General features: G+C 43.3%; 1 protein-coding gene across 5 annotated transcripts; it reads right to left on the reverse strand.

Moving 5' to 3' along the window:
• Positions 1-25,039: 25,039 nt before the first annotated feature.
• Positions 25,040-201,378, reverse strand: FGFRL1 (fibroblast growth factor receptor like 1). Of its 5 annotated transcripts, none has more exons than XM_071556987.1 (7): positions 200,894-201,378; positions 199,683-199,792; positions 116,185-116,457; positions 41,598-41,678; positions 36,040-36,324; positions 32,585-32,938; positions 25,040-29,320 (listed from the first exon to the last, which is right to left on the reverse strand). In XM_071556987.1, exons 2-7 carry the CDS (start codon positions 199,741-199,743, stop codon positions 28,911-28,913), a joined length of 1,464 nt encoding a protein of 487 aa, XP_071413088.1. In that variant the 5' UTR covers positions 199,744-199,792; positions 200,894-201,378; the 3' UTR covers positions 25,040-28,910. The 5 variants fall into 5 exon arrangements, with proteins under 5 accessions (XP_071413088.1, XP_071413091.1, XP_071413089.1 ...); XM_071556990.1 differs by lacking the exon at positions 200,894-201,378 and adding an exon at positions 200,501-200,571; XM_071556988.1 differs by lacking the exon at positions 200,894-201,378 and adding an exon at positions 200,165-200,269.
• Positions 201,379-288,358: the final 86,980 nt, after the last annotated feature.

The raw sequence follows: 288,358 nt of genomic DNA on the forward strand, positions 1-288,358 counted from the left end.
TTAGACATTTGTGATGAGGCTTTAATTTTAATCTATGGGGCATTTAGAGCTTAAAAATGTCAATTTTGAACGAGTAGGTCTAGCCACAGCCGACATGGAGTAACTAGGAGCTCTAGGACTGAGATGAATGGGATAGCAGAATCCTCTCCAATGCAAGGGAACAGAGAGCTTCCAGCAGAGCCCAAATCCTGCCTTGGGCACCCTGGCCAGATCTGACTGGTGTGTGGAGGCATTCCTAACAATCCCCCAGCACATCCCAACAAAAAGACAAATGGAGGTCAATGCAGTTCCCCACCCTCCCATTCTTTGATGCTAACCCCCCCCCCCCCCACTCCTCCATTCACCCACACCAACCCTTGGTGCAAATGGGTCAAGACTCACTCTCCTTATGGGGTAGTGAATGCTATTTTTAATTTTTGAAAGTTAAACCATCTCTGAAGCTGGATTAGTGATGGCAGATCCCCCTAAACTATAGGCACGTAAACTGAGGGTGGACAGCTGCTCCGACGTTCCTGGCTGGGAACCCAAACCCTAAACACACTGGATGCACATACATGGCTTCTTGGCTGCCCCTTTTATGCCCATCTGTTAGGATGGCACCCTGCCTGCTTAGAAGTTGGTCAGATCTCTGCCCTTGGGTGATATACCAGGCAATGATGGATGTATAAGGGCAGCCTGCATACGGTGGCAAGAGATCTCTTCCCCAGGAAGTGCCTTCTCCTGCTCTGCCTGAACCTTGCACAGATTGGTGTGGTGGTACATCCTTGCACTCCAGGCACACCTGTTCCATAACTGCCCTCCTAATAAGTAAGGAGGTTGAGGAGAAGAAAAGGAGTCTGTGGACTTCATGGAAAGTTCTGGCTGTCAACAATGAGCCAGGTTGTATTACAGAACATTCCCAAAATACATGCAGTCACCAATGGGGACATCAACATGACAGTCCCACCCACTGCTATTCTGCATAACAGGCAACAGGACCAGGGAACAAATCAAATTTCAAAGGATTGCTCACATCTGAGTCCAAGATACCACTTGTACATTTGCCTCAAGAAGAGAGCCAAGAGACACAATCCTTCTTGATCTTTAGTAGGGTACATGGTGCTCTTTCACAGGGTAGCTTGATGATATGAATAGCTACTGCAGGCAAAAAGTGGGGGGGTTCTTATTTTCCTTTCAAGTATTTCCATTTCCCTTTGCATAAAGTGGGAGAACCCCCTAAATTTGAAGACTAAGAATTTTTAGGCTGCCCTTTCTCCTCACTGCAAAGATTTTTTCCCAAAAACAAAGAACTCGAGTTTGTAAGACAAGTAATATTTGACTTGATGCTGAAGAGGGCATGCAATGATCTGCCTTTGTATTTGCAGTAGCACCAACCTTATCTGAGACTGAAGCCCCAGTCATCCTTCAGGACAGCTTCTGTCCTGGAAAGTATAAAATATAAGAGCATAATTGGAAGAAGGCAAAAGAATAATATTACCCTGCAGCTGACTACCAAGAGTTGGATAAAATGGTTTATCTGTGCTCAAAAAGGAAAGTTTTGTTTTAGTAAAGCCACTGTAAATTCTTCCCTCTTTATCAATGAGATAAATCCTCCTATGATAGAATCATTTCAAACACATTTGCACTACTTCAGGTTGGTAGCAGCGACACTTTTGATGCCTTTCTCTCTAAACCTTTCCCACCACCTCATGATTATGTTTCAAGTTGATTTACTCAGTTCAGCAAAACCTTGAGGAGAAATAAACTGGTTTGATGTCACCTTGGAAGCTGTTGTCAGGGAAGCAATGCCCCAAGATCCAAGATCCAGACTCAGGAGACCAGGAACATGTTGGATTCAATGCATGATGCCCATGAGAATGGTACAGCTCTCTCACTTATTCTACTCTCCCAGTAAATCTGAACCTATTTCTACACCATCTGCAAAGCAGTTCAAAGCCCTGTGTGAACCCTGGTGCCCAAGTGACCACAGCAGGTCAGGGCACTCTGGCTCCACCACCTCATGGACAGGCGGTTGGCAGCTCTTCAGAAACCATTCTTGCACGATGATACACATGTCCCCAAGGGTAGGGCTTGGAAGGGTAAATGAATGCCTAGATCCCACTGAAATCCTATAGTCTCCTTGTCCCTCAGGCCTCCACATAAATTGAGAATAACAGGAAATCTCTAGCTTAGAGGAGTGCTATGAGGCACTTAAATACTGATGTAATTACATCTATTTATGTCCTTCAGGTGGTCAGCTCTGATGTATTACCCGCGATGACCCTGTTGCTGTCCAAACCAGGCTCCAGCCTGTGCACACTTTGCTGCAAGGCTCTGGCCACTGTCCCACCACTGACAGCTATTCAGAGTGCGCTTCGAGACTTTCTGGTGAAATCTCCAGCGTTCCGTCATCAGGATGAGACAACATTCCAATGAAAGTCCACAGTTTGCTCACCACCAGCAGTGAGAAGACCTTGGAGTGAACTCCTGTCTCTGAGACTGCAGTTCAGGGTGCTGTCCTGCTGACCTCCAAGTCTGGCTCAGCCCCAGAAGCCAGGAGTGGACAATGTGAGTTGTTTCTGACCGTAGGCCATTTTTCTCACTCTAATTAAGTCTGACAAGGCTCATTTCTCCTTACACATTGAGCTCACATGTTCCCATATGAGAAAATTTTATTCCAGCTGCCATTGTATAATCAGAAGTATTATAGGTTTGGGCTCTTTCTTGCCAGACAGTGTTTTTTCTCTAATTGGATCCATAAGAATGCCCTTACCTCTGAGATGAGTCAGACTTTTGCAAGTCTAATGTCTGCAGAGGGGACCTGACCTCATTTATACTTTACAAAGTCATGCTTTTAATCCAAGAAAATGATTTTAGCATTGTATTACTTGGATGAGTGATATGGGGTGGAAACCACCTGAGTGACCTCATAATTCTTAAGTAGTTAATGACATAAATTTTTTTTCCCAGAAAAAACTTCCTTGGGTTTTGTGTCTTCTGACTGCATTTTGCAAAAGGCCAGGCCTAACAGATGCCTAAGCAGCAGTGGATGCACACCTTGCTGGTGTATGTAGTCTGGCAGGATTTAGCTGTGGGTGAGATGTGTTGGTGCACAGCCTGTTCAAAGTTTAGCTGGATGTGTTCAGGTTCCACTTCCTGTGTATGTGTATATATTTATATATCTAGACATTTCAGTATTCATCAAACTATCCTTCACTTGGACAAGATATGTTCTAGGTAGTTCACAATAGATCTGTCCCAGCTTTTCAGTCTCACAGTGTCCTTAGGCACAAGAAATATTCATCTGAAGGACCCTTTCTACCCCATGGTGGTACTTCTCTGTATGTCTGGAGCACTGTGAAACTCATATCATGAGGTGAAATACAAGGCTGTTCACACATCTGCACACCTGAAGGTCCAGATCTCTATGCAAATCATGCCCTGAGACTTCAGTAGCACAAACAGACAGCAGCTGAGCCAGAGCTGGAGAATCTCAGTTTTGCACTTAGGACCACAGGGAGTTTTCTATTCATTTTGTGGAGCTAAGTTGAAAACACAGATGCTTCTTTCTCAAAATGCTACTACTACTTGTTAAATTATATTTCTGTTGGCAAATGAGGGCCTTTGACCTCTCCAAGCAGCATGTTCTTTCCAAAAGGCAGTTTATATGTAGACTGTCTAGTTCATGACCAGAAAAAGATCACTTCTTTAATAGACAGGACTTGAGAATGATCAAAAACAAAAACATAAAGGAAACTGGTCCTTTTCAGGCAGGAAATCATGGAAATTTAGCTCTGAGTGAAGTCATTTAACTGCTGCTCTTTACAGTGACATGAGACAGGAAAGACATGACACAAAGCTGCACTGTGATGCTGCCAGGTAAATGCTGGGGCTGAAATTACTCCTGAACCAAAGACCCAGAGAATCGAAGGCTGAGGCCTGCCAGTGCTGGCTGAACCATTCCTTAAAGACTTAAATGCCAAACAGATCTAGCAAAGCTTTTTGAGTTTATGTAGGTTTGAAAAACTCTACCCTACAGAAAATGGCAATGCTACAACTTCAGGCTCACTACAGAGATGATACAGAAGGGAAGGGGGAAAACACAGGGATTATGTGCAGGATGTCTGCCTTACACAATACCTTCCAGAAGAAAGGCCAAGATTTCTAACTTCTTGGATGTACTCCCCCAAAAACTTGCCAAAGCTTTTCATTCTCTGTGCTGTGAACACGAATAAGGTAATGGTAATGGGAGGTGAAATTCAATTAGGTGGAACAAAAGGGACCTTTTATGGATTTTCCATCATAAATCCTTTACTCAGATTTTATTTTTGGGGGGGCAAATCATACTGTTTAAAGAAATGAGGCATAACATATAAACCAGTAATGGTGATTAAATAAACATAAATCAGCACTTAGTGAAAAGTTAGTGTAAATGCAATAGTGGCACAATATGCCATTGTCCTTTTGCCAGGAAGAATGTTTAAAAGCAAAGGGTAAAAAACTGCTCTTATTTAGTCATCATCTAGGCACCAGATTGATGCCAAATAACATTTGGGATTTTAAATCACAGTCTATGCACTAAGTTCCATGAATCTCAAGCAAGGGACCACTTCCATTCCTTAGAACCTCTACACTTAATTCACGTTGACTTTCATCTTTTCCCATTCCCATAGAATGAGGAATTACAAGGCATAAATCTGGACTTTGTCCACTGATACTGAGGGAATGGACTTAAATCCTACTGATATCAGGACAGATGCTGTAAATTTAGACCCTGAATACCTCTTCATTATATTATTTTGAATTTTTCTCTGGCACATCTCAAAACCCTTTAGTGATATAAATTTTGTCACACTGATGTTTTTATGCCACTGTATAAATTCATGATGCTTCCACATCACAAAAACTGTTCTCCCCCACCCTTAAAAAACCCCAAACAGTAAAATGAGTGGGCAGGATCTCTTTTCTCCTTCCTTTCATCATTCTTGCACCATAGGTCCAGGAAGAACAGTGTCATGATCCCACCAATGATTTCTGGCAGGTGACCCTACCTGGTAGTGTGTCTAAGAGCAACTATGCTTCTCTAAGAAAATTTTGTCAGAGCCATGGTCTCCATGCAACCCTCTGGAGCCTTCATGGCCTTTGGGTCATAGATTTTCCACTTCAGCCCCAGTCAAAGAAAGAGTTCACTGCTCAAGATCTTTTGCATGAACAAGGACTGCAAGATCCCCTGCCATGCTGGGCCATGATAATTCCTATGTATCTCAGGAAAAAAAGAAAATAGGTCCTACACTGATTATTTAACTTAAATTTCTCTTCCCTAAAGAAGCAAATATTGCAACAAGAATGGTTGTCTTCTTGTAGGGTCCAAATCCTTTAGGTAGAGCAGTTTTTGTACACAAAAGTAACACATAACAATTTGTTACAGAAAATGACACCCCGCAGACGTCAGAAGAGGGAACCACAAATTTTGTTTCTCCTCCAGAAGCCCACAGCAACCCAGGCTATGGATGGAGAGGATGTGGCCACGCCAGCCACCATCATTGGGCAGCATTTACTGGTCCTGCCCACAGACATGTTGGTCACACGTACATAAGAGCTTGGAGAATGGCCCATACTGAAGTGTACAATTTAAAACCCATCCAGTTACATTCTTGGAAACATTCTTCCCCAAGTCAAACCAAGAAAAGTATCTATTCCAAACATGAACAATAGGCACAAGGAATTGCATCACTTTTCTACAACTCCAGGGTTGCAGTGTGGGCAAACAAAGGAGGCACAGGAAGGGCAGGATGAAAAACTTCAGCACTTATTGTTAACTTGTAGGAGGCTTGAGGGTCCTTGGGTTGAAGAAGGAGCAGTCACAGCACCAGAGCCCTCCTCAGCATATCACCCATAAAGATGGCAAGATGATTTCATACAGGACTCAGTCTTGCTTTTAGGGAAATCAATATCCTGACTTACTGAATTAAAGGCTCCTGCAGTGATGCCTGAGCACAGCCAGGCTTCAGTGTGTCCGCAGTGCTCACCTGTGCTCACAGCAGCACACCTGTGCACTGCTGACATGGTGAGCCCACCACAGACACAACATCCCCATATTCTCATGTTCACAGATGTTACATCTGTAAATGATCTGCTTTTAAACATGAGGATGGAAATGAGATGTGGATCTTTACAAAGGTGAAGGCTTCTTTTAGAGAAACAATGATTTTTTTATTCATCTTTTGGAAGAGTGAGCAAAAATGTTGAAGGTTGAATTAATGTTCTTTTTTCTCCAGGGGTCATTATTTGCAATTTCAAGAATAGAGACCTTAAAACAAAATCAGATTCAACCTGTTCTTTAATCGGTCTTTCTTTGAATCTCTCCTTTCTTTGTAGACATGTCCTCTAGTCCTTAACCTGATTTATTTGATTGGTCAATTTTGAGTTAATGAAGGGGATAAAATGTTTTCTGGAATGCTAGGAGAATCGACAAAGAGCAATGATCAGTAACTGGACCACGTCCAAAACAGGAACTTAATCCCTTGAAGTCCAAGGGTATTGTGAAGTTGCACTGAAGTGGGAACTGAAAGAAACCAGTTACATCATTCCTTTTGTTTCTTTAGATTGGGACAAATGCACTCACTCCAGAAAGCATATTTGAAGACTAATTATGTGGGGAAAAAACAAGTTAGGAAGGAATTTCTGTTCTTCTAGGCATACATGGTTTCAAGTGCAGTTTAAGTGGTTTTAATCCTCTTCTTTCCTGGCAACATTTTGCTGTTTGATGCATTCAGTGAGGGTTGTTTCTCTCAGAGGTCACACACTCTTGTCCCATACCTCTGCCTTCCTTAATGATGCTGAGCAGCTCCTTCACCCTCTGTCAAACATTTCGCCTGAATACTCAGTGGCAACACAACAGCTGAATGGTTCAGCTGCAAGGATTAAAAAGGTGGGGTTGAAATGTATGTGTATCTTTCAAGTGTAAAATTTAAATTAGAACAGGGAGACACCCTTGTTTGCTCTGCCGCTGCTTTCGTGAAAAGGTCAGAATTCATCAGTGCTGGAGCCTCACTGAATTAAGCAGGGATGAACCTGGGACTATTCAGTCAAGCCAAGGCCTCCCAGCTTGGGTCTTTCTGGTTTTGAACACACACATCAGGACACACTGAGAGGGAGAAAGGGGAGACAGGATTTTTAGGTAGTTGGTATGCAGTCATTGAATTTAAAAGTTGAAATTATGCACGGAAAGCCCTGATCAAAGCTCACAAGTTCAGCACCTACACAGGAACTGAAGCACAGCACCTCTAAGACCTCCAAGAAGTTAATTATTACACCTTTACATTATATATGTCTGTACAAAGAGATTCATTGACTCAGACCTTATACTTAGACTGTGCAACACATATCCCAGAGAAGATTTTGGGGATAAGCCTTGCAGTATCTAGTCAACAACCAGATGCTCAGTAATGTTTTCTCAATTACACATCCTCTCCTCAGATCTTAGGTCTTGCTGGAATGAAAAAAACACCTGGAAAAAAACTGAAGTGACAGAAACTCTTCAGGCACTTCCAAGCTAACACCCTCCCTTGCTGTGCTGCTTAGGCTCACTTTTCTTTCAATGAGTGGTTAATTTTTATAGCATTTTATGGATATTTTTCCATCAAGAGGCCCTGGAGAAGCCATGTTCCATATGCAGGTGGATTGTGAGCTCACTGGGGAGACAACTGATGTGTATTTCCCTCATTTGCACCTCAGATTCTGGGTCCTGATTTCACTGCTATGCCTAATTCATGTAATTGATGGACAAACAATTGAACCGCTTAAAGCTCCTGGGAAGGCCCAGGAGAAGGTTCATGTGGAGCCATTGCTTTCTTACAAGAACAGTTGGGGTCTGTAATGATGTGAGCTTTGAAGGGAGCAGGAGATGATGTTTGTGGTAATGAGATTTCCAGAGTCAGAGGCCCATGGGGAATCGTAAAGGAGAGAGCGAAGTGAGACATGAGGAGTGAGGAGAGATTAATTAGTGGTAAGACACATCCTCTTGGTACACTGTAATAAGCCAAAACACTTATATATGTAAGAACTGTGTTAATAGCCCATGGCAAAGCACTGGATGGGCCAGCACTAAGGTTCTACATGCAAATGTATAAGCTCTTGGTCAGTTCTGCTGCTCCTCTCCCTGTCCGGCTCTGATCCAAACTGGTGGACTGCTCACCACTCTGAGAAGCCTGGCCATGACGAAGTCAGATTCCTCTTTTACCTCCCCCAGAGTCCTCAGCATCAGTTTCTTTATGCCTTGCTCTGTGTATTGCTTCAGCAATTTGCCTCTTCATTAGCATTTCAGCAAGCTAATTGCTGCTCTCCCACGAGCTGGCTGGAGAACTGTGTCCGCCAGGCAGCTGCATCTCTCCTGTGTTTAGGGATTTGTTGATTAAAACAGTTACCTCATCCAGTGTGACCCTATGAGCTCCAGCTTCCCTTGCTGTTGATGAGAAGCACATGTTGGTGGGTCTGGAGCATTTCACAGCAGAGCTCATCTGCAAGACAAGGGAATGGACAACAAGCAGGTTGGCTCTGGCAGGGAGGGTTACTCCTTGCTGTGGGTTCAGGACAGATCCATGGAGACTAATGGTGATCACCAGCACAGAAAACACTGCCACTAGCCCAGCATCCCAATTAAGACAAAATTTAGCAATAGGTGGCTTCAGAAGACAAGGTCCTTCAGGAGAAAGATTGAAAACTATGGTGTTGGTTGGGTGAGGTCTGGGAACTTAAGGGAGAAGATGTAGCATTTAGCTCTAATTTGCTAAAAAAGGCTTTCAAGAATTATTGTAGAAATGCCTTGGAAAGAAGTAGAAATTATTCTCATCAGGTTTGTGTTTGGAGTACTAAGGACATCTACTAATGTGTTACATAAATTCAAGAGAGCTCTGTCTGGTGTCAGAGGTTTCAGATGAAGCTTTTGTTACTCATCAGCTTTCCAAAGCTCTGAACAAAGCCAGAACTGATTTGCTTACAGCCCAAGGTGCTAAACCTCATCTCCACACACTTTTAATCACAGAAAAGGCTTTAGAGGAGAACTCCAGAAAGTTTTTAATCCTTCAATCCTTAAGTTTTTAAGCCTTCAATCCTTAAGTGCCATAAGGTACAAACTATTAAGGTCTAATCTGAATTGAATCATGAAAATAACTGGCCTCAATTGCTCCAGGGAAGGTTTAGATTAGTTATTAGTAAAAATTTATTCATTGTAAAGATTGTCAAGAATTGGAGCAGGCTGCCCAGGAATCCGTGGAATCACCATCCCTGGAAGTGTTCAAAACCATGCGGATGTGCCACCTGGGTACGTGGTTTAGTGGTGGCCTTGGCAGTATTAAGTTAATGGTTGGACTCAATGACCTTAGAGGTATTTTCCAGTCTCAACAACTCTATGATTCTATTAATTCCTCTTAAAGACAATAAGAAAAAGCTATCTAGCAATGTGTATCTAGTACAGCTCAGTACAATGTTGATTCACCTATTTCAGGTCTCTTAAAAGCCTCCTATCCATGATTTTTCCATCTACTTTCTCTCCTGTGATTTGGATCTCTTGTTGTCTGGAGAACATATTAAGGCCGTAGGGTCTGAAGCTGAACAAAAAACTCCACGTTTCAGATATGCCTCTCTCAATTAACCATAAACTAGAACTGCCAAGTAGTGAGTTAATAACATATCTATTAATAGTGACTGTTATCAGGGAAACTGGAAGAACAGTAGACATATATAAGGAGAAAAACAGTATCAAATGAGACATTTCTCTGAAAATACACTCCAATTTAACCACAAAATGTAGTCAGATAACTGACAGTATGGTTATGTGGGTGATAAGACTCCTTTCAATTTCTGCACAGGAAACTGTGTTTCAGATTAACTTTTCAGAGGGGATAACAGAAGTGATTTATTCCTCCAAGCACAAAACCCAACACCAGCATGTTTATGCATCGCCATGGGCAAAGTGCCTTCCAAACACTCAAAATTATTGTCTTCTCAGAGTGTTGTGCAAATCAAGGGTTGTTTTTCTTGCTTACTGGGCTATAGCAGCGCTGATTAATAAGTTTGAAACAGATTCTCAGGTAACATAAACATTTAGAAACAGCAATCCAGAGGGATTAAACCAACACAGAGGCTGATTCTGACAGGATTTACCCAGTGTTGTTACTCAACTTGCAGAAATACTAAAACCAAACTCTGTAGAGCTGTATTAATTACTGCCAAAGACTGAATGCCCATATGTATGGTACTAGATTCACTAAAGGGTTTAAGTATTAGCCCCTGTTCCTAAATCCTAATTAGGCAATTCCCAAAGAAGGTAGTTCACAAACTCCAGGGCCCTGAGCATGGCTCTGCCTAGTGCCTCTAGAAAAAAAAAGCAAAGTCCTGAAGGAGATAAATTTCACATTAGATTAACATCTGGATTTTTTTGTTGTTGTTGTTAAATCTAAGCAGTGGACCAGGTCAGTAATTCCTCTCCCTTCTCTCAAAGAATACTACAATTGAAGTTTCTTGTGCAGAGCTCTCCTATCCCAAGTAGTAGTAGCCTGACATCTCTGACACCCCCTCCAGCGTCCACACGCTCTGCTGAAAACCTTCTTAAAGTTGAATCATTACATGTTCTTGTGTAATTATTAAGGGCTTTTCATGCATAGAGGATGGGCTTTGGGTGTGGAAAGGAGTGCAGTGAGAAGGGAATAGGCTTTCTGCAATAGCCCGTGGAATATGCCCTTCATCTGTCTCATGCTTCTCCCATCCATGGCCTGAAGAAAACCTCAGAGCCAGCTCAGAGTGGGGGGACACAGCTTTTCGTGGTGAGCCACTGGGTTTATACAAAATGAAGTCTATTTTGGATGGAAAAGCTTCAGCTCCAGCTCCAGAAACATGCCAGTGTCAGGGGACTGACCAAGCTGTAATTGAAAGTCTCTGCGCTATTGGTCCCTGGGCCTCCCTAAGCTGAGGCAAAGCTACTTTTGATTTCTTTGGCACTGGCCAGCATGTATTCTGCCAGTACTTTGCCCTTCGTGCCTTGTGTAAGCCAAACTGGCCACTTCTGTGACCTCTTGTTCCTTCTATACATGGAACATATTTCAATTAATTTATAACTCCTCAAATAAGGCCTCTTTTATTTTAATCTGAATGCCCAGTTAACTTGGTTTGGATTCTCTCCCAGTCTGCAGAATACCTGATGCTTTATATTTTGGATATACCAGACTGCCTGTTGCTCCAGGTTGTGACAAAGAGTGTCTGGTTCATATACTTCTACCTTTAGATGTTAGACTGTTTATTCCAGTTCCCCAACAATGTTTTAAAAGAAAAAAATGGGGAGAAGAGATGGGGAAAGATCATAAAGTCCCTGCAAAACTTCCCACCAGCTCACATATGTTGCCTTATCACCTAGCAAAGCAAAAAGATCCCTCTTGCTGGTCAGCTCATCTTGTCAGTGGACAGATTCTGTCCCGTGTAAGTGGACAGATTTTGAATCAAGAACCCTCAGTGGGACTTGCTTCCACACAGCTCTAAGGCCAATGTCTCAGACACAGGGCTACAGAGATGAGGATGTCCCAAGCAGTGCAAGAAACTGGAACGAGAGAAGCCACATTTCCTGAAAACTGGTTTATCAGAAGCCAACCTGCTCACAGAAACCTTTGGGGAGGGAAGAATCTCCAGACTAAATGTTTTAAAAATATACTTTTCAACTTGCCATAACACTCTCTTTCATTCTCTCTTTTTAAATTTTTTTCTTAAATGAAGAATTTCTTTTGATTCTAAGGTACCTTTGAAATTACAGTACACTTAAACTTTTTAAATTTTTTTCAGTATCTTTAGATATTAAACAGAAATAAACTGGAATCATGTGTTTCAGATTAAAAATTGCAGTGGAACAAATCTGAAATTGGAGGGGGAAAGTTTGGCATTCAGAGTTTTACTTGTTCTTCTTATTTATTACAGGAGGGGAAAAATGAAAGCTCTGAAAGCTCTCACGAGATGGGGAACAAGTTTCTAACTCACTTGTGGGAGCCAAGTTCTCCAGGCACAGCGTCTCTTGCAGCAAACCAGCCCTAGTGAAGGTTTCTTTCTATCCCCTCTCAACTGAAAAATGGTCATGAAGGGTATAATGAATATTGTAGGGTAGATTAAGCCAAATGTTTGACCCTTACTCTTATTCTCAACTCAGCTTCATCCTCTTCTTCTAAATTAATTTGTTTATTTGTACATCTCCAGTTTAATATTAAGCATGAAAACTGTAGCTTCTATGGTGGTCTAAGACAAGGGTGCAGTTAGATTAAATTACAGCAATTGACCCCAAACTTCCCTTGCTTTTTATGCTCTTATGGTTCCTTTAGACTTCTCCCACTGTCCCTGCCCTTGGCCATTTATTTCTTGAACTTCACCCTAAAAAGACCTCTCAATTCCTGAAACAGCTTCTTGTGTCTCTCTCGTCTGCAGATTTTCCAGCTGAAGTATCCCAGACCATGCCAAATTGGATGCTTTAGAAAAGCCTCCCAGAGGGAGGATTCAAGTGCTTCCCCATGCTCTCCCCCCCCCCACTCCTTTTCACACCTTTTTTTTATGGTTTGAAGTCTGGGCTATATCATCTCTGCAGCCACTAAATTATCCAGGAATTCAGCATGTGGGTTCCCATCAGTTTCTGTGTCGTGCTCTACCACAGCAGCAGAAAAGAGGAGAAAACAATGATTTCAGCAGAAAAAAAAAAAAAAGGCAAGATGAGCAGTACTGAGTGCCTTGCTAGTCATCTTCTCCTATGATGTTGGGAGGTGCTTTAGCCAAGGCTACTGGAGCATTCAAACCTTCAGCTTCATTATGGGCATGACTGATGAGTTTCCAAAGGGTTGTGAGGTCTTGGAAGTGTGAATGAATCTGTCTGCCACCCTCACAAGCTTTTACAAAACCAATGCCAGTGTCTCTTCAGGGTTTATCATGAAAATATATGGTTACTTTAGTAATTTCTTGTCCCTTATGAACTTCCTTTTGCACTACAATAAGGTTTTTGATTCTTATTGCCTATCCCAAGCTTTCAGTCCAAAAGAAAGTGACTGGCTGGAAGCAAAGGACACTGCCAAGAGATCACACCATTCAACAGCCCAGAGACAGCAGCTGAGGCAAAACGGAGCCCAGACTGATTGTCCCCCCACTTTTCAGGACAGTAAACAAGGGAAATTTCTCCAGGTAAGCATATATGACTGGACAACTTCAGGCTGTGCTCCAAAAGTCATGATATATTGTTAGAGGAGGACTCAATGCCATGGAAAATGCCATCCAGTGCATTGAAAGCAGGTGCTGCTCGCAGAAATGCCATGATTGACACTCATCATCAGCCAAAATTACAGCAATGAAGAATGTTCAATGATCAGGACAGGTCAAGTAAGACTTCAGCAAGTAGTACTAGGAGCAGTATGAAAATACTTGTAAAGGCACCTCTAATGTTCAATTTGCCTTTTCATCACATACTTCTCTTTTCAGAGAGCGCATTTTTCTGGGCACTTTTGCAAGGACAATCCCAAAGGGGCAGGGACGTGTGAGAGATTAAAAGGAGGTCAGGGACACAAAGAGATGACAATTCAGGACTGGTCTGTACCAGAAATAAATGATAACTTGGAATGGCAACCATACTCTAATCTCTTAGGTAAAGATAATATCCAGATTTTCCAAGTAATCTCCATTCAGAAATAAGAAAAACAGAGATTTGTCATCAGTCTATCTCTACATGGTACTGATGTTCTGGATTAAAATAACTACCTGTAATCCCAATTGAGAAAGTAATTAGTAATTATAAGTGTAATGTAGAAAACATGTTTAAAAAGAAATTCCAGTTCCTTCTTTCTTTACTCACAAATTATTCCTTGAACTTTGTACAAGAGATTTATATACATAAACCTTCAAAAAAGATTCTGAGTAATAAGTATCAGGTAGAGAAATACCTATAAATTGCTCCGCTAGACTAGTACAAGTCATTTCTCAGCAAGAGATGGCCATGCTGTCCTTTGCAATGTCAGAGTGGCTGCTAAATCTCCCAGCACTAATTGTGCAGGAGTACAGAGTACTGCTGTAAAATGTACCACTCATGAGATATGCTAAAGGCTGAATGAAATTACTCAGAAATGAGTGGTAAGGGCATTTGAGTATTTTAAGAAATCCCCTGTGGCTGCCTCACATGTTTGCAAATATGATATTTAATTATTTGATGGGCTCTGGGTTGCTATGGGAGCTTGAGAAACTTGAAGGAAAACAACAAAACAAGGCCCTTCCACTTGGGACCACGATGGCTTTGGTCTCAAACACTTCACGGTGTATTGTAATTACTTGAATGCCAGCAGAGCTGTGATATCATGCAAAGACATGACAGATCACACTTTTCTCATGTTAGGAGAGAGGGCTGGAACATGTGAGTATGTGTACAGGAGTCTGTTTGTAATGAAACTGCCATTATGGGGCCCTTGTGTGCTTGCAGTCTCATTTCATCGAGTTAAGAGTGCTCACTTTTCTTAATGCTTGCTTAATGTGTTTACTTAGATATATTAAATAGCCCATTGAGTCTATTTCCATTTACTGTTGGAGCTCTTTTAGAGCATCATATTAGCAAGGCTGAATAAGATACCTGTAAAAGACGTAAGAAATTAAAACATATTGAAAGTGCTGAGAAGTGCAGGTTTCAGGATATAAGAGGGCAATGTTCAGTTTTGTAATGAAAATAAGTAAATGAGGACAACTGTGGGGACATATTTAAACAGAGCAACAAACATGGAAAAAGTCCAGTTTCTTTTTTTTCTGATGTTACTCATTGTGGAAATAATAGATGCCCAGTTTGGAAAAAAATATAATAATAGTACAAGATATTGCTCTCTGTACCCCCAGCTTTGCCATCTGACCTCATCACTGTTGCACTCCTGACTGCAAAACAGCTCAGCTTCAAGGAAAAGACTGGACAGCTCTCAAGAAACCCTATGACCTGGTGGTGAGGTCACACTCTTTATCTGAAGCAAAGGAAGGTTTAGCGACCCTTGGTCTCAAAAATCACCTAAAATTTCCTCTTTCTCCCTAGATGAAGTAGGTAGCATGCAAACAGCAGCCACTACAAGGGCAAAGGTAGTGGCTGTCCTGGCCATGCTCCGGGACCTTCTCTTGGAAGTTTTGGGTTGGCGAGACTGACTGGCTGAGACTGCAGTGGAGCTCTAGCTGGTAGTTCATCCTCTGGGTTTACTGTCTGAGAACTAAAGATGAGTATCTAAAGAAATTTCAGGTCAAGTTCTTGCAGCCATTCTCTTTTTCAGGTCACTATGCAGGAAACTCCTCACTCAGTGACCTGTGGGAAGAGAGGCAGCAGAAGAGGCTAAAAACCACAAAGCAGAGACACCAAGAAATTGAGGATCCAACCTTAAACTGCAGGAGTAGTAAGGGGATTTTGCACTCAACCCTCCTGTGTTTCTATACTGGCAATGTTGTTATTTCTGCTAGAGATATCTCTATGTTGAAAAAGCAGGCTGTGGTGGCAAGAGACACAATGAAGAGTGTCCCAGCTGCCTTGCCCTGTTCAATGTCACTCATACCACTGGGCCTGGGGAGCCAGTGCTTATGTATGTAAAATCACCCTTTTCAATTTTTAGTTTCTGTAACATGACCTATTACTGTACTACATCTTCATGAGGCAGAGCTGTCTGGAGAACATCTGTTGCAGTCCCAGCTGTTCGGGTACTTCCTCTGTCTGATGTTTCAGCCCTGATATGTGCAAATCACTGACAGTAATACATCCCCCAGTTCCTCCTACAAATCCCATTTTCTCTGTTCTCACAGGGAGAGGGGGAAAAAAAGAAAAAGACATTTTGCGTGGTTAAATATGGGATAGACTCTTTATTCTCACCAAATCGCACCAGTAGGGTCATTGTGGACTGACTCATTCCAGACAGACAGTAAAAACCATCCCACTGTTTATTCCCTTTGGAGCCTATATAATTAAAGCTGCCCACCTGCTGCTGAATTTTGCTGTCATTTTTTGATGCTATGGGCAATGTGATACTCAGTTATTATCATAAACTATGTTAAGCTGTACCCACTATGGGTTTTGTGACAACAATCCTTGAGAAAACTGTAATCCTCTGTGCTCAAGTATATCTCCTTGTTATAATGCTTATGATTCTTGGCTTGAGATGATGGCAGATGATGGCCATGAAAGACTTCCAAATATGGCTCCTGGCAACTTGCTCTCTGCCCAGCATGCCTGTGTTAGATATGTTAGATGAAGCCATTTCCAGCCCATCTCTTCCAGCCTTACAGCACAGCCGTCATTCCTGCTCCAGGATGCATGACTGAGATGTGTCAGCCTGTCCCAGGCTAACAGTGCTCATGTCATCTCCAAAGCCACCCCCCACACATCTGCTTGGGGTTCAGGGGGAACCAGGGAGGTGGGGAGCATGCAGCTTCACCCTGGACTTGCCTCCTTTCCCTGCCTGGTCCAGAACTCTTGTTTTTATCCCTGTGCAAGAGCAAGTCTCAGGATGCCTTAGGTGAGGGTGTTCAGTAAGTCAAGAGTTGGGGCAATTTACAGGACTTTGACTGGAAAATTTGCAAGGACTGCAACGTCCAGAGCCCTTCTTCCACACCTTGAGTGAGAGTTACAACCACCTCATTGTCACATTAAAGGGTGAAGAATCCTATTGTGCCTTAAAAGAAAACACTGAATTTTGAAAGAAGGGCTGTACAGAAGAGCACTCCAGGCTGTGGGTCCCGTGCAAACTGATGGACTTCTGCTGCTTCCAGTTTTGATATTTTGCCTTGGAAAAATGGGAATTGTTGACTAGTCCTCTTATATACTGCACAGGCACTGTCAAAGGCAAAGACTAAAACACATCTCCCATGCTGAACATTTAATCTGCTACATTTGAAAACAAAAAGCAAATCTAGCTTCTGAGTTTGAAGTACTGTGAAATAACCAGGGGATATCAACTCACAGTTAAAAATACTGCCATGGGACGGCTTAAATATCCAACAATATCTTGGAAACAATAAAATTGCTTTTCCCATTGACCAATACTGGTGTCACATATATTAACCATCATAAAATGGTAACTCTAACTTCATTTTTGACTACAGCAGCAATATGTTTTGTCTCTTTAAACTCTCCTCATTGGTTTCTGTAAAATTAAAAAAGCATCAAGAACATATCTTCATATTAATTTTTTTTAATGGCACCCACACTGAAGGTTTTGGAAATTCACATTTTTTGGAGACCATTTCTTTAAATTCTGAATAACCAAACATTCAAAATGTAACCCCACATGGTTACAAAAAAATCCACACCTGGTATAGTTTTTCCTGTACTGATGTCTTCAGCAACAATCTGAACAGCAAAAAACTATCAAGTTTAACAATGCAAACACATTTCCTAGACAGCCTGGTCATCCATGATAGTTGGAAGCAGACACTTCTCTTCACTGCCAAAATGTTATCCATCATTTGTTGCCTGATACTCCTGGAGGGACTTATCAATGTTTATTAAATAATTTGAACCTGCTTGGTTAAGTTTCCAGTTAGTGCTAGCAGAAATGTGAATTATTTATAATGATTTTCCCCCTCAGTTTTCTTAAGGACAACACATCATCTTTGATAGAAGCTTTGGAATGCTCGACATGCCTGAGCTGGAACCACACATAACTAACCTTCTGTAGTAGCTATACAACAAAGGTTTGATGTTGACACACCTTGCACAGTTCCTTCAGGATGATACAGAGTTTACTTTTACTTTTCTCTTGCACATACTTTTCAAGGAAAAAAAACCAAGCAAAAGCTAAAAAGACTTTGCTCATTGTGATGACAACAGTTGTCAGAAAACTGCCAGCTTTTTAAGGGAAATGAGCTGTTCTCCCAAGAAGTTTAGCAGACGTTACCAGCAACTTCCATGAAGCCAAGTTCAACCCAAACCAATCTGATGGCCTCATTTAGCAGCTGGGTAAACAGCCTCACCTTTTAGACAATGTCTTTGAAGAAAAAAGGACAACTCAAGATCCAGCCATGCCTTCCACTGACTGAGAAACTGGGCTCAGAACTGGGACACAGCCACCACATTAGGGCCACCAGTATTCCCAACCTGCCACCAGCTCTGGTTTGGGAAATAGTTGATCTTGGTCTTGGTTTGCTACCTCTGATGCTCTGAAAGACAGCAAAACATAGAATCATAGAATTGTTAAGGTTGGAAGAGATGTCTGAGATCACTGAGTCCAACCATTAGCCCAGAGCTGCCAAGCCCACCACTAAATCATGTCTACAAGTGCCACATCTACATGTCTTCTGAACACTTCTAGGGATGGGGACTCCACCACTGCCATGGGCAGCCTGTTCCAATGCCTGACCACTCTTTCAATTAAGAACTTTTTCTTAATATCCAATCTAAACATCCCGTGGAGTAACTTGAGACCATTTCCTCTTGTCCTGTCTCTTGTTACCTGGGAGAACAGACCAAAGGGGTCCAGTGATTTCCCTGTACCAAAGAAGCACTGCTAATGAAATGAGGAAGCTGATGGCTTTGGACAGACATTAATTTGGTGCATGGTTCCAAGTTCAAATCTCTGCTCTTCCTGCTTTATAAAAGCCTTTTCATTTATCTGTAGTTCAATGTTTCTTCTATACAGTGAGAGTAATTATGGCTGTGATTCACAGGGAGGCAGAAAGAGTAAGTGGTCAAAGGTGTCTGGAAATGGAGAGAGGCCCTCAGTCGTTTCCCTATACAATATATACATATATCATATTTTATCATGAAATTATTTAACAAGTAGGTTATTTTTAAGTACTATTTTGACCTTGATTTGTCCATGTGATTTTCTGCTTTTTGGTTTCTAATTCCTAGTTCCAGCAAAGATGGCAAATCAGATCAGATGCTGCAGGGAGCAGCACTTTAAATGCTGACTGCAGAGTCATGTTTGCACAGAGGCCCCAGCAGAACTGTCAAGGAACCAAAAAGCAAGTGCAAACAGAGCTGTGCTGACTTTATGGCCCCTTACAAATCTTTTCTGGCATATGGGAGTATTAGGCCTTAAGAACCAAAATGAGAGGAAAGTGTTTTATCACCTCTCAGTGATGGCGGGTTGAACCTGTCCTTACACGCAGCTTATATCATGCATGTACATTTGGAAGGAAGCTTCAGATAAACATCAAAATACCTCTTCTGATGTCAAGTGGGAGAGCTCTTTGCTCTTACTGAACCATGGCAAAGGGCAGCTCGGGTTCCCCTAGCAGCCCAGGGCTGGGGCCAGCAGACAGCAGCTGAAGCCGAGTGATGAAAGCTGGGTCTTGCACCAGCAGGCAATCTCACCCTGCATGTGTCTCCCCTCTCATCCTCTCATTTTATTTGCTATTCCTCTGGGCAGGGAGAGTTCAGGAGACCACCAGTCTCCCAGGCCCAGGGGGATGCTGCAGAACACAGCACCATAAGGAAAGTTGCCACTATTTGCTGAGGTCTCTACCAGATTTGGCCAAATGTAACACAGATGGACACTTCACCTATTTGCTGCATGTCTCTGTTTTTCTGGTGTTGTATTTCACTATCAAATCCAGATTCATCCTTTTGTTTGATGGTACCTGAACACAAATTTAGCTTATCTTGATTGTTTTAGTGGAAAATGCAACAACACTGGGGGTCTTTCTGTCCATCCAGGAACCAAACCACCTTTGGGAAGTGCCAGTTTCTCTTCCCTATTTAAGGAAACTCATGAGTATTCTGTCCCTAATTTTGCTAACTTGCTTAAAAAACATGAATCTAGGCCTTAAAACATTTTCATATTTGTCTTTGAAAGGCAGGCAAGACATGAACACACTTTGAAGGAGAGATGCTCTGCAGTAGTGTGCTCAAGGGAAATTGTGAGCTATACAGTGGGCACTGAGGGGTCTGGTTTGTCCTGTGTCTGAGGAAGCTCCCCAAGGCTGCTCTGGCTGCTTCAAGGGCTCCAACACACACATACAGTGGCCAAAGCAATGACTTGACTTTACCCTGGGGACCTCTGGCACCATGACACCACTCTTTTCCTTTTTTAATTACCATTCACAACTCCTTTTTCATATTCATCTCCTGTCATAGACAGCATTAGTGAATATATTAGTATTTTCAGTTTTCTATATTAATAACATTAATATTACTATTGGCTTGAACATGTTCTTACATGCAGCATAACATCAATATTGAAGAAACTCATCAAAATTTGCCTTAAACCCTTCCCCAGGTCCTAAACAATATTTCAGATCCCAGCTCCCACTAGTTTCGGCATCTGGAACTCCATCCTTATCTCTTTGATTAAATCATTAGCTTTAAAATCCTTCACCATTTTCAATCTGATAATAAAGCACAGAAAAAGGTGGCTGTAAGCTTCATGAATATTTATTTTTTCAGCAATGAAGGAGCAAGTTTACCTAACAGCTTTTCTATCTGATTGTCTGCAGAACAAGGAAGTTACGGCCACGTTAACGCAGGCAGCAGTAGTTTATTGTTTTAGTAGACACTTCTTTTTCCTTCCTTTTGAATAAATACACCGCAGGGTCCGGGCGGACGTGTGCCAAGAGCATTACTGAGTGCAGCAACAGCCCAACAAAGCACAATCCTAATCATAACAGAGCGAGCAAGTATTGTTACAAATGTTCTCTTTAGTATGGAAATGAGCCAGGGGTAATAAAAACACCATAAAAACGTCAAAATGACCGATCGCCACGAAGCACTGGCCTCTTTATAACAAAAACTTGCAATGAACTTAGAAAAATTCCTGTATTAAGAGAAATGCCATTTTTACTTAACATTATTGTTTGACTTATCCTCACTTGGCTGCACATTTAAACGACTGCAGAGGAGAACAACTTGGGAAGGGCATCAGTAAAGACCTGATTGATCTCAAATGGCATTTGAGCATGATGGTGGACTCTGGATGGAAGTAAACTGTTAACCAGAGCATTAGCATTACCAATGCTACTGCCTCTTTATGAGAATATGGGGCATATTTAGGTACTAATTGTTTGAACAGCATCAGTAAAACATAATGCTTAATAAGACACAAATGAAGAGCAGTGTAACTCATGTAATTCCATCAGAAAATGCTCAGGAACAGCAATTTGACTTTAATTACTCAGATCAAAGGAAAAAAGGCATTTTGAAGTCTGATGTAAAGTGTTATTTATTACTCCTTTCACTAAGGCATAGATCAGCTTGGATAGAAACAGCACTTCTGACTAGATTTGGTTAGTGAAAATGGGAAAAAAAGAATGTTCATTGCTTTGTTGATGCCCACGTATATTGGAGGATATGTTAAATCCTAATTACAGCAGACTGGCAGAAAGGAAAAGAAAGAAAAAGTGTGTAAGCTTTTATAAAGGTCATAGCTCTGTGTATTGCTTTCGGAGACCTGAAGCTGGTAAACACACACAAAGGTGCCTTGGCTAAACAAAATGTAAAATGGGCATCCACTTTCTTAAAGACTCCACTCTATACAAAAAACAATATGTATGTGCCACTTAACAGTCAATATAACACCAGCATTTTAAATGTGTTTTTTCTGCCATTACTTCCTATTTTTGACTACAATAATTCCCATTTTCATTGCTGGGATTTGTTTGTTGTGGAGGTATTTTTTTGTTTGGGTTTGGGTTTTTTTACATTTGTAGTAAACTTTTAAAAGCTTTGCTGGTAAAATAAGGTGAAGAGAACATTTGCAATACCTACAGCCTCCTAATTATTCTCCTAGATCCTGAATACAGACCTGAACTGGCAGGTGGTCTGGATGCATCTCAGCACATTTGGATGACAGAACTTAACCCATCCCAGCACATTCAGATTATAGAATCATAGAATGGTTTAGGTAGGAAGGGACCTTTAAAGGTCACCTAGTCTCACCCACCTGCAATGAGGAGGGACATTTTCAGCTACATCAAGTTGCTTAGAGGCCCATCCAACCTGGATGTTTCCAGGCGTGGGGTATCTATCACCTCTCTGGGCAACTGGTTCCACCATTTCCCCACTTTCATAAATTAATTTCTACCTTATATCTAGTCTGAGATTTAAAGATTCAAAGGGTAATAAGCAACTGGAGGATATTTAGATATGTTTGATCAGTGCTCTTATATAATTTAGCTCTCTGGTTTGGTTCTGTGTGTTGATGCTCTCTGCAGTTACAGAAGTATCAAAGTTGGAAGAGACCTTCAAGATCATTTGGTTCAACTGTCAACCCAGCACCACCATAATCACTCCTAAACCATACCCTCCAGTGCCTCATCCAGACAATTCTTGAACACTTCCAGAGACAGTGACTCCACCACCTCCCTGGGAAACTTATTCCAATGCCTAACCATTTTTAGTGACTTTTATATATCTATATCTATATCTATATCTATATCTATATCTATATCTATATCTATATCTATATCTATATCTATCTAATCTGAACTTTGTGAAGTTTAAGGCCATTTCCTCTCATCCTTTCACTTGAGATCAATCACTCCCCCACTGGAACCTCCTATCAAGTAGTTGTAGACAGCAGTGAGGTCCCCCCAAGCCTCCTCTTCTCCAGACTAAACAACCCCATTCCCTCAGCTGCTCCTCTAAGGACATGTAGGACAACAGATTCTAACCCATCTCAGCACATTGGATGACAGACCTTAATCCACTCCAGCACATTTGAATGACAGACCCTAACCCTGCTTCATCTCTTCCTCTGTGAAATAATTGCTGAGGTTTATAGGCAAAGTTTGGGGGTTTTGTGACTATCCCCCTCACACCCTCACTACACTCATTAATCCACAAGCAGAGAAAGGCACATGAGTGCTCCCTCTGTGGGCTGTCACCCAGTGGGATCCCATGAATGCAGACTTGCAGGGTCACTTTGGCCAACCTGTCCAACCCAACACACAACCCACCATGCCTGGATGTGTGGAGGGAGCTGTGTCCACCCTTGGAGGACAGTGATCCTGGCTGGCTCCCATGCGTGGCAAAAAGGGAATAGGAGATACACCAGTAACAAGTTTGTGCAATTGAGCAGGTCATTGACCACAAGTGTTTACATTCAAATTCCAGTGTAATTCCTCCATAGCACTACTGTAGTCAATGCAGAGAGATTTTCTGCAGTTCTGCTCATGTGGAGCAGGGGTGTGGGTCCACACAGGGCTGCACAGCTGTTTACACACAGTGGCAGTGAATGTCGATGCAGAGCCCCAGTTTATATAAATAATGTCATTACTGCAGCAATAAGTGCTGAGATAATATGGTCTGGTGGCAAGTGGAGCTGGGTGTGCAGCCAGAGCAAGGCAGCCGTGTGCCCAGCGTTGCAGTAAGGTCTGTGGTGCAGCTACAGCGCTCGCCAGGAGCAGGGACATGCTCTTGTATCTCCTTTTCTCTGCATCACATTTCGTTAGGGCCAGAAGGGACCGTTAGGTGACTTTATCTGGGGTAGATGTATGCCTTTATCCTAACAACGTTCCCAGAATCTTCCACTCAACCAAACATGCTGTCCACAAAGCACCCAGCCTTGTTTTGAAAATTTTGAGATGCATTGTCTACCTCTTCCTGTCACATCTTTCCCTGCCAATGGACCAGCCAGCACAAAGGTGTAAAAACTTTGCAATGACTCCATATGTCCCATTGATTTCCCAATGGACATTGCAGTGATATTTTCCTACTGTTGTCTGCAAGATCTGGAACAACTGTTGCATGGGGAATAATTCAATGACATTAGGAGTCTTTTCCAACCTAAATAATTCCATATTAACCATCAGCTTTGGGTGATTTGGAGTCCTGGGCATGCTCAAAATACCTCATGTAGACAGAGGTGCTGCCCAGATAGGAAAGCCATGATAAATTCCCCCTTAATCTTTCACCACCCCCTAGGTTTAGCTCACCACTACATCTTCTCCGGGTCTTTATTCCAGTATTTCAAAACTCTGAAGAGTTTCAGACAGCCACAGATATGGAGTCTACAGAGAAATATTTCCTCTTTCCTATCCCAATTTCTGCACAGGACTCTTTGAGTCAGAGGTCCAGGCTGGGTCAAGATGAAGTTTGTGTGTGAGCTAGCTTTTCTGAACTTCAGATGCCACAGCTTGGACATTTGTTGCCTCTGGAGTGAGTGGTGAGGCACCCATAGGTTTGCCCCGAATGTGGTGCAGGTGCTGGGCTTGACCTTGAAATCCCTGCTCCACTCCAGGTACTCTAAAACTGAATCCAGCTAATTGCAGTTTGGCTCCTGGTGCAGCTACTGCATTTGGCTCCAAAAATTGTCAAAAATTGCCCTTTTACACTGAAAACCAGAAACCTGCTCCAAACCATTTAAAAATGATGCCTCTGCTGGTTTCACAGAACCCACACAGAATATCAGACTGAGTTGTGGTACCAAAGTAATTCTGTAACATTGTCTGCTTTGCCCTGCCAGAACCTACTCTTGATGTGTGCTATTCCACACACACCCCCTCACAAGCACACAGGGCCACCCTTTCCTTCCAAACACAGCAAGTTTTTCGAACTCCAGCATCTATTAACACAATTCCAGGCTTTTATTCCTTTTCTTCTGTAACTTTTATTACAAAGCCACAGACACAGACCCACTGTGCCATTCTGTCTCCTTTTGATGTGTTCAGTTACTGTATTTGTCACCGACTGAAAATCACAGAACACTTCAACACTTTTTATTTTCAGTGTCTGATAAGTTTTCCGTTTGAAAGGGGCCGACCATAGAAAGATTGTTCATACAAAGTTTTAAAAAGCCACACACAGACTGGCAGGTAAGGCCATATTTGATCTCTAATGCAAATAAAATTAACAAAGATAGTGAGTTTTAAGCCTAAAATTCCTTTGATATTTGAAGCTCCATGGGTTTATAAGTACAACTGCCTTCTGTATCACAGCCTGGCACACACATCTATATGCCTATATGTGTATGTATACAAATACATGAAATATATGTTCAAAATAGGGACAGTTTCTAATGGCAAGATTATGTTTTTCTTTAATCAGCCTCTATCCAGGAATGAAGATGCATCCAAATCTTTTCCCACTGAAAAAAAAAACTTCATACACAAGCACAACCTGGTTGAATTTATTTAAACTATGGAAGACTTTGCAATATATGAAAGGCACAATCAAGTCCTAAAAATCAATGGCATGCAGGAAGGCATGGAACAGAATGAGAGCCCTTACAGATTCCCTGGGGAGGTAAAATAATTCCTCAAAAACATGAAACCCACCCAGGCACAGCAAGCCAGAAAAAGGCCCAGGCAATACATACAGCCCCTCATAAACAGGGCACATAATATTTTCCTGGGGGGAAATTTCACACCATTTTTGGTGCCCAACAGGAGATGCTCATGAGGGAGCAGATACCCAAGGCAGGATGAAGTCCCCTTGCTTTCTGGAATTCAAGACCATTACAGCATCTCTCATGGCGCAGCCAAAACCAGAACTGCCTTCTCGGTGCCACAGCTGAGAGCTGCAGCTATGCTGAGCTGATGCATCATCCACTCTGGGTAGTTTACTGCAGCTTTGCCTTTGGAGAGCTCTGCCAGCATCACTGGAGATTTCTCTCATGCAGGAGTGTTAAAGGGCAGGAAGAAGCCACTCCTTCCACTCGAGCCATGTGGCAAAATGTAAAGTTTTGGACTGCATGATACAACACTACAGAGCTGGATCACAAAGGGCAGAAGGCACTGGCGGAGAGTGCTCCACACAGCCTGGAAGACTGTATGGGAAGTGCAGGATTGCTTCTTTTAACCCACTAACCCTTCCTCTGAGGGTCAGAGATATAGCTGCCATGTGAAAAGGTGCTGTAAGATAATCTCTCAGGGTGTGTTCAGCTGAACCATACAAGCCCAGTGTTCACCTCAACCTTTGAAGCTGCTATCAGTACCACTAACACAGCATGTGTTAGCGGTGTCTTCTCATTGAAGCACTGGTCCAGAGAGCAGAGAAGGGCCACGAGCTTACAAGGCAATCCTGTCCTTTGCCATACCCCTAATGCTGCTGGAATGTGTGGTAGCTGGGGCCATACTACGGTGCAGTAAGGAGTTTCCCATAGGCATGAGATGTGAGATGTAGCCCTTAGTATCTCTCACAGAAACATAGACCTACTGTCCTCTTGAAATAAAAGTGATGCACTGAGTGTATGAAGGTATTGTATTTTGCTTGTTTGTTGGGTTTTTGGGTTTTTTTTTGAATAATGAAATGACTCAGTATACTACAACCATTAAGAATTCCTGACTAAATCAGGCCTTATATCCAAACAGAGCCCTCAGTGCTCATATTTAAGTCTCCCTGAAACACACACATGAAGACACCCTTCACCTGAATTTAGCTTTTAGGGACCTTTTAAATTTGTGCTAACAAGGTTGCACTGAACCCTCCCGCTGAACAAGAAGTAATAGTTAGCAATGAGTTGCTTTATTACAACCTTTATAGGAGGTCTATTGTGAGGAATGGTCTTCCTGTAGGGGTTATTACATGGATATCCTACTACCAAGGGAAAAAAGGGACCTTTAAGACAAGCATGTATTGGTGAAGGAAGGCAGGAGCTGATGTGTTGCACTGAACAGGGGCCCACCTCACAGCCCTACGGCTGAGCAAACAGGGAACTGTTTGGTTTGCTGGTGATTCAAACAAACCACCAGAAAAAATCACTGTGGGTCAATACAGAGCAAATGCCTTCAGAAATGCTCAGAGAAAAGCAAAGCTTAAAGCACTGCTTTGTTTCAGATTAAATAAAGTGTTTCACTTTTAAATAGAGCAGCTGGTTTGGTGACGATCTCTTTCACAGAATAGGCTTGAGAAGGAAGTCATTTCAAATTTAAAAATTGTCATATTTCAAATTTTCAGGGTTTTGTGTTTTTTTACCAGCAAACTTTAAATGAAACTCAAGAGAAGAGCAAACAGTTGCAGCATTACTGAAGCTGCCTTCTCTAAGGAAAATTTTGGCCACCAAGGAGTTGTGTGCCTCTCAGTGGTGTGCAGGAGGGAGGGGAGCAGCTCCTGCTTTTCTCACTGCTCCCAGCTCACCCTCCACTGGTTCCTGTAGCAGCTGCAGTTACAAATTGAGTGTTTCACCTACATTTCAAAATTTCCCCTTCCAACCACCCTGAGGCCAAAGTTCCTTTTACAGCTTCGCAAATTATTATGGTTTGATTTCAAAAAGTTTCTTCTAAGAAGCAAACCCATTGAAGGTTTGTGCTTAAAAAACTAACAAAACCTCCTCCCCAACCCCCCCAAAAATACACAGTGAAACAGCTTTCCCTGTGAGCACAGAACTCTGCTACTGAAGATGAACAGGGTCCATGAGAGGTGATCTGGCCACTGCAGGTCCTGACAGTTAGAATACAAGCAGTGCAAAAGCTCAGTTTCTGATGGAAAGAATGGCACCAGCAGCACCTGAGGTGATTGGAGATTACACGTGGTTAGTGTAAAAAGGCATAGAGACAGGTGACCTCCAGGTTAGGAGAAGCACAGTTGGTCACAAGCTAGACTGAGTGTATTCTGAGCATGGCATCTACAGAACCTGAAAAAAAATCTTTATTTTCTTTGATCAAAAATATGTATAGAAATGCCTGTTTTGAGGAAAATATCATACATTTTTTCTTGTTTAACAAAATAAATTAAATATACATGACTTCTGTTTAAACTCTATATAGAATTACAAGGTTTTATATTTTGCAATTGGATTCATTCCCAGTCCATATAGGTATTTAATACGGTCCTTCTTTATTTACTCTTCTGTTTTTACTGTTGAACTGCAATGAAGTTTTGTCATTTCCAAAATGGTATCTGAGGGGAGGGGACAACCACACACAACCTAGGTGAGTATTCCTCAAATGCATTTTTTCCTACAAGGTTATTATTTCATTCTCTTTGTTTCTTGCACTTTTTTCTAATGCTTTCATGTATTTTGCATTGATGTAGAAAATCCAGTAGCTTGTCACTGTAAGACATCATTGAAGGACAGTGTGTTTTGCTTTCTTCATCATCAGCAGTTCAATTATTATTATTATTTATTATTATTATTTCTTAAATATAAATATAAAGGTGTCCTGTACAATGTTTCTAATTCCTTCTTTCTTTTTTCCAGGCAGTGGCACTGAGTCCTAGGACCAGTGGAGTGGAGCCTTCAATGTTTGATCTGCAGAACATCCCATGGGAAACACGATGTCTTCACCTTGCAGAAACCAAACCGACCAGCTTGGTTAAGCTGGTTGTGCTGACTGTGACTGAGAAACATTCAGCATTTCACCTTGTGAATGAAAATTAGTTTTTCCAGACCTTTTTGTGTTATTTTTCCCCCCTGGAAGAGATGAATTGGTTATGTCTCCTGGTGCTTTGGCACTAAACCCCAAGTACTTTCGAGGTCGAGTCACTCAGAGCAGGACAGGTCTAGGGGCTTCCCAACAAAACAAATGATGTGCAGCTCTCACAGGAACAGCAGTGCCCATCCAGAAAACTACAACACACACTTCTTGCTCTACTTGCTCCTTCTAGTAAAACAAGGAAGGAGATGCTTGTTTACATCCCTATGTCCTGCCTCACTTGTTCACACCTTGAATAAAATATCCAGGAAGGCTCTGCTGTTGGAGATGGCTGCCTCTCTACTGTGATTTGGAGTTCCTTCATTATTCCTCAGCTACATCCTGATTGCAATAATTAAAAAAAAAATCTCTTTTCTCTCTCTGTCTTTCTCTATTATATATATATTTATATAGATAGATATAGATATATACACATATATATACACACACATACACACACGCATATACAATTATATATATGTATATATATATATATTTAAAATTATATATATAATATTTTCTGTCTGTTTTGCCTATTGCTGGCAGTGAGAGCTGACTTGGAGCAGTCTCTTCTGAGGTACCACAAGGAAAAGCCCAAACGAGCTACTGTACAGGGCCAGCTCTTAGCACTGGTACTGAATGTGTTGGTGCTGATGGACTTTGCCTTCCACGTGCGAGTGGGTGTGGGTGTGGATGTCCGTGTAAATCTTTGGGTACATTTTGGTTGCCATGGCTGGGGCGAGTGCAGGCCCTTGGGACAGTAAATGCTGCTGCTGGGCGACATATTCCTCATAGTTTATGGAGGAGATGCAGTCTTTGTCCGGGACCTGGGAGACGCAGATCCTCTCCCGGGGCTGTGGCCGGTGCACAGGGGCAGCAGCTGGAGGGGAGCAGGGCTTCTTCTTGGACTGGCAAAGCCACAAGAGGATTGTGCCAAAGATGAAGACAGCTCCAGCAGGGATGCCGATGATCACAGGCCAGGGCAGGCTGCTGGCCGAGGAAGGGGGCACAGGTGCACTTGGAGGTTTGGGATCTGGACATTACGGCAGAAGAGAGACAGAAAGAGTTAATTAAATGCAGGCAAAGTGGATTCAAAACAGATGTCACACTTGGGCTGGCTGTTGTACAGGCTGTCTGGCAACCCTGCCAGACCAAGTAACAAGGGAGAAATCAAGTCAGCACGTGATGTTTGGTAACTGCTTTGCTTTTCAGTGCTCCTGGAAGGACAGGCAACTCATTTTCTCTGGTTTAGGGGTCAGGAGGGGAGCCTTTGGGGGATTTTTGAACTTTCTTCTCCAAGCTTTAATGGATGCACTAGAGCCAGCCTGAAACAGTTTCCTAATACTCTCACTCTGCGATGGAGTGAGCTTTGCTGCCCAGATTGAAGGACACAGTACGGGGATGTGACAGCAACACCTCCATGTCAGCAGCCCAGAGGGCATGACTGGGTTACATAGAGACACAGCACACTGCCCACTTGCCTTTGCCAGGGGCACCCACCTCTGTCCGCTGGGCTTTAGACACTCTTTGGTAACCCTGTCTAGCACTGCTGAAGCTACTCAGCAACACTCTGCCATGGCAGGGAGCATGGATGGAAGGTTTCGGAGGTGTTGTCTTGAGTTTCTTCTGTGGCTGGGAGGAAGGCTGAAGGATGGGGAAAATGGAGGTGAGGTGGTGTGCCCTCCCTGGTGCCCAAGCCATGGAGAAGTGAAAGTTCCCACAGCATTAAAGTGTGTCCACAGCTCCCAACACCAAATGGGCTCTACCTCCACCAATCTGTTTGGAGCTGCTGTTGGATTTTCAAAGGCAGTGCATTCAGCTACTGTGGAGGAGACAAGATGCTACAGACATCATCTTTCACACCTACCTCCCCTTTCCCTTCTCTGCTGTTGGCAGCCTGTACAACCCTGGGTAGCCACTCCAGTTTCTCTGCCTGACTTCTTGATTTATAGACCAAAAGGAGCCCTGGGTAGGATACTAGCTATGAAAATTCTTGTCTGGATAGCTACCATTTGGGATTTCCAAAGCCTTGAAACATACCTAGGCATGGAATTCAGCTTGCAGGAAGACACAAGAAATTTCAAAACCCACAGCCTATCTAAATAGCTCAGTATGTTATATTCAAACATATATCAGTTAACTTTCAAGCCAAACTTCTTTTATGACACTAATGTCTTTTTCTCTTCTTGACAAATAATCCTATGGCTGGTTGAAATGTTAAATATATACCATGTGGTCTCTTTGAAGTGAGAAGGACCTATATTGTTGACCTCAACAGACAAAATTTTGATTCACTAACACTGGAAATTACAGAATAATTTAGGCTGGGAGGGGAGTCTGGAGGTCATCTGGTCCACCCTCCTGCTAAAAGCATGGCAGGATCAGAGAACTACCCCATCAGCTGACCACGAAAAAAACAGTCATCATGTTGGTTGGCAGAAATCCTTTGCTGGGCTAAAATGAGAGTGTTTTGATATTCATCCATGCTGTTTCTCAGAGCTATGTCAGAACTGGTAGATTTATAAGAAAAATGTCATTTTTAACTCATGGCCTTACAACCACATCTTTGCTTCTTAGGGCAAGCTGGGCTCTCTTTCTCTATCATTGCCAATAACAACAAGCCTGCAGGCTCTGGTTCTGGCATCAGGCCTCATTATAATCCCATTTGAATCAATGGAAAGTCTCCCACTGATTTCAGTGGAAGCTGGATTAGACTCCTCCAGTTCAGAAACTCCCAGAGCTTTGAGTTATATCCCACCCATGCAGTCTTTTCCTTGGGATTGACAGGCTTTTCAATTAGAGTTTAGTCCTAAATCCAAGTGATGCAGAAGACAATGCCAAAAACGTTCTCTTACTTGGCAACCTGCTGTCAGTATCTAAGTTCAGCCTAGTGACTACTGATGGCTGCTGAGATGCAGAGCTTTGGCAATCCATGAGCAGAAGACATGTTGCCTTAGTTACAGGAGTCATGAGCATTTCCCCCACTACGTACAGAGAAAACCAGTTCATGATTGCTGTCTGCCACTGGTGTCTTGACTGGAGACACCTGAGAGCTAAAATGTTCTGATATTGGCTCCAGCTCCTGCACCCTCTTAGCAGTCTCTCTCATTTTGGCTTTGTGGTGGTGAAGGGAAGAAAAAGCAGTATGACTTATTTTTGCCATAAAACTGGTGGATCTGAAACTAGATTCACAAGGCAGGGTGAGGCACAAAGAAATGCCCTTTTCAATAAAAAAATATATTAGACTAGAATTGCACAGTCAAGAGGCAAAGGAGAAAATGGCCAAGCAAAGATGGTGTGTCTCAAATGCATTTGCTACAGTCTCAGTTGGACATGGCCACCAGCTCTGTGGTCTGGGGAAAGAGGGCAGCAGCTGTGAGTTTGGTACAGGGACCCCAGGGGACAAGTGGGTAAGAATTTAACTAATCAATCAGTCTGGTTTTCGCACTTATTCTTTTCATTTCCTTGTGACTGGGACATTTTTATTCTTCTCTCATTTTATGGGCCTGTACCATTGTTTCCTTTTACCACTAAAAGCAATATAAATAAGGGCAAAATAAAGGAGAAATGTAAAGGAAGGGGTTGCAAACTGTGCTGTTATTCAGTTCCCCTCTCCTGTCCTGCATCCTAGCACTAAAGCAATGTAGTGCTTGCAATTGCAGCATCCTTTCCCAGCTCCTCTTCCATAAAGAAGCAGATAATTCATCATAGTTCACCCTGACAACTGAGAGGGAACCTCATCAAGGTCTATCAGTATCTAAAGGGGAGGGTGTCAAGAGGATGGACAAGGCTCTGCTCAGTGGTACCCAGCAGTCGGACAAGAGACAATGAAAAGAAATTGATGCATGGGAAGTTCCATCTGGAAGAACTTCTTTACTGTGTGAGTGCCCACACACAGGAACAGACTGCCCAGAGAGGTTGTGGAGTCTCCCTCACTGGAGATATTCAAGAGCCATCTGCACACAATCCTGTGCCATGTGCTCTAGGATGACCTTGCTTGAGAAGGGAAGTAGGACCAGATGACCCATTCTGGCCCTTTCCAATCTGACCCATTCTGTGCTTCTGTGATTATTTCCCGTGAAGGGAGAAAAGGAAACATTATTAATGGGATTGCAGCAGGGACTGTTTTAAATCAGGGTTGATTTAGTCCTGCATTCATTCTTATCAGAACTGGGCTAGCCTAAATCATCACAGAGGCATCACAGAGGGCCAGGGAGCTCAGTGGGCATCAGTAATTGTATATGTAATACCATGAGGCAGACTATTGGTACAGATGGGGGGAAAAAAGTCAACTCACCTGGCAGGACTGTGAGAAAAGCGCTGCGAAAGCTGTAGCCCATGGTGTTTGCCCCGAGGCAAATGTACATCCCTGCATCCTCTTCCTTGGCTCGAGTAATCATCAGTTTGTTCAGGTAGGAACCATCTGGACGGGACCAGACCTCCCCCGTAGGAAGAACAACAAACTTCTGCCCCCCAACATCAATAGTTGAGTTGTACTTGCTCTCTGTGCCATATTCCACCCTTTTCAGCCACTGGATGACAGGTTTGACATCGCTGCGGACTTTGCACTGGAAGGATGTGGTCCCACCGTAGTCCACCGTGGTGTTGACAGGATGTGTCCCTGTCAGGATGGGTTTGGACCTTGTCCTCTCTGCATGGAAACAAATGGAGTTCCATGGGAAAAGGTGTTTGCCAATCTCAGTAACTTGCAATTGCAGAAACATAGGAAAAAGGTGTAGGAGGGATGCAAAATGATAGTCTGGTCCAACTCCCTGCCCCAAGGCAGGCTGAGAATTCTGCAAACCTCTCCTGACATAAATTTGCCCAGCCTCTGCCAAAGCCTCCAATGGTAGATGCTCTCTAGTCTCTCCAGACAACTCCTCCACTGTCTGAGGCTTAGCAACTCGGTTCTCATGCACAACCTGAATCTTCCTGTTTCTAAGAAGGAAGTTACTTTTCTACTTACATGAGATCTGGAGAAAAGTATGCTCTCCCCTCGAGTCCTCATATTTTGGAAGACTTTCTTAATCTCTCTCTTCTCTAAACTGAACAACTCTCCTATCTGTGGTTCTGTGATGCCATGTCTCTTACCACCATGTCCAGCAAGGTGCAATTTACAGGTGAGTAAAACAGAACCTTAAGTGTTTTCAGACACAATCTCATGTTTATAGCAGATTTTTTACAGGTACTTATCTATTAAGGTGCCACACCAGAACCACTGTGGCTACCCACAGTTTGGGGACAATGAGGGGGGTAAAGACATGTTTCTTCTCCTTACAGTCTTCACAAATGTGCCCTAAGGACACAAAAATTAATGGGAAAAGACCACTTCTATGCCAGACTATGTCAGGCTGTGGATATTCTCATCTTTTGTCTGGGAGACCTTCAAGAGATATCTGTCATGTCTCTTGCTGTGTCTGGTAGTTTCCTATGGTGACCAAACTCTGCTGGGAGCCACCCCATGTCATGTCATCAGCTACTGGGGAAGTTTAGACCACAGGCACCACCAGTGAGGAAGTCCTTCACTTCATCCTCACCTCCCTGCTTTTATCATTTCTTTCTGCAGTCTAATTATCACCACACTCACTATGGAGATAATTTTTGTGGAGGAAGAGCTCAGAAGACTTTCACTTTTCTATTCAATAACAAAAATCTTCTCTTTCTCACAATGTTTTCTTGCCTTAAGTCTCAGATGAGGAATGAAACAAGATGGTTGGAAAGGAAATCAAACGGAAGACGTTCACAAGACCATCCTTTCCAGTATGATCATAAGCCTTAGGTTGTGTCAACACCACATAAAACAAAAAGAAAAATATATGCCTCATTTTGAGGAATGTTTGGATTCTTTTTTTAATTATTTTTTTTTAGTGTTAAAATCAGATAAATCAGTCACAGTATTCAGACAAGGAGGTACTGCAAACCTCTATCCTAGGCACAGAGAAATTATGGTATCACAGTGGGTGGTAACTGCTGGCAATCATCAACTCCTTTTAATGGCAAACACTGTTGGATTGAGCATGTAACAAAACAGCTCCCACCAGTGCTGGCTTTGGGGTGAGAGGAAGGAACAATGGACCCTCTTTCAAAAACTCAGGATAGGTCCAATAATGAGGGCTCTAAAGATGTGCTTGGGAAACAAATATACCACAGTGGTCTCTGTAGGCTTTGCCTTGGGACTAAAAGCAGCAATCACAGCTGGGGAGACTGAGACTCAGATAAGCAGGACTTAGGAGTGGAGGCTTGGGGAAAAAAAAGGAAATTGAATAAAACCTGTAATGCTCCACAGAATGATGTTAAAAATAGAAAGATGTCTGAAAACTGCTTAATGCCCTTATCTCCTTGACTCTGGTTCCAGCTTTGGTTACTGTTTTCACTCCTAGCCAGCCAAAGCTAATGAAAACAAAGGTTACATACATCTTTAAGTTGATAAAAACCAAGATAAACAGGGACACAGAAAGGGGTTTGTTCCTGGTGCTGTCTGGTTTTGATGAAGTGAAAATGCCACAGCTGCCATTGGGATGGGGCTTGATTCATTTCCCTGCCTCTGCTCCTGGTTTTAGTGTAAACACATGTTTTTACTGTCTCCACACAGCTGCATCTTTATCAATCCCAGATGTCCAGCAGGTTTGTGCCTTCAGAGCTCAACAGAGCTTCCCACATGTGCTTTTAATTCCTGTGATTCTAGAGAAAGGACTTATCAGAGAACAGATCTTTACCTTTAAGAACAATCTTTCACACTGGGATAAACTTTCTCATGTTAAAATCTATGCACAGACAAACAACATACTATCAAAGTGGCTGGAAATAGCCCTCTATGCCTCTCCTCCTCATTAATGAAGGCTATTCAATCTTCCCTCCACTCAGTTCATCTTTTCCTCTTTCTCGAGTTGACTGCTCTGCAATCATTTCCATAACAACTTATGATGATGTCATAGACAAAGCACAATGATTTAAGAATAGGAGCTCTTCTCTGTTAGACTTAGGTAGGATTTGAGTATAATTATCTTTGGTAATAATAGGGGAAACAGGATATTAGAGAGCAAGAATCAGAATAGCTAGATAGTAAGAAGAGCAATTTACCTCACCACAATGCAGGGTAATCCCCCACAGCTCATCTTCTAAGGATTGAATCTTTAAAGCTATATAGACATCTAAAGATACAGACTGGACCCTAGTGGGAATTTTTCAGCATTTGTTTTTTCATTTGTACCCACCTGAACCTTCAGATGGCCAAATGTTTTTTAGAATCTGGCCCTAAAGTCTTGTCTGGCTAATCACTCTAGACATAAGATTTGTGCTATTTCCCTTTGAAGACTTCTAGATTAAATTTTCAATTGATTTGTTTCATCTATTCTGATAGAGTAATCTGGGCTGTCCTAAATATTTCCACCCCTCCTCTATGGTACTTGAAAGGGCTTTCTCAGTTAGTTCTCAGTCTGTCCTTGAACTGACTCTGTTGGTAGAATAAGATGGTGAACTTTCACCATACAGGTGTTCTTAGAGATCATTGTTTCCCAAGTACCCATCCTCATTTCAGCAACTAACACGTGTTGTTGCTACTCTGTCTTGCCCAGGTGTCAGCTTAATTCTAGAGTTTCAGTAATGTTTCTTCTGTCTCTGCTGATGTTTTGAACATTTTCCCACTCCTGTGTCCAGCTACCAGCCCTGCACACTTGCCATCATGCTCTTTTTACTCAGCCAACCCTTATCAAAGTTCCCTCCCTCCCATTCCACCCCAGAGGCCGCACTTACGGATAACTTCAACTTTGTACGTTGCATTGATTTCCCCAACTTTGTTAAACACCCGGCAGGTGTATTTCCCACTATCCTCAGGCTTCAGGTTCTTCAGGTTCAACGTCCACTTCTTCTTCTTGTTCTCCCCAATCTCTTGGGGAGTGAGGGGCTTATTGTCCTTTAGCCACGTGATGTCAGGCCTTGGGTTCCCACTGGCCACGCACTTCAGGCGAATGGAGCTGCCGACAGGACGGGCGATCACTCTCCGTCTCATCTTGGCAGGCTGAGTGAACCTGGGTCGGGCTGCAAGAGGCATGAAAAGTTGACTGTGGTGACAAAAGGACATGTAGAAAAGGATAATATTGTCAAATGTTATGACCAAATTTGCTTGAGAGGCAGCTGGCAGCCCCATACACACCAGTGTATCACTCTTCCTCATATCAGCTCAAACTGACTTCCTTGGAAAGGAGACACCACCTAGCCTGATGCATTTGAATGTCTGCTGGACTGCTAAGTCCACTGCATCAGCCTTCTGCATAGCAATGATGCCTTAAGATTTTTACATATTTGTGTATTTTAATATGGCTGTATAGTTTCTCACACTTAAGGTATCAGCTGACAGTTTATAAATCCCTTTCTCACAGTTTGTGCCATATTGTTGAAATTCTGTTTCATGGTCTTTTCAAGGAAAGAGGTTTTAGCAAGGACAGCTTGTTTGGGACACATGCACCTGGGCCAGAATAATGTCAAAACAAGACAGAGGTCCTAGAACCCTTGCAAAGACTCCAACAGGGCAGTTCTGAAAGTGGTAGCAGGTGTAAATGGGTTTTGGGCTGGATGTACCCACTAGATATGGTAATTAGTTAAAGCTATAAAGTTGTGTTTAGCCTACTTGGCTAAACTCATAACAGAATTCTATGCTGGTGTGTGCATTTATGTATTGTGGCACCTGAAAGCACTTTCATTAAAGACTAGCTCTCTATTTTATCTACATTGTCTTGAAAGCTCTTTTCTCCCATTTTAGTCAACAGCACAACCCTGAAATTTCTGTGTCTGTAAGGCAACTGCACCAGACCATCTCCCAAAATGATACCAAAACCCCACTACTGCAGCTGAAGGCAAAATGTGGCCCCATAATCACATTATAATTGTTACCATATTCCATGCCACAAAGGCAGGTCCTTAGCCAAAACCAAAGAAAAAAGCTCAGATTCCTGTCAGGCTATCCCTTTTCTCAATTTTTTTGCTTGTCACAAGAAGCTTCAGTCTCCAAAGATGTTTTGTCCCTTAGTTCTCACTGTCTTCAATGGGACTTAAGAAGAGTCAACAGTTTTTTAGTCATAGGAAAGTCCCAGAAGTGTGCCAGACTTTTGTACATTGATCTGAACTTAAATATGTGCAATACATTCAACTTCAGTTTACAAAGCATTCATGTTGAAAGGCATGAAGAAACAAAGAAATTAAAAGATGCAGTGAAAATCCCTTGAGTTTGTTATACAGCTTGTTAGATGGTCCCCAATGCCAGTCCATCCCAAAAATGCAGAGTCTGAAGCAAGAGCTGCTGGTGGACAGAATCATGGGTTAAGCTACTCATCTTAGGCAACAAATCTGTTAGAAACCCATATTTCTAACAGCAGTGATATGAACACTAGAGAAATGCAAGGTCCCCACTCGCAAAATCTGAACTTTAACGAAAAATTCAAAAGAAATCACAAATTTCTCACAGTTTCTCTAACTACACAATGCCAGTCCAGGGGCACCTCTAACTGCAGGCTTCTGCTGAGATTAATACCACTTCTGACTCCCACTTGACACTCTCCCCTGCACCCAAAATGCTTCTGCCAAGTTCACCTGTCTTCTTCCTTTTTTATTTTGGCAAAACCAGTCCCTCCTGTAAGTCCGTTCAGCATTTCCACAAGTTTCTCCTCTGCTTTTGAACCCTGCTTCTTGCTTACTTTGGTATTACTCTTCAGCCTTAAGGGACAGTCACCCTGCATTTTTGCATCCCCCTGGTAACTCTTCTTTGATCATTTTCTTGGGTAAAAAGAGAAACAGGTGAGGGGGCAGCTTTGTGGCACACGGGGTTGAATTATGCCCATTGCAGAGTCATTGAAGTTGGAAAATACCTCCAAGATCTCTGAGTGCAACCATTAATCTAACACTGTGAGCTCCACCACTAAACAATGTCCCTAATTGCACATCTGCATGTTTTTTGAACACTTCCAGGGATGGTGGTTCCACTGCTTTCTTGGGCAGCCACTGGCCTTCACCAATAGCAACTGGAAAGACACAACCTCAGTAGCATGTAAGACACCAAAACAAGCTGAGAAAATTATGCTTCACGTATCAGGAAAGTTAGCTGCAGAATAGCATGGTGGGACTCTCTCCCATTCAGCCAGTTCTGCTGCCCAGGGCTGAGGGCCAGAAGCTCTGGGATGTGCATCCTAGTGGACCTTTCCGGAATGGAGGAGGCTGGTCCACAGCTTCCTGTCCCCAAGCACTGGGGAATGGCAGCCATTGCTCCCTGAGGTTTGTGAACATATCCCATAGTCCTCACCCCCCTGCAGCCTTGGCCAACATCCCTCTCTCTTGGAAGAAGACACCCTTTGGCATACTCCTCTCTGCAGAGTCCTTTTCCGTAGGGGAAACCATCTGTCTCCACAGCCTTCCCTCGCCCCCCCTTGGCTGTCATTTTGGGTCCCAGCCATTTCATGTTATTTCAAACTCTTGCTCAGAAATGCTTTACTCTCCACACAGAGGCTTTCATGTGTAATCCAATGAACCAGAGTAACTCCGGCACTGGAAGTCTTTGCCGTGACAGCTGAGCAGCAAGTGTGACATACTAACCCACTCCACAGGTTGTGGTGCCCAAATTGCTGGGTGTTCCCTTTGGGGTCTGCTGCAGGAGGCTCCCTCCCAGCAAAAACAATCACCCTCCCTGACAATGAACCCTATCAGAGCTGCAGGCTGTGGGCAATGACATTCTGAAGTTTGAGTCTGAGCCAAAGGAGACGTGCTGGTAAAGGCTGTCATTGTGGAAATGAGTGAATGTCTGCAAGGTGCACAAAGAGGTCAGGAATCAGCAGAAATGTGTCTAAACAGTTATCCTCTAATATAGCAGTAATTTACTTCAAGACTAAGAACTCCAGGTCCAGGTAGGGGGAGAAACTCATAGATGGGATTCCTGGGCTGGGACACATCAAAGAGCAGGTTGGAGCCAGGACAGTCACACTTCCCCAGCAGAATGAAGAGTCAAGGGAGTGACTCAGAGCTCTCAGAATGACTTGGTGGTATCTTTGCTCAGTAAGGGCATTGTAAGACAGAAACTCTCTTTCCACCCAAAAAAAAGCAGGGCTTTAACATTTCTGGTTTTTGTCCCACTGTGAAGCTCATGAATCTGCCTGAGATCTTGCATTCGCTACTTGTAGATGGTTGACAAAAATATACCAAACTACAGGTAAAGCTACACTTCTTTGGCTCTTTCTGCCTTTCTTCTGTTTAGGAAAGTTTAAGTGATTATGTGGACTCAAAAGCTACTCCAGGCTGGGTGCAATATGCTGAAACCAGATCCCATTTACACAGTCCTGAATGTTTCCTTCACAAAAGCCTGAATTGGACAAGTTAAGAAAAGCCAGTTAAAAAAGGAGAGAGAGAGACATGCACACCTAAGAGAGAAAAGGAGATCCAGCAAACACAAAGAGGAGAAACAGCAGTGTGAGAGACAGGCAGAAAAAGCCTCCTTTGAGGTGATGCTAGTAAATGTCTGTACCCAAATCTGTACCATCTACAGACATTTTGCTTGTTGGAGTGCCAGCAAAGGCCATTACAAAGTGCCTTTGTGTTATTTATACTTCACATGCTTGTTCTCCTCATCATTTGGCATTTCCTTCATAAACATGAACCACATTTGTACAGTATAAATTATGTCACACTCAAGAGCAAGGGAAAACACAAGTGGATGGGGACAGAGAGTGTTGTGTATGGGTTCCTGGCTGAAGTGCTGTTTATCATGAAGATTTATTCAAGCTAATGAAAATTAAATGAAATGGAAGACTGTAAGCACAAAGACCTGTGATAGAAATCTGTGCACTCCTTTCCCTGTGGGGCATGGATCAATCCCAGAGGCTTCTGTCAGGTGTTGTTCATACAAAGTGAGGTGATTATCTGAAACGATGTCTGCTGCATCCACCACAATTACCTCCACATAGTCACAGCCACTACCACTTCCAGCTTTTATGATACTTATGAAAAAGATGTCATGATACAACTAAGCACTGAAATACTTTCAAGTCTTTTGGATAAGAGCTCATTCAGTTGTGGGAGGACATGGATGGGAGTATCTACCTTTCCTCACATCAGTTCCCTGCTCTTGATAGGGGCAGGATCTCGACCTAGTGATATCACTCTGTGATAACACATGGAAAGCAAAGTGGAGCTTTATTTACTACAGTGATGAAACATGGAGAGATGGCAGCTTTTCTTAGTAGCTGCTGAGTCCCTCCTAAAGTACTCCTGACCTGTAGTTTCTCTAAGACATCCTTTCTCCAGGTCTAAAATGTTGTCATCCTTCTCCAGAATGAGTGGAGGATACCTTCCTTTCCCTGAACGAACACAGCCTCAGATAAATCTGTAATTCAGGTATAGCCTGGACTACAGCACACCATATCCCTTATTTGCTAGTTCCTGAAGGAAACTGGCCTGAGCTTAAGTGATGGGGACTCATACAGCAAAAGCTTGTCAGGTTCCACCCCTACCACTCCTGTGAGGTTTTTCCCTGACCACAAATGTGGTACAAAGCCATCTCTGTATTACAAAACTAAAAAGAGCAATGTATTGCATGAACAAAATAGAAATGCTGTGTTTCGTCCACAGAGCTCATAAACTCACATCACACTCCTGTCAGTAATGGTCAAAAGCTGTTTGGCATCAGCCTGACAACTTATTGTCCTTCCAGGAGTTCTTGGACCAAACTTGGGACCTGAAGGCCTTGCAGTGATTCATTCCAACTGAGATTTTAGCAGTTCCCCAAAGCTCTGCAACAGCAACAAAATCTTATGCCTGAACAGTCCAGGGCTCAGAAAAGTTCAGGCAGGTGTGTAAAAGAGAGGGTAATTTCAAAAAACACTGAGCTTGGCCTAGTGCTAATTCTCCTGAAGTGAAGTCAGACCTCCCATTTGCCCTCCTCAGTAGGAGCAGTGTTATGTTGGCACTGAAGACTTTTGGAAATATTGCTGTAAAAGTCAATATGCTTTTTATAGGGAGTCTATGAAAGCTATAATAGCTGCACATGCAAAAGAAAGTCACTGCCCAGAAAAACAAATACAAGGGAGAACCTGCTGGGGTATATGGCAGGGGGCCCTAGGGCCGACCACAGGCTGCATTTTGCAGGACCCTTGGATGCAATCCATCCACACCAACATGTTCAGCTGACACTCTGTTTATTACTTGACCATATGTAGGGAGAACTCACTCCAGTTTCTCTGCCTTTCCTCTCCTTCAGCAACTGAGAAACGTGCCATGTGAATAACACTGAACCAAGAAGTGAGGAAAACCAAAAAACATACAGTGCTCCTTACCCCATTGCTTCCCAGACTGATCTTCATATTCTCCGTTGGAGCCCTCAGGTACCTGGCTATCCTTTCCTGAGCTGGCATCATCTGCAAAGGAAAGGAAAGGGAAGAGGTTGAGAAGGTCTCCTGCAGTGCAACAGTTTGACAACAAGAGTTTGCATTTCCTCCTGGTGGCACCATGCAGCTGAAACACACTCAGCATACATTAGGCATCCACATCCTGGCACTTAGAGACTGGCCGGTTTAATGAACAATTTAGTTTAGTGCTTTATGAGCTTTTCAGCAGGCTACCAAAGCAATGGGAGATTAATCAATGTTTGCATTAATACCTGACAAGAGGCTCTTTGTTTATGTTTACATGTTGCTGTTCCCTAGGAGGAGCTGATCTGTTGTACCTTCTATGCAAATAATGGTATAAACCAAAATTAAAGACAATTAAACCTAGGAGATGGTGGAAGCCTTATGTGATCAGTCATACAGAGCACAAGCAGTGGAATTAGAGCCACTAATTCACCTTTCAGCTTCCATGTAAAATCAGAAAAGCAGGCAGTTTTGGAGTTAAATGAGCTCTCAGGGGATGTTGAACGCAAAGTTATGGCTGGTGAAAACAACACTGAATTCAAAATCTGTTTATGGGGTTTTTTTCTAATTGTGACCACCCAACCACCTCTATCAACACACCACTTTGTCCCTATCACTCTAATTGTCTATACCACTACCACAGAGCAGCACTAAAAGTTTGACTTTGTGCGCTGTCCTGCTAGGAGAAATTCAAATCACCACAAGATAAACACCCCATGTCTCCAGCAGCCCCCACATCAAATTGCCACTGTGATATGGCCACCTGCAAGGTCTCCAAGAGGGCCAAGGGAGAAGGAGAGTACCCTGAACTTCCTTCTGCAACCCAGGGATGTTGGTAACCTCACACCTCTGCAGTGCCCAGATGGGAAGTTTTTCCTCCTCCAGTAACAACTCAACCTCTATTGCATAAGTTCTCAGCTCCAAGAAAGCTCATATAGTAGTGCCTCACACCAGGAGGGAGGTCCACCTGAGGGACTTTGGGCACCTACACATGATGGTGCAGGAGAATATGGCTCTTCTAAGGTTATTTCTGTACTCTACAGGTGGCACAGCAGCACACAGCAGCTGCATTTGAGGTGATGATCTTGACCAAGAGCTCCTCAGCTCCTACCTAAAGTGCACTGAAGTGGGTGAAATTTGATTTTCAGAGATAGGTCAGGTGCAGGCTGGGAAAAAGTTCATCTCAATGAGGAACACAATGGCATAAAAAAATAAAGAGAAGTGGAAACATCTGATCTAAGGAATGAATCCCTCTAAATGCTCAACTCCTAAAACCCATTATAAAAATGTCTCATGAGCAAAAGAGGAGAAAATTCATTCTGTACTCTCTGAGAAAGAAGGGAAAGGCTTATTTCAGCTTATAGACAAGCATGCCCCTCCAAAAAAAAAGGTGCAAATACGAAAACTGCTCTTTACAGTTGTTTTAGAAGTTGAGTTGTGCTTAAACAGCATTTAGTGTGTAAATTTGTGTGCAGTCTTTGTGACAGAAGAATGTGTTTAGCCCCATCATCACCTCAGGTTTGGCTACTCCAGAAAATCATCCCATCTCTTCAGCAAGGGGCATTATATGCCAACAGATGCTCTGCTCTCGTTTGCCTCTGCTCTTTGAGCAAAGAGGCTGTCATGCCATGTGGTTTTGACCCCCCTCAACCCTGACAGATTTTTCTCCTCTCCTTTTGGTTACTTTGGTGCAGTTACCCCTGGAGGTATGTACAGCTGTCACCTCGAGGGGAAAAGAAAACTTTCTGGGCAGTAGCACACCATGCTCGTACTTCAGCAGCAAACTCCAGCTGACTGCCCCTTCCCACGTCCCACTCACCCTCCATCCATCCGCGGAAACCCAGAGGCTTTCCTGGGTGCCCCAGCCAGCTCCCAGCCCAAACCACAGGGCAGCAGTGGGAACCAGGTCACACCCAGGAAACACCAACTATCACACAGTGCGTAAGTGCCAACGTAGCACCCAGGCTCTGCCGAGGCTGACCTGCAGCCTGTGTTACAGAGGAGGTGAGCAACTCACATGCTGCATTTTGCACATATATTTTCACAGCCTTGGAAAACCAAATGCGGGGAATACAAATATACCCATTACATGTTATGACTTGCATATGACAGATTGTCTCCTTTCAGTCATAATGCCAAATCAGTTAATTCCTGGAACTTATGTACTTTTTACTGTAAGTATCAGTAGTGCTACAAATGAAATCTTAGATGCTTTCTGACAGAGAACTTTAAATCTCTTTGCACAATTAGAAAAATGCATTGGGTAATGGAAAATAAAGAAAAACAGTGGTCAGAGATTCAGGATTCCTATTCTTTGTTAACTGCTGAAAATCTTAGGAGTGGTTAAGACGTTTAAGTGGTAATGTTCTGTCAATTGTATCTTAATCCTGCTCAGCTTCATGCACAAAGAGCAGTATATCTCCCTTGCCTGCTGCCTCATGTTACAGTATGTCAGCCCATGTGCACTCCTACTGCTGACACACAAGGACTGACTGGCAGTCTCCACACCTCCTGACAGGCTGCCAAGCTTTTGATGTAAGGAAAATTTCTCTGAATCTGTTTGATCCTTTGAAGATGCTTCTTCGGTCTTTATCCTGCGAAATCGCAAACCTGTGGAGTAACCAACCAAACCCAGAAAAAACATTCTGGGGGGAAGAGATCAGGATAACTAATGCCACTATGCTGAGCTGATTAAATAGTTAATTACACTGAAATAAACAATTACATACATTTAGGCACCTTGGTTTAGATACACTGGATCTTGTTTCATGTGTGTTAGGAATGTGGTAACATTAACAACAATGCCAGAAGTCTTGAGAAGGGGAAATGTCATAAACATGGAAACTCTTGTAGAGCAAAACTGCTTCTTCCTATCCCCAGAGCTGCACACGGGGTGAGGGATGTTACAGCAGTCTCTACCTTCAGCATAACTGTATCTGAACAAATGCACACTTGAGAAGTGCACCCGAAAGAGCTGATTCATGAGATGCAGAAATTGGATGAAACTCATTCTGGGGAAGGTTCCCTCAAGTTCGTGAATCTCCAGTTGAATTTAAAAGTATGAGTGAGGCAGCAGAGTAGCCAGTGATATAATGAAGAAGTGTTAACCTGTAATGTGAGTGACCCAGGGTCAGGTCCCTCTTCTACTGAATTCAGAGAGGGATTTCAATCTCCATTCTTGCACCTTGGGTGAGTGTCTTAAGCTCTGACCCATGGTCTTAGAGAGCAAAAAAAAGCTTCTTACTACATAAAGTAGAACAACACTTCAGAAGACAGATATTTCAGGAACACCTTGAGGATGGGAGACCTCTGCCTAATTCAGATATCACCAATATTTGACTTTCACCAGCCTTACCCAAAGTCAGTACTGTGGCTGCATGGAAAGAATATGTCTGTCCTGTTTTGAAGAGCTTTCTGATTTTTCCAACTTTAATATCAAGTGGTTTCCTAGGGTAAAGAAACACTTTTACGGTTGTTCTAGTCCCTGTGCTGGGAAGGATGGGTATCCTTCTGTACTGCAAACACACTTTGCTCAGTCTGCTCTCTCCTAGGGAGGAATATGTGACACTGAGGGCAAAGCCAAATTTCCTGCTTTTTCAGAGGTGTCTGCAAACCTGCAGTCTGAAACCTGGTTAATAGTGTCAGATCTGAAGATCTGCTGTTTGCATTTCACCCTGAGCTTCACAAATGCATCCAGCCTGGCAATATTCTTACTAGACAGAGAGAGGTCCTGAAAAAAACAAGCCACATTCAGATATGTATGACTAGCACACAAAATGATGAATTAGTATCAGAAATCACATGAGTCTTTGCTATATTAAAAAATTACCTATAAACCAGTTACTTATTCATGTTCTTGTCACCTCCCCAGAGAGGTGGGCAGATTGGGGTGATAAATACATACAAAAAATCACCCTGCAGTCAAAGGGCAGCAGGGACCAGCTATGCAGCCCTGCCAGCTTTGCTTGCCAGCATATAACTGTGACAGGCAGCACTAAGAAGGATGAACTGCTGAAGTTTCCTACAAGCTCCCTTTTCTGTGACCTATATTGGAAGGTCAGCCTGTACTGGACTTCTTGGACACTATCACAGGCTTAGGATAGCAGCCAGTTGGAAGACGAAGTGGAAAACCTGCCTTGAAAAGCAATCACTGACTAATTTTATGTCACGAGTATCTGGTGCTAAGAAAACATACATATGATTTAGGTGTCCTCACTGTACAGTTTGGCTCCATGGTACTACAAAGCATGCTGACTGGTCGGGAAACCCGAAGGGCAAGGCTCCAATATCATGTCAGGTGATAGACTTAGAGACATGGGACAAAGTCATGAAGCCCCTTTGCCTCTAAATACTGCACAGGACCATAAAAGACGGAGCTAGGATGGACACAGAGGCATCAGCCCGCTGTTAGGAACGTCACCACAAGGGCATCATCCCCAGCCATTACCTCTCTCTTGCTTCAGGATCTCATTCCAAGCTGGTTTTTAGGTCTGAGATGCCACAGAACTGAGATGCTGGTGGTGCTGGGGAGGTATGTGATGAAGCTGAAAGGGGCAGTCATGGGATTGGCTTAATGTGAGACTGGACACGTCTGAGTGTATCTGGCCCTGATTCTTAGTGCTGATGTCATGGGACAAAGTGCCCTTTCTTATCTCAGAAATCACAATGCTCTATGCATATTGCCTGCCATGTGTCTTTTTGGTCTATCCCCTGTCCCAAAGCAGGCTGGATTTCTGCAGAAGAGGGATTTGGAGTATGTAACTCCATCAACTGACAAAGCCCATTGAGGATCCTATGGGACAAAGAGTGCCACTTCAGTGGGGTATAGTTACTGTTTATTACCATAGCAGAATTGCTCCATTCCCTCTTGAAAGTTAAAACAAATGGAAAATTCTGCATAACGGTCCAGCTCTGAGAGAACTGATGGGAAATATTCAGACTATTACTGAGTCAGGATCAAGTTTTATTTACCCACAGACTCTCCAAGAAGGCTTCATGCTCTAGCCAGAAGGGTATGACGGGTTTTCAGGCCATCCAACCACAAGTCAAAATAACAACCCAGTTTTTGAAGCAAAAACCTAGCCATCATATTTGTCTATGATTCACAAAGTTGCTTTAATTTGTTATAATGCAAGGCCTGTCCCTGCTCTGACTTGATGGGACCAGCTTTGGAGCCTTTGATGTCAGAGGCCTTGAAAGCCCCATTTCACAGATGAGCCAGCTTTGCATAAATAAACAAAGTGACCTCTGAACTGGAGCCTGAGACCTGAGCACACTTCAAAGCACTGGGGGAGGCGATGGGGGGGGCAATGGGGAATGAAGCGATCAGCATCCATCATTAAGGCCCCCCGCTCAACACTGCGCTGAACAAGGCGTGTAAATAAAAGGAGGGAGGCAAGTGGGGAGGGAGTGAAATGAGGGGGAAAGTGATGTAATCCAGTCAGGCTTGAACAATTATAATGAGGCCTTCTCCCATGGATGAATGAAAGAGATCTCTCTGAACTCCGGCTTTAAGAGCTGACTCTCGCGTTTACCCATCACATTTGCACATCATATTTGCTCCCCAATGTCCTTTACTGCTGCACATGTCTAGGGAGTGGCAAAACACGAGTTGCTTGTGGGAGTCAGGTCTTGGGCCTTCCTAGGAGTTCAATCAGAATTTGTTCTGTTGAGCCTAACCAACAAAACTTCTTAGATTGTGAACTCTGAATAGGAACTGATTTGACGTATTTTTCAGTAGCCTTGATGGTGCAGCAGTTAGCAGATAAACACACATGAAAGCAAGTACCACCTGAAAGAGCAGGTCTCTGCAGTTTATCTCAGATTCATTCCAGTTTTTCTGTAATACTTCCTGGAACTTAAAGGAAAACACAAGGCAAAGAGAATTCTGTGCTTTGTTTTAGGGACTCTTCTGCTGTCCTGGTCGGTTCATCTGATGCCCAGATGAATGGTCCATAAGGTGCATGTGTAGCAAGGCAGCAACAACTTCATCTGTGGGTTTACAGGGATTAAGGCACTTGCTTTCCTCAGATCTCCTTAATGTGGATTAACACCCCAGGATTCACTAGAATTTCATCTGGTGTTAACCCTCAGTGGCCAGGGAAACAGCCCAACCCACTGGCTAGCACAAATTCCCATCTAGCAGGCACCACTGCCAGTTAGTGGGGGCTTATTGCTCATCTTGTGATATTTGGGATGTTTCTGGAAGACCTTGATCATGATCTTGACCTTGAAGTGACTACTTTAGAATCTAGGCCTTTTTTGTTATTGAATAACAATTCTACTCTGTACAGATACATACCAAAAACTTGGAGGAAAAAGAGCAATACACCAATTTTTGAGATTTTGTGATTTTTTTCAATGTGCTTTGTGGTTTTTGCAAAATTATGTAGTCCTGAGTTATGGCTTCTGGACCCTTGGGTGATGCCAAGGTGATTTGAAATCATGAGGACTAACATGCAAAGTCTACATTTTGACTAATTCTGAATTTTCTTCCATCATTGAGACCTAATTTAGCAAGCCTCTTCACTGAACTGTCCTTTCTGCTAGAGGCAGATAGGACAAAACTTCAACAAACTCACTCCACTAACACAAACCTGGTCTAAACTTAGATACAATTTTGAACATCTTTCATAGATCCTCCATTAACCCTTCATCTCATGCTCACCATTCCTTAACCTGCCAGCTATATTAACAGTGTCACCTACTGTATTAACAGTGCTGATGTTATGGAAACACAGGAAATGTGTTTAGAATTTATTTAGAAGGGCTCAGTGAAAGCAAAGGTATCAGGAATATTTGGAGATAAGAAAAAAGACCTCATGGTCTCCTTGGGTTCAGTCAGAAAAAAATCCCTCAAGGTGAAAAAGCAGAAACTCACTCAGAGGAGTGCATGGCCAAGGAACATTCTGCCTTTCTCAGAAAAAAAACACTCAACCCCCCAAAAAACATCAACAAACAAAGAAACAAAAGAAGAAGACAAAAAAACCACACAATAAATCCAAAAGGTTACTGGCAGAGAATTTCCCTCAGTGACGGCACTGAAGACTTTACTGCCTACTGCCTTTGGCTCTAGTTGGTCCAAAAATAACCAGAGTTATTGATACTGGAATTTCCTGACAATAAAAATTGAAAAAGTTTGTGTTCATGGCTTTTTTTTTTGCCTTTTTTTTTTTTTGGTGGTATTTTCAGGTCTGGCTATTTTCATGAGAATTTCCATGCAAAACTTTTCATGGATTTCACTTCTGGCCAAGCACTGGGAATCTCTTGGTAAGGAGGATGCTTTGCAAAGGAAACATTTGCAGCCCATCTGCCTCCTGAAACACTGAAGAGGCTCCACACACTACAGACAAAAGCCCTGGCTGGGCAATGAAGAAACAAGATGTCTGTCCATAGCTAGATCAGTAAATCACATTTTTAAGTTACGGTGACATACAGGCCCATTCTATAACCTGTACATGACAAAGCTCTAAATTGGTGGTTATTGCTGCATCCCACAACTCAACACACATTTATCAGAAATTACTTCCTTAAGGCCAAGGAAGACTTTCTTGCACAGAATGAGAAAAGGAGTGACTATGGAGCAGTCAAAGACATTTCAGAGCCAGTTTACTTTACTGGCTGGTACCAGCTGAGCTCTAACAGACAAACGAGCCCCACTTCCTGGGGAGTTTTAGCAGCCCAGAAAGAAACCAGTACCGCTGTCCGTAAGCTGCTACCAGCACTTGAACTAACTCTCTTCCTAACAATTCCTTCTTAATAATGCAGTCTCTGCTGAGAGAGCAACGTGGACATATCCGTGTTCTATGCTCTTGCAGACCACTAAAGAATGTTGTGGTTTATTGCTTGGGCTTGATCTATAAATTTTGGTAATGAAGGGGATCACATATTTCCTTAGAGAGGTAAATGTGTAAGGTGGAGAGATGGAACTCCAGAAAGTGGTATTTTAAGCATATAAAGGGATTAATACACACAAAAAAAATTGAGCTAGATAATGAAAGCATTCAAATGGAGCATATGTGAAAGCTTCCCAAGAGGGGTATCTGCTAGACTACAGAATAGTCACACAGAAGAAGAGAAAGAAGTTCTATTTCATAGAATCACAGAGTTCAACTACAAACCTAACACTGCCAAGTCCCTCTAAACCATGTCCTTGAGGGCTACATCTACATGTCTTTTAAACATCTCTAGGGATGGTGTCTCAACCCCTTCCCTAGGCAGCCTGTTGCAATGCCTGTCAAACATTTCTGGGAAGTTTTTCCTAATATCCAATCTAAACCTTCCATGGTGCAACTTGAGGCCATTTCCTCTCATCCTATCACCTGTTACTTGGGAGAAGAAACTGACCCCCACCTGGCTACAATTTTCTGTCAGGGACTTGTAGACAGTGAGAAGATCCCCCCAAACCTCCTCTTTTCCAGGCTAAACTCCCCCAATTCCCTCAGCTGCTCCTCATCAGGCTTATTCTACACACCCTTCCCCACCTTCACTGCCCTTCTCTGGACATGCTCAAGCACCTCACTGTCTTTCTTGTAGTGAGGGGCTGAAAACTAAACACAGAATTCAAGTACAGGGGGATAATCACTGCCCTTGTTCTGCTGGCCACACTATTACTGATAAAGACCAGGATCCCATTGGCTTCCTTGGCCACCTAGGCACACTGCTGGCTCACGTTCAGCTGGCTCTCAACCAACATCCCCAGCTCCTTTTCTGCCAGTTAGCTTTCCAGCCTCAAACTTTGGAAGATAAAAAACTATAATGGTCTAACTAGGGCTGAACTATAGATTTCATAAATCCATTTGCTGAAGTTGGCTCATGAAGTTCTCAAAGAGGGCTTTAGTAACTCCTTCAATGTTACTGTGAATACAGTATGTATGATTGATAAGAAAGAAAACAGAAAAGGATGCTAATGAAAAAGGAGTCTTAGAAGACCGTGACAAATTCTCAATTGGCTACATCTATACAGAGGAATTCTGAAGGTCTTCTGAGACAATACAGAATGAGATCTCTGCATAAAATGTTCATCTCTCTCTTTCTCTTCTTTGTGCACATGACTCTGTATCTGGTTCAGATCTGCACCTAGTTTATAACTTTCCTCCCCTCCTTCCCCAACCATCTGCTTCCATAACACTGTGGAAGGAGAAGCCTTTCTGAAGGTTTAGCTCTTGCCTTGCTTCTTGTGGTCTCTCGCAACCCACAGAGCTCACAAAGTCATCTGAGACACATTCTTAGTCATGGATCCATCTGCTCATAGGGATGCTCTAGCTCCTGCTGTAACCACACAAGGAACCACAAGGAGAAACAGCTGGAGCTTTTCATTCCACCACTGCAATTCCCTGGCCTGCCATTATAACAATTACATTACAAAGGCAATCACAGCCCTTCCGCCATGCTGACTCCTCCAGACACCAGGACTTCCTGCCTGACTTTAGGTCTTCATGCCACAGGGGGCAAGAAAACAATTCTTCCTCCTTTGTTGTTGTTGTTGTTGTTGAGGTTGCTTTTTTTATCAGCGTGCCCCAGCACACACAGACAGCAGCCCGGAGAGCTCTGTACCACAGGCACCAGTCTGCGGTTACAGTCTTGATCTGCTACTGGAGAGGATGAAAGGGAGAAGAAATCAGAGAACAAGATGAGTGGTTAGGCTTCTGCCTTGTCACCAGCACTTTCTGAGTATGAAATAGCAGCCCCCAAAAGACAGCAATTACCAACCAGCTGTTCCAGACCCAGAACAAATTGGTAATATTTCTCAGGATGTTTTACTATCATAGCATCAAGTCATTCTTAGAGACAGGGTCCCACTGTATTAGACGTTGTTCACAGATAGCACTAAGGATAGACCCTGTTTAAACAGTTTACTGTCCGCATGTTACATGTATTAAGGTTCCTCAAAAACCATATTTTTAGCACCCATCCCATTCTGGCCTAGTGGGAGAATGATGGGGGCTTTGTACTTTTACAGAGTTCAGAAGCAAAACTTCATTTTTAACACCAGTCAGTCTATCTGAATTATAAAACTTTCTTTTGCATTTCTTATTTATACTAATAAATCATTAGTTACTTACAGAAAGTTTATAAACACTGGGAAGGATCCTGTGATTTTACCTGTTATCTGACAAAAAAGTTTAAATTTTTACTTTAGAAACCTAACTCAGGTTCAGAGAGAGAATGAAAAGGTCAGGTTGACATCTTCCCTGACTTGTCTTCCCTGACTGCAGAAGAGATGATGGCCACATAGAGTGGATGCCAAAAGAGAGGTGGCATGAACACTCCACCCAAGAACATAGGCCAAAATTCCATCTTCAACAATCCTAAATTACTTAGGGTTGGGGGAGAGAGGCATGCCACCGAAAGGACCAGCACAAGGCTAGTGATAAGAAGATTACACCAGAGGTGAGGATAAACTGATAAGGTCTGGCGCTCAGCCTTCTATTTTAACTACTACACAGCTGATGCTCCCTGTGAAGTTATACCTTTATCGCTCTCCTTCCCAGTAGCACCAATCAATGTTTATTATATTCTTCATCAAAATATATAGAAACATTGACACGTGTTCTATCTCCCTGAAAATTCACATGGTCAGAATAGTCAGCACAAAGAAACTTCCAGAGCAGCTAGAAGGAAAGAGAGGTCATATATATCAGTGACTGAGCCACATTATTTTAGAATGGCATTTATAATCAAACAAAATTAATCAATTGTACAGTCCTGTCTCATTCAAACACTGAGAGAATTCCTTAGTGTGGAATTACCTAATCCATCATGATGAACTGGGAATTGCAATACTGGACTTTAGAGTCAGGAATGTGGATCCAGCTGTTTCTTCTACACCAGTATGAAAGCTTTATAAACTTAAATATTTCATAGTCTTCTGGTAGAAAAGTAAAAACATCTCTAACGAAATGTCCTATGGCAATTACCAAATGAAGCAAATTCTCAGGGAGGACTGCTGCTCAACATCTTTAATGGGAAAAGTATGTCCCATGTGTGGTTTTTTGAGGTGAAAAATCACACCTCATCAAAACACATCATTAGTCTATTATGTTTTAACTTTGATTTCAAGAAATACAAGCACCTATAAGTGGCAACAGTGCTAACATATTAATAGACAGTGATAGCTTTTAATTGGACATTGCAGAACATCTAGAAGTCTCAGTGTCTAAGATATTCATTATATTCAGTGAGGCACAAAATTTGGTTAGGGAATCCTTCCTCTCAGATTTCAGAAGAGAACTATTTCAGCAAACAATCCATATATGTAATAAACATGGATTGTAATATGTCATTAGCAGCAGCCAGCCCCTCATCAATCACCAGTCTATGACTTTATATCCAAATATCTTTTGATAAATGGACTTTATAAAGAACAGGTAAAGAACTAAGTCAGAAAATATAGAAAATACATTTGAAAGAATGAAAAACAGAAACTCTTTTTAGAGAGAGAGAAAAAATATTTTTAGAGAGAAAAAACAAACTTAACTTTTTAAACTAAACTTAAACAAAATTATATGCAGCTGTGCAATAGCAATATGGCAGTGGTGTTATCTCTCTGACCACTCTACTTTACTTCATTACAAGAAGCTAAAAAAATAAGATTTTGGGGTCTGCTCATAAAAAACAGAAATTAGCCTTGGTGTCTGGTATCAAAACTTGCAACATTGTCCCCATATGTCGTTAAATACATAATTTTATTAGAGAGGTGCTATATACCTTCTGCAAAATGTTGAATCAATGATACATATATCTGTGGGTCATTGTCAGACTTATAATAAACTGGTTTAAGTAGAAAAATGTTACCTCTTTCACAATTCTGTCCAAGAACAACCCTGGACAAGTGGCAATTTTGTTGGCTCCCAAAACAAACGGAATACTTGGCACTCTACCCAACACGAGGATTACTGTATATTACACAGGATAATACGGGCCTATGTCTCGCCAAAATTAAACCTAACCTAATTACTGGGAGTAAATCATAGCTTTCCTTGTGGGGTAAAACACAGATTGTAAAAATCGTTGCTCCACAATTAACTATATAATCTCAATGCTGTCATTACAAATTTCTAAAACATGCTTCTAAACAATGACTAGCATAGTACAGTCATTCCTGTGGGATGAAATTTAATTCCTTTGTGTTTTTTTGCATTTTCTTTTAATGCCTGCCCTAGCACATGACCAGCAGTGTATGAGAATGACAACCATTACAGGTCCAGAAAGAACCTAAGACAGAAGCTACTTAAGAAAGCACAGATTCATAAAATCATAGAATAGCCTGCATTGGAAGGGGCTCTTAAAGGTAATCTCTGAACATATGAAATCTAAGACTATTTTAGGTAGAATTCAACAGATTTGGGTGTTCAGATGCAGAGTTACTGCATATTTTTGAGAGTGAGGGTACAGATTTCCCCAACACTCAGAACCCCCTACAGTCAGAGACACAAGTTCCATGTTGGTGCTCTTCACACCTTGAACCTCATTTAAAGGCTTCACTGAGGAGAAGAAACAGGGGCAGAGAGTCTGTAGGAGTAATACTGGTTTGTAGACAGGGAAATGTATCGAGGAGACAGACTAGGGCTCCAGCTGGAATTCATTGCTTGCCAATGAACCAGAGCTAGCTAACACCTAACCAGAGTTAGCTGTCACTTAGGACCTTGCCTGGACAACTTCTTCCAAGAGGTATTTCACCCTCTGATATTTAGAAGCCAAAGCAGGTGCAGTTTATTAGCTTTCTATGCAAGTTACCCCATATGGACGACTCTTGGAGAGCACTGGAAGCCACAGTGTGCACCAAGGAGGCAACTGGGAACATTTAAGTCCTGTATTCAAGATATGGAGAACATCTCAGTATTATCTGTGGAGTGGAAATATCTATTTTTTTTTACTAGTAAACAGTGATTTCTCAAAAACCTCTACATATTTACTCTAACAAGCATTGTAGTTCCACACCTCATTTATTAATGTTCTAATGTATATTATTATTAACATATTCATATGAATTTTGCATACTGAATGTATTCCACACACTGTTGGCTATTTTAAACAACAGATGTAAGAGGGATTTAAATGCCAATTTTAAAACTGTGCAGTTGATTGAAATCCTGTGAGCCATTCATAGATTGCCAGATATTCTATTTACATGATTGCTCCCATGTAAAATACTTCAGGGAATACTCTGGACTCTGACATATGGTTTAGAATGATGATAACTGATGTTGGAGATGCCACACAGACAACAGGACATATTATCTGGCTACATCTGTGCATAAAATGCTTTGAGATTTTTTGATGGAAGGGGTTATGAATGTGTAAGGTTGAGATGCTACATTTATGTCCCTCTAAATCATGCTCAGAGATAACAAGCAGTCGGAGCCCCATCAATGCAAAAAACAAGCCCTTTTATGAATGCATTTCATTGCATCCATGTGCTGTTATCCCCTTGGGTAATTATGACTTGTGGGTGAACCTTGAAAAATTGCAGAAGAGCTGCTTAAAAGGAGAACTCCAATGCCAGAACACATCCAGAACTTGAAAACAGAAACCCTGTGAGAATAGGCTGTGCACAGTCGGATTGCAGTACACTCAGGGCTATCTCTTCCCTCCTTCCAACACCAGGGAAACCCCTCTCCATGCCACAAATCTGACTGACTTCCACTCCTGCATCTGGAGCCTCACAAATCCCACAGGCCCAAAACTCCCACGCTCTATAGCAGAGGCCCTGTGTGACAGATTACATGCAAATGTTACAAATACATCATAGGTTATGCAGGAGGAATGTTCACAGTACTGCAGACACACTCAGTGAAAAAGGATTCAGCAAGAACCCCTTGGTGAAGTCCCCACAGTAATACATCCTGAATGAGGAACTCTATCGTGTGAAAACATTCCTAATAATTCCTCCTGTTTTCATTAATAATATTAAATTTCCTGCTTCTGGAGTATATTTTGTTTTAACAAGCACAGCTTTTTGTCTCGTATTCTGAAAGGCTGCGCCACTGTAAGTCTATTATTACTATTTATGCTGAACTCGTTTAAATGGACCAGCCACCCATATCCAAAATCAGCAATTTGCAAGCCATAATCTCATACCAACCAGATTAATGTGACACCTGAGATGTGTTTTCTTTCAAGACACAGGAATCTGAGTGGCTGAAAGTATCAGAAATGCATGAAAAATAGTCCTTCTGCTTCAGAAACACACACGCAGTTGATTCCGTGGTGGTCATGAGTGACCTTTGGTGATTTTTTGCTTGACAAAAAGTCGACTAAAAGTTGAATCAAATTGTAATAGGCCAAAGGTTTGAAATTACTAATGAAAAAAAAGAGTTGCTTTCTTACTATCAGAAATACCTCATCCTGGCCCAGAAATAATTAAGGGTGGATAAATTATCTGGCCCACGATTTTCTCTGGCATATTATGTTACTCATGTCTTTCTTCTTCCTCTGCAGGGGGTGCTTGTGGTCATATTGTTCTTTTATTTATGGCTCACAGCCTTTTCAGTGGCAGCACGCACACCAAAGTGCAGGCACAGAGCGGGAATGCAAATTCCTTGCGAGGTAACCGGGAAGAGAAAAATGTCCCAGACCACGGCACATCTTCACAAGTATTGCAGTTAAAACAGAAAACTACACCCTTAAAAGCCAAACCCTGGGAAGCAACAATGCTTAATCACAGTATCATGATTTGTATATTTACAAGCTTTATGTACAAGACCTGATTCCCTGTTGAAGCCTAACAGGTTCTTTTGAAATTCTGCTATAAAACAGTGCCTGTTTTATCCAGCTGATGCATCCCCCTCTTTATCTTGCTCGATGGTGACTTGCTTCCAGTTTGAATCAGTTGCTCCCAGGGTCACTCTCTGGCTCAGCTTTCAAGCTGATTTCTCTGACAAGCTGGCAGCAATAAAATAATTCATTCCAGAGGCTGAGAGAATCACCCGCAGCATATACTGCGAGTCTCGTCTGGCAGCAGTACAGAGGCCTACGCAATGGGAAGCCTGGGGTAAACCCTGCACTGGGACTCCTGGATGCCACAGCAGGAGGAAAGGCTGCGGTAATTCGACCAGGAATAAAGGCAGCCTCATGGCAGTGGGATGGGAGGAACGCCACAGAGGGGTTGCTCTAAAGAACGTTCACTGAAAGGAAGAAGAAGCGGTCAAGGAGAGGAATATTTTGCATAAAACTAGAATTTCCAAGAAGCAATGAGATGAAGCAATGTGGTGCAGGTCTGTGTATCCATGACTCCTTCTGAAGATCCAGGGAAGATAACTGAGGACAAGTCAGCCAGCCATAACCATGCTTTTCCAATGACTTTCTATAGTTTTTTCTGTATGGAAATGCTGGAGATCCAGGAGCTTTACAAGAATAATCCTCATGCTAAACAGTAGGATGTAGGAAGTCTAGCAACTACGAAACTCTGAGAAACACAAAATATCAGATCTACTTCTGTTTGAAAAAGTAAGGTAAACTCAGAGTGTAGGAAGAGAATAGGGTTTTGGATCGCATCTGTAGTTGGGTTTCTGTAAGAGGCTTGAACAGTGGAAGGCATTGGATCTCCAGATATTCAAGCCAATCAGGACTTTCCTCCTGTATCAGCATGACCTGGCCCAATATCTCACTGAACAATCATCAGCCTGTTGCAAGTAAGTCTGATTACATATTCCTGTGTACTTCCAAACCAACCACATCTGGGTAGAGATAGGTCACTTTTTTTAGGAAACTCCTGCAGTCTGATACATTTCTGAGGGCTAGAGACCCCACTACCTGTATACCCTGATACCTGTATTAGCACAGCCCCATGTGACTCCCAGGTGCTGTATTGGAGTCCTGTATAGGGGGAGGCAAGTCAGGGGGATTGGGCAAGTCCCCTTTGAGATAACATAGCAGGGAAACAGGGTTTGACTGGGCTGGCTTAGCTCTTTGAGCACTAAAAAATTATACTGTTGGAAAACTATCTCAACCCTTTGCATGAATCTTACTTAAAATGACTTCTGGCTGGTGACACCATCATTTGTCAGCATTTCACACTTGTAACAGAGAGAGAGCTGGCACTCCCGCACGGCCCAGTTTGAACAGCTCAGAGGGCAGATTTCCACTGACTCTGTTCAAACCCGCCCACATAGTCCTGGCCCAGTGTATTTAAAGTTAATTGATGCCTAAGGATATCCTGGTCAAGGTCAACTTCCTGACCTGCAGCCAGGATGGATCTCTACAGAAGCTGGAAAGTGATGCACCACGTTGTCCCTTCCCAAGCAAGAGGCAATGCAGCCTCACTGTTAATACAGCAGAGATGCAGAAAGGCTTCAAAACATGACATTCAATCCCATATAGAAACCTTTTCATTGAATTGCCAGGCTGAAGCTGGCAGAATTTAGGATTATGTTTCTAATTAAGCAGAAAATTGCTTCTATTTTATTTCTAAGCTACACGTTACTCAAGTGACCAGCTATTCCAAATGAAAACTGCATTGGAAAATTCCCAGAAACCGAGGTGTGGCATTAATTCTGTATAAAGCAGAGCAGAAGGCAGCTGTCTCCTTTCTATAGCATGAGCAGTTAGCTGGTGCCCAGCAGCCTTAAGAAGATTAAATATCACCTTAATTTCAGAAGCCTTCTGCTCTGGCAATAAAAATGCTACAACTGCAATAATAATACAAACAATTGTAAAACTTCAATGTTTGCCTTGGACTAATACCATTGCTACTTTATTCCATAGGGAGAGTAGTGCAGTGAGTCTTATGCATTATCTCCTTCAGACAAGAAGGGTTAATTAGCCAATATTCATTACAGTGACTGTGGTTTTGCTTGTTTACTGAAAAAAAAATCATTTTCTGCTTTATAAACAATGGCTTAATCTTATCAAAAGAAAAAAAAAACACCTCTCAAAGCAGATTTTTTTTTCCATTAGCTTTTTTTTTGAAAAGGAAAAAAGTGAAAAATCATTTTTGGCTACTGATTAAAAAGAAAAAAAAAGAAAAAAGGAAGTTAAATAGCTAATTTGGAGACAGTAAAGCTGGGGAACACATTCCCATCTCTATAGGTAAATAAACCATATACCTATTGTTCAGGGAACAACTCAAAAGAGGGTTTCAGAAGCTGTTATCTCAAAGCTATCAAACCCCCTTCCTCACTTTTAGAGGGGGAAAGTGGAGCAGATAGCACAGCACTATCCAGGCTCCAGGCTCTTCTGCACCACTGGAGAGATGATCTTCCCTGCTGATGGCCCAGGACCTTATCTGTGAAACGGGGAGCAATGGGTTCCCACCAACTGGGAGTAACATGAGGACAAATACAGCCCAGTTGTGAGCCTCTCTGGTACGAGCACTGATGGAGAGAATCATGTTATTTTAGTGTGTATAACTCACTTAAATTTACCATGCAGTTTCAACTTGCAATCCCGTATTTCCTGTCCTAATCTCATATACAATGTGGGGTTTGTACTGTTGAACAGTTTCTCTGTGGTTGCTCCACAGAGATGGACAAATTGATTTCTATATGAAAAGCCAGACTCTGCCTTCAGATACATACACTGTTTCCACTGGTCTAAAATGCGAGTAACTTCTGTGTTCATGAACAACTGGTGGAAGGATAAGGCATAGGTGTAAGGCACAGAGGAGTTGATTGCTTCTCCATCCTCTCCAATGTCCCTGAGTGAAAAGGAGCAACTTATTTACCCTCTTACTGCCTCAAATTTTTACCCATATTAGTATTAATTCTGCCTTTTCTGTTGTTACTAAAATTACATATTCTTTGGGCAAGGATTGTACAACTGCCCACAATCAGTTCTGCAACAGGAACCTTCTACAAGGAGCTAGGAGCTAAGAGCAACATCAGTACTCCTTCAGAGGAAAGGCTAAGTACAAACTCCTTTTAACAACCTGTACAGCATTTCAGCAGTCTTATATAACTATCACAGGCCTGATCAAAGGACACTAAAATCAATTAAAATGTTTCTTTGGCTTCAAAGTAGAATGGATGAAGAATATTAATGTTTAAGGATTGATGTGAACAACACATTGAAAGACCCACTAACCTGAAAGTGGTCTCCGGTGGCATCTCTCTGAAGGACTGAAGTGTTCTCCATCATATATTAAAGGATTATATCAAGACTGAATTAATTACCTGCTCCCTGCCCTCCAAAAAAAAAAACAAAAAAAAACCCCCAAAAACAAAGGCCATGGAAAGCATAAGCTGTAGAAGGTCCCAGGAAAAGGAACAATACCAAGTACTTAGGAAAAAAGGCTGGATAAAATTACCACCTTCACCCATCAAAGTTTCTGCCTGAAACCAAATCTAAATCACACCTTTTCTGCACAGGTTTATTACTGGGTGGGAAGGTGAAATATCCGATTAGCCGCTGCAATGCAAACAGCAGCAGTGAAAGATGCAAACCCATCTGTTTAGTAACATGTTGCCTTAGGACAACATATGTTATGTAGGTTATTTGTGTGAGTTCTTTGATACCTGATTTGATCTACACCTTGGTGGGTTTGTTTTTTTTTTTTGAGCTTAACAAGTTGTAGGTCTTATGATAAATCCTGATCTGTATATACAGTCAATGGACCCATAGGCAATTTGTGCTACAAATTGAGGAATGCAGTTATTACAACTATTGCTTTAGGAGAAATCTGTTTTTTTTCAAGATGCATTATTGCTTGTCTGCACACAGTAGATAAGCAGACAGGTTTGTGCTTCTGTCATCTCATCAAAGGACAAGCTTCCAGCATCATCCACTAAATGAGAAAGTACACAAGCACTTTCCCATGTGCACTGGGAAAGGGACAACCCCATGTAAGAGAAACACCACCTGGCTCTAAGTGCTTCTCTGTACTTGTGATTCCTTAAAACAAGTCACTCATCCTCATGATTGCTATAGCCACAAAGCATATTTCTCAGGAATCTATCCAACCATTCCTGCTTTCCAGAGCTGGAGAAGTTGACAAGCGCTTTGTGTTCAGGAACAAATATCCCGTGGGAAAGGTGGAAAGTGTGAAGCCACTCCAGCATGGGCAATTTGATTGATAAAAGGGTGACAGTCCTGCAAGAGGGTCAAGGAGGCAAGGCTCCCCTGGGAATAGATGAAATGATGTCACATTGTAACTGAGCAGGCATCAGTTAGTGACAATTTAATTGTTTAGATAGCCTTACTCCATGCAAGGAGAGAGACTGGACACCCAGTGTAACACCCCCACCCTTGCCATTTCCCTATGGTAAAAGATAAGTTGAAAGGTTACCTTTTCCAGCAAAATCATAGCACTTCACTGTGGGTCTCAGGTGCTGGATTTTTTAATCATACATCTTCAAGATCTAAGAGTGGGAACTGGTTATTAAAATGGCAGCAGCTATGACCGAACACAGTTGACAAGTGTATCCAGAGAAGGAGGGGAGAGGTGGCTTTTATGTCATACATTACTGCTTCTGAGCAAGGAAAACACAACTGGCAATAAATTAAAATAAAAAGAAAAAAGCTGATCAAATACTGAAGTTGTAATTAAGAAGGAACTGACTTAACCAGCCACAATACAGTGCATTAGGACACATGAGCTTTTCCCTGTGAAAAGGAAAGGAGATGCTCTTGGAAAATGACCTAAATGCCTCATAATTTACAGAGACACCTGTAGTGTGAAGTCACAGCTGAGAATACTTTCAGTAGCAAAGCTAGGCTCACAAACAGCAGGAGAGAACAGAGGTTTCTTCTTATGCCTCATGTGTTGCATACCCAGAATGAGAATTTGGTACCTGCCTCCTTCACTCCACTCTAGCCAAGCTCAGGGCCACGTTAATGCTCAGAGGGAAGTGGGGCATCAGTGAGAAACTAACTATACAAAGACTTGCCTTAAATCCTCTGGGATAATCAGCAGGGCTCTGATTAACGTTCAAGCAAGGTAAGATTATATCAATTCTGCAGAAGCCAAAAAGTAGTAGAAGAAAGCAAAAGAAACCAAAAGCCAGTGCAGTTGCTCTGAGGAAAGGCTGTTATATTGGCTGCCTGCAGAAGCAGTACTTTTCCCCCAAAATTGCTTGTGAACAACTTTCTAATTTGCATATTGTGATATGGCAGAAAGTATTGGCAAGGTGAAGAAGTTCAAGACAAACCTTCTTCCCCCAAATCCCTACCCTCTACTACTAATAATTTCTTATCTTTCAAGAAGTTCTGTCCAGATCCAGATAACCCTGCAGTCTGGGAACATTCAAATCTATCTAAAATGGGATGCATCAGACCTGCCTGCCTGCCTGTATCAGCTCAAACAGTAATTATCTGCCACTATCTACAGATAAAGCACCTATTGCAATTTTTCTCTCCAGAGTTATGTGCATGGTGGGCTTCATCTGCACAAATATCTATTAGCCCAACATGCAGAGTGCTCCGGGAGAAAAGCGGAAGGATTATGCTACAAACAGTTCAGCAGCCTTCAAAAGCCTTCACTATGTTAATAGCCTTTAAAGTGCCATTTCCCAGTACCAGTGGCACCTGGTCCAGCTGCTCGCGGCTCCGCTTCCATCCAAACCCCTTGCTGCTCCTCTCCAAGCCCCACGGGCCAAGGTGAGGAGGGCCTGTGCCTGCCTACTCAGTGCTAAAATTTATTGGTTAGGCAAGAGGAGAGGACACAGGATTCTCCTTCGGTTTCTTGTGCACATTCTCCTCTACAGCTGCTGAACGTAACTTTAGCAAACATCAAGGAGAACAGGAGGCTTTACTGAATTAAAATATTTAACATACTGGCTAGTCATCGTTCCCTTTGAAACCAATACCCATCTGGGATTTGACTTCATGAAGACTCCTACAGTCTTTCCATGCCATGTCCCAAAAAAGTTCAGAAGGGAAGCACATTGTTGTATACTTTATGTAGGCCCACAGAAAGATTTGGTTTGGAGTGCACATGGATACAAAAGCTTTTCATCTCCAGGGACCTAACCTTTGCTAACTGTCATTGCAAGCATTTTATTTTGCTCATTTAAGTAGCACTATCAATAACTGCCTTTTGCTCTAAAGGCAAATGTGGTCTGCTTTTCCAAGCAAATGAAAACAAATTAAAGACCTAAAACACCCATCAGTTGTTCACTTCAGCAATTTGATCACTATCTCTTTTTTTATTTATCTCCAGAAGACCCTTCAGGCCAGATAATAGTCACTAGCTGCCTGCAATGCTGCATTGCAAGTCCACAGCATGTGTATTTTTTGAGAGCTTCAGTGAAATATGAGCAAGAAGCACAGATTAGAATCTGGCCTGGAATTACAGTTTGAACTCTGCAAAAACGGATACAGCAGGTCAAGTTCTCCTCTCAGTTACACCAGAATAGCATTCCAACAAAGAACAGAAAATCCATGTTTTTTGCCCTCATTTTTTGGGTTATTTATACAACCCAGAATGATGGGGGGGTTTTAGGAGGATTAAAATAATTTGCATGAAATCCATGGCAAACTGCGTGTGTACAGCTCACTGGTGCATCAGCGGAATGCCTGCCTCAAGAATAAAAAAATGAGTATGTCATTTGGGAGAAGGCAGGTAGGTCTTACCACCTTGCAAGACTTATGCCTCTCTCTGGCAATTCCTAGAGCCTGGCTGAGTGTACAGAAAGCTCTCCAGGCAGCAGAAATTTAGTTGCAGAGCCCAACAGGAGAGATATTACTCAGATACTCAAGATTCCTCAGTTATTCTGTTTTACCCTGCCTAACAATATGATAAGACACATGGACTTTCACACCACCATGGCTAGGTGGATGCTGCTCCCCATGGTATCTGGTCTAATTGCATCTGTCAACGCTGAAGACAGTTGTGGATGCATATTCAAAAAAACAGCAAGAGGAATTTGACATTTTCCTTTTAAATTGAAAGAACTGACATAAACATGGTAGCACGTAACAGCAAAAGAACCCTGGGCAATACAGGCTGGGGAGAGCTCACATGGGAGCAATACAAGGCATTTCTGATGTGCACTCAGTAAAAACAGCATTTGGGGCCACAAACACATGTGGCCATGAGTGGGTGCAGGTGTGAGTGGCATCCACGTGCATCTGAGAAAGGGAATGGGGCACGTGCACCTCTGGAGTTATTTGAGAAGACAGCATTTATTGGCCCTGCTCTTCCACTTGCTTACAGTGGGGACACATCAGGGATAAATTTCATCCTGTGATTCCAAGCAGCTGGCCAAAACAATAAAACTGCAACCTGTAAACTTGCTCTTTTCCCCACACAGAAGTCAGTAGCTTTCCCTTACATACACATATGCACACTGTTCAGAAATATTAGCCATTTCTTCCCTGCTCCAGCTCTGGTAAGTAAGGTAATTGAAGCTTCAAAGGAGAATCACAGTTTAATGGAGCTGTGCTTGCCAAAGAAGACAAAGGACTTTGATTAGATTTCTTTCAGCTTATTTACATGACTTATCTTTTTATAAATTCAACTTCCTTCCAAAGTTGATAATGAGATGCTTTGGAAAAAAAGAAAGAAATGGAATGGTTTGTTTTGCCACAAGACAAGTGATTATTTTTGTGATAGACTATGTCTGGTGTAAAGTTCAAAAACAATGGAAGTAATAGTCTTTAGGCAAAACACATAACTGTTCCTGACAACAGTCTAAGAGGAAAAAATGGCATTTTTCAGAATGCTGCATAATAGCATGGACAAATACCTTCGAGGAGCAGCTGTCATGGTTAATTTCTGCTCTAAGACCTAAAACCAGGGATGGCTTTTTGATTAGATGTTATTCATAACTTTTTTTTTCATTTAATTTCTTTTGCCTGAGTAGAAAATGGACATTTCTGAGAGAGGAAAAGAACCATTAACATACTAGATTAAAATGTTTCCGTGCATTTCAGCCCTTGTCATTCTGACTTGGACACAAATCTATCCAAATTCTCCACTGTGAGGTCCTCAGAAAATCATAGGCCTGCTGATATTTTCCTAAACTGGCCTCTAAAGTGTGGCAATGAGCCTTGTAAATATTGAGATTTTAGTGAAGGAAAAAGGGAGTAATTGCATAATTTGAAAAAAATATGGAAGTTACTTTCTAGGTAATAAGTGATCAAAAAATAGACAAGGTGATTTGCCCTGACTTGCCATTCAGCAGCTGGGGTGCATGGAGATTTACCCTAAAGAACAGAAGGATGGGGACAGATGATCAGAAAAAGGATGGAGCAAAGCATCACTCACTGCAGGGAGTCAGCTTCAACACTTTAACTAACTGCCTCTTTATGGTTTGAACAAAACCCTGACAATTAAGTACTCACTCAGGGCATCTGACAAATTAATCTGGGCATCTACCCATGTGAATTTATCCCAAATAACTACCACAGTTAAATCATACCTTAGCTGAATCTAAATTCACTTGAGAAGCACTGAACTCTGGCCCCAAACTGATTCAATATATACATCAGCAAAAGAAAGGCTTGTATGCTAGAGCTTCACTCATAAAATACATATATTCCACGTCATGAAATAAAGACAACATTAAAGCAAAACTATGTGTGCAATAATTAAAAATAAAAAGCTCCAGCATACTTGAGCAGCAAACCTATAAATAGTTTCCAAAGAGATTCTCAACATTTCTAAAAATAAAAGCTGTCATAATAAAAGCATGTTGCAATAGCAAATCTTGCTGGAAAAAGCTCTGAACCTTATGTCTGTGAACTAAGAGAAACGAAAGCAAGAATTTTTACAAGTCACTTGACTCAATATTATGGTACATTAACCTTGATTTTTATTACTGCTCAGCATTTTTGCTTTTGAACCAGACTAACCCCCAGAAAGACTGATGAGTACATAAATGGGGTGGGAAGGGGAGAAACAGGAGGATTTGGGTCGTAATCACTGAAAAAATGCAGCACGAGTTCTGTGCTAAAAACCCGGGTGGGCTGTCATTTTATCTAACTTATTAGCTCTATCCATAATCAAGCCCCAGCTTTTTTCCCTACAGGCTATGAATCAAAGCACGTGTCTGAGAACTGCGCGGGAGGCACAGCCCAGGATGAGATGTGGGCTCAGCCTCACTCCACTGAGACTGGACTCCAGGAGGAAAGAAACTTGCCAAAACATCCATTTAACTGACCACCTCTTATCCAGTGGAATATCACATGTTTGCAAATAAAGTTGCTAAAAATAAAAAGTGTAACTGCTCTGCCTTTCCACTGATGGGAAAGGCAGATGTTGCCTGTAGCTCTTACCCACTACAATTTTATTCTCAATTTACCCACCACCCTCTGTTTTATGGCTCACCCTGTGCTAAGATACTGGAAGTCAGAGTTGCTGATTGCCAGTATGAACCTTGTGCTGGTGTTTATAGTGCCTTGTACTGACAGCCTTTGCTGGAAAACAGTTCGGAAAATATTGGGAAACATTCTCCAATCATTCCAGTGGGAGCTTATGCGAGCTCTGAATTAACCTTGGCCAAAAAGGAAGCAGAAAGGGAAATGAAGAAAATGAGTGAAGATAGCAGTCCTGATAACCCATTTAGTTTATGTGCCTAAATCCTGCCCTCTGACAGAAAGGGGTGACTCCGTTGCTGAAAAAATGCACAAATACTTGAGCAAAGAATTTGTCACCCACATTTCTAACCACAGGTCATGGCAAGGCAAATAATTTTTGCTGTCCTTTGCAGCACTGGAAAAGGTCATTTCCCAAAGATGCAGTGCCCCAGGAGTGTTCTGAGTGTTCCAAGGGGAACAGGACACCCCAGAAGCACTGTGGCAGAGCATGAAAGGCAGCATGAGGTAGCAGCACAATTAGTTCATCTCAACCTTTTCCTAAGGCAACTGTTGTCTTTCTGCACCCTTCTAGGTATGACTAAGAGCCGCTTGTGCATGAGAGAATGGGATGCCAGTGGTGTGGCCAATGTCCCGACCTTTCAAGGCTTTCTCTCACCTGCCACATTAAGAGTCTAATGATCTCATGATTACCCCACATTCATTCCATTTCATAGATTTAAGCCATGTCAACATAGTGCAGATGCCCTTTCCCACCCTCTGTTTGCATCCCTCCTGATTCAGACACACCTTTACATTTGTCTGCAATCAAATGTCAGGGTGTTACCGTGGGACCTTTCTAAAATAAATATTTGAACTGTGATTTCTCCTAGTAACAGAGAGCTCCTGCATTGATTTGTGAACACTGTTCTTCTACACCACGTATAATCAAGAGCAAATGGGCAGATGTGTGTTGAGAAAGCCAAATAGACTACAACAAACACACTGGCACCCAAAACTAGGAGACAACATGGCAAAAAATTAGACCAGATTTCTTTAGTCAAACTGTCATGTGAGTGGTTCAGCTGTGGCTCACCTCAAGTGGAAATGTAGCATATGCTGAGTATTTCAGTGATGTGGTGAATGCAGTTACCAAAGAAATGCAAGCCCAGAGAAACACATGGCTGGGTTTACAGGAGATGCAACATGGTCTCATCTCAATCAGACTCCCTCATCTTCAACCCACCTCCATCTCTACAAATACTTTTTAAAAACTCCTAAACTGCTTAATGGTCAGCTGTAAATCCCCCTATCCATAGGAGCATGCACACTGCTGTGCCTTTACTGGCTAGGAAATCACAACAGGGTACACAGCTGAAAATAAACAATTGGAAATTCTAACTTGCCTTTTTTGATCTTAGTTGGAGGGTTGTTTTGTTGGGTTTGGTTGTTTTTTTTTTAATGACTCATTTTGTGGCTCTTTCATTAAGCTAAATGATTTATTTGATGCCTTTATGTATGCACTGTGAGGCAGCAAGACTGGACCTCCAAGCCCACCAAAACTTCCAGTGCTCCGGAGGACATAGATCTGAGAGCATCTGTGCTGAGTTGGTTCCAAAAAAACTGTCCTGCAGCCAGTCCCATGGCAATATCCTTACTCCTGAGCTCTCAGTCCAGATGAGGAATGAGTGGTGAGCTCAGACCCTGGAAAGATGGGTTTCCACTCCACAATCAGTGTTTAACAATGAATTTATGCCACGATATCTTTTCCAGAATTTTCATGCAAGGGAAGTAAAGTGGGGTCCCTGGATGGCTCTCTGTGCCAGCGAGACCTGCAGTAATCCTGCATTTGATCATATCCACCTGAAAGAACAAGAATTGATTTGATTGCAAAATAGTTTTTCAATAGGAACAACAGGAAGCAAATCATGGAGCCTGGACTTGCCTGTTTTAGTAGACAATATTTATTCAAGGTTCCCAGCAAGGTCAGAGAGAATTTACCTGCACACAAACTTTACATTTTGGCCCCAAGGGACTATTGATACCTCAAAACCAAAAGCCTTTCTGCCTCCAAAGCAGAAGCATTTGGGAATCAAGGGAAAGTCTGAAAGGTCCTAACGAAGAGAAACGTTTCTATGGAGAAACGCCTCAGTGAGAGCAAATTAGAAGTGGAAAAATAGCAAAGCTCAGGAGGGTTTTATGCAACAGTAGCCAAAACCTTGAAAGAAAACAACATTGTTAAAGGTTTGTATTTTCTCTTTTCTTTGCAGGGACTTTTTCTTCTGGAGTGGCCTAAATTCTCAGGCCTGAATCTCCCAAATTAATTGCTTTGCGTCCTCTTCCCTCCCCCCTCCTTTTCTTTCTCTCTCTTTAGCTTAGTCCCAAGCCAGTGAGGTCTTGGCTGGGGCTTGTAATGAACTGGCAGAATGATAAAGAGATGTGGGGCTGGAGGCAGGTGGGGGACCCAAAGCCCACTAATAAGACCAGGATCCCCTCCTTATGCCATGCCCCACCGCGGGGAAGCCATTAAAGACCCGCAGAATAGAAGAGAAAAGGAAGAAAGTTCTTACAGGGACCCCCCCCTCCCCTGGCCCTCTCCAGTGCCCTTTCAGAGCAGAGCCCTCGACATGGCTAATCCCTCCACCGCTTAATGAACTACAAGCTTCCCTTTCACTCGGACAAAAGTTTCTTTCCTTTCTCGGGCCTAATCGCAGACAAATGGTCCCCCCACCATGATGCCTGTTAAAAACCCATTCCCTTTTTTGAGGCTGTGAGGCAGGAGGAATGCCACTGGCAAGAATAGGTACCCTTGAAATGAGCTCCTTCTGCACTTCTGAGAGAGATAAGTGTGAGATGACATTGGAGCTATAATGGAAAAAATATTTTCACAAGGCAGCATCTGTTGTTTCAGTGGATGCAGCCCCATTTTTGTTCCAGAATGCTTCTGTGCATCTGTCTATATCTTTTCTGTCAGTGAAACAATTACTGCCTGCCCACCCTCTCTCTGCACACACATGTATTACTGGTAGGAATGTTGCGTGGCTGCACAATAAAGCTGCCACAGCCTCTGCTGAGTTTCATACAGACAACAGCTCACTGCAAGGAAAAGTTACCCATTTCCTTCTAAAATGAAATAGTAGGCATGACTTGTACAATTTATTGCTTCACAATGCATGGGATGAGCTCAAATATTGCCAGTTCCATACAGAAACAGGAAGATATACTGTCTAGTTGTGTATAAAATCCTTGAGCATTCAAACTTTATTTCAGTACATAAATAATTATCCTTATTCCAGCATAATGAAGAGGCAAAGTGTTTGCAGCTCTCACTTCTGCTAAGCAGCAATGAAACCAGGCCATTTATTTTAGTGTTTCACCTTCCAAATATAGTATGAATATTTTGTCTTGGATGTGTTTTTAGATGACCATTGAAGGTTGTTTTCTGCAGGTTTGCACAACACATCAGTATTAGACCTGGGAATGTATCAGGTCTGCCAAGCTTCCCTCCAGAGCTATGTCTCACACTGCTGTGTGACAAGAAGATGTATAGGCTTTAAACAAGTGGGGACTGTTTGAACATCTAATCTGAACTCCCATCTAGTCAGTGCTGCTGTATTTGGCAAAAGCATTTTCCAGGAAAGCTTCCAGAAATAAGCTGAAGACATCAAGAGATGGAAAATCCATCCTTTCCCTCGGCAGTTTGTCCCACTGCCACAGCCTGGCTAGATTCTACCTTGCTTTTGTCCAGACTTACCTTTTAGCTCTGCTATAGATGATGCCTTTCTTTTCCTAAATTAAAGAGCTGTTTAATAATATTTTCCTATGAAATACTTGCACACTGCAATTAAGTCACCTCTCAGCCTTCCTATTGAAAGTCTTTAAATCTCTTTCTTCAAGGTCCCATCCTCATCCTATCAACATTTTGGTGACTTTTTATTTAACACCCATGATATGTCAACATTCTCTCTATTACTCAGGCCCTTGTTTGTGTGCAACATCCCTCTGTCTCACCACTGCTGTTCACCTGGCAAAACAACCTCCCACTCCTAAAAAATGAGACCACACTATTCCTTCTACAATGGCATCACTTACATCAACATACAATCATATTTAACAAATAGAAAGAGGTATTCAGCATATAAAAATGCTTTTCTGGACTTTCTGTGGGAACGGATGCTACTTGTTTTCTGCACTTGGACAGAGGAAAAAGGCAGACTTCAATTTGTTTGCATGACAATATGTAGTTAATGGATTTGAATAGAAGGAAAGAGAGAAGGAAAAGCTCCCAAACCTATTCCAGCACAGAGCCTTGGGACACACGCTTCTCTCCTGCTTCTATGATAAGGAAATGCTGGAGTTTGAATCCATATTTCAGTAGATTTAATATCTGGTTATTTTATATTTTAAGAGGGGAAAATAAAAATCATTGTGTGGATTAAATGAGCAGCTGTTAATCAATTAAGACCAAATGCTCACAACAGATTAGTTTACACCAATAAGCAGGTCAAATAAAATCTGAAGCACATCTGTGGGACATCACACATTCTGTATTTCCTTTCCTATTACAAACCACCCCAGCAATAGTAACTGCAGTATCCTAACAGGCCCCTTCATAGATACCCAGAGCTTTGGATATGTCATCAGGAGCCCAGAGCCTGTCTGGGTGCATTTTTCCCTGCAGGATTCCCAGCAGCTCTTGCTTCCACTCTGCTCTCCTCGCCTACAGCTATGCTTCTGTCTGTGCACTGGATAGATCCAAAAAATGCAGAAGCAATTGAGGACAGTACAAGCAGAAGCAGCAACACCTTCAAAGCTGTGCAAAGCAATTTTACATCACCATGTGCTCCAAAGGAGAGAGAAGTTGAAACCCGCTGCTGTGAACAGGAGCTCTGTGGCTTTGAGCCCACCTTGAACCACCACATTTATCTAAAACAAGGGTGATGACACACATTTGGACCAATAAGGCTTTAAACTGAACTAGTAACAGCTATATAGAATCAGGAAATTGCATTTTTGACAGAAGAGGTCTCTTCTAAGGGGATTTCCCACTATGACAAGATTGAATTATGGCTCTCTTAGGAGAGGATCTCCCCATTCCAGTGGCAGAGTCCTCTGATATTCCTGTTACTCCAGTAGCACAGATCTTATCATCACAACACAGTCTAGGTGAGTCTTTGCCAATGTCTGCAAAGCACCTAGGATGTGAGAAGTGACAAGCAGTGGTACTTTCAATCACACATTTCTGACTCTCTGGAGCAGGCTCAGTTTCAAAAGACTGGATTTGGTTCTTATTTCTCTCAAGCTTTTCTGCCCATCAGTACTTGCAGGGTCAGGCATGGGAGGAGGGGACTTCTACTCAGAAAATCAAGCAGCTACAAAACAAAAGGAATCCCATTCAATTATTTCCAGCAAGTGGATTAAGCAATGAAAGCGACATACGAGTCTTTTGTGTGCTATTTTTGCAATTATGTTCATTTTTCCTACATTACTAATATGCTACTAGAAACCAGACACCATGCCCAGTAATGTGAAAACAAGACAAAAAAATAGAGCCAAGAAGGGGAAGAAACAGAGTGGAAAATGCAAAACAGTAAACTATTCCTCTTAGCATTTGTTAAGTATCAGCAAGGGCATATTATAGCTGGGTCCCCAGACTCAGGCAGTAGTGAACTAAGAGTTGAGCAGCAGATGGTGATGCAGAAGATTAGAAATTGCTAACAACTGCCTATCTGGAGAGCTTTGCTTGGGATTATGGATTTGAGGGTAGAGTAAAAGCCTGTAGTGACAGTCATCAAAATGTAGGTATCCTTAAAATGGGAAGGGTCCAGGCTTCATGGAGATTTAATCTGCCTGTGTGTACTCTACCCTACCAATGTTGGAGAAAGCAGACAGAATGGTTTTGTGAATGTGTTACTAGAAAAAGTAACTAGATCATGTTACTGTTGTGAATCAATGCAGCTGTGCTGGCACCAGCAGATCTGAGTCAAAATGTACTATCTGAGATTCTGGCTTCAGAGATCAGGCAAAACTTCATGAAGGTAACTGTCTTCTAATGGGTTTACAAAGGATTGGGAATGAAAAAACCCACCAGGGTCTATGGACGTCCTAGAAGGAAAAACTAAAAACAGATTGGCTGCTTGTGTTGTGTTGTTTTGTTGGGTTTTTTTAAACACACTTGTATGCTCTGACCAGGTAGGACTGAACCAGCTCTGACAGGTCTCATAGACTTTCTTTGCCTTTTCAGAGAGTCTAGTGTGCAGTGTGCTGAACTCTTCCATTTATACCACTGGTTTCTGGCCACAAGGATTCAATACTCTTCTCCTAAAGTGTTGATGAAATGATGTACAACATTTGAATGATGATCATCTGTACTGTTGACTGCTTGGAATAGTGAATGCAGCAGAGTCAGGGAGAGCAGAGAGCATTGCAGCACTCTTCAGTGTGTGGTAAGTGTCTAACAAACTAACTCAGAATTTGATTCACAAGGTCATCCTCATGTTAAATGGATCTCAAATTCCTGTAAACTACCAGCAGCTACTGGTTTATCAGTTTATCCAACTACAAGGTGACAGACAACACACCTAAGCACGAACCGAAGAGAGCAAAGCATCTGGCTTCTCACTTTACTGGATATAGCCTTTCTCTTGTGTGGCCAGAGGTATTTTACAGAGCAAAGGTTTGGTGAAGGCTTGGGAGGAGAGCTACTGTATCAGGATGGACAAATGTGCATGTATGAGTATACTTATCACCACAGTCCTCCCAAGGACTCTAAGCGCCTTCTGCAGAGGGATACAGTTTCTTTACTGGGTGATGTCCAAGCATCAACTTCTGCATTGGTTTTAACCAATGAAACATTCTCACAATAAGCTGCAGCAATCCCCATGCCCCATCCATCGTGTTAAACTACTGTGTGTTTGCACATGCATTTTTGAAAGTACATTTTCCTTGATGAGACTGTAATTTGACTCAGTGGGTCAGTGCAATGTGCACTAGATGGGATGGGAGAGTCCTTCAGGGTATCACTCACATGGCCAAAGATCTGAAGCAAATCTATTAAACACATTATGTTATTCCAGATATTTAGCTGTGGAAACAAGATCAGGACCTGGCTTATGATCACAAGAAAAATGTTCCTTATGACCTTTGTCTTTCAGGAGTGAAGGGGAAAATCTGTCACTTGAACATATATAAGGTTTACTGATATAGATTTCAACCTGGAGCAAAGAGAACCTAATGAGTGGGCCAAATGTTAAATCAAAGTAAGTATTTTACAGTAGTTCAGATTTGGGGTTCCAGCTGTCAGTTCAACCACATGTTGACCTCTTTCTATTCCACCATCTTCCAACCAAAGAAATACAGCATTTCCAAACTCTTTTGAAAATGCAAAACTCCAAATGGCCTTGGAGTTTTACTATACAATACCTACATATATATACTTTAGAATTGCACCTTTGCCTGAGCATAACTCCATTTAGTTTATGAGGAAGTTTCTTCATAAAATTATTTTTTAAAAAGTGTGACAAAGGGAATCTTCTCCCATAAGTACTGCCCCACAGTCAGGAAGGAAGCCCAGTTCCCATCACGGTAGCTACACCTGTTGTAGAGGGCAAATATAAGGAGGTGAAACAACCATCTAGTTCAGCACTATTTAATGTCATATGTAGATATATACACCCATTTATGCCTATATAGGGCCAGGAGTTGGATTCGATGATCCTTGTGGGTCCCTTCCAACTCAGCATATTCTGAGAGAGATATATATAAATAATGAGGGGGGGGGTGTGTGTATATATAAAATGTTTTCATTTGAAACAAACAAAACCATTTTGCCTCAGTACAGGTGCTCCAAAAGCTGGTATTTTCACATTGTGTTTGTCAGCCAAGTAAGACTTTGCTGGGCAATAAATAAAGCACACAGACTACCCCACACTAAGGCTTTTTCCAAGAAGACTGGTGAGCAGTAAGATATGTCACCCCTTGCAGCCAAGGGGGATGGTTGGTGTCTCAGATCCTGCCAACAATGCCATGCAGTGTACCCCACCAAAGCACACTGGGAACTGTGGGAAAGGACTAATTGGCATTTATTTCTATTTCCATGAGGAATAAACCCTGACTAGACTGGCCAAGGTAAACAGTGGCCTTCCCTCCCACCTGCCACAAAGGTCAGGGCTGGTGGGGCCCAGCCAAGTGCTGGCCATCATCTGCTGAACGTGTGCCATTCCCTGTGCAGACGAGGCTTTTCCAAAATGCAGCTACAGCCAGACCTGGCAGATGTTCTTCACTGGTGATGCCAGGACTTTTGCCTTGCCTTCTCCCCTTTGGATGGGAGTCATCTGTAGCGGCAGACAGACGGACGCCTGATGAGGGGCTGCCCTGCAGGCAGGATGCAACCCATCGGTGATGACCGAGGGCTCCTTTCCTGGGACCTGTGAGCCCACACTCCAACCCCAGAGGCACAAAAGGGACATGGAAGTGGTGCACAAGGGTGCTGGGTCTACCACTTGCCATTCAGTAGATGAAGGCATGAAATGTGGTCACTTCATCCACAGCAGAGAGCTCAAGACTATAAAACAGCAGAGCTGGCAAAGTTGCTTTTAGTACCGGTGCTCTTTGCAATGAAGCCAAAAGAAATCTGTGAAATGAAAACCCCAATTATAATGATCTTTTTACATCAAAAGAAAATGTAGTAGCTTTTTTGCCTCCACAATAAAAATAGAAAAAGAATCACTTCTCAGGAGACACAAATTAAATATTTGTCTTCTTTGCTGCACAAGTAATTTGTGTGTGCTCCCCTCATGTAACACTACTCCTCTCCGCCATCAAAGGAGTGTGAGTAGATTCTAATCACTGCCCCTACTTGCTCTGCTTACAAGCCTTGCCTTAGAACACAGGTCTCCATTTAGAGATGGATTTTACTGTCAAATCCCTCTTTTCAGTGCCACACCCACAGCACGAGATCACAAAGAAAGTGGTTTGTTTAAACACAAAACCAGAACTGTTTGATCATAGTAGTGTTATCACTTATAAATACTGTAGAATCTTTCAAATCTCCAGATATTTATCTAAGAAATTTCTGTTCTCTGTCCTAAAGACTCTATTCCTTCTTTACCAAAGAAAGTTGATGTAAACCCAGAAAATAAGAAAGGCCTTTATATACATAAGACCTATAAATATATATTATCCTGACATTTTCATGTGTTACAGATCTACTCAAAGATTAGCCAAGCTAAAAGAGTCAGGATCTAAACAAACTCAGGCTGTGAAATAACATGGATCCAACAGACTTAAGGCAAATCTCCAGTAACACATCCAGTAACAACAGACTTAAGGCCAATACCCCAGCAGAGAAATTAGGGACACCTTCCTCAACTGAACTAGGCATAAATTCTAGCAGAGTCCATCCTTCAGTCTAAATGGCTTTCTGGAATATCAGTATTTGTGTGTTATATTTGATGCAAGCACTATGCAAACCTATAAGTTCATTGAACTAAACAAGGAAAATGGAAACATTTAGGGAAGGAATATACAAAATATCTTGAAATAAATAACTGTATGGCTATTGCCTAGTGACCCTACAAACGTGTAGGTTAAGAGTAATTAAAAACAGCTAACTTGGAGCTCTAGAGATGGCTTTGTGAACTGAACAAACCGAAGATCACATAAAAATGCAAAATTTAAACATTTTTTTCTATATTGCATCTGAAAGTTTGACAATTTTTAGCATTTGTCTAATGGACCAAAACATCAAACTGTTTCACTTTCATGTTGCCAAATCAAAGTAAAGCATCCTAATATTCTGAAAAACTTCATACCTCATTTTGATGCACTCAAAAAGCCTGCAATGCTTCATTTGTCCAGCAGGCCAAAGGAAATGACTGTCCCCCTGTACTCAACACTGATGAGGCCACACTTTGAATCCTGTGTTCAGTTTTGGGTCCCTCACTATAAGGAAGACATTGAGGTGCTGCAGCATGTCTGGAGAAGGGCAACAAAGCTGGGGAAAGGTCTGGAGCACAAGTCTGATGAGGAGGAGCTGAGGGAGCTGGAGGTGTTTAGCCTGAAAAAAGGAGGCTCAGGGAAGACCTTGCTCTCTACAGTGACTTGAAAGGAGGTTACAGTAAGGTGTGGGTTTGTCTCTTCTCCCAAGTAACAACTGATAGGGCAAGAGGGAATGGCCTGAAGCTATGCCAGGTGAGGTTTGGATGGGATATTGGGAAAATTTTCTCTTAGTGTTATCAAGCATTGGAACAGGCTGTCCAGGGAAGTGTTTTGATTCAACCAGTTCTCTGGGCAGCCTCCATCCCCGGAGGCTTATAAAAGACATGTAGATATGGCAATTAGTGACATGGTTTAATGGTGGACTTGGCAGTTCTTGGTTAACAGTTGGACTTGATGACCTTAGGAGTCCTTTCCAACCTAAATCATTCTATCATTTCTCATTATGTAGACACTAGACACTTCTCCACAATGCCTTATGGAAGCTGCAGTTCCTGACCATACTTCATCTTCTAATAGGCGTGCAGATGGTTGATTCTTGAAGTGAATCAAACAAGGCATACAGGTATTGTAAGAGCATATTATGTATGACTACAGTGTAACTGGTAGAAGGTGCTTGCTGCAATAATGGAAGGAACTCCATATCTTATTGAACTGACTCAAAACTAAGTAGAGTCAATAAAACAACATATCTTAATTTGAATCATGCTTACTCAAAACTTTGTTGGGATTTTCTCAATATTCTTGCATAATCAGAGGTTTTCTGATTTAATGTATTTATAATGTTATGGAAATTTCACTTTTCCACTAGAAAATGTTGCCAGGAAAAGTTTCCAAATAGGTTTCGTAAACTTTGTTGGTTGAGGCAGCAACTATCTTTCTGTTCATTGTACACCAGCTCCTAGTTTGCAACAGGGCTCTTAGACGTTAGCTTTTTGCCAATATAATTAAATATTAGAAAAAAATATACTCCCAGTGCCTCGTTTTATAACAGCTTTTTAGGATTATTGTGGCATATTTCTTTCATCTCTAAGCCATAAGTCAGTTTCATATTCATGAAGTTTCTTGCATTGCCAGATAAAGAACTTGTCCTTGGATCATAAAAAAGGCTGGCAAGGCTTACTACCCCTGGCAAAACTTTACTAAACATGGCTCAAATGCCAAATTCACTATGAACACATCCAGAAGAGAAGACTCACACTGATTTCTTGTATTTCACCAACACACCACCAAACAGGTCTTCTCCTGTGGCAAGTAATTCACAGACAGGCAAATAAGGGATGTATTTTATGCTAGGCTTCGTTCTCATGGCACACACCTACTCCTCTAGGCAAGAGAAGTTATTTTCTGGGCCTGGAGGAAAGTATTTGACAGTAACTGATCAGGACGAATGGCTGCTGTGTGCCTCTCTGAGCCAGTGAAACGTGGTAACGCGCCATCCAGAATCTGTAATGCTGCAGCTTAAAACACATTAGGAAAATGGCCCGATCAATAAATCCTCAATGAATGCACCAGCACATTGCTGTGTTATCACACGAGTGGAAACAACAAATGTGTCACTCCAGTGATTGTTTGATGTGAAATCATGTGGAACGCCTCATTTGGAGAGCAGCCCAGTCGGCCTCTCTGAAAGCGATCCCCCTCGCGCCATGTTAGTGAACGCCGGAGCGTGAAATTCAACCTCCCATCTGTGCTGCCCCAGCCTCATTCTGTGCCCGCTACGTGTCAGCGTCTGTTTTTATTTTCTGGCACCTTGAGCAAGTGTTAGTGACTCTAAATAATAAGTGACATACGGACACTTTGCTGGAAACAAGCACCTGGACTGGAGCATGGCATTCATTAAAGCCTGACACATTCACCCTCTGCACTCTTTTCAGTACCTTCCTTTCTTTCCTTTACCACACGATTACTCATGTGCCTGCTGGCAATGTGAGAAATGGAAAATATAGCATGCCCCACTGGCCTAACAACTGGACCATGATTCCAGCAAAAATCTCCTCTTCTATAGTCCCTTTCATCCTTTCTGCACAGCACATTGAATAAAACCACAGGCACACCTTGGTCAGCTTCCTCATTAGAGAAGATTAGGCACTTATGTTTTCTTCACTACATCAAAACCAGGGATGCCATACACAGGTGCACTCAAGCTAAAAGGTATGTATGTTTTGCTTTAGATGAGAAAAAAAAATTATGGGAAAGTTAACTCCATTTCCATGTCTTTTTAACATGCAAAAACCCTGAATTTTTGATGCACGTCTTCCATGAAGTTGAACTTGAGAGAAAATAAGAACAGTGATGATGTTTTTGAGACTTGTTGGTGCTTTCTTATCCTGTGCACCTAACTGCTCAACCACCACCATAGCATGACTAGGGAAGGAAGTCATAATAGTCAATCATTTCACAAACTTAAGGAGGTGGATTAAGATTGCAGTTTGTATTCTTGTAGAAAACAAAATAAATGTGCCTTGTCAGCTTGACTGGTGTAGCCTATGGCATCCTAGTTTCTAATAAAGAACAGACAAACTAAAGATCTCGCTCTTAACAAATGAAGAACCTAAAGTAGCTTTCATATTTAGCTTTAGATCCCAGTTCCATGGCTGATGAGGCAATAGGAAGATGCAGATGTTTGTTGGATAAATTTTGGGTGATTAGGAAGTTGTCAATAGTCACACTCTAAATAGGAGCTCCTGAATTAAACATCTACTGTCCTCCAAAGAGAAAGAAGTGCCTGGAAGACTGTAGGAATTGTAATGGCCATGTTATACTGCACTGGGGAATGCAGGACAAACTAAACATTTCCAGACTATGTGAAGAGGAAAAGAGGCTTATAACCTTTTCCTACAGCAAGTTCAGTTCAACGAGCTAAGAATGGGAAAACCCTGAGGATTTTTCAGTGTCTACTTTCACTGGCAGACCATCCACTGCCATTAGCAAAGACAATGACTGCTCCTTAAACTTCTAGTCATGGATTTAGGTTTTGGGGGGGTTTGTTACTGTTGTTTGGTTTAGGTTTGGTTTTTTTTAAATCTTTCCAGGGATTACTTGGAGTATTTACCTCGATACCCCGTGCTGCCTGACCTTCCTAGTGGCAAAAAACTGTCATGGCTGAAGTGATGTGTGAAAATTAATACTAAAACATTAAGATAAAGCATATATACACATACATACACAGATACACACACACACACATATATATATATATATATATATATATATGTTCTCTGAAAAACAGGGAGAAGATTGATGCCAAAGAATGTCATTAGTCCTTAAAAAACACAGACTGCAAAAAAGTTGAGTTAAAAGAGTGAAACACCAGAGACTCATCAGGCCAAAATCAATAAAACAGCAGTTAAAAATCCATTTCCAGTTCAGGATAAGCCTGTTGCTGTGTGGGGAAGGGAAAACCATCAGTGAAAGCACAGAAAAGACAGAAGCAATAGCAAACTGTGGAGAATGTATTATTGCCTGAGGAGAGAGATGACTGTGAGAGCATAAACTGCATCACTCCCTGAATAGGTAACCATTCAGCAGGGTGATGCAGGAAGCATTGTATGTCAGGTTGCAAGAGTGCAAAGCTTCAGGCTGTAGGAAAACCAGCTCAACTTGAATTCTTAGGCAAAATCTGTGGCAAAAAAAGCTAATGCATGATTTGGACACAAGGAGATTACATAGAGGTGGGTAGATGATCTGCCTGTATAAACAATAGTATCTGAGATAGCATCTGGGTCCAGACTCTATGTCATGGCTCAAAAATTAAATGGGAAGAATGAATTAAAAAAAAAAAGAGTATAGGAGTCAGCCAAAAAATAATTAAGAGAGCAGGAGAAAACACTTGTGAATGTTAAACTACTCAACACATTCCAATAGTCAGAAAGAAGGTCGAGAAAGGAGTTAAGCCTCCTTAAAAGATAATACCACATAAGCAACACATAAAAGTGGTGTCTCTGCAGTCTTGGTGAACCAGGCAAAATACAGGGCAGTGACTGGTGGTGGAAGTCAGCAAAGAGCAAAGGAGCATTTGCAACAGCATAATTTACAATTCATTCATGCTGCCCTCAAGCAAAGAATTTTCCAGCCTTTACCTGGACACATACATAGATGAAGATCTGTAATATGGGACCAAAGAAGTCAACTTGTTTTTACAGCAAATCTTTCATGGGTTCCTAAACTTCATATTTTTCATTAATGCTAATCTCTGCAGGTAGCAATGTTTAACATATCTTCTTTAAATAAAAATAAAACTAAAAAAAAAAAAATAAAGAGAGAAAAACAAATAACCAAACTCTTCATATTTCACCATTTTTCAAACAAAAGGAACTAATGCAGTGTAGGTAGCAATTGTGATGACATTTCAGATTATCCTATAATCCAGTTTCAATCTTCTCACTGGAGAGTGGAGACAGGATGGTTTGAAATCTGTGATGCTATTTGATTTTAAAGGCTTAACAGGCAAATAATGGCAGTGTAGGCCAATGAAATCAAATTTGCTGTACAATGTGTAGTATGCTGGATCTGGATTTTATACGTATCCCCTGTGTGCTTACTCTGATAAAAACAGCTACAGCAGACCAGAAATATGTGCTGTCTGTGCATGACAGACTGGAAATCTGTCCTTACTCGTGTCTAATCTGTTCACACAGAAGTCAGAAGGATCAGCCAAAGGAAGAGAAGTTCTCAAGACAGAAGGTATTCAACAACAACAACAAAAAACACTAAAAAATTTGATCATGCAGGAAGAAAGGTCATGAAGAGCAGAGTATGCATCTTTATATTCTTTGTATCATAATGTATGACTAGCTGTTGTCCACTAACTTAATCAGGAAGACATATTTTAGACAGTGACAAGCAGAAATGAATACAGTCAGTCTTATTTTCACCACAGGATACAGAGATTGGCTTTGGATGGCTTTCTGAAACATTCATTTGCCAGGCAGAATGGGAGCCTGAGGGCAGAAGGCTTCAAAAAAGAAAAATATATATATCCTAAAAGTCACGTAAAATATAGAGCTACATTGTCAGTTAGTGTAAATGAATGCAACTCCACTAATGAGATGGAGCATCTACAGTATAAACCAGAGGAAGATCTGTCCATGACAAACTGAAATTGTGCCCTTGGTCACATCTGACCTATTCACAGAAATATGCATGCCTTATGGGGCAAATTTTACTATCTGTCAAGTTTGTTTGGGGAGTATGTGCAGCTATGTCTGCTGGGAGAACCAGGAGGGGCAGAGGGAGTGCTCTGGCATAAAAAAACCACATTATTAAGTATCTCAAGAAGCAGATTTCCCCCTCAGTTGCACAGAGGTCAATTAACCCCTCTGGAGCTCTGCTCCAGATGATCATTCCAGTGTTCAGTTCTCATCCTCTTATAGCTAAACTCCGATTAGAACCACAGTCTTCAAGCATTGTGTTGGCATAAAATAGGAGCAACTTTGCTGAAATAACCATCATAAGCATTCTACCATAAAACTGAGCTGCCTGCTAGGGGAGTGCAATTAAAAATAAGAGAGAATTATCTGTCATGAGTGGCAGCATGCTACAGTTCACAGCAAATTCCTTGTCATTTGCACATGCAGCTCTGCGTGGTCTTAACCTTAGCACAGTCACTGGTAAGTCAATAGTAACAGAAGGGATGGGTGGAAGGATGATTTATTTTGCCTTCCTGCTGCTGCAGAGCAACTGCATATTTTCCTTGTCAACAGCTGTGGTTCATATACACTGTAGAGATAGGCAGAAAGAGGGGAAAAACCGCACCCAACAAACAAGATGTAGGACGCCAAGGAATCATTATTACATGCTGAGCATGCCAATATAATGCTATTTGCAGTCTTCTCTCTAGGTCACTAGAGATTCCAGCATCCTTTGTCCAAAACAGTTGCTCTTCCCCAGAAGCATGTGCATACCCATGTCTTTCTGCCATACTGCCAAACCTGATGAACGTTTTAGCCAGAGTGAACAAGTCTCACTTGTGCACCCAGCTGAAATGTCTGCTCTTCCCACCACACTACCATGTGCCTGTCTACCGTCTGTCTTTGTATCCCTGCTCCACACTTCTTTCCTGATGCCTTCCACCTAACTGCTCCTGTCTATAATCCTTTCCCAGTCTCAGTCCTCTAATGCCTTCCACACACTTCTGCTGGGAGGTTTAACTGACATTAGAGTCCCTAGGGATATGTAATCTGAACACTGACAGGCACTGACACTCTTACTTGCTTTTCACCTTCTCCATACACAGTGTCTTCCTATGGCTTACGATATTGGAAGCTCCAAGAGGATAACTCTGGATATGCTCTCTTTTTGAGTAAAGGCTCACAACCAAGGACAGCATAGCTGCTGACTCTTTGACACAGTAAATAATCATTCAGACTGTCCCAGTGGCAAATTAAACAGGGAAATGACTGTGAGCATGTTAAGGCATAGGAACAGGTTGACCAGAGAAGTTTCCATGCCTGGAGCTGTTCAAGGCCAGGTTGGATGGGGCTTAGAGCAACCTGACCAAGAGGAAGGTGTCCCTGCTCATGGCAGGACATTGGAATGAGATTATTTTTAAGGTCCCTTTCAATGCAAACCATTCCATGATTTCATGATTCTACGAGAATGCCATTTCAGTTTCCACAGCTCACTGAATGGAAATCACAACTGCATTGTTCAACAAAAGCCTGCGATTTTAAGTTGCTTGAATTTAGCTATAGATTCACTATCACCTTACTGATATGAAAATACAAGTGTATTCAGACTCAGCCCTCTGCCTCAGCTTTCTTCTGAGTAGGACAGCAAATACCATCAGCTGTCCACAAATACAGAACACAAGTGTTGACCTAAACCTTCACCCACTATTTGAGACAAACTAAAATTGTATCCAAAGAGGTACGAAGTCCTTGCTTTATTCTAAAAATCTGTCTTGAATTACTATGGCACGTTCCAAGAAAGCTGATATCACAGTTCATGATAGAGGCCGTTCACTGAAATGCTGATTAACATTTATGTCGTGATAGTGCCTCAAAAAATTAGGTCCCCACTATCCACATCTCTCTCTCCACAATCACTCAGCCTACTGAAACACCAAATAATTTTAACAGGCTGAAAACGGAGAGGACAGGAAATTATGGTCTATTATTTAAAGTTCCAGTGAAATCCAAGCAAACCTATTTATACATGCAGTTTTAAGCTGATTTTTTTTTCTGTAGAAGAGCTCAGCAGAAGTTGAGGTCAGTAGAAAGAATAAAATTCAATTTTCCCCTGTCATTTTTTCACCAGAGAAAAATAACACAGTATCTGAGTGTCTCACAGCAACCACGTTATCCAAGTTTTTCAGTCTGAGATCTCATTTCGTGTTTGTAATACTGGCTCCCTGAACAGCTCTTGGAGAAAATCATGTTCTACAAACATATCAGGAACAGATGCTGTGATGCAGGAAATCTCAGGTGGAAGAGAAAGCAGCTAGAGCACCTGAAACAATTTTAATAAATAAATAAATAATATAAAACATAGCAATTGTCACAGTGGCCAGAATGAAAACTGATTTCAAACTAAACACAATGGAAGAGGGAGCAGCAATGCTGGAATTTCCACAGCGCAGGTTGGAAGAAATGCCATAACCACTGATTAACAGTTGACTCCTTCCCAATAACCTCCATGAATTGCACAAAAACAACATCTCCCTGCACCTACTTGCCTTCCACTCCTGCTCCCCAGAGAAGAGCATTGCAGCCTCCCAGATGGACTGAAGTTTGATACTGGCAGCTGCACCAATGAGAACACCGAAACACAAAAAAATCTTGCTCTCCTGGGCTGGGCACTGAGCTGTGCCTACGTGTCTCGAGCCAGATAGTTTCCTGCCTGGCTTTCACAATGCCAGCTTGCCTTTTGTTGTGCAGCATGTCTTACACAAGGAACCATGTATCTGCTTTCACTTGCAAAGAAAGATCACCCACCGAGCAGGACCTCCGTGTGCCTGGGGGGGAATCTGTCTTTCACTTGGTGGAGTTTATGAGGGTAATCTTCCAGTTTGCACAGAAAACATATGTCCCAATCCAAAGATCATTCAAGTCAACAGAAAGGCTCCTCTTGACTTCTATAGGCTTTGGCTTTTTCTTCCCTGGAGAGCAGGGAACTGTAGTCTTCACCCTGGCAGAGATGACATGACTCTCACCCCCAACCCCATTGTCATCCCCCACCTGCTCCTACAGGTCACAGCTTTGTAGCCACAGGAAGATGCTTACATCATGGTCCTATTGACACAGGTCAGAGTTCAAGGAAGCCCAGTAAATCATGAGTCTAAATAGGGTAGGGCTATAGCCGGGCGGAGGATAGAGGGGAAGCAATGAGAGCAGAACCATCTCTTTGAAGAGGTACAAATGTGAATGTTTACAGTCCCCCTGGTGCATTCTCCCCATGCTGAAAACATGTTCAGACACTGGTTGATTAATCTGACTTCTGAGAAGTTGTGCTGAATGGCAAGGAGCCCTGTTCATGCCACCAAGATCTCTGCCTATGCTTCAGCTGATTCTGCAAAACTCCCAGTGGCATGGAAGGGAGCCAGGGCATTAGTCCTCTATTATCCTATGTGTTCTACCAAAGAGGCTGAACTATGCATTGTGTATTCCCAAAAGGTTGGTGAAATCATATTTAGTCCTGGCACACAGTGGGATTCTTCTCAAAAAGGAGAAAGGAAAAAAACCAAACCAACCAAAAACCCAGTTAGCCAACAAGACAGGGCATGTTTCTGCACTAAACCACAGTACATAGTTTAAGAAGGTTTCACAAATCTTCTTCATTTATCGTTAATCTGAAAGTATCATCTTTTTCCCCAGCAGAGGATGTCACATCCAGCTCCACTTCTGCAGCTACAACATTTCTTTGTTTCCTACACAGTTCAGAGGATCTCAAAGATATTCCCACTGTTTATAATTACTGCACAGTGCATTAGCACTTCACTCTGTCACTCATGGATTTCCTCTGTCTCATTAAGACTTCAGGAGTGTTTGATGAGTGCATTTAATTAAAGTGAGTGCAAACTGACAACAAGGCATTGTGCTTCTTTTGTCCTGTCCATCTCTTTTTGTTGATCAGCAAACTCAAGGTACTGAAAGGGACAGTGATGACAAAATGAGTGCAGGGAAACTAAAAATAGAGAGTCAAAGTTCAGGTGTGGGACATCAACTCCACAAAATCAATTTCATGCTGAGATACACATAGCAAGGGTGGACACAGTATTATAAATGCTTGACCTTTCATCCTTTAAAAACAGTCCATGTTTGAAAGACATATGAAAAGCATTTGCAAGATGGGACAGGGCTGTACACAGGGATAAGCTTCTAAAGGGAGGTGTGATCTCCATGATGGGCTCCATCCACTTAGCAAACATAATCCAGCCGGTCTTCAGCAGAGCCTCTTTACTGATGCCTCCTCTACACTAGAAACATTACACTTGCACAGCTTTATTCCCAGATCCTTCCTTGCTCAAGAAAATTATCATATGGACAAAATCCTGCTATTGCTAGTAAAGCTGATTTATTCCAGCTGAGCAGCTGGTCTTAGGTTTAATTTTCTCTACAAGAAAGTCCCACCAGAGATTCACACAAAGAAAATGATGCCCAGGTAATGCATAACAAGAACACTACTGGCTGTAGCCTTGGCTGGTATCACTGTTACAAGAAGGCTGTTTCAGCAAAGAAACCAGGTGGGCAGTCAGCCTCCCACTTCTGTAGCTTTCAGTGAAATCTCCAACTTGTCTTTAGCCCTTTTAAGACACAAATATTGCTCCTGATCAAGTTTCTTTATAAATTGCAAAGGCAGATCCTGCATTTTGCAGCCAAGAGTGGTGGCCTTGCTTTGCTGCTCAGCAGACAGAGAAATCCTTGCCCACAAAGCTGAAATGCGCCTCTCTCGAGGCATCCACAGAGAAGCCTGTGGCATTAGACTGGCCTTTCCTACATAACCTGTACATAAGCTGTTGTAACACAAGGTCAAAAGAGATCACAGACACGTCTTTGCTGACCACCTGCCTACCACACAGCATGACACATTGCCCATACTCATCACTGGAAATTAAAAAAGTTAACAGAGTGTCAGATTTTCAAACAACTGCAGCCCTGAGATTAGCTCAGTTGGTTAGAGGATGGTGCTAATAATGCCAAGGTTGTGGGTTTGATCCCCATATGGACTTAAGAGTTGAACTTGATCCTTCTGGGTCCTCCCCATCTCAGAATATTCTGTTAACTGGGAAGACCCAACTACTGACTCCAGACCTTGATGAAGAAGAGGGATAATTGCCCAACTTAAATACAAGTCCGAGCAATATGCCTGACTGCAAACACACACACATCCGTGTGAAAAGCCCTAGAAAAAAAAATGCTGGCTCCTACTCTGGCAATGAAAAGTCCTTGCTATGTGAGAAATGCACAGAAGACAGATATTGAAACTTCTTTAATGTCTCAGAAATAGGAAAAATACTTCTCTTTTATTGGTAGGGTCTACTGGATTGGGCTAGAAAACAGAATAATATGAATTCTAGAGAAGGAACAATTTTCCTTATTACTTTCTGGATTTCTTTCATGCAACCTGTTAATTTTAACAATGTAGAATCACATCCATTGCAATGACTGCTGGTTTTATTATTTATTATTTATTCTGTAGCTATTTCTCAGAGACTCCATTCAGGCCATGAGACAACAGACCAAGAGCACAAGGCACAAGGTGACATGGTTATGCAAACAAGTCTTATGCCTAGCTTTTATGTTATTACTATTTTGTTGTTTGGTAACTAACCATAAGATGCAATGGTATCAGTCATCCTTCCTGGCACCTGCCTGGCCACATGAGTGATAAATACAGCCCACAGTTTCGCTTTTAGGAGGGAACATGCACAGTTCTCTCCTCTGGCTACCTGGAACAAAATACTTCAGTTCCATCTGCACAGGAGAAAAACCCCATATTAGCAAACATACTTGTCAGCACAACATTCAACACAATTTGTCCTTCTCAACAACGATTATTGCTTTAAAGAAAACATTAAGTCATCTCAGGTATTTCACAGAAACCCAAGTAAGTGATTTGTTAATATGTTTAACTGTGTCTTGGCTCAGGCACTCTGGAAAGTCAAGGACAAGCTTATCTCTCTCTACCTGTAAAATTACTTAACCACCTTGACGTTTTTAAAAGAGTTAGTCGTAAAACTCTCTGCTGCTTTCCATTCCATGTACTCTGAGGCCCTGAGCTGCTGCAGGTACTTTTTAGGCAAAATGCCCTTTTCAGAGGCAATCCAACACAGGTCTGGGTGAGCATCCAGCATACAGTGCTGCCCGCTCTGCTGAGAATGAAGTTCACCAGCTGCGGCTGTTCAGACAGCTTTCCTAACACCATCCCATGATGCAACGTCTCCTGCTCAGAAATTACTCAGAAATCCCCACTTACAAAACAGGACACAGGAAGAGCATTTTTAGGACACCCAGGACACCCTGGCACAACCACAGCTCTGTCAAAATATGGGTCCCTCTGTGGGCACATAGTAATGCTCCTACATGGTTAAGTGAAACAACCTGCCACGTTCCAAATGACCACCAGCTGCAATTTTCTCCTTATTTTTAAAATTACATGTGGCTCTCAAAAGCCTGGCAAATTGTCAACACAGTCCCTAGTCCGGTGCAATTTAACTTAGTCCTTAGTCCAAGTGGCATAAAAGGAAACAGTTACAGAAACTCTGAAAGTAAAGGGTGATGTTGGGTTGATGGCTTTCTAAATATTTCTTAAAATCCTGGGGGTGCTTTCTGTAGACATTTATTTTCAGGCAAAACTTTAAAAGCCTGAGCTGCCATCACTTTCCAGAGGACGTAGCTTAAAGGCTATATTTAGAAGATCTTGTCAAAAAAGTTTCCTTTAAATCAGGCTGCTTAGTCCTAACTAGAAAAGGATGTCATTTTTTTACTCATTTGCTTAACTTTTAGCTATTTCCATACACGCACATTTTTTAAAGCAGAGAAACGACAGAGCTACCTCCTAAACTTAAATTAAACCATCATAAAAAGCCTGCAGAGAAAATGGCAGCTTTGTGACTAGTAAAAACCAACACAGTATTTTCCTGGCACTGTGCAAATGACTGATCCAGTGGTTGTTATCTTTGAAAAATGCTCAAACTATGAAATTCTTCGTTGGTTGGCAGCTACCAAAACCTTGTGGGCAGAATCTGGCTTATGTGATTTGAGCACTGCTTAGCATCTGTCATGAGAAAGGCTTAGGCTGAGTTTTCCTCTTTTGCAGAAATGCCATGGAACTGAAGCAAAACCTGAAAGCACAAGGAAAGAAGCATGTGAACAGAACAGCTAAGATCCTACTATTGAAGTGTTCTTCAAGTGTCTTTAACCATCACAAATTAATATGATCCTGTCTTCTTGGGGATGATTAGATAACCTCTTTCTGTAAGTCTTTTCAAGCTCTTACATCTATGATTCATCCCTCTTGGGCAAAACATAAAACCAGTGTGCTGATCATCCATCATCATTAAAAATCTCACTGCAGTTTTCAAAAAAGCAAAGAAGTTTGTTGTAGCCAAAATTCCAATTTGTGTAATTACTGTACACTGCCTACCTAAAAAATTCCCTTTGATTTGAATCACAGAGGCATTATTCTACAATATGTTCTAATCAGAGAAAATGTCCTTCATTCTTCACTGTCTAGAAGACTGTGCGGTCATTTACCGAAGCGGATATAAAACCCTATTTACACACATCCTCTTTGAGTCCTATTGCGTAAAGCATCACACGAGATACTGTGCACAGGAGAAACAGGCACTGTATGTGGAGCAAGTCATGGGAGTGTAGGAACAAGGACAGAAAAACATTTTCCAAGCTTTCAGGACATGACTTCCTTCTTGCTGTAAAGCTAAAAGCTTCCCTCCATGGTGGGTATGGGGCACAGCCACCCCAGGAAACATTGCCCTAAACTGGGCCTTCATGGATATCACCTTTTTTAGCCCCTCCTTTGAGCTGGGTTTAATCAGAAAGATCTTGCAGCCATTATACACTCTCTTCTTGTCATTTTTCTCATATAAATTTAAATGTTTTTAGCACAAGAGCCATATTCTGACAGAAAATGCTGGTTCCACTGCAATCCAGAAAGCTTTTAAAAAGAAAATTTGGGGCTGGCTCTCAGAATTACTAGTGCTCTAGGCACCATCACAATCTGCAGAAAATCTGAACAAATGACTGCTTGTTACTATGAAAGAAACAAAGGTGAAGGAAAGACCATGGTACAGCACTCCCACCATCATTTCATGTGCCATTACCAGTATTCCACACACAGTACACCTCTCCCTACTACTGCAAGCCCATGGATTCCAAATCAAGGCACATCTGAAAGGATTTGTGGACAACTGTGGAGGGAAACAAAAAGATGAATTTGTCAATATTTGAAGTAATGGATTCCAACCTGTGGCTGATGTAGAGCCCAAATAACGTCTTTTCAGTCATGCATTTAATTCATCGGTTCCCAGTGTGAAGTATCAGGCCCAGAGAGCTCTTGTCGTAAGAAAAGGATTGAGATGAAGTCTTCAAGTGCTTTTTGTGGGAGGTGAAGGAGCAACTTTTGCTACAAGCCACCCAGAACTGAGAGAGATAGTGACCTTTGGTAGCAGCTCTAGTGCTGCCTGCAGTTATGGAAGGGCATATTCAGCCCCTGCAGCCCACTCAGACAAGCAGAGTGAAGTCCACTGCTGCTCTCACAGCCAGTGAACTCCATGGCACCAAGCACAGTCACATCTGCCATATGCTAAAAGGGACATTTGCCCTGTTTTTAACTTGGACAACATTTCCTCTCTGGTGTTGATAATGAACCAGCACAGGCTGGGGGTCCAGTGCTTTGCATGCTGTACAGAGACACCACTTCTGTTTCAGGGAAATCCCAAGGAGCAAATGATTGGAGTTTGGGCACTTATGTCAGGAGAATACCACAATATGCTTCCCTGGGTGTCCACTATAGTGGGTGTTACAGACAGGAGATTGTGCTGGGTGGGTCTGATCTGGGCATGTCCATGTTCTATACCACATTCCTAAGGCCAGCATATAACACCCTATCTAAGGACATTAATTCAGTGTTAGTAAGGTGATACTGTCATTATCAGTGATTGTACAGACAACTTCATAGCACAGTGTCCAGCAGAGATTTGAATCTCAAAGACTTCTCAAGAACTCAAAATCCCTAGCAAAAGCAAATTATACTTCATTTATTGTAACAAACTTATAAATGTTGTAAAATTCTAAGACCCAACTGCTACTGCAGAGGGTGGACAAGATTAATGGCATCTTCAGTGCACTGACACACTCGTAACAGATCCCTTTGGGTCCTTAACAACAAACATGTGGAAAACCCTAGGCATGTAAAATAAATTTGGACAAAAAAATGCCACCAAAATACAAACTAACATCTACCATAGTTAGGGTTCAGGTTAGACAGCAGAACCTTCTAAATTGTAGAAGGATGGTATTCACATTTGGGCCAGGTGTGCCTATGGAGGTATTCTTCTCTTCACACTGAGACACTATAGCTTGCTTTAATATACTTTACAAGCCAGTCTGATTGGCAAATTTTAGCACACAATACCTTCACTATGTTTTAGAGAAGTTTCCTCATGCACCAGGAGATCTTGTATCTGTGTGCAGGAGCAAACCTGACAGTCACTGTTCTCTATCAGGTATGTGCATAGCAAATAATAGAAAGCCAAATCAAAAGGGGATATTGAATTTTTCAGTGTGTCTACCTCAAACTTGCAGAATGAAATTCAAATAGCAAAGATTCAGGTTCTACATCAGGCAATAAAAAAAGAAATCAATCTCTTGGGAGAAAAATAGTATCTCTTAATAAGTTTTGGAAAAGAAGGACAGAGTTCTGATTATGGCACCTGCACTTGTAACACAGGGGCTCAGTTTCTAGTTCTTGTACAAACTTCTGTTGGGACTTCAGGCAAGTTCCCTCAGTAAAATGGCACAAGGCCTGTCACTCATCATTTGTCTGTGTATTTGACTTACTCTGCAAGATCATAGAGGTGAGGTCTATTTGTTACTATATGTTAGAAAAATGACCAGAACAGCATGGCTTTGCTTTCCATTTGCACCTCTGAGCACTCTCATATAAATAAAGAATAACTCCAATGTATTTAAAGCTGCTTGAGGAAAAAAATTAGGCTGAGGGGGTCAGAATGGTAATAATAAAAAGAGGAAAAAACAAACCCTGGGATGGGACAGGCAGAGTTCATAGCTGGGAATGGGCAGTAGACTCCTGGGATCTGGCAGATGGGTATTGCTGCCTCACCTTGATATCCAGGACAGCAGGATGGAAACTGACAGCAACTCTTGGTTTCTGCTAGGCTGCTCCTATTGTAGTTTCTGTCTGAAACCACTCTGAGCTGCTGCTGGGGGCTCTGTCTCCAGCTCCTGCTCTGCCTTCCAGAACACGTCACCTCAGCGGACTGTGATGCACCACCATATCCTCCATCCTGGCAGATACCCTTTCCTCAACCCCTCACTGAGGGTCTATCATATCACTTGCCCTTTCGTCTGATGAAAGAAATTATCTGCTGGTGTTTCCTCTGCTGCTGGCCACCATGGGAGAGGCATGAGAGGACACAAAGAAGATAATTCCATAAGCCCTGTTCTCCCATGGTGTAAATCTTGGATTCTGAAAAATGCATGCGAGGTTTTTCCTGCAGACAGAAAGCAGATTTCAAAACCGATGAAGCAAATCCAGCCTTGGCATATTCCCAAGCAAATGGACAACTCTGGCTAAACTGAAGCCCAAGGGACTGTAGAAGGCAGCATCCTGCTTTTTATCAATGCAATCCTGGCCATCACACCACCACACTTCAAATTAAAGGTCAGCAAAAGCCTCCACTTCATAAACCTCTATCAGGTTCTCCCATGTCATACCAAACTGTAAGTGACAGAGAGAGGTAAGTGGAGAGAGAGGGAGGAGAACTAATGCACTAAGGAAATCAAACGCTGTGCACAACTGACATAAGCACTAAATATTTACCTCCATTTAAACACTTCAGCTATTTTTCTTTTCAGTCCTATCAAATCACCTTCCTAATCATACACACTTGTTATTTTTCCCCAAGGACATGAACTCAGCTTGTAAAGCATCTACTTGAGGAAAAGCAAAGTGTTGCTGGTGTGATGTGAATTGCTGAGGAAATGTTGCTCAGGGTCTGACCCAAAGGCAAACCTGAGCCATGGGTTCCCAGAAATACTGCAGACATGACTTTGAAAATCACTCCTCTCTTTCTTTGCATCTTCTGAATCAGTCCCAACCTTTCAGATTATCAGAACCCTCATATCACTTAATTTCTAAGACAGAAGAATCCTAATGAAAACCCGAGCTCAGCTGCTCTTGCATGAGCCTGAGATCTGCCACTTGAAGTGAAGGGACTACTTTTTCAATTTCTAATTTTTTTTTCAGGGAAATTGTTTTAGCAGAAGCTTCAGAAATGCTGAACCTTTTGCAAGCTGTGAATATTCACAGGAACTGAAGAACTTTTCTCCCATGACTGTTGCATTGTTTTACACAAGGAAGGATGAACAGGAGGTCAAAAGCAATGCAGGAACAGGAGCCTTTGGCCAATTTTGTGTGCTGAGGACTAGGAAGTCCCACTACAATTCACCCAGCATTATACAAAGCAATATGATTTCTTTTCAGTATCCAAAAACCCTGCTCCACCTCCTCAACAGCAGTACATAGGCCCCAGAGCAAGCAAAAATTGCTTTAAATTATTTCATCCTGTGCTCTGGCTAAAGTGTTAAACCAGGCTTCCTTCCACCACTCAAAGCTCGCTGAAAAAAAACAAGCCCCAAGCTCTCTGCAAAGACAATATCCAGGATGAGGTCTTTGAATTTTCCAACATCCAGTAAAGAAAGAAACTCTGTCTCAAGAATTAAACACAGAAATTACAAGAAAACTACTTTAAAACAGTCTCACGTAATTGAAGTGTGACCCTGCACTAATGAAGTTCTTTGAAATCTCATTAAAGAACTGCAAAGTGTTATTGTTGCAGCATTAATAGTTCCATTGTTGTAGCATAAATAACTGCATGAAATAATTCCAGATGTAATGAGGATGGAAGGCAACAGTGTGCCTCACACTCCTTCAGAACTGTATCTTCAAATGGATCTTTCCAGCTGAAATTTCCCACTCTGTGTCCCAGCAGTGGAGGTCCACAGTGCCTCACACACTGGAGTTGCTAAAATGAAGCCCATGTTGAATAATAGCACTTTTGTTTCAAACATTCCCATGGTTTCTTTTGAGATCTCTCTCCCCCCTTCACAGATTCTATACTTTGCTGACTTTTCCTTATATTTAAGTGTCAGCCAGCAAGGAATTGGCAACAATGGTGGGACAATTGCTTCTCATCTCCCTCTTGCAGGGGGAAAAAAAAAAGAGAGAAAGGAATTTAAAGATATAGCCTGTGTGAAGCAGTGACGCTAAAACCATAAGCTGCACATGGACTCGTGCAATAGCCTGGGTTGGAAGGGACCTTAACGATCAAATGCATCTATCCCTATTCAGCCCTCCCAGCATCTTCTGTGAGCACAGAAAAGTCACAGCCAGAGAAAAGTTACACTGCTCTGCACATGGTCAGAGGTGATGCTTCATCTCCCCAGTGCACAAGGAAGGAATAGCACAAAGGAAGAAATGGAAGAAGAACAAATAGGCTCGGATGTAGAAGCCAGACTAGCAAGAGGCATTCAGTGCCCAGGAGACTGGGGAAAAGCTGGTTTAGGGATTTCTGCCACCTTTGACTCCATGGACATGAACTTGGGCCCTTTCTAATCTTTCATACACGTCTCCCTGGGACAAACTGTCTGGCTTATTCACCTTCCTAACTTATTCTCTTCCATTCTCCCTAATGCCAATGAAAGCCCAAGTCTCAAGAAACAGCTTTGCCATTTCTCCAGCATGAATACACTGGTTGCACACAGGAATGAGAATTTAGCCTGGAGACATAAACCCAAATATACAGCTGTGTATGGTATGCTGAAAACTAACCCAGCACAGAGAGCTGCTTTTATGGGCAGGATTTGTTTTTCCAAATGGGATTTATTTAAAAGAAAATTGAATGGTTATAAAGAGCTCACTCTAACAATAACACAGAAAATGAATCCAGTGTTCACTGCTGGCTTTGCCTCACAGTACAATCCAGACAGAGAAATCTTCTTGAAAGGGTCCTGGCAGCAAATGACCTGCCCTGCAGAGCACCCATGGGGAAACAGCTGGCTGAAAACTGGGACTCTGCTAATGACTGAAGTAAGGCAGGAATTTCACTGGGGGAGGGTGTTGCAATGCCAGTGTGAGGAAGTGACTATGGGAACACCGTGTTTCAATAATCCTGCTTCCTATCAATAGCATAGCAAGGCTCTAAGAGACAAAGAGGATTTTTCCCTCCAGGAAATTGTCAGCAGTCCCCACTCCTCATTTCACCATCTTGATCATCAGGGCAAGGACCCCTTAAGTCCAGAGGTCTCTTAACTTCCCTTGATGCTCCAGTCAGCTGTATAAAACTGTCTCTATACAACCTTGTTTAAATTTTCATGGTATTTGGGAATTATGGGTACCACAGAAGTATGTGTCAATAAACTCCTGATGGAGTTTCAGCATAAGGTGTCCATAACACCCCACTGAGTTCCCTAAAACAAAGCACTTGGGACCTTTTAACCATCACCCTCTTCAAACCCTCTTCTCTAATCCCTTTTTCCAGTGCAGTACAGGGTGCTGCTGCTTCCTTCATCCTGTTTGTCTCCTTCAATGTGTGACCCAACAGGCCAGCACACCCAGTCACAGCAGTTTATCTGCCCATCTGAAGAACAGAAACAAAAATGGTTCCCTGTGCCAGGGAAGGCTTAGACTGGGCATCAAGGAGCATTTCTTTACTGAGAGGGTAGTAACAGACTCGATGAGGTTTGCCAGAGAGCTGGTTGATGCCCCAAGCCTGCCAATATTTTAAGAGGCATTTGGACAATGCTCTTAACATTTAACTTTTGGTCAGCCCTGACTTGGTCAGGCACTTGAACTATATGGTCACTGTAGGACCCTTCCAACCAAAATAGTCTATTCTAGTCTAAAAATAATCAGCCATGACCATTAATGCTTCTGATGCCACTTGATTCAGAACTACAAATCTACTTCATAGACTAATTAGAGACACCATCTGATCACTTTAATCTGAGGCACATCAAAGACCTTCCTTCTCCAATTAGGCACTGGGCTTCATTCAGTCCTGCCCAGGACAGTGAGCCATACACTGTTGCACAGATGTTTTCAAGTCACAAAGCAGAGCGGGTGGGGGGACAATATTTACAGCTCTTACTGGAAACCTATTAAGGTCATGATATTGAGAAAGAGCACAGTATGGCCTTCATATTTTAAGCTTTGGAAATATCAACCCCAGAGTTGAAAGATTATTTATACTGGAAGCTGGCTACTAGGCAGCTGCCAGAGCAGAGCTAATCAAGGGACTGACTAGTCTATTAACCCTGACATATTCCCCAGCCCACAGTCTCCTCATAGCCTTCTGTGCCTGCTCCACAGATAAACCAAGAAGTTCTGATGAAACCTCAAGCAGCTAATTTTTTCAACCTGTCCCAACTAAATCCATGGATGGAAGGCAGAGCTGATTATTTAGCTGTTATGGAGGGATATCAAGAAACTTGGTTTAGCCCTGGGAGAACCTTTCCAGACCCTGCCAGAGCTTCACCAGCTTTTCCTTTCTACAGAGACATCACCTTTTCAGTCCTCCCCACAGATGCTCTAGTTTAAAATCAAATTACCTCCCATCTCCTTATCTCCCAGCATCTGGGATAACACCTCCAAAGCACACTGGAGCATTCTTTTTTTTTCTCCTACATTCCAAGTTCAACACTCAGCAACTATCCTGCAGCTGAAGAAGTGGCCTCCATTGCCTTGATGTCCCATTAGCTCCATCTTTTCTCCAGCAAAGCTTGAGAAAGATGTCTTGATTAAAAGGTTAGCCTGATGCTCCATAACAGAACAAAATCTACCAGACTCCACACTCCTTTACAATTATGCATATTTCAACAGTAATTCCAAATGTATCAGCCTTCCCTGAAGCAAAGTAGTTTTCTCCTGCATAAATTGACTGTGCTGATGTTTCAGGCTCCATTTTGCCTTCAAAAATATGCTTACTTGATTAGCTCTTGGGTTATTTGAGGATTAATTCACTCAAAGTTGTGTAACACCTTGAAGAGATAAGGCATGGGTGCAAGTCATAAATTGCAAGACACAGTATAACCAGCTGGTCAAAAGAGGTGATTATCCTGCTGTATTTAGTGTTGCTGTGCCCTCATCTTGAGTACTGTGTGCAGTTCTGGGCCCCATAATTTAAGAAATATATTAAGGTCCTTGAAGGAATCCAGACAACAAATCTGATGAAAGGGCTGGAAGAACATCCTACAAAGGGGACTCTGGTTTTTTTTGCTTGGTCTACTTTGTCTAGCTGCCGAAGGGCCTAGAGAACAAAGCCTGTGAGGAGCAGCTGAGGGAACCAGGGAGGTTCAGCCTGGAGAAAAGGAAGCTCAGGGAAGAAGTTATTGCTCTCTACAACTACCTGAAAGGAGGTTGCAGTGAGGTGGGGGTTGGTCTTTCCTCCCAAGAACAAAAGGCCCCAAGTTGACTTCAGGCAGGTTTAGATTGGATATTAGGATAAACTTCTTCACCATAAGGGTCATCAAGCATTGGAACAGGCTGCCCAAGGAAGGAGTTGAGTCATCATCCCTGGAGGTATTTAGAAGATGTGCAGATGTGGCACTTGGGGACATGGTTTACTGGTGGACTTCACAGTGATGGGTTAATATTTGGATTCAGTGATCTTGGAGGTCTTTTCCAACCTAAACAATTCTATGATTCCAGTTTGGAGAAGAGGAGTCTGGGGGGGCAACTTGTCTCTCTCTCTAGCTTCGCAAGGAGGAGAAGTGGAGAGGGAACTGTTGATCTCTTCTCCCTAGTATCCAGTGCTAGTGGATCAAAGCAGCATCAGGGGAGGTTTAACTGGACATTAGGAAGCATTTTTCTACCCAGAGGGAGGTCTAACACTGGAACAGGCTTTCCAGAGCAGTGGTTGATGCCCTGGGTCTGTCAATGTTCGAGACATTTAGACAATGCCCTTAACAGCATGCTCTAACTTGGTCATTGCTGAATTAGTCAGGCAGTTGGACTAGATGATCACTGTAGGTCCCTTCCAACTGAAATAATATGCTCTTTCTATTTTATTCTATTCTGGTACATTATGCAATAGTGAAAATTAAATGGGGCATATGAATTATATGACAAAAGCAGTTTTCTAAGACCTCTGTAGACAGCTTGAAAGTAAGTGTTTCTTCTACCATTATGCTGGCTCATTTTCTGAGAAATCCAGTGTTACCCAGTGCTAAGGAAACCTTGTCCAACAGCTACCAGTGTTAAAAAGAGGAATTTCCCTTACTTAACCTTTTGAGGAACAAGAGGTTAACAGAAAAAGGTAAATTGTAAATCTGTCCAATTTAGAAAGTGGGACCTTTTCAGCAGCATTTTCAAGGAAATCTACTGCCAGAGTATTCCCAGAATTAAAATGGAAAACCTGACACTTCTAACAATTTCCTGCCACTGTATAACTGTCAACATTGCATGGATTTTATCAACCTAAAAGTTAAGTTTCAAGGTTAGGAAACCTTTGCATTCATATGCTTTTGGGTTGGTTTTGTACCGTTTTGTTTCCTTTGCAGCCTCAAGAAGCTTGACTGAGGCAAGGCAGCACTGTGGGTTTTTCACAGATTCTTCCTTTCCCTGTGAAACATCAGGTAATAAAGATCTGAAGAGGAGAGCTTTGGCCACTCCCATGATCCAAAACGGCTCAAATAAGTTGCCCTTTGTGTGAAGTCACTAGATGCAACTTTCACAAGGGCTGGTGAAGAAGCAAACATCATCAGTGTGTGGCCACTACTTGCCATGCAATTAAATCCAGATGCCATAACAAAAATTAGAGCCCCTCAAGGATGAACATTGTCCCTCTAGGAATACGCAAGTGCCATAAGACTCAGGTAAAAAAGAATAACCAGTGGGACCCAGTGGTTAAATGCCAGAACCAGGATTAAAATCACAGTTCCTTAACTCCTTGCCTCATGTCCAGTATGCTGTGCCACCACTGTCTCAGAGCAAAAGTGGAAATTTCTCTGTGCTGAATGTAATTCAGGTTAGGGAGGACTGAGGTGAACTTACATTTCACTGGTTCATCTCACACATGGATGCACACAACTTTTACCAGCTTATCAGCCTAGATAAACTGTTTCTTAAAATTGCAATTTCTCTTTTTCTTGGCCTCTCTCTCACATGCCAAAGTCAAATCAGCATCACTGAGATCACAATGAACATTGAGAATCACTGGCATGAAAAAAGGTCCCAATATTTTACTTCTTCATCCTGTTTACTACAGGAAAAAAAAACAACTGGCTTTCTTCTCCTGAGGTGTTCTAGGGTGTATTATCAGCTTACTTTAATCACTGTGAAGACATTCCCATGCCTGCCTGTCTGTCAGCCAGAAATGCCCAGAACACCAGGAGCACTACATGTTATGATTTGATCCGTTTTAATATGGAAAGCAGTATAACATCTTAAACACAACCCAGAAAGCACCCCAAAACACACACATCACTGAGAGCAGACAGGCAGGTCTAAAAGAAAGGGAGCCCACATGGAAGGAAGAGACCGCTACTATTGAAAATGTTTCCATGGAGCTGTTAATTATTTTATCCTCACCATCCCCTACAATATGCTGCCTTTAAATTATTTCTTTTTTCACAACAGAGAGAGCATTTGAGATAGGAGAAGGCATTCGGTTCAGCTGTCCACTCTCAGCCCTGCAAAACCACAGGGCACCCTCTGTATTTCCACCTCCACCGTGCTGGGGAATGACATCACCTCTGCTTGAGGGGGCTGCCGGGCCAACAAAAATAACTGTTACTGACCAAGAGCGCTGTTGCAAGGAATATTTTTGGAACCGTACTCCGCATTCCTCCGAGTCCCCTGCTTCCTAGTCCAAACATATCATGGCCTAAAAATTCCTCACATTTTCTATGCAGTATTTCCTTTGGGCTTGCACAATGGGGCAGTTCTTCTGCTCAGCAGCACCAGTGTTCTGGAAAGGGAAGGGGAAAAAAAAAGGCTGTAGCACTAAATAACCCTAATGGCAACCACAAGGGCCACAGTGTTAGTTTTAGGTCAGAAAAATGGTGAAGAAGGCAACAGAGTCACCTCTGATTTACCTTCCTTCCCTTTACTGAACGAAAGGCCAAAGAATTTGGTTATTTTTTCCATGTGGTGGTAAGGGGGACTCACCTATGTTTGTGGTGAAGACCCAGCTATTCAGTGGGGTTTTCCATGGAAGAAGGAGGTCAGGAGGATGTGGCATCTTCCTCTGACATCACCTCTGGGACTGTGCAGAGGTAACATAGACCCAAAGCCTCCTCACCTCTATGCCCAGCTGCCCTTCACCACACAAAACAAGAGGCAACTTCTAGGTTGCGTCCAGGCTGTGCAGCTGCCATGGTTTTCCCAGAAGAGCAGGAGACTCCCTAACAATCCACCCAAGTGACACTGGACCAATCCCTTCCACCCCCATGTCTCTCAGTGTATTAACATAAGGTCATTTCAGAGGCTTTCAAGCAAAGCACTTGGGCAAATGGTGTATAACTAAAGATATTCCAGTGTAGGCCAGGCAGTGGAAAAACTTATTCCTTCTTCATATGCATTTCTACTTCTTTTTTCTCCTTCACTGAAAGAAAGCCATTTTCCTTACTATCAAGGTAAAAGTCATGGCTGATCTCACAGGGAAAAGTTACATGTGCCTTCTAATCTGTGTTCCATTCCAACCCTGCTCTGTTTCAAGCAGCACTTGTACCCAGTCTTCATACAAATTTCTATTTGCATAGAAACAGAGGCTTTCAAATAACATGTTTCACTGTCCAGTACTTTGTTTCTTTTTTCAGATGCCCAGGTAAGAAAAACAATGCAGAGAAAATCTAATAGGGAGGATAAACAGGCTACTTTTTCAGCCAATGTTCAGGACAAAGTTTTAGAATTTCCCTTTACATTTTTGTATCTGTTATTCCACTAATCCTTGATCAGCTTCACCTGTAAAGAGCCTGGGACTTGCTTTCTGCTGTGCCCTACTCTCCCCACTCATAGCTGGGCCTTGAAGCACATGTTTTATAAAAATCCTTATATTTTTAAAGATATTTAGATTCACTGCATATCCACAAAACAGAACAGTTGCCATAAAACTGTTTTCAAACACAGGAAGAGCAAAGAAAATTGGCTCTTTGGGGTGTTATAATTGAGATACAAGGAATGGGCTGGGGAAATCAGTATTTAGGTGGAACTAATTAGCAACAACTAAAAGCTAAATGACAATGTAACCCATAGCCCCCTTGTGGGATATTCTAAAATGGCTGTGCATGTCTGAAGCTTTTCAAGGACTTTCTTTATCTGCTTGGTCTACTGCTTTCACAGCTCAGATAAATCAGTATTTTCCATCACAGCATTCAGCTTGTTGCCCTGTAGAATAATTCCCCAGCCATACGTTCCAGAGATACAGAAGCACACAAAATATGATCTCTTTTACTAGGCTAATAAAAATCAGAAAGTGTACTGTATAAATTTTATAGACCTCAAAGGTCTATCTTCTGTAGGAAGAAACTGGGGCTCCAGGCTACTGTCGGCACCATAACAGAGAGAAAAATATTTATCAGCTGCTTTGGAAAGCCCACCAGACAGAAGTCAACAGTAAAGCAAAATAACATAAGTGTAAACTTACCTGAATCTTTCCTCTCTGAGGAGCTCTTTCACGTTACGGTTTCAACTTCCAGATTAACGCTTGTAGAGCCACAAGGGAAAAAGGCCAACCAGCAAGGAAAATACTTCTGCCTCTTCGAGCCTACCCTGAGCAGGCAACTCTATATGATCAGAATGCAAAGTGCAGGGGCACATGGCTGTGCTGTGCTTTGTGTGGCATCACCTGCCCCCTCCAGCTAAGCCAGGCTGCGGATGTTCAGAGGAGAGAAGGCACCTGCTCTGTGCAGAAGGTCCTGCTGATTCAGTAGGATGATCTGGGAAACCTGCCTGTGATCTGTTGCTGAAATGCACCGTCCCTTGAGGTATTACTGTGACACGGAGTGCTCTGAGGTCTGTCAAGCACAGCCCTTTGTGGTGGTGTTGCTCCTTGATGAGCTGGAGATGAGATTGGAAACCCAAATGCCTTCCAAAAACTCACAGGAGCTACGTCCCAGGCCAAGAAGATCTTCACATGTATTCAGTTTCTCCATAAAGTGGGGAGAGGGACAGTGTGAAAACACGGAAGGAAAGGAAATCCAGATTTATGCAATCTTCCCCAGGTTCTGAGGTGGTGCTTTTATAAAGCTGAATGACTAGGCAACAGGTGGGAAAGAGGACCCACTGATTGTCAGATTGGTGAAGGTAGGAAGAGGCTGAATACTGGGGTCCCAAAGGAGAGGGAGATCATGCCTCAAGAAGAAGCTGGCAGCTGCAGAAGGGGAGCCCAGCAGAGGCAACCTGGAGGTTTAGAGAGGCACTACAGAGATCACCTCAAGGACAGAAGGAGGATCCCTGCATCAACAATGTGTTTACTTCGTTTGACACAGCTCCCGTACAGTACAAAGCAGAAAGCAATTGCTTCAAAGAGCTTTCTGCAAATCCAAACCTGTTTGCTTGTGGGCAAAACCTCATGCCTCATACAATAAATGTCCTGCGTTCTGAGAAAGTTTCTAAAGATACCTGATACAGTTTGAGATCAGAGGCAAGAACAACGTCCTGAGTGTAGAACTGAGAAAATGTGTTTTCATGTGCTTTAGCTGAAGTCAATGATGGCCTCCTCAGGCTGTTTGGGTCCAGAGTGTTTGGCCACACCTTTCCCCAGCTTCATTTTGGTGATCCAGGACTGAGCAGCTTCAGTGGGAGGTCATAATGATTACAGAAATAAAGCCACCCAGAGACCATCACATCACATTTACTCTTTTTCTAGTGACCAAAGAGGTCAGAAACTATGGTGTAAAATGACCATGAGTTTCAAGCCAAAAGGTGCTTTTTAATTCCCACATGAGGACAGTTAATTTAGATTGCACAAAGAAACCTGATTCTTGCCAAGATAAGAAAGTTATTCCTGGCCTGAGATAAAGCCTTAGGGCTTCCAGTCTCACCCACCATGGATGTGGATAGCACTGACCACTTTCCACTTCTGTCAAGCCTCAGGAAGAGATCTGTTGCAAAGGAAGACATATGGGTATCTGTTGTGAATGGCTTCCACTTATGTGTCCTACAACTAATTTGGGAGTTAATCCCAAATTCCTTAGCTGATTTTCTCTGTTTCTAACAAATGAACAAACAAAATCCCTCCCTGGATTTGTAGAGTGGAAGGAGACTTCAATAACCTTGACAGGGGTAGAGGAAACAGAGAGAAGAGAAAGTATTACGACAAAGTTCCCCAAGTGAGATTAACCTAACTAATCTGAAGTATTCTGTCTTCACAGGAGAGAAAGGGAGTCACACAACCAGTTTAACTCAGGTTAATGAGATGAGGAACTCGTTCCCACAGTCTAGTGGAAAAAAGTGGGTGTCTTCAACCCAGCTTTAGTCCTAGTTTCAGTGCTAAAGGATGGAACAAATTGATCTGGCTCATGCCTCTGACATTTGCTCTGCTATCATCATCAGCTCTGTCCGATAGGATGACACTGCTTAAGCTGTGGTAGCCAGAGGAAATCCAATGCTAAGGAAATGGACATTCATTTAATGTTTATCTAGGATCAGCTCCACCAATTAATTCCAGATGTTGGCTTTAATTGTCGCATTCTGGTATGTTTAAGCAGCAGGAGTTCGTAAGGCCGATTTGTAAATCAATCTGGCAGACTCAGACTGAATCCATCTCTGCCAGCTTTTCTAAGTCAGAAGATGCTCTTAAAATGTTAAGTACTTAACGTGTCTGCAATGCAAAACAAAGGAAAGACTTTTTTTTTTTAAATATCTCTCCTAATGTATTTCTCCTTTTGCTCCTTCTGTCTGTCATTTCCTCCTGTAGAACTGCAGGACAAATCATTCCCTTGAGATGAGTCCAATGAATTTTAGCAGCCCTAAAGCTAAGACAGGCAGGTATCAGGATGCAGCCTCCAACATGCATGGGGCACCTTGCCCATCATTCACATACGTTCCTTCTGAGTAACTCCACCAATTTCCCACCACAGCCAATGGCATCCGCATGCATGGATTACATCCAGCATGAGTGTTCCTGATATTTGAGCCTTGAGTTTTTGCAAAGTAGAAAAAAAAATTGATTACTGCAACCCTGGGACTGTCTCAGTCCTCAGCTTCCATGTTCTTAATAGTTTGTATTTAACTGTTACACCAGTTACAGCTCATATCCTGAGGTGGTACAGAAATGGCTTTCCTATTCTGAATCCCAAAGCATCGTACAAGCTCTGAGTCAGACACCAGCAAACCTTGCAATGGTTTTGTGCTCAGCGTGACTTCACACATCAGTTGAATGTGTTGGACTGGTGTCAGGAGATTACTTATTGCCACAGCCAACTTATCAGCCAGGCCTTGCTTACAGGAGAGAACATGATGTTAAAACTACCATTAGCTTAAGTATTGTCTCCCTACTGACCAGGGCAGACACCATAGCTCATTAAAATTGCTTTAGAAACCCGTTTTCTCAATTTCCTTTCAAAGCACCTGCTTCTGAGAAAGCACCTCAGTATTCAACACATGTGAACCCTACTTACATTTTCCCAGGAATGTGTGCTTAGTACACACATTTTTCAAGAAGTGTCACTGGATGGTTAGGTAAGGTTTCAAAAGCTTTCAGCATGGCACCAATCATCCCATGGAAGTTCATGGGAATTCTTCAAAACAGGTTGACTCAGCTTCAGCTGACTGCTTTTGAAAAACTCCCTGTTATCTTCCATCTTTAATGGTCTCGGAGATAAAGTGCTGTAAGTTCAGTTTACCATCCTCCTTTAACACTACAGGCCTCTAAGTGGGGTCCACTTCTTCCCTCACCAAGAACACAAAAAGCATTTCACTCATGGCCTGAGTCTTGCTATATTTGAAGAGAGGCTTGAGAAAAGCAGTGGCTAAAAATCCACCCATTACTGTACACTCTGAGCAGAGATCAAGGTATCAACAAAAAGCTGGCTGTATCATCTCACCTTAGCAGTGGTTTAGCCTTTGAGGCTGGAGAAAAAAAATCCCATTGCATTGCAACATCAAATCCCTCAAAACAGGAAGGATGAAGTAAACAGTCCTGAAAACACCTTCCAAGTTCATTGGATCATCACTATGCAAGACCCAAAAGCAATGCCATCCCCCAAATTTAAATCATTATCAATGCACATCCTGCAGAGTTCTGGGGTGGCACCAGATGTCATGTCACATCTGATGTATAAAAAGGCAAGTCAGAACTCCACAAATGATCTGGATATTTCCCCACAGCAAACAGGCTCCCTGTGCTAAGGGTCAAAAAGCTGGTACAGCGCTCCAGGGAGGTAGCTGTCAATAAGAAAAGCAATAAAATACTCTAAAAAAATGTTGCAGCAGAAATAACAGGAACAATATGCAGGCAACATTTTGATTTTTATTCCTCATGCCTGAAACTATTTCTGTGGTCCACAGCATATGAGTGAAGATGAATAGATTTGGCCCAAAACACAGAACTGTCCTTTCACCAAATACCTGGTGAGAAGCATCCAGCCAAACTTTTAAAGTTTCCCCCTTGGGATATGCCAACATGGCCTTGGAGGAGCAGAGATGCCGTCACAGAATCTGCAGCATCCCCTCCCTTGCTGCAGATGCTGAAGGGTGGCAAAAGTGTCACTTGTGGGCAGTCCCATGTGCAGCCTGTCCTCCTGTTAAGTGTGGAGCTTTGAACACAAGCAGGGCCAAAAATTCCTAAGAAAAGCTAATGCAGGTCAAACAAACGAATAGCAATAACCACATATAAGGCATAACTTCTGTATTTAAGGTTTAACAGTTTAATTTATAGTTGAGCATGTCCATGACTCAGCTTCTGCCTAGAAGAGTAAAATATCCAAATCATTCCTGGCAAAGGGGTCTGAGATACAGCGGAGTGCTGACAGTACTGAGGATGTTGAGCAGCCAAATTCCTTTCTGATGCAATTCAGCTGATCTGTCCCTGAAAACTATTGCCCTTTTGTCTGTTTATCATGGTAAGGTCTCACGGGGCCACCACAAAATTCTCAAAATTATCCAGTGACAGAGCACCCAGAGAACCACTTCATTTTTTTGAAGGTCACATTGACATGTTTTTACAGTGGCCATGATTAGAGTTTCTCAGACACCACCCTAGAGGCTCTGAAAACCATCCCAGAGGAAAGAAGGTGATGGATTTACTACAGACGAAGCCAACCAATCCACTAATGTGAGCAGGACACGGCTTGCATGCCAGGAGCAAGTCTATCAGGGTGGGAGGAGCACACCCAGCAGCTTGCTGACATTTCAAGCCAGAGACACAGACCAGCTTCGCAAAATTCAGTACTATTCACTTGCCAGAAGTTAAGACTGCTGCATCTTCCAAGCCTCCTTGAAGGAAAGGAATTAGCAAAACCACACTCAAAACAAAGCAGCTCACTGGAGACCTTGGCCGACACAATCCTCTTGATGTCCAGTTCCCACAACTTTCTCCTTGGTTGTAGTTTCTCCTGCCAAAGCACACACCAAGGCTACCAGGAGAAGCTGCAGTGGGCTTGCAGTTGTCAGGAGACACTGCAAACAGAGCACAAACACTGGGCTGGGCTGTGGATTGGGGAGGCGCCATCCTTCTCCTCCACAAGATTCCTGGGATTGTTAGCAGGGAATCCCAGCCCGCATCTGAAGTGGATCCAACTGCCCCAATTCCCTGCCAGAGAGCAAGGAGGACTGTCACCAGTTCTTCCCTCTTCTGCCAGCTGTACATTCAACAGGTGAGATGAAGATCCTTGTCTACCTCAGTGTAAAGGTCACCCTAAGTTATTCTAGTTTGAAAAAAAAACCACAAAACCAACATGCCAACTCACATGACTTCTCTTTAAGAAGAGAAAAATCTAATACTGGAATAAAGAAAACTCAACAAATAATTTGGTGGTGATGTTTTTTCCAAATCGAAATAGTTTCGCAATGCAGGATTCAATCCCAAATATTTCAAAGCCCTTGGTTGATAACCAAGTAGAAAAATGCCCCAACTCAATAGTTCAACTGACTTGACAACACCTTTCAGGGAAACAATGAATTGGAAATAAAAAAAAAAAAACCAAACCAAAACTCCACAATAGAAGTCCTATGTATAATTTCAATTGCACGATAAACTCAGATTTAATGGCTTGGTTGGCATGAAGAAATCAGAAAACCACTCATGTTTTGCATTTTTTGCCCTATAACATTTGTAATGTGTTTGTAAGAAATTCATAGATACACACAGGAACAAACATATCTGTATCAAGATCAAAGAAAAGAAGAAAGACATCAATTGCCTTTGTTACACTGGATCATCACAATGGAAAATAAAATAACTTGTTTCCCTTTAATTTACATGACGTTTTCTGTACAGGCCTGTTAATAATTTAGCTTGTTATTAAACAACAGCATTGTTCTTACTGTTTCTCTCCCTATTGTTCTGCCACTTGCAGTAATTTAAAACAACCCAGAAGAAATCACAGACAGATGCATTGTGCAGAGGACAGATGTGCTGACCCATTACAGCACTTTAACAGCTACACTTGCAAGGTATGTTTATGTTCTTACTTTTGCTGCACATTAAAAGAAGGTTCTCTTTAAAACATTGACTTAAGAGCTGCAAAATACATCATGGGAGTAGAAAGTGAAGGGATAAATTCTGTGTTATCTGATTCCTTTTACTGCTTATTTCTCCCCTCTTTTCCTTGGCTTCAGTGCAAGGAGCAGGTTCCACCCCGCCAGTGCAATCAGAGTAAAACTGACATTTTATGGGTGGAAACAGTCCAAGGATGGTGGCTTACGCTCTTAACATCCTGACATCTCAACCTCTGAAAGCAGTAGCAGTGCTGCTTCCAGTGGCTGCAGAACACCTTAAAAAGCAGCACAAACTGACAATGAAAATAAACTACGGTTGCAGCACTGCTGGAGTCTGGCAGCCCTTAAATACAGCAGCCTCTGGGTGTTAAAATACATAAATCTGTCATCATTACCAGGCTAAGGGGTCGTCATCCTATTCACAAAATAAAAGAACTGTGCATAATCAGTAGGGCAGGGAGTTCAGAACAAAGTACGCCTTTTACAAACTCTCAACTGCTGATAGATGGATGTTTGCAAGGGACTTAATGTCTTTAACAGGGTACGTTTAAGAAGGAGTGTAGGTTTCAGAACTCCTGGGATTAGTACCTTTTTTTCTCTCCTTTTCCAATTTTATTGCCAAAAAGTGTATAATGTAAACACTCAGACCTTCTGACTATGAAACCCACATTATTATAAAGAAAGAAGAATCAAAGCTTTCTAGCACAATGATATTATTCATCAAGCACAACACAGAATATGTTCTTCCTCTCATCAAACAAAAATAAATTGGATTTAAAAATAGGTTTATATACTAATTTTCAGCAGTTTTGTTGGGGTTTATTTTCCTTTTTTTCATCTTTTTCTTAATGTGGATGCCAAAGACAGCACAGAAAAGTTAGAGAACCAGACCCTACAGGAATGTAAAAATATACCTCCTCAACAACCATACATTTTAACAGGCAACATACCTACATGTATGCATCAAGAAGCAGCATGTGAGCAATTGGTGCTGTGTACATGCACTTACACATAAAGAAGGAGTTTCCAAAATCAACATTCAAGCTACACCTTATAAACTAGTCAAACTTGGCGCTGCTTTCTCCACAATAAATATTCTTCACTGTGCCTTAATTTACAAGTGTGCCCTTTGTGTATTTCTGAGTTAACTGATAGCAAAGGGACTAAAATTTGGCTAAACCCCCACCATCTATGGTATTTACTGGGCAAACTGAGGACAGCAGAGCTGTGTGATAGCACTAGGGGATGGAGCACAGTGCTCTGGCACAGACCTCCTGGAGACACTCTGCCCATGGAGATCAACCCAGTGCTTCTCTGAGTCCAATGAGGCCATGCAAAATCCTTTATTCTAGCAAGAACCAGAGGGATGCAGCACAACTTCCAAGGAAAAACTGTCAGGAATAGGGGAGGACAGTAGTAGTTGTAGGAAAGCTAACAGAAAGATCCTGCTACTTGGAGAAGGTAGTCATCCTGGATGGTTGGCGAGATGGTAGACATCTCAAAACTGCTGATGCCCAGGTCTGCAATTAGCTTGATGGCTTCTCATTACTTGGGGGGCAAGTAATTAAAAGACTCTTAACAACTATTCTGTAATCACAGCAGACCTTGACTGTGAATCTAGACCATCTTTTGCAAGCTCTGCCTTCCACACACACGTATCACCTGCTTGGCCCAGGGACTGCCTTGGCTTTACTCACAAATGCAGCCATTTCTAAGCATTATAGACAAATAGTTGGCTGTGCACACCAGCACTGCCCTGTCAACAGCTAAATTCTGGCCATTGGCTGTAACGAAGACAGCTCTGATTAATAAAGTCAGAGGCAAAAGACGTTTTTAGCCTCAGACAAACTGACTAGAAAAACCCAACATGTAGACCACAAACTCGCTGTGATCAGAGGCTAATTCTATTAATATCGTTTAACAGAAGGAAGCCATAAATTGCTCAGATCAAACACAGTTTTAATGTCAGCCTGCCTGGTATTGTGTATTGCTTTAATTCCCAAACAATACTCATGCAGCAAACAGAGCTGCAGTTTGCTATTTGCATGGGTGTAGCAGCCACTACACACTCCAAAGCATCTGCAAAGGATTGTGGGCTAAATGCATCCATATGTCCTGCATGCCTTGACTTTACACTGGCTGCAGCTCTGGTTTGCCACAGTCTGTCACTGGATGGAGTATGGGGGCAAATTATATATCCATACATATATATATGAATTGCATGTTTACATCCATGGAAAAAAATCTTTTCATTTCCTTTAAATTGTGAACAGGTGTTGTCACCTTCTTAACTTGGCTTCTATGTTACAGCTTCACAAAGGGAAAAAAGAGATCTACCCAAAACAGTGAGGCTTTTGTTAGCCAGAACATGATGTATTGATAAGCATACTGTAAAGTTTGTTATAAAATCAAATGAAACTAATAAAAGCTAACAAAGATCTTGTAAAAACTGTGGACATTATACAGCATTAGCACTGAGTTACATTATAGATCTGGACTTGGAAGAAACAAAACTGCTGCGTGGTTGTGATATTTTCCAGCTTTTTACACCCATTCACCAAGACCATCAGTCAAACCACTCGGTGTTACATTTTTGATCAGTCATTTTTAGGATAGTTACAGCTAATACTGGTACTCACATCATCACCTCTTTATGGAGAAAGCTTTTCAAGAACAAATTGTTATGGACTGTTGTGACATCAGTCTGGTATAGCACTCATGAAAATGATGAAAATCAATGAAATTGTTTCTTTGCAGCAATCCAGCAATAGCAACCTTTTCATTTTGGCATATTTCTTTCTCCTCCTTTCCTCTCTAAGGACAGTGGACATTTTACAGGACTCAACATGCTGTATATATGGGTATCCCCCAAAATGAGGAGGAAATTAAGCATCCCTGAAATTCAGGGGCTAGGAATATCTGGTTGCTTTTAGATTTCTTTTAACATGCTTGTGGTGTCCCTGAGCAACACCAAGCTTGGTCAGGGTGTGTGTCTTTATGCCTACGCTAATAAACACTCAGAAGGAAGAGTCTTTACTTGGGTGAGGGCATCATTAGTCAATCATGAGTCACTTCCAGTGAAAAAGGAGCTTAATTTCCAAGGGAAGAGTTTCTAGCTATGAGTTTGCACCAAGATATGAAAATACATTTAATGTGCCAAGCATTTCAATGACTCTTCTATTCAGTGGGATCAATTCATGCCCATTTCCAGTCTCTTCCCACAGGCTGACACAGAGGACCTCCTCACTTGGCAACACCACTAAGACAGGTCTTGTTATGAACCAAAACCATATCTGCACCTCCACAGAGGGTGACCTGGTGGCACCACACCACAAGCTGACAAGAAGACCTTGTGCAATAATTGCCATGGGTAGGCCTTGGGTAAGCTCCCCTTTTCTACTCAGTTCCCAAAGGCCCAAACCAATCTGAGCTTTAATTAGCAACATAACCATTACTAAGCACCAGTGACCATGGCCAGATCCTCATCTGGTGTTAATCACACTGCGTGTGCAGAGGAGGCCACCAACGTAGATCCAGCAGCTGGATTGGGGCCTTAACAAATTAAACAAGAGAACTTTTTTACTGTTTATTGTCACAAGGAACTCTTCATTTCCATATAACAACTGACTAATCATCATCAGTCATGATTATGTGTCCTGTGATTGTGTTAATGGTCCCAAACTGGACGGACGCACTTTGTGTTGAAGTAAATGCACTAAAGACATTTTGCTAACTCCATACCATGACCAGCACAAGCTATACCATCTTGTTCTCAAATGCAAAAACTGCACCTTTTGCTCTATTTTTAAAAAAGTGTTGACTCATTTCAGTTTTTGCTTAGCATTAGCAGACCCTTGGTGCACACATTGCTGACTCAGTGTTGATTCACAACTTTTTGCTGAGCACATCTCTCTCTGGTCCCAAGAGTTTATTAAGAGGCCAAAACCCAAACATAAATGAATTTGTCATGCTTTTCCAAGATGGCTGGTGGCACCTGACTCTGGGCTAGAAATGTTTTCTCAGCTTTTGCACTGTAAATGAGTTCTGAGACACGGATTGATGACTTCATTGGAGAAGTGTAATGCAAACCATATTTTACTGCACTTGAAAATTTTTCATACAGTATTTTCTATTTCCATGATTAGAAAAGAGTACATTAGAATAAACATCTATTCAGACATGGCCATGATTTTTTTCAGGATACTTAATGCTGACTGTTAAAAAAGTGGTTATTTTAATGCAAATTTTTCACACATGCCTGTTATCAAAGAGAGCTGTCTTTGGACAAGCTGTAAAAAAGCATAAAATAGCAGCTGGCTCAGCAGGAAAAAGCTACTTTAAAGATAAATCATCTGATGTCAGGGCAGATTCGGAAAGCAATCTATTGAAACAGACAGACAGCAGACATTTAATGGCAAATGTGATTAGTTTGAGATGTAGTTCAAACTCTGAACAGCCCATCAGAGATTTAGGACAACAAGCTGCACTTTTCTTCCTGGTCTCTGCATCAAGACTTTACTACTCTACAGCCCAAATGGAGGGTCACTCAGAGGGTCAGACACCAGAGGGGGATACAAACCAGATAGATGACAGATTCTTCATCAAAATCTTCCTCCAAAAACACAGGAAGAAGAGAATAAACAACTGCAGCAGTCAGAGATAGAAAAAGAAAAAGAAATACTGGAGAAGCTGTTCCTTGGACTTACATGTTGATTTTTTTGTGTGTGTGCTGAGATGCATTCAAGCAAGATGTATCCTTGGCAGTTTACAAACACCAAGTGAAGCAAGAAGGCTACACTGCAGAGACAATCCCAAACCCCGCTCCTGTTGCTGCCTTTCTTTTCTGTGCCACAGAAGGTAATAAGAAACATGGATGCAGATGTGAAAACAGAGACAGTTTGATCTTTCACCACTTGGTTGAGCAACTGATGCAAGATGAAGTATTTACCAGCAGCACCTGTAGCAATAGCCCTGCATGTTGTAATGCTGGCACACCTTGCAGGATTTGGCCCATAACACTTCTGCAAGTGAAAAGTCCTCTGTGTTGTGAAGTAGTGAAAGAGGTCATTATGCTACAGCATAAATATTTACCTCTAGTCCTTCCTACAGCTGTTCACCAACAATTTTCCCTTCAGAGAATGGCCAGACTCCTGGAACAAGCATTACTGTTTATTATTGAAGAAAAAGATGGTAATGGAGGTTCTCCAGCACTTCCATGTTAGAATACTTTGTTTTCTAAGTTATTTATAAGTCAGGAAAATCTCACCCATTTGGGCTAAGATTTCCCAGGGACGGCCTGGAGCGTGTGATGGCTCCATGTGTGCAGCCTCACAGTTTCTTCAAGCTGGCCACAGCTCCATACAGGCTTCAGTTACACCACCACCTGCTATTTTTTTTTCTGCAGAACATGCCTCCATTCAGCACATAAGGTGGACAGTTTTCAAACAAGAAGCAGCTATTCAACACTTTTGTTTCTTCATTTCTGGGCTTAGGTTTCCTTTTAGAACACACTGGCAAGGAATTTTTTAATTTTGCAGTAAAGAAACCACAGGTTTCAATGAAGCATAAACCAAATAATGTTACTTTTCACACCTTTAGGTTATAAATCATCTCCTTCTGAACTGATTCAACTGAGGGAAAAAACCTTAAAAAGAAGATTTTCATGGGCATCACTGTACATGTAATTTCTTGGGAAGGTGCAGCACATTTGTTTTGATGAGCTACACATAATACTCCAAAATAAGAAACCACTGTACTTAATAACTGCAATGTGATTTAATACTGATTAAAGTTGCTCTTCCAGCATTTGTAAGTCTGTCTGCAGTGTAATTGGCATCCCAAATCTTGTGGTGAGCCACAAAAACTATTAAGGATAGCTAAGAGAGGAAATTGTAGTTTTGAGTTTTACTGGTAATCTGCTTTTACTGGCTTACATTTCATGCAGGGGTGTATTAGAGCAGGATTCCTTGGATCTTCGGGATCCATTCCCTGCAGTCTGAGAAGATGGGGAAATAAACAGGGCAGAAACCAATTGCTACCATCTGGATTGACAAAACCTACGTCTGAGTCCAAAAACATAGAATAAGAGAAGACTCTCGTTCGAGAGAGCAGTAGGAAGACGCTAAATTAGGAAGAAAAAACTTTACTAAGTGCTATGCAGGAGGAATAGTCTTTTACAGTGAGATTTAGTAGGTTTAGACTCAACTCTGAGCCATAGCTCATATTTTATGTGGTCTTGGCCTAATCACCTGGCCTTTCTTTGTCCTAGTTATCATCTGTAAAATCACTGTAATCCACCTCATCCACACTTACAGACTGAGAAGTTCTCCAGCCAGGCAGAGCATGGGCATGACTACCAGGTAAAGGCAGACCTAAGGCTGCTCTGCTTGTGCACTGAGCTGGCTGGTTGCAAGCAAGATCTGTTCTGAAAGCCACAAAGCAACATTCAAACAGGCTTATACCTAAACTATTACATCTCACAAAACCCTACCATGGAGCTCACCTGTGCTATGTCTGCTGGCCCCCCACCAGTGGTGTTGGTGGATCCACTGCCTTTTTTACTCCTTTGTAAAATGTCACAGACTTTTGTTGGTTCTCTGTATTATAATGGAATACAGAGGTTAATAAGAATTAAGATAAATAAGAGTTACATAGCACAGATGCAGGTAGAGAGATTGAAGACTGGTGAATTTACTCTCAGGTCTCTGTAGGTCTCTGTAGGTTCTCTGGTCTCTGTAGGATCACCTTATCCTGTTGCATCCCACATATATATAACACAGGGGTGACAATTCCTTACTTGCCAGTGGTGTGGCAGAGCTCAGTTAAAAGCACACAGCATAACTCCAAAACCTTTCAATTTGCTACTGTATATTTTCCAGACATTACTGATTAAATTTCCAGAATGTTTTCATGTCAATATGAATTTTATTTTTTCAAGTGCCAATGTTTAACCAATCATTTAATGCTATTTTAGATTTAATACTTTAACCATCTTGCTCATGTCTGACACCTGTGTGATTTCACATATTTGGTAAAGCTGGAATAAGAGGGTTTTTTATCCATTGAATGAGTGGGAAAACAGAGAGGCCATGTGGTTCAAAAAGCCACTCTGCCTAATGCAGTTTGTGCTTTCTGGAGCACAAACAAAACAGCTCCATCAATTTGATCTTCATTGTCAAAACTGACATGCAGTTGGGTTTTAAAACACTGCCTCCTTCCCAAAAATCAACAAGGGATTGATTTTCTCTCAACCAAAAGCATTTTCACCAAGACGAACACGAGCATCTGGTCAGTGCATTAAATGTCTGGGTCTTCTAGAAGAATAAGTCAGTGATACCTTGTGTTTACTTGTAGAGCTTGTCAAGAAAGACACAAGGGGAACATTTGTTTTCAGGGGAAGCTGTTCCAGTCAAAAGCAATTGGTTTGAAATGCCACATGAACACAACGGTAGCACTGGAGACGAGGGACATAAGTAATCCATCAAAAATGGTCTGAGCAAAAAGAATGTACAATGGCACACTGTGAGACAAGGAAGGAAGGTGCAAAAAAGTCTAGGAAGTACTGGTTTTTACAGCAAGGATGCATGAAGATGAACGATACTGCAGCTCACATGTCTGCCACATATTTAGGTTAAAGTTTCCCTTTTCTTGGCACATGATGATCAATATTTGTTTGCATAGTGCTCAATCTCACACCCACAGAGGCCAGTGAGAGCTGGCCATTTCCTTCCATAGCTGCCCGACAAGGCTCTAAACAACTAATGTTTGTGCCCAGGGTTTTTCAGTGCCAAATATAATGAACATTATTGTTCTTAACACAATTAAATTTGATAATCCAATTTCCCATAGCAACTGAATTGGAGTTTTTGTCTCAATCTTTCCTGATTTCTAGTCCAACTTTTACCCTGTGCCCTGGCTTTTCCCTTTCATTTGTTTCTATTGTGCTACCAAGAATAGGCCTTGGAATAGTGGGATCTGGCTTGGTCTCCGAGCTTCATAGAAGACACAGGATGACACAGAAGATCAGAGACTTTGGAAACCTCCACGTACTGCAAAAGCACAACCTGGACTGAAGTAGGCTCCTATCACACTCATTTCTCTCCACCAGTCTGGAAAGCATGTCCAAAAGGAGTCTGTACAGCCATGATTCTATAAGACTATTTCCATTTTACCCTTTTTGTTCAGTGTAGCATAAAGAAATGGATGAATGTGGCTAAGAAAAAGGTGAACAAGGAAAACCAAGTCCTCAAACCATGTAAACTATATGATGATTTTTGCAGATGCCACAGGAGTCATAATGCCAGAGAGTTTCCCTCACCTAAGCATCTTATTACAGATAAGATATTTACATTCTGGATTCTCTCCTATACCGGCTGTACAGCAAAGTGCATTCTCCAAGAATCACCCTGTTATCGGGTGATAATCCTCCACCAAGCAGCACCAAGTGTTTGCTACATGCTCTGAGTCCACAGCAACCCTCCTACTGCAAAGGTGAAGAAGAAATAGAACAAAATGAGGCCAAGTGCTGCCCAGTAGGCAGCTGGAAACTGCCCTTAACTCTGTCCTCATTTCCACTGTCTCAGAGAAACAGGACTTTGTGTATCAGATCCTTGGGGTGCTGCTCACTCAATAGAGTGAGCAAGACACCTGATCTCATGCGCTGCTTTGTAACCCTCCCCTTTGTTCCCTCAGCATCCTCTAGAACACTGATTTTCACCCAGCTTTTCCCCTTTTCACAGACAAGGGCCAATAAACATATTTTTGTGGCAGCCACAGCAGAGGAATCTCTGATTACTCACGAAAGGGTCTTTGGGAGTCTTCAGGAATGCTCAACCCACCAAGCAACCCCAAAATCTCATCCCTGGGCCAAGCAAGCCCTTTGAAGATGGTCAAAAGTATTGACAGTGAACCCATGGTCACTGAGACAGCATCTGAAGCTTTTTTAATCCTGACTCCGTCAAGAGGATTTCTCAGGAGCTGAGCATCCTTGGGTTATGTGCCAGCACTAAGTTTTGTTTCAACCCAAATATTATTATTCCTGAAGACACCACGCTTTGCAAAAGCTCAGTACAAGGATCACCCGCTGTGCATTTTCATACGGGTGCCTCAACATTTGTTTTGAGAACTACCCTGTTCCAAGAGCAGACATAAAGATCAGTGTGACCTCTTCTTATCGCATAACCTTTCCTGTGTGGAATTCATTGTGATCTGGACCCTAGTGACTATTGCATAATTTCTGTTTATTTGTAACCTTTGGCACGGCACAATCTTATCTGCTAGCAGCCGGCTGCAGCAGAAGATGTGCAGCAACAAAGCCAGCTCTGTCAACCCTCAAACCCTGGAAAGGGCCAGTTAAGAGTGGAGGTCAGTAAATGATTAGCAAAGCAAATCTGCAGTCACTGACAGCTACACAGACATCCTCTCACTGCTCCTCCCCACAGCAGGTGAGGCCTGGCTTTTCTCCAGCTCTACTCACCAATTACAATGAGGGTGTAGTTCACGTTGGTGCTGCCAAAGCCATTGGTGGCTTTGCAAATGTAGGTTCCCGCATCTTCACTTTCCACTTCCTTGATTTTCAGTCCTTGCTGGAGGATGCGGAACCTTGTCCAGCCGCTGTGGATAGTCCGGCCATCCTTCATCCACATGGTGAGAGGTGGTGGGTCACCTTCCACTGGGCACAGGAGCTTGATAGTCCTTCCCAGCCTCACAGACTGACGGTGAATCACTTTGTCGGCAATCCTTGGGGGGCCTAAGAAAGAACAGAGAAATGAAGAGCTGTCATGACTTTTGCCAGTGGTACAGCACTTATTCAAAGCTGAGTCATCAATCAGGCCACTGACTACTATACAAAGTAAGAGGTGCTTACCAAAAATCACAATCAAGGCTAAAAATGCAGGCAATTACAGAAGATACAACAGAGATACTGGTTTGTGCAAGACCTGAAGCTGTAGCCTTGCCATCAGCAGCAGCTCAAGCTAACCCACTAGGGAAGCCTGGTTCTCAGGCTCATTTGCTTTTCCAAAATTTCCAGCATTTTCCTATCGCAAACAGGAGTCCAATACACAAACTGTTCAGCTGTATTTGGTAGAGAAACTGTAGCTGTTTCAAACTTAACACCTATCCTGAAGGCAAAATTAGTAACAGGACTGGTACTTATAAGAGAACACTGCCCCCGCCCCCCTCCAAATGTTATAATCCTTTCATGTTGTATGTACAGTAATTCCCTTTAATAGTCACCAGATGGGCTTTATCTGAGACACATAAGCCCACAGTTGTTGGACACAGCACATTCACTGGGTCATACTTCACTGAAAGATGCAGTTTAGCCTGATATGTTAACATTGCTTATAGTCCAAAAGGGGATATTTTCATAAATTGCCTTAGCAACCCTGCTGGTTTGACCCGCCTGACAAATATTTGTTCTTTGTGAAAGGTGATAATTTCATGCAAAACATAATGTCCCTGGAATGCCACAGAGTGAACACACTGCTTGCCACATGATAACAGGATGCACTTGGACAGGCCAACACTCAGAAAAGAGAAGTGATAAAAATTCCAATAGTGGGAATGGTCCCAAAGCTGAATTCCAACCGGATATTCTTCCTAAGGCTCTGGAAAGTTGAAATAGAGAGTCTTTTTCCTGCATCTGCCTTTTCTGCCTTTTTATTAATTGCACAAGTTCCCCACACAGACTGCAATAGCAACACTCTTCCCAGAATAGTCTATTAATGGGTGTGATAATAAGTGCCCCATTCTTGCATAAGGACAGAATGTTTTCCTAAGGATTGCAGACACTGAGTTGCACCCAAAACCCACAAGATGTTTGTGGGATTTGGAACTGTTCCCTCATATTTTACTCCTGTTCATAGTGTTTTGCAGGATTGGACCCACAGGGGATAAACTACAGAGCTCATATTTGCACTTCCTCATGACTAATTCCTATTATTCCAAAGTCTGCCTGATTTTTCCCCAGGATGACTAAGGCAGTACATACAGTCCAGCTCATGAATGATCTACAGAGCTGCTGTCGCAGTTACTCATGTTGAATTGCAATCATGCATTTTGCAGCTTTGATGGTGAAAAGAAATGCCTCTCAAGCTGAGAAAAGAGTTGTAAACTAGGTTGAAACTCATAATGAGCTTAACTAAGAGCCAGGTTAAATCATTGGGTCTTAGCCACAAACAGATTCTGATGAACTTCTGATGACCCAAAGTGTGGATTTTGAGAACACTTATTTTGAAAAAGTCACCCCCTGGCAAAAATAACACCTACTCCCTGCACACAGTCTGCAGGCCCCTGTGGGACAGCATCTGAGGCAATGGTGTCCTCTCAGACTCCAAGAGAACTAGCAAAACACCATGAGAAATCCTGCCTGTCCAAGTCTTTCTAAGCACTCTAAACCACATTGTTAATGTTCTTCACCTTGGGAGACCTCCAACCAATTCTGTGGCTGGAGAGATAATCCCAAGATCCTTCGAATGCTGGTCTGACACAAGTCACATTGCTGATTCTTTTTAAGAGGAAATCTACCCATCAGGAGGGTCTGTGTGTGTTGGCTTTGATAAGGCAGAATTTATCAACATTGGGTGAGGATCCAGTGCCAAACTCTGCTACATTTCCCTACAGGGTGCAATGTCTCGCTCAGTGCAAAGTAGCTGAAATGTCCAGACAAGTCCACAGACTTGTTGAAATTCTGGGTTGGCCCTTGGAGAGGTCCTTTCTGACCCAGAGTCCTACCAAAGCAAGTCAAGTTGTAAGAGTAGCTTCACTGCAATCTGCTTATGTGCCAGGATACTACTACATGCATATTCAAATGACAAAACCAGATCTATAATTAGTGCTGGGAAAAAATGTTTGGTGCAGGGCAAGCAGGGACAGTGAGAAAGTGCACCCTCCTCCCAGCCTGGAAACCTGCAGTAGCTTCTTCAAAATCCCTTTCCTTCCAACATTCAGGTTGACTCCTGGTGAATTTTGAGACCTGGAGGAGTCAGATAGTTTCCCAGTCACGTCATGTGCTTCTCTGGGGCAGGCCGTACAAGCAGGGCTCCTGATGGCACCAGAGTTGCCTCTGGATCTGTCACATGTTTGGGTCAGCAGTAAGCTTGGTCCTCCTAAATGCCATTTTCCTTTCATTGACCTTTCGTTCTGAGGAATTGTTGGATCACTCTCTGTCACAGGATCTATTCACAGACCTTTATGACACTTAGAAAAGGGTGTGTTTCTTAGAGCCTTTCTGTCTGAAAGTGCAGCCTTTCATTAGCTCCTTCAGCACCTTTCTTGGGAAATGGAATGAAAATCTCCCCACACTTTTTCCTGCTGTGAACTTTGCCAGGTACAGCATGCAGTTCTCAGAAGGTACAGCCCCAGGACAAAGATGCTAAAGCCTTACTTCTGTTCCTTTAGTGTTGTAAATATTCCCATTTTATTATCTGTCATTTTTGCATTAATAACTTTGTGCTCAAGGAGTACTCTCTGATATCAGCACCTCCACATATGCCAGAGGCTTCAGGAGCCCTGGCAAGCCAGTGGTAGCTGGACCTCCTAAAGCTGGGCTACAGCAAGAGTAAAATGTTGTATCATCATGGATCTCTGTCTGTCTTTCTCATGTACGGGCATTCATTGGGTCTTATTTCACTACATATCTGTCTTGGGACTGCAACAGTGACAGATGACTGTTTTTCCAGTCATGACACATTTTGGCACATCTTGCCACTCTGTGCTGTCAGTATTTGGAGGGGAGGCAGCAGAGAGGGGGAAGTGTGTTTTGCAGAACGGCCCTTCTCCAATATCCCCTGGGCAGAGGGTGCTACTGACATGGAGTTGCCTCACACTACCTACCACGGAAACCCCAAACTATCCAGGCAACAACATCTTCTCCCACTGAATACACACACTGAGCTGCCCAGCACCCCTTGAGTTCTCCTGGAGATTAATGTCCAGGGTTTCTCTATGGCAGCTCCATCTTCTGCTATATGAACGGAGCAAATAAGATGAGTAAAAACATTCTGAGCACCCATTTCCTCACATGCAGCACTGGTACTGACAGGAGCTCCCCACCTTCCAGAACTGGCCCATAGTATGCCAGGGGGTGGCCAGGAGAGCAGAGTGCCCAGTTAGCTCTCCCAAGGTGCTGCTTCGGGAGTGTCCCTGGGGCTGACCCCACAGGGCTGGGGCACGTGTGTGCTCACAGCTGAGTGTGGCGGGAGCAGAGCCCAGGGCACAGCCTGGCCCTGCAGGCTGGATACATTTCCACAGCTGCTTAGGAAGGCAAAACCCCAGGAAAGCACCTGCTGCTTCACCTACAGCTGCCAATGAGGTAAAAACAGATTGAACCCTGGCTGCTGCTGATTTCCCATCCCTTGCTGCTGCCAGCGTCTGTCCTGTGCTCTAATGCAGCATTAAAAGGCAGAGGAAATTACCCCTCAAGCAGCCACTGTTATGACCTCTGCTGTCCTAGACTCCAGCTTTGTGTTGTGTGTGAGCAGAAAAGATCTAGTGTATTTTGAGAGCAATACCCTAAGACTGCTCACTATAGAGCTGCTCTTGCTTTGTTTGTGGGCAGGGCAACACCCCCAAAACTGGAGAGCAACACCATAAATGATCATTCTGAAACATGAAACCATTTTGTTAAACTAGATTGTTAAAATTGTGACTTCACACATTTACCAACACAAAATCAATGCCTACATATACACACCATTTCTCTGGCTACAGGGGGGATCCTGTGAACTACCATGTGCTTGGACCCATGGACCAAAGACCCAGACTGGATCCTTTCACGTCAGAGTAGTAGAGAGCAGTGCTCTCTGGTCTTGGGTGGAAATCCTGGGGGAGGAGTCCCTACATCAAGCTCACTCTGATTTCTTAACCATTAGGCAGCAATTCTTGAAAACATCAGCCTTTTTAAGTGCTGAGACACTGCAATCTGTGATGCTCTTGGACACAGCAATTACTTCTTGCAGCATTTTTCCATGGGATGTGGGAGAAGGGGACAAAAACAAGGCTCTAGGTAGATATTTCATCCAAATTACTGTCACAGATTTTTACACATTTTCATAGCCAGGAAGGGAGGTGGAATGGCAAGGAGAGGAGACAACCACCGTTTCTTTCTTTCCCTCTTGCAGTTTTCCATCAGGCAAAGGCAGCTCTCTATGGCCACAGGGCACTGCTTTAAAGCCGCACCACGGAGGAGAGGGCACAGTTGGCTCTGCAGCCTGTGCAAACAGAAGGAGTTCTTACAGTAAGTTAAGCTCCACCTCAGCATGAGCCCAGTGGGGGCAGGTTTTCTTCAATCTCCCTTGTCCTCAACCCAATAGTTTGAGAGAATCATTCCTTAATACTTTGGCTGAGGGGGAAGGGTGGGGTTTGACATCCGTGGATGTGACTTGGGAAGAAGTGACGAGAATGCAGCTGCCTCCCCCTGTGCTTGGTTGTTATTCTTTCTCCAAACACAAACTAAATATAACTTTGCCCCATAACATTCAAATCATTTTAGTTACTAGAATGGATCATGCCAGGAGTTCCAAGGGCCAGGGTGCAATCAGGCTTAAAATATAATTTAAACAATCCAGAACCTGCATTTTCCACCAGGTTATTTTCTTGCTTGTAGTTTCCTCATCTGCAAATACATATAAACACACCCAGAAAGAAACCAACAAGCACAGCCAGATGCCAAGTTTTCTGCTCAAGATCATATAAACCCAGTCAAACATTAACAAGGAAATGCCATGATCACCTCATTTGTTTTGAATATTTCTGCTCATATGTATGCAGACATGTGTGCAGATTTATTTGCCTCATTTACAAATACAAGCAACTGGAATCCCCATTCTGTTCCATTATATAAAAGACAGATCCTACACCTGTCTCACTGAACAGCTGGGAAATTTTCAATTTATATCCACTATCCTACACCACAGAAAAGCCCCACTTGCTGCTCGGCTGCTGACACTGCTTTACCAGCATTCCTGCTCTCCTCACCAGTGCCTTGAAAGAAATGGTGGTTGCCATTTCTTGGCAAAAGGAGTTACGTAAATCCAAGAAAGCTTTTTTACTTTAGCAAATAGCTATTTCCGGGAAGCAGCAAAAACAATTTCTAGAAGTATATTTAAGGCACAACAGTGGAATAGCCTGGAGTTTCCTGTCCATATTTCTCACAGTCAAAACCACACACACATATAATTATATTTTCCTGGACTGCCTTGCAAAGTTCATGCACTCATTCAACTCATACATGTAGTAAACATGATTTACAGCTCTGTGTGAAAACCCTCTAGATATATGGTGTTTTGATAGTGACTCAAACCTAGCACTATAATTTAGTAACACCTAGCAGTGAAAGCTAAATGATTTCCCACTTCACATTCCTAACTTTCCATGAACCCCTTTTTACAGCTAACCTGGGGAGGAGATACTGCTTCCACAATTGTTTGGACTTAGCCTTGCTATACCTTCACCTAAACTGCACACTAACGTCAAGCTTCACATATGGTGAACGCACCAGCAGTGACCCACGTCCTATGAGACCATTTGCCATCATACAGTTCAAAGTGAACTTTATTAACACATTAAACATAATTACAAAGAGGAAATTCCAAGGAAGGTCAACAAGCCTGGACAGTTTCTTGGAGTGGAAAATAATTTATAATATCCACATACTGTATTGTAAAGTTTATAAAGGAGTTAAATAAGTTTTAAGAGCCCCATGGGTTATGTATATTTTATTATTTAATACCAAACACATTCAGTTTCCATGTAGATAAGATTTCTTTTGAAGTGCTGTGTTAGCAAATTAGCAAAGTCATTTACCAAGAAGCACCCAAACAACCCATCAACACATGCATGGAATTAGCATTAAGGGCTAGGGTACCACAGGCAGTGTGTTTTCTATGAGGAGAATACAGCCAGGCACAGAAATTTTCATTACAACAGTGAGATGAAGGAACTGGACAAGAGTCACCAACCAAACCACTTGTTTGGTGTGAACACAATCTCTTACACCAACACTTGAGGCAACATTTCACCTTCAACACACTCATCACTGTAAAACCCAAGCCTCCAAAGTCCTTAGTGCAAGGGTGGTTCACAGCAAAGTTGATTTCTTTCACCCATCCCATGCTTCAAACTGAACATATGCAGCTGGAAAGGACCACCTAAAAGCCATGTTTGAAATATGCAGCCAGAGTTGCCTTACTTGGGTTTCCACACCTGCAAAGCCAGGCTGGACAACTCTTGCTTACAGTGGGAGTTTAACCCTTTCTACAATAGTTTAACCCTCTCTGCAAGGCCAACAAGACCAACACTCACACACTCTGCACATTATTATTAACATTATTTGTGTTGGCATTCAGGCTGTAATGATGGATCAATGGATAGAGGCCTCACTATGCTAAGGGTTTGATAAACATCACCAAGGAGCTAATCCCACAGGGAAGGGCTTACAAAGCAAGGATGGGACACGAGTAGGTGATCCTGAAAGAGAGGAACTCTTGGCCCTCTGCACAGTTGGAAGCCATTACATGGAGAGCAGAACTGATAAAAATGCTTTTTGAGAGAGATAAAAGGATGAATGTGTAGCCCATGTATCCCATTAACTAATGGAATAAGCAGTCCAAAGGACTGGTGAATCCAACATCTTTTCATATTTTCAAAACAAAACATTTTGCATTTCCAAAAGGTATGCATTAGCCAAGGAAAGTAGGGGTCAGCGTAGGGGTAACTGGTCCAAATGCTTTGGTATGTGACATGAGGAGATGAGATTAGATGAGCTAATGGGTCCTTCTTGGCTTGAAAACACAGGCGCCCACAGACAAAAACAATGCTTATCAAAAACAATCAAAAGATTAAAGAAAAAACCAACAGCATCTCTGTAGAACAAAGACTCTTAGCGAGGAACACAAAAACACCACAAGCATTTGATGACCAGCCCTGACGGCTGGTCAGGCTTAGATTTTTAAACAGCAGACTGTTTGTAGGAGCAAGCTCTAGTCTTGGGCTGCATGGCTGAGCCAGACAAACTGATGAAGAAAACAGCCTTGCAGATCCCTTTTACAGCAAGTGAAGTGCCATTTTTTCTCCTTCTTCCCTACCTCTGTGGTAGGAGCTGCTTTCCTGATGAAATGGATATTTATTGATAGCATGAGAAGTGCTTGCCATATTTTTACATGAGTAATAACTAGCCCCTTGGGTGAAGGCTGCCAGTAAATTTCCTACTCTAGATGTTCCAAAACTAAGAAAAATATAATATTTGGGAACATGTTCCATTTAATTAAGTGCCCTGCATACACATTTCACTGACATTTAATAAAATAGTTATTGTATGTTAAACAATTGGCACTTGATTATTGCATAGATTTACTGCAGTTCAACAACAGCAGATGAGATACGTATCTCTTACATGGTTTTTAAATCCTTTGAGCATATGTTTTCAATAATCAGTTGGTATTTATTTAACATGAAATTACCATCTTATTAAATTAAATGTGCATGGGTGACATTCAATTTCAATTGTTGCTGAACATTTTTTCAGCAGCAAAAAATAGTAACTTTATCCCTTAGGTTTTGAGGTAGCAAAAGCAAAGGAGAGTTAGGATTACTTCAAATTACTTTTGAACAAACAGACTTCATATGCTAGAAAGTTTCTCTTCTAGTGTGGAAGAAAAGATATTATTTATTGTTTCTTAAGTGCTGCCAGTGGGCTTAGCATGGGCCAAAAGAGAGGACTAACATTTCTACTCTAAGGCTAAAATTATCCTGATGGTGCAGGTCAGGTATGTGTTCCTTGGAAAAAACATTCTTTAGAGAAAAGTACAACAAAGGGTTTTGGCACACATACCCAAAACAATCTACCTTTTCCATTCCCATTGCAGAAGGCAAGCCCATCTGAAAAATGTCATTCCTATTTGTTGGGCATTTTTTTCCACAATAGCCTTAAAACATGTTTTCAAGGTCCTAAAATTTAGAGCCTTTTTTTTATTTTAGCCTCCTCTTTCCAGGAAGAATAAACTGCCTAATTCTGGAAGAAAGCCAGAAATCCACTGGCTTGAGGTAGGCAAGAAGATCCACTACCACACTGAAAATCCTGACCCATGACCCCAGCCTGCTCTCTCCAAACCTACCCCAAACCCCCAGCATCTCCACCACAGGTCACACAGGGACCACTCCTGCCAACATAAGGCATTTGTTTGCTTCTCATAATCTCCAGGAAACAATCAAGTCAGGCAGCACTGAGTTACCTTCAGGGGTGAATCTACCACAACTTTAACATAAATATCACTGTACTATGTACTTCCCACTGCTTCCCAATCATGCTAATCCTGCTTCACAAGCCCAGTGGATTTCCCAGCCAAATGGCCCCCCATCTCCAAGACTTTCAATAAAACAAACCAGACACCCTGCAAATCTCAGTTCAATTCACTTATTTTGTAACAAAACTCCCCTTCGAGCCACCACCAATTGCAATCACATTCCAAACCCCAAGGCTCCAAAGATGGGCATTTACTTCTGAGCCAACCTGCTCCAATTTTTGTCCTCTTCTTGTCCCTCCTGCCTGCATGCAGTATTTTGTCACCTGTGCATTTTATTTAACAGCGCCTAGAAAATAGGATGCCCAAGTTAACGTTTGGTGACACAGATTCCCCTTGAACTTTAGTTGTCAATATTTAACCCAGTCTAAGCACCCTGCAGGGTTTAATAAGTAATTAGCCATTTCCCTTATAGACAGATGCTTGTGTGAGCACTGTGCAAGCAGGAAATTGTAAGTGTCATTGTTTATGTTTGCAGGAAAACAGAAACCACAGTGGTTGACTCTGTGCCATATGCAGAAACCATGTGAATGAAGACCTTCAAAGAGTCGGTTTGCCTCCTGCTATTCCACAGCAGCAACTTCAGCATACACTGACACAGGAGACTTTTTTTATTTGTATCCAAGGATATGGTTTTCCTCACAATATTGTTAAAAAATTTTTTTCGAATTTCTCTCTAAGGGATGAAATTGGAGACTTTCAACTTTTCCATTCAGTGCTGTTTCCTACTGGCCTTTCCTAGTATCCATAATGGAAAAGGTGTGATTAATACACCAAAGGGTCAGGAAAAAAACCAAACAAAACAACAAACAAACATCTTGAACACTCACTCTCGAACACCAGACACTGCCAAAATATCCACAAGCCTTCTGCTGCTGGGAAATGATCAGTGCCCTGGATGGTGAAGCTGTTCTCAGCCCTCCCTCTGCTCTGCCCCAGTCACTGGGGGCTTCTAAGTTTAGTCACCGCAAAAGCGTTGTAACAACTGTTTGATGGTGACCACAAAGAGATAAACATTGTGGTGTTTAAAAACTGAAGATATTTTCGGAGACTTGTCTAGAACAGAAGGCATTTCTAGCTGAATGGCTGCAGAGTAGGCTTTGTATGCAGTATATTGGCAGAAAGGTTTTCTATCAGAAAATTACATTTTTGTCAAGAACCAAGACTTGTCTGGTTTTCTCTTTCAATATTACCCTTTTCAGCTTGAGAAATCTTTTGTGTAACAATTTTGGCAAATCAAAATGAAACACATGCAAACTAAAAAGATGTGATTTTAAAATTATATTGATTGAGCAATGGTAGTATTTTTTAAATAGTTGCTGTATCCCTAAAATATAGAAACAGTTTTGATTTGGGGCAGAAATAAACACAATACTTGTGTGTATATTTATATGCATAATACTTGTCTTGCTCCAAAAGAAAAATGCAAAGCATCTTCTAGGACAGCAGCAGTTTAAAATTCTGCCCTACCATTCACTGTTGCCCTACCAAAACCTCCAGTTCATGGTAGGTGTGATGGGAGCTGGTTCTTTCCAGGTCTCTCCAAGTCAAACTGTCATCATAAAGGTCTACCTTAAATTTGTCCACATCAGTGTCTTAATTTGGATCAGAAGTGTGCTTTACAATGAATTTTTTTATCTTTCCCAGCAATTATACTTTGCGTCACAAACTGAGGCTGTTTTGGCGCACATGGACTGAGTGGCTTTTGCATGAAATTGAGCTGCAAGGGGTGTTCCAGTTCAGATGAGCGTTTATTTCACAGAACCAAACGAAAGCTATCCTGCAGTGAAACATTCCTATGAAATGGAGGTGCCAGGTCCTCAACACCAAATGCTTTGCTTTACAGAACCAATCTTAACAAACCCCACCAGCTGATAATGCAGACACAATCAGCAATTGCTAGCTGGGTCCTTGGTAAAACAAAAAGCAGAAGCTGTGCTCTTGCATTTCCATTAATAAGCACTCAATCTACACAACCAAACTAGAGCTGATCCAGAATAAACTCCCAAAATGCCTTTCATGTGCACATCACCTCCTCAGCACGAACTATTTCACTTTAAAGATTTTTTCCTGTTATGCTATTCTGCAGGCTAACTTAGACACACCTGTACATCTCTTCCAGGAGGGAAAAACAGTTAAATACACTTTAAAATAAAGGTTTCACGAGGTTGAGTCAAGGAAAACTTACATTTAAACCCAAGAGACACCAAGTCTCCTGCATATAAAAACAGGGAAACCATCACTGAATTCTTATAGCATTCACATCTGGTTCCTGTTCCCCAGACGCTGAAGCACACACTATCTGATGTAAAAACAAATGGCACCTGTGTGCATTGGCAGGAGACAGGACTTCCTAATGCATGAAACCCTCATACCTGCAAAATATTGTCAGATCTCGCATAGGAAACGGCCTCAGCTCCAGGTCATACAGAAAGGAAAGTAGTAATATTTTCTTCAAATGGATCAGCTCTGGCCTAGTGCCACAGCACAGCATTAAAACATGCAGTGATGCCTGCACAAGTCTGTGCACAAGCAACCTTCTGGCTGTGAAACTCTTCTTATTTGTGGTGCAGTCCAAGGGCTAAGCTGGTGCCTTGCACAGAGGCTAGTGCAGCTTCTGCCGCCTGCCCGCACCTGGGACAGCTTCAAACACATCTGCTTCCTCTGATCCTGCCTTTTACATGCTGGGTTTGCACACAACAGGGTTAATGCACTCTTATGTGGATTTATTAGTTTTTCCGTCAGGAGAGAGTGAAGACTTGTTCTGCTAGACTTACTATGTCCCATTGCATCACCTAGGATGGTCAGAGGCTCTGCTGTGAAGTACTGAGATTGTTCAGCTTCTAAAATAAGTTAAAACCAGTGCATTTAACCTGGTACGTTCAAAGCTTTGCAACACCCCTTGCTGCTTAGAAGCTGCTTTACTTCATCTGGAGGAAAGTATTGCTTCTGTACCTCTATTGCACACAGTGGGGCATGCCTCAGGGTGGATGGTATGACCAAACCAACACCTAACAGTGAATACATTCTGCCAAAATTGAAACACTGAAAATAAATATTGAAAATATAAACCCATTTAAGCTCCCCAAGCTATTCAAAGGATTTGGAAATAGTTCTCCTTTGCTGAAGATCCCATGTTGCCTGCCTTTTATCTCCATACATCTGCATGAGTAGAAAGATGGTGCTAATCATTATTTGACACACAAGCAAACTACCAACACTCTGTTCTTAGCATAGCCTTTTGCTTTATTGGAGCTGCCCAAACCTCAGCAACTAGAGTGCCCATGGGAGTTCTGCTGACATCTATTGCTCCCTAATTTCAAATTACGCCATTCCGCTGGCAGAGTCCACACTGGTATATAACATCATATCCACCAGGTAGATAGAGCTGCACTGGAATATCAATTAATGTGCAATCCTATTACCTCAGTGTCTGGTAATGTACAGCTCCAGCTACCCTCCTGCAAGTGTGCGCAGGGGGAGAAAGCTGCAGAGCACAGCAGCTCTCTAGGAAGAGCTGTGCATGGAGAAATACTGTCTCATCGCGTGATTCCCATCCCACTGCGCACGTACGGGTACCAGCACGTGAGCATCATCTCAGCTGTCAGCAGGAATTCCTGACTGCAGCCTAAAGCAGTGCCACAGTCTGTCTGCTCAGCCTGTCCTGGCCCATGCACATCTGAGCAACTTGTCCACTCGCATAAATATTTCTGAGCTTCCCTGGCCACGGAAATAGGACGCTTTACTGTTGCAGTGACCTGAACTTGTTCTTGAGGGAAATCACATCAGAAATCACTCTGTGCTATTCACTGGCATTTCTAAGTGAGGAGTCAAGAGGTCAAAACCCAAGGTCAGAAAAAAGCAGACACATAGGATCCCTTGCTGTACCTGAGACTGGAGAAATCAGCACGCTCCTAATCAGTTGCTAATCCCCTAATCTTTATTGCATGCAAATTCTAATCCCTTTCCCAATGGCCATGCCATGGTATTCTCCAATCTGATTACAGTGAAACCCCATTGGAAGACTCCTCGATAAAAGATGGAAATGTGTAAAATCAATTTTTTTGTATATCACAAACAGAACTGCACACCCCTTCAGGGATCAAAGAACTGCCATCAAATAGTAACAAATAAAGGGATGTTAAAAACACTTTTTATCTAAAAGTGGATGAGATTATTTGACAAAAGACAAAATTCATTTCTGAAGGAAGAACAGTGCTGTATTGTTTTATAGACAGTAAAGGATCAGTTGGTGACTAAGGCAGGAAAGACAACGTAAGAAAAACTGCCATTTAAGGCCAGACTAAAAGCAAGAGAGTAGAAGATGAGTGACTAGACTCAGCCAACAATCTCAGATTTATCTCCAGAAGGTACAGCAGGAGCACTGTTGGCATGGAGCAGCTGGTCAATTAATATGTCATTTGACATTTATCTTGATATGAAGCAGTAATCATTGGTAGGGCTGAGAAAAACTCTCCAAATTCCGGTCCTGAGCTCATTCAAGCTTTGCTTGCAGTGGCATCATCCATAGGTCCACAGCTCTGGCCCACTGGGAACAGCCTCGACTCCATTATTGCTAATTACAGTGGTTCTTGGTGTTGAAAATAATGAAAAACTGATAACACTTATAAAAAACAAAATAGCTTGGCAAGATCTCACTCCTATGTCACTCTACCATGGTGAGTAGAAGGGAAGCCAAAGTTTTCTTCATGTAATTCACCAGAAGACAGAGAAAAATACTAACTTAAAAGAAAGCAAAGGCCAATCCAACTCCTCTGTTTCATCCATTGAAGGAAATTTGCCAACATTCACAATTTTATTTTTTAAATCTTAGGATATTAGGTGCTTGTTTTTTACTGTCCCCTTTCTGAGGGCCTAGTCCTGAAGGAGAAATTTCTTGTTTATTTCAACATGAAAGGAAATTTGTGACCTTTGTGATTGTGAGGAATCACTAAATGCTCTAAAAACAGGAAGCAAATAAATAAAATCCAATTTGCTGTAACATTCATACTATTTAAGCCAGAGTACTGGTTTTCTGGGGTTTGACCCAGGAGTTTTGAACACGCAGGATTAGTAACATGAGTGTTTCCCACGAATGTGTCCCATGTGATCTAATTAAGCATCTTTATGTCATTCATTAACAAAAAGCTACACTGGCTGTGGGATCCAATAGCTGTAGGATCTAAAATAGCTTATGCTCCATTCACCACAGAGGCGGTTATAAGCAGGTGTCTCTCCTAGAAAAACTGGTACATTCCAATCAACAGGGAGCTGGATCATATTCCCAGATGTTTTTCATTATGGGAAGAAGGGAGAAGAAGGGATGTTAGGGTCAATAAAACCACATTACTACTCTTGCAGCACCTACAGTCCAAGAGGGACTTCAGTAGCTCAACTCTGCCATTGATAAAAGTTTTACAAGACCTCTGCTCCAAACAGCCCTGAAATCAAAGGTCTGTTTACTTACCCTTTGCTTGCTGGGCTTTAGGATAGTGCAAGGAAGATCAAAGGAGGGACCTCGGTTAACATGTCCAAGTACACAACCAGCAAGTCTGTTTATGTTGGATTTCTACACACTGAGAGTGCTGCTGTCTGTCAACACCTCAGGCTCATTTTCAGCAATATTGGGTGAGGAGGGAAATATTCAGAAAGGCCCTCACAGATTTTGGTTCTGCTGAAGCAAAAGTGAAAGTCAGAGCAGGGAGTTCTGCTTGTAATTGTGACTGCAGAGGTCAAACACAAACTCCTTGCAGAAAAAAAGAAACCTTCACAGGTCAGAGACCTCTGGTCTCTGCTGAAGTGCTCCACCATTACAATGCAGCTAAAGTCTCCATGAAAAGCTGGAAAAGACAATTTTGGCTCTATATTATTTGGGTCCCACCTGTATTTATTGCCAATGCACAGTGAGACTGAGGTATTTGGTTTGGTGCTGGCAAGGGATGACACCCTGAGCATCTCATGCACAGAATGGGGTGCAACAGTCATCAGCAATGCATGTCTTCCTGCAGTCCCCATTGATACCTGTACAGCTCCACACTGGGGATGGGGCAGTTTGCAAGCAGGCCATTTATTAACAAAGCTTAGTTTCCATTGGCCCTGCATTCTGTAGCTTTATTTCCCAGTGCCTACTAGGGGGCAAGAAACTGATGACATTTTCATTTATTTATTTGCTTGTTTGTCATTGCTGTATTAATCTCTCTCTATTTAGAAAATTCATCCATATATTTAGAAGAGGCTGAAGCCATGCAATGGCCTTTGCCCCAAGCATAGTGGCAGTGGGATGCAGCACTGTTACAATCACTCCTTTCTACATGACTTCCCATTTGCACAAAGTTTGAACTCGGTATCTCTCACATCACTCCTTCTCAAACAATGTGTGTGAAATTGGCTTATAGGCTTAAAAGCTATCAGAAGGGATGGAGAAGGATCAACCCTCAAAAAATGTCACCACATGAATCTCATCTCTTTAGGATATCAATGTATAGCCCCTACACATAGATAGGTATGGAAAGTGCTCTCAGACAGAAGGAGATAGGTGGCCTTTAACTTTGGAAGTAGAGCTGTTTCTTTGAAAGATTTATCTGAAGATGTAACTCCCATCTGGTATGACAGCAGAGCATCCACCAGAAATTCAAATCACAAAATTTGGGATGGATGCACTTTATGTTCATTTCTTTTACTTTTCTTGGTGCTTCTGTCAAAGTTTCCTTCCCTCTTACGTTCTGCTCAGTGTTGCTCAGAAGAAATAGAAACCCAGGACATGCAGAAGTCTGTAACCAGTGTTAGGAATGAAGTCTCCCAACAGACAGCATGTTCTGGAGCTGCCTCCTGCAGATGCCCTGCATCTCCCTCTGAAACATCTGAAAAGGCTGTGGGCAGAGTCAAGGCACTGGACTGCATAGCCCATAGATGAACCCAGCAGAGAACTGCAATTCAAAACATGTGATATACACTATTCCTCCATCTCCCACATGCTTTGACCTAAGATCACCTTTATTTCACCAAATGGGAAATGGAGACATTTTTTGAAAAGCATTGCATATGTGCTTTTTGATTCTCAGCTGATATAACCCAGAGGGGCACTCCTGGGGCAGAAATGAAGCCATTGGTCTGAATTGGACCAGTCTATTATTTGATTTAGGAAAACAAACCATACAACTGACAACCAAACCAACAGTTACTCCAGCTGTGACCAGACAGGAGCCAGCAACATCATTCAGCTGTACATCCACCCTATTCCCACTGCTGTCCAGGTTTAGGGCAAAATTACTTCAGTCCTAACTCCTCATCTGAGCATTCCATTTCCAGTGGTTCCCTCACAAGCAAGCTCTCTTGCACCAATGGGAGGAGCTCATGTGGGAATGAGAGATGAATTAATACCTCCTGCTTTTCCCTTTGCTTCAGAGAAGAGTAAAACTTTGTAAGTTAAAAAAAATGTATGGAGCATGTGGAGAAAACCACACAAACTGTAGGACGGAGGAACCCCATTAGGTCTCATTTCCATTCATCTCCTTGTACTATCTACAGGATTGACCCTTTAAAATAAAGAGAAGTAAAAGGAAAGATACTTAAGATACTTTCTTAGGTCCTTGATAGTCAGATAGCAAGGGCCACACAAGGTACCAAAATGCCACAACTGCACAAGACTGGGGACATCTTGTTCTCTGGGGTGCTGTGTGGACACACATCAGATTGCCAGGCACCCTGTGTTCACAGGGGTGCAGTTGGAGACCTAGGTAGATATGCAAGTCCCAAGATTCACCAAAGAATCTTTGCAGCTTTGCAGGGGAGATATGTTCCTTAACAAGGCAATACAGCCAGCTTTGCTCCACCTTATTGCACTACCTCTAGTCAAAATCCTCATCCATGCTCCTAAACTGTTCCCTCCCCTTTCTCCTGGCTCCAGGACCCAATTCCTTCATATACTTGTAGACCATTATTATTGTCCCCTCAGGTGTCACTTAGGCAAGCTACATATATATTTAACAAGCAGTTCTTTTAATCTTCTCACATAAATCAGTCCTCCGAGTTGTCTGATCCAATCATCCAGGCCTGCCTCTCTCTGTCCAGACGAAAACCTTGTCTGCCTCCCTGACATCTCCTGGATGTTGAGCTGTCAGCTCAAGCTCAGAGCTCTTAATCTTCCTCCCCCTTTCCACCTCCTTCCTTAATTGCTGCAGACACTGCTACTGTCCTGCCTGTCGCTCAGGCCCACAGCCCAAGTGTTATTTTTTACTTTGCTCTCCCTCTAGGTCTCCCCACCCTGGCTCAGAACCCGAGCCAGAGTCTTTCTGCAGCTCGTTGATAAGCCCAGCCCTGGCTGTCCATCCACTCACTTGCAGTTTGCATCCAGACTCCTGTCATATTTCATCATGATTCCTCTGCCCCAGCCTTGGCAAAACACACTCTTGCCTCATCCATATTAATCTTTTTCTAGGCACTGCTCTGTCCACCTCTACTTCTCTTCGCATCTACCTCTCCCTTTCCCTGACACACAGAACATCTGCTACTTCTCTTCACATGTCAAGGCTCCTCCTGGCCTCTTCCCACTCATGTTCTGTCACCTCTTCCCTACCAGAGGTTCACCCTCTTCAAGCAGTACAAGAAGTCCAGGCTCCCTCTTGACTTTTTTACATTTTTCAAAGAAAATCAGAGGTGTTTCCTGCTAGGCTGCCTGCCTTGTGTGGGAGCAGTTCCCCCCTGGCATTGTCTGAGACACCCAGCGATCTCTCCACACACTCCTCCTTAAAGCTTTTCTGCACCAGGTACCCACAGTTAACAGTGAGCAGCTAAGCCTGGCACCTCTGCAGGTCCTCATGGACAACACCACTGAACACCTTTAAACTAAAAATGGAGAGATTTAGATTAGATATCAGGAAGAAATTCTTTACTCAGAGGGTAGGGAGACACTTGAATGGGTTGCCCAGAGAAGCAGTGGATGCTCCATCCTTGGAAGTGTTCAAGGCCAGGCTGGGCAGGACTTTGTGGAAGGTCTAATAAAAGGTATCCCTGTCCAAGGCAAGGAGGTTGAAACTAAATGGTCTTTAAGGTCATATCCAAACAAACCATTCTGTGATTCTATGATTTTATTATCTCACTGCTGCTTTGCTCCACTCATCTCTACATCTTCTTGCCGTCACTTTTCATCTCCCATTGCCAGGTAGCTCTTTGAGCACAGTCTTCTTGTTCTGTTCAGACAACACCTTGCACAGTGGGGTGACAGCCCTGAGCACAGCAGAGACACACACAAATCATGCTGATCATACCAGCTTCACTAGCACCTCTCTGCTGATTATCCTCATTTCTGTATCCACAGCATTAATGTATAATTGCATTTTAACAAGCTTCATTAACACATTGCCTTGGTAAAGCTTAACACAGCCCAAGCACCCAAGGAAACCTCATGGTGCTTTTTTCTGCTCAATATAATTTTCAAGGCTTCTGTAACCTGATTTGTTAGGAATAACCTCAGGGCTGTAAAGCTTTTCTTCTGCCATCCAGCAATTAAGGAATAATTTGTCACAGAGCAAGTCAAGCTGCAGGGCAGGAAAGCCCTGTGCAATACAATGGAGCTGTGTAAGCCCTAGCCCTCAGTGCAGGAACGAAGGCAGCATCTCTCCTCTCCTTCTGCATTAGATAAGAGCTGATTCTCAGCTTCTTTAAATGCTGCACACTCTTCTAAGTAATGCAACTTTCTGGCTGCAGGCAGAGAAATGTCTGTACGCACCCTGACAGTGTACACTCTGTGGCTCTGCCCCTCCTGTACTTCTTTTGGACATTGTGCAGAAAGGTAATCAGCCAGTTGCCAAACCGTACTGCTGGCACAAGCTGTGTAATAGAATAGGATTAAGAAATGGGCTGCAAAGCTTTTTTAAGCAAGTTTTATGAAGCTCCAAAGGATAACTGAAACTCTGTCATTTTGTAAAAAATAAATACCCTGGGAAGAAAAGCGTTAGTAACTTAAGAATATGACAATGAGCAAAGGTAGGTGATTAATTTGCAACACTCTGGATGCCTTGAACTGCTTTAACTTGTGCACACTGGTATCCATGACAGGCATGAAACACGGAATCTTGGACAGACCAGGGCAAACTGTGGTGCATACAGGACTGGATTAGAATGTCACCCTGGTCAACGACTCCCAAGAGACACATTCCACATTTCCACCAGTTTATGGTATCCTAATTGTTCATGCAGTCATTGATAGATGCACGTGCATACGTGGAGGAGAAATCAGTCTCACATTAGAAAGAAAAAAGGGAAAGCTCTTACATCTATTGAGTATGATGAGTATTTCTGCCTGGCTAAACCTTTGCTAGCTTTAATACTTTCTCCAGTTATCTTAGTCACATAAAAGTCAAACGCTTTCTCAAGCATTCCTGGAAAGATGCTTCCTGTTTTGGTGATGGAGAGAGGGTATTTTGAAATAAAAATGATCTAACTATGCTGACTGTGTATGATGCCCAGTCACAAAACCAGAAGTAGTTCTGCAGATGGAGGCTGTTACCTGATTTTTTTTCCCTTAACATCCATAGTAGCCAGATTAAGGAACTGCTAGCAAACCTCAATCACTGTTTCCAAAACCATATGTAGGAACAGTGTGGCAGGAATAGAAACCTATAGAATATCAACTGCTACACAGACCAAGACAGCTGTCTGTGAAAGCAGAAAACAGGGAGTTCTTGGTTAATGGTTCTTTTATGCTTTTCTTTTAGGACTTGCAGACTGAGGACTGACATGGAGACCATTGATCAGTGCTGGAAATTCTCCATGTCAAGAGGCACTCTGATCTTATCAAGTATGAGCAACACTCAAATCCCATTAATTTAAAGGGAGAACAAAGTTGTCCAGCATTTTGTAGGGTACTCTAAATCTATGGGCAGCTAGGCTCCCATCTCACTATAAAATGGGTTCTCCTCCAGAAACCCATCTCATATCTCTATTTATCCATGCTTTGCAATTTTCCAGCTCATGCAGATAAAGAAGAAAAAAAACCCAGTTGCTAAGTATCTGAAACTACAATAGTACATTCTTCAGGGATACGTACTTTTCACATCCTACTACCACCAATTTTGCATTCAGAGGTAGAGGAAAAACTTCACCCATCTGCACCTTCCTCCCCCTTAACCAGACAAATAAGGCATTCAGCTTGTCTGAATTTAAATTTTTATTGGAGTTGATCCAGCAACCAGAGCGTATTGCTAGAAGCCAAGGTCCCGCTTCCTTCAATATACCTCCTTCATTCTGACTCCCTGCTTTTGCAAGGCTTTGGTAATCTCAATCTGTGGTCAGGGATAGGATAAAATTTCAGCTATTTCCCCCCTCAACTGCACAGAACAGGGCTTGCTCTTAAATCAAAAGCCCTGCACCCTAAACTTCTGGTTAAGTACTTAACTATAGGCAAGTCTTTGAAATCATCACAGGATTTTTCTTTTTTTTTTTCCCTTAGCTATAGCTCTGAAAACCACAGAGGTAAACTAAATTCTTGGGAATATCAAAGATATTCACAGTATATTGGGAAAAGGGGGCACATAGGGTGGCTCCCCAGTGCTTTCTTGGCCTGATCCTCTGAAGTAGATGGCATTACCAGTCCTCACCAAAAATGTAAAATTTCCTCCCTTATCCTCTAGGGCATGAGAAAATATTGTTAAGTTTTCTGGAAGCATTAGCAGGAGATAGTGACTGGAATTCAAGCGGAATTCACATTTCTGTCATTGCCTTGGTAAATGACCTGCACGTTTCCACACAGGATAATGTGGGTTCCCACATTCCTTCTACTAATGTTTAGATTTTCCTCTCTGTTTTTTTCCTTTTTTCCCCCTATCCCCTCTCCTCTATACAAATCGTAATTCAAGAACCACAATCAACCCTTCACTTGGCTTCAGGTCTCTTGCATGGGCTAAAGTTACCTCCAGATCTCCAGCATCTTTTGGGGAATTTATTTATATTCCATGTTCTGGAGATAGGCCCTATGTCTTGCCAAGGGCTCGCATGGGTCTTACAAAAGGAACACTGATAAATATTTATGGAACCTAAACTGAAACTCAAGACACTGTTAAAATAAAGTTTGCTTTAGTTTTTTTATTTTCTTGAAGAATTGACCTGGCTTTCTTGGCAAAAAGACTAATCCAAATGCTATTGGTATCTTAACAGCTCATAAGAACCACATGCTTCAAATAAAACCATTACTATCAGACTTGCTGAGTGGTTCAATTAAACAAATATGAAAATAGACACTTCATCCTGCTTTAACTAAGTGGGATCATTTCACCCCTGAATCCAGACTGACAATGAAAATGATACAGTATTTATAGAGTAGCTTTTTATCCTGAAAGATCCCAAAGGATTATGAAGACCCTGCTTCACACACTACCGAGGTGCTGCCATGTCCAGGGAGGAACACACGAGCTGTCCCACAACCCTGAGGAACAGCACATGGCAACTTAGACAGAGGAGCAGAAAAGAATTCCACATTCAGCTGAAACTATAGAAGGGAATTCAGGCAAGCAGAATGGAGATTGTTTGGACTGGAGCACATCCAGCACAGAGGAGGTATAGTAATCTAGTGTTTTAAATATAGAAGCTAAGGCGAAACAATAAAAAAGTTGTTTTAAACTATCCAAAACCCAGAATTTTGGGCAGAAAGACAAACGCCATCTTGATGGTGAACAGTTTAATTCCTCCCACTTCAGTTGTGCACAGGAAACTGTTTAGAAGATGCTCTGGCTCACTATTTCCTTCGGGAATGCAATAACCTGCACAGGAATTCTCTAGAAGATGATCTTGCTCACTGTTCCCTTCAGGAATACAAGAACAAGAACTAAACACTTTGCATAGCTGCCTGTTCACATAAGGATGGCACAGGATACATCCTGAATTAAAGGCTTCAAGAAGCTTTGTCTGGTAGTCTCACACACATTGCAGGGAGGCAAGAAACGAGTCCATCTACATCACATATTGACTGCTGCCAGGATCCCTGCTGGATCTCTGCCCCATTGCACATCAGCTGCATTGCAAAATGTAATGCAACCCAGTAGGGGGACAGTGAGAGACGTGCCCAAGGCTGCCCTGTGAGTCTGCAGGGGAAGCATCAGGAATCCAGTTTTGACTCCCACTGCTCTACTGTGACAACCAGGTGATGCTTCCCCACTCCAGGACATGTTTCCTCCTGTGAAACCTCGGCCATGCATGAGGAGCTCAGCAGGCCTCAGAGTGTTATGTTAATAGGTGGCCAAAATATTTCTGGTGAGAAGCTTTTGTGAAAGAAGGAAAAGGAAACCCCTGATTTTAAGAAGTTGTAACATGGTGCCTTGACATGAAGCCATCTGAACCCACACCAAATTTCAGCTACAACTCTATCTGTTACAACAAGGACTGGAACCAGCTCACCATGAAGAGTTCAGCCTGTGCATGTGTTCGTAATGACACATCTTTGAAGAATCACAGAATCATTTAGGTTGGAAAAGACCTTTAAGATCATCAAGTCCAACCATTAACCAGCACTGTCAAGTCCACCACTAAAGTGTCTCCCTACATGCCACATCTACACATCCTTTAAATCCATCCATGTATAGTGGAGATAAGCAGCCCTGACATTATTACTGCAAACATCTCCCACAGAGTAGAAGTGTGAAAGAAATATATTTGTGCCATGAGAGCTTTTTACCTGGCACACAGACTAGAACTAGCAGGAACCTCTCTGCAGAACAATTAGCAGAAAGCACCAGTCTTACAGAGCTTCTTTCTTTTTTTCCAGCTCATTTAGCCCAAAGCAGAGCAATCAAGGCTTTTCTGGCAGGATATCACATTTTCAATATGTAACCACTTAAAGGAAGAGGACAGTTAATGCAGAGAGATGTCCCAGGAGAAGGAATCATTGTACAAGTGAAAGGGATTTTTTGGAGTGACTTTTAAATTAATGTGAAGCTGCCTTTTTTTTTCCCTTTGCCTTTTTTTTTTGCTTTCTTTTCCCCCCAGGACTGGACTAGGAACCTTTCTTTTTCTAGCCAACAGTTGTTCACACACCTAATTTTCTGTGATTTAAATGAAACCCCTCAGGCAGATAATCAGGTACTGTTGGGAGGAAGAGGCTGATTCTGTGGCACTACAACCTCCAGGCACTACTTTTTCACCAGAGGGGAATGGAAAGACTAAAAGGAAAACACTCAGATTTAAGAGATGAGCAAAGTAGAAGGAAGAAATTGCATATTGTGTAGAGGAGAAAACTTCCAGTGACTCCATAAACTGCCAAGAGCTATGTTTCGTCTCTTATTTATATGTATTTTAGGGTGGTTTCAGTACTCACAGAACTACACCATGGACAGCAGAGGGAAAAGTGCACCTATACAGATTGTGCATTTCCCTGCAGTGACAAGGAATCTGTCCTCAGGTATGATGGAGAGAATTGAGAGGTCAGCTCTGTCCTGCTCAGGGTTCCACAGCACACAGGGCAGCAGAACTCTAGACCCATATGGCAGTGCAGAAGGAGGCTGTGGGATATATCATGGCTAAATAGGTAAGGAAAGTAGGTGCCAACCCTAGTAGGGTGGTTTGGAAGATGCATTGGACTGAGTCCACCAGCTCTGCAGCTATTTTGGAACAAGAAATCCTCTATTTTCATTTCTTCTGAGCAAAAACCAGATTGTACTGAAGATCAGAAGTCTGATCTGTAAGAAAGTTTGTGCAGCAACCTTAAGGCAAAGCAGCCCACATAACCCATGGGACTCAGGATTTCATACAGAAGTGATTCTGTTCCTCCATTCCTGTGTGAACACGCTGTTCATAGTGAGTAAGCCTGTGTCATCCTGCAAGCCTGGGATGTCAGAAACACACCCAGCTCCAAAACCTGGTGGATGGTGAACCTCTGCAATGCCAGTCTTTGAATTGCAGTGCAGGGCTGTGCAGAAAACCCACAACATATCTGGAAGACACGGCACCCTTGGAGGTGTGGTGGTAAGGGTTCCTGCACAGATGAGCAGCCAAAATGTGTGCCTTGGAGAATCTCTGGCTGGTGTCCAAGGTAAGAAATCAAGCCTGAAGAGAGTATACCTTCTCCTAGAGTCCTTAGGATGGTACACTGTGCTCTGGCTGTTGCTGGTGCCTTTATTGATATACCCATGCAGCAATAGCACTGCTGCTGTCTGAACAGCCTGAGTGCTCCTGCTAAGCCTCTCACTAAACTCCTCTGACCCTGGAAATGCCCAGCAAGCCATCCATGCTGTGGGAAAAAATGGTGACTGTTGCTGGTAATGGAGGCAAGATGGAAAGTGCAGAGGAGATAGGAGATGTTTAAATAATGCAACAAATTACTGAAGATACTAAAAATTATTTAAAATCTGTTTTTTATAAAAAAAAATTATTGCAAAACTTATAATGGGTTCCTCTGTATGTGTATTTAGAGACACATACATGAACAGCACACATGACTTATCTGTAGAAATGCTGCATTTTATCACAGGCTCTGCAGGTCAGGACATGACATCACCCCACATACAAAAAATGCATGTGTGCATATTTCATGAAAGTAGAACTGGGATAGCACTGTATTAATGAAATGCATGATGTTACTCCACAAGGGCTCTCTCTCTGTATCCTGAAATACATGGCTATTTCAGCACATGCAGAGCCTACTTTCTGCACCAGCATGACATCACCCACCCCACATTTAGAGAATAATTATGGCCTTGTCTGCACAGCAAAAACTGGCCCCCATAATTAAAAAAAAAAAGGTACAGTTCAGCCAGTAGCACTAAGAGCAGTGCTCTTATGCAATACTGGTCTCAGCTGTTTTTAGTATTGGATCATCAAACTCTATTCAGAGTGATGTTACAAAAACCACAGGGAAAAACCCCTACACCCCAACACCCCCTGCCATAGTTTAATTGCATCGGCTGTGATGAAAGCAAAGGGGGAAAGGTTTTCCAGTCCCCAGTGATTTTTCTGAGATTTCTAAAGGAAAATCCTATTCCAAAGATGGGTCACAAAAAAATAATGAAAATTAAGAACCTCAGTGTTTTCTCAAAATGTCAGTCTATGAACATTTTCCTATCCGGTCAAATGTTCTATCAGCAGTTTGGGAGTGTTTAATTTCAGTCCTGTCAGTTGCTATTCATTTTTAATCTTTTCAAGCTTTTTGGAAAAAAGTAACTTTAATCACAGATCAAACCCAAACTATGCCAAATCAGAAAATGTTGCTTTGCATTTGAAAGTAAATGACAATCACAACCTCCCCGGGAGACAATTTTATTCCTACCATTCTTTATTTGTGCAACAATTAGCCTTTTTATGATCCAAGATAAAGTTCCCCAGGCAAAGCTGTGAAACACATGATAATAGTAGTGTGTTAGCATTTTTTAAATGAACCTCATAAATTACCAAAATCAACCATTCCCTCAAAATCTTAGTTATGATGAGCTGGCATATTGCACCCTGAAGTGTTGCTTCCACAAATTCTCAGCTAGACACAAGGGTGACATAGGAGCATCCTAAACATCCATGTCTTGCAGCAGTTCACGGGTGTTACATTATTCCATAGTGCTCCTGCAGCTGTGCATTGGCACAGCCACTAGCTACTCTTCTTAAACACAGAATACATAAGATTTCATGCACAACAGACTTTAAAAAGCAAAAGTAACCCCTTCCTGTACATGGCAATGTCAAGGCGAGATAAAATTGATTGAATTCTTTCACACACGGAGCCAATGAGCCGTAACGCAGGGCAGCAGAGCAGCTCACCACGTCAGGGAAGAAAATGCACTGAGACCTCTTGCCAGATGCACCTTGTCATTTCACTCACATGCAGTGACAGACAAATGCATCAGTAACACACCCCTTCCCTCAGGTACATCCTTATCCCTCAATTCCCTAACAGGGAAAGTGAAACCCTTGCAAAGTGACCTCCTCTCTGCAAGTACCTGGGAGGCTGCCCTGCACAGGGAGCTGCCAGCTGGGCCTTCAGGATCTTCCATCTCTCTGCACAGGTCACTTCAGTCCTTCAGATGAAAGCAGGGAGAGATGAAGTACTTGAGTCTGGAATTCCATGAATTTCATTACCAACAACCACGGGCTTAGCCAGGGCCAAGCTCTGTGGTCATTGCACAGCCATGCTTTGATTGGACAGTGATAAGGTCCATTCACCACCACCATAGAGCCTTGAGGGGTGTGACATGGGTGCAACGAGGGGCAAGGAAACACAGTGACACTGGATTGAACTCCTGCAAATGACTGCCACAGCATCCCCACTGAGACACACACTGCCATGGTAGCTCTCCTGCTCTTGCAGTGCTTAACCTATGTCAACTGTTTTCTGAGCTGTTCCTTCAAAACCTGATGGTGACAGATGTGTAATTTGGCTTGGGAAGGCATGAGACCCAATGTCTGCTGTCCCTGACCACCATCCTCCCATGTCTATCCACTTTCCCTGCTGCTGGGTTATGTCAGCCCAAAAGCTTCTCTGGGGAGGAGAAAAAGAGCTGGCTCTCTCCAAACCATCTCACTCAATTAAATAGAAATCTGCAATCAGTGCTTACACACTTTTATTGTTGACAAGGGCACAAGACAGATGAGGAGTGACCTCACCCTCCCTTGGCTGTGCTGACTTTTAGAAAATCCTGAAAAAAAGTCATCTGAACAAGAAGGTGCCACTTGCAGCCCACAGCTTACAAGAGCAGAATCAGGCTTGTAATGTTAGGGCTTATGTAAAACTGTCCAAGATGCCAACTGTGCTCTTTTCATCCTGAGTTAATGTTAATTAGTATGTTTTCATGTAGACCCAAGTTCTAGAGTAATGAGATAACACAAAAGGATGAACCTTAAGGAATTTTTTAGCTATTGTGGTGACAAGCTCGTGGAAAGCTTGAGAATTCAAACTCTTAGCCAGAAAACAAGAAACAAGTGCCTAAATGGGAATTTTAAAATACCTTAATATCCTCTTGAGTACTGGAGACTGAGTCATGGTTCTGGGAAGGGCAACTTTACAGCTTTATGGTCTGCTGCAAGACTTGGCTAGGATGAAATCAGAGGTTTTCTGTAACAATTTTGAGCCTCTGTTCCTTCTGTGGAGGGCATGGTCCTCAGCAAGTATCAGAGGATGCCTGCCTCTTAAACTGGCAGTCAACTAATTGAACTACAACCATTTAACAGACTTCATAGCTCAGGACAAGGCAACATGTTGAGATGTCTGTGCAGATTTAAGCATCTGTCATTAAACATGTGATTTTGAAGGCTTGGATCCCAACTTCTTAGTGTTATTTCTTCCCTATGAGTTAGGTCTAAATCTAAGTCTCTGTCTCACCACTGCATCATGAGATTATTCTACTGTCTGGAAAGTAATCTGAGATTGAATGAGAAGGGCATTGGAAGAACTATTTTGTAGTAGGGACACAATAAGGAAGTGTCAGAAGAGCAAATCTGAGCAATTCCTAGGCAATCTCAAGTACAGCCCCTCTAGCAAGAGGCCAGCTACACTGACACAGCCACTGCAGTGGGAATCTAAGATCAACAAACGGGCACTTGGGCAGGTCAGGGCTGTAGTGGCTAAAGCTGTCACAGGTCACTTGAAGACAACACATTAGCTATACTTTTTACTGTCCCCTGACCCTTCCATTCCACCCTCTCCTCTCCTCCCAAAACATTAGCAAGCAGCACTTCTAGAGGAACTCACAAAACAATTTTCTGACGTTTACAAAGAAAAGTATGATGTGCTGAGGGATATGGCAGGGATTCACCTTCCTCTCTGAGCCCTTTTGCACATGTATGTGCAGAGTCCAGGCTCCCATGGATCCAGGTGATGTGCATTTGTACTGTTCTCAGTAAGAGTCAGCTCAGCAACCCTCATACCCATCAGCTTTTAACCAGGACCTTACACATTTTGATACACCCCTAATTACCATGCCAACAAAAGCCCCCCTTCTCTTGCAACAGAACTCCCAAGTCTGCATCCACACCGCCTGGTCCTGCTGTAACCCCCTCAACAGTATTTCCTGTCAAATGGATTGCTCCTTCATACAGATCATAAGGCCACTCAGCTCTTTCCCAAGCAGACCTTTCAAATACATGGCATTAAAACTAAAAGGACCCTTGCAGTTGTGCAGTGTTGCATGGAGAAATGTTTCTTCCTCGGTATATGTTATACCCCAGGTACAGGTACAGCCTCACTCCAGGGAGCCAAGGGCCACATGGTGACATTGCTGCTACTACCCCAACACACAGGGAGTAGGGTGAGGCACAGGTCCATTCCCAAGAGGACAACATCATGGCCTGGATGTGGCAGGGCCCAGTTCACCCCATCAGCTAACAGTGAGGAGACAACAGAGGTTTAGACCTGGATTCATCATACCAGATTTTGGATTTTACAGGAGACATTGCACTCAGTTCTGCAAGGTCTCTGGTATTGGATGTGAAACTGCTCTGGAGGAAGGGCCATAATTTGACCAAGTTGGCATGCAGTGCTCCACAAGATTCAAAATTTCAGGCATTAGTCACCTGCAAGCCCTCACATGACAGCAGTTCATAGCATGTACGAAGGGATTCCTTTCCTCTAAAAGTCCCCAGCAATAATCACCAACCTAAAAAGTCCTTACATGGGTAGGAATCTCAGCAGGACCAACCAGGGTGCTTTCATTGTTCATGTAGAGCAGGAGGCAAACAGCACGTTGATTGTCAATCATCTTCATTACACTCACAATCGGGAACAGGGAGGGGGATTTTCAGTAGCGCCGGATGGCCTGGCAAGCACGACTAGTGCTGAAAGGCGAAGGGACTTTTGCTTCTCAGCCAGCCAGGAACTTCAAAGCCTTTTTCATTCAGTCGCTGTTACGGCAGTACACACACACACACAACTGCTGTTAAGGTATCACAAGCCTTGGCGGAGTTCAGAGCTGCCTGACTCACGCTACAACCGCCTGCTACAAACACAAGGTAGACAGCTCTCTAAAAGGTTTTTTATCTATATACAACTAATGTTCTGTGCCCAACAGAAATGCTGCAGAAAGGACCATGTGAGATTTTGTGAGGCAAGTTATACAAGAGGTCAGAAGAGATTACAGTACAAGCATTTTCCAGCTGCCTGCAGTTCAGTCAGAAGATGCCAATTTAAAGAAAAGTACAAATTTGGGATAAAAGTATTTCAAAATTGTTATACTACAGAAAACTTTTTAGGTACAGCACGGAGATTTATGTTTCCCAGAACAGCCACAGCCTGGATCACAAAAATCTCATTTCAAGCCATGTAATAAATCAGTGAGAATAAGACTTACATATTTTCTCACAGCTCTAGTGCACACACAGATGCACCTGTACAGCTTTTCTCTCTTTATGCTCCAAGGAATACTGACTTATAATAATAATAAAAAGTTCTAAGAAGTGAAATTGGAAGAGTGTCACCTCAAAGATGCTTGTCTGGTGAGAAACACCTTCCCACCCACCCGTGATTTCTCTCCCACAAAATCTGCTGGTGCACCTTTCTATCTCTTCTGGTTTTTCCCTTGCCATAACACCACCTAACTGCAAAAGACAACAGAACAAATTAAAAGTCTGCTTGTGATAAGAGAGTCCAGATGATCCCTTTTGCCTTTAGAGTCTAGGAAAGATGTTTTTTACTTCCAAAAGTGTTAAGTTTTAGGATCAAAGTGGTTTTTATAGGGGAACCTCCCTGCAGTGTCAAGCCCCAGTTAAAGTAATTTGCAACAGGTAAGCGTAAATCTGCAGAGAAAGGGTGAGACAGGAAGATGGCTACTTTAACTTTATACCATTAAACAAACAGAATAAATAAAAACATGTTAAAACTCTTCCTAAGATGGTTCTTTTGCTGGTTATTTGTTTTCCCCTGAAGTATTAACAAGAAGAGGAAAGAAGATACTCAGTCACGAGATTTAAGTCCATGTTTCCCTTTAAAAAGAAATATTCACCCTCCTCTGTTCTCAGTAGGTTTCTATTGAGCAATTGAAAGATGCTATTTTCAAAGCCAGGACTCAAGTCGGTTAATTGTTACACCTCTTTGTGTTGCCTTTTCTTTCAATGAGAACCAGCTAAAGGTTTGCAGGAAGGAGCCTCAGGGCTGCAACAGATGTCATGAGCCACTTCCTACAAATTAGAAAAGGAAAGTAACCCCCTCAGGTTAATTATGGGGAGAGGCCACACACGGAGCTGTGTAATGAGCCTGTGGGATGGAGAGAAGGCAACTGCTTCATATTGGATTTCAAGAGACAGAGCATGAAATCTCTCGTGCTGACTACAAGCTTTCACACTGCAAGAGCAATGCCTCCTGCTCGGGGGAGGACACAAGCCATACTGTCTGGGCAGGCAACAGAGGTAAGGCAGGACACACTGACACTGTTCAACCACCCTCTTACAACATCTCCTTGAGTACTTGCCTTCCCAGCACATGGCTACCACAGCACAGGGACTTTGCACCTGCCTCCCTATTTACACAGGTGCAAGGCAGTTAGAAAGCCACGGCCTAAGGACCAAAGTGTAAAGACAGGGACTTGGCTGACCTGGATGTTGTTTTTTTCCTGGTGGGCTGAATAGGCTAAAGTCCTTTCATCTTTCTCTGCCTCATTTCCCCATCTATATAATGGAGATGGTGGAATTTATCTCTTTTTCTTCCTTTTCTTTTTTCTTCTTTTTTTTTTTTTAATAAGGTGGTTAGATTTTCTCTATGGGAAAGCATCAGAACAGTCCCAGGTAACATAATTACCAGAGAGCCCTGTGAGAATACAGGTCATGCCTTTTTTCTCTCTTCCATTCCGCCCAACCCAATAGGTTGGTCCAGGGTTGTCTTGTTCCTTGAAACTGTTTCCTTTGGTATTGGGTCACTTTAAAAAGCCACGGATCGTTGTTTAAAGTAAATTGTGTGGCTAAGCAACTGTAACTCAGACATGAATCTCAGCTGAAGAATCAGCCCCATGATTCCTTCAACTAAAATATACATCTATGGTCAGGTTAGCATGACCTGACAACAAATCCAGCAACAACAAAAATAACCCTGAATTCGCCAGCTAGAGCACCTAGAAGATTTATTTTAGTCTGTGGGGGGCAAATAGATTGATGCTTATTTAAACCTGTATTTGCAGATGGGGCAGTTATGTGACACTTAATGGGTTCATCTACAAACAAGGAGAATCCCGGCAAAATTGAGCTACAGCTTCACATGGAAGGCATTGCTGTCTTTGGAGGAGAGGTCACTGGGATCCAGGCAACACAGCACAGGCACAGCTGAACCTCCCAATGCCAGGATGGCCTTGGGTAATTATTCCCAAAGAAGCAGGGATAAGTAACTGCGCATTTCAGTGAACTCACACAGTTGCCAGGAGGAGTGGAAAAATTTTGTTGACATTCCATCCTGTGGGGGAAAATAAAATGAAACATTTTGGGTTTGTTCCAGTGCAGAACAGTAGTATTTTTTTCATCTCAGAAAAGCAATGGAAGATAGATCTGCCATCCTTTGGGCAGCCATAACAACAGCTCCTCCTGTAGCATCTTCCAAGTTGTGTGCACATCACTTTTAACACTTTTGTTTCACACTGTGCTCAAAATAAAGGCAAAGAAATAAGTTCTGAATAATTTCAAACTTCTCATAAAGCAAGACCACTGCAGAATAATACACAGTGCTCTCGCTGACAAAAGCATCAAGCAGTGTTTGTGGCAGTGGATTTGCTACAACATCTATCTCGTCCAAGTGCACAGGGGGATATTGACTTCAAAAATGACTACCAGTCCATGAATTTTAAAGGTCTTCCAATTTTTCCACACCCAATGACAAACAATCTCCAGACTTGAACTGCCAGTTTGCATGTCATCTTACTTCCCACTTCTTCCAAAACAAGGCACATGAAATCCACCCTAGTATAGCAGGTAGATTAGAGGCTAAGAAAAACTGGTTTTCTTGAGCAGGATTAGCTTGAGGTGCTTCAGAGATAATCTGTCTGCCTTCTAGGCACCCTCTAAATACTTAAAGGCACCCATTTGTCATCACTGCTGCATTATCCTTACAAAATGCATCATCCTTCCATGATGGAGCTACCTGATCTGATCTGCAGGGTGGGAGTGTGCATGCCTATTACCTTGCGTGTGCATCTACTGGGGGGAGGTGAGGGGGGCAAGAGGGAGGTAAGTCTGTGGTCTGCGTATTTCAAGCTGAATACCAAAACTGCTCAGCTATTACAGGGACACATGTTGCTGAACTCTGATCACTCTGTCCCAGCAGCCCAGGATGGCACCCAGCTGAGCTACAGGAATGTTCATGGTAGGTCAAAAGGAGCAGATTGGTCTCTCTCAGCAGATATGAGTAGCACAAACAGTCCACCTAGGCAGTTATCAACGTCCAACAGGATGGCAAGGCAGCCTGGAGAACTGAAAAAACACAGCAAGTCTTGTTCGTACTTGTAGCAAATTTTCTTGTGCTCAAAGGATTTCTCTAAGATTTAAACAAATAATAGGATCAGAAGGTTTTAAGAAGCTCCCATGGGCTTGTAAGGGGCTCGATCCATCCCCCACTGCACTCAGTAACTTTTAAAAAAAGAAATCTCCAAATTATACACAGCTATTGTGATTTACACCAGCTGAGGAACTCTCAGCCTGCCTGTAATGGGGACAAAAGCAGGCTGCTTGCCAGCACTTTTGGCTTTGCTGCAGTAGGAGTGACGTTCAGGTATGCGTGACCACTCACCATCAGATTTCTTTACAATGACAAGCTTTGAAGTCAGAGCACTTTGCTCTCCTTCCACAAACCATTTTCACTCAAAACAATAACTATTTAAACAGGAGCCTCACCAAAGCCATTTCAGATATTTTTGTTTTACTCCTTTGTCAATGATAAAATACAGTTAAATTACAGAGAGACATGCCTGCTCCATAGCACCTATTCATCATAGGCTGGATATCCCAATGCTAAACCACCTCCATTAATTTTTAGTGCTGGTAGAGAAGGCACCAGTGGCTTCACCCAATATTACAATGAAACCTAGAAAGAATAAAATTGAGCAAATCACTCTTTTTGCTGAAAATCTTGTTAAGCTCCTCCCCACAAAACACACTAAAAGTTGTCTTTTCATAGCCAGTGGGGCTGCTAGAGGCTTGAATGAGACTTGTGGACCTCATCCTGCCTATTCAGACCAAAAGATAACACCTGCAGGAAGCAGGCAAAAGGTTAAAACCTGGTACCTCTGTGTTTTCCTAAGAGCAGAGCTTGGCACCAGAACAGAGGCTGGGAACAATGGCAGGAGCATTGTCCCTGTTTTCTTTTCCCTTAAAGTAACATTTTTGCTGCAGTGTCATCTTTCTGCTCAGCCAAGCAGGCGCTCTGGGTCAAATCAGCTGCGTGAGCCGTCAGCAGATTTTTCTGGCCCTTTCAAAAGATCTTCAGGCATTGTATTAAGAAGTCAAATCAGTGAAAAAACAGGAAAAAAAAAAGTGGACAGACAGCCCACACGTTTTACCAGTCAGGCGCTTGCATGACTGTGAAATAATCAGCATTCTTTTGGTGAAATGTAGCAGCTTTAAACCAGCAATCTGGCTTTGCTCTCTGGAAAACAGCGTGCTTTCTCGAAAAAGCTAAACCCAGGGTATTACAGCCTGACAGCTTCAAAATTCCTCAGACCTCCCATAGGAATCACTCACAAAAGAGCAGGCTATTCCCCAGGGCTGGATGTCAGGGAAACAGACCTTCTGATAGAAAACCCTAAGGGAAGGCATACTTCCATTTACACCATCTTTTATGTTTTGGCTAAGTGGCTTGTTTATAATTGTTGGATTTAGGCAAGAAAGGCTCCATCTCTCCTCACAGTTCCTGTAATGCAGCAGTAAGAGCTTTAAGGCCTGTTGGGTCACTTCCCAAAGAGAGAAGACAGAGCAAAATTCCCTAGAGTTGTTTCATGTATTTTGGCAAGCATCTTTCAGAAGACATGGACACAAACAGCATGGAGGACAGTCCCACTTTCACAGCTCTGCACAAACCATACCCATTTCTAGGAGCACCATGAACCAGCTCTGCAGAGGGACAAGAGGCACTGAACAAACTCAATTGCTATTTGTCAGGATTTCCATAAATCCATAGAAAAGAACCAGCAGTTTTAAAATTACACAGAATTTTTAAAAAGGAGCAGCATTTTAAAAAAAATGCACCCTTTCTATATGAAATTCCTTCAAGGGATACTGCTATCCCAAATAACAGAAATGAAGGAGTTTCAATGGAACTTCCATACATAATGACTACCATGAGTCCCTGTGGTTGTGATGGCAATCAGCAGGTTGCTAAAAGTGATGAAGACTAAAGTTTAATTGCTCATAATTTTGCCACACAGAATCACTTGGGCTAAAACTTTCCAATGCTTGGGACATATAACTAAATCCTTATGAGAGAAAAAAAAATAGGAGAACATCTAATTAGAAACGCTGTGATTTGGTACATTCACACATGAGCTAAAACAAGGCAGAACAGGACATTTTCTTCAATTCTTTGTTTTGCAACCTTAATAAGTTGTTTGATTTAATTTTATGTATTTGTAAATTTACTTAATTTGGTAATGTGATGGTAAGTGAATGCTAATTCCTCATCGTTGTGGAGCAGAAGAGGAAATAATCATTGCTGCACATTAATAACAGATTATAGCCTTAATTTCTATTTGTTTGGTACTAAAGGAATGGCCTTCAAGCTTACGCTCTCTCTGTTGCCTTTTCCCATGTGAACTTCCTCCAGTTTGCACTACAGTGAAAGACAGATAAAATCATTTCTAAAATGAGATGGAGGCCTGAAATGCAAATCAGGGGAAAAAGCCATCAGAAAGGGGTCTTCATGCAGATTTGGTAGGTTATCAGGTCTTTACCTGCCTGGTAATCAATCCTGGTGCCTGATCAGCTTTAGGGGATGGACCCAGGAGAAGCACAAAGGCGCTTTATTCCCTCTGCTCATGTTGTGACTCTGCTATAAAGCCTGGTTCACCAGGAAGGGCAAGGTGGGGCTGGACACAGGGCCTATCAGGTAACATTAATGTTCAGTCAAGATATGGACCTTGTGTTTGAATGAGACAGACAGTCTTTGAAGAACATAATCTGTGTTGCCAACAATGGCTGGAGTGAAAGGAACTTGCTCTGGTTACCTTATAGGATGGACTGGTAAAGCAAAGTTGGATTCTTATCAGGATGTTGGGTTTGGGTTTTTTAATCATTGATTCATATGGTAATGGCTGTGCATACACAATGCAAGGTCTTCAAAGGGAGGAAATATAAGAAGGGTATAGTTTCACCCAGTTCATGTTAAGGTTCCACACTTTTGTTCTGTGTGATTTTTTTGTTTGTTTTTAATACATAAACCCTTCTGTCATTGCAGGGACTAATCCTACCCATGTCTGTTCAGATTCCCTCCGATTCCAATTGCATACAGGCTCACCAGCAGCAGTGAAAAGCAGCAGATCTCCTGGGGTGCTGTGCTTCTCACATTGACCTTAGCTCTGTTTACCCTTGCTTCAAAAGTTTGGGCCAACATCTGCTAAATAACTGTTGAGTGCCGGGATGATGGGGACAGGGAGGAGGAGTTAAAAACAAATGGGATTGTTCTGAAATGAGACAGTAACGAGGAGCTCTAGGGAGATTACAGTGGGTCAGAATACAGAGGCAAATTCCTCTGAATCAGTAGAAAACCTTCTTCTGATATCTCTGACCCAGTTTTGAAGCATATAGGACATATCTATTCAAAAGTCATGTTTCCAAGTCAGATTGAACACTCCTCTTAATACCAAGCTAAGCAACACTTCTATTTCTTCTGTTTTATCTTCATTTTCAGCACACTGGAAATACCCAGATACTTCTGCCGTGCAGACAGAAGTGATTTTGCCCATACAGTGTGGCTAAGAAGGGCAGCAGCTTACATTTAAGACACCAGAATCTGTTTTCTTTTCTACCTAAATTGAAGTTATTCATCCCAACAGCATCCAGCTGCAGACATGGTGTTTCCAAAGTTGATTGTGTGTTCCTTCCAACACATCATGGTCTAGACTCTGACTACCACCAACCACAGCAGTTCACAAGCCATTAGTTTCCCCCGATATAAGAGATGCCTGACTATGTCACACTTAGGACTGTAAGTTTGGTCCCCGGGCCAGTGGCCTGCACAACATCATTGGAATAGGCCTCCTGGAGAAGTGATGGAATTACCATCCCTACAAGTGTCCAAAAGACATATGGATGGGGCACGTGGGGACACAGTTTAAAGGCAATCCAGTGCTGAATTAATGGTTGGACTCAATGATCTCAGAGGTCTTTTACAACCCTAATAATTCTATCATTCTGCCATGTGGTTATGCTTTCTGAAGTGTTTGGCAGGGGCAGAGTAATCAAAGCTTACTCACTCTTAGGGACAGTGAGGATGCTCAGCACTTTCCTGAAGAAGCTCAACACCTTGATGGATCAGATGTGTAAGTATTGTCTCGCATCTACAGCCTTCCCAATTTGAAGGGCTTGCCATCTGGACTATCTCTAGACAGTAATTCTGAAGGGTGCTTTAGTTGTGGGAGCTAAAGCACGGCTTTCTTGTAGCAGCTATATTCACACTAGGAAGTCAGTGACTGCATGGTGCTCCTTAAATAACTGTATCCTCAGTATTCAGTACATGCCTTTAAAGCATCAGGATTAGCATCCCTTAAAAAAGAAAAACAGGGTAATATGAGAGCAGATATTCCCATTATCAACATATCTATGTATTTTTTAATCCCAACCAGCACATGGCCCCAGTATTATCTCATAGCAGTATGTTCCAGAGCTTATCTAGAATAACTTTGCTTTCATCACCTTCAAAGTTCCCTGAATATTTCCTTGTTTGTCTGTCAGGCTGTCTTTGGTTTTCTGGATAGCTCTGTTCATATTCAAGGCATCCAAGAAACAGATTCCAGCTGACTCTAAGACACTGCCTAGAAAAAAAAGGCAAATGAGGCTCTCCTGGACACCTAGCTGTCTGACACACAGCATTGGTGGAACCAGCAGTGTCATCTGAGGTGGGTTCAAGCCCAAGAATACCATCTCAGAACTACACAGAGTAGCAAACCTTGAAATAGCAAACCTTGAAAACCTGAGCCATCAAAGGTGACTAAGAAGCCAAGAAAATTGGGTAAAATGCAACATTTCTTAATCAAAGATGTCAGCTAACTGAGAATCTTCTTTAGATACTAAAACTGATTGTCCACATGTGAAAAGGTGATGCTGAGTTTGAACAGAGCTTCATTGGCTCACGCCAGCCACTCAGAGAAATTAAGTTGAACTTACTTGTCTGAAAGCACCTTGCTGAGTCATGCTGGAAATTATCAGTGAGCATGAAAAGATGGGGACCAGTAAAGTGAGCTGGTCAGTCCCGGATCAGGAAGCCACCTGGCAAAATGTTAAAAAAGTCAACCTCTAGGAACTTTCCTAGCAGAGTTCTAAAAGGGTCCACAGGGTAAATCTTGTGAATAGATATCACTAACAGTTTTGGCAAGAGAACATAATGTGGTGTTTAGAGGCTGGAAGGCTCTGTCTCAGGGTCTCCAACCCATTTGCCGCTCCAAGAGCAGGGCTGGATGTCACATCTGTCCAGAGAAAGCTAATTAGAGGAAACCTGGCATTTTCCAGTTGAAGTATTTCTTTGAAGCATCATTCTCCTTGTTTCACACCTATGAAACTCGTTCACAAGAGATTTCTCTCAGATCAGTCAGGAAGGTGACTGATTAACAAAGATTTAAATGATGGTTTGTTAAGAGCCAGACAAGAATGGTAACCACTAAACCAAGTCTCTCTCTCCCCGAGGTTACAAGTCCTTGAATTACTCTCCTGGAACAAATCTCAGGTACATCAATCCTACATTGGAATATTTAAGGGTTAAATAGGGATTACAAAGCATTTTCTCTGCTGATGGTAAAACAGTAGTAAACTAAGCCTGTTCAGTTCACCTTTAAAAGAAGAAAACCAGAAGAAGGGAGTTAAAATCTGTGTCACTCAATAGCTCCTGGCAAACTTTTCTTGGCTTTATGGTTATGCTTCTAAATCCTCTCAATTTAATGGTGTAGGTTTCCCTATTTTTAGATCACAAATTGAGACAGCTCTGCTTTTTCCCCCGCACTATTTTTTAACCAGACGGTGGTTATTAAACTTAGAAGCAAAGAAGAAAGAGTGTCCTTTAAATTAAAAAAAAAAAAAAAAAACAAAAACCAAACAAAACACTGTACATGCAAAATAACCACATGGCTGGAGAAAGAAAATCGCTCCCAGGGGCTGACAGACCTCTTGAGTTTCCACTTCACTGACCCACCAGGCAGGTCTGGTGCTGGGACTCCCAAGACCCCGGAGGTGCCAGGACGCTTGGCGGCTGACGGAGGAGCTGCCTTGGCACAAGCCTCCCATCAAGCACAGGTCACCAACAGGTCTGCAGTGAGTGTCAGCCCACAACACTCTGGCTGGATTGTAACCAAATAACCCCGAATATAATGCAATAATCAGGGTGAATTTGGCACCTTGCTGCCTCCTCTCTGCCCAGCTGTGGTTGGGCTGGGGGCTGTCTGCACAGGGAGGGCATGCTGTCCTCCAGATTGTTTTGAAACAACATGAAAAAAGCTTATCATAATCCTCCTGGCAATTAGAGCCTGGCTGGCTGTAAAGTGCAATGCATTTATCAAAACCTCCTTTGAAGGCGCTGAGGGAAGTGAATTTGAAGCTGTTAGGGGACTGCAGGAGTAAGAGATCCCAGCTGCTACCCAGGAGCCTGAACTGGGGTGAGGGGGCAGAGGGAGGAGGGAGAATTCCCTTGTCTGGGACACGCACATTTTCCATCAGCCTGTTTGTGCAAGGATAAATAAAATGTTATCTCTCGCAGTGTATCTCTCGAAAGCTTGGCTGATTACAGCTGGCATGCTTCGGGGGCTCTTTCTGCAAGGTTTGCCAAAAAATTAGCCACTCTGGAGCCATAAATCATCCCAAACCAGGCTTCTTCTCCCCTCATCCCCATCACCGTGAGAAAAACAAAACAAAACAAAAAAAAAGAGAGAGGGAGAAAATTGTCAAATTGCCAGTTTTGTGAAGTGTCATGAAGACAAAACTGGCAGCATTGGCCTTTTTTCCAACATGCATCAGCCCGAGCTTCCCAGAGGCAATTCATACACAGCAACATGTTGAAGGACCTCATCTCCCCTTGCCACACAACATGGCTCTGGTCCAGCTATGAGGTGGGATTATGACAGTGCAGTCTTTTTTAAAAAAAATATCTGAATTAACAGGCTGCAGCACTGTTCCTAGACCTCTATGACCACAGACTGGGTGCTGGCATCTGATTAAATTCTCCAGACCCCTTAAATTTCCAACTCAGGGCCCACTGCTCTCTCTGCAACCCTATATACCTCTAGACATCCTTTTTCCTCTCCCTGCTACTCAAAATTGCAAGGTTGTTTTCTTAAAGGGCGGGGGGAAGAAAATTACTCATGATGATCTCTATTCTCAACTGCTTCTCTCAGAGCAAAGACCACCTTCCATTTGAGCAAAGATCATATTGCTGGATTTTTATGCTGTAATGTAAGTGGTCTCCCTGCAGCAACCAGTGAGGTTGATCATGCCTCTCCTACCTCAGAGAAAGGAGCTGAGTCCAGTCATTCAAAACTGCTAGGGCTCTTTGCAGAAGCTTGTTGGCACACACAAGCCCTCACCAAGAAAAAGGGTGTCAGAATAGGAAGTGGAAACCATGGAAGGATGGGAATAAGCAGATGGGAAAGTAAAGATGAATTAAAGATTAATTAAATTGCCCTGAGTAAACCATCTGCAGAGAGTAGGACCTCTGTGTCACCCTTCTACAACCTCCATATCCCCTTCCAAAACAGATTCTCTCCTCTGCAAGGTTTTGTTCATCCAAAATCACTGTATTATTTTAATAATTATTTTAATCATTCCCAAAAGCCTTTCCTTTGGGGGATTCCTGCTGAGATCCCAAGCTAGGTTCTCCACTGGAGTAAAACATCCAAGTTACTCTAACTGGGCTGCTGATTTACATCTACTAGAGATCTCCCTTCCTCCCAGCCAACTCCACTCCCTACGCTCACACCTGCACAAGCCTTGTCTAAAAAACTGACGAAACCTTGCAGTGCATCCTGCCCTGCACAGGGCTATTCTTGGGATTTAAGGAATGTGGGCATTATATTGTTATGAAAAGGGGCACTGTCCTGAATTTATACGCAGGAAGGTTGCAGGGATGAGAGCCAGGGTGTAGTAGTCTTACATCTGTGACAATGTTACAGGGGTGACAACAGCAAAAAAACTTTGATCAATCCCAGAGTACAAACGCAGGTTTATATTCTTGCCATCTGGCAGAGTATCATGTTAAGAGCCAGGGAGACAACAGTGGCTGCTGCTACACAGTGTACTATATACCAATAAAAGCTGAATGGATCTACAATAAAGCAGACTTTTGAAATAGCTGTGAAAGGAAAATCTAGGCCACTAAGTGCTGTTAGAAACAATGTCCTTATATTTTTTCCCTTCCTATTCTCCTCTGTCTTGCTTCTGCTCTTGGGATTCCTCTTCCCTCTCTTTTCCCAGCCCTGGTGGCTGCACAGAGAGCTATCAAGTGAAATGCTGAACCTAAACTAAAGGTTGTGTTCATTTAACAAGCATTAAATAACGGTCAGGAGGGACAGACTGGCAGCTGCCTTCACAGCTGAGGCCAATCCCCCTCCATAAATGGTGAAGCACAGCATCCCCACGACTGGAGGAGGTGCTTGTAGTCTCTTCTTTCCTGCTTCTTCCTCCCCTACTCAGCACAGAGGCATACAAGATGCATGCTGAGCCAGAGACCCATGGATGAAATCCTGGACTAGTGTAATCACTGTCTTTTGCACTTCTCCAGAGTTCCTTTGGCACAACATGCTTCAGTCATTCCCTGGACCTTGCCCGTAGCAGCTATAAACTCCCAAATATGATCAAGCCACCACAGTGGTCTACAGAGCTCTGCATGCATTGTCAAATGCAAATGTCTTTTATTAGAAAGTAAGTGGACACACTCTGCCCTGCACTTTCCACATGCCAAAAGCACATTTGCGCAGAGACATGCAGTAGTGCCTTACATGTTGTTATTTACGCTGCCAAGTGACTGTGTATCCCTCTGATGGGGATCAGGAGGAACACTTATTTTACTCATGAGTTTACCATAGCTTAAAGACATTTGCCCAAGTTAGTAGCAAAGTCAGGAAGAGATCCTGCCCATCCTGGTTCCCAGAAATCGGTTTCAACACCAAGATCACCACCACTCCTCTGTTATTTAACTTCACAGGTCATGGTCCTTCAAACAAAACGTGCACAGCATCATCCTTCACACCAAGCTGTATAACATATCTCAGCTACCAAATTATCACACCCACTGGACATGGACAGACATGAACACAAAAATGCCAAGATGCGCTCTCCAGTAACACACTGGTGTAAATACCATTGACAATGGCACGTCATCTAAGGGACCCCATGGGATCCCTTCTCTCTGAGTATGTATTTCCCGGAAAATGAATAACAGTAATACCCAGCAATCAGACAGAAGAACGATGTAGCCTGGCAGCTAGGTCTCATTGTTACTGCGTTTTCCTATCAGGAAATACAAGGGTCTCAGAAGGGAAGCAATGGAAACGATCACTTGAAACAACTGAACAGGTTGCTAGGCTAGACACTACAGGGAACAGTCCTGACCTGGCAGGAAGACCCAATAGCTCTATTCTTCCTCTTTGGCATCTGCAATCCTACAATTGCTCAGTCATTTCAATAAATCCTTCAGCTCCTCTAATTTCATCTCTTTTATGGGCTTAATTCTTTAAAGAACTCACTGCCCATCATTCAGGCCAGCATTTTATCTTCAGCTGCAACTGTGAGCTTCCAAACATGCTCAGCACTCAAGAGGCCACCTTCAGAAAGTCACAGAAGAGGTGTCATTGTCTTGCCAAGACTCTGAAGCACTAAGGGCATATTTGATGGCTGCCTGAGTCTTCAACAGGAAGAAATGTTTGCATGATGTTCTTATGAATGTTCACACTGTCAAGAGGGCTAGATACTGTTTTCCCAAAGTAACTTGACCCATTTAAAGACCTTCTCTGGGAAAGCCAGTTGAGTATCTCTAACATCTGCATTACCACAGACACTCTCATTTTAACCATCCCCTTTATCTCACTATATTTTTGTTGATAGCTGAACTATGCAATGCAGTGGTTCTGGCATCTCAGCAATGGCTAATTATCAGGAGCAAGAAAGCACGAGGTCTGGGAACTCACTGAAAACATTCAGAGGTGATACGTGAGGGACTGGGAGAGATTAGACAGGGTTTTCTGGGACTCCAGGAATTCCTGCAATTCAGGAGTTACACAGCAGGATTTCTTTTTTGCGTGGAACAGCAACAAGCAGGAAGATGGGAGTTTCCATTTCTCTTTAAAGTTGTTTTCCCAAACTGTCACACATATAGAGCTTCTCCTGTTTTATCTTCACTGTTTTTTCAAGCAGTTAGGGTACCCAGGGCAAGTCCTTGGAGTAACAACCCTCGTGTTCACTGAAGAGGCTCAACTAAGCTCTCGTTTCACCAGGAGCAAGACTTTGGAGCCTGACTGACAACATCCACACAGCTGCCTTTCCAGGAATTCACCACTTAGAAAAGGCTAATTAGTATGAAGTAATTTGTTTCAGGCAAAGAATGTTTGAAAAATAATCTGTGTGTGTAAGGTCTGCCATCCTACATTTGGTTCAACACTTTTTTTTTTCTCTGCTGCTAAAAGAGATCCCAGAAAGATTATGTAAGACACTTAAACTAGGCAGATGCTAGAGATTCAGAGAATCAAGTGTTAAACATATTAAATGCCTAAGGATGCAACTTCAAAACTAAAGCCTTCTGATGTAACAGGCATATAAAATGTGGAAGTTTCATGGATGATGCTAATTATCCTAAAGCTCACCTCCCTTTCCCATACACCTCCACACTTCGGTTCTTGCTTTTCCAGGGGAAACAAACAAAACAACACAAAAGTGATCCAGCAGAAGACAGATATGCTGACAAGGACGCCTTACCAGAGTTGTGGCTACATTCATTTGCCTCTCAGCTCCTGCCTGGTCATGGGGCAGCTGTGAAAACAAGGCCACTGGGAAAGCACTGCACTACGTGAAGGCAGAATGGAAATGCCAACACAGCCCCAAAGTAATAGCAGACAACCTCAACCACAGACACTGCAGTGGGAGCTTTCTTGCATTGTTGTTGTTTTTCCCTAAAATAGCCTGTAAGATAAAGACAGCCAGTGATTAGTTAAGTGCCATCCTCCCTGATACATGTTTGCCCATTATCTGCTCCTGACACCTAATGTCTAATTGCACTGCACCATCCAAGCAGGACAGCCTGTCCTAAGAGGGACTGAATGGACTGACTGGGGGAGGCAAAAAAAGGAAAATAAAGCCTGCTGTCACATCCAAGAAATGAAAAGGCTGCACACCAGCTGGATTAGGATGTCACTTACAGGGATTTCAACAGCAGCAGTGCAAAAGGTTACTTCTAGGAAAGGCTGGCTACCTCTCAGAAGTACATGCAGGTTCCAAACTATTGGATCTGGAAAGCTTTCCTGCCTGCAAAAATAGCCACATGCTCTCTGTCAACGAGACCTGGGCTCTTCCCTCTTTCCTGTCTGTTTATAACAAATCTCTCCAAGGATGCCAGTGAGATCAGAGGCTCTCTGTGCTCCAGAAAGAGACAGCCCCTGCCTTGCCATGCTTAAAATTTCCACAGAAAAAGCAACAGGTGAGAGGAAGCATTATTACCTCTCAAGAATTTTTAAAATTTTTTTGCTATCTTTTTTCTTTCCTTTTTTTTTTTTTCTGGGGGGATTACTTTTTTAAGTGATTCATTACAATGATCCTGTTTGCCAAGCAAACCCATAAACAACCTCATGAGTACGGTGGCAGAGCAACACACCAAGCCTTGTGGTATTGTCTCCCACAACATCTTCACTGATAAATTAACTCTGTATGGACTAGAGAAACAGACAGCAAGGTGAAAACCGACTGAACTGTCAGGCATAACAGGTTGTGTGATCAGTAGCAGGAAGCCCAGCTGGAGAACAGTCACTACCCACGGCTCAGTACTGGGGCTGGTACTGTTTAAAATCTTCATCAATGACCTGGAGACCAGGACTGAGTGCGCCTTCAGCGAGTTTGCAGAGGATACAAAACTGGGAGGAGTGACTGTTGTACCAGAAGGTCAATAATGCCATTCAGAACAACCTCAACAGGTTGTAGAAATGAGCAGTCTGAAGCCTCATAGAATTCAGCAATGGATTATGCAAAGTCCAACACCTGGGGAGGAGCCCTGCACCAGCACAGAGTGGAAATATCTGCATCTTGAAGATGTTAAAAACCAAACTGGTCATGGCCTCTCCAGCTGCCCCTACTGTGAGCAGACTATATGGACTACATAGTCTCCAGAGGTCCATTTCCACTTCAGCTATTCTGTGATTCTTTAAGATCTCATAGAGTCTATGAAGAATATGCAAACACTCTGGCTTTACAGCACATGAATAAACCCCAATACTGAGACTGCCTAACAGCTATTGTACCTTCAAGTAAAAGGTGACTGAAAGCTGTCAGTGATGAAGGCTGCCCAAAAGGACACCAGAGGGAAGGCAATGCAAGCACAGCAAGCAATGCACAAAAACATACTGCACCAGCTAGGGCCACATATGAAGTCTCCCTCTCTTGGTTTTCTCATTTTGCTCTTATTTCAGCTTTTACTAAGGAATGAGGTTACAGTTTACCACTTGTCAGAGATGTAGGGTCAAGTTTTTCTCACTCTCCCTCTTTTGAAAGTACATTTCATGTTAGATCAGAGATTTGATCAGGGAGTTCCATATCCTGAGTCAACAAGATGAACTTAAGATGAGGAGCAACACACTGGCTCTTCCTTTGTCTTGACCTTTCTTGGGATATTTCTATTTACATTTTCTTCTAACATAAGTATGTTGGTCTAAACAAAAGTATAAAAACAAGTTCAGGAAAACTTCATTTCTCAAAAATACTTCCATCACCTCTGGCGGGGACTTAACTTTAAGTATGCACAACATGAGCCCAGCTGCAATGTGTGTGTTGTGTAAACCCGGTGTGACTCTGCTGAAGTCAGCAGATGTGCTGTGGATTTGCAGTGCTTTCTTGGAATGAAGAACTTTGCCATCTATTTATCACACACTTCCTGGCTAAAAAAACACCCTTAAAATGGCATTCATATTTTCAGCAAATGTGTTAGAAAAAGAAACAAAAAAGACCATCAATTATCAAAAAAAGAAAAAACCTTATGCAAGGGCAAAAAATAGCCTGTAGTCCAAGTTTTGCTGTTACACTGACAAACAGTTGAACTCATCCTCATCTCGTCCTTAACAACACCGCACAGTCACTTTAACTTAAACAGGCAGCAATAATGCAGTTTTCATGCAAATAATACACAAATCTGCCATGAATTGGTCATACTTAGCTCAGTTTGACAGCTAATCATACCATCAGACAAGTATTGATTAAAAATAAAGATAATGAACGAGAAACTTGTGTTTAAATCCCAAGCAATTAATAACTAAGGACAGGCAGAGAGACAGATGAAATCTGTCAGAACATGGAAAGAATCCACTAATTGCATTGCATATAACTTGCAAAGGTGTACAGCTTTTCACATTTATTTTTTCAGAAAGATAAACTTATAAGACAATTTAAAATTATGATGCTTATTTGTGACAGCAGGTGCCCCCTGAGCAGGGATATGCTTAATCTGCCAGGCACCTTTCAGATGTTCTACCCCAGCTCCTCTGCTCCACAAGAGAAGTGGGGCAACAACAGCAATTCCCCTCTGATTTTCCTCCTATTAGTCAGATGACTTTCCTGCTGCCTTAACTCCCTTCTCTTTAGAGTCTCTAAGGGTGAGCTTTCCAACATAAGTCCCATTCATATTTAATCTCTACCTCTATTTAATTTGTCAAGGCTCTAACAAATGAGGAGAGCATCATTAGCTGAAGGTTTTCCTCTGATCTACTTGGTCAAAACAGGCACATAAAAGTGGGCATATAATTCATGTGATACAGCTCACATCTCAGAGGATGCAGACACCAGCAGGCCAGGCAGGCACCCCAGTCACACAGCAGACCCATTACAGAATCAATTAGGTTGGAAAATACCTCTGAGATCATCAAGTCCAACCTGTGATTGAACACCACCTTGTCAACTAGCCCATGGCAGTAAGAGCCATGTCCAGTCTTTCCTTAAACATCTCCAGGGACGGCGACTCCACCACTGGACCCTTCAGCCCGAGACAGATACCATCCTCCAGCTCCCACCTTAGCCTTGGCCCTATGTCCCAGTTAATCGCTGGGAGAAGGAAGAGAACATTCACATGGTGAAAATGGCCACTAAGTAGTTTAAGCAAAAGCAATTTCGAGCACTGCAGGAGACTGGGATGCTGAGTTCACCATGGCCTCCTCCCACCTTGGAAAGAGACCACTTCTGAGGGTCCCTGCACATTTTTTCAAGAGCAGGGACTGATCCGACTCCCTTGGCCCTCAGGGAGTCACTTTGACTCTGAGGCCTCATTTATTAGTGCAACTTCAGCTGGAGAAATGGGGCAAATGCCATAAATACCCTTTAAATGAAAGTGTAGGACACTTGAGACAAGAGCTGACCCTGGCCAGAAAGAGCACAAAACAAGGCTGTGACTGCTGTGATTCAGAAATTTTGCTTCTATTTGACCACAACTTCACCCCTTTTCCCCTGAAAACCTTGGTGACCTCATTGCTCACAGCCCTAGACTTAGACCCCACTGTCACCAGGAACTTCCCTGCTCTTTCTTCCGTTGTGCACTGCCACAAGCCCCCACCCTCACTCACCAGCACTGGCCCTCCCCACACTCATAGGGCACACCAGCCCTACCCACCATGTCGTGTTATATCCACCATGTGTGTGCCATCTGCCATGTCATGCCCTACCCACCACACCACCCCACCCAGCTCCTCATGGCACCCACTGCAGCAGGTCTGCACCATGTCCTCAGCCAAATGAAGCACAAGCCGTTCTCTGCCTCAGCTGCCAGTTTTTCCTCCCCCAACCTCCACATTATTAGACATTTATCTGAAAAAAAAGTCACCTTTGAAGCCAAAATTCCGGCAGGGGCTGGACGCTGGGAAGTGGGGCCCTTTCCATCCACACTGTCCAAACACTCTGGCAAGCAGCACTATCTCAGTTTAGCTCCCTCCTCAGCCCCAGACAAACGTGGCTTCCCTCTTGACTTGCTATTTAAAAACTGTCCCAAGATTGGCACATGGAGGTTTCAGATTAACGAGCTGGAGCCATCAGCAGGCAGGCAGTGTCCCTGTCCCCTGTGTCGTGCCAGGTGACCCCACAGCAGAGCTCCTGCATCCTCCATGTCACACCACTCCATTTATTTACTGATGGCTTAGTCTTATTTTTTAATTTAAGGAAGGTCACTCCTTAAAGTCCAAGTTGCAGGGGAGAGGAGGCTCAGCCATGGGAATATATTGCATAAATTTAAGGGTTTATTGCATTTACACATCCCCTCTTAGCACACTTTACCAGAATAGCTCTTTATCTGCAGACACAGCTCCTTGACCCAGGCTGAATGTGGAGCCTGTACTGAGGTGAACAGCACAACCAAAACTACATGGCTCCCTGAGCTGTGTCCCTCCAGCCAGCCTGTCCCCTTAAAAGCCCACAGCTGCACAGCCCACAGTACTGAAAGCCTCCTCCATCCAGAGTTTGGGAGAAGGCAGGTACTTTGTTTCATGTACAATTTCAGAGATTCTGAATTCTGGACTGATGTGGAGCAGCAGCAACACCTGAAGTATGGAAATTATCTTACAAGGAAAACCATATTTTCCTTCAGAAAATAATGGACCTGTTGGAGCAAATCCTGAGAAGGCAACAGAACTGCTCACAGTGCTGGAGCACCTCTGCTATTGAGACAAGCTGAGAGAGTTGAGGCTGTTCAGCCTGCAGAAGCAAAGGCTCCATGGAGACCTTCCAGCAGCCTTCCAGCACTTAATGGGGACTTGCAAAAAAAGAGAAAGAGCTACTTCTTACATCGGCAGATAGTGACAGGACAAGGGGGAATGGCTTTAAACTAAAAAAGGGAAGATGTGGATTAAATGTTAGGAAGAAATTCTTTACTTTGAGAGTGGTGAGGCACTGGAACAGGTTGCTCAGAGAAGCTGTGGATGCTCCATCCCTGAAAATGCTCAGTGCCAGGTTGGATGCAGCTTTGAGCAACCTGATCTTGTGGCAATCTTGCCCATGGCAAGGGGTTTGGAATGAGATGATCTTTAATGTTCTTTCAGGTTGATTCTGTGACGATTTTCAAGAGGATTGCCTAGGTCTGAGTTTTGGTAAAGCCTGCACAGCTCTGGAGGCACTTTAATTTCAGTGGGATGGGACTGTGATTTTTGAAGGAGAATAGTTCTTTTCCTGTATTTTTTTTTACTCTCTGTATCAGAGGTAATGTAATTACATATACAGAGAATAGAATAGTGTATATTTGTCACTCTGTGTTGCCCAGGGCAGTCATCTGTAGTGATGCAAAACAGATCAAAGCCCTGTCATACCAACCCAGTAAGGTTTTACATCATGACTATCACAGCAGTCCCACCAAGGTCCCATTGAGGATCAGAGCCCTGACTGAATGAGGTACAGTGCAAACACACAATGAGAGAGCATGTCCAAATGGACAGACCAGAAAGAAAACAGAAGGGTGAACAAAAGTATGAAATTAATTGGTCAAGGTCCCACATCAGGTCAATTCCAAGACCAGGAATCACCCCAAGGGCAGGTCACACCAAGCTTCACACAGGTTTGCACAACCATAAGTGAGCACACACTTTAAAATCAGACTTGTTGCATAGGGAAACATGGCTTTGGGGCACCACCAGTCCAGAGGTACATGCCAGGTCCTTCTCTTTATAGCTCACAGCTGCACTCCTGCTTTCCGTGGCAAACCAGGACCAAAAGAGCATCATCAGTAGGTGATGACATCATTTCATACCTTTGCTTGCTTAGTGCACCTGGCTAAGAAAAACATTAGACATTTTATGTTGATTTGGGATGCAGATGAAGAGTCCAATGCTCTCAGAATTTACCTTACTGCAGGATCAGAAGCCTGGGGGGACCAGTGCTGGGTTGAGGAAAATAAATAGTCAGCAAGAGGCTTAAGATAAGCAATTGCAAGAGGATTGACAGTGGTGGACCCTGGTGATAAAAATTAGGCACAAGACAGAAAATAACTTTAACATTCAGAAGCAACTCAAAAAATCCCAGAGAAACATAGACAGACATTTATGTCATCCCTGTGTGAGGACAAGGCAGCAAAAAGCAGGTAGAGAACAACTCAAGCTGTAACCATCTGAAGAGCTGAAGTGACAATCCCCAAAGCTGATGGATGGGAAGAGTCTCAACCACAGCAGGTGCAACCTCACAGCAATTTGTAGGACCAGCTTGGTATTCCACACAGCCATGCTGTAATGCTGTACCCTACACACCGTGGAGTGTGTGCTCCTTTTCACATGTCCAGTGATGGCAGCACAGCAATGAGATGACATCATGTCTCAGGTAATGCCATCAAGTCACAGCACACAAAGAGGGGGGCTGGTAACTGCAGGGACAACTTGTGGGGCTGCACCAACTTTGTTACCACCTCATGTTGTTGGTAAATGCTAAAAAAAGTGGCTGCTGTGGAAGACATCTGAATAAAAAAGAGTGGGAATTGTATGCTAATCTGAGAGCGGTGTGGTTGAAGTTCAAGGAAAATCTGGTCTAGGATCGCTAGAAGACAAGCCACATCCTAGGTTAAAAAGCCATCTTGGTGAGTCCCTAGGGGACAGTATTTTGTTTCCAGTTATCACACATCATCTTTAAATAACCCTATCAAACAGTAACCTCATCCACACCATCCTCCAAGAGCAGTATTCAGAACAGTCCCTCACATGACCTGTTCCATTTCCCATCAGTGCCCACCCAGTAGCACAACCAAAAAGAAACTGCCAGCTTCAACCCAGGCTGGCACAGGGTTTGGAGATGGCTGGTTTGGAGGTCAGCAGCAAGGCTGCCCACCTCAAACAATAGACACACATGCATGTCATACATTTACTGACCATCTCTGCCTTGCAATTTCTGAAAGCAGTTGTTAGAGGGCAACATTAGAAATGAACCACAAGATTACAAAGGGCTCATGGACAGCCACAGCCAGGCTCAGCACACCTGAAACTGTGGGCACCTGAAACAGTGGACAGAAAATCTCAAGCCCATCACCAGGTGCCAACTCTTTTGTATTCCTGCAGATTCAGATGAGGAGAACAGGCATTAAATCCACAGCAGATCTGCAGTTTAGGACTTCAGCCCTAAAAGGGAGGCTTTGCCTTACTTATTTTTACATTCCAGTCATGTATAAACAAAAAACATAATCTGCTTTTGAGGATTTAAAGTCTGTGGATCTCACTGTCAGTGTTAAGGGGCTTGGCTAGTGTCATCATCAGGTCATGTGCCAGGTTGATGTCTCTCCCACAGAGTGTTTTAAAAAGGAAGGGAGCACTACAGAAGGGAAAATTGAGGTTGTTTTTGAAGAATTTGTTGCTGTTAAGGAAGGCAGGAAAACACTTTTGGTTCAGATCAACAGGGCTGGGTAATGACTGAGCAGACCTTCTGCTCCAAGCCCTTGTGTTTCATCAGCACATGAGCTCTTTACTGGTGCATGGGCCAGCCCTGTTCCAACCATTAAAGCAATGGCATTTTCAGCACTGTTTCCCTCCAGAGGCTGCCCTGTAAGCTCAAATGTCTGGAGCTATTTCCACTGCCTATCTTTACCCTCCTGAGTAGCTAATTACCAGAGTAGATCATTCTGAGTCCTCACTTAAGATACCCAAATGGGATGCCTACAGATGACATCTCCACTTTCTCACACACTCCCTTTCACATCTGTTTCACACTGTCAGATTGGTGCTAACAAACCCAAGCATCCATAAAACTGAGTGTTTCTCCTTCTATGATTATTTTACCTCAGGAACAAACTGCATCCCTTGCTTGGGAGCTGTGGTTCAACTGGTTGTTGGCTGTGGTTTGGGGCAGAGTGCAAAAGAAGGCTCATCAACTTCTCTGCACAAGAAAGAGAAACCACAAGTGAAATGCAGGACCAGCCTCCTGCACTCAAATACCTGTCTATGAGGGCAGTGCCTTGCACCCAGGGATTGATTTGTAATGAAAGGGGGAAGAAGAGAGAGAAGACTCTCTCCAAGCTTGCATACCACCTCTCCAAGTGGTCAGCTTGCCTGCAGTGGTCTCGCTTTGGCACTTACACACTAGATTTGAGCTGTGAAACTTGGGGCTGCAACTCATCTGAAAAAAGCCACTATAAAAGGAAGGGGTGGGGGGAGCTCCGGGAATCCTACAAAATGTAACTAGCAGGAATTAAAATGTAAAAGAAACACCCTCCAGGGTCTTCACAGAAGGCATAAACGCAAGCAACTGTTTTGCCAGGTGTTATTGTGCAGCGCCTGCTGTTAGAGCGACTCTTTGCTGGCATCTCGCCTGTCTCATCTCCCCAGTACCCCTGAGCCCACTGGGCAGGCAGCACTGAGCAGGGCAGCCGGAGAAGTTATTAGCCAGCCCTGCTCGGCAAGGGCTGAACCGGCGCCGGGCTTTGAGCAGCTGAATGAAGTGTTGTCATTTCCCAGCTGGGAGCGGGAAAGAGCACGGTGCCGCTTCCTGATGCTGTTATTTTATTTTGCAGCAGCTTCCCCTTCCCGCTGTCTGAATGTCACAGATTACTTCACTGCTGTGCGAGCCTTGGAGGGGGGAGCTGAGAGGGGAAGCGAAAAATCTGGCAAGAGCTTCCCGAAGTGCCGGCATCCCCGGTGCCCCAGCTGCTGCACAGAAACCAGAGGCTGGAAGGGATGGGTGGCAAATTTACCTTTTGGGAAGCAAGAGCCAGATCAGGAACACACCTGCCAAGGTCTGCAAACACCCGAGGAGCCCGCTTTCACTCCTATCTATTTAACCCCTCTGCACCGGGCTGGGGATGTCTTGCTGGCTCAGGAAATATAAGCCCCGGGCTGCTTTTTGGAGCCTGTCAGCAGTGCTCTTTTGTCAAGCAGAGGCCTTCCTGTCAAGTGATACAAAGTGCTCGCTCTCCTTTTCCCCTTGGGATCTGCACACGCTTCCTCTCGCAGCAGCTCCAGCCTTTGTCAGCCCAAGGGAGCGGGGCAGCTGGCAGGACGCCCGAGTGTCTGGCAGCGAGACCACTCTGCGCAGCCCTGGAGCTCACACCGCGCTGCATGCAAAGGGCCTGGGCAGGGGAGGCAGTGGGGAATTCAGGGGACCAGGATGGAAACAGCAGAGATCACCAGCCTGGGTGAACACAAGGATCGTTGCTTCGGAGCAAAACAACTTGGCTGATCTCGCCTGCAGCCACTCAAGGCTGATGTCCCCGTGATAGGCACTGACCCAGTGCACAGCTGGTGATGGACAGCCTGCCAGAATGGGGAAAGCCGCAGTGAGGGCTGCATCCAAAGGTGCTGTATGACCCTTTCCGACCTGTCTGGCTTCAAACTAGAGGCAGAGGGCAAAGCAGAGAGTCTGTTTGATCAAATCAGAACAAGTGCAGCAGCCCCATGATTTCATACACCTTACAGCACACTCCTTCTCACAGCAGGAGTAAACTGTCCAACCAGGGCTGGACTGGGGCACTCCAAGAACTAAAATGAATAACTAAGAATAAGAAACAAAAGAGCCATGACATGATTTCCTCAAGGATGCTACACAGCTACAGTAGCAGCTATGAGAACATCAAGTTCTCCAGCATCCAGGAGAAGCCTCTTTCACCAGAGCATCCTTGTCTTCACTTATCTCTGAAATTTTATCAGGTCATAGCCCTGTTTTGGGGAATTGGTTTCATATCTGCAAATTTACACAGCTAGGGTGATCTAATACTGACCCACTATGCTGTCACTATCAGGTAGGTCATACTCTCTTTCCCTTGCAGCTTGGTTTAATGAAAGCTCTTCCCTGTGCCTTGCATTTGTAAAGCAGGGACAAGTGGGCCAACTGCCTCTGTAAAGCATTTTAAGACCTCTCCACTACAAGGTGCAATACACAAATTTCAGCAGGACTGCTGCCTGAATAAGGTAGCACACAGAGAGCTCAGAAGGAAGGCTCAGACTATTAAAATCATCCTTAATTTTCAGACAAAAAGACGACCCAATCAGAAGTATTCTACTTAATTCATTCTGAACTAGATGGAAAATGCTTTCTTCAGTATGCAAACACAGGAAGGATAATTAAACAGCAGGGCATGGCATTGCAACAGCCTTGTTTGCAGGTTTCCCATGTAATTGCAACTGTCATATCTGTAACATCTGGTCAAAGTTGTGTACTGTCAGTAGCAACTCAATTTACAATATTTTCAATTTTTAAGCTTAAAGATGCCTTAAGATCATTGCAGAAAATGCAAAATTATGGCAAAATTAGTGTCTCAAGAAAGCCTTCTCCTCCAATTGCAAGGGAGGTCCTGAATCACATTCTCCACCAAGTATTTTTTCATTTTACTTCCACAGTTGAAAAGACAATTCATTTTAATAGACAACACCAATTGAAAATCCTATGGCCATATGCATCATGGCATCAAGGGAGGAAGACCACAACAGTAGCCTGGAGCTTTTTTTCCTCTGTGTAAAGCTTCTAGCCATCTATCCTGAGGCTCTGCAGGACAGTAATCTGTACCAACTTCTTGGTGAATTCCCCCAAAATAGGCAAAGACGGATGCAGTAGTATAGATGGAGTTAGTGTATCAGCACTTGGTAGGAAAGGATTGAGCTCCCAGATCTCTTTTAACTCAATGAGCCTCATCCTGCATCCATATGAGACAGCCATGAGAGGAAAGCAGGCCTGTAGCTGCACAACTTATGCTGGTTTAAATCACTGCTGTGGCTGTAAGTCAAGTCAGTCTGTTACAAGTGTTTGCAGTAGCACTAAGGGAGGGGTAGAGCAGGGCTGGTAAGCAGTCAGGGCAGCAAGAAGGTGGGACCACTTCTCAGTAGTGGTACTAGCTTGCGAAGGCTGAAAGTAGCAGTTTTAAACACTGTCAGTTACAGCCTGAAGGACAGATAACATTTGGTAGTGCACAGTGATGCTTCACAGTAATTCAGGCTATGAAACTCTCATCACCACACAGCCCCATGGCTTCTAGGAGAGTTTAGGCAGACAGGTTGCATTAAATCCCATGTCAACATGCAGCCTCCGGCTCTGATGTCTGGATTGAGTGAGTGTAACTCTCCACTGATCTCTGGGGTGATGGGAAAAACACTATCCCCACATCCCTCAAGGCGCAAAGAAATTCTCTTTGCTCTCACTTCTTTTCACCCCTCTTAAAGCAATGGCATTCCTCACCAGCTGTAATCAGCATGCACACCCTCCCAAAGTGCCATTTAATACCGTCACACAAAACTGATGCATGACCCACTTTGGGTTATTATGTGCAATAATTACAAGACACCGCAATCCTGGTCTGCCAGGCTCCAAGAGGCTTTCTTCAAGGGCACTCACTCAATTCCCCCTTTCTGTGGACTCTTAGCTACATGCCTTGGAGATGGACAGTATTTCTCTCCATCACATCCACCCCCACCTCCACTTAATTTCATGCTTGGACTGTGACTACACTAACAGGGCATATCGAGTTTCTCCCTCGTACACTGATTAAACCGACATGGTGCTTTGCACAGTCTTTCACGGACTCCTTATCTCAGTAACAAGAGGGAGGAAAAAGCACAAGGACAACTCTGAGCGAAGCAACACTGTCTCCTTTCCTGGCACTGGCAGAAGTCTCTTTGGGAAATGGTCTGTACCCTCTATCAGGAAGCTGAGAGAGGAAAGTTATGATGGCTCAAGAGCTTGTCAGAGCAGGCCAGTCCTGGTAAATGGGAAATTCTGCAGGTCTATTTAACAACATTTTCTAACTTTTTCATAGGCTTTTTTACCTATCACATTGAGGAGGTGGGTAGAGATCATGACTATGGATGCAGAGCACTGAAGTAGCAGCTCAGTACTGTTAACTTTCCACCAATCCAAAGCTCACTAGCACAGTTTTAACTGAACCGGTTTTCCCAACAGTGCCTTCTTGTCCTCTAGGCTCTGGTGCTGTTGAATGTAACCTAGTAAGCTTCCACAGCTTTTCTGGACAAACATCTTGTTTCAGGACTGAAAAATATGAAGTGCTAAATTTTAACCTAATCTGATTCCTTTGATTTTTCAAAAGGTCATAAAAGAAGGAAATATTCCAAGGCCCATAATAATTATTAATGGAACTGCCACCATAGCAATATAAATCAGTTGCAGATAGAGGAAGGGATGGGAGACAGCTGCCTTTAGGGCCTTGAGTCACTCCAAACATAAGATGTCCAGAGTAGCACAAGACACACCAGGTCATCCATATGGATCTGGCAGGTAAGACACTGAACCCATGGGATGCCTGTATTCTTGCAGGGTAACAGAGCCTTGGGTAAGAATGTCCATGTACCAGTTATCTGTGTTTGGGAAAGCAAATAATAGCCCTGATTTCCTAAATGCAGCTGTCCATGTTCAAGTTAGTTCCCTTCAGCTCCCCATACCACACTTATAGATAGACTGTTCATGCCATCATAGTGCAGGCACTGAAAACAGGTCAGATGACTCACACACCAGTCCTACTCCTAGTCCCAGTCCACAGCCCAGCATACTCTCAGCAAAGACTCTGCTTGACAGGCTCTCCAGGCAGCAGTAGAGCAACAAGCACACATGTAAAATAAAGATGGCCCCAAATCAGAGACTTCATCAATCCCAGGATTTAAAGCTCTAAGGCACCTTTAGAAAATGCAAAGGCATAAACTTGCTTTTCTCTCCTGTCTTGTTCCTGGGCTTGAGCCAGTTACAAAACTGCTTTGGTACCATAAGACAGACTTTTCACTCCTCATGGGCTTGTGAAGCACTCACAGTTCCTTTCAGCTTCTACTAGTACCATTCAATAACTTTTCAAGTTCCTTGGTTTCTCAAAGGAGCCAGCCCAGCATCCACAGAGCCAATTATAGCAGAGCACAATGCAAGTATAAAAGAACAGACTCTGTTTCCAACCCATCACAAGCGTATTCACTGCCTTCAAATTCCCTTGCCCTGACCCCTGCAGTTCTTGGAAGAGGAATGAGGAGAACTGATTTCAGAAGCAGATTGATTACCTGGGACACACCTCACTGATGTAAAGGTACCAGCTTGGACCTCAGCTTTCCCAGCAGTTCTTTTGTTTGTCACACAAAACTATGTTTTAAGAGAACTTGTTCTCACACAGACCTACAGGTGACATGTGCAGTTTAAGAGGCAATTTTCTAGAGGAAATCTCTTTGTTTGGCTTGGGGTTTTTTGATGGGACCAGAGAATTGCAGCTGATACCACTACTGAATGGAGCTAGGTTATCATTCCAGATAGACAGTCTGCTGGAAAGTTCTTTCACACATGCACATACACACACGTGCACACAGAGTTTGGCTGGGCTGGTTAAAACACCACAGCACTTATTGCTCCTTGAGGCCTATGAGTTCACTTCTAGGCTCCCAGCCAGTTTTGAAATCACATAAGTCACGTGAGCAGCAAGATTGTAAGGAGACGTTTATCAAGAAAAAAGATAGTTCCTGAGTGCTGTTCCCTGCAGGACATATCTCAGCAACCCTGAAACCAAGATAGTAACTAGTCAACACTTTGGGGACTATCCTTGCTGAGGTTAGCCAAAAATGACTGCCCACCACCAGGAGTGAGAGGACTGCCATGCTAGGGGATAAAGGAGAAAGTCCCTCCTAGGCCTGGAGGGGCCTCTTTATGCAGAGAAGCACAGAAATTTCAGTCATGTCCTAGTGCTTTTACAGCAAGCAAAGGGGCCAAAACAGCATAAAAGAGACATAAATCATTTGTGCTGTCTAGAAGAGCATTGAGCACCTTTTAAGGACCTCCTTGCAAACACCAACCCAAGTGACAAGGATATCAGGTAACCAGAGGATGGTACACTGAAGGGACATGAAACAATAGTGAATGGACTTACATGGTCCACAGGGCACCTCATTTATAGACACCCCCCTAAAACAGACTGCACACCACCATGGGTCTCTCTGCCCCACTAGGGTAACACATGATGGGCAGGCAGCCAGGTAGAGAAACATGTCTCAGAGCTCAGTATCAATCTACCAACAGAACGAGGTCACTTTCCCCAAATCGTGGTGGCCCTTCAAAAACCCTTCCCACTGTGCCCTCCATCTCCAGCACCTGCTGCATCGGCTTCAGCCGCACTTGTTCTGAGACGAGGGGGCATTAGGCCCCCTTGTCAGGCCAAATTCAGATAGCTCACAAGAACATGCCATCCCTGAGGAAGGGAACAGGGGCTTGGGCCACCATATGGGGATGAAATTTATGTTAAAGACAAGCTAAAGTAAGGGCAAACACCTCTTGCACTGTGGCGTAACAATCTGCATGAAAACACAGCTACTGATATCATCAGGTTTCCAATCCCTAACATTCATCTTTTTCTTCTTTTGTTTTAACTTTTGCTGATAAGAGGTAGTTCATTATTTGGGGGGAAGGGTAGGCTGCTTGTGTTTTTTTCAAATTAAATTGTGGCAGCGGTGCACAGAGTAGCACAGCACTTCCCCTCTCTCACCGGGTAAGCTGCAGCACAAAAGCTCCGGGCTGATCTCACATCCTCTTCAACAATTAAAAGTCAAGGCCAGCAGCACAGCCAAAACTTGACACGCTCTTTAGAGAACAAAGGTCACTAGATTGAAGTCTTCACTCCCCACTTTGGCTGAAGCAGCATGAAACATCCTCTTCAAAACCTAAGGCAGCTGAATCTTTATCAGGTGATGATGGCTTTTTGGAGAATAAAGACAACTGACCTCTGTGTCTCCCCTCCTACTGTTCCATAAGAAACCTTGAAGCCACCTAATTAGTATAAATCATTTTCCAGTAAGTGCTCCTGCCCTATGACAGCCTCATCAGACACCAGGTCCAGAGATAAAGCTGCTGATGGCTTTGATAGCAGTTGGGCCAGTGCTGGGTATGAAGGAAGCCAGAAGCCAGGCGTTCACATCTCGGGCTGGCCCCAGCTCCCTGAGGAGCAGAATGGGCTTTGGTGGTCATTGCAGATGTGCAGGTGTGACCTCTGCACACCTGCAGGCCACATCACTGCCCAACCAGGGGCTGGAGAAGACAACAGCTGGACAGGAAATGAGCCAGAGAAATGCTGTATTAGAAATCCCAGCACTCCTGGTGCTTTTGTATAATAGCATTTTTGGAATATTAAATAAAATAAAAAGTCATTACATGGTTAAATGGTTAACTTCATGGCTACAGTCATAAAGCTGTCAGAAGCCAGGGCAGCCACAGGGAGGCCCTGTCCAAGCTTGACAGCATCAACACTCTCTCAAGAATCCCTTCACTGAGTAATTTGGCTTTGGCTATTTTAAAATTAAACCTCTGAGAATGTTGCTTGGTCAGCGCAGGAGTCTCCCCTTTGAAAGAATTCAAGAGACAAGACTCATAGGCCAATAGTCATTTATCTTCTTGCCCATCATGGCATAGGACTCAAATCTATCCAGGAGTGTTCAGAGGTCATTCCTGCCTGCTATCGCTTCTTAATGCTCCCTGCTTTGCCCAGCACACTGAAATCCTCGCCCCCCAATTCAAAGGTAGCCTCCAATTTGAGGAAACTTTGTGTGACTGCTGAACAAGGCCTAATATGGTCCCAATTCCACCTTATTTGGTCAAGGCAAGGATGACCCAAGAAGAAAACCTACAATGGTAGACTGAAGTTGCCATGGCTTTCATGCTACTCCTTCCCACCACCTCGGACAGACTGTGGAAGTGGAGTGTAGACTGACTGCTTTTCCCCACATATTTCAATTTCCTTCTAGCATAGCTCTTGTTCCAGTAGAGAGCCTTCACAACACCTCTGCAGCAGACAGGAAAAACCCTCACACAAAAAGGGCATTTTTAGGAGCTGTTTCATCCTATCAATCTGAAGAGCAAGTGACATTTCCCTATCATTAGCCAAAAAAAATTAGAGAGCACAAAGCACCAGAGCATCAGACCTCTCACTTCCATGAAGAACTCAAAGACCTAAACCCAGGCTTTTTCAAACTTAGGCTCAAATTGTAAAGATGAAACAAAGCAACTCCTACCAGTTCTGGGGAAGCATTTGGATTCTCCTATGAACTTGGAGAGATCTAAGTCCAAATCAACCCTATAGAAAAATCAAACTGACTCCTTCCTCTCCTCAGAGTGTGGTCTCTTCCTAGGTACCCATGGGGTAAGAAGGAAGATTCAGGTCACGAAATCATCAGGAAATGTTTTGTTGCATTAGTTTTCAGTCATGTTATGGGTCCAATTGGCCCAGTGCAGGCAGAGAAGTGTGAGCTGGCAGCAGGCAGCCAGCAGCAGGACAGGACATGGGGAAAGAGCCTCCAAAACGAAACTCACCCAAATATACCATTTTTATATAAAACAGCCTCTGCTGACAAGTAGTCCTTTGTCGCAACACAAAGAGCATGGCTTCAGGCATGAATTGCCAAGGCAGAATTTCCGTCGTGCAATTCCGTGCTCAAGACATGCTGCAGAAGTCAGTACTGCCTCCAGGTGCCCTACCTGCTCTGGGGTTAAGACAAAACATTTCCAGCCATGTCATTACATGAGTGAGTTCTCCATTTCATGTATCGATCTACTTCACTTTTGCTAAGACAAGCTCCAAACCTTCCTGCACTCCCACTGAGTCAGAGGGGTTGCACCCCTGGGCAGAACCACTCGTGTCCTCAAAGCCTCATTTGTGTTAACTGAGGTTCAGAAAACAAGACATTGGACATAATATGATGTAGCTTTGATCAGGCTACACTAACTGATACCTTAAATTCCAGCAATGTAATTTTAATTTTTAAAAATGTGTCTCCCCAAAAAATCTAAGAGGAAGGAAAATATCCCAAATTTTCTTCAGTTTTCTTCCATGGGATACTGAAGCAATTCTAAAAGAGGGATAGAATAGAATAAATTGTATTTTAACTCTGGACACAACTTGCTTAATACTGTTAGGAACCTCCATCAAAGTTTATCCCAAGAAAACTGGATTCAGGTTTATCAGATATTAAATACCTATATAAAAATTAATCCCACTTCTTCCTAAAAACTAGTGATTAAAAAAATAAAATTGATAAAGAAGTCATAATGGATGAACATACACATGCATTCACCCTGCTCCTTACTAACACAGCCCCTAATAGGAGATAATGGATGCTGCTTTCAAACGAAATGTCTAAATGGGCCTAGAGCTTGTTTTCTCCAAACTCAGCCAGGCATTACTGCTGCCACAGCCACTTTCAATCAAGCTTTTACTGCAAAGGAAAACAAAGGAAGAAGTTAAATCCATGGGAGATTTCCAATGAATACTTAAAAATCTTTTCATGGGGCAGAGTGAGGGAACTCTGTACCAGCAATGACCTCAGAAATCTTGTGAGTTCACTCCCTTGCAGACTGTTCCCTCTCTCCACTAGATTTTAATTAGCTAATTCAAGGCCTTGTATGGAGGAGGAAAGAGTAGTGCTTAAGCAGCAGAAAGTTCAGCTAGATTTGCCGTGTGCTTGGAATTTAATAGACAAATAGCAAGATCCTTTTGGGACTATCATTTCCCACAGTTAAAGGTAGACATACAGCCACTTGGAGCCTTTCAAAGGACCACGGACACAGACAGTGTGCCCATGTATGCTCATAGCTCTTCTTATACCATATATATGCCCAGATTTGTGTGCCATGGGACACTCTCCAATGTGATGAGGACGTAGGTGCGGAGGGAGGTGCTGCTGTGCTGCACCCATGCAAATTTGTGACAGTGCAGACACACAGCACACACCCATGGCATTTTCCCTGCCTGCCCTTTTCTCCTCTGTAAGCTCTTTTCACTCATCTGAGGAACAAAGCCAGCAGCTGAAAGATCCAGCAAAAATGCCTTGTTACGCAGAAGAAAGAGATACTTTAACTCAGCTGTCAATAAGTTTTGCCCATTTACATGTGTGCAGAACACTTTGAATAAATTACGTTTCCAGGATCTAGTGCCACGACACTGGCCTAACAAAAGCAGACTTACAGCTCCCAGGGGAGGGGAGGGGGCCAAGGGGGAAACACATTCTGCACAAGACAAAATCCCTTCCAGAACCATGAGGGCAAACTGGGTTGGTGTTTTTCTTTAAGAAGCATGGCTTTTACGTCACTTGCAATCTGTTTTCAGACACATTCTCTGTATTTGCATCAACGATACAAATGTCACTTCTACATATGGTCTCTGTGGTGTGAGCCTGGGATGGTTTGGCTTTTTTAATTACAGACCCAGCAAAAGTAAAAACAATGGGGGAACTGTGGGGTGCTGCTGATGTCAGACGAAGATGTGACCCTTGGGGAACCAAATTTACTTGGAGAGGTAAATCTGCTGGTCCAACTTTTAGCAGAACCAGCAGCCAACAGAAGCACTTTACAAGACACTGGTTGAGGCGTGCATCTTATTTTAAATAAGCACATATATGTACCCAGGTGTCTACTCTGAAGAAAATTTATCTGTGGGGAGTGAAAGAGAGGAGGATGCAGTCTGTCACATCACTGTGGGGCAGGAAAAACAGCTTCCTTATGGACCAGTCCTACACCAGGGGAATCACTTCAACATTTTGCTGAGCAAGAGAGCCTAAAGAGGAAGAACTCACTGGGGTAAAGCCAGTGGGATTTGTTAAGAAAATAATTGAGAAGTTAGGTTTTCTGTTTATTGAAAGGAGAGACTACCAGATATTGGAGTTTCACCTCCACCCTCTACTTGCCTGCAGGGAAATAATCATATAGAGTGTGCTAGAATGGATTTAATCAAACACAAGCTTGTGCCTCCCTAAGAGACTCAGTAGATGAAGCTCCCAGCTCTGTGCTGGGGAGGACAGAGCAGCCACCCTAATGGTACTCACTGATCTTTGCATCCTTCAAATTGTAATGCCATGAAATAAAGCCTGGCACCCTTCCAGGGTTGCACTGGTCACTGACTTTAATAAAAATAAGTGAAGAAAAATAGATCCATGAGGCTGAAAGCGCAGGCAGGTTCCCCACAAAAACAGCAACTGAAAATATCCCCAGCTGACAGGCTCTACAATACTTTGATGACAGCAGTTTGGGATGGGCAGCCAGAAAGAGCTAAAAACTACCCAACCCCTTCCTTCTCAAAGGCAGTAAACATGAATTCCTAACCTCCCTGATATGAAAACCAAATACACTGAAAGCAAGAGAAAAGGAAACCACCAACATCACAGCTTCGTGTTGAATATCAGTGGGAACATGCAGAACCTTTCTTCACTGCTTCAAACAAACAAGTGATTCATTCCCTTCACAGCAGAAACCCTCATGGCCACTACTAGCCAAAGAAACAACGTGGAAAAAAAAATCCATCTTAATTAGGTGAGTTCTCTGCCCCCAGCACCCACTACCAAATGGTGCTTGACAAGGGATACAGGAAAACTTCTGCAAAATTTCTCATTGTTCAAAACAGCCTCTGTGCAATTACCACCCTGAGCCAGTAAAAACCACTGCCAGAAGCGTGCCGATTTCCATGCTCTTAATCTTATCTGTGGAAGAGGATCCAGGGCATCAACTTCATTGATGTTTCCAGGAAGAGGAGCCCTAATCAAGCATTTCTGCCCATGAATAACAGACAAGGAATGTCTCCACTTGGCCAGCAGTAGCCTGTGAAAAATTAAAAAAACACTGTAAAATCCGCTTTGGAAGCAGGGAGAGCTTGCAGAGGGTGTGATTGCTGTCTTATCTCCACCAGCACAGATGCTGCAAGGGCAAGGCTGACCCACGGATGGCCTGTCGATCTGAGACAGCCTAACCAAATCTATAGGGAAACTGGTCTGAAACGCTGGATGGCCATCACACAAAATGCAGTTCTCTGCTCAACAGATGCTGGGTTTTTATTAAGAGGGTTGTAACAATCACTGATTTTCTTAAAGCTTCAGCTGCTGCAGGTTTGCAGCAATGAGAAAGTTACAGTCAAAAGACACCCATTTTCTTTAAAGAACTCTGAACCAGTACCAGAAAGAGCCAATGAATCACAAACTACTTCAGGTATGAATCTGAGACTAACCAGACCTGGCCTGGGGACTTGACCCATCACTCCAGAAGGCACCAAGTGGGCCATGTTGACTTTTTACAAGAGGATACCCCTGAAAAAGAAAAGCAAATGTTTACAAGCTCTTTTTCACGCCAGCTGGGCCTGCTCATTCCCAACCAAACCCCATGATCTCACATGGTTAGCAGATCATACTGCATTAGCCAGGTATAATTGCTAGTGTTGGGGTGGCTGCTCCTAAGCAAGTAAAAGCACTTCCAAGTGCCTATGTGCAAGCAGTTTTGCCATGGCACTTTCTTAGAGATCTGGCAACATGCAGCAAAGGGTCAACAGATCTCTCTGGGAAGGCTGTGTTGATATCTCCTGCAAGATAGTGCACCCTGAAGTCAAAGGGACTTGCTTATTTTCTAGGCCTGTTATCAGTTGTTATTGTAAGAAAAGCAGTACTATGTCAAATGCCCTTTCATTTTGACCTTACCATGGGTAGGACCCACTAAGACCTCACGGAATGTGAAATAATCATTAATACAATCTCCATGGCAGTGCTAATAAATCATATAGCCCAATGTCTTTTAACAAAGCCATAAAACTCTACCAAAGACACACCAATAAACTGCACATATGAGAACCATTCCACTCCCATCTCTTCCCTCACATTCCAAAAATGCAGAAAAGCAGCAGTGACATTGGCTTCATCCTCTAATCCCCAAATCCCCAATTACACCAAGGGAGCTGAAGATAACACAGATTTAAGATCTAGAAGGAAGCTTCTTTCAGAGGTAGAAAAAAGGTGTTATATCAACAATCCTGGGTAATGGATTCATTTACCATGGCACTTGTCCATGTGCAGACAGGCAGGTAGCATAATGTCTATAGACCTTTGGCCTCCCATGCAAGCCCTTAATAGAGGGGTTTGGTGGTACCTGAGCCTTCTGCAATGAGCTGAATTTCATGGCATAAGGAGAAGTTTTGCCTGTGTAAGGAAATGGGCTGGCTCACATACTAATCCTTCTAACTCTCCCTGAAGCCTGAGGGTAAATTCACACTTATTGGCTTTAAATTAGCCTTTCCTTTTCCACATTGAAGAAGCCATTCCTGATTTACACCAGGACATGCTCAAAACCGGATCCCACCAGGCCTTCTTCACCTCTAACTTCAGACACACACAGCATGTTTCTCTTCACAGGAGGAAAAGGTGCTCTTAGGACACGATACCTCTCGGTCCCAAGCAGGTTAAGACTGGGATAAATAAATCCTTCTTTATGGCTGGACAAGTTTCCCTTCTTTCCACTGTCAAAGGGCCCATCAGGGTTCTGCACAGAATGCTTTTTGTTGGGGGCTTTTTTCAACCATGATTTGATGCTCCCTGTCATAACAGTGGGTCTCCAGGCCATCACATCCATCTTTTCCGGTTCACACAATGCAGGAGCTGCTGTATCAACCCTGTATCTAGCCATGGTGAAGGCCAGCAAGTTCTCTGCGTGCGTCACCAGCCTTGTCAGCAAGGGCAGGATCTGCAGCAGGAACTCACATAGGAAAGTTTTGTTTCCAACTCCTGATCCACCACCCACAACTCCTCCTCTCGGATCCAGCTACAATCCCTCTGCTAGGACTCTTAAAAAAATGTTGTTTTCAGGGTCACTGTGAAATTATTTTGTTTTCAGCAAGCAGAACTGCCTGAACCTAATTTACTGTACATCCTGTCTGTGTTTCACAATGAAAACACCACACAAGGTTGCAGGTCAAACCTCTGAGCCCCTCCTGCTTGGGATGCTAATTCCTGCATGGTGACGAGAAAGCCCTAAGGGCTATTAATCCTTCCCATTCTGGGATATAAATTGATCACCAGGAAGGAGGAAAACCACCTCTTCCCTTAAATACATATAATATTACACACTTAGGAGCAATAAGCCTGCATGTGAAGCTCCCAGATGGCATCTACTTTGCTGACAGTGACCAAAATGTACTATAGGAACATCCTTGGTTGTTTAACTGTGTTGTGTCCTCAGGCACCATCACTTGGCAGGGAGGATTTGGGGGTTCTGGTTAAGAGAAGCTCAGGAAGTTAGGTAGCTATGGAGTGAGCTAGAGCTCATTAAGGCTCAAACTCAGGGTAACAAAACCTTGGTGGAGACTTGCCTGTGGTTTACCTGGAGGCCTTAATTACTGCCACTGTGTGCAGATATGTATGAGCAGTGACCATAACAGTATCACCATTAGCTATCACAGGAACTTAAATGTGGCCAGGACTCCCCTAAATTTAGATGTCTAACTCCTAATACAGCCTGCAAAGAGATGGTCCATACTGGCTCAATGCCCTACTTACTAACATCTCCATCAACCTTGAGGGCAGCTCAGACACTAACACATAAATCACTTCATCTGTGAGCTGAACACCTCTCATAGTGCCTCAGCTTCACGACGCAGGATGCAGGACGTCAATCCCATGCCTAGTGGGGTCAGCCCCATGGAGATGACAAAGGGGTGTCCTGGAGCACCTTCCCCACATGTACCCATCTTCCCACACTCCTCAGTAGTGCAGAGGCTCCTTGCCCACCCAGAAAATAATTTTCAAACCTGCAGATGCAATGGGATTAGTCCTACCTGAGCAGGAGCACATGGAGGAAGCCAAGTGCATGGATGAGTTCCTCTGGGCTGTCCTGGTGCTCCTTACGGGCAGAAGGCAGCATGAGAGGGGAGGCAGTGAGGGGAGCCCTGCGGGCAGGCAGTTTTCACAAATGCTTTTTCATTCTCACTAAATCATCAATCCAAACCTTTCCCTTTTGCTGAAAGTCTTTGCAAACACTAGCAAAACCTTTCCCGTTAATCTTTCTTCATCTTGCTAAAACAACACAGACTGTCTGTCTCCAGGGAAGGCTGTCATAGGATATGGGGGAGGAATCTATCATTTGTAATGCACGGAAATATAACTTACATATATCAAAGGCACTTGCTGTAAAAAAAAACAAATACACAGCAGAGACTGGGAGGCCAAACCCTCATTGCCTTCAAACTACTGTGCTTAGCAATCATGTGAGCAACAGCCTGAGCAAACCCAATTAATGTGATTTGTAGATAGCACAGATTAGCAATTGTGTTCCAATGGTAAATCCCACAAGGAGCCCCTCTCCCTTACGTACCTGTATAGCTCCTCATTTGTTACCCTAATACATAAGGGCACCTATCTAAATCCCTTCAATTTATGTACTGCCAGGTATGCAGCCCTGGCTTCCAACAGCACCTTCCAAAATCTGTGAAGATCTCTGTAAATTTTAGTTCTGAAAACTGTGCAGTTTCTATGTCAGGAATATAAGCAAAAACCTTGACCCTGAGGCATCGAGTGGCTCAATTTAGATGTTTACACAGACAGTTTGGAACACAATTAAATTGTCTTTAGGGCACTATTTCTGGTGGACTTCACACTTTATGGCCACCAGCCATGCCAGGCCTTCTACACCTTCCAACACCTCTGGCTTGATCCAAATTTAACCCTCAATGGGTTCAGATTCAAATGTGAGACCCTTTGCATGGTAACAACCCAAATGAGGGACATCTAAGCAAAAATAAAACCACCTCACTCTGAAAACTGAAATAAGTTGCACAAACTACTCTTAGAGTCAAAATTATTCTTTCAGATTTATGAACAGTTATCTCTCAGTAAAAATGCCTGATGTGGCAGGATACAGTCAAAGTTGCATAAGATTCTAGTAAAGTTTGTTTAAAGCCAGAGATGCCCCTCTAAAATGAGGTCAGTGAAGCTGGGGGCAAAAAAAAGAAGAAAAAAACCCAGTGATGACAGAGGGGTAGGGAAAGCCTTTTTCCTAAGTTTTTTTTCTTTTTGTACAGCATCAACTAAAGAAACATGTTCTGCTGGTTAAAATAAGAAAAACAAGATTCTACTGATATTGACTGGATTTCTAAAAACATAAGCACTTCATAAATACACTGAAATATTCTGTCATCACCAGACAGAACATGCCAGTTTTCTATAAATATAGACATCTGGCAGTGGTTTCTTCTACTGTTATGGATTTCTGGTGTGAAGAACGCTGTTTTGTAAGCAAATGCATGTTGGAAATTAATTTCATATGAGACAGGTTACATTAAAGAGCAAGAAAGATTTGTTGGGCAGAAGTGTGTAACAAAAACCACTGTGTTCTCATAGTGCTCCTGACCCTCTGTATGAGGTTGCCTGCATGATACTGTAGGTATAGAATATCTTCCTCCAAACAGTGCTGTGAAGCTTAATTAAAGCAAGCCCACAAATTGCATTGAAATTTGAAAAGGGGACTTGGTGTTTGGTGGTGTAATTCCAGCCATGGTGAAATATCACTGACAAAACAACTGATATTAAATATTAGCAAATAACAGCCCGCTTGGTACAAACCACCTGAGGAGAGCCACAAGTGACAGCCAGGTGTATAAAATCCAGTGCTGTAGGGTTGTGCTATGACCTTCTGTCTTTTTTTTTTCCCTGTGGCATTTACAGCCAGTTATCTGCCCTAATCTGGCCCACAGTACAATCATCCAGAATTGCATCAGACAGGGAACAAGACATTAGGAAAAAATTCTTTCCTGTGAGGCTAGAGAGGCACTGGCACAGGTTATGCAGAGAAGATATGGATGCCCCATCCCTGGAAGTGTTCAAAGTCAGGTTGGATGGGGTTGTGAGTAAGCTGGTCTAGATGTCCCTGCCATGGCAGGAGGTTGGATCAAGATGATCTTTAAGGTGTGTTCCATCCCAACCAGCCTACAATTCTCTAATTCTACGAAACTGGGGACACATTGGGTCACTACAAAGACATGAGCATGGGGGCACACCTTACTTCACTAAGGGCTCACCCAGGCTAAAAATGCATACTAATCTCGCACTCCAAGGGTGACAGAAAACATCTTTGTGTAAGGGCATGGGCTATTTTCTGTCCACATCAGCCTTGCTCACCAAACTCCCTACAACAAAGTCATTAGCATGAGCGGATAGATCAGTTTTTGACTGGAAGATTTTCCCTTCTGGTTAACATAAGCCAAGTGTAAACACTCCCTCAGAGGTTAACAAAAGCCAGCAGCCCAAACAGGGATAACACTGCAAGAAAAGGGGAGCGGGAGTCAGGGGGCAGTTGAAAAGAAAATTAATCACAAGTTTGCATACACTGTAACACATTTTTGCCAGTGATCAGGCATTTAGAGTGACTGTGTTGCCTCTCATCCCCCTGTTTGGGGGGAATATTTTCCAAGTGGAGACATCAAAACAGCAGGACACAGAGCTGCCCTCGACATCCAGCCCCCACTGACCACCTTTCCCATTCCCATCAGTAGACACCACTAATTCCCTGTCTACATTAGAATGCTTTCTTTTTTCTCTTCCAGACCACCATTAAAACATTTTGGTAGCAAAGACAAAGAGAAAGCACTAAACCCAAAGTCTCCAGACAGCTATCAGTGTCTGTCAAATACTTACTAAAAAATCCAAATAAAGACAAACTCGAGAAGCCTTGATAGCTTGTGTTATCTTTGCAGGCTGGCTGCTGCCTTATCAGCAGTGACAGAACCTGGCATTTAAGAAAACAGTAGACTTTGGGTGGAAGTTGGTTCCTAAGAAAACACACAGCCAAATTGCTGGAAGTTGGTGCATGAGGAGAGGGTGACTGGGTAAGAGACGGCCAGAAAGCCTCCACCATCATCTTGCTGTTCCCTCTCAGGAAATATGCTGCCATGAAGATTTTTAATTATTTGTTCATAATTCACTCCTCACGTTTCACACCCACTGCACATGCCAAGAGCTACAAGGGTGAACAATGGCTCAAAATGCTGCTTGCTCTCATTAGGAATGAGAATGGAATGGAACTAGAATGAAACCCAGGCAAAGTCACCAGCTCTTACTACCAGATTTCAAAACTCATCAGAAATGGATGAAGATCTTGTGATCACATCCGATGCTGGTATTAAGTACCACTGTCCTGGTGGAGAATGATAAAGATGTTTTTCACCCACCTTCACTTACAAGAAAAGTGCTCTTTTTGGATAAACTCCCCATGGAATAATTTGGATGTTAAGGAGCATTCCTTTCATGAAAAGCAAAAGTTCTGTTTGCTCTTGCACGTAACTCACTACACACAGATTTTGGCAGCCATCTCACACAGGAGCTGGACTTTCCCTTTGCAGGGCCATGAGGGTTCTGCTCTTGAAAAAGTTATAAAAGAGTTATAAAACACCTTTACTTGACATTAATTGATGTTAGAACAAGTAAGAAAGAGAAGAGCTGTGTCAAGGCCAAGGGCTGCATTTCAGCGTCTCATTTGTAATATGACAGAGGGAACAGCTGGGGGAAGGCTGTCTGCCTCTTGTCAGCCCCAGAGGGAAGGACAGACAGACAGACGCTCCCCAGGGAGCTGCCCTGGCATTATAACTGCCTCTGGTAGAGGGTAAGCCGGCTTTCTACCTCTGACCTGACCCCTTCTCCTCCAGAGAGTCCTCACAAATCTTCCTCAACAGCTAGCAAAATCTGAAGTGACACAGCCGGGCCCCCAAAAGGTCCTCTTTATTTTATTTTCAAGTTTTGCCTGAGATAACATTGCAGGGGAAGCAGAGGAATGAAGCAAAGGGAACTGAAAGTGTGGAACGTCCTCAGCAAGCATTTCTTTAAATACAGGCAATCCTCAGGTGCCTGAAGTAAGTATATACCTAAATATTTCATAAAAATGGTATCTGAGAACAGAGACTTCTGCAGTTGCAAAAGTGCACTGAAATCCTTGGGTTTGTACTTCCCCTTGTGTGCCTCCACTGTCATGCTACATGGGTTTCAGTGGATTCAAACTGGGATGAATTCAAATAGATGTCATACATTATTTTTTGTGTTTTATTTGACTTTAATTACTTCTTAACAGCACTGCTGCTTGAAAATTCTTTCTCAATTGAGGGTGTTGTTTTTGCCTAGGGCTGCTTGGCCCTTTTCCACTGAAATGCCCTTTCAGCAACCACCACATGCCTTTCCAAGCAAAATGAAATCTTTTGGAAGAATCTCTTTTTTTGTGACTATGTGAAAATTTGCCTTGCTCAACTCTCTTTCCTTCACTCAGATTTTAGGTTGGTTGTTCTTTCCACCCTTCTAAAAGGTAGAAGTCCATGGTGGACTCCAGCAGGATGTGAAGCAACACTTGGGAGCAGTCAGACCTTGTTGGTACACCAGATGAAGACACTTTGATGATGATTACAGTAATAATGCTTCAATAATTTGTGTGACTTTTCTTTCTAAATTCCAGGAATTTTGGTGGTTGTTTAGATAAAAAATAAGCACAGTGTAATGCCCATCCCTCCCTAAAGTCAATGATGACTTGTACCCATCAGAGAAGGACAACTGGATTTGTGATTCATGCACGTGAACCACAGTGGGTGTGCAGTGCAAAGATTCCAGCCCGTGCATGAACAATATGTTTGCATCTGTTTCACCTTGGGCACTTATACAGGGTTTGGGCACAGGATTATTGGCCCTGTGGGTCTGTGTTGTAGCAGCAGCAAGAAATCTTTATCAGGGCAACACCTGCTTTGCATGGGGTGCTGCTGGCAAATATGGGATCCCACCTTTCTCAGGGGTATGTGGGTAACTAAAACTCAGCTGACCAATGGGTCTAGTTTTGGAGGGGCCTTTGTCAGAGTAAAACAAAGTCTCTACACAAAGGGCTGTTAGTAACTTTCATTTAAGACTGTAGCTGCCTGTCGTTCATTCTGGGTTTGACAATCCTTCACACAGCAACGGGGCTTTGGTACAAAGAGGAGTTCCAGGCACTAAAACCAATTAAAAAAAAAAAAAAAAAGAAAAAAATCACACCAGCTATAATAACAACTTTGCTTTACACTGTCTTCAGCATATCAAGCAAACCCACTGCTTATTTGCTGACCTGCTCTTCAAGACCAGTATTAAATATTTCAGACATTGCAGTCCTCCTTGAGCTCTGCCTTAATATCTGAACTGTAGCAAAATACCCTCCAACACAGGCCACAGACAGAAAGCCCTGCCTCAGTTTTAAGGCTGAGATAATTATAGCTGAAAACTTGTTCAATTACTTTGGGGCATTTTTCATCTCCCTCAGAAAAGTTATTGGGTTTGCTGACTGGGGTTATTTTGCACTTTATAGTATCTGCATTACCCTTGCAGACGTAAAAGGGAAAGTGTCTGTAAGTATGCAAACAAAAAGATTCAAATCAAGAGGCCATTAAAATTCATTCCAGCTTATTCCTCTCTGCTGTTATTTCAATTAGTGTCTGATAACTAAGCTGTTCCCTTTTAATTCTGCATTGCACATTTTTCTTTCAAACACTTGTCTCAGTGAAAAGTTTGATGCTGCTTTTGCTTCTGGAGACAGAAACCCCAAAGATGTATTTTCAACCTCCCAGCTCAGTGTTTCCCAGATATTTTGAATCAGGGACTGTTGCCAAGGTTCAGATTTTCCCCAGATCACTGCACACCCTCACACTCTCAGCTTAAAGCCATCACAGATGCAGGGATAGACCCTGGAGCGGTGGTTCTTGCCCTGTTCCTGTTGTCCTTATTGCAGTCCATGAGCCAGCATGGGAAACAGCACTTGTCCCTCTCACATCTCCAGGCATGAGAAGGTTTGGCAGATTTTAAAGTATATTTAAGAAAAAAAGAATCTTTTTCATGCTATAAATACAGTTACTTAGTATGAAGTTCCGATTTTCATAACTGTACCAGAGTTTAGATTTCCAAGGCAGAGTAAGCCCAACAGCCTTTCATGCAGATACTGGTACATGCACCAGGATCTTACCCTCTTTACAAAAAATGGGATCAAGAGGCAACAGCCACAGTTTCTCCACGATGCAGGCTCGTGTTTCAAAATGTTAGACATGTGTCAATCATCCTTGCACAGCATTCATGCTGCACGTCTCACAGGCCAACATAAATACCCCCTTCCAGAAATCCCCAGAAGCGTTGTTGATGCAGCCCTGCAGCGTTACCTGTTTAGCCTACTGGAAGAATATTTTCCCCTGGAAAAATATTCTTACCCACAGGGAGTATTTTTCACAAGTTGTTTTCTCTGCCTTATTTTTGCAACCACCTGAAGCAGTGTCAATAGTTAAAAGTCCATGTGGAGACAAAGCCAAGGTTGGGGGGGAACCTCTGGGAACAGACCACAGTCACATCGATACCAGGGGCAATGCACGCTGTGCCTGGACCAGAGGGAACACCTGGGCACCAGTAGCACTGGTTGCAGCCCACCTTTGCAGTCAGCTGTGCTCCTGATGCAGCAGCTCCTTCTTTGCAGCAGGCAATGCCGTAAGAGGCCTGCCAAATGCTGACAGAATTAACTTGCCATTTTCCGGCTCCCCAAAATGATCCTTCTCCCTCAGAATCCAAAAGCAGAGATAAAGAAGGGAAGATGCCCATTTCCCTACAGAGCACTCCCAATTTCAAGGGAACACTGAGACAAACAGAAAATTGTTATGAGTGTGAAAGCCAGAATCTCCCAGTGCAGAAGAGTCAGCAAAGCATTACCCTCTGACTGTGCTGAGCCAAGAGCCAAATCAACAGAAAATAACTGAAAGGCCCAAACCACTTCCCGATTAGATGTTTCTACCACCTTTTCCCCCCAAAATCCACTGAGGGAGGACTCAGGATCCAAATCTGATTTTTTTCAGTGTTCCCATGCACTGTCCCCAGGCAATGCTACATTCTGCAGTGGGGATCCTGCTGCGTTTTAGACTCCTAATGAGTAATTTTATAAATGTTCCCATAAATACCCAGTCCTTCAAAGGACTAAGCCTTCCTGCCATAAGTGGGAATGGAAAGGACTTGCTGCCCATGCAGACACTGTGATATTCCATGAGCTCAGCCCGTGCTCCCCTAAGAATTTAAACCATCAAATTTTTTTCCAGGTTGGCTTTCTGCCTGAGTTTTCTGCCCAAAACATCTGCAGCAAGGTCAGAAGAGCTCTCATGATGGCACAAGGGAGTTCCAAGCTGGGAGCAGAGCAGGACAAGGACAAGACAGGGATGGGGTCAAGTTCAGTCATCTTCAGCTGCCATGAAATCACACCAGAGAAGGATTTATTGCCAGGATCCAAGAGGCTGCAGTTGGGCTTAGGAAGGGGGATCCCATTTGTGCCTCTAATGAGCCAACTTAGCAGGACAGAAATCAAGTGCTTGACCTTTCTCAGCATCATATGAAGCAAATGCTCCCTATGACACGGCTCCAGCATTACCTACCAGGCACAGGTGCATGACTGCAATTAGAAATGACCAGCATTTCATACATAACAGCACCTTTCAACCCAACTCAGCCAAAACACCCAGAGACTCACTATCTTCTTCCCATCCAACCTTCCCAGCTCCCTTGCTGGCTCAGGCAGCATCAAATAATTCCCCATGAAGTCTCATGGCTGTTATTTGAAAATTAAATTGGAAGTCGCTACACCTCCCTGCACACTCGTGGATCTTACACTTGGCTTTTGATTTATCCCAACACCACTTCTCACCCCCATCCCTAAACCAACTTCCGTGGAGAACAATGCTGCTGGTTTGTGTCCACAACAGATTTATTCCCCCTTCTGCAGCTCCCGATGCCTGTACCTTCAAGGGGCAGTAGCTGCTTGAAGCGAATGGTTCCTTGTGGTTTCTGGGAAGAAAAGGCTGAACTCCATAATCAGGGTATTGTTCTCCCTAAATGGACCCAGACTCTGTAAACACACTCCTCTGCACAGCACTGGGAGGGCGAATGCCAGCGTGTGTATACATACGCGCAGGGAATGTGTCTTGTTCTAAAAACCAGTAAATTATGTTAATTCATTTCCTCTGCCTAAACAGTGATAATAAGCTTCGGGAAAGGAGGAGGAAAAAGTAAACAAGAGTCAATTACAAAAAGGTGAGGGGGAGAGGTAACTAAATAACTCCACCAAATGTCTCTTTTGGGAAAGACCATTCACATTACAATTCAGAGGGGCTCCACACAGCCCTCCCTCTGACCTGCTGGAGGTAGAAATGTAACTGTAACAATTTCTTTAGTTTCTTTTACAAGTTTTCAGCCTTTTTGCCTGAGTTCAATCTTGTGAACTGGAAAGCAAGCCCCTACCAGAGCCCTGATCCACAGCAAGTACATCCCTGGGGGCTTTGCTCTGCATGTGATGTGAGTGCTCTGGTGACTGAACCCAATCCGAATAGTCAGACCCTATTTGCAATTTTCTAACAGGAAAATAATTTCAGTGAGCAAACTACCATGCTTTGACTCAAAACCCTGATTAGCACAGTTTGAAAACAGGGCAGCATACTGTTCTGGGAATTAACTTGCCTGACCCTTAGTCTATAATGGCACTCAAATAATCTGTGAGTCAGACAAAGTTGAAAAACTCTTGGAAGACCACACTGAAAGAATTTACTGGTTTTATTGGATTTTATAGGATAAAAGAAAAATAAGCCTGAAACTCCACTTAGTTAGTCTGTGGCCTTCAGGAAGACAAGGTTTTTCTCCTGACAGTATCTAGAAGAAGAACACTGCCTATCCTGAGCAGCACTTTTTGGGTCTCTTTATTAAATTTTTTCCTCACTAGAAACTCTCCATAAATAGTCATAGTTATTATAAATATGCAGGTCTATTGCTATGAGTACTTTTGAGTAGCACCTTGCCAATTTCTTCCTTGGTATTAGTGGTAAAGCAAGGGACAGATTCCAATCTCTGTCAATTTACAGTCCTCCTCCCAACAGGAGCACTCAAGGGGAGAAGAGCCCTGAATTAACTGCAATGCAAATATCCAGAGGCTACTTTACCAATTGCAAGGACTAGTCTGGTGTTTCCAATGAACTTCCAAGGATGGGAATAAACCTGTATACAACATCATCCCAAAATACTGTTTTAAATCCTTCAAATCCTCTGGCCTATCCCTATTTGAGCATATAGAGACCAGGAAAAGCATTCTGCCTTAGGGATACAACCAGGCCCTTGCTCTGGTCTAGACCATACACTGACCAATCCTTAGCTTATGTTTTCTGCGGCTCTTGAGCAAAATGCTCTTACTAGTCTGTACTACTTCTTAGCGTCTCTTTGTAACCCAGAAACAAAAGCTGTGTGCAGAGAGCAGTAGCAAACACCTTCAGATAACAAATCCAGCAATTAGAAATCAAGCGTTCAGAGCCAGTTCCCTGCATATGCAAATATCTCCCTAATAGGTTTACGATCCTTGTCAATCAAACAAGGAAAAGTAAACACCTGTCCTTGATTCATGATTGAGTTGAAAGTTTCACTCTCATTAGCCCTTGGTGAAATTAACCCCAGCAATACTGCATTTCTGATTGGTTGAGAATATCAGGAGGAGGAAAGATACTCATCAGCTCCGATCTGTTATTCTAGTTTTATATTAACTATTGCAGACCGTGATGAACCCTCCCATGGCGTGGTGCCACACTGCACAGAGCTGAAACTCAGTCTGGTCTTACGAGGCTCCAGTTTCTGCTCTCTGGTAGGATTACATATTTAAATCCTCCTCACACCTACTCAGCCACAACCCACTGAACCTAAATGGACTATCACCTTTGTAATTCAACCCTGAACATTAAAATATGAAATGTCTTATCAGAGCACGGAGTCTGATCTCCATATACTGGAGGAACTGGCAACTCTTCTCCAATTTCCCATTTTAAACTGCCCAAAAACATATATTAAACACTTCCTAACATTACTTGTCTGGATAAAGGGACACTGTTACTGCCACTGAAATGTGGTGTTAGTCTACAGAAGACCAGGAAAGATTTTGTTTCACCCAGAAGGTGATCAAAGTGGGTCACAGCACTCTCTCCTAGAAAGGCAGCCACACTCTGAAGGACTTACAGCCACTAGTCAATGACAAACAAGCATTCTTCCTTCCACAGAGAGCTTGCAGTATCCCTGGGGAGATATTCCACAATGTTCAGAGGTTCATCCTGTTATTCATTAACCCTTCCATCCTTGACATGCAGTTCATACACCTGTAACTCATCTGACACTTTTCATTGCTTAACCAGCAGGTACAGCTCTGTTACAGATCTGTGTTAACAGATCTGAGAACAGCCACTGAGAAAAATAGCTTCCTCTATTACTCCAACTCCCACAAATCTATTATCAAAAAGGAAGGAGGGAAAGAAACCAGTTCACAGTGCTCCAGTATCTGCAGGAACATAACTCCAGTACTTTGGCTTGTGCAGCTTTGAGAGGCTGGTGGGGTTGAATAGCTTTCCCTTCTCCCTCCTTTGTGGTCGATTTGGTCTCACCCCATCCACCCCTGTCTAGAAAAAGAAAGATTTAAATACATACAAAGCAACAGTAAAATAGTAGTTCGCACCATGAAAGCATTAGAATGTTTTCACTCAGTCACACATTGGTCAGAAGCCAATCAAGTCTCACATCTGTATGTGGCAGCACCTGGGAGGACACAGAACTATAGAACAGATTTGAAAAAGCTGAATCTCAACATCCTCTTTAGAGCCACACACTGGCCACTCAAGATTCTCTCCCAAGGACCACCAGGCCTCAAAAGCAGCAGTACATTAACTATTCTGGCCCAAATTTTCTCTTGGAGGTTGACTAATGTTGACTTTTCTCTCCATGTCCTCCTCCAGCTTTTTATCTCTCCCAATATCCTGTTCTGGGCAGAACTAGCAAGTGCACGGTTGCCACAAAGATGTGCCATTGCACAAAACTAGTACCTAACTCTTACAGTCATCAGTTCATGGGGCATGTGGAGCAAAGCCAGCAAGAATAATAGGAATTTTTAAAAATGTCTATTACACAAATTAAGTCTGCATTTCTGTATTTGTCTGCTGTTCCGGCGTTTTTATCTAACATGCACAAATACTGACAGCTCCCAAAACATTCACCAAAGTCAATGCCTCCCAAGTGGCATTTGAGGGTATGACACCTCTTGCATTACTCACTCAACAGGATATCCAAGACCATGTGAATCTTTCATGAAATAAATTTACCAGACACAAGGAGAAACTGTTTGGGGTCCCATCAAGCTAAAAACCACTTGGAGAGAGGCTGAGAATAGAGGTGCAGCCATCCTGAGAAACATTAACCTGCTCCAAGAAGCCTCTGTTCCCAATTTACATTTTTCTCTTTCCCTTAGTGAAGCTCAAAATTAAGTTTGAACACTTAATGGAAGAAGTAGCCTGGAGTTATTGGCTGAATTTCTTCATGGAAACTGGAGTGGTTGGGATGAAATAGAAACGTTAGGTTATTCACAACTCTGCAGGATGCTGTGTTTCTACTGTGATACAATGGGGAGACTGTGTAATCAGGGCAACCAACTAAACTCCATGCAGCCCATGTTTATTTGACTGGGAAGTGGAGGGAAAAAGTAAAAATCAGAGATGTGAACGGATTCAGCAGCTAACAACACACATTAATGTATTCAATAACACTCAGGCCAGTCTTCAGTTTCTCCACACCCAGAATCCTGACCACAGAATGGCACCCCTCCTTTGGGGACAAACCTCTCTGTGGCAGCCCACGGTTCAGGCAGTGAATTTCCAAATTGTTTTCAGCCCCAGCAGTGCACACTCCACCCACCAGGCAGAGCTCGCAGTCGGCAGCAGCAATTTGCTTCCAGAACACAAAAAGTGAGTCCGAGTTGTCCTGTCAAGCAGGCAGGATCCAAACTGCCACACTTGGCCCACATCTCCCCTGCAGTCATACATGAGGGATCCCTATGGAGCTGGATATCACAGATAATCTGGGTAAGTTATCCTTCAGGGATGAATCCAAAGCCCATGGGAGTGAGTAGGAGTCACAGCACCAACACTCACTGGCTCAGAATCAGGTCCTAACCTGTTAAAACTGGCATGGGCTGCATCTGCTTGTCTGATATGACATCGGGACAGCAGGATCAGATTATTCAAGCTTGCCTTTGGAAATATTTTGCTTTTACCATAGTACCACAGTTGCTATGAATGAGCAGCAAATGCAATGGGCTTGCATCAGACAGCAGGTCTTTGCAACGTCGGCATCCACACTGGCTCCAATCTCAAAAAAGTCCCTTATACGACTAAAAATGTTCCACCTTAGTGCAAAAGATTAGAACAGGTCAACACAGTTAAATATGTATGGGGACATTATTATTACAGAAAACTCCAAATCAAGGCTGATTACAGAGAACAAGATAAGGAGCAGAAATTCAAGTTAAATGTTCAAAACAAGATCAAATGCAATTCAGCTCGAGCAGTCCATCAGAAAACACAGGAAGAAGTCAGACAAACTCCTTGAAACAAGACAAAATAAGCAGGTTAATGAAAGAAAGGAGAGAAAAGAGCATTTCCACCAACTCCTGTGATGCCGGGTTACATTTGCACAGATCTATTCCTCAGCATGATTTTACAAGTCACTGCAGACACAAGTAGAAGCATCATGTCTCAGGAAGATCAGCTGCACTGCTTCTACTCCCACTGAATAAATAAAGCCACAACCAAATTTTGTTGGGTTTTGGGGTTTTTTTCCCCCTTTCGATGGAAATTTTTATCTCTTCCAATAATTAATCCAAAAATGCACATCCAGACTCCACTGCGCTCACACTATTCCATAAAGAGTGTTCCAAACCCAGACGCACCAGCACCACTCATGGTGAGACAGACACTCAAAAAGGAATTATCAGACAGGACACTGGAAAGGATCAGCTCTATCAGCAAATTCATGACTGATGATAAACTTCATCTTTAGTTAATAAATTAGCACCAACAGTCCCAAGTCTTGAAATAGCGATTCCTACTTACTAGCAAGTGTCACTTCTGTTTTTTAAATTTTGAATTAGTTTTTCCTGAAAGAACCACTTTCATACAATATCTCAAGAACGACTTCATAGCATATGAAAGTTTCTTCTATGGCTAAGAGTCAGGCTTTGGAGTTCAACCTTTGCTGTGTACAAGTTCATCCCAAAAAATACATATTTTAATTTGCTGCTTGCTTCTTTTAATGAAGGTCAAAGAAACATATGGACATGGAAAACACAGTTATAAAAACTTTAAGGAAAATCTAAATGTATTTGAGCAATTTGCTGAGTTTTGTAATATTCCTGATTAAAAACAAATAAAATCAACCCTAATTTTCCAGTATGACGCACACAGCATTTTATGTTTAAACTCAGACGCAATTTAAAGCGGCCGACAGCCTCAGAAGAAGGGAGGAACCAGTGCTTAAAAAAATAACCAGGGTTTTCTTAGATCGTCATGTTAACTCTAGGTACAAGTCATGCTGACAGATTATTCATGAGCAAGCTCCCCAAGAGCACGATCCAAAAAATGCCCCAAACTTCACCAGAAGATGTGCTGTGTCTTACATAAAATCTGCATCGGGCTGTTAGATCTGAACATGCTTCTCTTTCACAAGCGAGAAATTACCAAATCGTTATCTGGTACAACCACTCAACAAGAATAAAGGAGTAAAACAGAAGCCAACAACCACCTCATACTATCATTATTTATCTTTTCCATGTTTACTACCATTTACTCTTATAAACCCCAAAGCTACAGAATGGGAATTCTGTTAATCAGAATGAAGAACTCAACTCCCAAGAAATAAAAAACAGTTCTAATATCCTTTACTCTTTACTCCAATACTTAGAGAAACAAAAATGGCACACACACTATTTCTGCATGAAGCCATTGAATTTTGAGGTGGCTCCATCAGCAAATTCCCCATAAAGCAGGCACCAAGCAAGCCAAGGTCGCACAGGGAAGTGCCAGAACAGAAAGCAATTAAGGTCCCGTTCTTCCCCTCCCTACGCAATGCACCGAAAATGAAATCAACATCCAAACTAATTAGTTTCCAGCAGAATATCAGTTTACTTGCTAACAGGAGGGTGGTTACTGCTCTTACCAAAAACTTCTAAACATACCATACAAAATCTTGTTTAAGCCATGGGGCCAAGCCAAACACATCCCAATGTTACCATATACGGTCACCAACGCGAATATGATGGCAACTTGACAGATTCAGAACAAATATTGCGTTGTCTGTCACTGAGATAACATAAGTAGGAAAATATCAGATTGTATTACCTGTGTCTGACCGGAGGTGTGGAGTGGCAGGAGCTACACTGCTGCAGGACACAGTCAGTAAAGGTTAGTGACCCAAGATGGCATTCGTCCCCGCAGAGGAGGGCTGGACACTGAGGACTTTTATGCCCCGTATGGGGTTGCTTGGAGAGAACAGGAATGGAGTGACACAAGGGACAAGCCACTGGACCTGCACTGTTATCCCAATTATCCTGTATGGCTGGAAACCAGGCTGGAGCTGCTGTCCCACACCTTTGATGTCAGCTGGAAGGCACAATCCTTCTAAAAAATCCCAGCATGAAGGTTTTGTCCCCAAAGAGTGAGGTTTGTGCACACAGACATTCTAGTCTTCATTCAAAAGGGAAGGAAGGGGCTTGGATACCTACCAAAATAGCTCCTGAGAAAGACATTTTTTGGTACAGGCTCCCTCCAGGAAATCCTTAGCCTGGAATAATATTGGTCACTCAGGGAGTTATTCCAGATTACGTTTTTTGGAAGCATTATTCCAAGGCATTTGCAGGTGTAGACAAGCTCTTAACCAAAGTCTTTAGGATTCAGCCCCAAAAGCATTGGTTCAAACTTAGCCAGAGCTATCTCGTCCTTCATCTCTCCAAACACAGCCAGCTCTGCACTTGAACCTCTAAAATCAGACCTGTTCTCTGTTTTGCCTGAAAACTTCAAAGATATTGCCTCTTTCTTAAGAGTTTATCTTGGTTTGCTAAGATATCCCCTTTTTTGCAGTGTCTTCTCCCTCAGTGATGAGACACATTGGGTCACAAGAAGGGACAGAGGCCGTAGGCACAGATCTGGACCTGGAAAAACGCCCGTTTTTGCTAGGGGCGGGTGGAAAAAAATAATTGCTGCATCAGGCCAATCAGTCATCCCTGCAGGGTCCTTTGCCTTTAAAGGCATCACCTAAATAAAGATGTAAAAATAATACAACATAACATTTAATGCAAGATTGCAGCTGAGTATTCAACTGTCAGGAAATATCAAAGCCGGAGTGCGTGGGCAACTTAACTCTGCCCCCTTGTGCAGATGCACTATGGCACAGCCCTTCCCTGAGCAGGGGCACAACATCAGTCAGCTCCAAATTAACATCCTAGCTCCAGCATAACCTACTTTTGCCCAATATGAGTATAAAAGAAAGACCATCACTTTCCCAGAGAGCCTCCTCAGCCACTTTCCTCAGTTGATCACAAGCCAGCAAGCACCTATTTAACTTCTAATGCCTCGGATCAGGAGGTGTTGGCACACTTTGGGCCACACACGCCTAATTTGCAATCAGGATACAGATATTAAATAGTGTTTGGCCAAAACAAAGAGTCCTTCTTCCTCCAGAGAAAAGCCTCATGACCTCAGGCTGACATTTAGCTGAGGGACAGTCTATAAAACATGATTGATCAAAACAGGTAACACTTAACACACCTCCAGCAGCCCAACCCGTTGTGTGAGACTTGTGGAAAAAAATCTGCAGGCATGCTAAAAGTCTGGCACATTTTTCAGACAATCTGAAAGTATCCCCATGTAAATATCTAATAATTGAAGGTATTTGTCAGCACAAAATAAGGTTTCTGGAGAGTGTCTCATCTCTTCTCATATACAAGTTTCATCTTCCATCTATGTCATCTGCTGTCAAAAATGTTCTCAACCTGAAGAAGGTCCAGAGCAAGATCTGAATGTCAGGATATTGTCTACATTTTTACAGCAATGACTCCTTTTACTTCTTTACTTTGTCTCTATTGAGATAAGCACATGAATGAATGACATTTTTCATGGGTTTGGCCCTGGTTTTTAAACTCTATTTTTGGATAATTTTAAATGAACAGAACCATCTCTCTATAAACTTACAAGAATGGATTTTTTCAGCTCTAAAAAGTGTTCAAATAACCCAATAACCAATATCTTTTCAAATTTTTATCAAAAAGACCATTCCACAGGAAAAATTATGATGACCTGAAATTACCGCTGTTAATTTTCTGTCACTTCTTCACATGACAAGAGCCCACAGCATTTCACTTTCCAGGGGCAGCAAGAGTACGAGCAAGACAAGTGCAAACCAAATTTAAACAGGGTCAGCCAGTAAAGCAGGCGATACTCAGCTCACAACAGAGACAAAAATCTTTTTGTCTTCTCCTGCCCACTTCAGATCTTTTCCGGAACTCCACCAACTTCTCAGGTCTATTGCAATAAAATACATCCATGAGGTCATCTTAATTCATACCCTGCTGCCCATTGCCTACAACTTAAACTGAGTCTCCATTGTAAATCTTGACGGGAATTCAGACTTGCAGGACTTACAGCCTATATACTGTTTTCTTTTTCATTCAGCTTCCAGCCAAATCATTTTATAGTGCTTTTGCCTCCATAAAATATTTGCTTGGGAGCCAATGCCAAGAATTAAAAAAACCACAGTGCACTAACCAAACCTTGGCTTTTCAGAGCAATGCTTTCCCTCTCCTTTCCCACCCTCACCCCCAAGGTTTATTTTTGGCAAGTTTTTATTTTTGGCAAGTTATGGCCCAAGTGGAGAGCAAGTTTAAACCTTTTAATTTACAACTCCATCACACTGGCTGATTTAAAAGTCTTACAACAGTCCACGAAACCCTGATACCATTGGGAATTGTAGCTGGAGCAATCTTCATCCTAAAGTCATACTCCCCTTTTCCTGGCACAATGCAGCCCCTTACGTTTTTACCAGAGGTGGGGGAGTTGAAAGCATGGATTCCCACTCAGGCTTTCCAAGGACAGCACCCACCAACGTACAACACAGGCAAGAGCACAAGAAAAGACACCATTCCTTGCACTCTGACCCCAGAGCTTGGCTAAAAGCACCTTCCCACAAAGAAACTGCTTTTTTTTTCCTACCCCCATCACTCCCACGTCAATGTATTTCAATTTGCCTCTGGTAAGGTAACCTGTTTATTGAAACTTGATCAACTGCAGGAGCCTCAGCATTAAAATACGCTCTCGCTGTTGGGAACTGTCATTTGTCTGTCACCGAGGAAGTTAATGGATGTGTTTGTTTAGTTTGTAAGTGGGAATACATAGGGCAGGGGCTGGAGGGATTACAGGAGGGGGAGAGGTATTTCTGATCCACAGAGGAATGCAGTTGCTTTTCTTTAAAATTGTCTGTGTACTTTTACACAGGCACAAGAAAAGCCCCTGGAAGTTCACCTGCGCCTAAGAGACCTAAGAGCAAAGCCAGAGTGACCGCACTCATTGCAAAATGATGGCCCCAAAATCACGCAGGTAAGGAGGCACCACATGTGGGCAGGAGCCTGCACCCCTGAGAGGATAAGCAATATGCAGGGGATGAGCTTGTGCTGACAGCAACTCCTCTATAGGGTCCCTCCGAGGACACCAAGGGTGTTTGCGGAGCACGATCCCCGTGGAGCAGAGGGAAGGGCGTGAGTCACAAAGTGTTTGCACCGAGCACAGTCTCCTTACCTCTCGCCGAGTCCGAAAATGCAATTATCCCTGCGAAAAGGAGCGCGAGCTGCAATTCCATTTTGAAAAACAGATCCCGCTGTATTGAACAGGCGACTGTCCTCTCAGACCTGGAGGCAGGAAAAAGGAGAGCAAAATAATTACTGGGGGGAAAAACCCTGAACAACCCTCAACTTTGCAGAGTTTCAAATGCTATTGCGAAGACTTCGATCAGAAACAAATGAAAGTGCAACGTACTTGTAATTCATTCCTTGGTGCTCAGTGAGTAAAACTTTGCCCTCCTCTCTGCTTTAGCCTGATATAAATCAAGAACCCACTGAGGCCAGTAAGCTCCTCTAAGTTTACAGTTAATGCATAATTCTTTGGTATCCCGTACAGAACCAGTCTGAAAGGCAAACAAAACACTAGCAAGTGGCCATAAAACAAGATTTCAGGTTAACAATTTCTGGAGGAACTTGGGGAAGGGGGAGGAGGAATGTTACCTCTCCCATCAACAGCCCAGAAAACTTTGTGTTGCTGCTCCAGTGCCCCTCAGCCAGGCTCCGCTCTGGGTACGCGCCTTCCTCTACTCGATACTTCTCTGCACAGCACCGATTCCTCCTTTCCTCTTCTTCTCCCCCCCCCCCGCCCCCCCTCCCCAACCCCACTTGTTTCCGTGGGCTCCAGAGGTGCTTCCCAAAGCAAAACCACACTTAATTGCACAGATTCTTCAAGATGTGTTTGCTGTGATACGAACACACGGGGTTGATCAGGTTTACATTAATTACAGCCTGTTCTCCTGAAACTCTCACTCTCTAAACACTGTCTGGATTCCTCACCCTTGTAAACTCCCCGTTTTAAACACCCCGTGCCCCCAGGACACACAACAACTCGTGTACAGCATCCAGCAAAGCAAAAGAGCCGCTTCGCCCTTCGCTTTCCCGTTTTTGCTGCGGGGAGCGGGCACGGGGGGCGGGCACGGGGGGCTTCCCCGGGGCAGCCCCCGGGGCGCAGCGCGGCTCAGCCCCGCGCCGGCCGCTAACGGGATATTCGCAGCCGCAAACTGGGGTCGGGAAGGAGGGAGGGACACACGGGGGGGACACCCGGCGCGATGCCACCTGGTGCTGCCCCCCCTGCCTCGGGGCAGCGCCGGCGGCTCCCAGCTGTGCCTTAGTGTCTCCCGGCCCCGGCAGGGTGTCCCGGTGGGGGGTGTTGGCGCGGGGGGCACTTACCTCGGGTGCTGCCGGGGCTCTAACACCGCGCTCTGGCGCTGGCGCCCATCCCCGCCGCTCGCCGCCTCATGCCCTCCGCGGCCACGGCGCCCGGCGGGCGCTCCGCAGCCGGTCTCTACCTCATCCCCCCTCCCCGGGCGGGTGGGGGCTGCCTGGGGGTGCCCTCCCTACGGAGCGGCTCTGCCTCTTCACCGGCTTTTTACCAACACACACCCCCGCCCCTTCGCCTCGGGAGCGATTTTTTCCACTCGAGAGTCACGGGCGAGGAGCTCAGAGAAAGGGGGGAAACCTTTTAATTTTTTTTTCTTGCTTTCCGGGCCGGGCTGAGTATGTGTGCGGGAAGGGAGAGGGAGGACCTGCCAGAGCCGCCGGGGCTCCGCGCCGCGGGATGCCCGGTGATGCCGTCCTACGGCTCGCCCAGCCGGAATCCCGTTTAAGGAGTGAGGGGAGGAGGGGAAAGGGGCTGGGGAAGGGGAGGGGAGGGGGGGGGGAGAGCCGGGGCGAGAGAAATCGGCGATAAAGCAACTTTCCCTGCAGGGCTTTGTGGCGGTGGGGGCCGAGCCGCCGCGGAGGGCGGTGCGGGGCCGCCCCGCTCCAAACTTCGCACCAATCCCCGAGAGCCCCCGGCAGCCCCCGCCCTCCGCCGGCACCGCTCCCCTTAACCCTTTGCGGGAGCGGCTGGGGCGGCACCAGCGGGTCTCAGTGCGCCGGGAGCGGGCGGGCACGCCCCGCAGCACGCGCTACAGCAGAGACCCGCAGAGCTCCGGAACCCACCACCGCCACCCCTTTGGGATCTGGCACCCTTTGGGGCTGCGGTGCCACCCCAGTGCCTCGCTGTGCCCCAGAGCATCCCCCTTCCCGCACTCCCTGGAGTCCCCGTAAACCCAGCGTCGGTGGAAACCTCCAGTCCCGCAGCCCTCCACCCCACACCCCAGAACCCGCCCCTGCCAAAGAGAGAGCCCCTGGCCGTGGGAACCCACCACAAAGGCAGCGAGGGAGAGTTGGCTGCACCGTTCTGATCTTTCGGCTTGGATGCAAATGATGCCAGAAAGAAACTGACCTGAACTAAACTAAACCAACAGGAAAATAAACTGTGGAGATGTCAGTTCCTTATATTAACTGTTACAATTATTTATTATTTACTTTCAAAGAGGACTCGGCTGATGCATCCGCTCTCACAGCAAATCACTCTTGCACAGGATCAAAACCAACCTGGCAGAACTCAATAAACAGACTAAACAAACGACAACAGAAAAAAGTTGCCTCAATAGCTAAAGTTTTTCTATCTGGAGAGAAACATTGTTACTGTTGATGTTATTGTTTCTTAGATCTCTTACTTGATATGCTCCAGCACTAAGACCTAGTTGAAAATGGAGCTGTCTCAATACTATTTGAATGTGATAGGCACCAGGACAACCCCTAACCCAAGCCAAGCAGTAATTTGAACATCCATTTTATCTATTTTGTTAGGATTATCAAATCACACCCTCTATTATTATTGTTATTACTAAATATTTTTACTTAGTGGTTCCTGACGGCATTAAATCTTGATACACAAAATCAATGTGAAAAACATCCAAGACTAAACACACAAATCCCCTGAGACAGAAACAAAGTGGCTGACAATACTGTTTTTGTATTTTACATATTTATATCATCATTTTTATCATTAAAGTTAATTCAGCTGAGAAATCCCAGATGAACTAGTCCTCCTATCAGGCAATAACTTCAGCCTCATTGACTTCAAAGACACTGTTGACTGAGGGAAACCTTCAGGATTTAAGATACATGGTCATGTTCATGTCATGCCTTGTGATAAATTCACTCCAACTTGCACACGAATGAGAGCCCAAATGCATTCTACATCTTGGCGGATGATGTGTAAGCTCTTTGCAACATTTCCTAGCTATTTCATCACAAAGGAGTCAAGATCTTTGTCCCAAGGACATCACCATATAGGTGACCCAGTCCTGAAACTACCTCTACTCCCATGCAGACTGAAGTCCAAAGACACCTCAGTTCTGGCTCACAGGGAGGTTTCCCACCAGGTTAGAGGGACCTGACAGAGCTCCTACTCCTCTTCTTGTTTTTCTGAGTCATGCACCAAGACCAAGGTTTAATTCCCAGATACGCTGTGACTGTCTTGTCTCAGACTGTCTAGAGACTTGGGTGAACTCTCTCTGGGCCTGAATCAGCTCCAGTATGGAAGAAGAGACCTTCTTTCAACCCAGGCTGTGCCCAAGCCCAGCACTGAGCATCCAGCTAAGGTTGGACATAGCAGATAAAAATTTTCTGATGGTTCCACTCCTTCCATCCTCACTTCCCTATTGAAAATCATATGCATGCCTTTGTAGACTCCAACATCTCCCAGTCTCTTGGCATTTCTCCTCCCAATACAACTATAAAGCAGCAAAATCCTTCCTGCAGCCTTTCACCGGTGTGAAGTTCTGGGAGATGGAGGATTACAGAGGTGGTACACAAGATATTCAAAATTGTTCAGGTGACTGAACATCCTCAGATGTCCCTTAAACCTCTGTTCTTAGGCATCCAGAAGCTTTTTAAAAACCTGACTCCAAGTGATGTTGTGAAGGGATTACATGGGGCGGGGTATGGAGACCATAGCTTCCATATCCCAGGCTAAAACAACCAGAAAATAAACCCTACTGACTCCAAAGTGTCAGCAGAATTTTTTTTTTTAATTTTTTCAAAAAATTTTGGGAGTGCCTGACAGAAAGTCTGAAACTATTCTGTAGACTTCACCCATCTCACTCCCAATAGCACTGTGGAGAAATAAATGTATAACATTGATAGAAGAAAAACAATTAATATTCCTGAAACAGCTCCTAGTTTATCAGAAACAAAATCTCATGCTGTTCTCCCAACACTTCTACCTAAATAAGGAAACATGCAGGCTGTGTTTTTATTGGGCTGGCTGTAATTTGCAGGATGATTGAGTAGTCTGAAAGTCAACAGCCCTAGTTTGCTCCTGCACCCCACGGTCCTGAGACAAGGCTGTGGGAAAACAGCTTTCTGGAGCTAACAAACAAAAACGAATGCTAAGCAACGAAATGTGTGTCTCCACATGGCCTGAGAAGCAGCCTAACAGTCCATTTGTATCCCAGTTGTCCCAAAAGCTCTGTTTCCAGACTATGGCTTTTCAGATTTTGCATATCTGTGATGGTCTAGTGAACATCCATCCCCAGAAAGACTTTTCTCATGTCTTCAAAACCACAAATTGGGCTTTTTCCAGCTTTCTTACCTCTTTTCTCTCAGGAGCTGCTCACGTCCATCATCACAGAACTTCATTTTTCCCCATTTTCTCCCTTCTGTCTTGATTGTTTTGCCTTTTCTTTTTCCCTACAGGTGGTCATGGAGACACAACACCTCCAGACTGTAATTCCTAACCTGTTTCAGTGATTTTTTTCAAACTGCAGTTGAGCTTACCATCACAACCAGCACACCAAGGGGGCTGCGCTCATCCAAGAGACTTTGGGTTGGCAATCGTGCCCTGCTGAAGCACGAGGTCCCATGGCACAGTTCCACAGGGACATGCCACCGGGGAGGAGGGTGTGCAGGACTGGCTGGCTCTGAGCAGCTGATGGAGCACGTGAAGGTGATGGAAGGGCATGGCCAGGATTAGCACATTCCTTCCACCTGCCACCCTGTTTAGGCAGCCCTCCTCTGGTTACCCAGGGTGGAGCAACCACGTGGGGTCAACCTGAGCATCCATTTAAGATGCCTGGAAAAGGGGATTGCTCTGGAAGCAGAGAAAGGTAAGTAATGTGACTGATGTAGCAGGGAGCAGATTTCCCTGAGTGGATCAGTTCTGATAAAGCATTTGGCATGTGACAAGACAGCACAGAAAATGTCACAGCTGGGTAGACAAGGAGCACAACACACACTTTTGCATTTGCAGCACACCAGAGTCACTGTCCTGCTCTGTTTAGGTCTATAGTTAAGTCTGTAATGGTACTTTTCAGAGACAGCAGTATTTTGTGAGAATGGAATAACTATCTTCCCTATATGTTGTAGCTGAGACTCATCTACAACCTAGGTAATATTCAGAGGGATGTATGGGCAGATGGAAAGATTAGTCAGGGTGGTTCAGTCCTGAAATCCGCTTTTTTATCTTAGTAAAAGTTGTCATCTCTTCTCCCCACATATACATTTATTGCCTTAGAGGATGCTTGGCTTAAAGCAATTATGTAAAGAAACAAATGGTTCATCATATGTGTATGGTTCACTTTTATACATGAAGCCATACATGAATGACATTGTCCATCAAAGAAGAAAGGATGGTAACAAGGTTAAATGTCTTTTTATTCAAACCTTGAATCCTGTGTAGAGTGCTAGGAGGTCTCAATTCCTCATGGCACTTCCATCAGGGTTTTCAAGGTTTTTACAGGCACAAGTGATGCCTCTGCTACCTTGTGGCCTTGTGGTCTCTGCCTTGTTCTGAAGTTTCACCAGTAGATAGTTCCCAGCCCTTTCACCAAGGACTGGTCACACACACTTCCCAGCCTCCCTGTGCCTGGAGAATGTGCTTGGATTTCTCACTGATGCTAAATTTGCACATGACGGCATCTGCAGGAAATCATTTCCACCATCTCCAGTTGGCCGGGAGATCCTATCTGTCTTGGCCAGGTTAGGCACGCTGTGTCAGTGCTCCCTGGCACTGGGGAAACGTGACAGCCCTGATCAGGGCCCAGGCAGTGCTCAGGGAATGCCAGCCAGCCCAGTCCAGGAGGATGCATCCTGTTGGCAGGGCGAGTCCCTCACGCTGCCTTCCCAGGGGCTGCCAAAAGAACTTCAAGGTTTCAGTGACTAGGGCACACTACTAGCAGCTTAGTTCATGTCCTCAAGATGGATGAAGCAGAAGAAAACTCCTCACTCCAGGCTAAGCTGAACTCTCCTCTCAAAGGCAAAGCTTGCTTGTGCGGGAGAAACAGAGCATCCCAAAGCAGCACCAGGAAGTACAGACCAATATTCCCTGGATGCCAGCTTCAAACAGCTTTCTCTGCTCCAAAAGTGTCTGTAAGAAGATCCTAGTATAATAAAACACTACAATCTATAAAAAAACTCTCCTTCATTGCAGGAAAGGTAGGAAAAAGGAAGGCATTTAGATCAAGTAATCCAGGGGAAGAACACAGAGAAGGTTTTGGAGGCACAAGGCCCAGACTTCACCTGCTTTTTGTCTGACTTCTCTCGGTAGATCTAAGATACCACATCTCCCAAAAAAATTTGCTTCCTTTCCACACAATGACTACAACATTGTGATTGCAATCACAGGAATAAACCTCATCTGACACTCGAGGCACCATTTCCACATTCCTGGAAGGTGCTCAGCTGTTTGGATTAGGAATATGGAATATGGTGTAAAAAGATTATGGGAGACTAGGTTGCCAATTGGTTAAAAGAGCTATACTCCTGCATTCTTTAATTGTATCTCTTTCCTCTTTTTCATATCCTTTTCCATCACTCTACTTTTTTCCACTCTTAAATATTTGCAGGCAGTTCCCTAACTCAGACGTTACTCAAACTACAAGCAGTTAAAGTTTCCAAATGTTCTCCATAAACACATCCTTCCTCAGGCCCCTTATCCTTTATATCACTCAACACTGGTTTCTTGGAGTCAGTCTGACACTGATGTATGAAGGATTTGATTTTGCTTTCCTTTTACATCTGGCTAGTATGAGAATAATCCCACTGGAGACACTGGAATCATTCTAAGTGAGAAGAAAAACCTGATCAAGCCAACAGACTCTTACATGCAGCCACTATTCTGTACAGGTAGGCTGAGCTGAAGACTCTGAATACACACCTTTGAACCTAAATAACTCATGTTGGGGAAAGACCACAGTTTGGAAGGTTTAAACCTCATCTCACTGCTCCCTCACATCATCCTCCTGTGTGAGGAAGTCTGTCTGTACATAACAATGCCAGGTTTAACAAACATGCAGCAAACATGAAAGGAGAGTTGCAAAAATAACAAAAAACAAAACAAAAAAAAGCGCCTAAGATCAACAGAGAGAATGAAAAACACAAATGTCAAGTATTAATTGCTTGACAGACATGAGGAATGCTAAAGGAAACTGTTTCAGGATTTATGTTCCAAAAAATAAGACAACTTCCCAAACTATTTCCTTTCAAATCTCTCAGCATTTTCCATAAATTCCATTTGCATGTGTGGTGGTCTCTGATAACATACAAATCTGCATGCATAAACTATTTTGAAATGTTTGTACAGTTTCATCCAAAAATATGACTATATGTTTGTGTTTCAATTGTCAGCAATAGGAGATTAGGCAAGAGCCACATGCATCATGTCAGGGGCACTGACCAAGTTTAGGTGGTATGAGCACAACCTCCCCCTTTCTGGCTGGGACTTGATAACAAAGAGAAACCAAATTATCTGAAGGACAAAATTGTAATAAAAGCAGCAGCACAGACCCTGCTCTCAGTGATTGGAGTACTGGCCCAGACAAACGCCCTGAAACCAATAAAGCCATTTCATATTCATACAAGTGTAACCAGGAGCAGAAATTTGCTGATTTCCAGGTCAGGCATCAGAGTTTTTGCAACTCTGGGGAAAAAAAATTAAAAAATTAAAAAATAAAAAAAAAAAAGATAAAGCCCTTGGAGGGAAGAGGTGGGGGCAGGGGGAGAAAGAGGGACTGACACTTTGCCTCAATCAGTGTTGTTTGAAATATCTTCCATTTATTAACATTCTTGCTGAAGTCGAACTTTAGTTCCACTTTATCAGGAATATAATGCAGCTGCATTTTCTGGATGGGAACACCACCAGAAATATGGTAACTATACAGTTGACAGCTATGTCTTGTTTACTCTCATGTGTAAAAACCATATAGAAATTATCCTTATAGGAAATTTCCATCTGTATGCAAAGAGAAACAATAGGAGAGGCTGGAATGGGATGCTTGCTGAGAAATGGGGTGGGAGAGCTGTGCTGCTCTCTCCCCAGTGAACATCTTGCTCCATCCTGTGTGGAGTGGCAGGAGCTTCATTTTGCCCAGAGTTTACCTGAGAAAGTCTCCTTGGTTCCCCAGAGTGCAGACTGCTCTGGTACAGCAATAGGATTTGCAGGGAATATGCATCCATCTCCTCATTGCTTTCACTCTAGGACATTCATCTTAGAGATGCATTTTTCCTGAAGCAGATGCTGAGGGCAGGGTGCTGGCTTGGGGATGGCTCTCAGCCCATGCAACTGCAGCACTGCAATGGCTCAGCCTTGGCATTATTCCTCCCAGGGGATGAGCTGCCCATGGGAGAAACCATGGGCATGGGGCACGAGGGCTGCAATGCAAGAGGCAACTCTGGAGTTGCATCTCCTGAGCTCAGTGGGGACTTGTCAGTCCTTCAGCTGCTCAAATGCTCCTCAGACTCTTCTTGTCCAGATGCTTATCCAACAGCACCCTTGGGGTGACTGCAGGCTCAGGGCAAGACTTGGGGGAGGACACTCACACCAGGAGGACAAACACAGGTGGACCTGAGGAGCACTGCCCACTCACCCACAGCCCAAGGAAGATGGATACAAAATCCACCATGATAAGACCCACCAGAGACTCCATGGTGGAGCATTTGTCCCACCCTCCCCAGTCACAGGAAGTGTTAAATACTAACCACAGCAGATCTGCTCAGGCTAGGGCCCTGCAAGACAGCCCCTTGTGTTGGGTAGCCACCCCCTCAGCCATTCCCAGTGAATGGAAGAGCAAAGAGCCTGTTAAGGAGCCTGGAAATATGCAAGAACTCACCAATGTTTGCTGCCAAACACTTTTATCTTTGGACAAAGATAAATCTGTTGCTTACTTAACCCAGCCTTTATGAAACTTGCAGGTCCAGGTTTCCAAAATAACAGGAGCAGAGTAGGGCTGGCTGGTGTCCTGGTGAGCAGCAGATATATACAGGGCAGCTAGAAGGTGACACTATATCTTATGAAAAAAATGGCTGGATAGTAAGTCATATGTGATAGAAATAAATAAGAATTTAACCTCTATGAGCCTTAGAACTTATCTTCTCATGTTTCTGTAAAGTGCAGGTGTCTGTTTGCTTAAGAGCGCTATTAAGATACAGCATTAATAATGGAGAACAAAAAAGTCTGCTACTCAAAAAGAATAATGAAGAACATAAAAGTCTTGTATGGCAAGGCAGATGTAATGCAATAGTGGAAGAGCAGAAAGGTGCCATAAATACATGCGGGTGTCCTTGGCTGTCACACAGTTTGTAACCCAAGGCCAGAGGGAAGAGAGATGCTGGGATCCAAAAGGCACAGCCCCCACAGCAGCGCTGGCTCTGAACTCCAGGGACTGTTCACCAAGGTGCTTTCATCCATGTTACACATGACTGTGAGTTCAAACAGATGAATGTCATCCCAGGGTTTGGGTGTGGAGCTTTGGTGGGAATGTGGGGCCTGCCTCCTCCACAAGGTCCCACAATGGACTCACCAGGCATTACCCATTTGCCAGGGTTTATGTCAAGCTTCAGGCTTCCTGCAAAAATGAACTGGACTCCACTCTCATTTTCAGGTCATTTGCTTAGTTTTTACAGGAATAGGTGCTGCAAAACCATTACAAATATTGGGACTAGAAACTCCCTTTTTAGTCCCAGTAAATACCTTTTATTTTAATACTAAAGTTATTTTGTGGCAAGAATATAGTCCCTTACTCTGCCACCCATGACCCAGGCTGAACCTGTTTGGCCTGTGTTATTGTGCTAGTGTAATTCAGTGGAAAAGAGATTGGATTAAACAGGCAGCTCTGGAGGAGTAAATAAAAGGAACATGCTTTAAAGAGTAAATAGACAAGTCTGAGTAGAATGGAATAACTCCTGGTTGTGCTAAATCAAAGAGAAAATAATGCCCCCACTAAAATCTGAACACAGATGTTTGTCTCTGCCAGAAGGAGAACCAACAAAAACAGAGGGGAGCAGAGGATGCTCTGGGGTGCCTGCAAATCCACACTAGAAACAACACCCTCAAAAAATAATGACTAAAAAGATTTAAATAAATAAATTAAGCAAAGATCTCTGTAACAGCCAGGCTTGTGATGGGGAAGAAACCAAATTTCTGAATTATCTGCATGGATTTCCTAAGATGAGTGTAGAGAAAACTGGGTTGGCTCTGGGGACGTCCTCACTGATTCTAGACCAAATTTGTTTAGCAGTAGAAATATTATTTCTTTTCCTCACTGCCAGCCCTGCAGTTCAACCTGGACTGGGGGGTGAGTCCTCAGTTTCACCTCTCCTTTTCCTTTTATGCTGCTCCAGCAAAGCCAGGAGCATGCTTGATGTTTGAAGGCAGTAATGGGATTTTCCTAGCACAGGGGATCCTCTAAGAGTAGCCAACAGCTTCTGTCTGAGCCAGCAGTACAATGTCTTAAGGCAGGAGAGGGCTGGGAGGATTCAACACTCCCTGGAAGCCTCAGCACACAGATTCCAGCTTTGGAAATGGTGAGCTGGAGTCATCAATCAGTCCAGCTGTAAAGTCAATTGATTTGTCTTCCTTCATAGACTGTTTTACCTCCAGTAAAAAAATTGAGAAGCTGAAGATACAAAGCTGATGATGCATTTTACTCCTGCTCATCAGGGATTTGTACCCCAGGAATTCTGCAAGAGAAACAAGGCACTCATCTCTCCGGGATCAAAACAAGAAAAAATACTTGTTTGCAAACCAGGGGCTGATTCTAGTTGTATTCATTCCTGTATAATCCATGATGTATGCTGGTCTGTCTCCATCCCTGGGTTGAGCTACAGAGAGCAGGGGGAAAGACTTTAAAATCAACTGTCATACTGCTCACATGAGCTTTAAATATCCAAGTGGGGTAAAACATATGTGGAGTCACATTCCAGAACTCATACCCTCATTTTCATGCAGTGGCATCAGAAAAAGAACATTGTCAATGACTTGGGGACATTTGTTTCCTCTCAGCTGCAGAGGAAATTCTCTGCACTTTAAAGGTGTGACAGTCCTTCCCGTGAGAAAATAGGACAGTTAATCAGGGAGCCAAAAATGAAGTTTATTTCTACAGTGACTTTAGTGACGGAGCTTTAACAAAAAGTTTTGACAATACACAACATTGCTATAAGTTGGCCCAGCTTTATGGATGTATTACTGTATTGCATTGCCTCTCCTGTGCTAGCAAGGGAATAGGGATCATCATTTCAGCTGAAAACAGACATAAAAGTGCAGGAACACTAAATATATACAAATTCATGCAGTCATTTTCCTAGCCAGACCCTAAATGTCTTCTACATAAATCATTTGCTAATATGAAAAGAATAAGAACTTTTGAACACTTTGGAGTCCTGATGAAGCCATAAATTGAGACACCCAGATTACAGACACAAGCATCCCTACTTGAGCACAGCATTTAAAGTGAATAAATGGAGAGAAGGAATTACATATACTGTAAATTTATATAGTGCAAAAGAATTATTCAAGGAATGCCACATCCTTAGACAAGGAAATCCAGGCCAGGCACTGGGGGGAAAGTGAATACATTTCAAGGCCAAGCAGAATTAGCAGGATGATCAGTCTGCATCATCCATAGTGCATAAACTCACTGTATTTTCCAACAAAGTGATGTAAGTGTGACTCTGTTATGCAATCCAGCACCAAGGTGAGAGACTTGGTTTACAGACAGCAAAGTCATCTGCATGAAAGGCTCCTCAAGGCACCACTCCAGAAGAGATTCAAAAAATAATTAAAGCTGCAGGTCAGCATTTCCAAATCACTGACTATGGCTGCAGGGGGCAGAGCCACAGTGGCTGGGGTGCCCTGGCAGGGCACTCAGCTCTACAAACCCCAGTTCATGGGCATTAGTGGAAGGCAAGGGTCCATCAGAGCATTCTGCTTTCACCAGATAAGGGTTCCTTATCCAGGCAGTCCTAGAGTGACTCTTTTCTTATATCTGGGTAAGAATTACTCCCAAAATGTGTTTTCCCAACAAAGTTGCAGGGCACACTCACATTGACAACATCCCCAAGCAACACACAAGCTGTGCCTCATGAGAAACTCTCTGGCAGGTGCTTCAAGATGGGATGGAGGAAATTTGGGTGCAGGAATTAGGGCTGCATGGCTTAAAACTTAGGAGCCTGGAAATGAGCAGCATCCTTCAGCACAAACACAAAGCTTTGGTTATGAAAAATTCTTGTCAAAAGAATGTGGAACAGGAGAGTATTCAAGATGGTGTCTATAAGAAAAAAACCCACTTCCATTCGAGTGGAGAAACATTAATGCTAGTATTTATATCCTTATATAATTACTTGTCTTAAGCATAGGTTCATGCTCTTCTGAAGATACAACCAAGAAATTTGATATGGCATGTACAAGAACAAATTAGTTATTAGTAGCTACTTTTTGCACAGCTCTCAAAGGTGTGCTAGGGCTAAATAGTTAAATTACGTCCCTTGGATCTGAATAAAGCCTTGTGCATAACTCAAGTGGCACAAAAATCAAAGTGGAGTGCAGGTTAGCCCAGTGCCATTTCTGACAGGTCTCTCTGAAGGCAGAGTTGCATTTGATTGTATTAATTGGCAGCGTGGTTCTCCACAGGCCTGGAAATGTGTATTTCATTCTTTTGCCATCTAGTCAGAGCTTCTGAGCCTTCCTCTGGATGTTCCCCACCAGCATGACAATGTGCAAATTGACCTTGCATCTTTTCATGCATCTGATATTGACATTCAAAGAAACTGATTATCTTCCTATATCCAACTCTTGGCAGGTTGGTTTCACTTCTGTCTCTGCATTTCCTTCAGAAAGAAGAATAACAATGTACCTCACATTTACTATGGGTACAATCCTGTGAGAAAGAAAGTGCAGGTTCTTGAAGGGGGTGCTGTGTTGCTTCCAGCACTTTGAAGTCACTTTGGTACCTCTCCTCACATCAATCCTCTGGATCTAATTGGAAGGAAAGATTCCATTGCACTGTGCAGGAAGGCACATCATGGGGAACAGTTTGCAGGAGTGATTCAGTAGAAATCCACCCAGGGCACAGCTGAGCCTCAAATTGGTTTTCTAAGTGGGTCACTGGAGTCCTATGCATCAGAACAGTGAACCATGTGCTTGGATAAGTTGGACAACAGAGTATTATAGCCCTGACAAAACTAGATGCCAAATTGCTTCAGACTTAAACACAAGCTTGAATGCTGGCATAGCTCAATTTTTTCTAGGAATAAACCACATCCTGTAGAAGTTCAGCTCTGTTTTCCCAACCAAGATGTTCTTAAACAATCTCAGGTGTGAAAAGGCAGTCAAATCACAAACTTCTTATTTTGAGAAAACTGGCAAAGACACAAGGAAATGGAGATGCTTCAAGCTGCCAGCTGAAATACAACATGTATAATGCTGGAATGTCTTCAGCCTTACATGTGTGTTCTCTGCATAGACCTAGGGTTGTCTTTGGGTCCATCAGGACACCAGTATAGCCAACCACCGAGTCAGCTCTGAAGCTTGTGTAAGAAGCTGTTTGGTTGCTGTATAGATAGACATTAATCTGTTCACTCATGCATCTCTAAGCATTTTACTAACACTCATAAAGCAAATATCAGTGAAGTCTCCCCTCCACTTATCTGAGAGCACCTGCACTGACAGGAGATGCAAAATGCACTGGCTGAGTTCAGTCACTTGGATGAGCTCCCCCTACTTAGCTGAAGCTCTGGAGTCCTGACTCCCAGTCTTTCCTAATAAACCTTAGTCCTTCATTGTGGACAATTCCCATTTCAAACAACAGCAATACAAGGTGTGAGAACAGATCTGCCTGCAGCACACTTACTGCAAGAGGGACCTCATGCTCCCAGAGCAAGGCAGCTGAAGGGCTTTCACTGGAGGAGGGTTTGCCAGCAATGACATAGCCAAGCTGCAGCACAGACCATGGATAAGCCAGATACCAGCTCTTTTCCTCTCACTGCCAGTTCAAATGTCAATCTCATGCAGGCTCCTGATTTACAGTAAGTCATGCCATCACTCTTGTGAGCTGGAAGTGAGAATGCCTGCATGAAGCCCCATATGCCATCACAAAGTGCAGGACATGGTGTGAAAGTGTCTCTTAATGAGGTAGTAGGTGTAGGTGTAGGGCAAGTGGCTGACACTATTGGTCCCTAACAAGGGGAACTTGCACAAAGAGCAAACATGAGCACATGGGCTAAGGTTAACAAAATACTGGTCAGAGATGAGGCACAAACACAGAATTCACCTCGGAGTCCAAATCTTTTCCAAAGCTCAGGAGAATTTGGGCCTGGAGCTGTTGTTCAGCCAGTCAGAGACAGATAGTCTCATAGAGACACTGTGAAACACATGATGCTTTGGTTTCTAGAACCTGATCCAAATACATGAGCACGTGGCACTCCCAGCATCTTCCTCTTCCCCTCCCATTGTTCTGACATGTTCTCATCAACTCAATTCAGTTAGTATCATGTTTAAGGAAGCTTAGGAAACACTTGTCAGCTTTGCCAGGAATTTATCTCCTCGTCCCAGTTTGTCCTCAAGATAGCCTAGGAGATGACATGTTTGTCTAGGCTGTAGGAACTGCTCTTAGCTCATCATTCCCCTTACTCACTCCAGCATTAAGACAAAAGACAAAGTGTGAAATAAATGTTGTCAAGTCTCAGGCATAGGTGAGTAACAGAGGGGTGGTTTATCCCTCTGCTGCTAAACCTTTCTGGTGGTGCAGAGACATCCATCTGAGCTCCATCAGAGCTAGTATGTCACCACTGTGCTCCTTATATCTGACACCATGTGAACTGAATTATGTGATATCCAGGGCCATATCAAAAGTTATTGGGAAGATCCCAAGTGTGAATAAGTCCTCTGAGACCCAGAAGTGTCAGGGAGCAAAAGGAAAAATGGGTAAGATGCTCTGCATAGTCTTCCAGATCTGCTAAGATGGGTATTGATGATCACTGGAAGGCCTGCATGGCCCAGTGCAGACTGTGTGCAGACATGTCTCCATTGCGTTCCCAGTGCATTCCAGAGATACCTCAATTTTTCTCAATGTCTGATTATCCTTCCCTTCCCTTCATAGCTAAAGGAAAAATTGAAATTACCAGCACCAACTTTTATTTATTCTTTTTTTATCCATGTCTCCCTCTCAGCTGGTAAGTGCTGCACAGCCTCTGTTCTGCCATGTACAGCAGTAGTGTGAGAATAATAAATAACAATGATATGCTTTCAGCCAGAAAATAAACCCCATATGCGTCCTCAAGTATCTCTTTTCTCTTGAAGTATTCATGCAAACATTGGTTCCAGAGACTGTTATAATCCTGTTTACTTGTCAATGCTTGGAGTGAGCATGTAATTACAGTTCCACTGTAAGATACTTAACATGTAATTCTATGGCAAAGAGCTGCCACGTGATTTTAGTCTTGTAAGTTTGGAATTATGCCCTGAAACCTAAATTAGTCCCAACAATTTCTGTTCAGAGGAGGATAATTTAATGCAAATATTATCAAGCATGCCAAAGAGTAAATTTCTCCAACATAAGAAAAAACACAAGCAATTTTAAAAACTTTTCTTTTTACACTTCCCTTGCCACGACAGTTTTCATGTATCTCCATAGATAGGCAAGGGGTTTGTGTTTGAGTAGGGTGCAAAAGTAAGATGAAAAATATGAGTGGCAATCAAAGAAACCTGTGGAATCAGTTCTGTTCTTGAAAACAGACAGAAAACCTGTAGGACACATCTCTTATGGTGATACCCAGTGTGCGACCTTGGTGTCAGTCCTGGGCTAAAAGAATAAAGAAGTTATAGATGTATCTGGCCTTTACTCACTCATTCCCTCTGGTGTAGCTCTGTCTCTAGGATCTGTTGTTAAGCTACTGCCTGTCATACCATCATCATTAACTACATTAATTGGGCCCTGCCTTTAAAATAATCCATCCTCAGCATCACAACACTTCGCACTCCTACGAGCCTGTTTATTCAAGACTCTCAGAGGGCTTTACATGTCCTGACTGCTCAGGCACTACAATGTGCCCAAGAATTTGGTCAGAGGCACAACAGGGGTAGCTGGGTTTACCATAATAAAGTTATATGCTTGCCTATGGCCACAGCCAAGACTGCTCAAGGAACAAAGGGAGGACTGCAGCTCCTGGCTGCGTTGCTTCTCTGCATGCCCAGTCCCATGATTTGTTCTGAGCCTCATTTTCCCATTTGTAAAAGAAGCTTCAGTCTTTCAGCTTTTCCAAGGGCATGGTGACACCAGCCATGAGACCCCTCAAGAGCAAGTAAGTTATGGCCATAGAGACACCTGGACCTCCTTCACGACCTTTTAGCAAGGTTGCCCTTCCTGAGCCATTCCCTGACTCCCAACACTCATTGCCAACCCTTTCAGTACAAACATAAGACAGACAGTTTTGTTACAAGGCCATAGCAATGCTGAGAGTCCATGGGAGTCACAGGCACATGGATAGAAATTCCCCAAAGCTCAGAGGAAGGAGAAGAGAGGAATGCAGCCTCAGAACACCTGGGACCCCTGGATGCTGCCAGCAAACCCAGGTGTGCACCACACCAGTGGGGGGGACTATGAAGTGATCTGGCGATGACAGCCCAGGGTGCCTGATACATCAGCTCTTGGGGTCTCTCATGCATCTGTTGGAGGGCTTGAGATATGCTGTGGGCCAAGGGGACCATTAAGCAGGTGGGCTGCTGGATGTCCTGCATGCCTGCCAGACTCAGGCAAGCTGGAAGGGGGTGTAACTCCATGGAAATCACACGGACATGTGGATGAATGTGCAATATCCTCAGCCATGCATGCACACAAACACATGGGGACAGGGAAGAGATGAGCGCATGCATTGGCTGGGATGCATTTGCTGAAGCGCAAGAAGAGCCCAGGAAGAGATGCATGACCAGCAACACAGAAGCCACCACTTGAGAGCCTCCATATGACCCTTGGAAAATGTCTGGCAGTTTAGGTCTTTTAGCAACTGTCTTATTTAGGGAGTGCTTGCTGATGGTGCAGGTTCATACAGCAGGTACATTGTGCCATCTTCTGGTTAAAGGCTGTGGACTCCCTCTCCGGGAGTCCTGCTTCTCTCCACTGAGCATGTAAGAAGAGCTTTTTTCTTATGCCTTCAAGAAGTGAGATCTTGAGATGCCAGGGCAGCTCTGTTCTGGTGTAACAGCATTATCTGCAGAAAGGAACCACAAGCCCAAGGCAGAGTTTGTGAGGATCACGGGGACGTAGATGAGCTGTCAAATACAGCCCTGCTCTGCCAAGCCTGTTGCTCTTGCCTTCAGGAGAAATAATACTTCAGCATATCTCTTCAGTGAGACATTGAGATAGCCTTATACTCATTTGGCCAGCTGTGAAGCTATGAGCCACGCGTAGGTGATGAGCAAACCTACAGGAAAGTGAAAAAGAAAGTACACTCAGCAGGGTCCTCAGACAAAAAACATGTTCATCTCTCTAGTAAGGGAGATCATAATTATCCATGAATGCATGAAGACACATGTTCAGAGACGCTGCCAATTACTCATCTGGATCATGAATATGGGGAACTGGATGTTCCCAACCCACTCTTTGCTGCAGAAAAATGAAGATATAAAACTGCATAGGGATATATGATTTTGGAAAGAGCTCTTTGTGGAGAAATAACTGGTCTGAATGTGCAAGCCTAGACTTGATGCAAAAGAATTAACTGATAAATCCTCCTGGGTTTCAGCATCACAGTTTATAATGTAAGTTTTAAAACATGGCTCCTGAAAGTAAAACAATTTCCAGCACTGTCACATCATGCCCAACTCTGACCTCACTTACACCAGCACAGCTCACTTAATTTCAACAGCAGCACTTCTCCACCTACCAGGATCATTTTGCAGAAGTAGGTGTGCAGGATGATGAGTTCAAAAGGACCTAATTAGGCACATATTAGAAAGACAAATTAGAAACAACGACTTCACTAAATACTGGTTAAGCAAACACAGCTTCAGGGAAGATCTGTGCTAGGGATTGTCTCAGCAGTACTAGTGTGAGCTGGATGGATCAGGGGCACAGCAGTCCCCACCAAAAAGCTGGCATATAATGATGTTGCTACAGGAAACCGTATGAAAGGATGAAATCATCTCATCTTAGCTTAACTAAAGCAGAAGCAGAGACAAAGGGTTTGACAAGATTTACATGACTTCAGCCTAGTCTACCCACTTATAATCTGCCTACACTTCCTAACATGCTGGCTATCTCCTTGCACAAGCCTGTTGTCAGGAGAAGATATGGGAACATGTCCAGATTCTGAAGTAATTCAGGTCTGTGCCCTCGATGATTTGGCACCTGAGCAATTGGGAGCTTGGATTGCACCATGCTGCAGCCTGGTCGGGCGTGCGGTCTCTGCACCTTACAAGGACAGCAGCAAAATGCTTTTCTGAGGCTAAGCTCACACCTACATCAGGATCACCAACAGCAGAAGAAGGATTTTAGATCTGAAGCTGGATGCTTGGTGGGTAGGAATGAGAACTGAAGCACATAACCATCTCATGGCAAGGTCTGACCATGGCTTTTATCTGGTCATCTCCCAAGAATGAGTACCTCCCTCCCTACAGTTGCATCATTGCTCGAACACACTGGTAATAAAATATGAAGTGTTTTTGCTTCCTGCAACCAAAACAAATATCAGTCCCCCTTATGTATCAGCTTTTAAACCTCACAGCATTTTCCTTTTGATCATCCCTATGCCTACATTTCTTAAGATTGCACAGGCTGAAACTGATTCAAATATTCAGTATGGGGTCTTTCAAGGCTGTGGGCTTCTGAGAACAGCAATCTGAACTTGTATTTATTCTGTTATTTACTACAACTTTCAAACTTTTCTTTTAACTAATTTTTTTTTTACCCTGGATCTGCTTATGGATTGCTGTTCATTCATTGCTGCCACAGTTTTCCTCCTCTTCACTGCAGTCTGGCTCTGTCCTCCTCCACTTTTGGCATCACAAGCTGAAAGTTGAATTAAGGTTTTCTGCCAGATCCTCAGTGATGATGAACACACCCGCTCTCAGTGCATTTTACAGCATCCCATGGCCCACATCCTCACTCTACCTTTCTAGAAGACTATCCCATTCCATCCCATCTCCATTCCCTGATCTGATTGCAGCTGTAGGTTTTGACCCATCCCTCCCTTTGCCTTTTTGCTTCTTATTACCTGCAGTACTCCCCTTTTTCACCACAGGAGAGTTTGTGCCACCAGGCCCTCATCTCACATCCCTGGCGAGTCCCCATTCTCTATCCCCTGCTCCCAACAATCCCATGTCTGGAGGACACAGCAGACAGCTCTTGCTGGAAGCATTGCAGATGGTCCCACAGCCCATGACTCTCCCTGTTACACTCTGGGACCAAAAGAAGGAGCGAGTCCCCAGATTACAAGGAACTGACCTGGCCTTGAAGACATGAAATAAGAGGCACCTCCACTACTGACCTCCTTGGCACTCTGCTGTGCCCTGGGAAGCTCACCAGCAGCAACAGCTCTCTGGTCTGGATAATAAATAGTCTGAACAAATGTATTTTTAACACTTAGTATTTTTATCCTGTTTCTACCACAGTGCAATATTGAATACCCCACCAAGTCCTGAATAGGCCATGACTGCAGTAGATTCACTGCATCTACTAAATCAGGAAGGCAATTGTACATTTTTTGGCATTATCTGTTTTTAAAGCACCCATGTTGTGTCCTGGCCATTGGATACTTTGCTGCCAAATGTTGTGGCACAAAGTCCTTCAACAGACTGTGAAGTCTGGATACTTCACCAAAACAAGCTTAAAACACAGAAGATGCCAAAGACCTGATTTCATGGTCTTCTTAGTGACAGGTACCATATTTGTTTGCTGCCAGTCTTCAGATATCTGTGACCTGGAGGTTCCACTTTATTTTTTCTGGCATTCTTTTTTTCTTACTAGATGCCTGATCCTTTCATGTCATCCAGTTCCCATTGACACCAGACAGAATTTCATCTTATCCAGGGCTAGAAGACACAGCCCTGATTTTTTTCAGCTCCCTTGGGTGCATTACATCTGTTGATTTATGTGAGAAATAGTTACTTTCCTTGGTGGAGCAACAAAAACACCAAAGTGTGAAAAGAAAAGGCAACTGAAGACACAATGGTCATGTCATTCCTGAAATGTTTGTCTCACTTTAGAAACAACACTGTGCTCAGACCAAGTGATAAGTGGGGACAGAGATTAAGCCAAAATAAACCTCCTTATCTTGAAAAAAATTCAGCTTCCTAAAGCCAACCTGGATCTGATCTATGTGAACAACAAGGAAAAGTGCAAGAAAGCTGAGATATTTCTTAAAATAATATTACTGTAGGACTAAACAAAATGTAAACTCTGCTCATGGGACAAACATTATTTGCAATTAGCACTGACATGATGCCCATGAGAGGTCAGGTAGAGAGCAGAACCCTTCTACGTCTTTCACATTTAATTTACAAACATAGGCAATGATCCTGTTGGGAGATACCCTGGCTGGACATCAGACACCAAGTGGTTCTCATTGTCTGTGAACTTCCCTTTAAAAGCAAAAGGACTCCTCTCAGCATGTAAAGTTAGAGGCCTTTGGTGAAAAAGTGTGTATTGGACTTATTTCACTGACTCCACTGAGGCAAGAAGGATGACTTCTAGTGGGTGGCACTGATTAAGGAGCTTCATTACAAACCCTGGCCCTGTGAAAAACTTCTTGGGTAACTTGCCCCACCAAATTTACCTTCCTCTTTTAATCACATTCCTTGAGGTTGAGTTAATTTTTTTTTAAATTATTCCTGAGTATATTCTTCATGAATGGTTATAAATCCCTCTTGGACACCAAGTTCAAGCCCTCAGGTGCTATAAACAGGCATAACACAGAAAACAACAGTTTAGGCTCAATAAGGTCACTGAGTGTATGGCAGTGGAGATGTCCCACACCATGCCTTGAACTCATTCCTCCTTAGTCCCCTGATCCAACACCATAGATGTCTACCAGAGGGCTTTGTTTTCTCTGCACAGTGAAAACCCCTCCAGCACCAGACACAAATAAGTCTGCTCTAACCCTGCTCCCCACCTACAGCACACAGATCAGCCCTGGGCTCAGACATCCCCTCCTCCCTCCTGACTTGCTGAGAATTGTCACTTAAGATTTGCTTTGTTTGCCTGTTGTGCAGAATTTTTTCCTTTATGCATAAAATATAAATGTATGGGGCAACCCACATTTGTGTTCAGATGTTTGTACACCATCCTGTGTGTTCAGGCTACATCATTCTCTTGCAGTTACCATAACCTAATAATAAAAAAGGGAAGTAAGAGATGTCATGCCATGAAACCTCCAGGACCTCTGTGACTTCTGCACGTGAGTAGCCATTTGGTTGCCACTATGAGTCACCACCCTTCAGCCACCCTCACCTTTGATTTTCAGGTTAGCAACACACCAGTCCATCCTGGTTTTTTCTTAGTAAATATGTCATAAATAGAAACATCTGCCTAGTGGTTCACGCAGGCTCTGAAGTACTTTTAGGATGACACTATCCTACAACCCCAAGGGTAGGCTGTGCCAGATGTGAGGTCCTCAGCCTGCCCACCACCCTTTTCCACTCCAGGTTCACAGCGTGTGAGCTCCACCCAAACAACGCTGTGGGTGCACCACAACACACCTGAAGGAAACCAACTATTTGAGAAAGGTTATTATCCATGTGGCCCTGGCAGTGGGCAAACTGACACCTCCATATGGTAAATGTAGGGCTATGGATGTGCACAATGGAATGACAGTCCAGAGCAATCCCACAGGAGTTGAGTCCATCACTGAGTTCAGACTAAGAAAAGTCTGTGCCTTTGCCAAGCATTTTGCGGAGAGAAGAGAAGATCTTCTGCTGGTACACTTTCCCAGTGGGGCAGAGGAAAAATGACACTTCAGGTGTTCCCACTAAAGCCCAAGTCCAACTCGCATGGGTACTGGAAGAAGTCTGTCCCCTCCATCAAACCACCCATGAAGAGTAGACACTAATGAAGCCAAGCATGCACTGGGAAAGACTGTTTGTCCTTTTTCGCCTTGCAGAGAATCTCTCAACACAGTTTCAATCATGTGACACACTCAGCAGTAATGTAGACTGAATTGTTGCTCCTCAGGGGTCTGTCTGCCAAGAAAACTGAGGAATGACTCACGTCATGGCATTCGGAGTGAGGGGAGGGAAGGACCCAGAGGTGACTAAAGATTCAAAAGCACAGAGGTTTAATTCCAAGGGAGCACAGGCCAGTCCTACACACAATGAAGATGTAAGTGATGTACATCTGATCCCCCATGGACTGGGAGATCCAGAGGATATGGCTGGTTCAAAGGTGAGCCAGATCATTAGAAAATAGATGAGGACTGTTTGATGGCAAGCTGAAGTGGGGATTGAAAGTTTCTGCTGAATTTCTTCCTCAGAAGGAACATTCAAAAAAGGGTCAAGATGGTCTTTCCTCAGTAAGAGGAGGAAAATTTGTTAGACCCATGTCATATTCTCTCCACTGTGGCCCATGATATTTTTGGGAGATGCACTCAATGAGCCTTTGAAAGCAGGCTGCAGAAGGGGGAGAGTAGATCCCCTTTGTTTCCAGAAATACTTTCTTTACATCCATTACTTTACTCATAACAACCCTCCCATTTATGGAACCCAAGTGTTCTGTCTTTTGCACTTCTTGCTGCTTTAACAAATCACACATAACAAAGCTGTACCTTTTTTTCCCATACCCTGTCCAAAGGAGGGAGTCAAGCAGGCAAGATGGAAAACTGTTATAAAATCACTGGCTCCTCATTACATCTCTGCTCCTCTGCTTTCTTACATAACTTTGCCCATAAATGTCCCTCCCTGCTATACAGGCCACCCTCCTGCAACCCAGGCTGGGCATCTCGCAGGAGGCAATGGCATCCTGCAGGCCAGAAAGGACATGTCAGTTTCACAGAAAAATGGACAAATTCCTCAGAAATAATTACCAAAGAGGCAGTTTCACTTTGAAACTAATATAGAATACATGGCTGTGCTTATGAGACACTTGACACTGCCAAAAGGAGTGTGGAGTGGGAAAATAAGTCAGCCCCCACTCCTCTGCTTGCTGCCAGCACCAAGTGTGTCCAACTGCTAAAATGGAGAGAGCCCAGCAGCCATGGGGCACTAGGGCAGGCTGCAGATCCCTCATTGCTGGTGAACATCGGGAAAAGCAAGAAGGGCAGGTTGCCTGACAGTCTCAGGGCTGAGCGGCAGCCAAGCACAACCCCATCTGGGTGCAGGGCTGGTGGGCAGAGGTTCAGGCTGGCTCCTGGAGTCACTAAAGCATGGATGGGGTTTGCATTTGGCAGAGGGTGGAGGGGCTGCTGCGCCGTGGCGTCATGGCCCAGCTGCTGAGACAATGTCTGGACCCAGGCATTGATTAGAAGTTATCCCAGACAGCGCAGGATGAGGGCAAGGGGGGAGAGTGAGTGATGGATTAACCGATTTTAAGTCACACTCTCTATAAAGAGCAGGTTACTTTCTGCTCCAACACTAAGTTACGTTAACAGGCATTGCTGAGACGGGGCCTGGGTGAGATTTATTTATCTTGAATCCCTTTAAACATTTCAACACCCTGTGGCTGTGCACCCAGCAAGCCTGTGAAACCACATGCCTCACAGTGCCTACCCTCTCCCTGCTATTCCCTCCTGGTTGTTTCACTCCCTCCTTGCTGCAAGCCAGATTGCTTGTCAAAATTAAAAAATAAGGCATAAGAGGCATGTACTTGGCTTTCCCTTCTGCTCATCTGGTATGGCCTGGTCCTGTCTGGGGATGGTGGGACCTCTCATTAGCACATAATCAGGGCTAAAAGACCCCATGGCCTCTTCTTTATGGTCCAGGGCAATATGGATATTGGGGAGCAGCACAGCATGGTTCGCTTCTTTGAAATCATGTTAACTTTGGAGTGCCTCCTGCTGCATATGGGTGTGTCTTGGGAAGAACTCCTACATCTGCAATATATCACCCACAGAGAAGCTGAGGTGATACAGCCAATTTGTTAATTTTGCTGTCCTGCTGACTAATGAAACACAGTGAAGATGGTTTATGGACTAGCACTGAATGGCACAGGAGCCCCAGCACCCTTGTTTGCCAGATGCATTGAAACTGCCTGGGCTCCCTGGGGGAACGGGGAGCTGTTGTTATGTGTAAGCTACTCCATCCACTTCAGGAAAGTTGCAAAAATGAAAAAGGACAGCAGTTTATCCCAAAGATTTCTTTGCAAAGTTAACAGCCAAAGCACATAGATTTGCCCTACTCTTGCCCTACTGAATGAATTCTTGCTCTCGAACATGAGTTAAAGGGCTTGCAGCTCAGCACTATTATTCCAAGCTGCCCTCTATTCAAAACCATTTTCTTCCGACCTCCAGAAACATGACAGTCACCACCCGTTAAGGCAAGAATTCCTTGTCAACACAGGTGGACATTTCAGGCTCCTTCCTCCCAAGCATCCTCAGTACCTTCACTGTGTGGCAGACTCTCTTGCCACACCAGCTAGTAAATTCTGTGCTTTGCTATCTTGTTGTTTCAACCATTTCAACATTCTAACACCATTTAGAACAATTTCATCCAAAGACCTCAAAGCGCTTTACAACGTTTAGTTAATCAAGCCACTGAAGTATTATTACGTCTCTCTTATGGAAGAGAAAGCCAAGCAAAGATGTTAAATGACTTGCCAAATGTAATATGAGTCAGTAGCTAAGTTGGGAAGAGAACCCAGGAGTCCTGACTCTTAACCCATGGCTGTAAACTATTTTTCTCTATAAAGTAGAAATTAAGCAAGTAGAAGTGTGGCAACACAGCTATTCATTTTACTCAAGCTGTCATACAATTAGGATGGCAAGAAAAATATTGATTTCTAACCCTGAAACTTGGTACATTTGTTTGAAATTGCCTGTGCGGATATTTTGAGGGGCTTGCCGGCTTTTGAAGATCTCACATCATGGTCATATTTGAGAAGCTACTGTGTTAGCAGGAGTTATGGGCTTGTTGCAGAAATGAGTGTTGTGTTATCTGGGAAGCCAGAACAGATCACTGAAACATCACTTCAAAATAGTCTTGACAAATTTATGACATATTCCTACTAACTAAACCCATAAAACCCACCAGAACAGGTTACCCTTTGTTCTCTCATTTACCAAAAAGGCAAAAAAGGGAACATAAAGGTGAATTCTCTGCTAAGGAGGACTCCTCTTCCTCCAGCACAGCTCTGGATCTGTGAGAGGAACTGCTCCAAGTCTAAAGATAAACACAACGATAGCAAGGGCATTTCCACATGGAGGCCAAGGAATTTGAAAGAGGAAGGAGCAACTGGGACCCCAATGAGCTATTTGCCTGTATCCTGCTGTCATAAGTTTTATAAATTATGGGAGAAAAAATGCTGTGCATAACTGAAAGCTGCCCCCAGGCACCAATAATTTGTCTGACTTGCGTTTAGACGACCAATCCGCTCAGCTCTAACTAGCCTTGGCAGCCTCGTGCTGGCCGTATTTTTACATGGATGAACTGTTCTTCAAACAATTTCCTCCAGTGTGCTCGCAGCACAAACAGACTTTTCTTTGCAAGCAGGTATGTGTGCCTTCTTTTTCCAGTTATTTCTTTTCTCACACACGTGATTCATGTGGCCATTTGAGAAGAAAAAACACCCAGCCCCCGCTCTCTTTCCTACTAACTGTTGCTATGAGCCCTGCTGCAGTTTTATGGGTCAGAGAGGGCGGTTTGCTTCGGCTTGAACTCCCTTGTTTTAGGAGGCAACAGCATCACTTTTTTCATCCATTTCTCCAAGTTCTATTTCTGTCTTTTCCTAACATTTACCTGCAGCATTATGTTTTATTGCTCAAGTAATAGTACAATCATAGCAAGACCAGAATTTACAGTTGCAAAATAGCCAATGCCTTCCTGGGTAATTCTGAGGCTGAACTGGATATCCAGAAAAAATCACTGTGAAGACAGGGGGAGAGCTGGGAAAGCTGCACCATCACCTCTCTAAATACAGGGCTCTTGTCCTATAAGTTTGCTCATTGTGGCCAAATCTTTAGTCCCTTGGCTCTATGGGATTGAAGATATGGTGAGAAACGCAATAAAAAAAGAAAGCAGGAGACTGTCAGATATACAAATATATATATATATATATATATATATATATATATATATATATATTTACTATTTCTGTGAAGGTATTCATCATATGCACCAAAAGCCCCTTGACCTCAGGGTGTAAGTGCAGGATTTAGGGCCTTGTAGGAATGTGCCCTCACTCTTTATTTAACACCGAGTAGGATTGTGCCTGTATGAATTCAACACATCCAGTGGTTTTGCACAGACATTTTGATGATGGATTGCTGGCATCACTTGTTTTCTTTCAAAGGCAATTCATTTATCAGAGACAATTACTCAGCTGATAAGTTCAGTGTGTTCAGCTGTTCGTGGCTACACAGGAGCTACAGACCAATAAATATGAGCTGCAATTAGCATGATTAATGATTTCAGATCACTAAACTGCAGCTTTGTTTAAGATAAGTCTCTAATAAGCTTTCCTGCTGAATTTGGCGAGTTTACCAGCATCGGTGACACTACCTTCATTGTCAGCACCCCAAACCCAGCAGCTCCTTCAGTCTGACTTTGTGATAAAGCGAGTTCCAGTCCTCAGGACCTCTGAAGAGCTCAGCAGGTGTTGGGCGGGTGGAGTACAGCAACCAGGAACCCCCTCCCATCTGCCATATTGTAGAGTGCTAAGGAAATTGTTTCCAAATGTCCCTTAATTTAGAAGTTTACTCCTCCCCCAGCTCCCACTCAGCCTCCTGTTTTACTCCTCTGGGCTGCTGACCTCCACCTCTTCTGCCATCCTTCAGCCATCCTGCAAAACCTGATGCTGAGCTGCTCCTTGTCTTGGAGCATGGAGGAGGGGAAGATAAAGGACAGCAACAGAGAGCAGGTTTTAGGAGAACCACATTTGCTTTAGCATGTTGTCTCCCAACAGTGGGAGCACTTGCAGTGCAGTGTGTGCTGGCAGCAATCTCTTCAGATCAATGGCATTTGCCTTTCATTCATTTTCAGGTTGTAAAGAACATGAGCATGAATGCATGTGTGCATACACATGTACTTACATGCTCTTCCCTTGCTGCCCTCTGCTGAAGGAATCAACGTCACTGATTTTTGTGCCACAAGCCCAGACTGGTAAGGACTGTGCTTGTGGAGCAGCAGTTTTGGAGTTATAGCCTTTGCTAAGCTCCAAGTACAGGCTCCAAGCCATGAAATGAGCTGGGGTTCACCCCACTGTATCCAGCATGTTTTACACAGATTCAGTCCCATCTCTCACTCCTCCCAGAGAAGGCATTTACAGGCTGAAGAACATCTGGGCAGAGACCTCTGGAGATTTGATTTCAGTGGTCTGGAAATGATACAGTTGGCATTTTGCTTTGTTTGGACATCAGGTGAAATTCAAACCATCACACTTAGATATTCCATAGGCACTTGCCTCAACCAGCTCCCTCAGGGGCTTTAAGTAGGGGAGAAAAGAGACTCCCTAAAGTCAGGGGAGAGGAACAGACCATTTGGTGCCAGTGGGAATCTGCTATTTCTGGACTCAAGGTAACACCACAGACAGGGACACAGCTGCAGTCGCCGTCCTTTCTCAAGTTTAGATGCTAAATTATCTCTGCAGCTATTTCATCCCAAGCTCAGAGTCTCAGGTCTTTTTTCAAGGGAGAAAGCATCCACCATTTCAGCAGGGGTGCTGTAGCATTTGTTTGTGCAGTGCAAGATTTTGGGTTCAGTTTCTGCATCAGGATGGGGAACAACAGTACAAAAACTGCTGCATTTCACCTTCACATCCTCAATCTCTGTCTCTATGTGGGCACAGGGAGCACTTCATGCATTTCACATGACACATTAGAGAAAAATATGCTGCAGCTGTTAATTGTATGCCACTCTTATTTCTTGAATTTGTCCTAAGAATATGTTTATAAAATGGTATAAGTATTAGGAAATCAATACATTTCCCTGGGAAGTTTCTTCACAAAAGACAGCTAATGGGTATGTTTTATTAGCCTAATTGGAATTGCTCTTTTCCATACCAGTAATCTGTTTGTCAGCCACAGCCAAACACTGAATTCTTTGCCCAAGTGTCACCAGGGACTCAATAAAGGAAAAAACCTAACTGTGAGCACACAGGGCTGTGTACTCAGGGACTTGGATGTGCTCACTTTGCAAAGAAGCCGAGGCCAGGAAGGCTCTAATGAACCCTTATGGAGAAGCCTTGGTCCAGGGAGCCATTCACTCACCTGCTGGTCTGAGGGACTGAGCAAGGACAACAGAAAGGGAGACCAGGAAAGGAAGAATTGTTGATCCAGAGGTTTGATACAGCCCATCTTCTGACCTTTGTTTTAGAGGGAAGGGAGATTTTGGTGTAATGTTTTTGTAACTTGTGGCTGCTTGATTACATCATGAAGAGGAAATAAGTCCATCAGAAACTTCACCTATAACTTTAGAAGTGGTTCAGATGAAATCTCATGGTCGGTCAGACCTCTGGCTTTTTATTACTAGAGGGATTTATCTACTGAATCCAAACTGGAAACCAACTGTATTCCAGTAAGAACCTGATGATGTGATTAAACCTGTGATTGCCATGAGAATGTCCCAGAAGTGGGACAAAAAAATCCTGAAAAGTTTTGAGGATCATAAAGCCTTAACCCAGACTTCTCAGGGCTGCTTATCTACTGATTTCTAAATTGGGGCTTTCCTTTGGGTGATCCTGGCACATGGATACCCTGAGAAACCAAAAGTATGCTGAGAGTCAGAAAAAGGATATTTATATTTTCTACAGACTTCAAAAAGAAAGTCTGTGTCTGACTCAGGGTACCTATGGATTCACTGCCTTGGAATTAATTTGCTAAAACCTCACATTCTTCTCCTACAGGAAACCATCAGCAAACTGCTTGGAGCCAGTAAAACCTTAAATGGGGCTGCCAACAGAAAACAAGGTGAGGACCATGTATGGTTTTAGATCCCACAGAAAATCTACTAGTCCTGTGCTGTAGGAGAGACCAAATCCAATATTACTACAGTATCAAAGGAAAAAATAGCAAAGGAACACAGGTTACATTGAAAGCTGGAAAAAAATATGAGAGAAATGTTATCATTACATCAGGTTTACAGGGTCTTACACTAGTGACATTTGGGGGGAATTCTAACAGCCATTGTAACAAATGTGCTCAGAAAGTGGCCAAGAGGCGAAGGAAGCCAAATCAATCTGAGTGCCATATGGGGCCCAAATCTTGGGCTTGGCTACACCAGAGTAATTTTCAGCAGCTGAGTGTTGCTCTCCCTGGCTTCAGACCTGCAAAGCTAAAGGTGGTCCTTTCACCTGCACACAAAAAACATCTGAAGCAGCAGGAAGATGGACCAAGTGGAAGGATGAGTTGAAAAGAGGGCTTCACCAAGATGAAAGAAAGGAGCAGCGTCAGTCTGGAGAAGACAATTTCTGGATGAATTTCCACAGCCTGGTTTCTAGAAAAACACAGTTTTGGCACGTGCATTGTACTCCATCCCTTACCAGCAGAAGAGGGATTTTAGCAGGATGATACAACAATCCCCAGTAAGAAGAGAGTTATGACAACATGTACCTCACTGTCTGAAGCACAGTCAGGATCCAGGGGAAATAGCAAAGGTGACATGATGAGGTACCTCATCAGTTCACTGAAGAGGTCTCAGTCTAAGGTGGAGAAGTGGAGTCACAGATCATGATCTCTACATAACCTGTGCCAAACCCATTAACTCCTGTGGCAGAGAGGATGGTTTGGTTCAGCACAGAGGGGAAAAATGAAGTGACAAGAGCAGGGAACACTCAGCTGTCCATGGGCTGTACTGTGCCCACATGGAGAGAAAATTCAGCAGACTGGACAGGGAAAGGAAAAATACACCAGTATGAAAAGCCCTGTTGGAAGCTCTCCCTGAGGAATACTCTCCTGAAGGAAAGGTTGAAGTGTTACTCAGGGAATGATGAGACTGTTGCTATTTTGACCTCGACTCAGGGAGAGTCCAGACCCACAGGAATGTGGATCTATCTTGTGATTTAGGTTTCAAGAACACAGCATGACAGCTTCGCTCCAACACTCACCAGAACCATATGCTAAGAACAAAGTTAGTTTTACCAACAGTGTCAACTCAAAAAGTCTTTCCCAATCACCTTGCTTCATAAAGAAGTCACCAACCCTCAAAGCCCATATAGTCTCTTTTCAGCAATTTGTTTATTTGGGAAAGGTGGAAATAATTGTGTCTTTAACCAAACATTTACTTTTGGTCGAGGCCCCATTTTTCTTGCTAAAAATTATAGCTTGAAAAACTTGCTAGATATTAGCATCAGTCTCAGGACAAAAGAGTGAATGGACCAATGTGGTTTAATTTTCGTCTAGTTCACAACTTTGCTTTTCTCTCCAGTCAGTGTAGAGCAGGATGGGAAAGCTGATGGCAAAAGGTCTCCCTTCTTCCTGCATTACCCTTATTCTCTTTTAAAGTGAGTAGCCTTTCACCTTTCCCAGGCACTTTATTCACACCAGTTTAAAATAATAACACAAGCCTAGTTATTACTCCAGCAAAATACCCCCTGGGTACAGGAGGGTCTTGAAACCACACTGAGTTTCTGAGTCTGCAAATGCCAAGATCTCCCAGAAAACTGGAGGGGTTGTGCAAAGAGTTTAAAGAGACAAAATTGGCCCATTCTCATGTGGAGGGACAGATCTCGGCCATACTGTCAACATCAGTTGGATCATACATGTAATTATGCAATGCCTTTTGTGAAGGGAGCAGGAACCATAGATGGTCCCAGTAATTATGGAGTCATAGAATGGTTTGGATTGGAAGGGACCTTAGAGATCATCTAGTTCCAACCACCCTGCCATGAGCAGGGACACATTCCACTAAACCAGGTTTCTCCAAGCCTCATCCAATTTGTCCTTCAACACTGCCAGGGATAGGGCATCCACAGCTTCTCTGGATAACCTGGTCCGGTGCCTCACTCTCTGAGTGAAGAATTTCTTCCTAACATCTAACCTAAATCTCTCCAATCATTATCTGCCCAGGTAAAAAATTCACTTTCCTACTTTTTTACAAGCCCCATTTAAGTACTGAAAGGCCTCAATGAGGTCTCCCTGGAGCCTTCTCTTCTCCAGTCTGAGCAACCCCAACTCTCTCAGCCTGTCTCCATAGCAAAGGTGCCCTCCTCTGGACTCATTCCAACAGGTCCACATCCTTCTTATGTTAGGAAACCCCATACTCCAGGTGGGGTCTCATACAGAAAAGATGGGAAGAGTCACATCCCTCGACCTGCTGGTCACACTTCTTTGGATGCAGCCCAGGATGCCCTTGGCTTTCTGGGCTGCATTTTAACAAACCAGAGGGAAGCATGCAGCAGGGGGATAACAAATGGCCACAAGTATTTTTCACAGAGCAAGCAAGAGCAGGGGTAGGAGCCTCCCTGTCGTTATGCTGTGCAGGGGGGGGGGGGTTACTTAATCTATCCAGCCCCCTCTGGCGACCCCGGATCATTTCCTCCTTCAACAGCTGCAGCCGTGAGGGACTGTGGAGCACGGAGACATACAGCTGTCCCTTGCTGATTGCCACACATCCCTGTAAAGGCTTGCTGGATCCAGCTCTGGGACCAGCTCCCCAAGCCTCTCCTCATAGCCCAGTCCCTGTAAGCTGTTCAGGACAATTTGAAGATTTCCTTTTTTCTTACGTCAATGGCATCACCTTGGAGGAAAAAGTATGCAGCTACTCCTTTCAAACTTTTCCTGTTTTACAGCTTTCAGCTGGCAGAGCGAGGGTGTGATGGTGGAAATACACAGCATTTCTGTAGCATATTTTGTATTTTAGGTATTACACATAAACATGTTTCTTCTTGACCAGCACACCAGATCTGTGAGATGGTTCCAGCACAAGTTGCTTTTGGTCTATACCCTCAACATGTGAACAGGAATGACAGTTTTTGCAGAATTCAGCTGTCATGAAGCTCTTACAGCAGTTTGTTAAATCTCCACTCTAAGGCTTACAGTCCTGCCTGAGGGGAAGGGTTTGGGTTATCTGCCTCGGTTTTTAGTATTTTGGGGGAAAGAGGGTTGTTTTTGCCAATCAGCTAAAGGGGATTTCAGAACAGGAGGACTCTCATGGTAGAGAATGTCACTTCTCACAGGGAGGGCTTTTTCCATGGCAAGATTTGCACGGTTGGAATCTGAGCAGAATAAACCTACAGACTGATCAAACACAAATGAACCTTTTAAAAGTTCTGTGTCAGATTTGTTAACACTGGTCCACAAAGACCTGGCTGCAGTCATGAGGACAAAAGCTTTTGAAGAAGGAGCATCCTGAAACTGGGTTGGATTCCCCAGTACAAAGGCAACCAGAACAAGAGCACTAACTGCATTTCTCCTTTATTTTTTGTCCTGTTTAATTTGGCCCTACTCATAGCAGAGTTTCCTGGTCTGGCTCTATATAAATGACAACTTCATAAAGTTGGTCTTTTTCTAGTGTGGATTTTTTTTTTTTGGACACAGAAAGTTCAGTATTAGACATAATCACTTTTTGGCATGCTATATAAATATGCATATTGTTAGATTGATTGGCTCTGTGTAAAGGCCTAAAAGGAATAAAGTTCTACTATTCACCATTGTCAAAGCAATACCCCAGACTCCTAATCAAATCTGTTTCTGCAAAGGTAGGAAAAAAATAATAACCCTGCTATAATTACCTTACCTGGAGCCACTGCTCTGACACCACAAAATGAAGTTTTTCTGTGCTGTGTAAGGACTGACCTGATACATACATTTTTCTCCTAATTTATAGTCACTTTCTTGATGGCACAGCATTTTCTCCCAAGGGACATCACAAGGTGCTCAGGTTACAGAAGGTTAGATCTCAGTGCTGTAGGAGAAAAAACACAAGTGTCTCAATGGACACAGGCTAAAAGTGGAGGAGTGCAGGACTAAAGAACCACAAACTGCCCAAAACTGCAGCCACATCCACACACATCCACATTAACAGTCCTCATAGCAAACTTAAACCATCTCATGTTCAGAGCACTGAATTTGGGGGGAAAATAATCAGTATCATCACTGTTCAGCTACTCTGTACTTGCTGTCAGTAACAGACTCATTTATGCTGTCAGTTCTATCCTGACAAATTCAATGCTGGTGCTTTGAGATCTGGGCAGGAGGTCTGACTAGATGATTTAGCTGGGAGGTTGGAACCAGATGATCTTTAAGGTCCCTTCCAACCCAAACCATCCTCTGATTCTGTCTCCAGAGATCCCCTCTCCCAGCCCCTGTTTCTCAATGGTTGTGTGCAGGTCTGTTCTTTCCTTTGCCCCCAGTAAGACTTCAGCCTTTTATTTACAAATAAAAAAATCTTCCTGGAAGGGATCACTGGACTCTCAGGGGGGTGGGGAAAAAAAAACAAAAACCCCACCAATTTTCATACTGCTGTTTACATGTTTTGGAGCATTTAAGAAAATAAAACTACTAATTGTCATAATTATGCAGACTCTTGATTTATACACTTTTTTTGGCCAAAGTTATTCTCAAGATCTCATGGAGACAACATGCTATCAATGAAGACAGCCTGGAGCATTTCAAGGAAAAGAAAGCATAGACAAATAAGGTGGGGTTTTTTTTGAGATTAGTGGTGTCAAGCTTTCCATTTGCATCTTCATAGAGAAAGTCTAATTTTATCTTTCGACATAAAACAACATTTGAGGTCAAGAGACCAAAGTCTGGATCTATTACAAATTTCTTTTTTTCAAAGACCATGGCAATAAACATGTTCCTGATATGCCACTCTGCTCCATTCTTTCCCAATTGTCCCAGAGACATAAAGTGTTTCTAAATTAGATTATTAATTAGTGAGCCACCAGATCAGCCTCACAGCACACTGCATAAAACCAGCTTTACCAGTTACATCAACGTCATTGTCACTTCCAGGAAAGGCACAGGAAAGCAGATTTTGCACATGACCCTGCTGAGTAGCAAGTCAGATGTTTTACCTTACCTTTCAAACACTTCCCTACAAACAAAACCTGGTTCCTTTTATTTCTGATCAGCCTCATATGTGTTGTCCCCATTTCACACCCAAACCATTCTGTGATTCTATGAAGACAGCATTTAAGATCAAGGGAGGAACAAAGCAATGTGCCCATAAGCAACATCTTAGCTAATCCCTGGGCCTCCAGTCCTGTCCAAAAGAAAAATTGAAATAGGAAGAAAATACTTTGGAAGGTTTTCATTGGAGTACATCTCTGAACAACTTCCCATTCACTAAAGCCACTCTTGGTCCACAGGATGTGGAAGCAGTGGAGGCCATACAGATAGATATTAAAACACTGGATATCTTCCCCAGGCTGTTACAAAACTTGCCAAAACAACTTTGTGTTGCTGTTAAGGCAGGGCAGTTCCAAAATACTGCTCCCCCTTACCATGGAGGGATATGGGGTAAGTGCAGTTGTGATTGTAATCTCAGCCAAAGTATTACTGCAGCATTTCATCAGGGAAAAATATGTAGTAAATTGACCAAAAACACTTCTATTGTTAACAGGAGGCAAAGGGCAGGGAGGAAATGATGACCCTCATTGCTCCAGTGCAGCCCTCATGCTGCTGGCTTGGATACTTGCAGGGAAGCTGAAAATGTCCTCACAAACCCTGGCACTCTTGTGCAGCTCAGCTTTTGGACTGGGAGGAGGAAAGGAACATGTGTGAATGACCATGAAACTTATCACACCAGCAGAACTCGGTGTTCCTGCCCATTTTCAAAGAGGTGAGGGGAGCCAGCCGGGAAACAGAGCAAGACTTAAAAAACACACAAACCAAATTTGATTAACAGAAGAGGAGGAAGAACAGCATGTTAGTCTCACTTTGAAGGTTTTATAGCAACACACAAAACCACATTTGCATTTAGGCTCCCAAGCCTAAAGGAGTTGTGGAAAGAAAGAGTGGGCTCTTTTCACTAAAAATATTTTTGAAGCTTTATTTTAAAGAAGCCCTAGTGGTCTTCAAAACACATTTCTGCAAGTGTGGTCTCCAAGTAGAGAGGAGATCATGTCTTATTGGCATGATGGGGATGGAGAGATAGAAGGCACTGAACATGCATAGAATACTGCAAGAACACACTGGCAGAGGAAAGGGTTTGTAATGCATATGGATGAGCTTTTTGGACACCTTAGTACTAAAGTAAGATGAACCCACGTGCACCACACAATGAACAGCCATAAAATCATCCCTGTTAGTATCCAGGCTATTGATATGCCTTTGGTTACTAGTAAATGAGTTTTCATTGGGTGATTCACACCATTGCTTAGACTAGCAAGGTGGTAAGGCCACAGTCTACACTTATTCTTTTGGATGTCAAGGGGGCACAGCCAAAAAGCACCAGCCCCATAAGTGTCTCCTACACTTGTGAACATACAACATCCCTCCTTCTATGCAGTCAGGCATCCCCCACACAACTGAAAGTGGCCTTTGTTCCTCTGCCAGGGAGCACATGTTCCCCCAGAGCAATTCACTGCTTTGTTGAAAATTCATATCACCATTCCCATGGTTGCTGCATATGGTCTCCCACACAGCATCCCGGGCAAAACGCACACTGAGCCAGACCCATGTCCTTTACCTCCTACACCCAGACCACTGTCCCAACAGCAGGTCTGACCCTTTGGATGAGAAAGCGAGGGTCCTGCTTGCATCACACTTTTCAAAGAGCACATTAACCCTGATTGTCTTGGCTAACTCTCTGGAATTTCCTTCCTTGCCCCGGAGACTGAGAATTCTGTGGAAATGAAAATTAATACTTACAGGCGACTTGAGTTTGGGTGTGTTTTCAATTATATATTGAAGGGGGAAAAAAAAGAGAGACTGGAAATTCAGTGGCTTTTACAAATAAGCCCATTTTAATTGTAAATTTATTTAGCAGGAGGTGGAATTAATCACCTAAAAGAGAGTGGAGGGAAAGTCTCGAAATTGCACACAAGCAAAGGAGAGTGCGAATCACACAGTTGGCATGAGATCCCATTTCATATTTGTTAAGTGCAGGGGTTTTAAGATCCTGAATATCCTACTGTTCTTTCCCTCCTGTTCTCCAGAGGGAGAACAAATGTAAATGGTGTCGTGTTAGAAGGGGCTAAAAGGGCACCCTGTAATAATCCAGTGTGAAAAGCCCCATGATTTCATCAAGGAGGGAAGGTGTAACAGCCCTCAGGAAGTCTGCAATAGCCTCTGTGTACACATAACACCTCTAAAGGAATTTTCTGCAGCTCTTCAAGAACAGACCCAGGTCTATTCACCCTGGCTTCACCCCATAGCTTACCTGCACACACCTAGGCAGCACACTGGGGAGTGCAACAGAGGGCTGTGACACACCAAAATAACCCCAGCCAGGTGAAAAATAGGCTCTGTTGTTTCTCCTATGGTGCAAGTGTTGAGGTTTGACAGGCAAGGGGAAAGAGTTCTTCCACAGTGTGTACACCACAGCACAGGGTAGCAAGAGCATGCCAAGCTCCCAGCTGCAGCTGGTTACATTATACCACTTCCACACACCACACTCTGACAGCTCCTTTTCCACCCCAAGCAAGGACACGAGATGCCAGGCAAGACCCCAGCACCCACCATTCTCCACCACAGCAGGCTCAGAGGCTGCATCCAACACAGTCAATTCCCAGCAAATGTGGCCATGGCACAGCGGCTGCATGAGGATGAAAATCCCATTTGTGAAGTGACAGCTGAGATATGAGTCAGTTCCAACAGGTTTTCCATAACCGTTTTCCTTAAAGCTTGTAAATTAATTCAGCTTGGGCAACCTTGCCTTCATTTGAGATTCCTGCTCCATAATCATTCAAGTTTTAGTTGTACAAATAGAGGAAATATATCCCAAGTTTCCAGCCAGTGCTTGTCAACTTGCACATCAGTGAGCACTAATACTTCTACTGTCAGTGAATTTGTTCAGCTCTTCCTTGGACCTGCTGATGTTGTCTGTACAACATCCTGTGGTAGCACAGCCCCATCACTTGCTGCCTTTGCACAAAAAAAAGCTCTTTCTAATACCTGTTTTAAACTGATCTACTAGTTTTGTCCTCTAGCTTTATATTAAGAGATTTGGTGAAGAACAGAATTAGAGGATCAGTCAGTAAGGCTAGAAGGGACTACAGTTCGTCATCTGGTCCAACCTCACTGCTCAAGCAGGGTCATCCCAAAGCACATGGCATAGGATTGCATCCAGATGGTTCTTGAATATCCCCAGTGAGGGAGACTCCTCCACCTCTCTGGGCAATGTGTTCCTGTGCATGGTCACTCACACAGTAAAGAAGTTCAGGTGGAACTTCCTGTGCATCAGTTTCTGCCCATTCCCTCTTGTCCTATTGCTTGGCACCAGAAAGAAGAGCTTGGCTTCATCCTCTTGACACCTCCCTGCAGATACTGATAGACATTGCTGAGGTCCCCTCTGTCACCTCTTCTCATGGCTGAACAGGCCCAACTCCCACAGCCTGTCCTCATAAGAGAGGTGCTCTAATCCCTTAATCATCCTTGTAGCCCTCCCCTGGACCTGCTTCAGAAGCTCCATGTCTCTTGTACTGAGGAGCCCAGGACTGGACACAGCACTGCTGGTGCAGCCTTACCGGGGCTCATGAGGGAAGCTGAATCACCTCTCTTGACCTGCTGACAATGTTCTTTCCGGTGCACCCCAGGATAACATTGAGCTTCTTGGCCACAGGGGCACTGCTGGCTCATGGACAGTTTGTTGTCCACCAGGACCCCTCGGTCCTTCTCTATGGAGCTGCTTCCCAGCAGGTCTCTCCTAGCCTGGAGTTATTCTCCCCAGGTGCAGGACCCTGTCTTTGTCTTTGTTGAACTTCAAACAGTTCAGCTTATCCATTACCAAGAAGCTTTTGAAAACTTGAATCACACTCAACAACAGGTACCCTCCTCCTCTCCAGGTGTTGCTTATAATATAACCATTTTCTGCAATGACTTGATTTACAGATTCCAATCTCTGACCTGGAGGAGAGGGATCATCAGGCCACTTAGTCACCTCCAGTGATCAATCTGTGTCTAATATGTAACTCCCCAGTTAGCCTGTTTTTTTATTTTTAATTATGGCTATTGCAAACTGGCTCTGTGTAATGTACTGAGAACAGTGTTGCACAAGTTTTTGTAGGAACTGAATTTTGAAACTGCTACATGCAAGAACAGATATCAGCTGTGACCGTGAGAAAAACCACGGGTCTCATCCAACTGACCACGGCTCGCACGTAGAGTCTGTGCTATCACTCAGTTTGACTCTTGGAAAAAACACACATCTCTCAGTCACAGGGTTTATCTTACAGGGGAAAAAATAAATCTCTTTTCTCTGCACAAGTAAGGCTGAGAATCATTAATCCATCCATTTGGCAATCAAGCCAAAACCATTTTGTTTGTTTGGGTTGAAGCTCTAATTTTATCTAGCTTTCCTTAAAACACAAGTAAGATATCGATCCCCCAAAATGAGGCGTGGAAAGCCTCACACAAAGGCACTCATTTTGTTTTCAAAACTGCAAAACTGACCCTCTAAAACAACTTTCTAGGAAACACTCTGTGAGCCCTGAAAAATTTCCCAAGAGCAAAGAGCTGAACAGAGATTTGTGGCAGAGGAAAAGTTCCCACTGTGCAGGATCTGCTGGATGGTGCAGTAGCTCACAGCAATTCAAGGACTAGTTCTTCTGACATCCTCCACAACATGGAAATAACATTTTCCCCACTGCACAAGAGACAAACCTTAGACACACACACACACACCTCCGTCCCCCCCCAAAGGACACTCAAATAAAACAGGGTCACCACACACAATCCTTGGTAGCCCCCTCACGAGGAGGTAGGAGCCTGCAAGGGAGATGGGCAACAAAGAAAATACTAAGGGAAAGGCAACAATTACAGTTACATTATGCACCTGCTAGAATAGCTGCTGGACAGAAGGTGATGTATGCTATAGAATGATAGGCTACAGCATTGCAGCATGGTGACAGGTCCCTGCACCATGAAGGCACAGGCTGCATTCAAAGATTAAACTTGGTGCACTCCCTAGGCCTCCAGCAGTCTGATACTTTTATTACAAACTCGTTTTTTGATAGAATAAAGCAAGTTTTCAGTTGTCCATCTATCTTAATGGACAGTATGCCCAGGGAAGTGGTGAAATCCCTGGCCCTGAAAGTATTCAAAAAATAGGTAGATGTGGTGCTTAGGGACATGGTTTCATGGTGGACTTGTCAGTGTTAGGTCAATGGTTAGACTCAATGGTCTTAGAGGCCTTTTCCAACCTAATGATGCCATGATTCTAAATATGCATACACAGATTATAGAGCTGGTTGACTGATGGCTTTCATATTGATGGAAAAATTCAGGTTGATGGAAGTGATCTGTACAGTTCAAGTGTTCAAATTATTTGGCTTAAACATGAAATCTGTGGGAAAAAAATAAGCTCATGATTTTTGAAGGATGGATAAGCCATTTTTGAAAGCAATGTCTGGCCACAGTCTCTAATGATACAAGGTGGGCTTCCTCTCTCTATTTAAAGTCTGTTATTACTATACCAAATGCTTAATGTTTTCCAGTCAAGGTAACAATCAAATCTGCACATTGTTTGCAAGCAGAGGATAGCCAGTTCCTAAAAATTATATAAGGAGTTATAGGCTAAGTTACTTCATAGTAACCTTATTACTGCTGCACAGTCAGTTGCCTGCCAAGCACTAGAGATGTTCACAAAACTTTCCTATGCACCCCCTTTATCCCTTCAGCCTCTCCAAGCACCACCATTTCAAGGCCAGCATGGCTATAAACAAGCTCAGCCTCAAACTACCAGCAGGGATACAATAGTGATTGCATTTGCCCTGTCAAACCAGGTAAAAGTGATTCCCACAGTTTCTTCAGAGCAGCAGGCTGAAGTAGAATCACAGAATGGTTTGAGTTGGAAGGGACTTTAAAGGCAGTCTAGTTCCAACCTTCCCACCATGGGCAGGAACACCTTCCACTAGACTAGGTTGCTCGAAGTCCTATCCAACCTGGCCTTGGACACTTTCAGGGAAGGGGCATCCACAACTTCACTGGGCAACCTGTGCCAGGGCCTCTCCAACATCATAGTAAAGAACTTCTTCCATAAAATGCCAAGCTTCATCTCTCCTACAGGCAGGACAAGGCTTTAAACTAAGTATTTTCTTAGAGACTATCAGTGGCACTTATTTACATGCTATTCAATAAGGATATGTGGGTGCATTTGTTACCAAACCCCAGTAATCAGATGCTAAAGGTGTGTGTTGCACAGAGCCCACTGGGGCTTTGCACAATGTTCTGAGCACAGAAAGCCAAATGAGATGCTGGTAACACCTTCCTCTGTTGTGCAATTACACTGAAGAAATACCAGCTCTCTTTTCAATTTTCAAGAAAAGAAGTAGGAAAAACAAAAAGGATACAAGGGATGATATGGATCACCAGCCATATCTGGGGGAAATGCACAGTAAAAGAGGCATAATAAACTGTTTGCTTGAAAAGGAACATTTTTTGTGCTGTTTTTTAAGCCCTAATAACTATAACCATACAAAAGTATGATTACATTGAGAAGTGCTGAAGGTAGGTATTATTAAAACAGTGTTCGCAAGGGATAGGAATATAAGAGGAGAGCAAAAGAACTGGTACAAAAGAGTCCCAAAGACAAAAACAACCCATGACCCCACCACTTACAACACAGATATCAATACGTGGGAACCGAATCCCTTTGGCATATCAACATTACGCAGCCGGAAACTTGTGAAACTCGTTCCACAGGTCCACAAAAGCAGCAGAGGAGATACAGCCAGAGCACAGAATACAGAGAAAGGACACCAGGGAAAGATGAGGTTATGGACAGGGCACCAGCAAATTAAGCCAGGAAGAAATTAAATTGAGAGGAAGCAGGAACGGGCAGTTAGAGATGACATCGCAGCTCCTGCTCTGAACTCTCTGCCCCAAGAGGACTCTCAGCCTTCAGCAGTTGTCTTTCTGCAGGTTTCTCTGCTCCACTTCAAGAGTGGACACCCTGTGTAGAACCAGAGAAGGGGCTCAGAGTTCAGCATGATGCTCCATTAAAACAAACAAACAAAACCCACGAAACCATAATCCAAATTAAGCTGGGTTGCACCAAGATCTGACAAACTTGACAAACCCCTAAAAAGGGAGGAAAGGAAGTTTTCCCTATCTATAACTAGGAAAAGCATTCCCAGTGAATGCTGCTTCTCCTCCACCAATGTCCCCTTTTCCCTGGCATCTCCCCATAACAGCAGACCCTGCTCTATTCCCTCTGCACACCATCATTATCACACAAAGTGACACAATAACAGAGCACCAGTGCCAATGGCAAAAACAGTATTCAAACACAAGTAGCAGCAGATGTCTTGTTTGCAAATTAGTGCAATTTCCCAAGACAGCAGGAAAAAATGGCCTATTTCAAGATTTGCAATAAAGTATTTAATTCCCCTCTTTGTTGATTCACCAACCTAAATCTTACAGTGCTTGCTTGGGGAAGGAAGGGTGACAAAAGGAACTAACTCTTTTTACCTCATCCATCATTTTAAGGATGCAAGACCATCCTTGATGCCTTATGACAAGGTCCACTAGGCTTTGCTAGGCTCTGCTGGCTAATAACAAGAGGGAAAAAAACTACTTCAACTTCTCAGCCCTGTAACAAATAGATTCATGTTACAGTGTCTGGATCCTTAGGGTAACCTAGCACATCATGCCACCACTTGGCCAAACTTGGAGGATTTTTTCCATGCTCAACAGAACTGCTTTACACCAGGGCTTGTTGTTCAAAGCCCCTTTTGCTGCCTGTGGTGCCCATCTGGTTGCAGGGGGTTTCTGTGAATGTCACAGTGGCATAAGCATCACATGACAGTGAGTGGCTCAAAAAACAAGGTCCCAGAGCCTGACAGCTGCTGACAATACTCCAACCACCCCAGTTCTGCCAATCACCAAGTTTTGCCCTGGAAAGCACCTGATCTTCCACAGTTTAAGTGTCTTTTCATCATCCTAGTGGCCCATGACCTTCAGCTCTATAAACAGCATCAGCCTCAAAGCACAAATCCTGCACCAGCCAGCCTGTCGCAGCACATGCAAAGAGCTTTTGTTAAGAAGAAAAGCCATGGACCAGAGAAGTGCTTAAAGGGCATGTGTGGGCAGTCAGCAGTAGTTAAGGATGGTGTTTGCTCAGACATACAGGAATTCATGGTTGACTAAGCACAAAAGAAACCCCCAACCTTATCATGCTTATATGAGCAAGTCTATAAATAATCCCAGTGAATGGAGCACACTGCTGGCAATTTCCTTGTGGAAGTGAGAGCTGCAGGATCTACCAGACATGTTAATGCCCTGAGATTTTAAGGGGTTATTAGACTCTGTGGGGATGTCAACAACTGCACTGCTGCTGTGGCATTTTAATAGTTCAATAGCAGGGAGGCTGCTGCCTCTCCATGTACCTGTGTCTTCTTCCCTCCCAGGTGAACAATACCAATGCTAAATCTGACAATCTCACAGAACTATTGTGCAAGAGAGATGGTTCTCAAGTGCCTCTGGACTTTTGCACAGAGTGCAAGGCTGGGACATGCCCTGTGGCTGTGCCTGGTTGCTCAGGGTATGGTGCAGTGCAGCTACAGCCACTGTGCCATTCCAGGGGCTAAATTCATAGAAACTCCTACACGAGTCTTCCTGGACAACATTCCTAGGCAGGAGCAAAGGCTGTCAGAGACTACATGGACAGACATGAGCCTTGTACGGGACAACACCAGGAACCCTAATGGGATCTCTCCCTTCCTGTTACTTGCAGGCAGAGCCCAAACACGGGAAAGCTGCACACCAGATTAGGAACACAAACCTGTGGTGAGACTCTGCTGCATCTGCAGGCACATGAAAGCCCATGCATCTTCCACAGCTCTCAGAGGCTTACACTGCTCACACAGAAAACACCTTCACAAAAGGAATGATCCCAAATGCACACTGCAAGTATGGGCTCACCAGAACATCACAATCTCTTTCATTAGGTATGGGGGAAAAACCAGATCCTAATTGATCTGCAGTGGGAAGGGGACCAGAGCATGAATGCCCTCATTCAGCTGCTGCCCTTGCAATTAACGGGGGCTCTCAGTACACCAGGAGTGACAAGCTTTCGAAAGTCCCAGCCGACAGGATAACTGGATGGATGGGCTTGGGATGGAGGGAGCAAATCTTTCTCCAACGACAGCTGAACAGTACCACCTGCTGGAAAAAGTCAGATTTGCTCTGCTGCTTCAGAATGGGCTGCAGAGGGATGCAAAGAAACACAGCGAAAGAAAATAAATGTTAACAGAACTATTCAGGCTTATTTTTCCACAGAAACTGAATTTTCCACCCCTTCTCAGCAGGTGCTCTGTAAAAAACACCCTGAGATAAAGCTGTTGAGTTCACATATCCCACTACAAACCCAGCCACGGGGCCAGCAAAGAGGCCCTTGGTGTGGGGCATCCAGCGACCTCCTCCCAAGAGCTTCTTCATTAATTTTATTCCAAAATAAAATAAGCAGCAGTCTTCAAGGACTTGTGAGGAGGCAACCAGGCAGCTAACATCAACCTACATGGTACAAAAAGGTGTGTCTCAGTGATATCCATCTCAAATTAAAGGTATTTCATAACTGGGTGTAAAAAAATTTAAAAACAAGCTGCCCAATATTTGTATTAACAAAGGAATTATTTGGAGAAACCCTGAATGAAAAAGGAAGTACAAAAATCTAAAGAGCAAGAGGACTAAATGAATTCCTAAATCTGCACATATCTAACAGTTTTTAAGTGTTTAATTAGCAATCTTTCCAGAATCAACGGACAAAACATTCATTTTTGACAACGTGAGGGTTTCATTACACTTAAGTAGCCTCATTATGCAGTTCCATCCTGGTGTTGAATCAATTAAGCATGGCAGCAATAAAGCAAAGTGGAACTAAAACTAATGTTCTAGTGGGAGCTAAATCACCAGGATTATTCAGAATGAAATGCTGCTTAAAGAGACCCAGGCAAAGGTTATTTACACTGGCAAGCATTGCTGTGCTGTGCCATGTAACCTGGAGAGCCTGACCCACTGCTGCACCCCTCCAAGAAGCAGCAAATTAAATCCCTAAATCATAGGAGGTGTTTGCACTCTCATAGCTAATTTAAGGCTCTGAGTAACTTTATTTTTATATGTATTATATAGATGACTTACATAAATATGATTTAGATTTGTATCTGAAACAAAATTCTATCTAAATTACAGCTCTGAAGGAAACTCTCATTCAAAACCAGCAATATCTTAACAGAGACAAGGTAAATAACTTCCACTTTTTGTAAAATTGTGCAGTGAAAAATTACGTGCAAGAGTCTTGGCTACTGCAAATCAGACAATGTTGACTTCTATTCAACTACCACAACTTACAGACTCCTCCATAACTTGTCATAGCCACTAATTAGTTTATTAAAGACTCCCTGCCAGTTGTGAACTCCTGAGATGATCGAAGTTGGAGTGTTGGGGGTTTTTAACATGTAATTAATTTTTTCATTTGCTGTTTTCTTCTCTCCTTGGCTCAGCTCACACTGCTCTGTCTTTGGATCAAGCTGAGCTCAGCTCAAGCATGGTGCTGCAGCTATGTTGTGCTTAGCCCAGGGATTTCTCACCAGATGTTAATGGTGTTTATTAAGAGAAGTGATTGTGAACAGAATTATTCTGAATTTCAGCCAAAGAAGGCTTTCAAATGCTCAGGCTGTTCAGATCTGCAAGAAAACCAAGGTTTGGGCATTCAGAATGGAAAACTGCTTCCATTTGGAAATGCTGGGGGGAGGCAAGTTTTGGGCAAGAGTCACCTGTTCTCCATCTTTGCAAGAGACAAATCAGATTTTACCTCTGAGTCTTTGGCACTGAGATACTGTCACCTATAGAGCAAAAAAGCTGTGAAGCAGCCAAATTAGATCCTCAAGCTGTTGCTGTGATGTCCTGTTGAAATCAAAATACTCTGCTTTCCCACCCCTGCTGGCCCAAGAGAAGTAACTGTGAAAGCTGCAAGTCAAAAGCTTAGTGCTCCCCCGCAAAAGACAATTTTATCAAAATATTTCCTGAGATTAAGTAATTTTAATAGCATCCCTCTAGATACCATTCACATACCATTTGCCTGGAACAGACCAGCTTCCAGCAGGAAAGCAGGCAGTCTTGACCCAGCATCTCCCCAACCAGCCTGTGAAGACAGGAATGATATTAATCCCTAGGTAACTTCCCAGAAGGTGCACAATTAGACAGAAAGTCACACCAACTCCTATGCCAAAAAGTTATCAAACTGGGGAGCAGAAAACTACACCACTGCTTCACCTTCACAGAAAACTACACCACTCCTTCACTTTCATAGGTCAGCAGGAGTCTGGCCACTGAGCCAGGAGGGACTCAAGGTGTCAGGATGGGGTGAAGGGTTAATCCGGAGGTTGGAGGACACCAGCTCTGCAGCATTCTGCCACAGAGTGCTGCAAGGAGCCAAGAAATTGGGTAAGAAAACTGCCTGGCTTCTCTCACAGCGTCACAGAGATGATACAGCCCTGCAGAGTGTTTCCACTGTAATGAATCGGCATTTTCTTCCTGGAAGCAGTTTTGTAGTCAGTGCTGCCAGCACACACTGGAGTCAGGCTGTTTGAAAAACCTCTTGCTGTCTCAGGTATCCAAAATTAAATTTTAGAGCCCAGGCTTAGGCTCCCCTTTTCTCACCCATCTTGGCTGCTCTTCATCTTTCCAGCAGATGGGTCAGCAGCAAACTTCGTGGCCACCTTCCTTTGTGTTGGGGTTGCCCCACCTAAGTCATCAGCCATCTTGCTTCTTTCCTGGATTTAGCCAGAGGCAAGGTTTGCAGATCCTGTCTCAGGAGGCTCCTTTTTTCTTCCCTGTCCTTTTTGTTGTTCAGGCTTCAGGAAAGTAAGTATTTTTGTTTCCCAATCCCTCTCATGCTTCATGGGGACATTCACAACCTGAGATATCTGAAAAAGATGTCAGAAAGGTAAAAGCTGTGAGCTCTTGTCCATGCAGGGAGAATTGGAAAACTTTTTGTATTTGGCCCTGCCAGCATTGTTGCTTCTGGACTTCTAGTGGTACAAAGTATCCTGGTAGTGCTCTCTCCTAAAGGACATCCTACACAGAAGGGTGGAAACTGCTGGTGGGCAGCCAGGGCTCAGGGCCCAGCATGAACAGCAAGCTGGGCAGTGAGCAGAGGAGCTAATAGAGTTGGCAGCTGTTCCCTTGTGCCTCTCCCACCCTCTGCACATCTCCAAAAGATTTTGAGAAAGTGCAGTCCTGTCCACAAGCCTCTGCAAGCTCCCCCAGCTCCAGCAGAGAGCTCCACAGCTCCTGTCCCACAGCCCAGGCTACAAGCTCATGGGCATCCCCAGCTGCCTGTCTTCTGGGGAAGACTGTCAAGAAAACAATTACTCTTCAGATGTAGCATCCTGCACCCTTCTTGGAGCAGCAGGGGAGCTCCAGTTCCTTTCTCTTTCTCACAGGCACTTCTGCAACTTCTTCCTCTGCCTTCCCAGCTTCATCCCTCATTCCCCAGCCAGCTTTTCCTTCCTGCTCTGGGCTCCAGGGAAGACTTTCATAGAATCATTTATGTTGGAAATGACCTTTAAGATCATTGAGAACAACTGATAACCTAACACTGCCAAGTCCACCTCTAAACCACATCTCTAAATGCCACATCTACCTGTTTCTTTGAACACTTACAGGGAGAGTGATGCCACCTCTTCCCTAGGCAGCCTGTTCCAAAGCTTGACCATCATTTCAGTGAAGAAATGTTTCCTAATATCCAATGTCTTGATGCAACTTGAGGGCATTTCTTCTCATCCTGTCTCTTGTTACGCGGGAGAACAGACTGACCCCCACCTGGCTATAACCTCCTGTCAGGGAGTTGTAGAGAGTGGTGAGGCCTCCCTTGAGGCTCCTTTTTTTCTGGACTAATCACCCCCAGCTTCTTACAAGACTTATGCTTCAGATCCTTCACCAACTGCATTTCCCTTTTTTGCCACCCATTGTACCCCTACTCTGCTTCCAGGAGCTCAGAAGGGCAGGGGACACTTGCATTGATTAGTGAGAGAGGACCCACATATGTGCCAATGCCAAATCCCACATGGATAGGACACAGACTTCTTCCAGCAAGTGGAGTTACGCTTTCAGTTCACGTCCATGGCCTTTCCCTCCCTCCAATATCCCATAACAGAATTTGCCTGTTTCCTCCTTGGAGGAGCCCTTTCCAGCTACTAGAACCCAACCACAGGCTAATGAATACCCAATACTGAGTTTTGCTGAGGATCCAGCTCCATCCAGTACTGGTCAATCTGGTAGGCTCAGGGCACATTACAGCATTCAGGTCAAAGCAACCAAAACCTGATTAAGGGAGTGATTTGGAGGCTTCCTGGAGTCCTAGGGAGCCCCTGTGTGTTTATGTAGATAAGGGAAGAACAACAGAAAACTGATCACATACAGTAACTTTTACCTGCACTGCTGAGTTTCAGAATGGGACCCACCAGGGTTTGAATTTCCAAAAATCAAAATACTAGTGTCCAGCAACTGGCACTATTGTCACTCAAGGCAGCTCAGCAGTGTCTTCTCTCAGTCACACAAGTAGCAGACTACCCTCAACTGTCTTTTCTGGCTCACCATTAGGCAAAGCTTTAGTTCAGCCCTAAAGCTTTCCATCAGCTGCCTTGCTTCCTGTACTCTCACCTTCATTACTCCCACAGACCAGATTTCTCAGGCCTTCAACCTCCAAACCAAGAGACCCCATTCAACCTCCCTCAGCACTAAATAAAGTGGGTTTGAGCATGACGAGCCCTGGATCCACCTCCCTCCACCTGGGAAAACAAGTCATACCTGGCTCAGGTGAAGCTGAGTCACACCTTACAAGGTTGTAAGAGTCTGTGAGGACCATCCAACAGTAACACCCAAATGAAGTTTGCTTCCAAATATCACAGACCCAGCAAATACTACCCACTTCCTTTTAGTGTCCTCCATGGTGAAAATGTGGGAATAGGAATGAAAAACAGCAATGATAATGAAAACGCCTTTGTCAAGTTCTGGTGGCTCTCAAAGTGCCTCTTTCATCAACAGATACCAAAGACCCTGAGGACTGAAACCAGAAATTGCTGTAACTATTAGAGTCATAAAATCACAGAATGGTTTGGGTTGGAAGAGACCTTAAAGATCATCTCATCCCAAGCCCCATGCCATGGGCAGGGACACCTTTCATTAGACCAGGTTAACTCAGAGCCTCATCCAGTCTGGCCTGGAGCTGGCATGAACCACTTGGGATTAACATAAAGGACAATTTCTGACCAAGGGACAGGAAGAGACTTACTGAACCCATGGGGAACTTTTGTAGACTCTTTCTATGGAGAATAAACACATTCTGAGCTCCTGACTCACCATTACACTGTTAACATTTGGTGCCAAAGGGAATTACTTTGTTGGTAGCAGAGAGGATCCTGAAGACAGAAGACCTGTTGCTTGTCATAAATTGAGTACTGAAGGGTCACAGAATCTGAGAGAGGTTGCTACAGAGTAGCAGTGGATGGGACCTACCAAACAGAGCAGGGCACAAGGGATAGAAGGAGGAGTGGAAAATAAAGGAGTGGGATGTGGGAAGTCTGCAGGAAGAACTGGGTGTCTTGGGAGCGATGAAGGGAGCGATAATGATGCCTTGGGTAGTGATGGACATAGAGGAAAGTTTCATTGCCAACATGGATGTGCCCCAGAGCTCTGCTGTTCCACTCTGTCCTCAGGATTCCAACCCAGATGGCTTTCTAATGAAGAAAACTTGGTCCCCTTTTGCTGCAAGATGTGTTATATGCAGATGTCCTGAGGGAGATAAATGCCCCAAAAAGGTCCAAATTCAGACATTAAAAAGAATCAAAGCAGGGATCCTGAATCCAGTAGCAGCGAGTAAGTGGCCAGGACCCAGAAAAAGGAAGATGAGCACCTGAGTTTGAGCCATAGCATGTCTTGGGGACCTGTCTTTGCCAGCCAGGGCCAGCAGCAGGAGCAGAGGCAGACCTGGACAGAGCATTACACACCAGGAGAGCTGGGACTGCCCTTCCCTCTCTGCAGCCCAGTCCCAGAATAACTGAATATGCAGTGGAAGATACTCTGAGCCTTAAACATGCTTTGGCTTAAGCACAAAGGAGAGACAGAGCTTCAAATAACATGAGAATGAGAGGCTCTCTAAAGTTCAAATTCCACTTCCAGATCTGCATACAAGACTCTGAGCCATATGTGCCCTCTCCCTTCTTACAGAGAATCTTGGGAATATTAATACCAAAAAATGAACCCACAAAATGCAGTTTTCCCTTCCTTCCAGCAACTGTCTATCCCAATGCTCAGAATGGCTCCCTGGTATGGAAGCCCACTGGCAAGCCCATGTTCACACTGCTGCCCTCCAGAGCAGGAGGGACACATCCAAACTGCTCAGTCCTGAGCCCCTGCCAGCTCCCAGGCCGTCTGCATTCACTGAGCAGGGACTGACAATTCAACAGCACAATTCAGTTGAAGGCCTGAGGACATTCCTTGGCTCTGCTCAACTCGCTGGTGTAGCTGCAGTTCCTCAGACCACTCCCTTCCTGCCTTTCATAGCCAAGGCCTCTTTGATGTATTTCCAGTGTAGTCTAGGTCATAAAACTGCTCCACAGAGAGACGCTCACATGATCCCTGCTGAGGGAGGACTTCCCATACCCACCTTTTGCAGGGGTGCTCATCATTATGTAAATAAAATATTTACTTTTAACTCTTCTGCTAAAAGAGCACAAGGCGACTCACCAGAAATCACCAACTTGGTTTTGGATTACTTCTACATGCACTATTAGGATAGTATGGCTTTTCCCCATGCACTTGTACCACCCTGGCTATTCATTTCTACCCAGAGCTGGATATCTGCACAACCATCTGTGAACGAAGAACCATGTCACATGTGCAGAAAAAATGCCTTTTCTGGAAGTGAAGGGGCTGGATGTGGCTTGAAGTGACTGCACAAAGCACTGCTGACACAACTGATGCACAGTGGGAGGTGGAGAAGCCCTAGTAGGAGGCAAGAGCACAGCAAGCCAGTACTGCTGACTGAAAAACAGGATTGCAGGCAATCACAAACCCAGCTGGTGACTGCTATGGTATTTGCATTCTCACCCTCTTAAACAAGCATGGCAGTGTCTATACAAGCTGTAGTCATGCAGCAAACAGCCATGCAGACATGCTCTGCATGGACAACTTCTTGATGAAAACAAAAAAGCAAAAAAAAAAAAAAGTATTCTCAAGAGGATGGTTATATTTGACCTAAAAGCACTGTGGGAACAAACATCAGCAGTACCACATATAGGTGTCAGTGCAAATTTTCTTCCTAAACAAGCAATCTTTTGCTATTTAAAAAACCCTCTTGTTCTCAAGAACATTCCATCCCTGAATTTCCCACACAAAGCTTGGATCGGATGTCTACTATTCATGTATTTTTCCCTCTTGGTTTCAATATTAGCTGAGGAGCATTATTGGCAGGAGTTAGAGCCGGAAATAGGAAATGAGATGGAAATTGTTAACAAGAAGGGAAAATAGCTCAAGAAGGCTGATCCTTCTAAGAACTGCTACCTTTTACAGCCTAAGATTATGTAACACTCAGAGCAGAATGAATTTAGCAAAATGAAAATTCAATACTTTTGTTGATTTTGATCATGCTGGTCGGATACCTTGTTATTTGCTGTTTTAATGTGCTTTACAAGTGCAAGAAGCTGACAGTTTAAGAGTGAAAGAAATGGCAGGTGGGTACATAGCATACAACACAAAGGAAAAAGAGGTAATAGGGGCCAGCAAGGTAAACTGTGGTCTTAGCAATATCTCTTGAAAGCTTTGCCCTGGGCTCTTCTGAACAAACAAAACCTTGTGAGAGAAGTGGCACTGCATAGGCAGCAGTCACAAAGGAAGGCCAATGGACTAGAGGCAGCCAATTACCAAACAGAAAACACGGAGGGAGAAAACCCAGCCACAGCTAAATCTGAGTTACTGTTGATGCACATTAAACAGATGAAGTTGGTAGCACAAGTCAGGAGGGCACTAAATAACAAGTCAATGCAGCAAGCAATTTTCTGTTTCTTTCCTGTGTTTTTCCCATTTCTGCTCTGCTGGTGTTAATGCCTAATCATGCTCCAAATAATTTATCCTTCCTGAAGACCAGTACTATGTAGTCTCTGTACTCATACTAAAAACCTGTCTGTATGCTAGGATATAATCAACATGCCACTGGCCAGGAAACAGGATCTCGAGGGACACTGAAGATGTTTATTGCTGGTAGTTATTTACAATTAGAGTAGGAAAAAACAATAGTTATTCTCATATACTGGAGAAGAGTCTTACCCTGGGGCAGTATGATTTAGGAGTAACTACAAAAGATCATAAGCAATCAAAAGTCTGTGTGACCTGAGAAGGTAACCCTCTCTCTAACATAATGAAAACTTCTCATGTGCAGCAACAGTAAAGTAAAATGGGCTTCCTTAAGCTATTATGAATGTGTCCTGTCTTATTTTACACTCTTACCATCCAGAATGAACATAATTGCAGCTGCAGAAGGGTAAATCCTTGCCATATGCCAATCTGATGATTTACTGTCTGATCCTACCCTAACCCTTGGGGCGGGATGCATCAGCAGATGCTTAAATTCTCTCCAGTTCCCCAAGAGACAGATTGAACATATTATCTGTACATACACAGCCTATATTGGTGCCATTTCAACATATGTTGCTGAAATTATGATGTTTTGCTGGCACCACCATTTCAGATTCAACTACTACCCACAGGGAATCCCTAAGCTGTGTGATTTGGCACCACCAGAAGAGGTGATGATGCTCCTCACTGTGTTTCTCAAGGATAAAGGCCAATTAGGTAAATTTTTCAGTAAAAACCCCCCTAAATGCATAGATTGGAAGCTTAAAATGAGTACTGATTCACTAAATATGCAAGAACCACAGGTTTTAACTGTGGATTTGATCAAAATGGTCAGCATAATCCTAAGAACAGAGTATTTAGGTATTGTAAGCACAGCTGTGACAGGATGAGAGCCTGTGACTTTGATTACAAGAGAACAAAGTTAATTTTGTCTTTCTTGACTTTGGCATGAGTAGTTTTGAGATCCCTGCAATTTGGTTCAATTTGCAGGCTAAGCAGAAATTTAGCAAAAATAATTTGCCTAACTTCAGAATAAAAACATCCTCCGTCATGTAGAGACTAGTATGATGCCCATCTCAAAATAAATTCTGAGCTGCTCAGAGAAAGGTAATGTTCCCACCTAAAATTAAACCCTATTCTTTCCTCAAAGTTTTATTTTTAATTGCTGTTGTTTATCCTACTTTCTCCTTTGCTTCTGAGCTATGTACACACACAAAAGGGATTTGTCCATTCCTCAATATTGAGTAAATTGCACAACAAGACCTCACAAGAGTTTCCCATAAACACTCTCACATTGGACATCCCCTCTGCAAACACACTGTGGAACTGCAGTACAGATGTTTTGCTATGTCACATCCATATTTTGGCTCCCACCTCCGGGCACATTTCTTCATATGCTGATGTATTTTCCATCAGACCATTTCAAACCAAGAGAGACAGTTTCTGAACAAGGATGATCCTCATCTTGCCCAGAAAGATGCAGCTTGAAGAATTTGGTCTTCAGTAGCAACAGATACAAGGGCAGCACCTGAGTGTGGGTGTAGACTCTGACATTCAGTTCCAGAGGGACTGAGTGTGTTTGTACCAATTTTCCCATTCTGGGTACCACTGTTACATGGATGACATTTGAGATGTTTTCCAAGGGACTACTTGCATTCCCAAGGTTTATAAATTGTATGAACTGTGGGAAATGAAAAAAATACATTCAAGGGATGGAGAAGACTTCCTTTTGCACTCACAGAAACAGAGCCAATCCTGGGGATTCCATCTGGCATGATGAACCCTTGCAAGTGTGTCCAAAAAGCTCTTTCCAGCATCACTGATCTTGGTATTTTTGAACCATACAGTGCCCAAAGTGTGTTCCAGCTTCAGCTTTCCATGAATGGGTATTGTACTCGTGTGAACTGGATCCAGACTCCCTAAAAATGTGTATTTAAAAGGAGTACTGGTCTCTGAAATGTGATGGGTTAGCACCTCAGGTGGATTGAGGATGCACACTTATTTTATTAACCTCACAAAAAAAATAGCTCAGACCCTGCACAGGATGGTATCCATAATCTCATATAGTCTGGGGTTTGCAGGCTGAAGAATCTCCATACCATCTTTATTTTTATCCTCTCTTCTTCTACTCACATCTCTTCTGCCACAGCTGGTGTAGGCATCACCCAAGAAGAGACAGAGTTAACACCCCTCAGTGCAGTCACATTTAGTCATTTGTCAACTCTGTACGAGGTGGTCAGAGTGCACCTAGAAGCTTTTATTAATTTAGCTTTCCCACACTATTGTTACTTCCCTGCTTCTCCTATTTAATTAGAAACTCATTTCCTGAGGGATACACGTGTCCCAGAGGGGAAACAATAAGAAACATTCGTTAATCACTAGCCTATGCTATAGGTTTATTTTCAGGCTGTAATTGCTGGGAGTTACAAGGGATTTGGGGGATATTTATTGTTATAGCAGAGCAAGTCAAAGTACTGGCACTAGGACAGAAAGTCTTTCATCTCTGGGTCACCAATTCAAATTCAGAACAGGTAAGCAGTGGCTGTAAGTTGCCTTCATTCAAAGAGTCCTCAAGGGTCAATATGATATTAGTTTGGTGGCCTTCATTTATTGCCCAGCAGGCAGATGCCTGGATCCCAAGTCCACTGCCTCTCGGTGACCCCACCGGCAGTCTCAGGAGGGTCATTCACCACATGGGCCCACAGGAAAGGTATTGGGAAAATTATTTATTTTCATAAAACCAGCTGTACACATGTGCTCCTGGAAGAGGGGCTTAAAGCCAAGACAAACCAACTGGAGTAGCAGCACATCCCAAGCTCCACCTTTCTCCTCCTCCATAACCATCCTCTGACTTAGAAGAGAATGAATAGTGTTCAAGTTTTCATTTGATCAGCTCTGAATCCCCAGTCTGAACATCCTTCACACAGCCAAAGGAAAAGAGATGCTATTAGTGAGTATAAAATCTGCACACGCTTCACCAGTTTCAGGTGCATCTGCCCTGGGAATGAGTCTTGAGCTCGATCAAAAGGTGTGGAGCTGAGACCAGACTGTCAGTCCTTCAGGGTGACAGCCCTATGAGCTGCTGGCTGTAGAGTCTTTGTATCTCTTGAAAGGCTACAGACATCATTTATCCTTCTCAGGCTCAGCTCCTGCACTCCCAAGCTTTCCACACTTCCCATTGCAGCTTTGCACCTTGGACCTCAGCTCTTGCAATAGTTACCTCCGAGTTGTCAAAGATGTTCTCACGCACACACAGCACGAGCAAGCGACGGTGTCTGCCCAGCCAACATGACATCTGAGACTGCAGCAGGGCTGGCCCAGCTCCAGTACACACATGAGGCAGGGCTGGAGGCTGGAAGCCAGTTTCCAGCCTTAGTTACACGAGCTTGACTCCCATATATTTCTCCCAAACTCAGTGGCACAGCCGCATGTGGAATGACACACAATTCCGACCAGGATCTCATTCCCCAGTTGCAAACACCGTTATCGTAAAATTTGGCTCAAGGAAAAGTGGTTCTGTAGGCTCTTCCACCTGGCAGGCTGAGCACACACACCTGCCTTTTGGGGAGCATATTTCCCATGTATGAATTGAAGGCTTCTTCTCAGACCCAGTGACAGCTCCTGGTTTGGCTAGGCTCAGCTCGGTTTCTTGGGAATGTCTGAGGGCAGAGCTGAGTTTTGAAGTATTTAAACATAAAAGATCCAAGTCTTATGAACCAGAAAAACAGAGGGTGCACTCGGTCTTGACACCTTGTGCACAATTTGCGTATTTCTCAAACAAGCCCTCCCTAAGCCATCCAAGAAGTCAGCAGGAGACTTGTAAATGTGGACAATTCGACAGTTTTATTTTTGATGAGCAGAGCTAAATTACACAACATTTCTCACTCTGTTATTTAATTGGCTTAGACATTTGAAATTAGACCTAATTACTTTTCTCACACCATTAATGTTCACTGACAGTTGATTTCTGTTTTCTGAGAAGAACTGGAGCTCTTGCTGAATTATTGAACTACCACCTTGCTGTGAGGGATCCTAGGGAGTAATATCAACAGCCTTGGCTAGTTCATGCCTTGTGCACACAACTTGCCTTTCACTCAGTTCAATTGGTTGTAGTTAAGCCTGCTTGTATCACATGTTACTTTTCTTTATGGAGAGCTCGTTCTTACTGGACTGCTGTGGACAGACTCCCACTGCTCTCACTGCTGGAAAGTGCTTGACTGCTGCCCCACACTGCTTGGCTTGGCACTGGCATTTGCACTTGGGTGTTCGTCTTTGCCCCAGGTTACTCTGGCAGGATTTCTCCTCCCCGTATAAATTCTTGTGGGCAAGGAGAACTTCACCATGTTGAGATCAACTAGCACTGAGGTCATGTAAGCTTTCCAGCTGCCTGCTCCCTCTGTGCTTGCATGTGCATCTGTTCGGAGCACTGCCTTTTTTTGCCCTGCTTCTTATCTGTAGAAAGATATTTGAAAAGCTTCTTAATATCCCAAAACAAACCTTAGAGTATGAGGAAAAGATGGGAACATGATTCACAGGCTGAAGAAATACAATCTCTCCATCATACTTGGCCTTAAGATTAGACTTGAAAACAGAAGCAGTTGTGCACTGACTCTCTTCAGCACATTCCACAACCTGGCTGACATAGACAGGAGAGCCATCACCTGCAAAGACCATGACACTGGAGGACAGGAGATGGGAAAACCACAACTATTCCAAGAAGTGGTTTTCAGGACTGGATTTCCTGGACCTTGTTCAGGGAATCAAAATGTAATCTTGCAAATGTACAATTAAGACACACAAAAAAGTTACAGAAAAGTCTTTGATAAGATAGTTTGATCATGGCTTCAATTATACGATTAAACCACGTGGCTACAATGGCTGTGTTCCACAGGGAGATCCACAAAAACCTTATTTATATGCTTTTTAAACATTTTTGCCTAGATTCAGTGCATTTTTATCAACTCTAATACATTAATTTTATGCAACTCATATGGAAAAAATATCATCAAAGTGCTGTCTAACACTTCTAAAACTTGACATCCTCCCAGAGTATTCAGAAATACAAATTCTTTTTTTCCCCATCACATTTCAAAGGAGAGACACCATGCACTCCTGACCTTCCTGTCATCATGTGGGGCATTTTTTTCACCTGTCCACAATATGTCCGCTCCAAGTCATACTCCAGAATTTCCCTTGGTACTACAAAATCTTCTCTATTAAGCTGTTATCTGGAAAGGAAACAGTCACTATTAGCACAAGACACTGCTTCTTATCTCTCTGTCTTGCAGAAATACATCAGGACAGCATCCTCCTCTCAACTTTGTGTCAGGATACAAAGAAAACAATGAAAACCTGATCCTCCTCCAGATGCCTAGAAAATCACAACTCTGTCTGTGTCCATGACCTGAGCACAGACGGTCCCCAGCTTTTTTGGACAGAAGGTTCTTGAACTGCAACCATGGCCCTTTTCAGACTGTTAACACATCAATATTGGGTCATCTTGTATCATGGGAATACACTGCTCCTGCTGAGGTGGCCATTGCCCAGGCTGCGGGGCATTCCCGTGCAACACTTTTTCTAGCTTCTCTGAGAAATCCCCATGAGGAGAAATTGCCAATAAATCCACGTGCTGTTGGGCTTTAAGGTCTTGGCACAGCCACAGCCCACACCATGACTTCCTCATGCAACCCAGGAACAACTGGGTTTGCAGTTTGATAAGTAGGCAAGCTGTGGGATGAGACTGAGGGGCAAAAGCTATCCTCAAAAAGATGCCAAGCAGCTCTGAATGCTCCTGACCTGTAAGAGAGCTCAAATCTGGCCAACACCTCCATGGTTTCCCAAATCTGTACTACATCTCCCATGCTTCAATGTGGTCTCATCTCCGGGGCTGGAAGTATGAAAATAGTCTGAGTGGTTTCCTGACCTCTCCTTTTGCAGGAACAAAGCCATCACTGTGCTGATTGCAGCCCATCCCCGTGAGTCACGGTCAGAGCAGCCAGAAACAGACCTTTGCTGCAAAAAACAGTGCCTGATAAATCATCCAGAAAAAATAATCGCCTCATTTGTTTCTCCTCAGCCTGCCCCTCCTTTAGCCACTGTGCAGAGCCATGGCAGAACAAGCTGTAGGAAATATCAAACCTTAACCCCTCCACCAGGATAGCAGGCAGGGGTGGGGTGTCACTGTGTTCCTCAAACGGGCTGTTGTGATCCTACTGCTCTGCAAGATTCCTGGTGGCACTATCTGAATTCACAAACACCATGAGGGAATATCAACAAGTGCTTGTTTATCCTCTCTTAGTCTTTATATGTTGTAGGAGACATTGAAGCAGCTGTTACAAATACCATCACAGTGCACAGAGGTGTGGGTTGGGACTTTGAGCCATGTGCTGCTTGCTCAGAGCTGTGCCCTTAGTGCACAGCCTGATCTGTGTGTGCACGCTGAGGAACAGGATCCCAAGGCAGGTAAATTCCCCATCATTTTGAATCTTTGCCTGAAGTAAGGACATGCTAATGGACAGAAACACTGAATTTGATACAGGCATCACCTGTGCTGGGGAGACGTCAGAGTAGTTGGATATCAGATTCTGGTCTGGCCTAGAAAATCTGATACCTGCACTTCATTTCAGCCTAGCAACTGCACCACTAGGAGCATCCCAGCCAGTGAGCATTTGGGACCCAGGAGTACCTCCTGAGTTGCTGACACTTGCAATCCTAAGCAAAACCAGCATGAAAATCCTTCTATAAATCAACCACACTCCAACTTCTACTGACACCTGTTTTCTTCCCTCCTGATTAGGAGGAAACTTATTACCTCAGCTGCTCACAACCTTCCCAATTTCTAAGCTAGATTTATTCACAGCCACTTCATGCTCATTTGTTCTTGTGCCAACATTGTCCTTATGCTGAAATAACTCTTTTCTGTCCCTAATATATTTATAGACAGTCATCACATCCTCCCTTGAGCTTTTGTTTTTCTAAACTAAACAAGCCAAATCCAGACATCCCATCCCACGTGACAGCTTCTCCATAGTCCTGTTTCTATTTGTTTTGCCCAGCCTCAGATCACATTCCCCATTCCAGGAGCTCTGACCTGACCCAGATGTCCCCACCTACATGTCCAGAACATTTCAGGTCCTATACTTAGTGCCTGGGTGAGGGAAAGACAGAAAAAAAAAGATGCAGCAGCAGGATTTTGACTCAGATACACATGCTAGTAGCTCCCAAGTGCAACCACCACACACAACTCATGCAACATCTGTGATGGGGCAGAACCCTCATGCTGTGTGGGTAGCACTGCCCAGAGTCAACATCTGAAGAATAAGCCCAAGGGATGCCCAGTGAGTACCAGCTGAGCACTTCATACTGCAGTGATTTCTTCACCAGTTCGGGGGATTTCTTCATACATGTCCTGGGTTTTGTTACTGTCACGAGCCCATCCTACAAAGAGATTTTGTACAACGACTAAAGCAAAATGCAGAACAGCAGCACAGTGGCTCGTGTTAAATAAGGGCAGCTCACAAAGGAAGAAATATTTTGTGGATATTTAGGAAAGCCAGACACATCTGTACACAAACAGTGGCAGGGTGGAGAACTGGGAAAGCACTGGAAGAGAAGCAGTAATGCCATTCTGTGATCTGAGTACAGACTGCCCCATGGCAGTAAGTCCTCTGAAATTCCCCTGGGCCCAGCCTCTCCCTGCACAGAAGCATTCGAGTTGCATAGGGAGCCTTGATAAATTACAGCTCCTAATTAAGCTCCTGCTGATTGAGCACCTAATCTGAGTGCTTGCTTTTAGAACTTTGTTTTTCTTTGGACATGCATTTTCCCCTATGCTTGGTCATTTTAAATATTATATTTCCAGTAAGCCTAGTCTTGATTGTTCTTTGAGCAGCACTGCCCTGCTGAGATGGACATCACTGACCACAGGCTGCACAGACACAGCAAGGTTGTTATAATAATCTGTCACCACAAAGAATCAGTCTTTTCATCAGCTCCAAGAGGCAAGGGACAGAAGGATGATGCTGAGCTTTCCTGCTTCTGTGAATTTATTTTGATTTTGCTGATGGATGGGTGTTTGGGCCACTGATCCACCTAGGCTGGGATTTTCCTATTCATCCTGCCTAGGGACGGTTACAACAACTTCTCAGAGAACTTAGGACTAGTAACTCAAATAAGGCCATGGAAAATTACTCCGAAGTGACCTGATGTCCCAAGATATTGTGTTTCATTGTTTATTTATTTACTGGGAGGAAAACCTAGCAGTAATTTCTGCTATGCAAATTGCTAAATGTTTTTAAAATACTTGGCCTGTGCAGGACTTTTTCTACTTAGTGTCAACCAATGGTGACGTAATTCAGATTTGACTGGACTAAGCTGCAGGTCTCCAATGTACTGGAAATGTCCCAGAAATTTGGCAACACACACTGCATGGCAGAGAAAATAAAAATCATGAATTTTAAGAAGACCATGGACAGCTAGGAAGTGCCATCTTTTGAATCAAGTTACCTGAGGGAAGAATGCTGCTCTCAACACCTCTTAATGATGTTATAATATGTCCAGTGGTGGTCTGAAGGTGAAGAGCTCTTGGCCACCACAGAATTGCCATCACCACAATCCACCACCTGCTTGTCAGCAGTTCCAGACAAACTCCCTGCAAAAGGAGTGGAGAAGACAGTAAAAATCGATGAGTTTTTTAGGTTCCAGCACTTTAAGTAACCTGTCTTCCACACTTCTACTTTTTCTGCCTAAATTGTCCTCTGATCACATTTAGCTTTAGGACGTCAGTGCATCCCATGTACACTCACAAAACTGCCATGGAAGAAGGTCAGATAGAAAAGTCCTCCAGGTCCAACATTCCAAACTAAATCAACAAAGGCACTCGGTAAGACACATCCTGTGTTTAGAAGTTCACAGATTTTGAGCTGTCATTGAAAACCCAGTAAATAAATGTTCTGAGCCACCTGTCATATAGTGTTCCATTAATGTCTGAATTATGATATCTCTTCCAGGACAGAGAGCACAGAATGTGAAACCGAACATGAGAACTGAAATATAAGGACATGGAAATGTTGTGGTTCAGACAAGGGATATTTTGGCTATTTAATCATAATTTTTTACGATACATTTGAATGACAGTGGTAAAAATCCAGACTAACCATTTACAATTGGCCACATTCTTAGAATCCCTGTTAACACTTACAAAAGAGTTGACTACACTTTCAACACAATTTATAATTCAGCTCCAGTCCAGCACTGAAACTGTCTTGTCTCAGCTGGTCCATTTGGTAGTTCAAGTATTCTATTGTTGGGTTAGTTCAGTATTTTATTAATAAAAAGCTTAGCTTCAGTGATGTTTTCTTGGGTTTTGGTTAGTTTATTTAACAGCACTAATAAAATATACAAAAATGAAATTGATACTGGACCCATCTCTCTGGAGCAGCACTGCTCCAAAACCTTGGAGAGCCTAGAGTGGATGCCAGCAGGTCAGTTTAAAGGCAATTTCCCCACAATAAATCTGTCCTGTTGCACTGGGAAGCTGTTAACAGTGGGAGTGGGGAATTCTGCTCCAGCAGGGTCTGGCAGCAGAGGACCACACAAGGTGCAGGACAGAGTTGAAGTGGTTCATAAATTTCTCTTCATTGTGTTACTATTAAATAGCCTCGGGGATGGAGGTTGCCACTCTTCCACCATGTATTTTGCCATCTTCCACATCCAATTCATCCCTTCTCTGCCCCAGCCCTTCCCAGCCTGCCTGATGGACAGAACTCCACACCTGAACATCACCATCCTCTCCATGGGGTCTCCACTTCTCATTACTGGTACATCCTATGGCTGGGAACAATATAAAGTGAGAATTCTGTGCTTTTTAGGCATGTCTTTAGCGTGGACCTTCACTGCACAGCAGGCACAGAGATTCAGGTGCAGTATAGAAGATGCTGGAAGGACCCTTTTGGAGTAGTCTGTCCTGATATTGATATTCAAAGAGATCATGTGAAACAGCAAATAGAAGTTGGTCCTTGGCAATCCAAAATTTGAGCAAAGAGTTGCTTAGATCCACCAGGGTATTTATCACCAACTTACAGTTTCTGAGGATCTCATGGACTCAGGAGAGTGGTCCTTCCCCACACAGTCCATCATCAGACGCATGGCCACACTGCTCTATTTGTATGTTTTGCTTCTACTGCAGGAAAAATGGAAGAAAGGCAAACATGGTGCCTAAATAATTTTCATTTGGCCTAATTTTCCAGAATTCTTTGGCATAAACACTTTTAGAAAAGAGAAAATATGAAACTTACTTAAAAGCAATACTTAAATCTTGCTTGGTCCTCAGATATGGCAATGTGCCAGAAAGCAGAGACTGGAGGCAAGGGGCACAGAAGGGAGCCTGGATTTCTGATTCCCCTGGAGAATGGAGAGTGGGTAACACAGTAATCTGTGAACTGCAGCCCTATTAGCCTGTACACATATTTCAGATAATACATTCTGCAATGAAGATCCACATTCCAGTGTTCCTGAAAATGCTACAACCATTTAGCCTCTATTTTGCATTAATCTTTTTATTTCCCAATCTGTGTCCACATGTAACATGCTCCCTTTTCACAGATAGTTACAGGACTATAAACTTTGTAAGCTAAAAAAAAAACCAGTTAAAGCCCACTCAGGTCTTCCACCTGTGGCAAATCATTTAAAACAAGGATGCTCACACATTACATTGGCAGCTCATAGATGGATTCACCATGAAGGCAAAGTGAAATTACACCTCTCCCAAAAAGCTCAAGTCCTTCCTTCTAAGGATTCTCTCTACTAGCAGCAAGAAGACCAAATGAACACTTAGCAATCAATACCAAAGGCCTTAACAGTATATGGTAGGATGAGAGAGGACTTCCACTGGCTTCTCTCCTGTACAATTGCGCTCTGTGATATCCATGTGCTGGAGACCTCTGTGACCTCTTCCCTCCTGGAAGGCACCTGCACACCTTCTCACCAACTGTAAGGACTTTGTATTCATAACTGGGGCAGAAGTTATTTCTACCATCCGCCAAGAAGGCCACAAAGAATTATCAAGCAACAGACACTCAGAAATTGTAAAAATGGAAGAGAACAGTGTCCACCATTTTATTAAAACTTACCTATAATAAGCAAAGAGACCAACTGCAAGATGTGGATCCTCATCTGGCCAGAAGCTCACTCTGCTCTTGCAACAGGACAGGCAGCCAGCAGGGAGGGCAGGATGAATTGCCCCTACTCCCTAGAGGAGAGTTGATATTTATGGCAGTTCTAAAAATTATGGCACAAGCTGAAAAGTCATGCTGGCTGTGGCTCTGTAGGAAATCAGTGGGGCGGAAAAGCAAAGTTTGCCAAATGGAAGAGGGAAAACCTAGCAGGGATTCTTTTTTATTTTTTTAATTACTTTATTAAAAAATCAAGTTTCTTCTGATATTTTACAAGCAATGAAGCACATAAGAAAACAGTGCATGGCTGTGTAAGGCAGATGCAGTTCAAGTGAAGTTGAAATTAATGAATGATGGGCAGATTCTTCATTCTACCATATCTTGCCCAGCCTATGTCCAGAGCAGCATAAATGTCAGTGTTCTCATTCCCTTTACCTGGCCAAACTTTCAACCTGGCCTTTCTCATTGCAATAAATGTAACAGGAGCATGAGGATCACATTTCTCTCTGTATCTTTGCAAATGGCTTTTGCTTTTCCTCTCTCCACCCCAGTAGCAACAAAATACCTGTGCACCTGCTTAACTTTAAGCTGTGTGTTTGGATCCTCCTTGCTTTACATGAATTAAAATACATCCTCATTCCTGGGCTGGATCCAACACCATCATTCACAATGTTATGTGACCTCAACTTTCAGGGCACCAAATACCCAGACCTAGGCTCAGTTGTGAAGACTTTTTGCTTGCATTCCTCTTCTGCTTTGATCAGGGCAGGGTGGGGCTTTGACAAACCTGCTCTAATAGAAGGTTGAAACTAGATAATATTTAGGGTCCCTTCCAACCCAAACCATTCTGTGATTCTATGAAGAATGTGTCATTTAAAGAAGAAACACAAGTGCCGGGTCCTGCACTTTGGCCACAACAAGCTCCTGCAGCGCTCCAGGCTGTAGCAAACATCACATGCTTATATGGCATCTTCCATCCTAAGACATCCTGAAACTACAGCACCTGAGGCTCTTCATCCCTCAGTGCAATTCCTTTCCCTTTTGGGAAGTGCCATTGGTTTAACAACCTCCAACATAACGAGAACATTTAGAAGAGGAATTTCAGAAGACAGAGTCCAACTGAAACCTTACAGAAATGCCCCCTTTGCTTTGCAAATACAGACTGGAGGCAAAATTTTAGGGCATTAGTTTGGTTTCCTGCTCCAGGCAAGGTTGTTTTATAGAGAAAACCCATCCTGTTCATAACCCTGTATAACCCAGCTAAAATCAAATGTCAAATCCCCATAAGCATCTGTCCTGCAGCCAGAGGTTGTTTTTCTTCATGGATGAATCAAACATACTGAGTAAATCACATGAATCACCAACGGAAACATCATCCTCACAGCTTCATCTCACACTTATGAATAAGGAGCTTGTTTTGCAGGTCCCTAGAGAAGAAATAAAGCACTTGGAGCTCAGGGAGGGGCCTAGAACTTTCACAAGTGTTTTGTTCTAATAGATCACAAACAATAAGATGTCTCCTTCCTCCCATCAAAAAAGTTATAGGCAATTGCTTTACAAACCATCTCTCAATTTAGCAGTACTTTCATTAATACGAAAATGCTTGCACTGATGACATAGTTCAATAACCCAGTTATAAATCCCATAAATCTGTTGCAATGGTTACAAATGAGCAACGTGATTTATGAGCAGGGCCACTGACTTCTACACCTGACATAAAACTTTGTAGGCAATCAGCCACATGTTTCATTTTAGTTTTATATTTGACATATAAATCAGGCAGTGAAAGGGACTCTCTCTCCACCCCCACTCCTCCTCTTTAAACAGGCAGAGCAAATATTTTACAAGCAACATGTAAGTCACTGTAGCAAGGACACAATATGAGGTATGGAAAATATTATGCTGTTATTTCATTAGTTTCATGTGAACCAATATGAGGTACAGCGACCTGCCCTGCAGAGCAGGCAGGAGAGCAGGCAGTTAAAGGGGGAAAAACCATGCAGGTCACCAAAGAAAAACATGTTTTCCTGCATTACATCCCTCATTTATTTCCAGGTCTTACAAACCTGTGAAGGGTCCCCTTATTCCCCTCCTGAGCTGAGCAGGGTTGGCTCAGCTTTTGAGGTCAGTGTTTTCAACACAACCCCACAAAGGTGATGTGGTCATCAACAGAATGGAAAAGAAAAGAAAATGTGACAGTCACTAACAGGATTTTTGAGGGTTGCTTTCTATAGGTGTTAATAAAATAACTCTTTGCCCAGCATGTATCACAGGATCCCTTCCCTCTTCAGATACGACAGCAAATGTGCCCAATAGCTCAAAGCTTCAAGCTGACCCCCAACTCAATGCTGAATGACCATCTTTTAAAAAAAATTGCACTGGAAACACATTTCAGTCATTTTAGGGGATTCTGGGATGACTGGAAATTTTCTCCTGAGTTTAAGTGTGAACCAGCTCCAAAGTGTGTCAAAACCAGAAAGACTCCTTTATTCATCTAAATCTCAAGATGAATTAGATCTCTGTGCAAAGTTCTGTATGAAATTAGGTAGTTAGACATTGGCCTTAGAAACCCAAGGAAATGCTGCTCCAATTGTCTAAATGCAAATTCAAATATCTGACTTTCAGTAAGTGTACAATCAGACCCACAAATATGAGAAATTTGCTAAAGGGAGCATGTACAGAGGTGAGATGAAGTGTGAAATAATACATAACAACCTAAAGAAAAGGTTATTTTAAACCAGTGGTATAAATCTGTACTACTTTCACCCAATTGCATGAGTTAGTTTATCTCAGCTGGATAAAGTCCTGTGGAAGATTTTCATATGACCTCCTCCAGAGATGTGAATTTTTCCATAACAGAGGTGTTGGCCATTTCTGGAAAGCTCTTGCTATGAGTCAAGCATGTACTACTTTTCCATTTTCTCAGAAGAACTCTTTAAATACTCTTGAGGCAATGGAAAGCCATCTGGAGGCAGAGGTTGAAGGACGGGTTATGACTGACTTGTTCAGTGGTGCAGAGCCCTGAGAATGGGGTGGAAAATGGACTATCCAATGTAACAGCAAGATTTTTGTCAGAATTATTCCACTATTTCTTTACTTTTAGTCTTCGGTAATTTTATATGATGTATTTTACAAATACAGGCCTCTTGGAAACTCCAGTTAGGTTCTGATCAGCCATCCAAATTATACTACCACATAATGTCTAGTGCACATGAGGCATTTGTATAATCTCAGGTGACAGCTACATCTTCAACAACACCAATATCTGCAGTCCCACTCAGATTGTTAATGTCTTGTCTACTTTAAGAAATAATGCATGCTCCAGCTTAATCAGACACCATCTGATTTCTTTAGTGTGTATTACAAGTAGAAAACAGATGATTTGTTTATAAAGATGAGCTTCTTGGACCATAGCTGTGACCTCATTATTTATTTAAAAGTAAGTTGCAAAAATACTGGAGAAAGCCAAACTTACACCAACTGAGAATTCCCTCTGTACATTTTTCAGCTGCTCATGACCCTACATCTTCCTCCTGACTGACAGGTGACAGAGTCGATTTCCCCATTCACAGAAGGAGCACTGGATACTGGAGTTTACAGCTCTAAATGTTTTTCTTAATTAATTATGTTGAACGAGTGCTGAAAGAATGATAATTAAGATGTTCTCTGCATGCAAATCAACATTTGGTTGGGGGTGATGAGACTGAAGCAAACACAGCAATGAAATAAATCAAGGTTAGCATAAGACTGAGCTGCCAGGGCAGTGGCTGGGTGTTAGGCCATGGCTGGATCTGACAGCAGAGGAATCCAGTAGCCACAGTATTTGAAGCCCTTGCTATGGCAAGGAATGCATGAGGATAAATGCTGCCACAAGAGTGCCTGGCCCAGGATGAGGGGAGAGCAGTGCATGGTGTTTACCTTGACCAGTAAAGCTTTTGTCACTGTCTCCCATGATATAATTAAAGATAAGATGACAAAATTCTCTGTTGGACAAGTGGACAGTAAAATAGATTAAAAACTGGTTGAACCACTAGACCAAGAGGGTTGTGACCAGGAACACAGAGTCAAGCTGGAGGGAAGTAACTAGGGATGTAGCCCAGGGCTCAACTCCTGAGGCCAACACTGTCCAACATATTAATTAATGACTTGGATAATGGGACAGAGTGAACCTTCAGCACATTCACAGGTGAAACAAAACTGTGAGAAGTAGCTGGTACACCAGATGGTCATGTTGACATTCAGAGGGACCTCAACAAGCTGAAGATTTGGGCAGACAAGAATCTGTTGAAGTTTAACAAGGGGAAATGAGACATCCTGCACCTAGAGAGGAATGGCCCCCTGCACCAGCACACTCTTGGAGATGACTGGCTGTAAAACACACCTTGAGGTGGACAACAAGTTGACCATGAGCCAGCAATGTGCCCTGGCAGAAGGGAGGTCAGCAGGGGCTGCATTAGACAAAGCACAGCCCCTCAGGTCAAAAGCAGGTGATGTTTTCTCTCTACTCAGCACTGGGGAGGCCACACCTGGAGCCCTGTGCCCACTTCTGGGCTGCCCACTGTAAGAGTGACACAGACCTACTGGAGCAAGTCTAGCACAGGGTCACAAGAATGATTACTGGACTGGAACATCTCTCACATCAGGAGATACTGAGAGCGCTGGGACTGTCCAGCCTGGAGAGCAAAAGGCTCAGGTAGATTTTACCAATGTCCGTAAAAACCTGATGGAAGAGAATGAAGATGAGGGAGTCAGGCTCTTCACTGATAGAACAAGAGGGACTGGGCACAAACTAAAATACATTGAAATGTTTCTTGTGAGGAAGGTCAAACACTGCACCAGACCGGAGTTATAAACAAGCCTCTCTAAATAACCCTTCTTGAACAGGGTTGGACTAGATCTCCAGGTTGGACTAGATTTCACAAGCTGCCTCCAACCTTGACCCCTCTATGATTCTATGACTCTGTAATAACACACAGCACCAAAGCAGCATTCATCTTCTTTGAAGGCAAAGAATATCCAAAATATAACATTGATGATCAGCTTATTAATTGCTCATTAGAATAGTTCTCATTGCCATATTGAAGTATGCATATTTCTAGATTGTGTTTTCAGTTGCAATTTTGACACACTATAATACAATAATTACAACTGGAAGTGCAGCAGTGGGCAGATCCAAGAAACATTTTGGCTGTAAACTCCCAAATTTTCAGGAAGTTCCAGTGCAGATCTGCACCTCACACCTGGTTCCTGTCTGTGTAATGGGCAGAACCAGCATTTCTTATCTGAACAGCCACCTGCTATTTCAAGAAAGTCCAAACCCCACAGCTTTGGAGACATTCTTGTTTAGATTCAGACTCAAAGTTTTTTAGCCAAGGTCAAGACTGTTGTTGCAAAATATTCAACCTGCTCCACTCTATCTTGCATATTTAAACATATTTTAAAAATGTAGGGTTTAAAAAGTTTTTAAAATATTTTAGTAAAAAAGGTGACTTTGAATTAGAGCAGAACAAGACAAGAATAAAAATGTTTTTAAACAAATTTGATTTTCATTTTTTGGCAAGTTTTTCAAATAGCTTTTGGTGACGCATATTGCTAAAATGGAGCCAGAAATAAACTGTTTACAAGGAATTTTTTTCCAGTAAGTGAAATCCAATTATTTTGATTTGAAAGCTTGTTTCTCTTTCATTTAATTAACATTTTAAAATATTTGGGGAATTGTTTTTTAAATGAAATAAGCAATGACAGTCTGAAGAGGACTGCTCTCCCAAAGTGATGGCCCTTTTCCAACCGAAGTACTAGGCTAAAGAAGAGAAATTCTGTCTCTCATATCTTCAGTGAGAATGATTACATTACAGGAAGGTCTAACTTCACAAGTTGAGACTGTATTTGCTTGGCACCTTTTTCAACAAGCATGAGCTCCATTACAAGTAAATGTGCATTATTACAATAACACAATTGCCCTGATAGAGTGTAAATTCAGACTGTAATTTTTTCTCATTTTGTTTTCTGCTGGGGTCTTCTGGTGACACTTATTTTTCTGTAGTTGCCTGTATTCCCATACCACTGAAGTTCTTTTAAACCACTGCTAATGTGGATCAGTTCTGAATCAGGTCTTTTAAAAAGACAACCCCAAAAGAGAAATCCTCACTCAAGGAGCATTAGCAGTGGACATTTTTTGCCTGGACTAGCAGTGGGTATTGTCTACTTGGACTTCAGTGAGGTTTTTGACACTGTCTCACATAAGATCCTCAAAGACATACTGGTGATGTACAGGCTGGATAAGCAGATGGTGAGGTGGGTGGAAAACTGGCTGAGCACCTGGGACCAGAGGCTGGTGATCAGTGACATGAAGTCAAGCTGGAGACCAGTAACTGTTGATTGTTCCTCAGGGGTTGATACTGAGTCCAGTCCTGTTTAATATCTTCATTAGCAATTCAGGTGATGGGCCAGAGCATACCTTTAGCACATCTGCCAGCAACACCAAACTGGAAGGAGTGGCTGATGTGCCAGGGGGTAGTGTGTCCATCCAGAGGGACCTGAGTGGGCTGGAGAAATGGGATAACAGGAACTTTATGGAGTTCAGTAAGGAGAACTTCCAAATCCTGCACTCAGGCAGGAACAACCACAGGAACCAGTACCTGCTGGAGAACACCCAGCTGGAAAGCAGCTTGACAGAAAAGGACCTGGGAGTGCTGGTTATCACCAAGTTGAACATGAGCCATAAACATACTTTTGTGGCCAAGAAGATCAATGTTATCCTGGGCTGCATTAGACCAAGTGTTGCCAGCAGGTCAAGAGTGGTAATGCCATTTATTCAGCACTGGTGAGGCCAGATCTGGAGTCTGGCTGTGTCCCACCCTTAGTGCAGACAGTCAGACCTACTGTGCTATATGGGATGCTGCTGGACCATGTGCTCCTTGTCTCTGACTGCCCCTCATCAGTACAAACTCATGCATTTTGTCCCATCTAGTTTAAAGATACCTTCCAACCCAAGCCATTCTATGACTCTAGGATTCTATGTGCTGAGCCTATTATAATTTCTTCTTCCTGATTTTGTGGATCTAAGCAAATTTTGGTATCTAACTTTAATAAACAGACCCCTGTACTCTTTTCTGTGTTTTGCAAAATACTGCTAGCCCATGTTGGGAGGATTAGAGAGCAGCCTGTATGATCATGCACCTCTTGCTGTCTTTTTTAACTTGACTCCTTGTGTCAGTTTGGCTCAAGAGGATTTTACTTCAAGATGGACTTTCAGCGGTGCTGGTGATGGAGACGCCACAGAGAGGTGCAGTGTCCCATCCTCACTTCCATGTCAAATAGTGTGGACTATTTCTCCACTCAAGGGCTCCTTGTCCTCCTGCAACCCCTGGCACCAGCACAAATCATGCAGCAGGCTGCCGTGTCTGTCATAGAGGTTGGTTTTCTTTAGTGTTGAAAGTTCATGAAGCCTTAATAACTTTCCTTCACAACTTTCCAGCCAAAACTTCACTGTCGTTGACCCTGAAAAAATGAATATATAAACAGAAGACTGAGAAGCAAATGCAGCTGAGCTGAACTAGATTACTGATGAGGGCTATAATGGCTTAATGGGTAAAGCATGTACCCTCTGAGTCTATTGCTTTGGCTTAGTTGTGGTGATGGAGAAGAGATAAACACCAGCTGAACATAGGAAATAGATGAGATCCACCTGTCACTGGCTATTGGTAACTTTTGTTACTGCGAGGACTCTCAGGAAAGAAACCTGACATCTCACAAGATCTGTTATGAGAATCATTATCACCATCTCCTTATTAACAGTTTTACCACATTCAAAAAGAAGGTATTGGGTAAATACTGTACCAAAGAAATACGATATGTTTGTAACAGTTATCTCCTCCATCAGAGTTTGGAAAGCTCCGAAAACACTGAGATAAGGTACACCATGCAATAGGTAGTCAGGCACAAAGCCAAATAGAAAACATCACAAGTTTGGTTCACAGCTCAACAACAGCTCCATACAACCTAATATACCAAACCAATAAAGAAAATACAATATTTAAATAAAATCACAGTGCCATTGTTTTCCTTTCCTGGCACTCAAGACTTGGCTCCAGATTTACTGTGTGTTTCATTGACTACTGAGAATGTCTGACAAACTTGGCTTGAGTTTTGGGCTTTTAACTAAACAGCTGGTATCATCTACAGAGTTATTTGTCCCCAGTTCAACATCGAGAGTCAGTGCAGCTCTACCTTCAGCTGCTGGAGGTGTTGATGGTTTCTTGTTGCTATTCATTTTTTGTTTCTTTCAACTGTAGTATTCTCTTCTAGGAATTAATCCCATTATCAATGAAAGTAGTCTTGCAAAAATAGGAACTTTTTAAGTTAAGGAACAGATTGCCCAGAGAAGCTGTGGATGCCCCATTTCTGCAAGTGTCCAAGGCCAGGTTGGATGGGGCTTTAAGCCTTGTTCATGGCAGGGGACTTGAAACTAGATGATCTTTAAGGTCCCTTCCAACCCAAATCATTCCATGATTCTATGATTCTAAGATAGGACATGTTTGGAGAGGGAGAGAGATGTACAGAAAAGGAGCAGCAATGTGCTGGGGGAAAGGAGGAGACATTTTACATGTTTCAGGGATATTCAGGCTCAGCCCCTGAAGTCTAAATTTATGAATCCATTCTGATTTTCTGAAATGACTGAACACATACTTTAATAATATGGATTCTTGCCTTCAAAGCCCAGCCAGCATAAATCACAAACCTGCACTGTCTGCAGTATATATGCCACATTTTATTACCTTGGTTCACGGCCCATACTTAATTTAATGCTCACCCTTTCATGTAATATATTCCAAGATATGCATCACTTCACGGTTCTGCACCACAGTGCTCAAATTGCCTATGGTATTGATCTATACGATGATTAAACCTCAACATTCTTTAAGAACCTGGGCTTTCAGAGCACTAGATGGTGCTAGAGAATGCCCTTAGCCAGCTCCAGGGCTGCATCCCCATAAATTCCCTCCATGTACAATTTATTTTTGTACAATATAACAGCATAATCTGCATCAAGCATCTATATTCTCAGCAGTGTTTCAGATGAGCTGCTGACATTGCCCATCACTCTTCCTCCTCGGGTGATGAGAAGTTGCTTGTTGTTGCCAGAGGCAAGCTGTCAGACCCATGAGTCAGGCTCCCAGGTCATGAGACTGCCTTCAAAACCAGGGGATATATAAATTTTTTTAAGTGTACTTTTATTTGCACTCTGGTTCCTAAGCTGTGATGATGCTATTTATGTGCTCCCTAGGAAAGCAGGGAAGTGCTGGGCACTAAAACCATCTGTGATCAGAGCCAGGCATGGGGCTGAGCAACAAGGTTCAAACCACAGTTCAGTCTTGACCTGGGGGTGTTTGGAAGTTTGGTTTTGATCCATCCAAAGTAAAGAAACCACCCTTGGAAACCACCAGACGAAAAAGACAATTAGGAAATGGAGTGGAGAGTGCTGCAGTTCTGTGTCTGCTAACAACTATAGTAATTTTTTGGCTGGAGCACATGCTGGGAGAGGAGAGTTTGAGGGATATTAGAGCAGCCTGCACTCGGCAAGAGGTTTTCTCATGTCACTGAGGGCAGAGTGCTACATCTTTAGCTGGTCCCAGTAGGGTTAGGCCAGATATGTATCCTGTGATGTCCAGAAAGGGAAAGGAAATGAGCTGCACTTGGCCTTGGAGATGACCCTGGCATTAACATCAGTGGGTCATTTTGTCACCAGCAGCTGTCCCACATGAGGCCAGGCTCTTGCAGAGGAGCCCAAGTGTTGGTCCCTCTTCTCCTGCCATGACCCCCAAGGATGGAAGGTGTCTCAGAGAGCCACGGCACACAGATACTGGTAGAATAACAGGGATGATACAGGGCATTTTCCCCTCCCTAACAGCTCATCTCATCTGTGAGGCTGCACACTGTAGGCTGTACAAGACTCAGGTGCTTATAGGGCAGCTATAAATATTTTGCAGACAGGTGCCAAATCAACAATGCTTTCACGCCATTGGCCCTGTGAGAGATGCTCCCCAGCTGTGCCTATCCAGGGTGCCGGCACGGCGCGGGACGACACACAGGCGGCCAACAAGACACAGACAGCAACTGCTACCGACAGCTGGGACTGCCAGTGGGGTACAGGGTGGCCCTGAGGTCAGCCCTGGGGGCGCAGTTGGCAATGAGCACTCCTCCTCTTCTTCCTCCTCCTCCTCCTCCTCTTGCAGGAGAGCAGCTTCCCCAGGCATGAACACTCCATGGGCTTGGTCTAATCCTGCCCACACAGGATGGGCTGGAGCTTCCTCCAGCTGCAGCTCCCCCAACCCACCAGGCTGCAGGCTCTGCCCAGGAACCCACCCAAACCACAATTCCCAAGTATGTGAGCAGGTCAGATCAGGATGATGGGGCCAAGCATGTGATGGGCACAGCTCCTCTGATCTTCCTAGACATGGTGTAGCTACCACGTGTTCATACAACAGCCAGAAGCACAGATGGACAGGGGTACAGTCATTGACCATGCCATGCTCCATCCAACCAGGAACTCCAATGAAGAGCAGTGCATGGCTTGTAAAACATGGAAATCCATATGGGTATTATGGGCCCTGCACTTATGTGCCTCTGTCATCATGAAGTGAAAGCAATCACTTCCTATGGCTTATTTAACCTTGGTTTTGGTGGTGGTACATGTTCCCACTCTGCCCCTGCTTGATGATGGCACTGAAACCAGATGGAAATGCTTTGAAGTATTTAGATATGACATCATGGAATTTCAACATCATCACTAAAACAACCAATCAGATAACAGCTAAAGAATGACATTTCCAGGGAACTGAACTTGTGCTTTCAGCACCATTAAGACATTTAAGGGGCACAGTTAGGTCACATTAGACCTTTAGCCTAAGCCTTTTTGAAACATCAAGGGCAACTTTCTCATCATTTTTCTTCTAGCTGAAATCAAATCAATTGTTGATATGTATTTCAAGGTATCCCTGAAGCATTCACAGATGCTGAAACTGCAAACCAAAGGGGTGGTTCTCCCAGTTCACTAATGTGCCTAAGGTCTCTGCACTACCCAAGAAACTCGCCATGCTGCCTTATCCCTCTGTCATGTTGTATCACCCACAGCCTTCTACCATCACACAGGGAGGGAAATTTGCTTTTCATTGATTGTTAACCTTACCAGTGTTCCTGTGTGTGCATTTTATTTACATTAGCTGTCTGAAAGAGCAAAGTTTCACTCTGCTGGAGAAATGGGTTTTCTGTCATCACTCCTCACAAGCACAGCCTGAGAGCCGCTTTCCCAAATCTCACCCTTCCACCGTTTTTCTTTACTACCTCATAGCTGTCAGTTGTTCTTCTAGCTGCTACTATGAAATAAGCACAGGGTCGTTTTGGTCAAAAATCACTCAAGAATCAAGTAGAGAAGGAGGAGATCAATTACTGATCTTTGAAGGGAGAACTTCACTAGGAAAGTATCCTTGATAAAGAGTTGCAATCCTCTGCCCCTAGACTGAAAATATCAAAATATTACCCAGTAACAAGTTCAAGGGAATTATAAGTGAACATTTATTCCAGCATCACCGAAGTTCTCCTACCCTCCTGCCACTAAGAAACCTCTTCTGTTCTGAAATTATTTCATATGTGGAGAAGGTCTAAAGTGGCTCTCAGGTCTCTTATTGCAAGATCTGTATTAAACAAAGATTGATAGGACTCTACACACCCCTTACCCACCAGAATTTTCCTTAGGCAAGTTATTTCTTCTGTGCTGCCTCAGTTTCCCCACCTGTAAAATGGGAGCTGCTGGTTTGACAGTGGAAGATGTGTCCAAGCAGGAACCCAGATTTCTATGAGCTGGTTGATTTTTCTTTCCCCAGCTGAATGGGTGCTCAAATACAAGAGAATCAGGCAAGAAACATTCCCAAGAACCTGGGTGAAGTAAACAGCCCAAATTACTACAGAGAGAGCCCTTGTTGGACCACCTCATGAAAAACCAGCATGTCAGGTTCAGGCTCTTTCTGTTCAAGTGATAGGTACTTTAATAGAAAAGTCAGATCAATATTTTCCCCAGAGAAAGAAAACTTGTCCAGAAAAGGCCACTGTTTTTTAATGTCAGTGCAACTTCCACTTGGGCCAGAAAGTCTAAACATTTCTTTCCAGGACTTATGGCTTCCCAGAAGATGGTGGGGTTTTTTTCCTAATGGCCAATGAAAACTCAGACAAATGTGTCAAATATTGCAGGGATTTCAGCCTGAACAAAGCAGTCCTCCAAGACAAGAAAGAGAAGGCATCTTCCTTTACCCTGTTCAAGGTTCTTGGCATCCTACTGGGTAATTTACACTAATTTTGGGGTTTCGGGAAGAATCCTATGAAGATTTGAAGATGGAAGGGGGCTGAATTCTCACTTTTGCGTGAAGCCCTAGGTAAGAACAGCCCAACAGATGTGGGGCTGGTTCGCTACCCAGTTAGATACAATCAATAAAACACCCACTCTGCGCTCTAAATAGGAGCCAGTACGCCCTAGTGGTGGTCCAGACTATCACTCTCCTGGGCGACCCGGGTGTTGCTGGGTGCTGTCACCCAGCCACCTGCCAGCCGGAGGATGCTGGCAGTGCCGTCTGGAGGCGGCTCAGTGCCCTTTTCGGGGGAGCCCCCCTGCTGCCACACACCATCCCAGCTGGCCAGGCAGCAACCCTAACCTGGGTCTGTACGTCAGGACGGCCAGCGCGGAGCCAGGCTGTCCCCTCACTCCCCTCCCACCTCCCCCTCGCTGGCCGCGAGGACTTTGTGTCCTAAAAGCTCATTCTTTCCATAGCGTAAAAAATAAACCAGCATGTGCTCCTCTCCAACGCCGCCCGTCTCCACAACGGCCCCGGGTGGGTTGTCGTTCGGCTCTGTCTCTCCTTAAATAACAGAATTACAGCGGGTCTAATCCTGCGAAGTGCTGAGTAACAGCTCGTTCCCAATAAATTAAGCAGGCACTCAGCGCCGCAGCCTGATATTTGTATCCATGTCCTCCCGGATTATCAGTCTCTCCTCCTTGCTCTCTCCCCGGCCCCTCCGGGAGCAATTATCTGTGAATGAGAACAGAATAACTCTTTTTGCAGAAGGTTTCCACACTCACGCACAAGGAGCGCTCTGAATGGATTTATCATGCCTGCTAAAAAGAGAGGTGGTAAAAAATCCCCTTTCTCTTCCCTCCCCCACTCGCCCCCCATATTTTAAGGAGAAATCCCTGAAGCGGGCAGCAGTTCCCTTGTGGCTCCACACACCAGGGGGAAAAAAAAAGAAAAAAAATAGAAAAAAAAATGGATATAGTAAAACTTTTTAAGGGAGGCATGAATCGGTTCTTCAGAAAAACAAGGCAGCAGTGCCAACTGGAAATGTTTGCTTTGGGGGTGAGTTAGATGGCTGGCGTCAGCCAGGGCTAAAGACATGCCAGCGGAATGCAATATTGGGGAAGCAGCAGGTCACTCAATCACTGGCAATTTGCCCAGGAGCAACTGGATGCCTTCAGATTTTTTTTTCCTTGTGTGTGCATGTTGCTTTTTTTTTTCCTAGGCAAACAGAGCCCCAGCAGATTTGAGGCTGGGGAGCTGGGGAATGGTATTTCTGAAAGGCACGTTCCTGCAGGAATACCCCTGTGGTCTGCTCGGCTGCACAGTGGTGACATCTGGCAGGAGTTGTTGCATTGGGATGGATGAGGCTGAATCCTGCCCGCTGCTGCCTCCACACACAAGGCAGAAGATGCAGCAGAGTGTGCTGGCAGCCCCAAGGAAGAGATAGGGCAGAAGGACGGGACAGCAGTGACAATGCCTCCAAAAATACCCTCCAGTAAATTAGAATATTTTTTCCTCCAGTAACAAGTATCAAACCCCAGAGAAGAGACTTTTGTTTATATTTTGGGGAGGCAATAGGATTTTATTCAAGGTTAATATGCTCACAGGAGTGGAAAAATTAGGCAAAAGACAAAAATAAAAATTTCCCCTAATAAACAGTATCCATTAACTCCCCACAGCACAGGAGGAGGCAAAGACCCAACAGGCATTTTTGTCTATAGTTTTTCATTGCTCTATCATTTGTGCAGAGTGTCAGGCAGCACACAGAGCCCAAATAACCCACAGAGGGAGGGTGTCCCAGCAGGAGAGGCTCTAAACAAGCTGGTGGCCTGACTTGCAGCAGCCACAGCATTAGGGATTTGCCCTACTTGCTAACATGGGAAATCAGTGTTCAGCCAACAGCTGAAAGGAGCACAGTCACCAGCACATGATGGGCTGATATTAACTGGCAGTTCCCCAGAGGTAAAAAGAAGCAATAAAACTAACCTCCTTATTGCCTTCTCCATCCATTTGGGTAAAACATGATGTTTGAGAGGGAGGGGAGCTCTCATGACAGCAAACCCAAAGACCAAGCTATACCTAGGACTTCAAACCCCCAGGGTTCAGGACTGCTCCAAAGCATTTTCACAGTTAAACACCAGCACCAGCACCCACCCATCTTCCACCATAATGTCGCCACTCCACAGGACACCCAAGGGGATTGCTGCTGCAGACAGAGAAAAGGTGATCCTCCACAGAGGCAAATCTTATCAATCCATGAAAAAATTGTAGAAAAAGTATAGGTGTTTGGAGGCAAATCACAGCTATGGTCAGTGGGTGGGGATCCCTGAGGGGTCTCCTAAGCAGGGTCTGTACATGTGCTCTTCTGATGTCTCCTAACCTGGCAGTTGCCCTTGCATCTACCCTGTCATGCCATGGTGCCCAGTGGCACAGCCACCAGCCCACCCAAGTCCAAAGACCATCAGGTTGTGAACTGCAACTTCAGCTCAGGACACAATCTTCACTCAAAATGCAGATTTCCCCACACACACACTCTTGGCTTCCAGAGCCATTGGTTCAGCAAAGATGATTTTAGCTTGATCACTCTTGTCTCTCCATCAACACCTCTCTTTTTACATTTTCATCCTGGTTTTGGATCTTGATCCAGCTACAGGGGAGAATGGACCAAAATGTCCTCAGTGTTAAAGGCCTCCATTGCTTTCATTTTCTGTATCACTTTTCATCTTTTTAAGATTCATACTTGACACAAGAGCTTGTCATTAGATCAATGGATAAGGGCTTTAGTTAAAATAGACTGCATTCCCAGATCAGTTTCTTTTGTGATCTTGAGAATACCCCTGTCCCAGATCCTGCTACAATAATGCATATTGTAACCTTTTCTTTTCCTTGTTGTTCTTTTTGTAGTCTTAAGAAAGAGACTCTCTCTCCCACAAAGTGTACACACAGCAAAACAGTGAAGATTATTTGGTTTTATTGTAAAGTATCTTTAACCATTATTTAACAAAATACCCAAGCTCCTGACAACATCCTGGGGGAAAAAAAACAACTTCTTTTCTACATGATTAATCCTTGTAAAAGGTATCACACTGAAGTGAAGTGCCCAGCCCATATGACTGTTCTAGATGCTGTAGTTGTCCTTTTAACCATGACACCTAGTTGCCTGCCTGCAAGTCCCTCCTTTTCCCAGGAACACCTTCAGTGTGGTCCAAGGGAGCACTGATGGGCAGAGAGGAAAGAAAGTGAGGACAGTCACCTCAAAGGATAAACGTCACAGTGAGCCCTCCCACCCAACGCAGTTCTCCAGGGCTGCAGATCAAGGCAGGGTAGCCAATGGAGATGGGCAGGACTGAGCCCTTCCCTGCTTGTGCCTCAGTGCTCCTGTGTAACTTGGGGAAATGGTTTTTGTTTCCCATACCTCAGTTTCCCCATCTGGAACATGGAAATAATGATCTTGGGTTCTTTTTAAAGCCCTTTCAGAGGAACAGCCCTTTTAAAGAGGTAAGTTGTGTTATAAGCAGCGGACTCTCACGTCTGCCAAGAACCAAAAGTGATATGAGGGTGATGAAATTCAGACCACCTCATCAGCAAAGCATGTTGTCCTGGCCTTCAAGACAAGGTTAGGGCTCTTGGAGAGAGCCCATTCCTTTTTGGGATAGAAAGGAGTGGACACAGACCCAGCACATGCTTTCCTATTATTAGTCATTTGTATCCATGTGTTGCTGCAAGTGTGTACAGCTCTAAACAACCCACCAAAGCAAGGGCATAGTGTAAAGTCATCCAGCCCAGGAGCTCAACCACTCAGTGGGGGCTGAGAAGTTTTCAGGTAATGTCCCTATTATGGCTCGAGCAGGATGGATGCAACCAGTCCTCAAAAAGGCTGCAAGCCCCAGCATCTCCATGAGCCTTTCATTAGCACTGGAGAAGGACAAGAGCAGGCAGAGGGACCTGCCTGAGGACCAAGTGGAGAGCACAGCATCCCTAGAGGACCAGATGGGTGACTCACATTTGGCTGGGGGAAGGAAGCTGGAAGCAGGCGAGATGCAGGCACAGGCGAGGTTCGTGAGGACCTCACAAACCGGGCTGGAAGCACGATCGAGAGCTGCTTTGCGCGACAGGGCCAAATCCGGCCCTGGCACAGCTCCCCTGCAGCCGCCTCCGTGTGTTTGTGTAAGGATCCAGCTCCGGCCGCGTTGGGAGGCACCGGCTGCGCGGGGCTGTGCCAGCCTGGAGGCCCAGACGCGAGGACAGTGCCAGATGCCGGGCATATTTTTTCAGCTGCGCGGGCTGCGGGTTGTCACACGGGGCTGGCTGTGCACCTGCGCGACCCTGAGCCGCCCGGCTATTAACAGCCGGCGACAGCGCTCTGATGCCGTATCGCTGACCGCTCCGTCCCCCAGCAGAGCGATAAATCAGCCGCCCTGCTGACAGCCCCGGGGCTCTTCTGCAGCCGGGACTGATGCAAATGCTAATGCACCTAATACTCGCTCCATGGCAGGATTCGATGTGTGCGGCCAGCGCATCTCCACCGCGTCCTGCCGCCCCAGGTCACTGTTCGTGGGATGCCCAGTGTTCCTGGTGCTCCTGGTCCAGTCCCTTGAGCTGGTGGGGCTCCAGTGGTGTCCTGATGCAGTTGCTGAATGTTTGGGGTTCTCCAAGCAAAGATAAGACCAGTACAAACTTCTGGGAGAGGAGCTAACACGGGGAGGACTAATACAAGGTGTGAAGTGGCTGGAGTGTGTTTGAGTACACATATGAAGCACACAGAGGTGAGAGCTGCAGCAGGCGTCGAGTACTTGGGGGCTAAAACCTTCTCAAACAGCAAGGATAGCATCTGAAAGAGGAAAGAGGCCTTGATGGAGAAAGATGCATTTACATATTTCCTCAACTCCTCCACCACAACCTAAGCACCAGCCCTGCGCAATCCTTGCACACCCACAGGAAAAGTCCTGACATGTTCAGCCCTTTGGCAAGAAACATGCAATGGGTAGTGGCCTCCACATTCTCTCTTTTCTTTCACTACTGACCCAAAATAAGTACAATCTGACTAATTAACAGAGCTAGTTAGCATCAGGATGAAATGCCCAAGATGGACCACAGGCGCTTAGGAAATAGATTGTGGTGCCTTGGGACACAGAAAATGATTTCCCAGGCATCATATGCATAGCACAGCTGGCTCTGTGACTTTCCTCTTTCCTCATGAGTTCTTGGTTCTAGCACAGCAATGATTTTTAATGCCAAAGCATTGTGCTTCTTCCCTCTTTATTCCAGGCCGCAGGCTCACCACATTCTGGACTGGTTGCAACCCATCTGGTTTCACTAATATTTCTAATATAATATTTATAACTAGCTAAAGGCTGATCATATGACGAGCATAATCAATAAGTCATGTGCCAGTTGCGGTTATTCTAACACCTCAAGCTGTTTTTCTGTATTTTGGTGTCCACAACCTGCTGGTTATTTGTATGTTTTGTTGCTGTTGTACCTTCCCACCTTTGCAGCCTGGCATTAAAGAAGGCTGTCTCAGTAATTGAAAGAAAAAGAAACATCACTTTGTTTCCACCCAAAAAAAAGGAAATGAGCTGAGAGAATCAACCAAAGGCCCTGCTTGCCATCATCTTTGTATTTTGTGAAGGAACTGCTGCTTAGAAAAGTTGTTCAATCTAAACAAAATCATCTTCTCAAGAAATTTCTCCTTTCTGCTCCCAGAAGGATCATCCAACAGAAAACCAGAACAAGGTCTGACAGTTTTAGCTCACCCCTACTAGCTGTGGCAGCCCAAATTCATCTTCAATGGACACAGGACATTTTCTGGGAGACCACTGGGTGCCAGGGAGGAAAGATCCCTTATATTAAGAGAAGAGTTCCTGTTGCCAGCCGATACTTTCGTCTTGTCCTTTCTTCCCTTCTCACCCTAAGTCACTAGGGTGGGCAAATGGGAGGAGTCTCTGGATGGATGCTCAGATACAACAAGAGGTGTTTTCAACTCCTCCCAAACAGTAGTTCATAAATACCTCAAAGAAATCTTGGGTGAGACCATATTTGAGGAAAAACAAACAAATAAACAAACAAAACCCACTTTTACCTTAGTTTTGAAAAGAGTGATATCATTAGTGTTAAGCCACTGGCACCAGGCTGGGATTTGGCCCTGTGTGGCTGCACAGAGGCAGACGGAGACTGAATTCTCCCTTTCCACGGGTGCTTGTAGTTGGCCACAGCCTGTAAAAGCAAATGATTTAATGATTCATTCTGGCAAGCAGGGAAGGATGACTTCAGGTTTGAGCTTCCCACATCACTTCTAGCAGCTCCCCCTGGAGAGCCAACACATCAGTGGCCAAGAGGATTGCACATTACAGAGCCAAGTGGTGCTGCCTCTGGAGCAGGAGCATGAAGAAGGGTCCCTCTGTGGCCCATGGGAATTCAGCAGCAAAACAGACTGTCCATCAACCCCAGGAGGACAAACTAAACCTTTCCTTTTCATGTGGAGCCTTTCAGCAGCAACAGCAGCCACCTTGTGAGTCAGTTTATTCAGACCGGCTCTGCACTAATGGGATTAAGAAGCTCTTCACTACTTGGATTGCTTTGCAGTGGGAAGATCCAAAATCAACTGATGGAAAACAGGATAATTCCTCCTGCAGAGGGAGTGAGATTGTTTGTGGAACCAAATGATCAAACAATAACTCTGAGTACTTCAAACATGCCATGCCTGGAGACATGTACCCAAACTCTGTGGGCGCTGGTCGAGGTGATGCAGGCACAGTGTCAGCACAAGGGTGGAACCCCATGCCCTATCCTGGGGTGCCGTGGGACTGTATTTGAAGGTAGGAAAGGTTATGGGGGAAAGGAGCAGGCATTCTCTCCTGCATTTCTCAATTGTAAAGCTCAAGGCTGCAGGCTCAGCTGCAGTGGGGAGTGCACAAAACTCATAGGAACTTAAAATCCTGAACTGCCCCTGCACTGCTTCTACTGAGCAGTCACAAATAACACATTCACCATCGTGTATATAAATATCTCAAAGGTGATTGCCAAGAGGATGGTGCCAGACTCTTTTTGGTGGTGCCCAGAAACAAGCTGAGGAACAATGGTCATAAACATGGGGAAGAAACAGAAGTTTCACCTCAACATGAGGAAGAACTTCTTTACGTTGAGGGTGGCAAAGCACTGGAACAGACTGCCCAAGGAGGTCATGGAGTTTCCCACTCTGGAGACATTCCAAAACCCACCTGGATGCATTCATGTGTCACCAGCTCCAGGTGACACTGCCTTGGCAAGGGGATTGGACTAGATGAACTCCAGAGGTCCCCTCCAACCCTAACAATTCTGTGATTCTCTGATTATATGAGGATGTGCAAAACACTTCCCTTCTTTGCAGGACTGGGTTTCTCCTTCACCACAGACACAGCATGGCCTTGTACCTTGCCAAACCCTTCTGTCCAAAGAGAAGGGTAGTCTCATATTCCTTCAGTATAAATTTGCCAAACTAATTTTCTGGTTCATCCAGCTCTCATGGGATTTGACACTGTAGAGGGTGAATTGTCCAAGCATCAGCACCAGCAGGCACCTAGAGTTCATGACAGAAGAGCAAGGCAAATTGTGGAAACCCATCAAGTCTCCACCATCAAGAATGGGAGTCGCTCAGCTGGCCCTTTTTGTTGTTCTGGCTGTATCTCAGTCATTCACCACACAGCACAAACAAACCTAAGGCCCTGCCTGCCCAAGAAATCCTGATGTGTGGTCCATCAATCCTCTCAACTTGGTACATATGGTCAGAACACCAAAATGCTATACTCCAGTGGGAATGAACTATCTTGCCAGCACCAGGCACCAAAACCAGCTGGTTACAAAAAGGGTTGTGTCTGTCACCTGAGGCAACACGGTAGATTCCTTTCCCAGGCACATAACCTGGCATTTGGAGTTCACTTCTTAAGAAAGAGGAACACTCAAAGAGCCTTCATGACTGCAAATATTTTACACTAAAGGCACATTTAACATGTGCACATAATTTCAACATTAAGAAGTTTTAAGACCTGAGAAATTATTATTAGAAGTTTCATACGTGTCCTATTTTCCTTTCCTATTTTCCTTTCCTGGCATGGCAGAGAATGAAGCTGTGTGACAGACATGAGTCAAACCTATCTAGCCAGGACCCTACTAAGCATTTCCAATGCTCTCACAGAGCTTGACACCTCAAAATGGTGTTATTCAGGCTCTTCTCCATCTGGAAGAGTGAATGGACTACAGTTGGTCTGAAATGGAGTTTTCTTCTTTCACAAAAATTCTGACATTAAAAAAAATAGAAACAGCTAAAACCAAATTTTCTGGTTTTTGATGAAAAACTTCTGTAAACACCCGAAATTCCATGTTGAAAAGAGACACTTTTCAAAAAAAGTTGCTTAATCCATAATGGCATTTTCTGTCAGAAAACATTTGATAGGTAAACATTTTGAAGCAGTCCTGGAAATGCTCTTTTGCCTAGCTCAGTTCAGTGTACATTACCTATTTCAAATACCAGTAGGAACTCTGTCATCTGAATCTTTAAACAGAGAAATATTTTTTACCTTCCCTTACAGGTAAGCTCAGCAATAGATCCTCTATGGTTTTCCTCCCATCCTGTTTCCACCTTGATTATGACCAGGTTTAGTAGTTACCAGGATATGTACCTGCAGATTAGAAAGCAAATGAGTATCTCAGGAATTTATATAGGGCTTTGAATGTCATTAGGAGCAATCAGCAGCAGTGAAATGGCTGTCAGTTAGGGTGAATATGAAAATTAAAGGCCCTCGATGTCTTGCTTGACTGTGCATCATGTTTGGCTCTGCTCAAAGGTGGGTGGAAAGCACAAGTGCAAAAATGTCCACATGAAAACTGGAGTCAAGTCCACAGCACATATTTCAAAAGGCTCCTGTTTCAGGGCAGCTAAGGTTAGCTTTCTGATCAACTCAGCCCAGTATCACAAAGAGAAGCATTATCAGATCTTTCTTCTGTGCTAATATCCAATTTATTTTTCAGCAGTGCAATTTCCTGGCTGCTCTTTGAATAGCTATCAAAGGACAAGACACCAGATCATGGCAGACATTCTTCTAGTGCTGACATCTGCTAAACTAGTCAGTCTGCTCACATACAGCCCACTCAATGCATCCTAAAATATTTTATAAGCCACCAGTGGAACAGAGAATGCTAATGTGGGTCCCTGACCTTTATTTGAGCCACCTTGATGTTCAGTACAGATGGGGAATCACACTTCAGCAGCCAGAATATCTGGGTCCACTCAGCTTAGAGTTTCTGTGTTACCTCCAAACCCAATAAAATTCACTTAGTGCCATCTGGCACTTAATATCCTTCACTGTTTTTCATCTGAGAGCACTGGCAAATCAGCATATGAGGCTTAATCCAAAAGCCTCTGAAAACCAATGGAAAGATGGTTTTGGATCACACCTAAAAGTGCAAGACTTTATATAGAAAACTGCTTTCTACAGCTTTGCTGGAAGGTGTTCCTCCTTTGAACAAGCACTCAAACAGCAGTGAACATATTCCAACAAAACATCTGGACACCTAGGAAAAGGGTGATCTAATTACACTCAGGGAATTGAAGAAATATCACTAATAAGATACCACCCAAACTCTTGTGTGTTAGCTCTGTTGCTATTTTTGCTTTGGGTGATGTCAATGACACCATGAATATCAACGTGTTTCACAAACATAGTCAGGTACTGCGAGGGACTACTCACAGCCCATTTTCAGAGTTATTCATGGGACCTGCAGTCTCTGTGTCATTGTCTCTCATGTGCTCTCTGGTTATATCCCAAAATGTTTTCCATACCAGTGCTGACTCCGGCCTTAGTTTTGAGTAGTGCAGCCAGAGGAAAAGAAAAAAAAAAGTGGAAGGGGAAAAAAAAGTGCCCAAACACCTGTGAGTTTTCTTGGAGGTCTGATTGTAGGTTTGCCTCAACCAGTCACTCTTCAAGGAGTCCTCATTGCTTTCTGCTCCTTGCCATCCTTGTGGGTTGTGGTTGTATCTCCTGAGCATGATCTCTCCTATGCTTCAAACCTGATCCCTGATTCACAGTCTGCCTGACCTCATTCCCATTCCATCTGTCCTTGTCCTGGATCCTCTCCTGTGTCATTATTCTTCCTAATCTTCAACTTAAACCCAGGCTAAAGTTTTATATTCTTCCTGAAAGAGTTCCTAGACATTTTGGGCAAATTTCTGACCTCTCATCTCACTTGTCCTGACCACTGTATTCTTCAAATTCATATCCATTGACTACATTTGCCCTCATTCACTTCTTTGGAGCCCTGTCTGACCCTGGCCACCTTGATGAGATCCCTTAAAAATTAGGGACTTGGTTAAAGGATGTGTCTGACTAGCAATGTATTGACATTGTGTGCAGTTACTGTGCAGTAACCAGCATGTTTGGTCATCTTTTCTCCCAGATAGGGATCGAGCTGAGAATCTATGAGTCTGATTGTACAGTAGGCTATGGGAAGGAAGGAGACTTGCTCAAACTTATAGCCAAGACCACTGAAGAACAGCAGGAAAGACTCCAGCTGCATGCATAATGACAAGTGAAAAAAAAATTTAAAAAAGGAAATTTTCTAGCCATCAGGTCAATCATCATAGCATAATGTGGGTCCAGATGGCTAAATGCTCCTCACCCCCACCCAAGGGAAAACAAAAAAAGAAAGGAAAAACCCCATGTAAGTTGCCCTGCAGGAATAATTTCCATCCCAAGCTATCCCCTAAGTGTGTCTGGGCTTTGTCTGAGAAGACTCCCTTGGCCCAGAGCAAACCCATCCAATGGAGCACACTTGCTATTTAACAGTATGGACACCAGCTCTGATGTGGTTTGCACCTCTGGGACTCGAGGATGGCCCTAGTGTAGCAGTCCCTCTGCCCTCCTGAGGAAAGCTTCCATGGTGGGCAAGAAAGGCCTGGATAGTTCACTGATGCAGTTCTGGTAAAGTATCTTCACCAGGCTGATGGGACTGGAACAACAACAAGCCAACATGGATTCAGCCAGCTGGGAGATAATCACTCCTGTGACTTGTCAAGGGAGGAAGTGCCAAGCCACAGACACAGCAACTGAGAATCAACCCACCCCATTGCCTTCATGTCACCCAGGTGGGTGGATGTGCCCAATTCTCAGCATTCAATGATTCACATCCAAGACAGCAAGATACCAAAATATAACCCTGAAGCCAAACTCCCAATCTAAAGCTGCTTCATACTGACAGTGGATCAACAAATTTTGGCCACTCTTTCGTTCCCTAGCTGCATCAACACCCTGAGCTTCATAGAGGTATTTTGTGTATCACAAGTTGACTGCTCTACTTCAGCCCATCCCTAATTTCTCTTTCCCTGTTTCTTTTTGGTATACTGTTCACCAGGACCCTGATCAGTCTAGAAGTGAGAAGTTCACAGACCAAACTGTCAGAAAGTTGATAATGTCCACAGAGTATTCCTTTACGTGCTATGAAACATGTTAGGAGGCCAAGGTGGAGACACCATATTGCAGAACTGGCTTGGAGTTTGGCAGGGGTCATATTTTGTATCATATTAAACCTAGGAAGACATTTACTGACTAGTACTAAACCAAGTCCTGCATTAAACTGATGTACTGACTACCAGTCATATCTTTCATATGTCAAGTAACCAAGCTTTTTCTCTGCTTTGAGGATGCTGACAGGCAGTAACACACTGAAGAGTTGTACTGAAAGAAGTTGAAAGGAAAAGTTAGGAGTCAAATAGTTTCAGGACTCACAAAGTTCATTTAAATAGTGCCTAAATATTAATAGAATGAACAACAGAATAAAATCTAATAGAAGCAAAGTATGGGAATGAAGTTCAAAAAGAGAATATGGAAGACACATGAACGTGGGTAAGCCAATGTTAAAAATCAATATAAAACTATCAAAAAACATTCTGAAAAGTAATTTTCTAAAGCTCTGGAAGGCAGTAATAAAAGCTGCCTCAAACACTTCAAAGCAAGGAGTTTGACAGACAGCTGTTCAGACTGATTGATGAACAATATGCAATAGATGAGCACTCAAGACACATTATCTCACCGTAGCAAAGTCAAATAAATACTGAGCATGCACCCCACACTACAGCCTTTCCTTATGAGGAACACATCTGAAGAGATACCTCAAATTGAAGCATGAGCAGAAAAGATTTTCAAACAAACTGATAAAGTGAAAGAGACCAATCTGCAAGACCAGCGAGTATTCCCTCAAGAGCTCTATGGAAATCCAAGGAGGAAATTGCTGAACAGTTACCTGCAGTGCAGAGCCAGCCAACCTGCTGTTTAAATCAGCCTTTGTCAAAAGAAGAGGAGCAGTAAATGTGATGCAACATGAAAAAGCAGTTTCCAGAGATGGCTCGTAGAAGAAATTAATATAGACAAGTGTGGTTCTGTGCAAGGTAAACTGATAAATGTTCTAGAAAAGAACATTAGACACATTAGGGAGCAAGGTGTAATGGAGAAGAGGCAAGTGTTGCATCTATAGGTGGAAGTCATGTCTCACAAATCAAGTTCTTTGAGGGTATCACTGAGTTTTAGGGGATAATGATCTGACTAATATCATTCACTTGGCATTCCAAAAGTGGGAATGTATGAAAAAATTAAAATGTTCTTGAACAAAGGAGAAGGTCCTCTTGTGGCTCAACAACTGGTTAAGGAGACCAAACAAGGAATAAATGACCAGGTTTCATAAAAAAGGGAGCCAACCTGCAGAACTGGATGAGGCTCTATGCTGTTAGAACCTCTGGTGCTCCACACACACATTTTTTCTAGAAAAAGAAGTGAAAAGCAGAGTCATGACTTTTTTTGATGATACCAAACCACCTAAAATATTGTGGACTAAAGCTGTGAGCAAAGAATTCAGAAGGAACTACAAAGCTAAGTGACAGCACAATAAAATGAAAGACAATATTCAGAGTAATGTAAGTAATAAGAAGAGAGCAATCCTGATACGTTCACTATAATAAGCACTGATTTAGCTACTATTGTTGAGAATAAGATCCTGGAGCTATTATGAATCGTTTTCCAAAAATCAGAACTTAGTGCACTGTGGGAATTTAAAAAAGCAAAGAGAAAATTAAAAACTAGTAGGAAAAGACTTCGGAACTATGTAATAAATTTTTTCACACAGCTCCAATGCACCAATCTCATACAGGATAGAGCAGAACTGCAAAGGGCAAGAAAGGGCAAGACACCAGAGACAAGGAACAGTTTGCAAACGAGAAGAGCCAAAACAGGCTAAACCCCTTCATATTGGGCAAAAAAAAAACAACAAAGGGGATCTGAGAGAGGTCTATCAAGTCATGAGCTGCATGGAGAAGATGAATGAAAAATAATTGTGCACCATTTCTCAGACCTTCAAGGGTCAGACACTAACTAATGAAATTATGAGATAGCAAGTTAAGAACTTTAAAAAAGGACATTTCTCTCACAAATGAGTTATGGGACTGTCACGGACACTGAAAATCACAAATTAGTACAAATGGGCTTAAAATATTAATGGTGGCTAGCTCCATCAGGACTGTTAAACACCAACTCAGCAGAGTCCAAACTCAACTTTTAGTTCAGGAGATCCCTTAGCTGCTGACTGCCAGAAGCTGGAATGATGTACCACAGGTAGGAACACTCTGCACTCAACATGCTTCCTACTTCTTTTTTCTTTCAGTTCCTTACAAACTT

This window comes from Pithys albifrons, chromosome 5 (genome assembly GCF_047495875.1).
Source record: "Pithys albifrons albifrons isolate INPA30051 chromosome 5, PitAlb_v1, whole genome shotgun sequence".
Classification (NCBI taxonomy): Eukaryota; Metazoa; Chordata; class Aves; order Passeriformes; family Thamnophilidae; genus Pithys; species Pithys albifrons.

Bases quoted from the DNA above. Each gene is read 5' to 3' on its own strand.
- FGFRL1 (XM_071556990.1), bottom strand. From the start codon at position 200,565: ATGCTGTACACGAGTTGTTGTGTGTCCTGGGGGCACGGGGTGTTTAAA. The intron at 116,458-199,682 runs GTAAGGAGACTG...GTTCTTTCTTAG, and splicing joins ATTTTCGGACTCGGCGAGAG to GCCCCCCAAGGATTGCCGAC. The intron at 41,679-116,184 runs GTGAGTAGAGCT...TTTCCTTTGCAG, and splicing joins CTACACCCTCATTGTAATTG to ATGATGCCAGCTCAGGAAAG.